The following is a 231,292-nucleotide window of genomic DNA, read 5'->3' as shown; positions in this document are numbered from 1 at the left end:
CAATCACATGCAGTCACCATTATCAGTGTTAGGGGATGTGTATAAATGGGCGTGTTACCCCTATGTGTGACCAATCACATGCAGTCACCATTATCAGTGTTAGGGGATGTGTATAAATGGGCGTGTTATCCCTATGTGTGACCAATCACATGCAGTCACCATTATCAATGTTAGGGGAAGTGTATAAATGGGTGTGTTATCCCTATGTGTGACCAATCACATGCAGTCACCATTATCCATGTTAGGGGATGTGAATAAATGGGCGTGTTATCCCCATGTTTGACCAATCACATGCAGTCACCATTATCAGTGTTAGGGGATGTGTATAAATGGGCGTGTTATCCCTATGTGTGACCAATCACATGCAGTCACCATTATCAGTGTTAGGGGATGTGTATAAATGGACGTGTTATCCCTATGTGTGACCAATCACATGCAGTCACCATTATCAGTTTTAGGGGATGTGTATAAATGGGCGTGTTACCCCTATGTGTGACCAATCACATGCAGTCACCATTATCAATGTTAGGGGATGTGTATAAATGGGCGTGTTATCCCTATGTGTGACCAATCACATGCAGTCACCATTATCATGTTAGGGGATGTGTATAAATGGGCGTGTTATCCCTATGTGTGACCAATCACATGCAGTCACCATTATCCATGTAAGGGGATGTGTATAAATGGGCGTGTTATCACTATGTGTGACCAATCACATGCAGTCACCATTATCAGTGTTAGGGGATGTGTATAAATGGGCGTGTTACCCCTATGTGTGACCAATCACATGCAGTCACCATTATCAATGTTAGGGGATGTGTATAAATGGGCGTGTTATCCCTATGTGTGACCAATCACATGCAGTCACCATTATCAGTGTTAGGGGATGTGTATAAATGGGCGTGTTACCCCTATGTGTGACCAATCACATGCAGTCACCATTATCAGTGTTAGGGGATGTGTATAAATGGGCGTGTTATCCCTATGTGTGACCAATCACATGCAGTCACCATTATCAGTGTTAGGGGATGTGTATAAATGGGCGTGTTATCCCTATGTGTGACCAATCACATGCAGTCACCATTATCAATGTTAGGGGATGTGTATAAATGGGCGTGTTATCCCTATGTGTGACCAATCACATGCAGTCACCATTATCAGTGTTAGGGGATGTGTATAAATGGGCGTGTTATCCCTATGTGTGACCAATCACATGCAGTCACCATTATCAGTGTTAGGGGAAGTGTATAAATGGGCGTGTTATCCCTATGTGTGACCAATCACATGCAGTCACCATTATCAGTGTTAGGGGATGTGTATAAATGGGCGTGTTATCCCTATGTGTGACCAATCACATGCAGTCACCATTATCAGTGTTAGGGGATGTGTATAAATGGGCGTGTTATCCCTATGTGTGACCAATCACATGCAGTCACCATTATCAGTGTTAGGGGAAGTGTATAAATGGGCGTGTTATCCCTATGTGTGACCACTCACATGCAGTCACCATTATCAGTGTTAGGGGAAGTGTATAAATGGGCGTGTTATCCCTATGTGTGACCACTCACATGCAGTCACCATTATCAGTGTTAGGGGATGTGTATAAATGGGCGTGTTATCCCTATGTGTGACCAATCACATGCAGTCACCATTATCAGTGTTAGGGGATGTGTATAAATGGGCGTGTTATCCCTATGTGTGACCAATCACATGCAGTCACCATTATCAATGTTAGGGGATGTGTATAAATGGGCGTGTTATCCCTATGTGTGACCAATCACATGCAGTCACCATTATCAGTGTTAGGGGATGTGTATAAATGGGCGTGTTATCCCTATGTGTGACCAATCACATGCAGTCACCATTATCAATGTTAGGGGATGTGTATAAATGGGCGTGTTATCCCTATGTGTGACCAATCACATGCAGTCACCATTATCAGTGTTAGGGGATGTGTATAAATGGGCGTGTTATCCCTATGTGTGACCAATCACATGCAGTCACCATTATCAGTGTTAGGGGATGTGTATAAATGGGCGTGTTATCCCTATGTGTGACCAATCACATGCAGTCACCATTATCAGTGTTAGGGGATGTGTATAAATGGGCGTGTTACCCCTATGTGTGACCAATCACATGCAGTCACCATTATCAGTGTTAGGGGATGTGTATAAATGGGCGTGTTACCCCTATGTGTGACCAATCACATGCAGTCACCATTATCAGTGTTAGGGGATGTGTATAAATGGGCGTGTTATCCCTATGTGTGACCAATCACATGCAGTCACCATTATCAGTGTTAGGGGATGTGTATAAATGGGCGTGTTATCCCTATGTGTGACCAATCACATGCAGTCACCATTATCAATGTTAGGGGATGTGTATAAATGGGCGTGTTATCCCTATGTGTGACCAATCACATGCAGTCACCATTATCAGTGTTAGGGGATGTGTATAAATGGGCGTGTTATCCCTATGTGTGACCAATCACATGCAGTCACCATTATCAGTGTTAGGAGATGTGTATAAATGGGCGTGTTATCCCTATGTGTGACCAATCACATGCAGTCACCATTATCAATGTTAGGGGATGTGTATAAATGGGCGTGTTACCCCTATGTGTGACCAATCACATGCAGTCACCATTATCAGTGTTAGGGGATGTGTATAAATGGGCGTGTTATCCCTATGTGTGACCAATCACATGCAGTCACCATTATCAATGTTAGGGGATGTGTATAAATGGGCGTGTTATCCCTATGTGTGACCAATCACATGCAGTCACCATTATCAGTGTTAGGGGATGTGTATAAATGGGCGTGTTATCCCTATGTGTGACCAATCACATGCAGTCACCATTATCAGTGTTAGGGGATGTGTATAAATGGGCGTGTTATCCCTATGTGTGACCAATCACATGCAGTCACCATTATCAAGTGTTAGGGGATGTGTATAAATGGGCGTGTTATCCCTATGTGTGACCAATCACATGCAGTCACCATTATCAGTGTTAGGGGATGTGTATAAATGGGCGTGTTATCCCTATGTGTGACCAATCACATGCAGTCACCATTATCAGTGTTAGGGGATGTGTATAAATGGGCGTGTTATCCCTATGTGTGACCAATCACATGCAGTCACCATTATCAGTGTTAGGGGATGTGTATAATGGGCGTGTTATCCCTATGTGTGACCAATCACATGCAGTCACCATTATCAGTGTTAGGGGATGTGTATAAATGGGCGTGTTATCCCTATGTGTGACCAATCACATGCAGTCACCATTATCAATGTTAGGGGATGTGTATAAATGGGCGTGTTACCCCTATGTGTGACCAATCACATGCAGTCACCATTATCAGTGTTAGGGGATGTGTATAAATGGGCGTGTTATCCCTATGTGTGACCAATCACATGCAGTCACCATTATCAGTGTTAGGGGATGTGTATAAATGGGCGTGTTATCCCTATGTGTGACCAATCACATGCAGTCCCCATTATCAGTGTTAGGGGATGTGTATAAATGGGCGTGTTATCCCTATGTGTGACCAATCACATGCAGTCACCATTATCAGTGTTAGGGGATGTGTATAAATGGGCGTGTTATCCCTATGTGTGACCAATCACATGCAGTCACCATTATCAGTGTTAGGGGATGTGTATAAATGGGGGTGTTATCCCTATGTGTGACCAATCACATGCAGTCACCATTATCAGTGTTAGGGGATGTGTATAAATGGGCGTGTTATCCCTATGTGTGACCAATCACATGCAGTCACCATTATCAATGTTAGGGGATGTGTATAAATGGGCGTGTTATCCCTATGTGTGACCAATCACATGCAGTCACCATTATCAGTGTTAGGGGATGTGTATAAATGGGCGTGTTATCCCTATGTGTGACCAATCACATGCAGTCACCATTATCAGTGTTAGGGGATGTGTATAAATGGGCGTGTTATCCCTATGTGTGACCAATCACATGCAGTCACCATTATCAATGTTAGGGGATGTGTATAAATGGGCGTGTTACCCCTATGTGTGACCAATCACATGCAGTCACCATTATCAGTGTTAGGGGATGTGTATAAATGGGCGTGTTATCCCTATGTGTGACCAATCACATGCAGTCACCATTATCAGTGTTAGGGGATGTGTATAAATGGGCGTGTTATCCCTATGTGTGACCAATCACATGCAGTCACCATTATCAGTGTTAGGGGATGTGTATAAATGGGCGTGTTATCCCTATGTGTGACCAATCACATGCAGTCACCATTATCAGTGTTAGGGGATGTGTATAAATGGGCGTGTTATCCCTATGTGTGACCAATCACATGCAGTCACCATTATCAGTGTTAGGGGATGTGTATAAATGGGCGTGTTATCCCTATGTGTGACCAATCACATGCAGTCACCATTATCAGTGTTAGGGGATGTGTATAAATGGGGGTATTATCCATATGTGTGACCAATCACATGCAGTCACCATTATCAATGTTAGGGGATGTGTATAAATGGGCGTGTTATCCCTATGTGTGACCAATCACATGCAGTCACCATTATCAGTGTTAGGGGATGTGTATAAATGGGCGTGTTATCCCTATGTGTGACCAATCACATGCAGTCACCATTATCAGTGTTAGGGGATGTGTATAAATGGGCGTGTTATCCCTATGTGTGACCAATCACATGCAGTCACCATTATCAGTGTTAGGGATGTGTATAAATGGGCGTGTTATCCCTATGTGTGACCAATCACATGCAGTCACCATTATCAGTGTTAGGGGATGTGTATAAATGGGCGTGTTATCCCTATGTGTGACCAATCACATGCAGTCACCATTATCAGTGTTAGGGGATGTGTATAAATGGGCGTGTTATCCCTATGTGTGACCAATCACATGCAGTCACCATTATCAGTGTTAGGGGATGTGTATAAATGGGCGTGTTATCCCTATGTGTGACCAATCACATGCAGTCACCATTATCAATGTTAGGGGATGTGTATAAATGGGCGTGTTACCCCTATGTGTGACCAATCACATGCAGTCACCATTATCCATGTTAGGGGATGTGTATAAATGGGCGTGTTATCCCTATGTGTGACCAATCACATGCAGTCACCATTATCAGTGTTAGGGGATGTGTATAAATGGGGGTATTATCCATATGTGTGACCAATCACATGCAGTCACCATTATCAATGTTAGGGGATGTGTATAAATGGGTGTGTTATCCCTATGTGTGACCAATCACATGCAGTCACCATTATCAGTGTTAGGGGATGTGTATAAATGGGCGTGTTATCCCTATGTGTGACCAATCACATGCAGTCACCATTATCAGTGTTAGGGGATGTGTATAAATGGGCGTGTTATCCCTATGTGTGACCAATCACATGCAGTCACCATTATCAGTGTTAGGGGATGTGTATAAATGGGCGTGTTATCCCTATGTGTGACCAATCACATGCAGTCACCATTATCAGTGTTAGGGGATGTGTATAAATGGGCGTGTTATCCCTATGTGTGACCAATCACATGCAGTCACCATTATCAGTGTTAGGGGATGTGTATAAATGGGCGTGTTATCCCTATGTGTGACCAATCACATGCAGTCACCATTATCAGTGTTAGGGATGTGTATAAATGGGCGTGTTATCCCTATGTGTGACCAATCACATGCAGTCACCATTATCAATGTTAGGGGATGTGTATAAATGGGCGTGTTACCCCTATGTGTGACCAATCACATGCAGTCACCATTATCCATGTTAGGGGATGTGTATAAATGGGCGTGTTATCCCTATGTGTGACCAATCACATGCAGTCACCATTATCAGTGTTAGGGGATGTGTATAAATGGGGGTATTATCCATATGTGTGACCAATCACATGCAGTCACCATTATCAATGTTAGGGGATGTGTATAAATGGGCGTGTTATCCCTATGTGTGACCAATCACATGCAGTCACCATTATCAGTGTTAGGGGATGTGTATAAATGGGCGTGTTATCCCTATGTGTGACCAATCACATGCAGTCACCATTATCAATGTTAGGGGATGTGTATAAATGGGCGTGTTATCCCTATGTGTGACCAATCACATGCAGTCACCATTATCAGTGTTAGGGGATGTGTATAAATGGGCGTGTTATCCCTATGTGTGACCAATCACATGCAGTCACATTATCAGTGTTAGGGGATGTGTATAAATGGGCGTGTTATCCCTATGTGTGACCAATCACATGCAGTCACCATTATCAATGTTAGGGGATGTGTATAAATGGGCGTGTTATCCCTATGTGTGACCAATCACATGCAGTCACCATTATCAGTGTTAGGGGATGTGTATAAATGGGCGTGTTATCCCTATGTGTGACCAATCACATGCAGTCACCATTATCAGTGTTAGGGGATGTGTATAAATGGGCGTGTTATCCCTATGTGTGTCCAATCACATGCAGTCACCATTATCAGTGTTAGGGATGTGTATAAATGGGCGTGTTATCCCTATGTGTGACCAATCACATGCAGTCACCATTATCAATGTTAGGGGATGTGTATAAATGGGCGTGTTATACCTATGTGTGACCAATCACATGCAGTCACCATTATCAGTGTTAGGGGATGTGTATAAATGGGCGTGTTATCCCTATGTGTGACCAATCACATGCAGTCACCATTATCAGTGTTAGGGGATGTGTATAAATGGGCGTGTTATCCCTATGTGTGACCAATCACATGCAGTCACCATTATCAGTGTTAGGGGATGTGTATAAATGGGCGTGTTATCCCTATGTGTGACCAATCACATGCAGTCCCCATTATCAGTGTTAGGGGATGTGTATAAATGGGCGTGTTATCCCTATGTGTGACCAATCACATGCAGTCACCATTATCAGTGTTAGGGGATGTGTATAAATGGGCGTGTTATCCCTATGTGTGACCAATCACATGCAGTCACCATTATCAGTGTTAGGGGATGTGTATAAATGGGGGTGTTATCCCTATGTGTGACCAATCACATGCAGTCACCATTATCAGTGTTAGGGGATGTGTATAAATGGGCGTGTTATCCCTATGTGTGACCAATCACATGCAGTCACCATTATCAATGTTAGGGGATGTGTATAAATGGGCGTGTTATCCCTATGTGTGACCAATCACATGCAGTCACCATTATCAGTGTTAGGGGATGTGTATAAATGGGCGTGTTATCCCTATGTGTGACCAATCACATGCAGTCACCATTATCAGTGTTAGGGGATGTGTATAAATGGGCGTGTTATCCCTATGTGTGACCAATCACATGCAGTCACCATTATCAATGTTAGGGGATGTGTATAAATGGGCGTGTTACCCCTATGTGTGACCAATCACATGCAGTCACCATTATCAGTGTTAGGGGATGTGTATAAATGGGCGTGTTATCCCTATGTGTGACCAATCACATGCAGTCACCATTATCAGTGTTAGGGGATGTGTATAAATGGGCGTGTTATCCCTATGTGTGACCAATCACATGCAGTCACCATTATCAGTGTTAGGGGATGTGTATAAATGGGCGTGTTATCCCTATGTGTGACCAATCACATGCAGTCACCATTATCAGTGTTAGGGGATGTGTATAAATGGGCGTGTTATCCCTATGTGTGACCAATCACATGCAGTCACCATTATCAGTGTTAGGGGATGTGTATAAATGGGCGTGTTATCCCTATGTGTGACCAATCACATGCAGTCACCATTATCAGTGTTAGGGGATGTGTATAAATGGGGGTATTATCCATATGTGTGACCAATCACATGCAGTCACCATTATCAATGTTAGGGGATGTGTATAAATGGGCGTGTTATCCCTATGTGTGACCAATCACATGCAGTCACCATTATCAGTGTTAGGGGATGTGTATAAATGGGCGTGTTATCCCTATGTGTGACCAATCACATGCAGTCACCATTATCAGTGTTAGGGGATGTGTATAAATGGGCGTGTTATCCCTATGTGTGACCAATCACATGCAGTCACCATTATCAGTGTTAGGGGATGTGTATAAATGGGCGTGTTATCCCTATGTGTGACCAATCACATGCAGTCACCATTATCAGTGTTAGGGGATGTGTATAAATGGGCGTGTTATCCCTATGTGTGACCAATCACATGCAGTCACCATTATCAGTGTTAGGGGATGTGTATAAATGGGCGTGTTATCCCTATGTGTGACCAATCACATGCAGTCACCATTATCAGTGTTAGGGGATGTGTATAAATGGGCGTGTTATCCCTATGTGTGACCAATCACATGCAGTCACCATTATCAATGTTAGGGGATGTGTATAAATGGGCGTGTTACCCCTATGTGTGACCAATCACATGCAGTCACCATTATCCATGTTAGGGGATGTGTATAAATGGGCGTGTTATCCCTATGTGTGACCAATCACATGCAGTCACCATTATCAGTGTTAGGGGATGTGTATAAATGGGGGTATTATCCATATGTGTGACCAATCACATGCAGTCACCATTATCAATGTTAGGGGATGTGTATAAATGGGTGTGTTATCCCTATGTGTGACCAATCACATGCAGTCACCATTATCAGTGTTAGGGGATGTGTATAAATGGGCGTGTTATCCCTATGTGTGACCAATCACATGCAGTCACCATTATCAGTGTTAGGGGATGTGTATAAATGGGCGTGTTATCCCTATGTGTGACCAATCACATGCAGTCACCATTATCAGTGTTAGGGGATGTGTATAAATGGGCGTGTTATCCCTATGTGTGACCAATCACATGCAGTCACCATTATCAGTGTTAGGGGATGTGTATAAATGGGCGTGTTATCCCTATGTGTGACCAATCACATGCAGTCACCATTATCAGTGTTAGGGGATGTGTATAAATGGGCGTGTTATCCCTATGTGTGACCAATCACATGCAGTCACCATTATCAGTGTTAGGGGATGTGTATAAATGGGCGTGTTATCCCTATGTGTGACCAATCACATGCAGTCACCATTATCAATGTTAGGGGATGTGTATAAATGGGCGTGTTACCCCTATGTGTGACCAATCACATGCAGTCACCATTATCCATGTTAGGGGATGTGTATAAATGGGCGTGTTATCCCTATGTGTGACCAATCACATGCAGTCACCATTATCAGTGTTAGGGGATGTGTATAAATGGGGGTATTATCCATATGTGTGACCAATCACATGCAGTCACCATTATCAATGTTAGGGGATGTGTATAAATGGGCGTGTTATCCCTATGTGTGACCAATCACATGCAGTCACCATTATCAGTGTTAGGGGATGTGTATAAATGGGCGTGTTATCCCTATGTGTGACCAATCACATGCAGTCACCATTATCAATGTTAGGGGATGTGTATAAATGGGCGTGTTATCCCTATGTGTGACCAATCACATGCAGTCACCATTATCAGTGTTAGGGGATGTGTATAAATGGGCGTGTTATCCCTATGTGTGACCAATCACATGCAGTCACCATTATCAATGTTAGGGGATGTGTATAAATGGGCGTGTTATCCCTATGTGTGACCAATCACATGCAGTCACCATTATCAGTGTTAGGGGATGTGTATAAATGGGCGTGTTATCCCTATGTGTGACCAATCACATGCAGTCACCATTATCAGTGTTAGGGGATGTGTATAAATGGGCGTGTTATCCCTATGTGTGACCAATCACATGCAGTCACCATTATCAGTGTTAGGGGATGTGTATAAATGGGCGTGTTATCCCTATGTGTGACCAATCACATGCAGTCACCATTATCAGTGTTAGGGGATGTGTATAAATGGGCGTGTTATCCCTATGTGTGACCAATCACATGCAGTCACCATTATCAGTGTTAGGGGATGTGTATAAATGGGCGTGTTATCCCTATGTGTGACCAATCACATGCAGTCACCATTATCAGTGTTAGGAGATGTGTATAAATGGGCGTGTTATCCCTATGTGTGACCAATCACATGCAGTCACCATTATCAATGTTAGGGGATGTGTATAAATGGGCGTGTTACCCCTATGTGTGACCAATCACATGCAGTCACCATTATCCATGTTAGGGGATGTGTATAAATGGGCGTGTTATCCCTATGTGTGACCAATCACATGCAGTCACCATTATCAGTGTTAGGGGATGTGTATAAATGGGGGTATTATCCATATGTGTGACCAATCACATGCAGTCACCATTATCAATGTTAGGGGATGTGTATAAATGGGCGTGTTATCCCTATGTGTGACCAATCACATGCAGTCACCATTATCAGTGTTAGGGGATGTGTATAAATGGGCGTGTTATCCCTATGTGTGACCAATCACATGCAGTCACCATTATCAATGTTAGGGGATGTGTATAAATGGGCGTGTTATCCCTATGTGTGACCAATCACATGCAGTCACCATTATCAGTGTTAGGGGATGTGTATAAATGGGCGTGTTATCCCTATGTGTGACCAATCACATGCAGTCACCATTATCAGTGTTAGGGGATGTGTATAAATGGGCGTGTTATCCCTATGTGTGACCAATCACATGCAGTCACCATTATCAATGTTAGGGGATGTGTATAAATGGGCGTGTTATCCCTATGTGTGACCAATCACATGCAGTCACCATTATCAGTGTTAGGGGATGTGTATAAATGGGCGTGTTATCCCTATGTGTGACCAATCACATGCAGTCACCATTATCAATGTTAGGGGATGTGTATAAATGGGCGTGTTATACCTATGTGTGACCAATCACATGCAGTCACCATTATCAGTGTTAGGGGATGTGTATAAATGGGCGTGTTATCCCTATGTGTGACCAATCACATGCAGTCACCATTATCAATGTTAGGGGATGTGTATAAATGGGCGTATTATCCTTATGTGTGACCAATCACATGCAGTCACCATTATCAATGTTAGGGGATGTGTATAAATGGGCGTGTTATCCCTATGTGTGACCAATCACATGCAGTCAGCCTTATCCATGTACCACAGCTGGGTTAGAGCACTGATAACTCAGACCTCTTCAGGCAACTCTCTGTCCCTTGGCTTCTCCATACACTCTCCTCACTGCATGTACCTCTATATCTAGGTAGCATCCACCTTCATGTCCTCTGCAGGGGCTTTGCTTTCTTGTTCCCTGCAGACTTTTAGCTTCAGCTGCAGCTTTTGCTGCCAGAACAGTTCCCCTTCTTATCTCAGGCAAATGGGGGTTTCTTACAGGGTTCCCTTGTATGTATGGTCTTCCCTGCACTGTATAATATAGAAATTTCCCAGGGGTCCCTTTATCTTATTGTAGACACCTCCTCTTCTTATATATGTTACCCCCCTATAATATAATAATTGTAACTTTTGATTTAATTACACAATGACCAGAGTGCCAGCGGTACCCAGGATTTGCTGTAGTCCCAGACATTCCAGCTAAGATGGTTCCTTACACCTTCAGTCCTGCATCCAGGGCCAGTTCTACAGATACACTGGTTACACAACCGAGTAGGGTGCCACATAGAGGATGGCACCCTGAACCTGCCGCTGCCAGCAACAAGCTGCTCAGATGGGCGTGTGGCAGTCAGAATGTGTCACTGTGACACAGCTGCCTGCACCATGCCTTTACGTTATTAGGGGGTGGCAGGCAGCCCCTAGCTGGACGTCTGTGTATAATTACATAGGTGTCAGTGGGCACTGTAGGTAGCCAGCTTCAGATGCTGGAGGGACCTGTGTGCGCCAGTTAAAAGTGAAGGCGGACCCGCCCCGAGCAGTTTTCCAAGTGCTGGCCTCCCCTCGGTGCCCTTTTGTGGAAGGAGGTAGGTCTGAGGCATACTTTTCCAAACAGGGGCAGAGCCGGAGGCAGACCCGGGCTGTGGCTGTGCTGGTTGGAGGCAGCCACAGCAGTGCAATGTACAGCAGGGGAGGAAGCTTCTTTTCCCCGGGAGCAACCCCTGGGAGCAACCCCTGGGAGAGGCATCTATTTGTGTCCCCTGCAACTGACATCATATCAAGGAGCGGAGGATTGTGTGAGAACGCCATACAAGTGGAGGCGGATCCTGTGCTCAGACTGAAAAACCTGACCTTCAGTGACGGACAGCGGGAGCTGTCAATTCTGTGATGTTAAATTGCCACTGAAGGAAAAGTATCAGCTCCAACACTGCCTAGTACCTTAGGTTCTGCAGCACCTTACGATATCAGGTTAGACTGGTCTCTCTTCAGTCAGAGTACTGACAGCATTATATGCTATTATACCATCCCCTTTTTTTTCCCTGCACGTCCAGGGGTACTGTTACAAATGCAGAAGGCTGAAGGCATGCTCAACAGTACCCCTGGGGGCACCCAAAAAATTATTTGCATACCTAAAAAATTTGTCTCGAGCCGGCCCTGCCCACAGCCAAGCTGAATGGGATGAGCTTGTTCCCACTGCTCAGACAAACCCCTTCACAGTGACACAGTGGGCCCACATACCTGCTGTACACAAAGGATAGCTGCACCTCTCTACTCTGCCCTCTTGGTGACTGAGAGCTGGCACGTCCAGGAGTCAGTGCTAATCCTGCCACGGCATGGATGCTATGTACATTAAATTGTGCCAGATTATACTATATATGTAGATTTCTGCCAAAGCACGTGAGCTTGCGGAAGAGTAAATGCTTGTGCCTGCTATAGACTTGGACTGAGTAAGGGTGTTTAGCAATCTGCACACGGTGAGATTGAATACCAAGGCACAATTTAAGGGAAATCCAAAGACAGTTCAAATATTCAGGAAGAGTTTGGCAAGTGGCAAACTAGAGAGGAGACTCTGGAACAAGACATAGGAAAGGACCCACTGGAGCATCTGGAGCTTGTGGCAATAACCAAGTGCTGTGGCATTGGGCTAATTGCCCTACATCGGGAGCTCGCGTTGTGCATTGGATGCCATGTACTGAGATTTTATCATGTCTGTAAGTGGCCAGACTTTGTGCTTTTGCAACAAACTATTTACATTGTGATTTTGTATAAACAGGTTGCCATTTGTAACCTTTAAAAAACATTTATGCCAATTGTTGGTTTATATTGGTGTCAATTGGGGAGCACAATAATATGCATTAAATATAGAGCACAGTATATTTGTGCTGTGGCATTACTTGATGATACTGGAACACTGCTACAATTGCATCAATTTTGACTTCTAGTTTGCCATCAATTGGTTACATGGTGACACATTCAGATTATCACGTGTGGTCTTCAAAGGATGTACTCATACTAACTACTTGTGTGCTCTAGGACTAACTGAGTGTCTGTGATATCAAGAAATAGAATAAACTGTTTTGAAGTAGAATTATATCACACCGTATAATATTCATAAACAGGTTTATTTTAATTGCCTTCATTAGAGAAACAACTTATCCCTTGGAATATTAATTAAATAACTTAATTTTATAGATCCACAACAAAGGACCTTTTGCTAAAGGTTTATATTTATACCATCCATTAATAACGTGGTATAACAAATATATTTCATGTTTTTTAAATAAGTACTTAATTGACACCTCTTTTGGTGTTCTTTTATAAGGTACAATTATTAAAAGTTACATTTTATCTTTATATTTTTGTTTGTGATTAAAATAACAGCGCCCCAGATCAAGAAGGTTTTTTTTTTCTTTTGCCTCAGGCAGTTACACTACACTAAACTTTGGGAGCACCACCTACCCAGCACCAAGCAAACTGATAGGCCTTTATTTTGGTTTGATCATCAATTTTCTACTAAATTTCCATATTAAATTCAGTAGTGCACATTCATATTCCTATAGTACAGAATAATTACTGACCCGGCAAAACAGATTCGCTCATATGTGCATGTTTAATAAATTCACAAAACATGACCTGCTAGAGGTTCTTGAGGACTGGAGTTGAAAATCCCTTGTATAAAATGTTTCCAACCATATCTAATACATGTTGGATGTATTAGTCACATGTCCTACATACAGTATATGATGGGAATTAATAGGTTTCTAGACTGCCATTAAAAAACCTTTACAAACTCCCACATTTTCCATTTCTGCCCAAATCATTTTACCCCATCCCTACTGTCACTCAGCTTTAATTAAATTCCAGGCTGTCTTGATAAAATAATGTGTTATTATTCTGCAATATACAACAACCTTTGGTCACTATTTTAATCTTTGTTTGTTCTATCCATAAATATACTAGAGCTCCTCATTGCAAGATACGGACATTGGTGAGAGTACAGCTGTTGCCACTAGATTTAGCAATTTGTTTTCATAGCAAAACCAACCTGGATTTGTTTAAAAAAAATTAGCTGCACTAAATCTAGCGGCTACTGTGCTGAACTGTTACCGATGTCACATTCCGCAGGCGTCTTCATTTTATTTGGGCCAAATGTCACTTACTACCCTTCCCATCTTCCCAATTCTTACATCACACTTCCTCTCTTTTGTCAAGCTATTCTTTTCCTTTCTTTAATAAATATCCCTTATTCCTTTTCTTTTCTTTCTTTTTCATTTCCCCACTAAAAAAAAAAGTTTAATTCAGCTTTTGGTTTTCAATAAGCTATCTTCATACTAATAGCAAGACTTTCATAATTTTATACTGTTTATTTATGTAAAACTTTAGATTCACTTTTATTATATTGCATTTGAACCATTACAATAATAATATTTATTTCTTTAAAAAGGAACATGACTTATATACAGAATATTAGGATGCTGAACAGCAGCCGCGACCAGAATTTCAGCAACTGTTCATGAAATTTAAGTTCTATTTTCTCAAGATCAGTCGTTATTTTTTATATATGTATTTATGTATTTTTAGTAAGGATGTGCACCGAACCCCGTATTTTCATTTTGGTTTTGGATCTGTATCTCCTTCAAGGTTTTGGATCTGGATTTGTTTTTGCAAAACCGCCCTTGCCTGTATTGGCTGTATTTTATAAAAAAATTATAAAAACAAATAAATTCACATCATTTGGGTCTGTTTTTGTTCCTACAGTGTTTTTAACCTTAATAACAATCATTTTAGGCATTTCTAGGCACTTTTAACCACCTCACAGCTCGCAATAATGTTTTCACTTATATTTTTCACCAATATAGGCCAAAGGCTGCAGCGAGCTGGATGGCTAAAGTAAGCGACAGAGCAGCGGCACAAACGCACGGCAGTTTAAAAAAATATCAGACATCTATGAAACATTACCACACAGCAGTGGCAGACAGGATGGCAGTTTAATAAACATAGAAATGTCAGTCGGCAATGCCCCAAATTGTGAAAAATGTAAAGAAAATAGGTGCAAGAAGAGATTATCCTCTTATGTGGGTTATTAAAAAGGACATACTGTACACAATTTAACAAACCAAGCACTTTAGCGGTAGTACTGACACTTTTGTGGTTTAACTCCATGGTTTGTTTGGGGCCCCACAACACACTTTTTGGAAGGACTACCTTCAATTATTAAGGAGGAGGTTGATAATGAGGGTGTTGGTGGTGGAGATTGCATGTGCTGGTCCAAACTGCTGATTGCTGATACTGGACTGCTTGTTATTAATTTACATATTATTATGAATTTGTTAAATAAATTCAATGAACTCATGAACTGACTTCAAATGATATAACATGAAGGAGGATCCTTATTTGGTTGATGTCACTACCTCTGCTAACTTTGGATTCACAAATTATACAGATGCCTTCAAAACTGTTGTCAGGATTTGTGTTAAAATAATTCCACACCCAAGATGTTTTTTTCTGGTCTTATGCCCAGGCATGACAATATCTTTCTATTAACTCAAGAGCAAGAACTGATCCCATTGCTGGCTGGTTTACACATAAAACAACCTCATCATCAACATCCTCATCAGCATCAGATAGGACACAAATAACCAACTCATTCTCCATTTGCACTTCCTCCACACTATCATCCTCAATTTCTGTTATTTCACCATGTAATAATAGCACAGCCATTATGGCTTCAGTGATCTGCTATGCAACTGGGTGACAGCTGTTATACTTGCTTCCTCTATCAAAGGACTGTTTAACAGTCAATTGTTTTTTTGAAACTACTACTATTAGTAGTCTTCTCTGTCCTTTTCCAGAATGAAGATTCTTCTAAGGAATACCAAATAAGGGAGAAGAATATGAGGAATACTGAATAAGGGAGAATGAATACTCCAGAGGAAATAAAGAAAACGGTAGATGGTGGAGAAATCTGGATGAAAACATATAAACTTATAGAAATAAGAAAGATAACATCTTCACCACATTATTAATAGATTTGACCTACTACTCAATTTACCAGTGTCAACTTTAAGGAAGCAATTTTTAGAAGCAAGAAGGGAGAGGAAGAAACACTGATGTTAACAAAGAAAAGACACAGAGGGAAATGAGGGGGGAATAAGAAACTATGGAGGAATGGCAACAAAGACTCCTAACTCCGTCAAAGAATTTGAGAACCTCAGCCGAGACTTAAATGCTAATGGTAAAGTGAAAATCTTTAACCTAAGTACACACAATCTAAGTAAAGCTGAAGAGTCAGTATTGAGTAAAAGCCTCTAATCTACCCCCTCAGCAAAAATTTATGAGTTTTCACTTTTCATAGATATTCAAAAATACATAAGAAAATGGACTATAAAAACATATTTTTACTAAAGGATGATAATGAAAATATAGACATGGCAGGAAATGAACCAATTTCCCATTTTAGACCCAAATCAATGTTTTACCCCACCCATTTAAAAGGGAGATTTATTGATGCTTTTTCCATGCAAGTTTTAGAAGATCTTAAAGACTTAAAAATAAAGAAAATCAAGTATAACTTGAAGAACTTGAGCAAAATGGAGGAAGTGATAATTAAACCCACCAACATGGGAGGGCATGTCTTCCTTAATGTAAGTGACTATGAAAATTAAGTCATGAGGCAATTGAATGACCCGAAGACCTACAAAAGACAGAACCTTTCATGAATGAATTGAAAGCATTAATTGACATGTATGTTGACAATGGCACACTAACCACAATCAAGTCTGAACTTTTATTGATAGAAAGACCAATAGTGCCGGTCATCTGTATTTTGCCAAATGTGCATAAAAATCCAATCAACCCCCCTGGGAGACCTACTGTGTCAGGAATCGATTCCGTCATAGAAAATATTTCTGAATTCATTTTTTCCATCTCCAGCTTCTGGTTTTGCTAGATAGAGCACATTTTAAGGATACCAGAGATTTTTTTAATAAATTGAGTGATCTACAATGGGAGAGTGACTACTTCATTGTGAGCGCAGATGTTAGTTCACTCCACACCATCATCCTACATGATCAAGGAGTGGAAGATGTCAGATCAACATTACAAAGACAGTCCATTAATTCAGAATTAAATAATTTTTAATACAAGGCATCAATTTTATCTTAAAACATAATTATTTTATTTTTAAGGATGATTTTTATCTGCAAGAAAATGGCACTGCCATGGGTACTTGGTTTGCCCCCAGCTATGCTAACATTTTCATGCGAGAATGGGAGAGCGATACCATTTGGAATGGTAATCCCCATGGGGCAAACCTAGTGCTCTGGGTAAGATATATTGATGATATATTTTTATATGGAAAGGAGAAAGAAGCCAACCAAACACATTCTGTACGATATTGAATACCAACAATCAAGGGATCAGTCTATCTTTTGACTTACAGACTGAATCAATACATTTTTTAGATATATCTGTATACGTGGAAGAAGGGAAATGTGGACAAACACATACCAAAAAACAAACTGATTCCCTTGCATACATCCATGCCAGTAGCTTTCACCACAATTCATGACTAAACTCAATACCCAGTGGAGAATTTAAAGTGTAAAAAGAAACTGCATTCCTTATGGGGGGTTAAAATGAAAGAAAAATCTCAAAAGCTCTGGAATCAACTGAGGAAATAGAACAAAAGGAACTTTAAATCCCAAATTGAAAAAAACCTAAGGAAGAAGGGTTTCAATGGGCATTCATCTCAGATTACAAACAACAATATAAAGAGGTGGAAAATGCATTTAAAAAACATTGGTCTTTATTACACAGGGACCCTGTCCTGGGAAAAGTGATTCCTGAAAACCAATACATATATATCGGAAGGCAACTAACCTCAACACTAAGTTGACAAAAGTGTGCATATGGGATCTAAAAGAGACACAACCACCATTAGATCTACATGTTTCTATAGGTGCGGCCTCTGTCTAGAATGTAGACATATAAAAAAACATGCAACCGAGAAAAGAACTACTATTGAATTTCAATATGAAAGAGCATAAGATGCAGGAATTTATTACATGTAACACAAAAAATGTAATCTATACAATTGAGTGTAATTGTGGGAAGTTCTATATAGGCAGGACCACAAGGAGCCTAAACACCCGAATAGGAAAACATCTCCGGAATAACCAGAGGGCTTGGGCACACATTCACTGTCTGCACACTCTAAGTCAGCCCACAATTGTTCAACAGAAGGAATTAAGAACTTTTGTGGCTTAAAAATGGTAAAAGGATCCATCAGATGTAAAGAAAACACATCCACCATTGCCAGGGAAGAGATTAAATTAATCTTCAACTATAAAACCCTGGCACCTGGAGGCCTGAACACGGATTTTGAAACCAAATGATTTCTATGATCCTCCATTATTAAATATCTTATCTGCACAGTGCCACTTTTTCACATATTTTTTTATCATAAAGGTCCTATTTAGGAATTCTACCAAAATGTAGTATGATTGGGGTCATCATATTTTACTACATCATGTCATCTAAACATTTTTAAACATTTTTAACATGTAGTCATATTTTTTTTCTATGTACTATTTATATTTTTTTATTTTTATATGTACACATTGGTATTATTCGGTATTTATTACTGTTTACAAATTTTTTTATGCATTGATTTTAGTCTATAATTTAACTTTCATTTATGTTGAATTTATAAATTAAATGTGGTTACTTATCCCATCATCTAAGTTAGTACTATATATACCATGAGCATTTTAAATTGGGTATTCAATTTCCACAAAAACTGTACATGCACTTGTTTTAGGCCTTCTGTTTCCCCCTATACATATACTAAAGATTTGTCACCCACACAACGGATACACGTAAAAAGATTCTGGTCCTCTAGATATTGGAAGGATGTCATCTGGGCCGCGATGTCTCTTCCGGTCTTCTGTTCTCTTCCATATAGGAATCAAAGATCGGTTGCCAAGGCAATGGATACACAAAGGATGATATCGACCCTAGGCACTGGAAGTATAACAGAGGGGTAGCATTGTAATTTCCAGCAAGAGAAAGAAGGAAGATCGAGATTCCCCTCTTCTCCAGTCCCGGCAACATAGGAATGCAAGGAGGACATCCATAGATGGAGTGTTATTGGGAACACATGAAGACCGAACATGGAAATGAAAATGACATTACATACAGAGCGGTAAATTAACACGTGGGGAGCACCATGGATTACCTATATGGCGGTCAGTCACGATAAATGGGAATAATTGATTGGTAACGGTACTTAAGAGGCCTGATATGACTAGCCTCATGCATCTTGAAAAAGATCTGCAGGAGCAGACCAAAATGCATCGATACAAATGGGACTTTTAGTTTTACCTTTGGATACATGGACTTGATTGCTATTAGGATTGTAAACCATTTTCTCTGTATTTAGAAGGCGGATTTTTGGACTCTGTCTACAGGTTGTGAGAATATTTTCCTCTCTGATCCACATACATGAGATAAAAAGTTTTGTGTGTGTGTAAATAAATTTGAGTATACTTTTACACGCGTCCATTTCCTTCATATTTGTATGATCATCATGCTTGGGATAGTATAAGTGGATGAAAGACCTCTATTAAGAAAATCTGAAAATTTTGAAGAAACCTTTATAAGCAGAGGAGTGTCACTTTATACATGAGTGACGGTATGCAACTATTTCTAGAGCACTTAATTTATCATCATACAGTGACACACTGAGACCGGTGGGTCTGATTTTTGTGGGGGAAGATGAAGATACTCTTACAAGTGTATCCCCACTTGCCATTATGTAAGTTGGGGTACGTCACCTTCACAGACTAATAATACATCACAGCAGTGTATATGACAGCTGTTTTGAATTCCACACAGCCATTAGGATGGTTTGCGTGTTCTTGTTTTGTTGTTTCTCCTGTATTTTCAATCTGGAGAATGCTGGTGAGGCCTAAAGGAGCATATCCATTAAGCGATATTTGCAGGTGATTGCACGATAATGACGTCGGTATTGTGCAATCGCTTGCAAATTGCACCTGCATCGGGCACTTTTAGGAGGGAATTGACCAGCGATGCACACGCCCACTGGTTGTTTCCGACATCTATCATTGCCCGTACATGCTGGTCAACCTGAGTCAACATGCACGGGAATGATGGATGTGCCTAAACTGAATAACTGCACATTCAGTTTAGGAACATCACAGACATAGAAATGACAGCACAATTACAATTTTCATAACCAGGCTGTTGTTTCTATGTCTTTTAGTGGATACGCACCTTAAGGGTGTATACATTAACATCTGACAGTCACACCTTGAGAATATCTACTCACAAAAGGATTAAGTATTATACCATTATATATTCTTCATTTATTTATTTATTTTTGTCTTTTTTCTTTTTTTTACTATTCACATGTGATATCCAGTGCCATTTCACACCCAATAATCTATATTGGTATACATGTTTATGAGAGTGTGTTGACACTCTCTCCCTGAGAAGTGAAATACTGTACTGTAGGTTTTGCGCACCTTATATACTTACACTGATATATTATATCCTGGATGCAGAACTAACTACGATCATTGGTGAGGATATTTATTATGAAAGTGTTGGCAGTGGAGATTGCAGGTGCTGGGATCTATCTAAAGGAAAACAACTAACTGATGCTGGATTGTCTGATGTTATTTTTTAGCTCCAGTTTCTGATTTTCCCAGAAATTTTCCATGAACTCGCAGAAAATGATGTAACAGGGAGGAGGTTCCTAAATGGTTATGGTCCCTACCTCTTCTTACTCTGGCATTACAACGGATATAGAAGGCTTTACAATTGTTGTCCGAGTTTGGGTAGAAATAATTCCACACATAAGAAGTGGATTTGTTTATCTATGCCCAGGCATGAAAATGGCCTTTTCCTTATCATGGACAACAAATGTTTCCATTGGTGCCTGATTTACACAAACAACATCGTCATCAACAACATTCTCATCATCAACATCATTATTAACATCAGCTACACAAATATCCTCCTCATCCTGGTGCACTTCGACAGAAGCATCATTGATTTCTATATAAGCATGTTAACTTGTGCTGCTCATCCCCATATTTGCAGAGGATGCAAAAGTGATGGAAGGAGGCTCCTCTTTGAGTACAGTTTTGGAAAGGTCAGACTCACACCTGGTACCCTCCGACTCACTTAGACTCTCTTTAGGGATTTGTGACATTTCAGACCACACAGTTGGTTTCTGTGCCTTAACATTTTTTAAAAAACAATGTCTACAGGCAAAAGGGCTTACATCATCATAAAAGGCAGAACCACCAGTAATAAAAACTGGCCAAGGCCTTAGCCTTTCCTTGCCACTTTGTGTGGCATATTGCCAATTTTTTGTCTCCTTCTGCAGCTAACTTTCCCTTTGATGTTTTTTTCTTTACCAATGTAAAAAATAGCTTCTTTGATTTTAGATGCCTTAACTTAAGCCCTGTATGCCATTGGCTTTAGTAGATGACATAGACAGATTAGTATCATCATGACTGGTGGCACTGGCAGCAGCTCCAGCACTAGTATGTGGTTCCTGCTCTCCTCTCAACTGATCATTCTCCATATCAACAAACACGAACACATTGGTGTACAGCACACACATCAATTTGTACCAATTTTAAATATTACACTGCAGTATCAATGACCTACAGCATCACTACATTTTTTCATAAATACAGTATTACACTGCAGTTCCACTTACAGTGTGGTTTGAGATAGCAAGCATTGTGAAACCAAAAAATATGGCCTTTAGGAAATACAAGCAGACGCAAAATAATGAGGACAAAGAGGTGTATCTTGTAAAACTGAAGGAGGATAAGAAAGTAATCAGATGTGAAAAGGCAAAAGCTGAGGAGAAAATGGTACAGTCAGTGGGTAAAGGGGGCAAAACTTTTTTAAGTATATAAGCGAAAGGAGAAAAACAAAAGGTAGAATAAAAAGACTAAAGACAGAGGGAGTCTTGTTGAGGGAGACAATGTAATAGCTGATTGTCTTAATAATTATTTTTGTTCAGTATTCACTACTGAGAGATAAGAAAAGGGACCACATTTAAGTTGCATTTGTAATCAGAAAAACTAGGTAGGAACAAACACATTTACAGAGAAGAAGATCCTAACAGAACTCTCAAAACTGAAAGTGGATAAATCAATGGGGCCAGGTGGAATACATCCATGGATACTAAAATAGCTGAAAGTGGTGCTGGTAACACCGTTAACAGAATTATTCAACCAGTCACTAGCTACTGAAGTAATTTCAGAGGACTTGAAAAGAACAAATATTGTCCCACTGCAGAAAAGTGGAAGCAAGGAAGAGGCCAGTAACTACCGACCAGTGAAAATTACATCAGTAGTCGGGAAATTGATGGAAACACTCTTAAAAGAAAGAGTTGTAGATTCTCTCAAATCCAGCAATTTGAAGGATCCCAAACAGCAAAGATTTACTGGGGGGAGATCATGTCAAACAAATCTTATTGACTTTTTTGACTGGATGACTAAGGATATAGATAAAGGGGGACATATATATAGCTTATCTAGACTTTAGTAAGGCTTTTTACACTGTTCCACATCACAGACTGTTAAATAAACTGGAAAGCATGGGATTAGATACAAAGATAGTTGAATGGATAAGATCATGGCTGCAGGAAAGGAAACAGAGAGTTGTAGTAAATGGAGTGCAGTCTCAAGAGGGAAATGTTACCAGTGGAGTAGCTCAGGGATCTGTACTTGGACTGGTGCTTTTTAATATGTTTAATTGTGACATTGCAAATGGAATTGAAGGGAAACTACACCTTTTTGCAGATGACACAAAGGTATGCAACAGGGTAGACACACCAGGAGGGGTAAAACAAATGATTGATGATCTAGGTAGACTAGAGGAATGGTCAAGAATGCGGCAACTACAGTTTAATGCCAAAAAAATGCAAGGTCATGCACTTGGGTCTCAAAAATCCAAAGGCTAAATATAGTCATAATGGCACTATACTGGAAACTACTGAAGAGGAAAGGGATCTAGGAGTCACTATTTCAGGAGACTTAAAGGCAAGCAAACAATGTAACAAAGCAATGAGGAAGGCAAGTCAGATGCTTGGTTGCATAGGGAGAGGAATTAGTAGCAGAAAGAAAGAAGTGATAATACCACTGTATAGGTCATTGGTAGTCCTCATCTCGAATACTGTGTTTAGTTCTGGGGGCCACATCTCCAGAAGGATATTAATACATTAGAAACTGTACAAAGAAGGGCAACTAAAATGGTGCAAGGTCTACACCACAAAATGTACCAGGGAAGACTAAAAGATCTTAATATGTATAGTTTGGAGCAGAGAAAGGAAACGGGGACATGGTAGAAACGTTCAAATTTATAAAGGGTTTTAACAAGGTAAAGGAATGAAACATTCTTCAAAGAAATAGAAGCATTAGAACAAGAGGACATGTTCTGAAACTGGAGGGTGGTAGGTTCAGGGGAAGTTTGAGGAAAAATTATATCACAGAAAGGGTAGTGGACATGTGGAATAGCCTCCCATCAGAGATGGTAGAGGCTAAGACAGTAGAGCAATTTAAACATGCATGGGATAGACATAAGGATATCCTTCAGGAGAAGTAAGGATCAATAAGGGTTGAGATAACAATATGTTTAAAAATGGGCAGACTAGATGGGCCAAGTGGTTCTTATCTGCTGTCAAATTCTATGTTTCTATGTTTTTATGTTTCAGTGTCACAATACATGTATAAATATTACACTGCGCTACCACTTAGTGTCACAATATGTGTATAAATATTACACTGCACTATCATTTACAGTGTAAAAATATCTGTATGAATATTACACTGTTTCAACTTATAGTGCAACATTATATGTTATGAATATCTTGCACTGTTGTTCTACTTGCAGTGCCACAATATTTATTATGACTATTAAACTGTGCTACCCTTTACAGTGTCACAATACATGTATGAATATTACACTGTTTCAACTTACAGTGTCACATTATAATTTTATGAATACAGTATACTACACTGCAGTACCACTTACAGTGTCACAATATTTTTTATGACTATTGCACTGCACTACCACTTACAGTGTCATGAATCACAATATGTGTATGAATATTACACTGCACTACCACATTCAGTGTCAAAATATGTGTATGAATATAACACTGCACTACCACTTACAGTGTCACAATATGTGTATCCATATTACACTGCACTACCACTTACAGTGTCACAATATGTGTATGAATATTACACTGTGCAACCACTTTCAGTGTCACAAAACATGTGTGAATATTACACTGCATTTCCATTTATAGTGTCACAATACATGTATGAATATTGCACTGTGCTACCACTTAGTGTCACATTATGTGTATGAATATTACACTATGCTACCACTAACAGTGTCACAATAATTTTTATGGAAATTGCACTGCGTTTCCACTTACAGTGTCACAATACATGTATGAATATTATACTGTGCTACCACTTAGTGTAACAATATGTGTATAAATATTATACTGCACTACCGCTTACAGTGTTATAATAAGTGTATAAATATTACACTGCTACCAATTACAGTGTCACAATACGTGTACAAATATTACACTGCGTTTCCACTTACAGTGTCACAAAATTTTTTATGAATATTACACTGCGGCTCTACTTACAGTGTCAAAATACGTGTATGATTATTACACTGTGGTTCTGCTTACAGTGTCATAATATGTGTTGAATATTACACTGTGCTACCACTTAGTGTCACAATATGTGTATGATTATTACACTACACTACCACTTATAGTGTCACACTGCATGTAAGAATATTACATTGCATTTCCACTCACAGTGTAATAACATATTATTTTAATGGCTATTACACTGTGTTTCCACTTACAGTGTCACAATATATGTATGAATGTTACACCACAGTTCCACTTACAGTATCACAATATTTTTTATGAATATTACACTGAGCTACCTCTTACAGTGTCACAATATATGTATGAATGTTACACCACAGTTCCACTTACAGTATCACAATATTTTTTATGAATATTACACTGTGGTGCCACTTACAGTGTCACAGTATGTGAATGATTATTACACTGTGGTTCCACTTAAAGTGTTATGATATGTGTTGAATATTACACTGTGGTTCCACTTACAGTTTCACAATACATGTATAAATATTACAATGCACTGCCACTTACAGTGTCACAATACATGTATGACTATTGCACTGCACTACCACTTACAGTGTTACAATATGTGTATGAATATTACACTGCATTTCCATTAAATTGTATCACTCACAATACATGTATGAATATTACACTGCAGTCTGACTGGCAGCATCACAGTAAAAAAATAATAATATACAGTAGTGCACTGGTGTACAGCACAAAATATATATATTTTTCAATAATATAATAAGCTTTTATTTTTTTACACTGGGCACCCTTGAACAGAGAACCCAGAGCACCCCTAGACCAACACAACAGCCTCTTTATGGATATATAGAGCACCCTTGAAGGATATAGCAGCCCCTGGATGGACACAACAGCCCCTGTATGGACATAACAACCCCTGGATGGACAATAGAGTGCCCCTGGATGGACACAGCAGCCCCTGGATGGACAACAGAGCACCCCTGGATATACACAGCAGCCTATGGATGGACAACAGAGCACCCCTGGATCTACACATCACCCCTGGATGGACACAGCACCCCTGGACATTCGTTCACTTCACTCTCCACAGCCGGATTGAAATGGTGCCGATGACTGGGAACCTTTACAGATTCCAAAACCTACAAGAATCCAACAGCGGGAGAATGATGTTTTGTCATGTTTTGGGTTCGGAGTCAGGCGGTAAAACCCGTGCCGAACTCTGACCCATGCTCGGATCGCGAAGTTCGGATGGACTCGGTTCTCTAAGAACTGAGCCCGCTCATCTCTAATTTTTAGTGGCACTTTTATTCCATTGCATTTGAACACTACAATAAAAATATTTATTTCTTAAAAAAATTAAATGTAGTATACTAGGAGGCTGAGCAGCAGCTGGTGGCAAAAAGCTGCTACAACTTTTCTCAAGATCAGTCATTATTCTTTAATCACAAACCATCTAAATATTTTTTCAACTACTATACCTTCTAGAAGTAGCCTACAAATAAGATGTAGCAATGTAATATACAAATACAAACAGGAACAACAGAAATTAAAATATCAGATTACACAATTAGGGATGATGCAGACTGTGCTGGTTTACTGTATGTTATGTATCTCTCATGATTTCACACTGCCGGTGTTCAGAAAGGGAACACAGGCATTTGCCCCTTACGCCCGTCTGCACCTGGATATAGAAGTAATGGTGTGACATAGAGTGCGTACACTAAGCTAAGTCACATCATGCAGACACTGCATAAACGTGATGTTACACTGGTTAGGAGATTAGGAGATGTATCTTTGGCACATGATATACTGTAGGACAGGTATACATTGATGTGATGATTTGGTGTAAACCTGACATATATGCTGCCATTACAGAGCCAGTCACAGGGTAATTATGCTCAAGTTTTTACAGTTATTTGCCAAAAACTCTGCACCAGCTACATAGGATTCATGATTTACTGTAAAACACATCTGCTGTCACCACCACTGGGTTTTGCTGCTTGCTGCTCTCTCCGAGCCTGTGCTGCTAACATCTCCTCTTGTTGTTTCTTCATTTCACAGTTATGGATAAAAGTTATTACTAAGTTCTTCCGTTTCTGTCTGTCAGTTTCTGGATCCTGAATTCTTTGCACCCGAAACTCAATATCTTTAATCACTTCAAGGAAAAACCTCAGGACGTCCTCGTGTCTCCCGCGTGTCTTTAAGTGATCTTCTGGCGTGAAGTTCTCCAGGGCAAAAATCTGCTCTACTCCCATGTTCTTAAACTTGGACTTCACGTCTTTCAGTTTTGTATCTGTCTTATGGGTAAGAACAACCACTGGGACAATTCCTGTGTAGAATAAATGTATATAGAGTGTTATTCCTCCATTATGTACAGTATATAAGGCGTACCTAAAACATGGCAGAATTTTACAGTATGCTAGTCCTGTAAAAAAACTTTTCTGTCCCTTTCAAAACTTATATAAAACTTATATTTTATAATAATCCCATATGATTCATGTTTTATTAAACATGAATCATATGGGAAAGTATATGTAACTCCAATTCAGTAATAAACAATCAGCACTCCAATCAAGTTAGCTTTAATGGCAAAGTGTTTATTGAGTATATAGCAATGTTCTCTTTATTAAGCACCTATCAATGGTTAAGCAGGTTTTTTTGTGATACTTAATTTACCTGTCAGTTTTGTAACAGTGTTCAGGAATTCCTTTAATTCCACTGCTTCTGCAGGATTGATTCCTTTCGCCACACTAAGAGAAACATAGGTTTGTAAACTTTATTTTATTGTTTTTTTTCTTTATTAATTTATTAATTCTATATAAATTGCTAAACCATTTGTGGTGTAACAAAGTAAAGTATCCTAAACTAAAAACAACTGTATCTTTGAAGTCTCATTACATAATGGCACTGCCCCTGTCACATGCAACTACACTATGTCTTCACTAACACATCTCTCATCTCCTGATATACTCTGTGCTGCTGAGGACCCTTCTCCTTCCACTGTATAATTCTGTCTGAGGCTTCCTCTTACTGCCACCATTTCCCTTCTTTACATTTCACTGTCCCTTCCCATGTCACTGTCCCTGTCACAGGCAGTCCGGTCCTCACCAACACATTAGTTGTTTCCTGATATACTCTGTGCTACTGTGCATAATTCCTAACTGTACTACTATTAATGAGAGCACCATTTTTTTTTGAGGACTGTCCCACAGACCCATGATAATTTGTCCCGATTTCAGGTGGGGTTTGGGGTTTTTCCACTGCTGCATGCTGTGGATGCAGGTGGCATAAACAGGCATTTTTTTAAGAAAATTCAGACTGGAGTCGTGGCCTGTTGACAGTAGAGATGTGAGCAGACCCCCGTGATTTGGTTTTGGTTTTGGCAAAATCACCCTCAAGTGTTTTGGATCTTTTCTGTTTTTGTTTTGGATTACTTTAAAAATAATAAAACAGTTAAAATCAAGTAATTTGGGCCTTTTTTGTTACTACAGTATTGTTAACCTCAATAACATTAATTTCCAGTCATTTCCGACCACCTCACGGCTTAAAATATTATTTTCACCCATATTGGCAGCGAGCTGGCTAAACTAAGTGACAGAGCAGTGGCACAAACACATGGCAGTATAAAAATATTATAACACATCTATGCAACAAAGTGGCCCTGAATTGGCAGATAGGATGCCAGTTTAATATAAACTATACAATGCTATAGAATGTTTTCATTTATCAAGAACTAGATTAGAGGCCTTAGGCCAGCACAGGTAAATGGAGGTGGAATATTTAGCGGAAGCCAGGTAAAGGATTGATTGATTACAGTGTGAATAATATAACTATAAAAAATCATACACATGGAAAACACTATTGAAAATCAAGCATTTAAAAAACCAGTGAGATTTTAAAGTGGAAATTGCATCCAAACTGCAAATCACAAACCTTATGACCCAAGGCAGTAAAAGGCTTTCAAAGTTAATAATGAATTATATGATTATATGATTTGAAGATACTATTCTGTATCTTCTAAGCAGCTGCAGGAGACAGTCCCTATATTCCTGGATGAGAAGCTGGTAATATATGGCATTGCAAGACAAAAAATAACATAAATGCCCCAGAACAGTAATATACATTTCCTGTCAAACACACGCAATCTTGGCATTGCCCATAAAGAAAGTGGTGCAAAATGAATTGTCCTTGGACTCTCTCACCCAGCCTTATGTTGTATATCATAAAGGACATACATGGTTTAACAAACTAAGCACTTTGAGGACAGGGACTGCCGCTTTTGTGGCTGAAGAGCTTGATTTGCTTGAGCCCCAACAAAACAAGCTATCAAAGGGATAAGGCAGCTAACAGTATTGTTAATTATCTATACATTTGGAAGATGTCTTTATAATTCTCATCCTCACTCTCATCAGTGTTAATAGCATCATCACACAATAATAGCTCATCCCCACTGGAATCCACCATTACAGAAGCCGGTACTTTGTTGGAAATGGCAGATAAGGTTTTCCCAATAAAATTTTAGTTCATCTTTATGAACATCAGTTTTTCCACATTTTTTAGAAATAGCCTCCAATACCAATTGCTCGCAAGGTTCCCCACTGTGGTAAACACTCTTTTCAAGTACACACTGGAGGATAGGCAGTTTAAGTAAATCAAAACTAGATTGTACAAGGGTTTCCATATTGCATTTTTTTTCCCCTCATTACTCAAAGATACAGTGTTACATGCGAATTTGTAAATTGTCCTTAAAATAATGATCCACTATACTATTCTATGTCATTATGTAATTTGACACTTGAGCTGATTGCTTGTTTACATCTCTTAAGATCTGTATCAGCTTGAAAGAAAAACATTATGTATGACTTAAAATGTATGACTTAAATCTGGAATCAAGCATAGTTGCCAAAATGTACTGATCCAATTTTAAGATGTTGTAAACCCTTTGGTCATGGTGAAGTGAATAAAGAAATTGATATACAAGTCTAACCTACTTAGCAGAATCACTTTGTTTTATCTCCTCCTTCAGTTTCTCTAGCTGCTTTTCCAATAGCTTAATTAAGGGAATCAACTGACTCAGGACTTAGCACATTAGTTACTATTTAAAATGGTTTCAGTAGCTTGCATAAACAGAAAGTATTCTCAACTGTGCTTGGCATAAATGTACATAAAGGTACATTCCTAATCTACTCCCTATGTCATTACTTGTTGTGTACGTTTGGAAAGTTGTTGCTGTTCTTCCACTCAGTGAAGCATATAAAGGGTGGAATTCCATCATGTTACTACCTCTTGATTCAGTTAGTGGCATGGCAAATGGAACTGTACTTGCAGCTGCTGCCATCTTCTACATGTGATTGCAAAATGCTAAAAATGTCCAGAAATTATTTCAGCCACCAGTATTTCATACCTAACTTACCTAACCTGTCACTTAAAAAAAATATATATTTCTGAACTACCAAGTTTATTGTGTGGGCCAAACATGGCAATTGTTCAAATTCACCCAGTTCTAATGCTCATACAATGCTACTTGATTTATTAGAAATTACAAATTCTGAAGAGAGTTCTAGGGGGTAAGCCATTGTGCTATCACTTCCCTGAGTTTTTCTAACTTCCACATGCCTTTGCTACAATCTGTCCTCAATGCTGTTGCCTGGCTCATCTTCCTCTTTAAATGCTCTACTTCTGCCTTTCCTCTCCTACAAGCCATTCACTGGCTCTTCTTATCCTTCAAAACTCAATTCAAACGTCCCACACTAGCTTGCAAAGCCCTCACCTATCTACAGAGCTGTCTACCCACTTGTTGAATACCGACAATGTCCAGATTTTTTCCTGCCCATGGACAACATTTCCTGCAAGCCTCTTTTAATTTTTTTAAATATTCTGAAACAGCAAGTGTTTGTGTATGTGCAAAACTTTTTATGTGTTCAAATTCAAACTGTTGTAACACTCTCACAATATTACTTTTTATCAGAAATGAGAAATCTTGAGGAGAGTCCTATCAGAGTAAGGCATCTTGCTATGACATTCCTGAGTTTTTCTAACAAAATGACACTGTTATGCCTCTTAAGCTGACAGATACATTGGCCGATCAATGTATCTGCTGCACGACGGGCAGTGTGTACCCACGATATGTTGGTGAACATCGGCATTCACTGACATATCGCATTGGCTGTGCTGCACAGCCTATGGACAGATATGTCTGCAGACATATCTGTCCACAGGCAGGTGTGTATGGGCGGTCTGCAGACCGCCCATACACACACAGCATAAGCCATGAGGAAGGGGATGGGATGCACCCCCCACCCACCGGGACATGCCCCCTGGTCGCCGGGACCTGCAGCAAGACACAGATGATGGCCATTCAGTGTGTATGAACAGGCATCATCTGCAGATCACTTGATCTGCAGATATATTTGTCAGGTGTGTACCCACCTTTAGTGAAGCTGGTGATGCAGAGATTAGCCTGTCTATGAATGAGCTGCCATTATTTTTTAGACTGCTGCTGCTGCTTAAAGTGATATACCCACCCAGTGGGCTGTCACAGTCATGTAATCCTTAGTTTGACCAGTACTGCTTGTCCACATAACTGTAGCTACTGTAAGTGGATAGTATGTCCAATGGCATTTTGTAGAATACAAGAAAAAGGTTTTTTTAATGCCTCAGTACAGGTGAGGAATTGCTGTTCTGGTAGAATAGAATGGAGATGGAATTTGTTAGTAAAGGCACAGGACCTTGACTAACAGTCTAAACCCAGATGAATTGACAGCAGATATTGCATGCAGATATAATGCTAACATAGCCATATTCAGTGATCCACTGTGCAACAGGATTTTTGAGAATTTTGCTAAATAATTTGCATGAATCTGCTGCAAATGATAAAACATGGAGGAGGAGCCTAGCTAGTAGACGTCCCTACCTCTACTTACTTTGGCTTCACAAATGGTATAGATGGTTTGACAAATGTCAGTATTTGGGAAACAAAAAATTCCACATGAAAGAGATGTCTTTTTGGTCTTATTCCAGGCATTACAAAGGCCTCCTTATCACTGGCAAGAGCTGCTACCATTGGTGGTGGACATACTTTGACCCAAACATCCCCCTCATCCTTTTGCATTTCCACAGCTGCATCCTCAATTTCTATCACCATCATCACTTTTACTGCTTCTCATCCTCATATTTGCAGAGGTGCTGAAATGGAAGGAGGCTTCTCTATGAAAACAGTGTCAAACATGTCAGACTCACACATAGTACTCGTGGACACCCTTAAACTCTCCCCAGGGAGCTGTGTAATTTGTGCACACAAAGTTTGTTCAGCCCTAATTTGCCTGTTTTAAAGTTGACACATTTAGGAGCTCATTCAGAGTTGGTCGTGAGCACTGAGCACTCACGACCGACTCGATGTTGCCCCACAGTGCATGTGCACGACGGAGCCGGCTCCGTCGTGCGCATGCGCGAGACCCAGCTAACGATGGGTGATCCGTCGTTAGGGGTCTCATCGTAGACAGGGCGAGCTGTCGATGTTGAGTGACAGCTCGCCCCATTTTCTGGGTGGGCCGGGGGCGTGCCTGGCCAAACGGAGGCATTCCAGTAGGAACGCTTACTGTTTTGGGGTGGCCCCACTGACATCATCAGTGATGTCAGCGGGGAGCTTCCTGCTCGATCAGAGCAGGAAGCTCCCTGCGGCTTAAGGTTGACGAGACCCTACCTTAGGGTCTCGTTGTAAGCCCCGATGGTCGTGATGGTCTTGACCATCGCGACCATCACCCTTGTCGGTCGTTAGAGCTGTGGGTGTTAACCCACAGCCTAATGACTGTCATGGAGGCGGCCATTCAGGATGCAAGCGGCCGCCCTGTTTCTGAACGTCCCGCTTGCATCCTACAACCACCTCTGAATGATGCCCTTAGACTCAGAGAAAGAAGGCATTACATGCAAGGTTATAGAACATGCCTGACTGTGCTTGGCCTCGGATTCTGCAATAGTCATTCTTGTCAGTGCAAGGGCCTGGAGCTGAAATTTATGAAAGGCCTACTGTGAGTCCCGGCAGGGGATGTGGTCTGTACAGGGAGTGTGTGGTGTGGCTAGCACTGTGAAGAGCACAGCTAGCACTTATATCAATAGTTGAATGTGAGAGTCTATCAATGAACAAGGGAAGCACCCCTTATTGATGTGACCCTAGTATGACAAATCTTGATTTTGTTGTACTAAGCCTCCTCCCTATAGGGTACGTATTGTGCTATCCCTCATCTGTGTATTCTGTACTTTGCCATTCACCCTTTCATTTGTATGTCTTTAATTGAACCTACCCACTCATTTGTTTGTCTTTAATTGTGCCTACCCACTCATTTGTTTGTCTCTAATTGTGCCTACCCACTCATTTGTATGTCCTATAACTCCTACATTGTGCTGTCTGTCCCCTTATATGTATGTAATGCATTGTGCTGTCTGTCCACCCATATGTATGTCCTGCATTGTGCTGTCTGTCTCCCCATATACGTGTCCTGCATTGTGCTGTCTGTCCCCTTATATGTATGTCCTGCATTGTGCTGTCTGTCCCCCCATATGTGTGTCCTGCATTGTGCTGTCTGTCTCCCCATATATATGTCCTGCATTGTGCTGTCTGACCCCTTATATGTATGTCCTGCTTTGTGCTGTCTGTCCCCCCATATGTGTGTCCTGCATTGTGCTGTCTGTCTCCCCATATATGTGTCTTGCATTGTGCTGTCTGTCCCCTTATATGTATGTCCTGCATTGTGCTGTCTGTCCCCCATATGTGTGTCCTGCATTGTGCTGTCTGTCTCCCCATATATATGTCCTGCATTGTGCTGTCTGTCCCCTTATATGTATGTACTGCATTGTGCTGTCTGTCCACCATATGTATGTCCAGCATTGTGCTGTCTGTCCCCCCATATGTATGTTCTGCATTGTGCTGTCTGCCCCCTTATATGTTTGTCCTGCATTGTGCTGTCTGTCCCCCCATATGTATGTCCAGCATTATGCTGTCTGTCCCCCCATATGTGTGTCCTGCATTGTGCTGTCTGTCTCCCCATATGTAGGTACTGCATTGTGCTGTCTGTCCCCTTATATGTATGTCGTGCATTGTGCTGTCTGTCCCCCCATATGTATGTCCTGCATTGTGCTGTCTGTCCCCCATATGTATGTACTGCATTGTGCTGTCTGCCCCCTTATATGTTTGTCCTTCATTGTGCTGTCTGTCCCCCCATATGTATGTCCTGCATTGTGCTGTCTGTCCACCATATGTATGTCCAGCATTGTGCTGTCTATCCCCCGATATGTATGTACTGCATTGTGCTGTTTGCCCCCTTATATGTTTGTCCTGCATTCTGCTGTCTGTCCCCCCATATGTATGTCCTGCATTATGCTGTCTGTCCCCCCATATGTGTGTCCTGCATTGTGCTGTCTGTCCCCATATGTATGTCCTGCATTGTGCTGTCTATCCCCCATATGTATTTACTGAATTGAGATGTCTGTCCCCCCATATGTATGTCCTGCATTGTGCTGTCTGTCCTCCATATGTATGTACTGCATTATGCTGTCAGCCTCCTTATATGTTTGTCCTGCATTGTGCTGTCTGTCCCCCCTTATGTATGTCCTGCATTTTGCTGTCTGTCCCCCCATATGTATGTGCTGCATTGTGCTGTCTGTCCCCCATATGTATGTCCTGCATTGTGCTGTCTGTCCCCCCATATGTATTTCCTGAATTGTGCTGTCTGTCCCACCATATGTATGTCCTGCATTGTGCTGTCTGTCCCCTTATAAGTATGTCCTGCATTGTGCTGTCTGTCCCCCCATATGTATGTCCTGCATTGTGCTGTCTGTCCCCCCATATGTATGTACTGCATTGTGCTGTCTGCCCCCTTATATGTATGTCCTGCATTGTGCTGTCTGTCCCCCCATATGTGTGTCCTGCATTGTGCTGTCTGTCCACCATATGTATGTACAGCATTGTGCTGTCTGTCCCCCCATATGTATGTTCTGCATTGTGCTGTCTGCCCCCTTATATGTTTGTCCTGCATTGTGCTGTCTGTCCCCCCATATGTATGTCGAGCATTATGCTGTCTGTCCCCCCATATGTGTGTCCTGCATTGTGCTGTCTGTCCCCCCATATGTATGTCCTGCATTGTGCTGTCTGTCCCCCATATGTATGTACTGCATTGTGCTGTCTGCCCCATTATATGTTTGTCCTTCATTGTGCTGTCTGTCCCCCCATATGTATGTCCTGCATTGTGCTGTCTGTCCACCATATGTATGTCCAGCATTGTGCTGTCTATCCCCCGATATGTATGTACTGCATTGTGCTGTCTGCCCCCTTATATGTTTGTCCTGCATTGTGCTGTCTGTCCCCCCATATGTATGTCCTGCATTATGCTGTCTGTCCCCCCATATGTGTGTCCTGCATTGTGCTGTCTGTCCCCCATATGTATGTCCTGCATTGTGCTGTCTATCCCCCATATGGATTTCCTGAATTGAGCTGTCTGTCCCCCCATATGTATGTCCTGCATTGTGCTGTCTGTCCTCCATATGTATGTACTGCATTGTGCTGTCTGTCCCCCCATATGTATTTCCTGCATTGTGCTGTCTGTCCCCCCTTATGTATGTCCTGCATTTTGCTGTCTGTCCCCCCATATGTATGTGCTGCATTGTGCTGTCTGTCCCCCATATGTATGTCCTGCATAGTGCTGTCTGTCCCCCCATATGTATTTCCTGAATTGTGCTGTCTCTCCCCCATATGTATGTCCTGCATTGTGCTGTCTGTCCCCTTATATGTATGTCCTGCATTGTGCTGTCTGTCCCCCCATATGTATGTCCAGCATTGTGCTGTCTGTCCCCCCATATGTATGTCCTGCATTGTGCTGTCTGTCCCCCCATATGTATGTACTGCATTGTGCTGTCTGCCCCCTTATATGTATGTCCTGCATTGTGCTGTCTGTCCCCCCATATGTATGTCCTGCATTGTTCTGTCTGTCCCCCATATGTATGTCCTGCATTGTGCTGTCTGTCCCCCCATATGTATTTCCTGAATTGTGCTGTCTTTCTCCCTATCTGTATGTGCTGCATTGTGCTGTCGGTCCAACTATATCTACGCCCTTCATTGTGATATCTGCCCATCTCAATGTCCTGCATTGTGCTGTCTGTCTCCCCATATGTACTCCCTGAATTGTGCTGTCTGTCTCCCCATATGTATGTCCACCATTGTGCTGTCTGTCTCCCCAAATGTGTCCTGCATTATGCTGTCTGTCTCCCCTTATGTATGTCCTGCATTGTGCTGTCTCCCCATATGTATGTCCTGCATTGTGCTGTCTGTCTCCCCATATGTATGTCCAGCATTGTGCTGTCTGTCTCTCCATATGTATGTCCAGCATTGTGCTGTATCCCCATTTGTATGTCCTGCATTGTGCTGTCTCCCCATATGTATTTCCTGCATTATGCTGTCTGTCTCCTCATATGTATGTCCTGCATTGTGCTGTCTGTCCCCCCATATGTATGTACTACATTGTGCTGTCTGTCTCCCCATATGTATGTACTGCATAGTGCTGTCTATCCACCCATATGTATGTCCTGCATTGTGCTGTCTGTCTCCCCATATGTATGTCCTGCATTGTGCTGTCTGTCTCTCCTTATGTATGTCCTGCATTGTGCTGTATGTCTCCCCATATGTATGTCCTGCATTGTGCTGTCTGTCTCCCCATATGTATGTACTACATTGTGCTGTCTGTCCCCCCATATGTATGTACTACATTGTGCTGATTGTCCCCCCATATGTGTGTCCTGCATTGTGCTGTCTGTCTCCCCATATGTATGTCCTGCATTGTGCTCTCTGTCTCCCCATATGTATGTACTGCATTGTGCTGTCTGTCTCCCCATATGTATGTCCTGCATTGTGCTGTCTGTCTCCCCATATGTATGTACTACATTGTGCTGTCTGTCCCCCCATATGTATGTACTGCATTATGCTGTCTGTCCCCCCATATGTATGTACTACATTGTGCTGTCTGTCCCCCCATATGTACTGCATTATGCTGTCTGTCCTCCCATATGTATGTACTACATTGTGCTGTCTGTCCCCCCATATGTATGTACTGCATTATGCTGTCTGTCCCCCCATATGTATGTACTACATTGTGCTGTCTGTCCCACCATATGTATGTACTGCATTGTGCTGTCTATCCACCCATATGTATGTCCTGCATTGTGCTGATTGTCCCCCCATATGTGTGTCCTGCATTGTGCTGTCTGTCTCCCCATATGTATGTCCTGCATTGTGCTGTCTCCCCATATGTATGTCCTGCATTGTGCTGACTGTCCCCCCATATGTATGTACTGCATTGTGCTGTCTGTCCCCCCATATGTATGTACTGCATTGTGCTGTCTGTCTCCCCATATGTATGTACTGCATTGTGCTGTCTGTCTCCCCATATGTATGTCCTGCATTGTGCTGCCTGTTTCCCCATATGTATGTCCTGCATTGTGCTGTCTGTATCCCCATATGTATGTAATACATTGTGCTGTCTGTCCCCCCATATGTATGTACTGCATTGTGCTGTCTGTCCCCCCATATGTATGTCCTGCATTGTGCTGCCTGTTTCCCCATATGTATGTCCTGCATTGTGCTGTCTGTATCCCCATATGTATGTACTACATTGTGCTGTCTGTCCCCCCATATGTATGTACTTCATTGTGCTGTCTGTCGCCCCATATGTATGTACTACATTGTGCTGTCTGTCCCCCCATATATACTGCATTATGCTGCCTGTCCCCCCATATGTATGTACTACATTGTGCTGTCTGTCCCCCCATATGTATTTACTGCATTGTGCTGTCTGTCCCCCCATATGTACTGCATTATGCTGTCTGTCCCCCCATATGTATGTACTACATTGTGCTGTCTGTCCCCCCATATGTATGTACTGCATTGTACTGTCTGTCCACCCATATGTATGTCCTGCATTGTGCTGATTGTCCCACCATATGTGTGTCCTGCATTGTGCTGTTTGTCTTCCCATATGTATGTACTGCATTGTGCTGTCTGTCCTCCATATGTATGTACTGCATTGTGCTGTCTGTCCCCCCATATGTATTTCCTGCATTGTGCTGTCTGTCCCCCCTTATGTATGTCCTGCATTTTGCTGTCTGTCCCCCCATATGTATGTGCTGCATTGTGCTGTCTGTCCCCCATATGTATGTCCTGCATAGTGCTGTCTGTCCCCCCATATGTATTTCCTGAATTGTGCTGTCTCTCCCCCATATGTATGTCCTGCATTGTGCTGTCTGTCCCCTTATATGTATGTCCTGCATTGTGCTGTCTGTCCCCCCATATGTATGTCCAGCATTGTGCTGTCTGTCCCCCCATATGTATGTCCTGCATTGTGCTGTCTGTCCCCCCATATGTATGTACTGCATTGTGCTGTCTGCCCCCTTATATGTATGTCCTGCATTGTGCTGTCTGTCCCCCCATATGTATGTCCTGCATTGTGCTGTCTGTCCCCCATATGTATGTCCTGCATTGTGCTGTCTGTCCCCCCATATGTATTTCCTGAATTGTGCTGTCTTTCTCCCTATCTGTATGTGCTGCATTGTGCTGTCGGTCCAACTATATCTACGCCCTTCATTGTGATATCTGCCCATCTCAATGTCCTGCATTGTGCTGTCTGTCTCCCCATATGTACTCCCTGAATTGTGCTGTCTGTCTCCCCATATGTATGTCCACCATTGTGCTGTCTGTCTCCCCAAATGTGTCCTGCATTATGCTGTCTGTCTCCCCTTATGTATGTCCTGCATTGTGCTGTCTCCCCATATGTATGTCCTGCATTGTGCTGTCTGTCTCCCCATATGTATGTCCTGCATTTTGTTGTCTGTCTCCCCATATGTGTGTCCAGCAATATGTTGTCTTTCTCCCCATTTGTATGTCCTGCATTGTGCTGTCTGTCTCCCCATATGTATGTCCAGCATTATGCTGTCTGTCTCCCCTTATGTATGTCCTGCATTGTGCTGTATCCCCATTTGTATGTCCTGCATTGTGCTGTCTGTCTCCCCATATGTATGTCCAGCATTATGCTGTCTGTCTCCCCTTATGTATGTCCTGCATTGTGCTGTATCCCCATTTGTATGTCCTGCATTGTGCTGTCTCCCCATATGTATTTCCTGCATTATGCTGTCTGTCTCCCCATATGTATGTCCTGCATTGTGCTGTCTGTCCCCCCATATGTATGTACTACATTGTGCTGTCTGTCCCCCCATATGTATGTACTGCATAGTGCTGTCTATCCACACATATGTATGTCCTGCATTGTGCTGTCTGTCTCCCCATATGTATGTCCTGCATTGTGCTGTCTGTCTCTCCTTATGTATGTCCTGCATTGTGCTGTCTGTCTCCCCATATGTATGTCCTGCATTGTGCTGTCTGTCTCCCCATATGTATGTACTACATTGTGCTGTCTGTCCCCCCATATGTATGTACTACATTGTGCTGATTGTCCCCCCATATGTGTGTCCTGCATTGTGCTGTCTGTCTCCCCATATGTATGTCCTGCATTGTGCTGTCTGTCTCCCCATATGTATGTACTGCATTGTGCTGTCTGTCTCCCCATATGTATGTCCTGCATTGTGCTGTCTGTCTCCCCATATGTATGTACTACATTGTGCTGTCTGTCCCCCCATATGTATGTACTGCATTGTGCTGTCTGTCCCCCCATATGTATGTACTACATTGTGCTGTCTGTCCCCCCATATGTACTGCATTATGCTGTCTGTCCTCCCATATGTATGTACTACATTGTGCTGTCTGTCCCCCCATATGTATGTACTGCATTATGCTGTCTGTCCCCCCATATGTATGTACTACATTGTGCTGTCTGTCCCACCATATGTATGTACTGCATTGTGCTGTCTATCCACCCATATGTATGTCCTGCATTGTGCTGATTGTCCCCCCATATGTGTGTCCTGCATTGTGCTGTCTGTCTCCCCATATGTATGTCCTGCATTGTGCTGTCTCCCCATATGTATGTCCTGCATTGTGCTGTCTGTCCCCCCATATGTATGTACTGCATTGTGCTGTCTGTCCCCCCATATGTATGTACTGCATTGTGCTGTCTGTCTCCCCATATGTATGTACTGCATTGTGCTGTCTGTCTCCCCATATGTATGTCCTGCATTGTGCTGCCTGTTTCCCCATATGTATGTCCTGCATTGTGCTGTCTGTATCCCCATATGTATGTAATACATTGTGCTGTCTGTCCCCCCATATGTATGTACTGCATTGTGCTGTCTGTCCCCCCATATGTATGTCCTGCATTGTGCTGCCTGTTTCCCCATATGTATGTCCTGCATTGTGCTGTCTGTATCCCCATATGTATGTACTACATTGTGCTGTCTGTCCCCCCATATGTATGTACTTCATTGTGCTGTCTGTCGCCCCATATGTATGTACTACATTGTGCTGTCTGTCCCCCCATATGTACTGCATTATGCTGCCTGTCCCCCCATATGTATGTACTACATTGTGCTGTCTGTCCCCCCATATGTACGTACTGCATTGTGCTGTCTGTCCCCCCATATGTACTGCATTATGCTGTCTGTCCCCCCATATGTATGTACTACATTGTGCTGTCTGTCCCCCCATATGTATGTACTGCATTGTACTGTCTGTCCACCCATATGTATGTCCTGCATTGTGCTGATTGTCCCACCATATGTGTGTCCTGCATTGTGCTGTTTGTCTTCCCATATGTATGTACTGCATTATGCTGTCTGTCTCCCCATATGTATGTCGTGCATTTTGTTGTCTGTCTCCCCATATGTGTGTCCTGCATTGTATTGTCTGTCTCCCCATATGTGTGTCCTATATTGTGCTGTCTGTCTCCCCATATGTATGTCCTGCACTGTGCTGTCTGTCTCCCTATATATATGTCCTGAACTGTGCAGTCTGTCTCCCCATATGTACTCCCTGCATTGCGCTGTCTGACTCCCCATATGTATGTACTACATTGTGCTGTCTGTCTCCCCATATGTATGTCCTGCATTGTGCTGTCTCCCCATATGTATGTCCTGCATTGTGCTGTCTGTCTCCCCATATGTGTCCTGCATTGTGCTGTCTGTCTCCCCATATGTATGTCCTGCATTGTGCTGTCTCCCCATATGTATGTCCTGCATTGTGCTGTCTGTCTCCCCATATGTATGTCCTGCATTGTGCTGTCTCCCCATATGTGTGCCCTGCATTGTGCTGTCTGACTCCCCATATGTATGTCCTGCATTTTGCTGTTTGTCCCCCCCATATGTATATACTGCATTTTGCTGTCTTTCACCCCATATGTATGTCCTGCATTGTGCTGTCTGTCTCCCCATATGTGTCCTGCATTGTGCTGTCTGTCTCCCCATATGTATGTCCTGCATTGTGCTGTCTGTCTCCCCATATGTATGTCCTGCATTGTGCTGTCTCCCCATATGTATGTCCTGCATTGTGCTGTCTGTCTCCCCATATGTGTCCAGCATTGTGCTGTCTGTCCCCCCATATGTGTGTCCTGCATTGTGCTGTCTCTCTTCCCATATGTATGTCCTGCATTGTGCTGTCTGTCTCTCCATATGTATGTCCTGCATTGTGCTGTCTGTCTCTCCATATGTATGTCCTGCATTGTGCTGTCTGTCTCCCCATATGTATGTTCTGCATTGTGCTGTGTGTCTCTCCTTATGTATGTCCTGCATTGTGCTGTCTGTCTCCCCATATGTATGTACTGCATTGTGCTGTCTGTCTCCCCATATGTATGTCCTGCATTGTGCTGTCTGTCTCCCCATATGTATGTACTACATTGTGCTGTCTGTCCCCCCATATGTATGTACTGCATTGTGCTGTCTGTCCCCCCATATGTATGTACTACATTGTGCTGTCTATCCCCCCATATGTACTGCATTATGCTGTCTGTCCTCCCATATGTATGTACTACATTGTGCTGTCTGTCCCCCCATATGTATGTACTGCATTATGCTGTCTGTCCCCCCATATGTATGTACTACATTGTGCTGTCTGTCCCACCATATGTATGTACTGCATTGTGCTGTCTATCCACCCATATGTATGTCCTGCATTGTGCTGATTGTCCCCCCATATGTGTGTCCTGCATTGTGCTGTCTGTCTCCCCATATGTATGTCCTGCATTGTGCTGTCTCCCCATATGTATGTCCTGCATTGTGCTGTCTGTCCCCCCATATGTATGTACTGCATTGTGCTGTCTGTCCCCCCATATGTATGTACTGCATTGTGCTGTCTGTCTCCCCATATGTATGTACTGCATTGTGCTGTCTGTCTCCCCATATGTATGTCCTGCATTGTGCTGCCTGTTTCCCCATATGTATGTCCTGCATTGTGCTGTCTGTATCCCCATATGTATGTAATACATTGTGCTGTCTGTCCCCCCATATGTATGTACTGCATTGTGCTGTCTGTCCCCCCATATGTATGTCCTGCATTGTGCTGCCTGTTTCCCCATATGTATGTCCTGCATTGTGCTGTCTTTATCCCCATATGTATGTACTACATTGTGCTGTCTGTCCCCCCATATGTATGTACTTCATTGTGCTGTCTGTCGCCCCATATGTATGTACTACATTGTGCTGTCTGTCCCCCCATATGTACTGCATTATGCTGCCTGTCCCCCCATATGTATGTACTACATTGTGCTGTCTGTCCCCCCATATGTACGTACTGCATTGTGCTGTCTGTCCCCCCATATGTACTGCATTATGCTGTCTGTCCCCCCATATGTATGTACTACATTGTGCTGTCTGTCCCCCCATATGTATGTACTGCATTGTACTGTCTGTCCACCCATATGTATGTCCTGCATTGTGCTGATTGTCCCACCATATGTGTGTCCTGCATTGTGCTGTTTGTCTTCCCATATGTATGTACTGCATTATGCTGTCTGTCTCCCCATATGTATGTCGTGCATTTTGTTGTCTGTCTCCCCATATGTGTGTCCTGCATTGTATTGTCTGTCTCCCCATATGTGTGTCCTATATTGTGCTGTCTGTCTCCCCATATGTATGTCCTGCACTGTGCTGTCTGTCTCCCTATATATATGTCCTGAACTGTGCAGTCTGTCTCCCCATATGTACTCCCTGCATTGCGCTGTCTGACTCCCCATATGTATGTACTACATTGTGCTGTCTGTCTCCCCATATGTATGTCCTGCATTGTGCTGTCTCCCCATATGTATGTCCTGCATTGTGCTGTCTGTCTCCCCATATGTGTCCTGCATTGTGCTGTCTGTCTCCCCATATGTATGTCCTGCATTGTGCTGTCTCCCCATATGTATGTCCTGCATTGTGCTGTCTGTCTCCCCATATGTATGTCCTGCATTGTGCTGTCTCCCCATATGTGTGCCCTGCATTGTGCTGTCTGTCTCCCCATATGTATGTCCTGCATTTTGCTGTTTGTCCCCCCCATATGTATATACTGCATTTTGCTGTCTTTCACCCCATATGTATGTCCTGCATTGTGCTGTCTGTCTCCCCATATGTGTCCTGCATTGTGCTGTCTGTCTCCCCATATGTATGTCCTGCATTGTGCTGTCTGTCTCCCCATATGTATGTCCTGCATTGTGCTGTCTCCCCATATGTATGTCCTGCATTGTGCTGTCTGTCTCCCCATATGTGTCCAGCATTGTGCTGTCTGTCCCCCCATATGTGTGTCCTGCATTGTGCTGTCTCTCTTCCCATATGTATGTCCTGCATTGTGCTGTCTGTCTCTCCATATGTATGTCCTGCATTGTGCTGTCTGTCTCTCCATATGTATGTCCTGCATTGTGCTGTCTGTCTCCCCATATGTATGTTCTGCATTGTGCTGTGTGTCTCTCCTTATGTATGTCCTGCATTGTGCTGTCTGTCTCCCCATATGTATGTCCTGCATTGTGCTGTCTGTCTCCCCATATGTATGTCCTGCATTTTGTTGTCTGTCTCCCCTTATGTGTGTCCAGCAATATGTTGTCTTTCTCCCCATTTGTATGTCCTGCATTGTGTTGTCTGTCTCCCCATATGTATGTCCTGCACTGTGCTGTCTGTCTCCCCATATGTATGTCCTGATCTGTGCTGTCTGTCTCCCCATATGTACTCCCTGAATTGTGCTGTCTGTCTCCCCATATGTATGTCCAGCATTGTGCTGTCTGTCTACCCAAATGTGTCCTGCATTGTGCTGTCTGTCTCCCCTTATGTATGTCCTGCATTGTGCTGTCTCCCCATATGTATGTCCTGCATTGTGCTGTCTGTCTCCCCATATGTATGTCCAGCATTGTGCTGTCTGTCTCTCCATATGTATGTCCTGCATTGTGCTGTATCCCCATATGTATGTCCTGCATTATGCTGTCTCCCCATATGTATGTCCTGCATTGTGCTGTCTGTCTCCCCATATGTATGTCCTGCATTGTGCTGTCTCCCCATATGAGTGCCCAGCATTGTGCTGTCTGTCTCCCCATATGTATGGCCTGCACTGTGCTGTCTTTCTCCCCATATGTATGTCCTGCATTGTGCTATATCCCCATATGTGTGTCCTGCATTGTGCTGTCTGTCTCCCCATATGTATGTCCTGCACTGTGCTGTCTGTCTCCCCATATGTATGTCCTGATCTTTGCTGTCTGTCTCCCCATATGTACTCCCTGAATTGTGCTGTCTGTCTCCCCATATGTATGTCCACCATTGTGCTGTCTGTCTCCCCAAATGTGTCCTGCATTGTGCTGTCTGTCTCCCCATATGTATGTCCTGCATTGTGCTGTCTGTCTCCCCATATGTATGTCCAGCTTTGTGCTGTCTGTCTCCCCATTTGTATGTCATGCATTGTGCTGTCTCCCCATATGTATTTCCTGCATTGTGCTGTCTGTCTCCCCATATGTATGTCCTGCATTGTGCTGTCTCCCCATATGTGTGCCCAGCATTGTGCTGTCTGTCTCCCCATATGTATGTCCTGCACTGTGCTGTCTGTCTCCCCATATGTATGTCCTGCACTGTGCTGTCTGTCTCCCCATATGTGTGTCCTGCATTGTGCTGTCTGTCTCCCCATATGTATGTCCTGCATTGTGCTGTCTGTCTACTCATATGTGTGTCCTGCATTGTGCTGTCTGTCTCCCCATATTTGTGTACTGCATTGTGCTGTCTGTCTCCCCATATGTGTGTCCTGCATTGTGCTGTCTGTCTCCCCAAATGTGTCCTGCATTATGCTGTCTGTCTCCCCTTATGTATGTCCTGCATTGTACTTTCTCCCCATATGTATGTCCTGCATTGTGCTGTTTGTCTCCCCATATGTATGTCCAGCATTGTCCTGTCTGTCTCTCCATATGTATGTCCAGCATTGTGCTGTATCCCCATTTGTATGTCCTGCATTGTGCTGTCTCCCCATATGTATTTCCTGCTTTGTGCTGTCTCCCCATATGTATGTCCTGCACTGTCTGTCTCCCCATATGTATAACCTGCACTGTGCTGTCTGTCTCCCCATATGTGTGTCCTGCATTGTGCTGTCTGTCTCCCCATATGTATGTCCTCCATTGTGCTGTCTGTCTACTCATATGTGTGTCCTGCATTGTGCTGTCTGTCTCCCCATATGTGAGTCCTGCATTGTGCTGTCTGTCTCCCCATATGTGTGTCCTGCATTGTGCTGTCTGTCTCTCCATATTTGTGTCCTGCATTGTGCTGTCTGTCCCCCCATATGTATGTTCTGCACTGTGCTGTCTGTCCTCACATATGTATGTCCTGCATTGTGCTGTCTGTCCCCCCATATGTATGTCCTGAATTATGCTGTCTGTCCCCCCATATGTGTGTCCTGCATTGTGCTGTCAGTCTCCCCATATGTATGTCCTGCACTGTGCTGTCTGTCTCCCCATATGTATGTCCTGATCTTTGCTGTCTGTCTCCCCATATGTACTCCCTGAATTGTGCTGTCTGTCTCCCCATATGTATGTCCACCATTGTGCTGTCTGTCTCCCCAAATGTGTCCTGCATTGTGCTGTCTGTCTCCCCATATGTATGTCCTGCATTGTGCTGTCTGTCTCCCCATATGTATGTCCTGCATTTTGTTGTCTGTCTCCCCATATGTGTGTCCTGCATTATGTTGTCTTTCTCCCCATATGTATGTCCTGCATTGTGTTGTCTGTCTCCCCATATGTATGTCCTGCACTGTGCTGTCTGTCTCCCCATATGTATGTCCTGATCTGTGCTGTCTGTCTCCCCATATGTACTCCCTGAATTGTGCTGTCTGTCTCCCCTAATGTATGTCCTGCATTATGCTGTCTCCCCATATGTATGTCCTGCATTGTGCTGTCTGTCTCCCCATATGTATGTCCTGCATTGTGCTGTCTCCCCATAAGTATGTCCTGCATTGTGCTTTCTCCCCATATGTATGTCCTGCATTGTGCTGTCTGTCTCCCCATATGTATGTCCTGCATTGTGCTGTCTACCCATATGTGTGCCCAGCATTGTGCTGTCTGTCTCCCCATATGTATGTCCTGCACTGTGCTGTCTGTCCCCCCATATGTATGTCCTGCATTGTGCTATATCCCCATATGTGTGTCCTGTATTGTGCTGTCTGTCTCCCCATATGTATGTCCTGCACTGTGCTGTCTGTCTCCCCATATGTACTCCCTGAATTGTGTTGTCTGTCTCCCCATATGTATGTCCTGCACTGTGCTGTCTGTCTCCCCATATGTATGTCCTGATCTGTGCTGTCTGTCTCCCCATATGTACTCCCTGAATTGTGCTGTCTGTCTCCCCATATGTATGTCCAGCATTGTGCTGTCTGTCTACCCAAATGTGTCCTGCATTGTGCTGTCTGTCTCCCCTTATGTATGTCCTGCATTGTGCTGTCTCCCCATATGTATGTCCTGCATTGTGCTGTCTGTCTCCCCATATGTATGTCCAGCATTGTGCTGTCTGTCTCTCCATATGTATGTCCTGCATTGTGCTGTATCCCCATATGTATGTCCTGCATTATGCTGTCTCCCCATATGTATGTCCTGCATTGTGCTGTCTGTCTCCCCATATGTATGTCCTGCATTGTGCTGTCTCCCCATATGAGTGCCCAGCATTGTGCTGTCTGTCTCCCCATATGTATGGCCTGCACTGTGCTGTCTTTCTCCCCATATGTATGTCCTGCATTGTGCTATATCCCCATATGTGTGTCCTGCATTGTGCTGTCTGTCTCCCCATATGTATGTCCTGCACTGTGCTGTCTGTCTCCCCATATGTATGTCCTGATCTTTGCTGTCTGTCTCCCCATATGTACTCCCTGAATTGTGCTGTCTGTCTCCCCATATGTATGTCCACCATTGTGCTGTCTGTCTCCCCAAATGTGTCCTGCATTGTGCTGTCTGTCTCCCCATATGTATGTCCTGCATTGTGCTGTCTGTCTCCCCATATGTATGTCCAGCTTTGTGCTGTCTGTCTCCCCATTTGTATGTCATGCATTGTGCTGTCTCCCCATATGTATTTCCTGCATTGTGCTGTCTGTCTCCCCATATGTATGTCCTGCATTGTGCTGTCTCCCCATATGTGTGCCCAGCATTGTGCTGTCTGTCTCCCCATATGTATGTCCTGCACTGTGCTGTCTGTCTCCCCATATGTATGTCCTGCACTGTGCTGTCTGTCTCCCAATATGTGTGTCCTGCATTGTGCTGTCTGTCTCCCCATATGTATGTCCTGCATTGTGCTGTCTGTCTACTCATATGTGTGTCCTGCATTGTGCTGTCTGTCTCCCCATATTTGTGTACTGCATTGTGCTGTCTGTCTCCCCATATGTGTGTCCTGCATTGTGCTGTCTGTCTCCCCAAATGTGTCCTGCATTATGCTGTCTGTCTCCCCTTATGTATGTCCTGCATTGTACTTTCTCCCCATATGTATGTCCTGCATTGTGCTGTTTGTCTCCCCATATGTATGTCCAGCATTGTCCTGTCTGTCTCTCCATATGTATGTCCAGCATTGTGCTGTATCCCCATTTGTATGTCCTGCATTGTGCTGTCTCCCCATATGTATTTCCTGCTTTGTGCTGTCTCCCCATATGTATGTCCTGCACTGTCTGTCTCCCCATATGTATAACCTGCACTGTGCTGTCTGTCTCCCCATATGTGTGTCCTGCATTGTGCTGTCTGTCTCCCCATATGTATGTCCTCCATTGTGCTGTCTGTCTACTCATATGTGTGTCCTGCATTGTGCTGTCTGTCTCCCCATATGTGAGTCCTGCATTGTGCTGTCTGTCTCCCCATATGTGTGTCCTGCATTGTGCTGTCTGTCTCTCCATATTTGTGTCCTGCATTGTGCTGTCTGTCCCCCCATATGTATGTTCTGCACTGTGCTGTCTGTCCTCACATATGTATGTCCTGCATTGTGCTGTCTGTCCCCCCATATGTATGTCCTGAATTATGCTGTCTGTCCCCCCATATGTGTGTCCTGCATTGTGCTGTCAGTCTCCCCATATGTATGTCCTGCACTGTGCTGTCTGTCTCCCCATATGTATGTCCTGATCTTTGCTGTCTGTCTCCCCATATGTACTCCCTGAATTGTGCTGTCTGTCTCCCCATATGTATGTCCACCATTGTGCTGTCTGTCTCCCCAAATGTGTCCTGCATTGTGCTGTCTGTCTCCCCATATGTATGTCCTGCATTGTGCTGTCTGTCTCCCCATATGTATGTCCTGCATTTTGTTGTCTGTCTCCCCATATGTGTGTCCTGCATTATGTTGTCTTTCTCCCCATATGTATGTCCTGCATTGTGTTGTCTGTCTCCCCATATGTATGTCCTGCACTGTGCTGTCTGTCTCCCCATATGTATGTCCTGATCTGTGCTGTCTGTCTCCCCATATGTACTCCCTGAATTGTGCTGTCTGTCTCCCCTAATGTATGTCCTGCATTATGCTGTCTCCCCATATGTATGTCCTGCATTGTGCTGTCTGTCTCCCCATATGTATGTCCTGCATTGTGCTGTCTCCCCATAAGTATGTCCTGCATTGTGCTTTCTCCCCATATGTATGTCCTGCATTGTGCTGTCTGTCTCCCCATATGTATGTCCTGCATTGTGCTGTCTACCCATATGTGTGCCCAGCATTGTGCTGTCTGTCTCCCCATATGTATGTCCTGCACTGTGCTGTCTGTCCCCCCATATGTATGTCCTGCATTGTGCTATATCCCCATATGTGTGTCCTGTATTGTGCTGTCTGTCTCCCCATATGTATGTCCTGCACTGTGCTGTCTGTCTCCCCATATGTACTCCCTGAATTGTGCTGTCTGTCTCCCCATATGTATGTCCACCATTGTGCTGTCTGTCTCCCCAAATGTGTCCTGAATTGTGCTGTCTGTCTCCCCTTATGTATGTCCTGCATTGTGCTGTCTCCCCATATGTGTGTCCTGCATTGTGCTGTATCCCCATTTGTATGTCCTGCACTGTGCTGTCTGTCTCCCCATATGTATTTCCTGCATTGAGCTATATCCCCATATGTGTGTCCTGCATTGTGCTGTCTGTCTCCCCATATGTATGTCCTGCACTGTGCTGTCTGTCTCCCCATATGTATGTCTTGATCTATGCTGTCTGTCTCCCCATATGTACTCCCTGAATTGTGCTGTCTGTCTCCCCATATGTATGTCCACCATTGTGCTGTCTGTCTCCCCAAATGTGTCCTGCATTGTGCTGTCTCCCCATATGTATGTCCTGCACTGTGCTCTCTGTCTCCCCATATGTATGTCCTGCATTGTGCTGTCTGTCCCCCCATATGTATATCCTGAATTATGCTGTCTGTCCCCCCATATGTATGTACTACATTGTGCTGTCTGTCCCCCCATATGTATGTACTACATTGTGCTGTCTGTCCACCCATATGTATGTACTGCATTGTGCTGTCTGTCACCCCATATGTATGTACTACATTGTGCTGTCTGTCACCCCATATGTATTTACTACATTGTGCTGTCTGTCACCCCATATGTATGTACTACATTGTGCTGTCTGTCCCCCCATATGTATGTACTGCATTGTGCTGTCTGTCCCCCCATATGTATGTACTACATTGTGCTGTCTGTCACCCCATATGTATGTACTACATTGTGCTGTCTGTCCCCACATATGTATGTACTGCATTGTGCTGTCTGTCCCCCCATATGTATGTCCTGCATTGTGCTGTCTGTCCCCCCATATGTATGTCCTGCATTGTTCTGATTGTCCCCCCATATGTGTGTCCTGCATTGTGCTGTCTGTCTCCCCATATGTGTGTCCTGAATTGTGCTGTCTGTCTCTCCATATGTATGTCCTGCATTGTGCTGTCTGTCTCCCCATAGGTATGTCCTGCATTGTGCTGTCTGTCTCCCCATATGTATGTTCTGCATTGTGCTGTGTGTCTCTCCTTATGTATGTCCTGCATTGTGCTGTCTGTCTCCCCATATGTATGTACTGCATTGTGCTGTCTGTCTCCCCATATGTATGTCCTGCATTGTGCTGTCTGTCTCCCCATATGTATGTACTACATTGTGCTGTCTGTCCCCCCATATGTATGTACTGCATTGTGCTGTCTGTCCCCCCATATGTATGTACTACATTGTGCTGTCTATCCCCCCATATGTACTGCATTATGCTGTCTGTCCTCCCATATGTATGTACTACATTGTGCTGTCTGTCCCCCCATATGTATGTACTGCATTAAGCTGTCTGTCCCCCCATATGTATGTACTACATTGTGCTGTCTGTCCCACCATATGTATGTACTGCATTGTGCTGTCTATCCACCCATATGTATGTCCTGCATTGTGCTGATTGTCCCCCCATATGTGTGTCCTGCATTGTGCTGTCTGTCTCCCCATATGTATGTCCTGCATTGTGCTGTCTCCCCATATGTATGTCCTGCATTGTGCTGTCTGTCCCCCCATATGTATGTACTGCATTGTGCTGTCTGTCCCCCCATATGTATGTACTGCATTGTGCTGTCTGTCTCCCCATATGTATGTACTGCATTGTGCTGTCTGTCTCCCCATATGTATGTCCTGCATTGTGCTGCCTGTTTCCCCATATGTATGTCCTGCATTGTGCTGTCTGTATCCCCATATGTATGTAATACATTGTGCTGTCTGTCCCCCCATATGTATGTACTGCATTGTGCTGTCTGTCCCCCCATATGTATGTCCTGCATTGTGCTGCCTGTTTCCCCATATGTATGTCCTGCATTGTGCTGTCTGTATCCCCATATGTATGTACTACATTGTGCTGTCTGTCCCCCCATATGTATGTACTTCATTGTGCTGTCTGTCGCCCCATATGTATGTACTACATTGTGCTGTCTGTCCCCCCATATGTACTGCATTATGCTGCCTGTCCCCCCATATGTATGTACTACATTGTGCTGTCTGTCCCCCCATATGTACGTACTGCATTGTGCTGTCTGTCCCCCCATATGTACTGCATTATGCTGTCTGTCCCCCCATATGTATGTACTACATTGTGCTGTCTGTCCCCCCATATGTATGTACTGCATTGTACTGTCTGTCCACCCATATGTATGTCCTGCATTGTGCTGATTGTCCCACCATATGTGTGTCCTGCATTGTGCTGTTTGTCTTCCCATATGTATGTACTGCATTATGCTGTCTGTCTCCCCATATGTATGTCGTGCATTTTGTTGTCTGTCTCCCCATATGTGTGTCCTGCATTGTATTGTCTGTCTCCCCATATGTGTGTCCTATATTGTGCTGTCTGTCTCCCCATATGTATGTCCTGCACTGTGCTGTCTGTCTCCCTATATATATGTCCTGAACTGTGCAGTCTGTCTCCCCATATGTACTCCCTGCATTGCGCTGTCTGACTCCCCATATGTATGTACTACATTGTGCTGTCTGTCTCCCCATATGTATGTCCTGCATTGTGCTGTCTCCCCATATGTATGTCCTGCATTGTGCTGTCTGTCTCCCCATATGTGTCCTGCATTGTGCTGTCTGTCTCCCCATATGTATGTCCTGCATTGTGCTGTCTCCCCATATGTATGTCCTGCATTGTGCTGTCTGTCTCCCCATATGTATGTCCTGCATTGTGCTGTCTCCCCATATGTGTGCCCTGCATTGTGCTGTCTGTCTCCCCATATGTATGTCCTGCATTTTGCTGTTTGTCCCCCCCATATGTATATACTGCATTTTGCTGTCTTTTACCCCATATGTATGTCCTGCATTGTGCTGTCTGTCTCCCCATATGTGTCCTGCATTGTGCTGTCTGTCTCCCCATATGTATGTCCTGCATTGTGCTGTCTGTCTCCCCATATGTATGTCCTGCATTGTGCTGTCTCCCCATATGTATGTCCTGCATTGTGCTGTCTGTCTCCCCATATGTGTCCAGCATTGTGCTGTCTGTCCCCCCATATGTGTGTCCTGCATTGTGCTGTCTCTCTTCCCATATGTATGTCCTGCATTGTGCTGTCTGTCTCTCCATATGTATGTCCTGCATTGTGCTGTCTGTCTCTCCATATGTATGTCCTGCATTGTGCTGTCTGTCTCCCCATATGTATGTTCTGCATTGTGCTGTGTGTCTCTCCTTATGTATGTCCTGCATTGTGCTGTCTGTCTCCCCATATGTATGTCCTGCATTGTGCTGTCTCTCTCCCCATTTGTATGTCCTGCATTGTGCTGTCTGTCTCCCCATATGTATGTCCTGCATTTTGTTGTCTGTCTCCCCATATGTGTGTCCAGCAATATGTTGTCTTTCTCCCCATTTGTATGTCCTGCATTGTGTTGTCTGTCTCCCCATATGTATGTCCTGCACTGTGCTGTCTGTCTCCCCATATGTATGTCCTGATCTGTGCTGTCTGTCTCCCCATATGTACTCCCTGAATTGTGCTGTCTGTCTCCCCATATGTATGTCCAGCATTGTGCTGTCTGTCTACCCAAATGTGTCCTGCATTGTGCTGTCTGTCTCCCCTTATGTATGTCCTGCATTGTGCTGTCTCCCCATATGTATGTCCTGCATTGTGCTGTCTGTCTCCCCATATGTATGTCCAGCATTGTGCTGTCTGTCTCTCCATATGTATGTCCTGCATTGTGCTGTATCCCCATATGTATGTCCTGCATTATGCTGTCTCCCCATATGTATGTCCTGCATTGTGCTGTCTGTCTCCCCATATGTATGTCCTGCATTGTGCTGTCTCCCCATATGAGTGCCCAGCATTGTGCTGTCTGTCTCCCCATATGTATGTCCTGCACTGTGCTGTCTTTCTCCCCATATGTATGTCCTGCATTGTGCTATATCCCCATATGTGTGTCCTGCATTGTGCTGTCTGTCTCCCCATATGTATGTCCTGCACTGTGCTGTCTGTCTCCCCATATGTATGTCCTGATCTTTGCTGTCTGTCTCCCCATATGTACTCCCTGAATTGTGCTGTCTGTCTCCCCATATGTATGTCCACCATTGTGCTGTCTGTCTCCCCAAATGTGTCCTGCATTGTGCTGTCTGTCTCCCCATATGTATGTCCTGCATTGTGCTGTCTGTCTCCCCATATGTATGTCCAGCTTTGTGCTGTCTGTCTCCCCATTTGTATGTCATGCATTGTGCTGTCTCCCCATATGTATTTCCTGCATTGTGCTGTCTGTCTCCCCATATGTATGTCCTGCATTGTGCTGTCTCCCCATATGTGTGCCCAGCATTGTGCTGTCTGTCTCCCCATATGTATGTCCTGCACTGTGCTGTCTGTCTCCCCATATGTATGTCCTGCACTGTGCTGTCTGTCTCCCCATATGTGTGTCCTGCATTGTGCTGTCTGTCTCCCCATATGTATGTCCTGCATTGTGCTGTCTGTCTACTCATATGTGTGTCCTGCATTGTGCTGTCTGTCTCCCCATATTTGTGTACTGCATTGTGCTGTCTGTCTCCCCATATGTGTGTCCTGCATTGTGCTGTCTGTCTCCCCAAATGTGTCCTGCATTATGCTGTCTGTCTCCCCTTATGTATGTCCTGCATTGTACTTTCTCCCCATATGTATGTCCTGCATTGTGCTGTTTGTCTCCCCATATGTATGTCCAGCATTGTCCTGTCTGTCTCTCCATATGTATGTCCAGCATTGTGCTGTATCCCCATTTGTATGTCCTGCATTGTACTGTCTCCCCATATGTATTTCCTGCTTTGTGCTGTCTCCCCATATGTATGTCCTGCACTGTCTGTCTCCCCATATGTATAACCTGCACTGTGCTGTCTGTCTCCCCATATGTGTGTCCTGCATTGTGCTGTCTGTCTCCCCATATGTATGTCCTCCATTGTGCTGTCTGTCTACTCATATGTGTGTCCTGCATTGTGCTGTCTGTCTCCCCATATGTGAGTCCTGCATTGTGCTGTCTGTCTCCCCATATGTGTGTCCTGCATTGTGCTGTCTGTCTCTCCATATTTGTGTCCTGCATTGTGCTGTCTGTCCCCCCATATGTATGTTCTGCACTGTGCTGTCTGTCCTCACATATGTATGTCCTGCATTGTGCTGTCTGTCCCCCCATATGTATGTCCTGAATTATGCTGTCTGTCCCCCCATATGTGTGTCCTGCATTGTGCTGTCAGTCTCCCCATATGTATGTCCTGCACTGTGCTGTCTGTCTCCCCATATGTATGGCCTGATCTTTGCTGTCTGTCTCCCCATATGTACTCCCTGAATTGTGCTGTCTGTCTCCCCATATGTATGTCCACCATTGTGCTGTCTGTCTCCCCAAATGTGTCCTGCATTGTGCTGTCTGTCTCCCCATATGTATGTCCTGCATTGTGCTGTCTGTCTCCCCATATGTATGTCCTGCATTTTGTTGTCTGTCTCCCCATATGTGTGTCCTGCATTATGTTGTCTTTCTCCCCATATGTATGTCCTGCATTGTGTTGTCTGTCTCCCCATATGTATGTCCTGCACTGTGCTGTCTGTCTCCCCATATGTATGTCCTGATCTGTGCTGTCTGTCTCCCCATATGTACTCCCTGAATTGTGCTGTCTGTCTCCCCTAATGTATGTCCTGCATTATGCTGTCTCCCCATATGTATGTCCTGCATTGTGCTGTCTGTCTCCCCATATGTATGTCCTGCATTGTGCTGTCTCCCCATAAGTATGTCCTGCATTGTGCTTTCTCCCCATATGTATGTCCTGCATTGTGCTGTCTGTCTCCCCATATGTATGTCCTGCATTGTGCTGTCTACCCATATGTGTGCCCAGCATTGTGCTGTCTGTCTCCCCATATGTATGTCCTGCACTGTGCTGTCTGTCCCCCCATATGTATGTCCTGCATTGTGCTATATCCCCATATGTGTGTCCTGTATTGTGCTGTCTGTCTCCCCATATGTATGTCCTGCACTGTGCTGTCTGTCTCCCCATATGTACTCCCTGAATTGTGCTGTCTGTCTCCCCATATGTATGTCCACCATTGTGCTGTCTGTCTCCCCAAATGTGTCCTGAATTGTGCTGTCTGTCTCCCCTTATGTATGTCCTGCATTGTGCTGTCTCCCCATATGTGTGTCCTGCATTGTGCTGTATCCCCATTTGTATGTCCTGCACTGTGCTGTCTGTCTCCCCATATGTATTTCCTGCATTGAGCTATATCCCCATATGTGTGTCCTGCATTGTGCTGTCTGTCTCCCCATATGTATGTCCTGCACTGTGCTGTCTGTCTCCCCATATGTATGTCCTGATCTATGCTGTCTGTCTCCCCATATGTACTCCCTGAATTGTGCTGTCTGTCTCCCCATATGTATGTCCACCATTGTGCTGTCTGTCTCCCCAAATGTGTCCTGCATTGTGCTGTCTCCCCATATGTATGTCCTGCACTGTGCTCTCTGTCTCCCCATATGTATGTCCTGCATTGTGCTGTCTGTCCCCCCATATGTATATCCTGAATTATGCTGTCTGTCCCCCCATATGTATGTACTACATTGTGCTGTCTGTCCCCCCATATGTATGTACTACATTGTGCTGTCTGTCCACCCATATGTATGTACTGCATTGTGCTGTCTGTCACCCCATATGTATGTACTACATTGTGCTGTCTGTCACCCCATATGTATTTACTACATTGTGCTGTCTGTCACCCCATATGTATGTACTACATTGTGCTGTCTGTCCCCCCATATGTATGTACTGCATTGTGCTGTCTGTCCCCCCATATGTATGTACTACATTGTGCTGTCTGTCACCCCATATGTATGTACTACATTGTGCTGTCTGTCCCCACATATGTATGTACTGCATTGTGCTGTCTGTCCCCCCATATGTATGTCCTGCATTGTGCTGTCTGTCCCCCCATATGTATGTCCTGCATTGTTCTGATTGTCCCCCCATATGTGTGTCCTGCATTGTGCTGTCTGTCTCCCCATATGTGTGTCCTGAATTGTGCTGTCTGTCTCTCCATATGTATGTCCTGCATTGTGCTGTCTGTCTCCCCATATGTATGTCCTGCATTGTGCTGTCTGTCTCCCCATATGTATGTCCAGCATTGTGCTGTCTGTCTCCCCATATGTATGTCCTGCATTGTGCTGTCTGTCCCCCCATATGTATGTACTGCATTGTGCTGTCTGTCCCCCCATATGTATGTACTGCATTGTGCTGTCTGTCCCCCCATATGTATGTCCTGCATTGTGCTGATTGTCCCCCCATATGTGTGTCCTGCATTGTGCTGTCTGTCTCCCCATATGTATGTCCTGCATTGTGCTGTCTGTCTCCCCATATGTATGTCCAGCATTGTGCTGTCTGTCTCCCCATATGTGTGTCCTGCATTGTGCTGTCTGTCCCCCCATATGTGTGTCCTGCATTGTGTTGTCTGTCTCCCCATATGTATGTCCTGCACTGTGCTGTCTGTCTCCCCATATGTATGTCCTGATCTGTGCTGTCTGTCTCCCCATATGTATGTACTGCATTGTGCTGTCTGTCTCTCCATATGTATGTCCTGCATTGTGCTGTCTGTCTCCCCATATGTATGTCCAGCATTGTGCTGTCTGTCTCCCCATATGTGTCCTGCATTGTGCTGTCTGTCTCCCCATATGTATGTCCTGCATTGTGCTGTCTCCCCATATGTATGTCCTGCACTGTGCTGTCTGTCTCTCCATATGTGTGTCCTGCACTGTGCTGTCTGTCTCACCATATGTGTGTCCTGCATTGTGCTGTCTGTCTCCCCATATGTGTGTCCTGCATTGTGCTGTCTGTCTCCCCATATGTGTGTCCTGCACTGTGCTGTCTGTCTCTCCATATGTGTGTCCTGCACTGTGCTGTCTGTCCTCCCATATGTGTGTCCTGCATTGTGCTGTCTGTCTCCCCATATGTGTGTGCTGCATTGTGCTGTCTGTCTCCCCTTATGTGTGTCCTGCATTGTGCTGTCTGTCTCCCCATATGTGTGTCCAGCACTGTGCTGTCTGTCTCTCCATATGTATGTACTGCACTGTGCTGTCTGTCTCCCCATATGTATATCCTGCATTGTGCTGTCTGTCCCCCCATATGTATGTTATGCATTGTGCTGTCTGTCTCCCCATATGTGTGCACTGCATTGTGCTGTCTGTCTCCCCATATGTATGTCCTGCATTTTGCTGTCTGTCCCCCCATATGTATGTCCTGCATTGTGCTGTCTGACCCCCCATATGTATGTCCTGCATTTTGCTGTCTGTCTACCCATATGTATGTCCTGCATTGTGCTGTCTGTCTCCCCATATGTGTGCCCTGCATTGTGCTGTCTGTCTCCCCATATGTATGTTCTGCACTGTGCTGTCTGTCTCCCCATATGTATGTCCTGCATTGTGCTATCTGTCTCCCCATATGTATGTCCTGCATTGTGCTGTCTGTCTCCCCATATGTATGTCTTGCATTGTGCTGTCTGTCCCCCCATATGTATGTCCTGTATTATGCTGTCTGTCCCCCCATATGTATGTACTACATTGTGCTGTCTGTCCCCCCATATGTATGTACTGTATTATGCTGTCTGTCCCCCCATATGTATGTACTACATTGTGCTGTCTGTCTCCCCATATGTATGTACTACATTGTGCTGTCTGTCCCCCCATATGTATGTCCTGTATTATGCTGTCTGTCCCCCCATATGTATGTACTACATTGTGCTGTCTGTCCCCCCATATGTATGTCCTGTATTATGCTGTCTGTCCCCCCATATGTATGTACTACATTGTGCTGTCTGTCTCCCCATATGTATGTACTACATTGTGCTGTCTGTCCACCCATATGTATGTACTGCATTGTGCTGTCTGTCCCCCCATATGTATGTACTGTATTATGCTGTCTGTCCCCCCATATGTATGTACTGCATTGTGCTGTCTGTCCACCCATATGTATGTACTGCATTGTGCTGTCTGTCCCCCCATATGAATGTCCTGTATTATGCTGTCTGTCCCCCCATATGTATGTACTACATTGTGCTGTCTGTCCCCCCATATGTATGTACTACATTGTGCTGTCTGTCCACCCATATGTATGTACTACATTGTGCTGTCTGTCCTCCCATATGTATGTACTACATTGTGCTGTCTGTCTCCCCATATGTATGTCCTGTATTATGCTGTCTGTCCCCCCATATGTATGTACTGCATTGTGCTGTCTGTCTCCCCATATGTATGTACTACATTGTGCTGTCTGTCCACCCATATGTATGTACTGCATTGTGCTGTCTGTCCCCCCATATGTATGTACTGCATTGTGCTGTCTGTCCACCCATATGTATGTCCTGCATTGTGCTGTCTGTCTCCCCATATGTATGTCCTGCATTTTGCTGTCTGTCCCCTCATATGTATGTACTGCATTGTGCTGTCTGTCACCACATATGTATGTACTACATTGTGCTGTCTGCCCCCCCATATGTATGTACTGCATTGTGCTGATTGTCCCCCCATATGTGTGTCCTGCATTGTGCTGTCTGCCTCCCCATATGTATGTCCTGCATTGTGCTGTCTGTCTCCCCATATGTATGTCCAGCATTGTGCTGTCTGTCTCCCCATTTGTATGTCCTGCATTGTGCTGTCTCCCCATATGTATTTCCTGCATTGTGCTGTCTGTCTCCCCATATGTATGTCCTGCATTGTGCTGTCTCCCCATATGTGTGCCCAGCATTGTGCTGTCTGTCTCCCCATATGTATGTCCTGCACTGTGCTGTCTGTCTCCCCATATGTATGTCCTGCACTGTGCTGTCTGTCTCCCCATATGTGTGTCCTGCATTGTGCTATCTGTCTCCCCATATGTATGTCCTGCATTATGCTGTCTGTCTACTCATATGTGTGTCTTGCATTGTGCTGTCTGTCTCCCCATATGTGTGTCCTGCATTGTGCTGTCTGTCTCCCCATATGTGTGTCCTGCATTGTGCTGTCTGTCTCCCCAAATGTGTCCTGCATTGTGCTGTCTGTCTCCCCTTATGTATGTCCTGCATTGTACTGTCTCCCCATATGTATGTCCGGCATTGTGCTGTCTGTCTCCCCATATGTATGTCCAGCATTGTGCTGTCTGTCTCTCCATATGTATGTCCAGCATTGTGCTGTATCCCCATTTGTATGTCCTGCATAGTGCTGTCTCCCCATATGTATTTCCTGCTTTGTGCTGTCTGTCTCCCCATATGTATGTCCTGCATTGTGCTGTCTCCCCATATGTATGTCCTGCACTGTGCTGTCTGTCTCCCCATATGTATAACCTGCACTGTGCTGTCTGTCTCCCCATATGTGTGTCCTGCATTGTGCTGTCTGTCTCCCCATATGTATGTCCTGCATTGTGCTGTCTGTCTACTCATATGTGTGTCCTGCATTGTGCTGTCTGTCTCCCCATATTTGAGTCCTGCATTGTGCTGTCTGTCTCCCCATATGTGTGTCCTGCATTGTGCTGTCTGTCTCTCCATATTTGTGTCCTGCATTGTGCTGTCTGTCCCCCCATATGTATGTTCTGCACTGTGCTGTCTGTCTCCCCATATGTGTTTCCTGCATTGTGCTGTCTGTCCTCACATATGTATGTCCTGCATTGTGCTGTCTGTCCCCCCATATGTATGTCCTTAATTATGCTGTCTGTCCCCCCATATGTATGTACTACATTGTGCTGTCTGTCCCCCTATATGTATGTACTACATTGTGCTGTCTGTCCACCCATATGTATGTACTGCATTGTGCTGTCTGTCTCCCCATATGTATGTCCTGCATTGTGCTGTCTCCCCATATGTGTGTCCTGCATTGTGCTGTCTGTCTCCCCATATGTATGTCCTGCATTTTGTTGTCTGTCTCCCCATATGTGTGTCCTGCATTATGTTGTCTTTCTCCCCATATGTATGTCCTGCATTGTGTTGTCTGTCTCCCCATATGTATGTCCTGCACTGTGCTGTCGGTCTCCCCATATGTATGTCCTGATCTGTGCTGTCTGTCTCCCCATATGTACTCCCTGAATTGTGCTGTCTGTCTCCCCTTATATATGTCCTGCATTGTGCTGTCTCCCCATATGTATGTCCAGCATTGTGCTGTCTGTCTCTCCATATGTATGTCCTGCATTGTGCTGTCTCCCCATAAGTATGTCCTGCATTGTGCTTTCTCCCCATATGTATGTCCTGCATTGTGCTGTCTGTCTCCCCATATGTATGTCCTGCATTGTGCTGTCTACCCATATGTGTGCCCAGCATTGTGCTGTCTGTCTCCCCATATGTATGTCCTGCACTGTGCTGTCTCCCCATATGTGTGTCCTGCATTGTGCTGTATCCCCATTTGTATGTCCTGCACTGTGCTGTCTGTCTCCCCATATGTATGTCCTGCATTGAGCTATATCCCCATATGTGTGTCCTGCATTGTGCTGTCTGTCTCCCCATATGTATGTCCTGCACTGTGCTGTCTGTCTCCCCATATGTATGTCCTGATCTGTGCTGTCTGTCTCCCCATATGTACTCCCTGAATTGTGCTGTCTGTCTCCCCATATGTATGTCCACCATTGTGCTGTCTCCCCAAATGTGTCCTGCATTGTGCTGTCTCCCCATATGTATGTCCTGCACTGTGCTCTCTGTCTCCCCATATGTGTGTCCTGCATTGTGCTGTCTGTCCCCCCATATGTATATCCTGAATTATGCTGTCTGTCCCCCCATATGTATGTACTACATTGTGCTGTCTGTCCCCCCATATGTATGTACTACATTGTGCTGTCTGTCCACCCATATGTATGTACTGCATTGTGCTGTCTGTCACCCCATATGTATGTACTGCATTGTGCTGTCTGTCACCCCATATGTATGTACTACATTGTGCTGTCTGTCACCCCATATGTATGTACTACATTGTGCTGTCTGTCCCCCCATATGTATGTACTGCATTGTGCTGTCTGTCCCCCCATATGTATGTACTGCATTGTGCTGTCTGTCACCCCATATGTATGTACTACATTATGCTGTCTGTCCCCCCATATGTATGTACTGCATTGTGCTGTCTGTCCCCCCATATGTATGTCCTGCATTGTGCTGTCTGTCCCCCCATATGTATGTCCTGCATTGTGCTGATTGTCCCCCCATATGTGTGTCCTGCATTGTGCTGTCTGTCTCCCCATATGTGTGTCCTGAATTGTGCTGTCTGTCTCTCCATATGTATGTCCTGCATTGTGCTGTCTGTCTCCCCATATGTATTTCCTGCATTGTGCTGTCTGTCTCCCCTTATGTATGTCCAGCATTGTGCTGTCTGTCTCCCCATATGTATGTCCTGCATTGTGCTGTCTGTCCCCCCATATGTATGTACTGCATTGTGCTGTCTGTCCCCCCATATGTATGTCCTGCATTGTGCTGTCTATCCCCCCATATGTATGTCCTGCATTGTGCTGATTGTCCCCCCATATGTGTGTCCTGCATTGTGCTGTCTGTCTCCCCTTATGTATGTCCTGCATTGTGCTGTCTCCCCATATGTGTGTCCTGCATTGTGCTGTATCCCCATTTGTATGTCCTGCACTGTGCTGTCTGTCTCCCCATATGTATGTCCTGCATTGAGCTATATCCCCATATGTGTGTCCTGCATTGTGCTGTCTGTCTCCCCATATGTATGTCCTGCACTGTGCTGTCTGTCTCCCCATATGTATGTCCTGATCTGTGCTGTCTGTCTCCCCATATGTACTCCCTGAATTGTGCTGTCTGTCTCCCCATATGTATGTCCACCATTGTGCTGTCTGTCTCCCCAAATGTGTCCTGCATTGTGCTGTCTCCCCATATGTGTGTCCTGCATTGTGCTGTCTGTCCCCCCATATGTATATCCTGAATTATGCTGTCTGTCCCCCCATATGTATGTACTACATTGTGCTGTCTGTCCCCCCATATGTATGTACTACATTGTGCTGTCTGTCCACCCATATGTATGTACTGCATTGTGCTGTCTGTCACCCCATATGTATGTACTGCATTGTGCTGTCTGTCACCCCATATGTATGTACTACATTGTGCTGTCTGTCACCCCATATGTATGTACTACATTGTGCTGTCTGTCCCCCCATATGTATGTACTGCATTGTGCTGTCTGTCCCCCCATATGTATGTACTACATTGTGCTGTCTGTCACCCCATATGTATGTACTACATTGTGCTGTCTGTCCCCCCATATGTATGTACTGCATTGTGCTGTCTGTACCCCCATATGTATGTCCTGCATTGTGCTGTCTGTCCCCCCATATGTATGTCCTGCATTGTGCTGATTGTCCCCCATATGTGTGTCCTGCATTGTGCTGTCTGTCTCCCCATATGTGTATCCTGAATTGTGCTGTCTGTCTCTCCATATGTATGTCCTGCATTGTGCTGTCTGTCTCCCCATATGTATGTCCTGCATTGTGCTGTCTGTCTCCCCATATGTATGTCCAGCATTGTGCTGTCTGTCTCCCCATATGTATGTCCTGCATTGTGCTGTCTGTCCCCCCATATGTATGTACTGCATTGTGCTGTCTGTCCCCCCATATGTATGTCCTGCATTGTGCTGTCTGTCCCCCCATATGTATGTCCTGCATTGTGCTGATTGTCCCCCCATATGTGTGTCCTGCATTGTGCTGTCTGTCTCCCCATATGTGTGTCCTGCATTGTGCTGTCTGTCTCTCCATATGTATGTCCTGCATTGTGCTGTCTGTCTCCCCATATGTATTTCCTGCATTGTGCTGTCTGTCTCCCCATATGTATGTCCAGCATTGTGCTGTCTGTCTCCCCATATCTGTGTCCTGCATTGTGCTGTCTGTCCCCCATATGTATGTCCTGCATTGTGCTGTCTGTCTCTCCATATGTATGTCCTGCATTGTGCTGTCTGTCTCCCCATATGTATGTCCAGCATTGTGCTGTCTGTCTCCCCATATGTATGTCCTGCATTGTGTTGTCTGTCTCCCCATATGTGTGTCCTATATTGTGCTGTCTGTCTCCCCATATGTATGTCCTGCACTGTGCTGTCTGTCTCCCCATATGTATGTCCTGCATTGAGCTATATCCCCATATGTGTGTCCTGCATTGTGCTGTCTGTCTCCCCATATGTATGTCCTGCACTGTGCTGTCTGTCTCCCCATATGTATGTCCTGATCTGTGCTGTCTGTCACCCCATATGTACTCCCTGAATTGTGCTGTTTGTCTCCCCATATGTATGTCCACCATTGTGCTGTCTGTCTCCCCAAATGTGTCCTGCATTGTGCTGTCTCCCCATATGTGTGTCCTGCATTGTGCTGTCTGTCCCCCCATATGTATATCCTGAATTATGCTGTCTGTCCCCCCATATGTATGTACTACATTGTGCTGTCTGTCCCCCCATATGTATGTACTACATTGTGCTGTCTGTCCACCCATATGTATGTACTGCATTGTGCTGTCTGTCACCCCATATGTATGTACTGCATTGTGCTGTCTGTCACCCCATATGTATGTACTACATTGTGCTGTCTGTCACCCCATATGTATGTACTACATTGTGCTGTCTGTCACCCCATATGTATGTACTACATTGTGCTGTCTGTCCCCCCATATGTATGTACTGCATTGTGCTGTCTGTCCCCCCATATGTATGTACTACATTGTGCTGTCTGTCACCCCATATGTATGTACTACATTGTGCTGTCTGTCCCCCCATATGTATGTACTGCATTGTGCTGTCTGTCCCCCCATATGTATGTCCTGCATTGTGCTGATTGTCCCCCCATATGTGTGTCCTGCATTGTGCTGTCTGTCTCCCCATATGTGTGTCCTGAATTGTGCTGTCTGTCTCTCCATATGTATGTCCTGCATTGTGCTGTCTGTCTCCCCATATGTATGTCCTGCATTGTGCTGTCTGTCTCCCCATACGTATGTCCAGCATTGTGCTGTCTGTCTCCCCATATGTATGTCCTGCATTGTGCTGTCTGTCCCCCCATATGTTTGTACTGCATTGTGCTGTCTGTCCCCCCATATGTATGTCCTGCATTGTGCTGTCTGTCCCCCCATATGTATGTCCTGCATTGTGCTGATTGTCCCCCCATATGTGTGTCCTGCATTGTGCTGTCTGTCTCCCCATATGTATGTCCTGCATTGTGCTGTCTGTCTCTCCATATGTATGTCCTGCATTGTGCTGTCTGTCTCCCCATATGTATGTCCTGCATTGTGCTGTCTGTCTCCCCATATGTATGTCCAGCATTGTGCTGTCTGTCTCCCCATATGTGTGTCCTGCATTGTGCTGTCTGTCCCCCCATATGTATGTCCTGCATTGTGCTGTCTGTCTCTCCATATGTATGTCCTGCATTGTGCTGTCTGTCTCCCCATATGTATGTCCAGCATTGTGCTGTCTGTCTCCCCATATGTATTTCCTGCATTGTGTTGTCTGTCTCCCCATATGTGTGTCCTATATTGTGCTGTCTGTCTCCCCATATGTGTCCTGCATTGTGCTGTCTGTCTCCCCATATGTATGTCCTGCATTGTGCTGTCTCCCCATATGTATGTCCTGCACTGTGCTGTCTGTCTCTCCATATGTGTGTCCTGCACTGTGCTGTCTGTCTCCCCATATGTGTGTCCTGCATTGTGCTGTCTGTCTCCACATATGTGTGTCCTGCATTGTGCTGTCTGTCTCCCCATATGTGTGTCCTGCACTGTGCTGTCTGTCTCTCCATATGTGTGTCCTGCACTGTGCTGTCTGTCCTCCCATATGTGTGTCCTGCATTGTGCTGTCTGTCTCCCCATATGTGTGTGCTGCATTGTGCTGTCTGTCTCCCCATATGTGTGTGCTGCATTGTGCTGTCTGTCTCCCCATATGTGTGTCCAGCACTGTGCTGTCTGTCTCTCCATATGTATGTACTGCACTGTGCTGTCTGTCTCCCCATATGTATATCCTGCATTGTGCTGTCTGTCCCCCCATATGTATGTTATGCATTGTGCTGTCTGTCTCCCCATATGTGTGCACTGCATTGTGCTGTCTGTCTCCCCATATGTATGTCCTGCATTTTGCTGTCTGTCCCCCCATAAGTATGTCCTGCATTGTGCTGTCTGACCCCCCATATGTATGTCCTGCATTTTGCTGTCTGTCTACCCATTTGTATGTCCTGCATTGTGCTGTCTGTCTCCCCATATGTGTGCCCTGCATTGTGCTGTCTGTCTCCCCATATTTATGTTCTGCACTGTGCTGTCTGTCTCCCCATATGTATGTCCTGCATTGTGCTATCTGTCTCCCCATATGTATGTCCTGCATTGTGCTGTCTGTCTCCCCATATGTATGTCTTGCATTGTGCTGTCTGTCCCCCCATATGTATGTCCTGTATTATGCTGTCTGTCCCCCCATATGTATGTACTACATTGTGCTGTCTGTCCCCCATATGTATGTACTGTATTATGCTGTCTGTCCCCCCATATGTATGTACTACATTGTGCTGTCTGTCTCCCCATATGTATGTACTACATTGTGCTGTATGTCCCCCCATATGTATGTCCTGTATTATGCTGTCTGTCCCCCCATATGTATGTACTACATTGTGCTGTCTGTCCCCCCATATGTATGTCCTGTATTATGCTGTCTGTCCCCCCATATGTATGTACTACATTGTGCTGTCTGTCTCCCCATATGTATGTACTACATTGTGCTGTCTGTCCACCCATATGTATGTACTGCATTGTGCTGTCTGTCCCCCCATATGTATGTCCTGTATTATGCTGTCTGTCCCCCCATATGTATGTACTACATTGTGCTGTCTGTCCCCCCATATGTATGTACTACATTGTGCTGTCTGTCCACCCATATGTATGTACTACATTGTGCTGTCTGTCCTCCCATATGTATGTACTACATTGTGCTGTCTGTCTCCCCATATGTATGTCCTGTATTATGCTGTCTGTCCCCCCATATGTATGTACTGCATTGTGCTGTCTGTCTCCCCATATGTATGTACTGCATTGTGCTGTCTGTCCACCCATATGTATGTACTGCATTGTGCTGTCTGTCCCCCCATATGTATGTACTGCATTGTGCTGTCTGTCTACCCATATGTATGTCCTGCATTGTGCTGTCTGTCCCCCCATATGTATGTCCTGCATTTTGCTGTTTGTCCCCCCATATGTATGTACTGCATTGTGCTGTCTGTCACCCCATATGTATGTACTACATTGTGCTGTCTGTCCCCCCATATGTATGTACTGCATTGTGCTGATTGTCCCCCCATATGTGTGTCCTGCATTGCGCTGTCTGTCTCCCCATATGTGTGTCCTGCATTGCGCTGTCTGTCTCCCCATATGTATGTACTGCATAGTGCTGTCTGTCTCCCCATATGTATGTCCTGCATTGGGTTGTCTGTCTCCCCATATGTGTGTCCTGCACTGTGCTGTTTGTCTCCCCACATGTATGTCCTGATCTGTGCTGTCTGTTTCCCCATATGTACTCCCTGCATTGTGCTGTCTGTCTTCCCATATGTATGTCCAGCATTGTGCTGTCTGTCTCCCCATATGTGTCCTGCATTGTGCTGTCTGTCTCCCCATATGTATGTCCTGCATTGTGCTGTCTGTCTCCCCATATGTATGTCCAGCATTGTGCTGTCTGTCTCTCCACATGTATGTCCAGCATTGTGCTGTATCCCCATATGTATGTCCTGCATTGTGCTGTCTCCCCATATGTATTTCCTGCATTGTGCTGTCTGTCTCCCCATATGTATGTCCTGCATTGTGCTGTCTCGTCATATGTGTGCCCAGCATTGTGCTGTCTGTCTCCCCATATGTATGTCCTGCATTGTGCTGTCTCCCCATATGTGTGTCCTGCATTGTGCTGTCTGTCTCCCCATATGTATGTCCTGCACTGTGCTGTCTGTCTCTCCACATGTATGTCCAGCATTGTGCTGTATCCCCATATGTATGTCCTGCATTGTGCTGTCTCCCCATATGTATTTCCTGCATTGTGCTGTCTGTTTCCCCATATGTATGTCCTGCATTGTGCTGTCTCCCCATATGTGTGCCCAGCATTGTGCTGTCTGTCTCCCCATATGTATGTCCTGCATTGAGCTATATTCCCATATGTGTGTCCTGCATTGTGCTGTCTGTCTCCCCATATGTGTGTCCTGCATTGTGCTGTCTGTCTCCCCATATGTATGTACTGCATTGTGTTGTCTGTCCCCCCATATGTATGTACTACATTGTGCTGTCTGTCCCCCCATATGTATGTACTACATTGTGCTGTCTGTCCACCCATATGTATGTACTGCATTGTGCTGTCTATCCCCCCATATGTATGTACTACATTGTGCTGTCTGTCTCCCCATATGTATGTACTGCATTGTGCTGTCTGTCACCCCATATGTATGTACTACATTGTGCTGTCTGTCCCCCCATATGTATGTACTGCATTGTGCTGTCTGTCCCCCCATATGTATGTCCTGCATTGTGCTGTCTGTCTCCCCATATGTGTGTCCTGCATTGTGCTGTCTGTCTCCCCATATGTATGTCCTGCATTGTGCTGTCTGTCTCCCCATATGTATGTACTGCATTGTGCTGTCTGTCTCTCCATATGTATGTCCTGCATTGTGCTGTCTGTCTCCCCATATGTATGTCCAGCATTGTGCTGTCTGTCTCCCCATATGTATGTCCTGCATTTTGTTGTCTGTCTCCCCATATGTGTGTCCTGCATTATATTGTCTTTCTCCCCATATGTATGTCCTGCATTGTGTTGTCTGTCTCCCCATATGTGTGTCCTATATTGTGCTGTCTGTCTCCCCATATGTATGTCCTGCACTGTGCTGTCTTTCTCCCCATATGTATGTCCTGATCTGTGCTGTCTGTCTCCCCATATGTACTCCCTGCATTGTGCTGTCTGTCTCCCCATATGTATGTTCTGCATTGTGCTGTCTCCCCATATGTATGTCCTGCACTGTGCTGTCTGTCTCTCCATATGTGTGTCCTGCACTGTGCTGTCTGTCTCCCCATATGTGTTTCCTGCATTGTGCTGTCTGTCTCCACATATGTGTGTCCTGCATTGTGCTGTCTGTCTCCCCATATGTGTGTCCTGCACTGTGCTGTCTGTCTCTCCATTTGTGTGTCCTGCACTGTGCTGTCTGTCCTCCCATATGTGTGTCCTGCATTGTGCTGTCTGTCTCCCCATATGTGTGTGCTTCATTGTGCTGTCTGTCTCTCCTTATGTGTGTCCTGCATTGTGCTGTCTGTCTCCCCATATGTGTGTCCAGCACTGTGCTGTCTGTCTCTCCATATGTATGTACTGCACTGTGCTGTCTGTCTCCCCATAAGTATATCCTGCATTTTGCTGTCTGTCCCCCCATATGTATGTTATGCATTGTGCTGTCTGTCTCCCCATATGTGTGCCCTGCATTCTGCTGTCTGTCTCCCCATATGTATGTCCTGCATTGTGCTGTCTGTCCCCCCATATGTATGTCCTGCATTTTGCTGTCTGTCTCCCCATATGTATGTCCTGCATTGTGCTGTCTGACCCCCCATATGTATGTCCTGCATTTTGCTGTCTGTCTCCCCATATGTATGTTATGCATTGTGCTGTCTGTCTCCCCATATGTATGTCCTGCATTGTGCTGTCTGTCTCCCCATATGTGTGACCTGCATTGTGCTGTCTGTCCCCCCATATGTATGTCCTGCATTGTGCTGTCTGACCACCCATATGTATGTCCTGCATTTTGCTGTCTGTCTACCCATATGTATGTTATGCATTGTGCTGTCTGTCTCCCCATATGTATGTCTTGCATTGTGCTATCTGTCCCCCCATATGTATGTCCTGCACTGTGCTGTCTGACCCCCCATATGTATGTCCTGCATTTTGCTGTCTGTCAACCCATATGTATGTCCTGCATTGTGCTGTCTGTCTCCCCATATGCATGTCTTGTATTATGCTGTCTGTCCACCCATATGTATGTACTACATTGTGCTGTCTGTCCCTCCATATGTATGTACTACATTGTGCTGTCTGTCCACCCATATGTATGTACTGCATTGAGCTGTCTGTCTCCCCATATGTATGTCCTGCATTGTGCTGTCTGTCACCCCATATGTATGTACTACATTGTGCTGTCTGTCCCCCCATATGTATGTACTGCATTGTGCTGATTGTCCCCCCATATGTGTATCCTGCATTGCGCTGTCTGTCTCCCGATATGTATGTCCTGCATTGCGCTGTCTGTCTCCCCATATGTATGTACAGCATTGCGCTGTCTGTCTCTCCATATGTATGTCCTGCATTGTGCTGTCTGTCTCCCCATATGTATGTCCTGCATTGTGCTGTCTGTCTCCCCATATGTATGTCCTGATCTGTGCTGTCTGTCTCCCCATATGTACTCCCTGCATTGTGCTGTCTGTCTTCCCATATGTATGTCCAGCATTGTGCTGTCTGTCTCCCCATATGTGTCCTGCATTGCGCTGTCTGTCTCCCCATATGTGTCCTGCATTGTGCTGTCTGTCTCCTCATATGTATGTCCTGCATTGTGCTGTCTCCCCATATCTATGTCCTGCATTGTGCTGTCTGTCTCCCATATTTATGTCCAGCATTGTGCTGTCTGTATCTCCACATGTATGTCCAGCATTGTGCTGTATCCCCATATGTATGTCCAGCATTGTGCTGTCTGTCTCCCTATATGTATGTCCAGCATTGTGCTGTCTGTCTCCCCATATGTGTCCTGCATTTTGCTGTCTGTCTACCCATATGTGTGTCCTGCATTGTGCTGTCTGTCTCCCCATATGTGTGTCCTGCATTGAGCTGTCTGTCTCCCCATATGTATGTCCTGCATTGTGCTGTCTGTCTCACCATATGTATGTACTACATTGTGCTGTCTTTCCACCCATATGTATGTACTGCATTGTGCTGTCTGTCCCCCAATATGTATGTACTACATTGTGCTGTCTGTCCCCTCATATGTATGTCCTGCATTGTGCTATCTGTCACCCCATATGTATGTACTACATTGTGCTGTCTGTCCCCCCATATGTATGTACTGCATTGTGCTGTCTGTCCCCCCATATGTATGTCCTGGATTGTGCTGATTGTCCCCCCTTATGTGTGTCCTGCATTGTGCTGCCTGTCTCCCCATATGTATGTCCTGCATTGTGCTGTCTGTCTCCCCATATGTATGTACTGCATTGTGCTGTCTGTCTCTCCATATGTATGTCCTGCATTGTGCTGTCTGTCTCCCTATATGTATGTCCTGCATTGTGCTGTCTGTCTCCCCATATGTATGTCCTGCATTTTGTTGTCTGTCTCCCCATATGTATGTCCTATATTGTGCTGTCTGTCTCCCCATATGTATGTCCTGCACTGTGCTGTCTGTCTCCCCATATGTATGTCCTGATCTGTGCTGTCTGTCTCCCCATATGTACTCCCTGCATTGTGCTGTCTGTCTCCCCATATGTATGTCCAGCATTGTGCTGTCTGTCTCCCCATATTTGTCCTGCATTGTGCTGTCTGTCTCCCCAGATGTATGTCCTGCATTGTGCTGTCTCCACATATGTATGTCCTGCACTGTGCTGTCTATCTCCCCATATGTGTGTCCTGCACTGTGCTGTCTGTCTCCCCATATGTGTGTCCTGCATTGTGCTGTCTGTCTTCCCATATGTGTGTCCTGCATTGTGCTGTCTGTCTCCCCATATGTGTGTCCTGCATTGTGCTGTCTGTCTCCCCATATGTGTGTGCTGCATTGTGCTGTCTGTCTCCCCATATGTTTGTCCTGCATTGTGCTGTCTGTCCCCCCATATGTATATCGTGCATTGTGATGTCTGTCCCCCCATATGTATGTTATGCATTGTGCTGTCTGTCTCCCCATAAGTGTGGCCAGCATTCTGCTGTCTGTCTCCCCATATGTGTGTCCTGCATTGAGCTGTCTGTCTCCCCATATGTATGTCCTGCATTGTGCTGTCTGTCTCACCATATGTATGTACTACATTGTGCTGTCTTTCCACCCATATGTATGTACTGCATTGTGCTGTCTGTCCCCCAATATGTATGTACTACATTGTGCTGTCTGTCCCCTCATATGTATGTCCTGCATTGTGCTATCTGTCACCCCATATGTATGTACTACATTGTGCTGTCTGTCCCCCCATATGTATGTACTGCATTGTGCTGTCTGTCCCCCCATATGTGTGTCCTGGATTGTGCTGATTGTCCCCCCTTAAGTGTGTCCTGCATTGTGCTGCCAGTCTCCCCATATGTATGTCCTGCATTGTGCTGTCTCCACATATGTATGTCCTGCACTGTGCTGTCTATCTCCCCATATGTGTGTCCTGCACTGTGCTGTCTGTCCTCACATATGTATGTCCTGCATTGTGCTGTCTGTCTCCCCATATGTATGTCCTGCATTGTGCTGTCTGTCCCCCCATATGTATGTCCTGTATTATGCTGTCTGTCCCCCCATATGTATGTACTACCTTGTGCTTTCTGTCCCCCCATATGTATGTACTACATTGTGCTGTCTGTGCACCCATATGTATGTACTGCATTGTGCTCTCTGTCCCCCCATATGTATGTACTACATTGTGCTGTCTGTCCCCCCATATGTATGTACTGCATTGTGCTGTCTGTCCCCCCATATGTATGTACTGCATTGTGCTGTCTGTCCCCCCATATGTATGTACTGCATTGTGCTGTCTGTCCCCCCATATGTATGTCCTGCATTGTGCTGATTGTCCCCCCATATGTGTGATCTGCATTGTGATGTCTGTCTCCCCATATGTTTGTCCTGCATTGTGCTGTCTGTCTCCCCATATGTATGTACTGCATTGTGCTGTCTGTCTCTCCATATGTATGTCCTGCATTGTGCTGTCTGTCTCCCCATATGTATGTCCTGCATTGTGTTGTCTGTCTCCCCATATGTGTGTCCTATATTGTGCTGTCTGTCTCCCCATATGTATGTCCTGCACTGTGCTGTCTGTCTCCCCATATGTATGTCCTGATCTGTGCTGTCTGTCTCCCCATATGTACTCCCTGCATTGTGCTGTCTGTCTTCCCATATGTATTTCCAGCATTGTGCTGTCTGTCTCCCCATATGTGTCCTGCATTGTGCTGTCTGTCTCCCCATATGTATGTCCTGCATTGTGCTGTCTCCCCATATGTATGTCCTGCACTGTGCTGTCTATCTCCCCATATGTGTGTCCTGCACTATGCTGTCTGTCTCTCCATATGTGTGTCCTGCACTGTGCTACCTGTCCTCCCATATGTGTGTCCAGCACTGTGCAGTCTGTCTCCCCATATGTGTGTCCTGCATTGTGCTGTCTGTCTTCCCATATGTGTGTCCTGCATTGTGCTGTCTGTCTCCCCATATGTGTGTCCTGCATTGTGTGGTCTGTCTCCCCATATGTGTGTCCTGCACTGTGCTGTCTGTCTCTCCATATGTGTGTCCTGCACTGTGCTGTCTGTCCTCCCATATGTGTCTCCTGCATTGTGCTGTCTGTCTCCCCATATGTGTGTCCTGCATGGTGCTGTCTGTCTCCGCATATGTGTGTCCTGCATTGTGCTGTCTGTCTCCCCATATTTGTGTCCAGCACTGTGCTGTCTGTCCCCCCATATGTATGTTATGCATTGTGCTGTCTGTCTCCCCATATGTGTGCCCTGCATTCTGCTGTCTGTCTCCCCATATGTATGTCCAGCATTGTGCTGTCTGTGCCCCCATATGTATGTCCTGCATTGTGCTGTCTGACCCCCCATATGTATGTCCTGCATTTTGCTGTCTGTCTCCCCATATGTGTGTCCTGCATTGTGCTGTCTGTCTCCCCATATGTATGTTCTGCACTGTGCTGTCTGTCCCCCCATATGTATGTCCTGTATTATGCTGTCTGTCCCCCCATATGTATGTACTACATTGTGCTGTCTGTCCCCCCATATGTATGTACTACATTGTGCTGTCTGTCCACCCATATGTATGTACTACATTGTGCTGTCTGTCCCCCCATATGTATGTACTGCATTGTGCTGTCTGTCACCCCATATGTATGTACTACATTGTGCTGTCTGTCCCCCCATATGTATGTACTGCATTATGCTGTCTGTCCCCCCATATGTATGTCCTGCATTGTGCTGTCTGTCCCCCCATATGTATGTCCTGCATTGTGCTGATTGTCCCCCCATATGTGTGTCTTGCATTGTGCTGTCTGTCTCCCCCTATGTATGTCATGCATTGTGCTGTCTGTCTTCCCATATGTGTGTCCTGCATTGTGCTGTCTGTCTCCCCATATGTGTGTCCTGCATTGTGCGGTCAGTCTCCCCATATGTGTGTCCTGCACTGTGCTGTCTGTCTCTCCATATGTGTGTCCTGCACTGTGCTGTCTGTCCTCCCATATGTGTCTCCTGCATTGTGCTGTCTGTCTCCCCATATGTGTGTCCTGCATTGTGCTGTCTGTCTCCCCATATTTGTGTCCAGCACTGTGCTGTCTGTCTCCCCATATGTATGTACTGCACTGTGCTGTCTGTCTCCCCATATGTGTATCCTGCATTGTGCTGTCTGTCCCCCCATATGTATATCCTGCATTGTGCTGTCTGTCCCCCCATATGTATGTTATGCATTGTGCTGTCTGTCTCCCCATATGTGTGCCCTGCATTCTGCTGTCTGTCTCCCCATATGTATGTCCAGCATTGTGCTGTCTGTGTCTAAATATGTATGTCCTGCATTGTGCTGTCTGTCCCCCCATATGTATGTCCTGCATTGTGCTGATTGTCCCCCCATATGTGTGTCTTGCATTGTGCTGTCTGTCTCCCCCTATGTATGTCATGCATTGTGCTGTCTGTCTCCCCCTATGTATGTCCTGCATTGTGCTGTCTGTCCCCCCATATGTATGTCCTGCATTGTGCTGTCTGACCCCCCATATGTATGTCCTGCATTTTGCTGTCTGTCCACCCATATGTATGTCCTGCATTGTGCTGTCTGTCTCCCCATATGTATGTCCTGCATTGTGCTGTCTGTCTCCCCATATGTATGTACTGCATTGTGCTGTCTGTCTCTCCATATGTATGTCCTGCATTGTGCTGTCTGTCTCCCCATATGTATGTCCTGCATTGTGTTGTCTGTCTCCCCATATGTGTGTCCTATATTGTGCTGTCTGTCTCCCAATATGTATGTCCTGCACTGTGCTGTCTATCTCCCCATATGTGTGTCCTGCACTGTGCTGTCTGTCTCTCCATATGTGTGTCCTGCACTGTGCTACCTGTCCTCCCGTATGTGTGTCCAGCACTGTGCAGTCTGTCTCCCCATATGTGTGTCCTGCATTGTGCTGTCTGTCTTCCCATATGTGTGTCCTGCATTGTGCTGTCTGTCTCCCCATATGTGTGTCCTGCATTGTGTGGTCTGTCTCCCCATATGTGTGTCCTGCACTGTGCTGTCTGTCTCTCCATATGTGTGTCCTGCACTGTGCTGTCTGTCCTCCCATATGTGTCTCCTGCATTGTGCTGTCTGTCTCCCCATATGTGTGTCCTGCATGGTGCTGTCTGTCTCCCCATATGTGTGTCCTGCATTGTGCTGTCTGTCTCCCCATATTTGTGTCCAGCACTGTGCTGTCTGTCCCCCCATATGTATGTTATGCATTGTGCTGTCTGTCTCCCCATATGTGTGCCCTGCATTCTGCTGTCTGTCTCCCCATATGTATGTCCAGCATTGTGCTGTCTGTGCCCCCATATGTATGTCCTGCATTGTGCTGTCTGACCCCCCATATGTATGTCCTGCATTTTGCTGTCTGTCTCCCCATATGTGTGTCCTGCATTGTGCTGTCTGTCTCCCCATATGTATGTTCTGCACTGTGCTGTCTGTCCCCCCATATGTATGTCCTGTATTATGCTGTCTGTCCCCCCATATGTATGTACTACATTGTGCTGTCTGTCCCCCCATATGTATGTACTACATTGTGCTGTCTGTCCACCCATATGTATGTACTACATTGTGCTGTCTGTCCCCCCATATGTATGTACTGCATTGTGCTGTCTGTCACCCCATATGTATGTACTACATTGTGCTGTCTGTCCCCCCATATGTATGTACTGCATTATGCTGTCTGTCCCCCCATATGTATGTCCTGCATTGTGCTGTCTGTCCCCCCATATGTATGTCCTGCATTGTGCTGATTGTCCCCCCATATGTGTGTCTTGCATTGTGCTGTCTGTCTCCCCCTATGTATGTCATGCATTGTGCTGTCTGTCTTCCCATATGTGTGTCCTGCATTGTGCTGTCTGTCTCCCCATATGTGTGTCCTGCATTGTGCGGTCAGTCTCCCCATATGTGTGTCCTGCACTGTGCTGTCTGTCTCTCCATATGTGTGTCCTGCACTGTGCTGTCTGTCCTCCCATATGTGTCTCCTGCATTGTGCTGTCTGTCTCCCCATATGTGTGTCCTGCATTGTGCTGTCTGTCTCCCCATATGTGTGTCCTGCATTGTGCTGTCTGTCTCCCCATATTTGTGTCCAGCACTGTGCTGTCTGTCTCCCCATATGTATGTACTGCACTGTGCTGTCTGTCTCCCCATATGTGTATCCTGCATTGTGCTGTCTGTCCCCCCATATGTATATCCTGCATTGTGCTGTCTGTCCCCCCATATGTATGTTATGCATTGTGCTGTCTGTCTCCCCATATGTGTGCCCTGCATTCTGCTGTCTGTCTCCCCATATGTATGTCCAGCATTGTGCTGTCTGTGCCTCCATATGTATGTCCTGCATTGTGCTGTCTGACCCCCCATATGTATGTCCTGCATTTTGCTGTCTGTCTCCCCATATGTGTGTCCTGCATTGTGCTGTCTGTCTCCCCATATGTATGTTCTGCACTGTGCTGTCTGTCCCCCCATATGTATGTCCTGTATTATGCTGTCTGTCCCCCCATATGTATGTACTACATTGTGCTGTCTGTCCCCCCATATGTATGTACTACATTGTGCTGTCTGTCCACCCATATGTATGTACTGCATTGTGCTGTCTGTCCCCCCATATGTATGTACTACATTGTGCTGTCTGTCCCCCCATATGTATGTACTGCATTATGCTGTCTGTCCCCCCATATGTATGTCCTGCATTGTGCTGTCTGTCCCCCCATATGTATGTCCTGCATTGTGCTGATTGTCCCCCCATATGTGTGTCTTGCATTGTGCTGTCTGTCTCCCCCTATGTATGTCATGCATTGTGCTGTCTGTCTCCCCCTATGTATGTCCTGCATTGTGCTGTCTGTCCCCCCATATGTATGTCCTGCATTGTGCTGTCTGACCCCCATATGTATGTCCTGCATTTTGCTGTCTGTCCACCCATATGTATGTCCTGCATTGTGCTGTCTGTCTCCCCATATGTATGTCCTGCATTGTGCTGTCTGTCTCCCCATATGTATGTACTGCATTGTGCTGTCTGTCTCTCCATATGTATGTCCTGCATTGTGCTGTCTGTCTCCCCATATGTATGTCCTGCATTGTGTTGTCTGTCTCCCCATATGTGTGTCCTATATTGTGCTGTCTGTCTCCCCATATGTATGTCCTGCACTGTGCTGTCTATCTCCCCATATGTGTGTCCTGCACTGTGCTGTCTGTCTCTCCATATGTGTGTCCTGCACTGTGCTACCTGTCCTCCCGTATGTGTGTCCAGCACTGTGCAGTCTGTCTCCCCATATGTGTGTCCTGCATTGTGCTGTCTGTCTTCCCATATGTGTGTCCTGCATTGTGCTGTCTGTCTCCCCATATGTGTGTCCTGCATTGTGCTGTCTGTCTCCCCATATGTGTGTGCTGCATTGTGCTGTCTGTCTCCCAATATGTGTGTCCTGCATTGTGCTGTCTGTCTCCCCATATTTGTGTCCAGCACTGTGCTGTCTGTCTCCCCATATGTATGTACTGCACTGTGCTGTCTGTCTCCCCATATGTGTATCCTGCATTGTGCGGTCTGTCCCCCCATATGTATATCCTGCATTGTGCTGTCTGTCCCCCCATATGTATGTTATGCACTGTGCTGTCTGTCTCCCCATATGTGTATCCTGCATTGTGCTGTCTGTCCCCCCATATGTATGTCCTGCATTGTGCTGTCTGTGCCCCCATATGTATGTCCTGCATTGTGCTGTCTGACCCCCATATGTATGTCCTGCATTTTGCTGTCTGTCTCCCCATATGTGTGTCCTGCATTGTGCTGTCTGTCTCCCCATATGTATGTTCTGCACTGTGCTGTCTGTCCCCCCATATGTATGTCCTGTATTATGCTGTCTGTCCCCCCATATGTATGTACTACATTGTGCTGTCTGTCCCCCCATATGTATGTACTGCATTGTGCTGTCTGTCCACCCATATGTATGTACTGCATTGTGCTGTCTGTCCCCCCATATGTATGTACTACATTGTGCTGTCTGTCCCCCCATATGTATGTACTGCATTGTGCTGTCTGTCACCCCATATGTATGTACTACATTGTGCTGTCTGTCACCCCATATGTATGTACTACATTGTGCTGTCTGTCCCCCCATATGTATGTACTGCATTATGCTGTCTGTTCCCCCATATGTATGTCCTGCATTGTGCTGTCTGTCCCCCCATATGTATGTCCTGCATTGTGCTGATTGTCACCCCATATGTGTGTCCTGCATTGTGCTGTCTGTCTCCCGATATGTATGTCCTGCATTGCGCTGTCTGTCTTCCCATATGTATGTACTGCATTGCGCAGCCTGTCTCTCCATATGTATGTCCTGCATTGTGCTGTCTCCCCATATGTATGTCCTGCAGCATTGTGTTGTCTGTCTCCCCATATGTGTGTCCTGCACTGTGCTGTCTATCTCCCCATATGTATGTCCTGATCTGTGCAGTCTGTCTCCCCATATGTACTCCCTGCATTGTGCTGTCTGTCTTCCCATATGTATGTCCAGCATTGTGCTGTCTGTCTCCCCATATGTGTACTGCATTGTGCTGTCTGTCTCCTCATATGTATGTCCTGCATTGTGCTGTCTCCCCATATGTATGTCCTGCATTGTGCTGTCTGTCTCCCATATGTATGTCCAGCATTGTGCTGTCTGTCTCTCCACATGTATGTCCAGCATTGTGCTGTATCCAAATATGTATGTCCTGCATTGTGCTGTCTCCCCATATGTATTTCCTGCATTGTGCTGTCTGTCTCCCCATATGTATGTCCAGCATTGTGCTGTCTGTCTCCCCATATGTGTGTCCTGCATTGTGCTGTCTGTCTCCCCATATGTGTGTCCTGCATTGTGCTGTCTGTCTCCCCATATGTGTATCCTGCATTGTGCTGTCTGTCCCCCCATATGTATGTCCGGCATTGTGCTGTCTGTCCCCCCATATGTATGTCCTGCATTATGCTGTCTGTCCCCCCATATGTATGTCCTGCATTGTGCTGTCTGTGCCCCGATATGTATGTCCTGCATTGTGCTGTCTGACCCCCCATATGTATGTCCTGCATTTTGCTGTCTGTCTCCCCATATGTGTGTCCTGCATTGTGCTGTCTGTCTCCCCATATGTATGTTCTGCACTGTGCTGTCTGTCCCCCCATATGTATGTCCTGTATTATGCTGTCTGTCCCCCCATATGTATGTACTACATTGTGCTGTCTGTCCCCCGATATGTATGTACTGCATTGTGCTGTCTGTCCACCCATATGTATGTACTGCATTGTGATGTCTGTCCCCCCATATGTATGTACTACATTGTGCTGTCTGTCCCCCCATATGTATGTACTGCATTGTGCTGTCTGTCACCCCATATGTATGTACTACATTGTGCTGTCTGTCCCCCCATATGTATGTCCTGCATTGTGCTGATTGTCCCCCCATAAGTGTGTCCTGCATTGTGCTGTCTGTCTCCCGATATGTGTGTCCTGCATTGCGCTGTCTGTCTCTTCATATGTATGTCCTGCATTGCGCTGTCTGTCTCTCCATATGTATGTCCTGCATTGTGCTGTCTGTCTCCCCATATGTATGTCCTGCATTGTGTTGTCTGTCTCCCCATATGTGTGTCCTGCACTGTGCTGTCTGTCTCCCCATATGTATGTCCTGATCTGTGCTGTCTGTCTCCCCTTATGTACTCCTTGCATTTTGCTGTCTGTCTTCCCATATGTATGTCCAGCATTGTGCTGTCTGTCTCCCCATATGTGTCCTGCATTGTGCTGTCTTCTCCTCATATGTATGTCCTGCATTGTGCTGTCTCCCCATATGTATGTCCTGCATTGTGCTGTCTGTCTCCCATATGTATGTCCAGCATTGTGCTGTCTGTCTCTCCACATGTATGTCCAGCATTGTGCTGTATCCCCATATGTATGTCCTGCATTGTGCTGTCTCCCCATATGTATTTCCTGCATTGTGCTGTCTGTCTCCCCATATGTATGTCCTGCATTGTGCTGTCTCCCCATATGTGTGTCCTGCATTGTGCTGTCTGTCTCCCCATATGTGTGTCCTGCATTGTGCTGTCTGTCTCACCATATTTGTGTCCTGCATTGTGCTGTCTGTACCCCATATGTATGTTCTGCACTGTGCTGTCTGTCTCCCCATATGTGTATCCTGCATTGTGCTGTCTGTCCCCCCATATGTATGTCCGGCATTGTGCTGTCTGTCCCCCCATATGTATGTCCTGCATTATGCTGTCTGTCTCCCCATATGTATGTACTCCATTGTGCTGTCTGTCCCCACATATGTATGTACTACATTGTGCTGTCTTTCCACACATATGTATGTACTGTATTGTGCTGTCTGTCCCCCAATATGTATGTACTACATTGTGCTGTCTGTCCCCTCATATGTATGTCCTGCATTGTGCTATCTGTCCCCCCATATGTATGTACTACATTGTGCTGTCTGTCCCCCCATATGTATGTACTGCATTGTGCTGTCTGTCCCCCCATATGTATGTCCTGGATTGTGCTGATTGTCCCCCCTTATGTGTGTCCTGCATTGTGCTGCCTGTCTCCCCATATGTATGTCCTGCATTGTGCTGTCTGTCTCCCCATATGTATGTACTGCATTGTGTTGTCTGTCTCTCCATATGTATGTCCTGCATTGTGCTGTCTGTCTCCCTAAATGTATGTCCTGCATTGTGCTGTCTGTCTCCCCATATGTATGTCCTGCATTTTGTTGTCTGTCTCCCCATATGTATGTCCTGCATTGTGTTGTCTGTCTCCCCATATGTGTGTCCTATATTGTGCTGTCTGTCTCCCCATATGTATGTCCTGCACTGTGCTGTCTGTCTCCCCATATGTATGTCCTGATCTGTGCTGTCTGTCTCCCCATATGTACTCCCTGCATTGTGCTGTCTGTCTCCCCATATGTATGTCCTGCATTGTGCTGTCTGTCTCCCCATATTTGTCCTGCATTGTGCTGTCTGTCTCCCCATATGTATGTCCTGCATTGTGCTGTCTCCACATATGTATGTCCTGCACTGTGCTGTCTATCTCCCCATATGTGTGTCCTGCATTGTGCTGTCTGTCTTCCCATATGTGTGTCCTGCATTGTGCTGTCTGTCTCCCCATATGTGTGTCCTGCATTGTGCTGTCTGTCTCCCCATATGTGTGTGCTGCATTGTGCTGTCTGTCTCCCCATATGTTTGTCCTGTATTGTGCTGTCTGTCCCCCCATATGTATATCCTGTATTGTGCTATCTGTCCCCCCAAATGTATGTTATGCATTGTGCTGTCTGTCTCCCCATAAGTGTGGCCAGCATTCTGCTGTCTGTCTCCCCATATGTATGTCCTGCACTGTGCTGTCTGTCCCCCCATATGTATGTCCTGCATTGTGCTGTCTGACCCCCCATATGTATGTCCTGCATTTTGCTGTCTGTCTACCCATATGTATGTCCTGCATTGTGCTGTCTGTCTCCCCATATGTATGTTCTGCACTGTGCTGTCTGTCTCCCTATATGTGTATCCTGCATTGTGCTGTCTGTCCTCACATATGTATGTCCTGCATTGTGCTGTCTGTCTCCCCATATGTATGTCCTGCATTGTGCTCTCTGTCCCCCCATATGTATGTCCTGTATTATGCTGTCTGTCCCCCCATATGTATGTACTACCTTGTGCTTTCTGTCCCCCCATATGTATGTACTACATTGTGCTGTCTGTCCACCCATATGTATGTACTGCATTGTGCTCTCTGTCCCCCCATATGTATGTACTACATTGTGCTGTCTGTCCCCCCATATGTATGTACTGCATTGTGCTGTCTGTCCCCCCATATGTATGTACTACATTGTGCTGTCTGTCCCCCCATATGTATGTATTGCATTGTGCTGTCTGTCCCCCCATATGTATGTCCTGCATTGTGCTGATTGCCCCCCCATATGTGTGATCTGCATTGTGCTGTCTGTCTCCCCATATGTTTGTCCTGCATTGTGCTGTCTGTCTCCCCATATGTATGTAATGCATTGTGCTGTCAGTCTCTCCATATGTATGTCCTGCATTGTGCTGTCTGTCTCCCCATATGTATGTCCTGCATTGTGTTGTCTGTCTCCCCATATGTGTGTCCTATATTGTGCTGTCTGTCTCCCCATATGTATGTCCTGCACTGTGCTGTCTGTCTCCCCATATGTATGTCCTGATCTGTGCTGTCTGTCTCCCCATATGTACTCCCTGCATTGTGCTGTCTGTCTTCCCATATGTATGTCCAGCATTGTGCTGTCTGTCTCCCCATATGTGTCCTGCATTGTGCTGTCTGTCTCCCCATATGTGTGTCCTGCATTGTGCTGTCTCCCCATATGTATGTCCTGCACTGTGCTGTCTATCTCCCCATATGTGTGTCCTGCACTGTGCTGTCTGTCTCTCCATATGTGTGTCCTGCACTGTGCTACCTGTCCTCCCGTATGTGTGTCCAGCACTGTGCAGTCTGTCTCCCCATATGTGTGTCCTGCATTGTGCTGTCTGTCCCCCCATATATATGTACTGCATTGTCCTGTCTGTCACCCCATATGTATGTACTACATTGTGCTGTCTGTCCCCCCATATGTATGTACTGCATTGTGCTGTCTGTCCCCCCATATGTATGTCCTGCATTGTGCTGTCTGTCCCCCCATATGTATGTCCTGCATTGTGCTGATTGTCCCCCCATATGTGTGTCTTGCATTGTTCTGTCTGTCTCCCCCTATGTATGTCCTGCATTGTGCTGTCTGTCTCCCCCTATGTATGTCCTGCATTGTGCTGTCTGTCCCCCCATATGTATGTCCTGCATTGTGCTGTCTGTCTACCCATATGTATGTCCTGCATTGTGCTGTCTGTCTCCCCATATGTATGTCCTGCATTGTGCTGTCTGTCTCCCCATATGTATGTACTGCATTGTGCTGTCTGTCTCTCCATATGTATGTCCTGCATTGTGCTGTCTATCTCCCCATATGTATGTCCTGCATTGTGTTGTCTGTCTTCCCATATGTGTGTCCTATATTGTGCTGTCTGTCTCCCCATATGTATGTCCTGCACTGTGCTGTCTGTCTCCCCATATGTATGTCCTGCATTGTGCTGTGTCTCCCCATATGTATGTCCTGCATTGTGCTGTCTGTCTCTCCATATGTATGTCCTGCATTGTGCTGTCTGTCTCCCCATATGTGTATCCTGCATTGTGCTGTCTGTCCCCCCATATGTATGTCCGGCATTGTGCTGTCTGTCCCCCCATATGTATGTCCTGCATTATGCTGTCTGTCTCCCCATATGTATGTACTCCATTGTGCTGTCTGTCCCCACATATGTATGTACTACATTGTGCTGTCTTTCCACACATATGTATGTACTGTATTGTGCTGTCTGTCCCCCAATATGTATGTACTACATTGTGCTGTCTGTCCCCTCATATGTATGTCCTGCATTGTGCTATCTGTCCCCCCATATGTATGTACTACATTGTGCTGTCTGTCCCCCCATATGTATGTACTGCATTGTGCTGTCTGTCCCCCCATATGTATGTCCTGGATTGTGCTGATTGTCCCCCCTTATGTGTGTCCTGCATTGTGCTGCCTGTCTCCCCATATGTATGTCCTGCATTGTGCTGTCTGTCTCCCCATATGTATGTACTGCATTGTGTTGTCTGTCTCTCCATATGTATGTCCTGCATTGTGCTGTCTGTCTCCCTAAATGTATGTCCTGCATTGTGCTGTCTGTCTCCCCATATGTATGTCCTGCATTTTGTTGTCTGTCTCCCCATATGTATGTCCTGCATTGTGTTGTCTGTCTCCCCATATGTGTGTCCTATATTGTGCTGTCTGTCTCCCCATATGTATGTCCTGCACGGTGCTGTCTGTCTCCCCATATGTATGTCCTGATCTGTGCTGTCTGTCTCCCCATATGTACTCCCTGCATTGTGCTGTCTGTCTCCCCATATGTATGTCCTGCATTGTGCTGTCTGTCTCCCCATATTTGTCCTGCATTGTGCTGTCTGTCTCCCCATATGTATGTCCTGCATTGTGCTGTCTCCACATATGTATGTCCTGCACTGTGCTGTCTATCTCCCCATATGTGTGTCCTGCATTGTGCTGTCTGTCTTCCCATATGTGTGTCCTGCATTGTGCTGTCTGTCTCCCCATATGTGTGTCCTGCATTGTGCTGTCTGTCTCCCCATATGTGTGTGCTGCATTGTGCTGTCTGTCTCCCTATATGTTTGTCCTGTATTGTGCTGTCTGTCCCCCCATATGTATATCCTGTATTGTGCTATCTGTCCCCCCAAATGTATGTTATGCATTGTGCTGTCTGTCTCCCCATAAGTGTGGCCAGCATTCTGCTGTCTGACCCCCCATATGTATGTCCTGCATTTTGCTGTCTGTCTACCCATATGTATGTCCTGCATTGTGCTGTCTGTCTCCCCATATGTATGTTCTGCACTGTGCTGTCTGTCTCCCTATATGTGTATCCTGCATTGTGCTGTCTGTCCTCACATATGTATGTCCTGCATTGTGCTGTCTGTCTCCCCATATGTATGTCCTGCATTGTGCTCTCTGTCCCCCCATATGTATGTCCTGTATTATGCTGTCTGTCCCCCCATATGTATGTACTACCTTGTGCTTTCTGTCCCCCCATATGTATGTACTACATTGTGCTGTCTGTCCACCCATATGTATGTACTGCATTGTGCTCTCTGTCCCCCCATATGTATGTACTACATTGTGCTGTCTGTCCCCCCATATGTATGTACTGCATTGTGCTGTCTGTCCCCCCATATGTATGTACTACATTGTGCTGTCTGTCCCCCCATATGTATGTACTGCATTGTGCTGTCTGTCCCCCCATATGTATGTCCTGCATTGTGCTGATTGCCCCCCCATATGTGTGATCTGCATTGTGCTGTCTGTCTCCCCATATGTTTGTCCTGCATTGTGCTGTCTGTCTCCCCATATGTATGTAATGCATTGTGCTGTCAGTCTCTCCATATGTATGTCCTGCATTGTGCTGTCTGTCTCCCCATATGTATGTCCTGCATTGTGTTGTCTGTCTCCCCATATGTGTGTCCTATATTGTGCTGTCTGTCTCCCCATATGTATGTCCTGCACTGTGCTGTCTGTCTCCCCATATGTATGTCCTGATCTGTGCTGTCTGTCTCCCCATATGTACTCCCTGCATTGTGCTGTCTGTCTTCCCATATGTATGTCCAGCATTGTGCTGTCTGTCTCCCCATATGTGTCCTGCATTATGCTGTCTGTCTCCCCATATGTGTGTCCTGCATTGTGCTGTCTCCCCATATGTATGTCCTGCACTGTGCTGTCTATCTCCCCATATGTGTGTCCTGCACTGTGCTGTCTGTCTCTCCATATGTGTGTCCTGCACTGTGCTACCTGTCCTCCCGTATGTGTGTCCAGCACTGTGCAGTCTGTCTCCCCATATGTGTGTCCTGCATTGTGCTGTCTGTCTCCCCATATGTGTGTCCTGCATTGTGCTGTCTGTCTCCCCATATGTGTGTCCTGCACTGTGCTGTCTGTCTCTCCATATGTGTGTCCTGCACTGTGCTGTCTGTCCTCCCATATGTGTCTCCTGCTTTGTGCTGTCTGTCTCCCCATATGTGTGTCCTGCATTGTGCTGTCTGTCTCCCCATATGTGTGTCCTGCATTGTGCTGTCTGTCTCCCCATATTTGTGTCCTGCACTGTGCTGTCTGTCTCCCCATATGTATGCACTGCACTGTGCTGTCTGTCTCGCCATATGTGTATCCTGCATTGTGCTGTCTGTCCCCCCATATGTATATCCTGCATTGTGCTGTCTGTCCCCCCATATGTATGTTATGCATTGTGCTGTCTGTCTCCCCATATGTGTGCCCTGCATTCTGCTGTCTGTCTCCCCATATGTATGTCCTGCATTGTGCTGTCTGTGCCCCCATATGTATGTCCTGCATTGTGCTGTCTGACCCCCCATATGTATGTCCTGCATTTTGCTGTCTGTCTCCCCATATGTGTGTCCTGCATTGTGCTGTCTGTCTCCCCATATGTATGTTCTGCACTGTGCTGTCTGTCCCCCCATATGTATGTCCTGTATTATGCTGTCTGTCCCCCCATATGTATGTACTACATTGTGCTGTCTGTCCCCCCATATGTATGTACTGCATTGTGCTGTCTGTCCCCCCATATATATGTACTGCATTGTGCTGTCTGTCCCCCCATATATATGTACTGCATTGTCCTGTCTGTCACCCCATATGTATGTACTACATTGTGCTGTCTGTCCCCCCATATGTATGTACTGCATTGTGCTGTCTGTCCCCCCATATGTATGTCCTGCATTGTGCTGTCTGTCCCCCCATATGTATGTCCTGCATTGTGCTGATTGTCCCCCCATATGTGTGTCTTGCATTGTTCTGTCTGTCTCCCCCTATGTATGTCCTGCATTGTGCTGTCTGTCTCCCCCTATGTACCTATGTATGTCCTGCATTGTGCTGTCTGTCCCCCCATATGTATGTCCTGCATTGTGCTGTCTGTCTACCCATATGTATGTCCTGCATTGTGCTGTCTGTCTCCCCATATGTATGTCCTGCATTGTGCTGTCTGTCTCCCCATATGTATGTACTGCATTGTGCTGTCTGTCTCTCCATATGTATGTCCTGCATTGTGCTGTCTATCTCCCCATATGTATGTCCTGCATTGTGTTGTCTGTCTCCCCATATGTGTGTCCTATATTGTGCTGTCTGTCTCCCCATATGTATGTCCTGCACTGTGCTGTCTGTCTCCCCATATGTATGTCCTGCATTGTGCTGTGTCTCCCCATATGTATGTCCTGCATTGTGCTGTCTGTCTCTCCATATGTATGTCCTGCATTGTGCTGTCTGTCTCCCCATATGTATGTCCTGCATTGTGTTGTCTGTCTCCCCATATGTGTGTCCTATATTGTGCTGTCTGTCTCCCCATATGTATGTCCTGCACTGTGCTGTCTGTCTCCCCATATGTATGTCCTGATCTGTGCTGTCTGTCTCCCCATATGTACTCCCTGCATTGTGCTGTCTGTCTTCCCATATGTATGTCCAGCATTGTGCTGTCTGTCTCCCCATATGTATCCTGCATTGTGCTGTCTGTCCCCCCATATGTATTTCCTGCATTGTGCTGTCTGTCCCCCCATATGTATGTTATGCATTGTGCTGTCTGACCCCCCATATGTATGTCCTGCATTGTGCTGTCTGTCTCCCCATATGTGTCCTGCATTGTGCTGTCTGTCTCCCCATATGTATGTCCTGCATTGTGCTGTCTCCCCATATGTATGTCCTGCACTGTGCTGTCTTTCTCCCCATATGTGTGTCCTGCACTGTGCTGTCTATCTCCCCATATGTGTGTCCTGCACTGTGCTGTCTGTCTCTCCATATGTTTGTCCTGCACTGTGCTATCTGTCCTCCCGTATGTGTGTCCAGCACTGTGCAGTCTGTCTCCCTATATGTGTGTCCTGCATTGTGCTGTGTGTCTTCCCATATGTGTGTCCTGCATTGTGCTGTCTGTCTCCCCATATGTGTGTCCTGCATTGTGCAGTCTGTCTCCCCATATGTGTGTCCTGCACTGTGCTGTCTGTCTCTCCTTATGTGTGTCCTGCACTGTGCTGTCTGTCCTCCCATATAAGTCTCCTGCATTGTGCTGTCTGTCTCCCCATATGTGTGTGCTGCATTGTGCTGTCTGTCTCCCCATATGTGTGTCCTGCATTGTGCTGTCTGTCTCCCCATATTTGTGTCCAGCACTGTGCTGTCTGTCTCCCCATATGTATGTACTGCACTGTGCTGTCTGTCTCCCCATATGTATATCCTGCATTGTGCTGTCTGTCCCCCCATATGTATGTACTGCACTGTGCTGTCTGTCTCCCCATATGTGTATCCTGCATTGTGCTGTCTGTCCCCCCATATGTATATCCTGCATTGTGCTGTCTGTCCCCCCATATGTATGTTATGCATTGTGCTGTCTGTCTCCCCATATGTGTGCCCTGCATTCTGCTGTCTGTCTCCCCATATGTATGTCCTGCATTGTGCTGTCTGTGCCCCCATATGTATGTCCTGCATTGTGCTGTCTGACCCCCCATATGTATGTCCTGCATTGTGCTGTCTGTCTCCCCATATGTATGTTCTGCACTGTGCTGTCTGTCCCCCCATATGTATGTCCTGTATTATGCTGTCTGTCCCCCCATATGTATGTACTACATTGTGCTGTCTGTCCCCCCATATGTATGTACTGCATTGTGCTGTCTGTCCACCCATATGTATGTACTGTATTGTGCTGTCTGTCCCCCCATATGTATGTACTACATTGTGCTGTCTGTACCCCCATATGTATGTACTGCATTGTGCTGTCTGTCCCCCCATATGTATGTACTGCATTATGCTGTCTGTCCCCCCATATGTATGTCCTGCATTATGCTGTCTGTCCCCCCATATGTATGTCCTGCATTGTGCTGATTGTCCCCCCATATGTGTGTCCTGCATTGTGCTGTCTGTTTCCCCATATGTATGTTCTGCATTGTGCTGTCTGTCCCCCCATATGTATGTCCTGCATTGTGCTATCTGACTCCCCATATGTATGTCCTGCATTGTGCTGTCTGTCTCCCCATATGTATGTTCTGTACAGTGCTGTCTGTCTCCCCATATGTGTATCCTGCATTGTGCTGCCTGTCCTCACATATGTATGTCCTGCATTGTGCTGTCTGTCTCCCCATATGTATGTCCTTTATTATGCTGTCTGTCCCCCCATATGTATGTACTACATTGTGCTGTCTGTCCCCCCATATGTATGTACTGCATTGTGCTGTCTGTCCACCCATATGTATGTACTGCATTGTGCTGTCTGTCCCCCCATATGTATGTACTACATTGTGCTGTCTGTCCCCCCATATGTATGTACTGCATTGTGCTGTCTGTCCCCCCATATGTATGTACTGCATTGTGCTGTCTGTCCCCCCATATGTATGTACTGCATTGTGCTGTCTGTCCCCCCATATGTATGTCCTGCATTGTGCTGATTGTCCCCCCATATGTGTGTCCTGCATTGTGCTGTCTGACTCCCCATATGTGTGTCCAGCTTTGTGCTGTCTGTCTCCCCATATGTGTGTCCTGCATTGTGCAGTCTGTCTCCCCATATGTGTGTCCTGCACTGTGCTGTCTGTCTCTCCTTATGTGTGTCCTGCACTGTGCTGTCTGTCCTCCCATATAAGTCTCCTGCATTGTGCTGTCTGTCTCCCCATATGTGTGTGCTGCATTGTGCTGTCTGTCTCCCCATATGTGTGTCCTGCATTGTGCTGTCTGTCTCCCCATATTTGTGTCCAGCACTGTGCTGTCTGTCTCCCCATATGTATGTACTGCACTGTGCTGTCTGTCTCCCCATATGTATATCCTGCATTGTGCTGTCTGTCCCCCCATATGTATGTACTGCACTGTGCTGTCTGTCTCCCCATATGTGTATCCTGCATTGTGCTGTCTGTCCCCCCATATGTATATCCTGCATTGTGCTGTCTGTCCCCCCATATGTATGTTATGCATTGTGCTGTCTGTCTCCCCATATGTGTGCCCTGCATTCTGCTGTCTGTCTCCCCATATGTATGTCCTGCATTGTGCTGTCTGTGCCCCCATATGTATGTCCTGCATTGTGCTGTCTGACCCCCCATATGTATGTCCTGCATTGTGCTGTCTGTCTCCCCATATGTATGTTCTGCACTGTGCTGTCTGTCCCCCCATATGTATGTCCTGTATTATGCTGTCTGTCCCCCCATATGTATGTACTACATTGTGCTGTCTGTCCCCCCATATGTATGTACTGCATTGTGCTGTCTGTCCACCCATATGTATGTACTGTATTGTGCTGTCTGTCCCCCCATATGTATGTACTACATTGTGCTGTCTGTACCCCCATATGTATGTACTGCATTGTGCTGTCTGTCCCCCCATATGTATGTACTGCATTATGCTGTCTGTCCCCCCATATGTATGTCCTGCATTGTGCTGTCTGTCCCCCCATATGTATGTCCTGCATTGTGCTGATTGTCCCCCCATATGTGTGTCCTGCATTGTGCTGTCTGTCTCCCCATATGTATGTTCTGCATTGTGCTGTCTGTCCCCCCATATGTATGTCCTGCATTGTGCTATCTGACTCCCCATATGTATGTCCTGCATTGTGCTGTCTGTCTCCCCATATGTATGTTCTGTACAGTGCTGTCTGTCTCCCCATATGTGTATCCTGCATTGTGCTGTCTGTCCCCCCATATGTATATCCTGCATTGTGCTGTCTGTCCCCCCATATGTATGTTATGCATTGTGCTGTCTGTCTCCCCATATGTGTGCCCTGCATTCTGCTGTCTGTCTCCCCATATGTATGTCCTGCATTGTGCTGTCTGTGCCCCCATATGTATGTCCTGCATTGTGCTGTCTGACCCCCCATATGTATGTCCTGCATTGTGCTGTCTGTCTCCCCATATGTATGTTCTGCACTGTGCTGTCTGTCCCCCCATATGTATGTCCTGTATTATGCTGTCTGTCCCCCCATATGTATGTACTACATTGTGCTGTCTGTCCCCCCATATGTATGTACTGCATTGTGCTGTCTGTCCACCCATATGTATGTACTGTATTGTGCTGTCTGTCCCCCCATATGTATGTACTACATTGTGCTGTCTGTACCCCCATATGTATGTACTGCATTGTGCTGTCTGTCCCCCCATATGTATGTACTGCATTATGCTGTCTGTCCCCCCATATGTATGTCCTGCATTGTGCTGTCTGTCCCCCCATATGTATGTCCTGCATTGTGCTGATTGTCCCCCCATATGTGTGTCCTGCATTGTGCTGTCTGTCTCCCCATATGTATGTTCTGCATTGTGCTGTCTGTCCCCCCATATGTATGTCCTGCATTGTGCTATCTGACTCCCCATATGTATGTCCTGCATTGTGCTGTCTGTCTCCCCATATGTATGTTCTGTACAGTGCTGTCTGTCTCCCCATATGTGTATCCTGCATTGTGCTGCCTGTCCTCACATATGTATGTCCTGCATTGTGCTGTCTGTCTCCCCATATGTATGTCCTTTATTATGCTGTCTGTCCCCCCATATGTATGTACTACATTGTGCTGTCTGTCCCCCCATATGTATGTACTGCATTGTGCTGTCTGTCCACCCATATGTATGTACTGCATTGTGCTGTCTGTCCCCCCATATGTATGTACTACATTGTGCTGTCTGTCCCCCCATATGTATGTACTGCATTGTGCTGTCTGTCCCCCCATATGTATGTACTGCATTGTGCTGTCTGTCCCCCCATATGTATGTACTGCATTGTGCTGTCTGTCCCCCCATATGTATGTCCTGCATTGTGCTGATTGTCCCCCCATATGTGTGTCCTGCATTGTGCTGTCTGACTCCCCATATGTGTGTCCAGCTTTGTGCTGTCTGTCTCCCCATATGTATGTACTGCATTGTGCTGTCTGTCTCTCCATATGTATGTCCTGCATTGTGCTGTCTGTCTCCCCATATGTATGTCCTGCATTGTGTTGTCTGTCTCCCCATATGTGTGTCCTATATTGTGCTGTCTGTCTCCCCATATGTATGTCCTGCACTGTGCTGTCTGTCTCCCCATATGTATGTCCTGATCTGTGCTGTCTGTCTCCCCATATGTACTCCCTGCATTGTGCTGTCTGTCTCCCCATATGTATGTCCAGCATTGTGCTGTCTGTCTCCCCATATGTGTCCTGCATTGTGCTGTCTGTCTCCCCATATGTTTGTCCTGCATTGTGCTGTCTCCCTATATGTATGTCCTGCACTGTGCTGTCTTTCTCCCCATATGTGTGTCCTGCACTGTGCTGTCTGTCCTCCCATATGTGTGTCCTGCACTGTGCTGTCTGTCCTCCCATATGTGTGTCCTGCATTGTGCTGTCTGTCTCCCCATATGTGTGTGCTGCATTGTGCTGTCTGTCTCCCCATATGTGTGTGCTGCATTGTGCTGTCTGTCTCCCCATATGTGTGTCCTGCATTGTGCTGTCTGTCTCCCCATATTTGTGTCCAGCACTGTGCTGTCTGTCTCCCCATATGTATGTACTGCACTGTGCTGTCTGTCTCCCCATATGTGTATCCTGCATTGTGCTGTCTGTCCCCCCATATGTATATCCTGCATTGTGCTGTATGTCCCCCCATATGTATGTTATGCATTGTGCTGTCTGTCTCCCCATATGTGTGCCCTGCATTCTGCTGTCTGTCTCCCCATATGTATGTCCTGCATTTTGCTGTCTGTGCCCCCATATGTATGTCCTGCATTGTGCTGTCTGACCCCCCATATGTATGTCCTGCATTTTGCTGTCTGTCTACCCATATGTATGTCCTGCATTGTGCTGTCTGTCTCCCCATATGTGTGTCCTGCATTGTGCTGTCTGTCTCCCCATATGTATGTTCTGCACTGTGCTGTATGTCTCCCCATATGTGTATCCTGCATTGTGCTGTCTGTCCCCACATATGTATGTCCTGCATTGTGCTGTCTGTCTCCCCATATGTATGTTCTGCATTGTGCTGTCTGTCCCCCCATATGTATGTCCTGTATTATGCTGTCTGTCCCCCCATATGTATGTACTACATTGTGCTGTCTCCCCATATGTATGTACTACATTGTGCTGTCTGTCCCCCCATATGTATGTACTGCATTGTGCTGTCTGTCCCCCCATATGTATGTCCTGCATTGTGCTGTCTGTCCCCCCATATGTATGTCCTGCATTGTGTTGTCTGTCTCCCCATATGTGTGTCCTATATTGTGCTGTCTGTCTCCCCATATGTGTCCTGCATTGTGCTGTCTGTCTCCCCATATGTATGTCCTGCATTGTGCTGTCTCCCCATATGTATGACCTGCACTGTGCTGTCTATCTCCCCATATGTGTGTCCTGCACTGTGCTGTCTGTCTCTCCATATGTGTGTCCAGCACTGTGCTGTCTGTCCTCCCATATGTGTGTCCTGCACTGTGCTGTCTGTCTCCCCATATGTGTGTCCTGCATTGTGCTGTCTGTCTTCCCATATGTGTGTCCTGCATTGTGCTGTTTGTCTCCCCATATGTGTGTCCTGCATTGTGCTGTCTGTCTCCCCATATGTGTGTCCTGCACTGTGCTGTCTGTCTCTCCATATGTGTGTCCTGCACTGTGCTGTCTGTTCTCCCATATGTGTGTCCTGCATTGTGCTGTCTGTCTCCCCATATGTGTGTGCTGCATTGTGCTGTCTGTCTCCCCATATGTGTGTCCTGCATTGTGCTGTCTGTCTCCCCATATGTATGTCCTGCATTGTGCTGTCTGTCCCCCCATATGTATATACTGCATTGTGCTGTCTGTCTCCCCATATGTGTGTCCTGCATTGTGCTGTCTGTCTCCCCATATGTGTGCCCTGCATTCTGCTGTCTGTCTCCCCATATGTATGTCCTGCATTGTGCTGTCTGTCCCCCCATATGTATGTCCTGCATTGTGCTGTCTGACCCCCCATATGTATGTCCTGCATTTTGCTGTCTGTCTACCCATATGTATGTCCTGCATTGTGCTGTCTGTCTCCCCATATTTGTGTCCTGCATTGTGCTGTCTGTCTCCCCATATGTGTGTTCTGCACTGTGCTGTCTGTCCCCTCATATGTATGTACTGCATTGTGCTGTCTGTCCTCCCATATGTATGTACTACATTGTGCTGTCTGTCCCCCCATATGTATGTACTGCATTGTGCTGTCTGTCCCCCCATATGTATGTACTGCATTGTGCTGATTGTCCCCCGATATGTGTGTCCTGTATTGTGCTGTCTATCTCCCCATATGTATGTCCTGCATTGTGCTGTCTGTCTCCCCATATGTATGTACTGCATTGTGCTGTCTGTCTCTCCATATGTATGTCCTGCATTGTGAAGTCTGTCTCCCCATATGTGTGTGCTGCATTGTGCTGTCTGTCCCCCCATATGTGTGTCCTGCATTGTGCTGTCTGTCTCCCCACATTTGTGTCCAGCACTGTGCTGTCTGTCTCCCCATATGTATGTACTGCACTGTGCTGTCTGTCTCCCCATATGTGTATCATGCATTGTGCTGTCTGTCCCCCCATATGTATATCCTGCATTGTGCTGTCTGTCCCCCCATATGTATGTTATGCATTGTGCTGTCTGTCTCCCCATATGTGTGCCCTGCATTGTGCTGTCTGTCTCCCCATATGTATGTCCTGCATTGTGCTGTCTGTGCCCCCATATGTATGTCCTGCATTGTGCTGTCTGACCCCCCATATGTATGTTCTGCATTTTGCTGTCTGTCTCCCCATATGTGTGTCCTGCATTGTGCTGTCTGTCTCCCAATATGTATGTTCTGCACTGTGCTGTCTGTCTCCCCATATTTGTATCCTGCATTGTGCTGTCTGTCTCCCCATATGTATGTTCAGCATTGTTCTGTCTGTCCCCCCATATGTATGTCCTGTATTATGCTGTCTGTCCCCCCATATGTATGTACTACATTGTGCTGTCTGTCCCCCCATATGTATTTACCACATTGTGCTGTCTGTCCACCCATATGTATGTACTGCATTGTGCTGTCTGTCCCCCCATATGTATGTACTGCATTGTGCTGTCTGTCACCCCATATGTATGTACTACATTGTGCTGTCTGTCCCCCCATATGTATGTACTGCATTATGCTGTCTGTCCCCCCATATGTATGTCCTGCATTGTGCTGTCTGTCCCCCCATATGTATGTCCTGCATTGTGCTGATTGTCCCCCCATATGTGTGTCCTGCATTGTGCTGTCTGTCTCCTCATATGTGTGTCCTGCATTGTGCTGTCTGTCTCCCCATATGTATGTCCTGCATTGTGCTGTCTGTCTCCCCCTATGTATGTACTGCATTGTGCTGTCTGTCTCTCCATATGTATGTCCTGCATTGTGCTGTCTGTCCACCCATATGTGTATCCTGCATTGTGCTGTCTGTCCTCACATATGTATGTCCTGCATTGTGCTGTCTGTCCCCCCATATGTATGTCCTGCATTGTGCTGATTGTCCCCCCATATGTGTGTCCTGCATTGTGCTGTCTGACTCCCCATATATGTGTCCTGCTTTGTGCTGTCTGTCTCCCCATATGTATGTACTGCATTGTGCTGTCTGTCTCTCCATATGTATGTCCTGCATTGTGCTGTCTGTCTCCCCATATGTATGTCCTGCATTGTGTTGTCTGTCTCCCCATATGTGTGTCCTATATTGTGCTGTCTGTCTCCCCATATGTATGTCCTGCACTGTGCTGTCTGTCTCCCCATATGTATGTCCTGATCTGTGCTGTCTGTCTCCCCATATGTACTCCCTGCATTGTGCTGTCTGTCTCCCCATATGTATGTCCAGCATTGTGCTGTCTGTCTCCCCATATGTGTCCTGCATTGTGCTGTCTGTCTCCCCATATGTTTGTCCTGCATTGTGCTGTCTCCCTATATGTATGTCCTGCACTGTGCTGTCTTTCTCCCCATATGTGTGTCCTGCACTGTGCTGTCTGTCTCTCTATATGTGTGTCCTGCACTGTGCTGTCTGTCCTCCCATATGTGTGTCCTGCACTGTGCTGTCTGTCCTCCCATAAGTGTCCTGCATTGTGCTGTCTGTCTCCCCATATGTGTGTGCTGCATTGTGCTGTCTGTCTCCCCATATGTGTGTGCTGCATTGTGCTGTCTGTCTCCCCATATGTGTGTCCTGCATTGTGCTGTCTGTCTCCCCATATTTGTGTCCAGCACTGTGCTGTCTGTCTCCCCATATGTATGTACTGCACTGTGCTGTCTGTCTCCCCATATGTGTATCCTGCATTGTGCTGTCTGTCCCCCCATATGTATATCCTGCATTGTGCTGTCTGTCCCCCCATATGTATGTTATGCATTGTGCTGTCTGTCTCCCCATATGTGTGCCCTGCATTCTGCTGTCTGTCTCCCCATATGTATGTCCTGCATTTTGCTGTCTGTGCCCCCATATGTATGTCCTGCATTGTGCTGTCTGACCCCCCATATGTATGTCCTGCATTTTGCTGTCTGTCTACCCATATGTATGTCCTGCATTGTGCTGTCTGTCTACCCATATGTATGTACTGCATTGTGCTGTCTGTCTCCCCATATGTGTGTCCTGCATTGTGCTGTCTGTCTCCCCATATGTATGTTCTGCACTGTGCTGTATGTCTCCCCATATGTGTATCCTGCATTGTGCTGTCTGTCCCCACATATGTATGTCCTGCATTGTGCTGTCTGTCTCCCCATATGTATGTTCTGCATTGTGCTGTCTGTCCCCCCATATGTATGTCCTGTATTATGCTGTCTGTCCCCCCATATGTATGTACTACATTGTGCTGTCTCCCCATATGTATGTACTACATTGTGCTGTCTGTCCCCCCATATGTATGTACTGCATTGTGCTGTCTGTCCCCCCATATGTATGTCCTGCATTGTGCTGTCTGTCCCCCCATATGTATGTCCTGCATTGTGTTGTCTGTCTCCCCATATGTGTGTCCTATATTGTGCTGTCTGTCTCCCCATATGTGTCCTGCATTGTGCTGTCTGTCTCCCCATATGTATGTCCTGCATTGTGCTGTCTCCCCATATGTATGACCTGCACTGTGCTGTCTATCTCCCCATATGTGTGTCCTGCACTGTGCTGTCTGTCTCTCCATATGTGTGTCCAGCACTGTGCTGTCTGTCCTCCAATATGTGTGTCCTGCACTGTGCTGTCTGTCTCCCCATATGTGTGTCCTGCATTGTGCTGTCTGTCTTCCCATATGTGTGTCCTGCATTGTGCTGTTTGTCTCCCCATATGTGTGTCCTGCATTGTGCTGTCTGTCTCCCCATATGTGTGTCCTGCACTGTGCTGTCTGTCTCTCCATATGTGTGTCCTGCACTGTGCTGTCTGTTCTCCCATATGTGTGTCCTGCATTGTGCTGTCTGTCTCCCCATATGTGTGTGCTGCATTGTGCTGTCTGTCTCCCCATATGTGTGTCCTGCATTGTGCTGTCTGTCTCCCCATATGTATGTCCTGCATTGTGCTGTCTGTCCCCCCATATGTATATACTGCATTGTGCTGTCTGTCTCCCCATATGTGTGTCCTGCATTGTGCTGTCTGTCTCCCCATATGTGTGCCCTGCATTCTGCTGTCTGTCTCCCCATATGTATGTCCTGCATTGTGCTGTCTGTCCCCCCATATGTATGTCCTGCATTGTGCTGTCTGACCCCCCATATGTATGTCCTGCATTTTGCTGTCTGTCTACCCATATGTATGTCCTGCATTGTGCTGTCTGTCTCCCCATATTTGTGTCCTGCATTGTGCTGTCTGTCTCCCCATATGTGTGTTCTGCACTGTGCTGTCTGTCCCCTCATATGTATGTACTGCATTGTGCTGTCTGTCCTCCCATATGTATGTACTACATTGTGCTGTCTGTCCCCCCATATGTATGTACTGCATTGTGCTGTCTGTCCCCCCATATGTATGTACTGCATTGTGCTGATTGTCCCCCGATATGTGTGTCCTGTATTGTGCTGTCTATCTCCCCATATGTATGTCCTGCATTGTGCTGTCTGTCTCCCCATATGTATGTACTGCATTGTGCTGTCTGTCTCTCCATATGTATGTCCTGCATTGTGAAGTCTGTCTCCCCATATGTGTGTGCTGCATTGTGCTGTCTGTCCCCCCATATGTGTGTCCTGCATTGTGCTGTCTGTCTCCCCACATTTGTGTCCAGCACTGTGCTGTCTGTCTCCCCATATGTATGTACTGCACTGTGCTGTCTGTCTCCCCATATGTGTATCATGCATTGTGCTGTCTGTCCCCCCATATGTATATCCTGCATTGTGCTGTCTGTCCCCCCATATGTATGTTATGCATTGTGCTGTCTGTCTCCCCATATGTGTGCCCTGCATTGTGCTGTCTGTCTCCCCATATGTATGTCCTGCATTGTGCTGTCTGTGCCCCCATATGTATGTCCTGCATTGTGCTGTCTGACCCCCCATATGTATGTTCTGCATTTTGCTGTCTGTCTCCCCATATGTGTGTCCTGCATTGTGCTGTCTGTCTCCCAATATGTATGTTCTGCACTGTGCTGTCTGTCTCCCCATATTTGTATCCTGCATTGTGCTGTCTGTCTCCCCATATGTATGTTCAGCATTGTTCTGTCTGTCCCCCCATATGTATGTCCTGTATTATGCTGTCTGTCCCCCCATATGTATGTACTACATTGTGCTGTCTGTCCCCCCATATGTATTTACCACATTGTGCTGTCTGTCCACCCATATGTATGTACTGCATTGTGCTGTCTGTCCCCCCATATGTATGTACTGCATTGTGCTGTCTGTCACCCCATATGTATGTACTACATTGTGCTGTCTGTCCCCCCATATGTATGTACTGCATTATGCTGTCTGTCCCCCCATATGTATGTCCTGCATTGTGCTGTCTGTCCCCCCATATGTATGTCCTGCATTGTGCTGATTGTCCCCCCATATGTGTGTCCTGCATTGTGCTGTCTGTCTCCTCATATGTGTGTCCTGCATTGTGCTGTCTGTCTCCCCATATGTATGTCCTGCATTGTGCTGTCTGTCTCCCCCTATGTATGTACTGCATTGTGCTGTCTGTCTCTCCATATGTATGTCCTGCATTGTGCTGTCTGTCCACCCATATGTGTATCCTGCATTGTGCTGTCTGTCCTCACATATGTATGTCCTGCATTGTGCTGTCTGTCCCCCCATATGTATGTCCTGCATTGTGCTGATTGTCCCCCCATATGTGTGTCCTGCATTGTGCTGTCTGACTCCCCATATATGTGTCCTGCTTTGTGCTGTCTGTCTCCCCATATGTATGTACTGCATTGTGCTGTCTGTCTCTCCATATGTATGTCCTGCATTGTGCTGTCTGTCTCCCCATATGTATGTCCTGCATTGTGTTGTCTGTCTCCCCATATGTGTGTCCTATACTGTGCTGTCTGTCTCCCCATATGTATGTCCTGCACTGTGCTGTCTGTCTCCCCATATGTATGTCCTGATCTGTGCTGTCTGTCTCCCCATATGTACTCCCTGCATTGTGCTGTCTGTCTCCCCATATGTATGTCCAGCATTGTGCTGTCTGTCTCCCCATATGTGTCCTGCATTGTGCTGTCTGTCTCCCCATATGTTTGTCCTGCATTGTGCTGTCTCCCTATATGTATGTCCTGCACTGTGCTGTCTTTCTCCCCATATGTGTGTCCTGCACTGTGCTGTCTGTCTCTCTATATGTGTGTCCTGCACTGTGCTGTCTGTCCTCCCATATGTGTGTCCTGCACTGTGCTGTCTGTCCTCCCATAAGTGTCCTGCATTGTGCTGTCTGTCTCCCCATATGTGTGTGCTGCATTGTGCTGTCTGTCTCCCCATATGTGTGTGCTGCATTGTGCTGTCTGTCTCCCCATATGTGTGTCCTGCATTGTGCTGTCTGTCTCCCCATATTTGTGTCCAGCACTGTGCTGTCTGTCTCCCCATATGTATGTACTGCACTGTGCTGTCTGTCTCCCCATATGTGTATCCTGCATTGTGCTGTCTGTCCCCCCATATGTATATCCTGCATTGTGCTGTCTGTCCCCCCATATGTATGTTATGCATTGTGCTGTCTGTCTCCCCATATGTGTGCCCTGCATTCTGCTGTCTGTCTCCCCATATGTATGTCCTGCATTTTGCTGTCTGTGCCCCCATATGTATGTCCTGCATTGTGCTGTCTGACCCCCCATATGTATGTCCTGCATTTTGCTGTCTGTCTACCCATATGTATGTCCTGCATTGTGCTGTCTGTCTACCCATATGTATGTACTGCATTGTGCTGTCTGTCTCCCCATATGTGTGTCCTGCATTGTGCTGTCTGTCTCCCCATATGTATGTTCTGCACTGTGCTGTATGTCTCCCCATATGTGTATCCTGCATTGTGCTGTCTGTCCCCACATATGTATGTCCTGCATTGTGTTGTCCGTCTCCCCATATGTGTGTGCTGCATTGTGCTGTCTGTCTCCCCATATGTGTGTCCTGCATTGTGCTGTCTGTCTCCCCATATTTGTGTCCTGCACTGTGCTGTCCGTCTCCCCATATGTATGTACTGCACTGTTCTGTCCGTCTCCCCATATGTATGTCCTGCATTGTGCTGTCCGTCTCCCCATATGTATGTCCTGCATTGTGCTGTCCGTCTCCCCATATGTATGTCCTGCATTGTGCTGTCCGTCTCCCCATATGTGTGTCCTGCATTGTGCTGTCTGTCTCCCCATATGTATGTACTACATTGTGTTATCTGTCTCCCTATATGTGTGTCCTGCACTGTGCTGTCTGTCTCCCCATATTTGTATCCTGCATTGTGCTGTCTGTCTCCCCATATGTATGTTCAGCATTGTTCTGTCTGTCCCCCCATATGTATGTCCTGTATTATGCTGTCTGTCCCCCCATATGTATGTACTACATTGTGCTGTCTGTCCCCCCATATGTATTTACCACATTGTGCTGTCTGTCCACCCATATGTATGTACTGCATTGTGCTGTCTGTCCCCCCATATGTATGTACTGCATTGTGCTGTCTGTCACCCCATATGTATGTACTACATTGTGCTGTCTGTCCCCCCATATGTATGTACTGCATTATGCTGTCTGTCCCCCCATATGTATGTCCTGCATTGTGCTGTCTGTCCCCCCATATGTATGTCCTGCATTGTGCTGATTGTCCCCCCATATGTGTGTCCTGCATTGTGCTGTCTGTCTCCTCATATGTGTGTCCTGCATTGTGCTGTCTGTCTCCCCATATGTATGTCCTGCATTGTGCTGTCTGTCTCCCCCTATGTATGTACTGCATTGTGCTGTCTGTCTCTCCATATGTATGTCCTGCATTGTGCTGTCTGTCCACCCATATGTGTATCCTGCATTGTGCTGTCTGTCCTCACATATGTATGTCCTGCATTGTGCTGTCTGTCCCCCCATATGTATGTCCTGCATTGTGCTGATTGTCCCCCCATATGTGTGTCCTGCATTGTGCTGTCTGACTCCCCATATATGTGTCCTGCTTTGTGCTGTCTGTCTCCCCATATGTATGTACTGCATTGTGCTGTCTGTCTCTCCATATGTATGTCCTGCATTGTGCTGTCTGTCTCCCCATATGTATGTCCTGCATTGTGTTGTCTGTCTCCCCATATGTGTGTCCTATATTGTGCTGTCTGTCTCCCCATATGTATGTCCTGCACTGTGCTGTCTGTCTCCCCATATGTATGTCCTGATCTGTGCTGTCTGTCTCCCCATATGTACTCCCTGCATTGTGCTGTCTGTCTCCCCATATGTATGTCCAGCATTGTGCTGTCTGTCTCCCCATATGTGTCCTGCATTGTGCTGTCTGTCTCCCCATATGTTTGTCCTGCATTGTGCTGTCTCCCTATATGTATGTCCTGCACTGTGCTGTCTTTCTCCCCATATGTGTGTCCTGCACTGTGCTGTCTGTCTCTCTATATGTGTGTCCTGCACTGTGCTGTCTGTCCTCCCATATGTGTGTCCTGCACTGTGCTGTCTGTCCTCCCATAAGTGTCCTGCATTGTGCTGTCTGTCTCCCCATATGTGTGTGCTGCATTGTGCTGTCTGTCTCCCCATATGTGTGTGCTGCATTGTGCTGTCTGTCTCCCCATATGTGTGTCCTGCATTGTGCTGTCTGTCTCCCCATATTTGTGTCCAGCACTGTGCTGTCTGTCTCCCCATATGTATGTACTGCACTGTGCTGTCTGTCTCCCCATATGTGTATCCTGCATTGTGCTGTCTGTCCCCCCATATGTATATCCTGCATTGTGCTGTCTGTCCCCCCATATGTATGTTATGCATTGTGCTGTCTGTCTCCCCATATGTGTGCCCTGCATTCTGCTGTCTGTCTCCCCATATGTATGTCCTGCATTTTGCTGTCTGTGCCCCCATATGTATGTCCTGCATTGTGCTGTCTGACCCCCCATATGTATGTCCTGCATTTTGCTGTCTGTCTACCCATATGTATGTCCTGCATTGTGCTGTCTGTCTACCCATATGTATGTACTGCATTGTGCTGTCTGTCTCCCCATATGTGTGTCCTGCATTGTGCTGTCTGTCTCCCCATATGTATGTTCTGCACTGTGCTGTATGTCTCCCCATATGTGTATCCTGCATTGTGCTGTCTGTCCCCACATATGTATGTCCTGCATTGTGCTGTCTGTCTCCCCATATGTATGTTCTGCATTGTGCTGTCTGTCCCCCCATATGTATGTCCTGTATTATGCTGTCTGTCCCCCCATATGTATGTACTACATTGTGCTGTCTCCCCATATGTATGTACTACATTGTGCTGTCTGTCCCCCCATATGTATGTACTGCATTGTGCTGTCTGTCCCCCCATATGTATGTCCTGCATTGTGCTGTCTGTCCCCCCATATGTATGTCCTGCATTGTGTTGTCTGTCTCCCCATATGTGTGTCCTATATTGTGCTGTCTGTCTCCCCATATGTGTCCTGCATTGTGCTGTCTGTCTCCCCATATGTATGTCCTGCATTGTGCTGTCTCCCCATATGTATGACCTGCACTGTGCTGTCTATCTCCCCATATGTGTGTCCTGCACTGTGCTGTCTGTCTCTCCATATGTGTGTCCAGCACTGTGCTGTCTGTCCTCCAATATGTGTGTCCTGCACTGTGCTGTCTGTCTCCCCATATGTGTGTCCTGCATTGTGCTTTCTGTCTTCCCATATGTGTGTTCTGCATTGTGCTGTTTGTCTCCCCATATGTGTGTCCTGCATTGTGCTGTCTGTCTCCCCATATGTGTGTCCTACACTGTGCTGTCTGTCTCTCCATATGTGTGTCCTGCACTGTGCTGTCTGTTCTCCCATATGTGTGTCCTGCATTGTGCTGTCTGTCTCCCCATATGTGTGTGCTGCATTGTGCTGTCTGTCTCCCCATATGTGTGTCCTGCATTGTGCTGTCTGTCTCCCCATATGTATGTCCTGCATTGTGCTGTCTGTCCCCCCATATGTATATCCTGCATTGTGCTGTCTGTCTCCCAATATGTGTGTCCTGCATTGTGCTGTCTGTCTACCCATATGTGTGCCCTGCATTCTGCTGTCTGTCTCCCCATATGTATGTCCTGCATTGTGCTGTCTGTCCCCCCATATGTATGTCCTGCATTGTGCTGTCTGACCCCCCATATGTATGTCCTGCATTTTGCTGTCTGTCTACCCATATGTATGTCCTGCATTGTGCTGTCTGTCTCCCCATATGTGTGTCCTGCATTGTGCTGTCTGTCTCCCCATATGTGTGTTCTGCACTGTGCTGTCTGTCCCCCCATATGTATGTACTGCATTGTGCTGTCTGTCCTCCCATATGTATGTACTACATTGTGCTGTCTGTCCACCCATATGTATGTACTGCATTGTGCTGTCTGTCCCCCGATATGTGTGTTCTGCATTGTGCTGTCTGTCTCCCCATATGTATGTCCTGCATTGTGCTGTCTGTCTCCCCATATGTATGTACTGCATTGTGCTGTCTGTCTCTCCATATGTATGTCCTGCATTGTGAAGTCTGTCTCCCCATATGTGTGTGCTGCATTGTGCTGTCTGTCCCCCCATATGTGTGTCCTGCATTGTGCTGTCTGTCTCCCCACATTTGTGTCCAGCACTGTGCTGTCTGTCTCCCCATATGTATGTACTGCACTGTGCTTTCTGTCTCCCCATATGTGTATCCTGCATTGTGCTGTCTGTCCCCCCATATGTATATCCTGCATTGTGCTGTCTGTCCCCCCATATGTATGTTATGCATTGTGCTGTCTGTCTCCCCATATGTGTGCCCTGCATTGTGCTGTCTGTCTCCCCATATGTATGTCCTGCATTGTGCTGTCTGTGCCCCCATATGTATGTCCTGCATTGTGCTGTCTGACCCCCCATATGTATGTTCTGCATTTTGCTGTCTGTCTCCCCATATGTGTGTCCTGCATTGTGCTGTCTGTCTCCCCATATGTATGTTCTGCACTGTGCTGTCTGTCTCCCCATATGTGTATCCTGCATTGTGCTGTCTGTCTCCCCATATGTATGTTCAGCATTGTTCTGTCTGTCCCCCCATATGTATGTCCTGTATTATGCTGTCTGTCCCCCCATATGTATGTACTACATTGTGCTGTCTGTCCCCCCATATGTATTTACCATATTGAGCTGTCTGTCCACCCATATGTATGTACTGCATTGTGCTGTCTGTCCCCCCATATGTATGTACTGCATTGTGCTGTTTGTCACCCCATATGTATGTACTACATTGTGCTGTCTGTCCCCCCATATGTATGTACTGCATTGTGCTGTCTGTCCCCCCATATGTATGTCCTGCATTGTGCTGATTGTCCCCCCATATGTGTGTCCTGCATTGTGCTGTCTGTCTCCTCATATGTGTGTCCTGCATTGTGCTGTCTGTCTCCCCATATGTATGTCCTGCATTGTGCTGTCTGTCTCCCCCTATGTATGTACTGCATTGTGCTGTCTGTCTCTCCATCTGTATGTCCTGCATTGTGCTGTCTGTCCCCCCATATGTGTATCCTGCATTGTGCTGTCTGTCCTCACATATGTATGTCCTGCATTGTGCTGTCTGTCTCCCCATATGTATGTCCTGCATTGTGCTGTCTGTCCCCCCATATGTATGTCCTTTATTATGCTGTCTGTCCCCCCATATGTATGTACTACATTGTGCTGTCTGTCCCCCCTTATGTATGTACAACATTGTGCTGTCTGTCCTCCCATATGTATGTACTACATTGTGCTGTCTGTCCCCCCATATGTATGTACTGCATTGTGCTGTCTGTCCCCCCATATGTATGTACTACATTGTGCTGTCTGTCCCCCCATATGTATGTACTGCATTGTGCTGTCTGTCCCCCCATATGTATGTACTGCATTGTGCTGATTGTCCCCCCATATGTGTGTCCTGCATTGTGCTGTCTGTCTCCGCATATGTATGTCCTGCTTTGTGCTGTCTGTCTCCCCATATGTATGTACTGCATTGTGCTGTCTGTCTCTCCATATGTATGTCCTGCATTGTGCTGTCTGTCTCCCCATATGTATGTCCAGCATTGTGTTGTCTGTCTCCCCATATGTGTGTCCTATATTGTGCTGTCTGTCTCCCCATATGTATGTCCTGAACTGTGCTGTCTGTCTCCCCATATGTATGTCCTGATCTGTGCTGTCTGTCTCCCCATATGTACTCCCTGCATTGTGCTGTCTGTCTCCCCATATGTTTGTGCTGCATTGCGCTGTCTGTCTCCCCATATGTGTGTGCTGCATTGTGCTGTCTGTCTCCCCATTTGTGTGTCCTGCATTGTGCTGTCTGTCTCCCCACATTTGTGTCCAGCACTGTGCTGTCTGTCTCCCCATATGTATGTACTGCACTGTGCTGTCTGTCTCCCCATATGTGTATCCTACATTGTGCTGTCTGTCCCCCCATATGTATGTCCAGCATTGTGCAGTCTGTGCCCCCATATGTATGTCCTGCATTGTGCTGTCTGACCCCCCATATGTATGTCCTGCATTTTGCTGTCTGTCTACCCATATGTATGTCCTGCATTGTGCTGTCTGTCTCCCCATATGTGTGTCCTGCATTGTGCTGTCTGTCTCCCCATATGTATGTTCTGCACTGTGCTGTCTGTCTCCCCATATGTGTATCCTGCATTGTGCTGTCTGTCCTCACATATGTATGTCCTGCATTGTGCTGTCTGTCTCCCCATATGTATGTTCTGCATTGTGCTGTCTGCCTCCCCATATGTATGTCCTGCATTGTGTTGTCTGTCTCCCCATATGTGTGTCCTATATTGTGCTGTCTGTCTCCCCATATGTGTGTCCTGCACTGTGCTGTCTATCTCCCCATATGTATGTCCTGATCTGTGCTGTCTGTCTCCCCATATGTACTCCCTGCATTGTGCTGTCTGTCCCCCCATATGTATGTCCTGCATTGTGCAGTCTGTGCCCCCATATGTATGTCCTGCATTGTGCTGTCTGACCCCCCATATGTATGTCCTGCATTTTGATGTCTGTCTACCCATATGTATGTCCTGCATTGTGCTGTCTGTCTCCCCATATGTGTGTCCTGCATTGTGCTGTCTGTCTCCCCATATTTGTGTCCTGCATTGTGCTGTCTGTCTCCCCATATGTGTATCCTGCATTGTGCTGTCTGACCTCACATATGTATGTCCTGCATTGTGCTGTCTGTCTCCCCATATGTATGTTCTGCATTGTGCTGTCTGTCTCCCCATATGTATGTCCTGCATTGTGTTGTCTATCTCCCCATATGTATGTCCTGATCTGTGCTGTCTGTCTCCCCATATGTACTCCCTGCATTGTGCTGTCTGTCTCCCCATATGTATGTCCAGCATTGTGCTGTCTGTCTCCCCATATGTGTCCTGCATTGTGCTGTCTCCCTATATGTATGTCCTGCACTGTGCTGTCTTTCTCCCCATATGTGTGTCCTGCATTGTGCTGTCTGACCTCACATATGTATGTCCTGCATTGTGCTGTCTGTCTCTCTATATGTGTGTCCTGCAGTGTGCTGTCTGTCCTCCCATATGTGTGTCCTGCACTGTGCTGTCTGTCCTCCCATATGTGTGTCCTGCATTGTGCTGTCTGTCTCCCCATATGTGTGTGCTGCATTGTGCTGTCTGTCTCCCCATATGTGTGTGCTGCATTGTGCTGCCTGTCTCCCCATATGTGTGTCATGCATTGTGCTGTCTGTCCCCCCATATGTATATCCTGCATTGTGCTGTCTGTCCCCCCATATGTATGTTATGCATTGTGCTGTCTGTCTCCCCATATGTGTGCCCTGCATTCTGCTGTCTGTCTCCCCATATGTATTTCCTGCATTGTGCTGTCTATGCCCCCATATGTATGTCCTGCATTGTGCTGTCTGACCCCCCATATGTATGTCCTGCATTTAGCTGTCTGTCTACCCATATGTATGTCCTGCATTGTGCTGTCTGTCTCCCCATATGTGTGTCCTGCATTGTGCTGTCTGTCTCCCCATATGTATGTTCTGCACTGTGCTGTCTGTCTCCCCATATGTGTATCCTGCATTGTGCTGTCTGTCTCCCCATATGTGTGTGCTGCATTGTGCTGTCTGTCTCCCCATATGTGTGTGCTGCATTGTGCTGTCTGTCTCCCCATATGTGTATCCTGCATTGTGCTGTCTATGCCCCCATATGTATGTCCTGCATTGTGCTGTCTGACCCCCCATATGTATGTCCTGCATTTAGCTGTCTGTCTACCCATATGTATGTCCTGCATTGTGCTGTCTTTCTCCCCATATGTGTGTCCTGCATTGTGCTGTCTGTCTCCCCATATGTATGTTCTGCACTGTGCTGTCTGTCTCCCCATATGTGTATCCTGCATTGTGCTGTATGTCCTCACATATGTATGTCCAGCATTGTGCTGTATGTCTCCCCATATGTATGTTCTGCATTGTGCTGTCTGTCCCCCCATATGTATGTCCTGTATTATTCTGTCTCTCCCCCCATATGTATGTACTACATTGTGCTCTCTGTCCACCAATATGTATGTACTGCATTGTGCTGTTTGTCCCCCCATATATATGTACTACATTGTGCTGTCTGTCCCCCCATATGTATGTACTGCATTGTGCTGTCTGTCACCCCATATGTATGTACTACATTGTGCTGTCTGTCCCCCCATATGTATGTCCTGCATTGTGTTGTCTGTCTCCCCATATGTGTGTCCTATATTGTGCTGTCTGTCTCCCCATATGTGTCCTGCATTGTGCTGTCTGTCTCCCCATATGTATGTCCTGCATTGTGCTGTCTCCCCATATGTATGTCCTGCACTGCGCTGTCTATCTCCCCATATGTGTGTCCTGCACTGTGCTGTCTGTCTCCCCATATGTGTGTCCTGCATTGTGCTGTCTGTCTTCCCATATGTGTGTCCTGCATTGTGCTGTCTGTCTCCCCATATGTGTGTCCTGCATTGTGCTGTCTGTCTTCCCATATGTGTGTCCTGCATTGTGCTGTCTGTCTCCCCATATGTGTGTCCTGCATTGTGCTGTCTGTCTCCCCATATTTGTGTCCTGCACTGTGCTGTCTGTCTCTCCATATGTGTGTCCTGCACTGTGCTGTCTGTCCTCCCATATGTGTGTCCTGCATTGTGCTGTCTGTCTCCCCATATGTGTGTGCTGCATTGTGCTGTCTTTCTCCCCATATGTGTGTCCTGCATTGTGCTGTCTGTCTCCCCATATGTGTGTCCAGCATTGTGCTGTCTGTCTCCCCATATGTGTGTCCTGCATTGTGCTGTCTGTCTCCCCATATGTGTGTCCTGCATTGTGCTGTCTTTCTCCCCATATGTATGTACTGCACTGTGCTGTCTGTCTCCCCATATGTGTATCCTGCATTGTGCTGTCTGTCCCCCCATATGTATATCCTGCATTGTGCTGTCTTTCCCCCCATATGTATGTTATGCATTGTGCTGTCTGTCTCCCCATATGTATGTCCTGCATTGTGCTGTCTGTCTCCCCATATGTGTGTCCTGCATTGTGCTGTCTGTCTCCCCATATGTATGTACTGCACTGTGCTGTCTGTCTCCCCATATGTATGTACTGCATTGTGCTGTATGTCCCACCATATGTATGTACTGCATTGTGCTGTCTCTCCTCCCATATGTATGTACTACATTGTGCTGTCTGTCCCCCATATGTATTTACTACATTGTGCTGTCTGTCCCCCCATATGTATGTCCTGCATTGAGCTGATTGTCCCCCCATATGTGTGTCCTGTATTGTGCTGTCTGTCTCCCCATATGTATGTCCTGCATTGTGCTGTCTGTCTCTCCATATGTATGTCCTGCATTGTGCTGTCTGTCTCCCCATATGTATGTCCTGCATTGTGTTGTCTGTCTCCCCATATGTATGTCCTGATCTGTGCTGTCTATCTCCCCATATGTACTCCCTGCATTGTGCTGTCTGTCTCCACATATGTATGTCCAGCATTGTGCTGTCTGTCTCCCCATATGTGTCCTGCATTGTGCTGTCTGTCCTCCCATATGTATGTACAACATTGTGCTTTCTGTCCCCCCCATATTTAAGTACTGCATTTTGCTCTCTGTCCCCCATATGTATGTCCTGCATTGTGCTGATTGTCCCCCCATATGTGTGTCCTGCATTGTGCTGTCTGTCTCCCCATATGTATGTCCTGCATTGTGCTGTCTGTCTCCCCATATGTATGTACAGCATTGTGCTGTCTGTCTGCCCATATGTATGTCCTGCATTGTGCTGTCTGTCTCCCCATATGTATGTCCAGCATTGTGCTGTCTGTCTCTCCACATGTATGTCCAGCATTGTGCTGTATCCCCATATGTATGTCCTGCATTGTGCTGTCTCCCCATATGTATTTCCTGCATTGTGCTGTCTGTCTCCCCATATGTATGCCCTGCATTGTGCTGTCTCCCCATATGTATTTCCTGCATTGTGCTGTCTGTCTCCCCATATGTATGTCCTGCACTGTGCTGTCTGTCTCCCCATATGTATGTCCTGCACAGTGCTGTCTGTCTCCCCATATGTGTGTCCTGCATTGTGCTGTCTGTCTCCCCATATGTGTGTCCTTCATTGTGCTGTCTGTCTCTCCATATGTGTGTCCTGCATTGTGCTGTCTGTCTCCCCATATGTGTGTCCTGCATTGTGCTGTCTATCTCCCCATATGTGTGTCCTGCATTGTGCTGTCTGTCTCACCATATTTGTGTCCTGCATTGTGCTGTCTGTCCCCCCATATGTATGTACAACATTGTGCTGTCTGTCCCCCCATATGTATGTACTACATTGTGCTGTCTCTCCACCCATATGTATATACTGCATTGTGCTGTCTGTCCCCCCATATGTATGTACTACATTGTGCTGTCTGTCCCCCCATATGTATGTGCTGCATTGTGCTGTCTGTCACCCCATATGTATGTGCTTCATTGTGCTGTCTGTCGCCCCATATGTATGTACTGCATTGTGCTGTCTGTCCCCCCATATGTATGTCCTGCATTGTGCTGATTGTCCCCCCATATGTGTGTCCTGCATTGTGCTGTCTGTCTCCCCATATGTATGTACTGCATTGTGCTGTCTGTCTCTCCATATGTATGTACTGCAGTGTGCTGTCTGTCTCTCCATATGTATGTCCTGCATTGTGCTGTCTGTCTCCCCATATGTATGTCCTGCACTGTGCTGTCTGTCTCCCCATATGTATGTCCTGATCTGTGCTGTCTGTCTCCCCATATGTACTCCCTGCATTGTGCTGTCTGTCTCCCCATATGTATGTCCAGCATTGTGCTGTCTGTATCCCCATATGTGTCCTGCATTGTGCTGTCTGTCTCCCCATATGTATGTCCTGCATTGTGCTGTCTCCCATTATGTATGTCCTGCACTGTGCTGTCTATCTCCCCATATGTGTGTCCTGCACTGTGCTGTCTGTCTCTCCATATGTATGTCCTGCACTGTGCTGTCTGTCTCCCCATATGTGTGTCCTGCACTGTGCTGTCTGTCTCTCCATATGTATGTCCTGCACTGTGCTGTCTGTCCTCCCATATGTGTGTCCTGCACTGTGCTGTCTGTCTCCCCATATGTGTGTCCTGCATTGTGCTGTCTGTCTCCCCATATGTATGTACTGCATTGTGCTGTCTGTCCCCCCATATGTGTGTCCTGCATTGTGCTGTCTATCTCCCCATATGTGTGTCCGGCATTGTGCTGTCTGTCTCACCATATTTGTGTCCTGCATTGTGCTGTCTGTCTCCCCATATGTATTTCCTGCATTGTGCTTTCTATGCCCCCATATGTATGTCCTGCATTGTGCTGTCTGACCCCCCATATGTATGTCCTGCATTTAGCTGTCTGTCTACCCATATGTATGTCCTGCATTGTGCTGTCTGTCTCCCCATATGTGTGTCCTGCATTGTGCTGTCTGTCTCCCCATATGTATGTTCTGCACTGTGCTGTCTGTCTCCCCATATGTGTATCCTGCATTGTGCTGTCTGTCTCCCCATATGTGTGTGCTGCATTGTGCTGTCTGTCTCCCCATATGTGTGTGCTGCATTGTGCTGTCTGTCTCCCCATATGTGTATCCTGCATTGTGCTGTCTATGCCCCCATATGTATGTCCTGCATTGTGCTGTCTGACCCCCCATATGTATGTCCTGCATTTAGCTGTCTGTCTACCCATATGTATGTCCTGCATTGTGCTGTCTTTCTCCCCATATGTGTGTCCTGCATTGTGCTGTCTGTCTCCCCATATGTATGTTCTGCACTGTGCTGTCTGTCTCCCCATATGTGTATCCTGCATTGTGCTGTATGTCCTCACATATGTATGTCCAGCATTGTGCTGTATGTCTCCCCATATGTATGTTCTGCATTGTGCTGTCTGTCCCCCCATATGTATGTCCTGTATTATTCTGTCTCTCCCCCCATATGTATGTACTACATTGTGCTCTCTGTCCACCAATATGTATGTACTGCATTGTGCTGTCTGTCCCCCCATATGTATGTACTACATTGTGCTGTCTGTCCCCCCATATGTATGTACTGCATTGTGCTGTCTGTCACCCCATATGTATGTACTACATTGTGCTGTCTGTCCCCCCATATGTATGTCCTGCATTGTGTTGTCTGTCTCCCCATATGTGTGTCCTATATTGTGCTGTCTGTCTCCCCATATGTGTCCTGCATTGTGCTGTCTGTCTCCCCATATGTATGTCCTGCATTGTGCTGTCTCCCCATATGTATGTCCTGCACTGCGCTGTCTATCTCCCCATATGTGTGTCCTGCACTGTGCTGTCTGTCTCCCCATATGTATGTCCTGCATTGTGTTGTCTGTCTCCCCATATGTATGTCCTGATCTGTGCTGTCTATCTCCCCATATGTACTCCCTGCATTGTGCTGTCTGTCTCCACATATGTATGTCCAGCATTGTGCTGTCTGTCTCCCCATATGTGTCCTGCATTGTGCTGTCTGTCCTCCCATATGTATGTACTACATTGTGCTTTCTGTCCCCCCCATATTTAAGTACTGCATTTTGCTCTCTGTCCCCCCATATGTATGTCCTGCATTGTGCTGATTGTCCCCCCATATGTGTGTCCTGCATTGTGCTGTCTGTCTCCCCATATGTATGTCCTGCATTGTGCTGTCTGTCTCCCCATATGTATGTACAGCATTGTGCTGTCTGTCTCCCCATATGTATGTCCTGCATTGTGCTGTCTGTCTCCCCATATGTATGTCCAGCATTGTGCTGTCTGTCTCTCCACATGTATGTCCAGCATTGTGCTGTATCCCCATATGTATGTCCTGCATTGTGCTGTCTCCCCATATGTATTTCCTGCATTGTGCTGTCTGTCTCCCCATATGTATGCCCTGCATTGTGCTGTCTCCCCATATGTATTTCCTGCATTGTGCTGTCTGTCTCCCCATATGTATGTCCTGCACTGTGCTGTCTGTCTCCCCATATGTATGTCCTGCACAGTGCTGTCTGTCTCCCCATATGTGTGTCCTGCATTGTGCTGTCTGTCTCCCCATATGTGTGTCCTTCATTGTGCTGTCTGTCTCTCCATATGTGTGTCCTGCATTGTGCTGTCTGTCTCCCCATATGTGTGTCCTGCATTGTGCTGTCTATCTCCCCATATGTGTGTCCTGCATTGTGCTGTCTGTCTCACCATATTTGTGTCCTGCATTGTGCTGTCTGTCCCCCCATATGTATGTCCTGTATTGTGCTGTCTGTCCCCCCATATGTATGTACAAAATTGTGCTGTCTGTCCCCCCATATGTATGTACTACATTGTGCTGTCTCTCCACCCATATGTATATACTGCATTGTGCTGTCTGTCCCCCCATATGTATGTACTACATTGTGCTGTCTGTCCCCCCATATGTATGTGCTGCATTGTGCTGTCTGTCACCCCATATGTATGTGCTTCATTGTGCTGTCTGTCGCCCCATATGTATGTACTGCATTGTGCTGTCTGTCCCCCCATATGTATGTCCTGCATTGTGCTGATTGTCCCCCCATATGTGTGTCCTGCATTGTGCTGTCTGTCTCCCCATATGTATGTACTGCATTGTGCTGTCTGTCTCTCCATATGTATGTACTGCAGTGTGCTGTCTGTCTCTCCATATGTATGTCCTGCATTGTGCTGTCTGTCTCCCCATATGTATGTCCTGCACTGTGCTGTCTGTCTCCCCATATGTATGTCCTGATCTGTGCTGTCTGTCTCCCCATATGTACTCCCTGCATTGTGCTGTCTGTCTCCCCATATGTATGTCCAGCATTGTGCTGTCTGTATCCCCATATGTGTCCTGCATTGTGCTGTCTGTCTCCCCATATGTATGTCCTGCATTGTGCTGTCTCCCATTATGTATGTCCTGCACTGTGCTGTCTATCTCCCCATATGTGTGTCCTGCACTGTGCTGTCTGTCTCTCCATATGTATGTCCTGCACTGTGCTGTCTGTCTCCCCATATGTGTGTCCTGCACTGTGCTGTCTGTCTCTCCATATGTATGTCCTGCACTGTGCTGTCTGTCCTCCCATATGTGTGTCCTGCACTGTGCTGTCTGTCTCCCCATATGTGTGTCCTGCATTGTGCTGTCTGTCTCCCCATATGTATGTACTGCATTGTGCTGTCTGTCTCCCCATATGTGTGTCCTGCATTGTGCTGTCTGTCTTCCCATATGTGTGTCCTGCATTGTGCTGTCTGTCTCCCCATATGTGTGTCCTGCATTGTGCTGTCTGTCTCCCCATATGTGTGTCATGCACTGTGCAGGACACACATATGGGGAGACAGACAGCACAGTGCAGGACATACATATGGAGAGACAGACAGCACAGTGCAGGACACACATATGGGGAGATAGACAGCACAGTGCAGGACATACATAATGGGAGACAGCACAATGCAGGACATACATATGGGGAGACAGACAGCACAATGCAGGACACATATGGGGAGACAGACAGCACAATGCTGGACATACATATGTGTCCTGCATTGTGCTGTCTGTCCCCCCATATGTATGTCCTGTATTGTGCTGTCTGTCTCCCCATATGTATGTACTGCATTGTGCTGTCTGTCTCTCCATATGTATGTACTGCATTGTGCTGTCTGTCTCCCCATATGTATGTCCTGCACTGTGCTGTCTGTCTCCCCATATGTATGTCCTGCACTGTGCTGTCTGTCTCCCCATATGTGTGTCCTGCATTGTGCTGTCTGTCTCCCCATATGTGTGTCCTTCATTGTGCTGTCTGTCTCTCCATATGTGTGTCCTGCATTGTGCTGTCTGTCTCCCCATATGTGTGTCCTGCATTGTGCTGTCTATCTCCCCATATGTGTGTCCGGCATTGTGCTGTCTGTCTCACCATATTTGTGTCCTGCATTGTGCTGTCTGTCCCCCCATATGTATGTCCTGTATTGTGCTGTCTGTCCCCCCATATGTATGTACTACATTGTGCTGTCTCTCCACCCATATGTATGTACTGCATTGTGCTGTCTGTCCCCCCATATGTATGTACTACATTGTGTTGTCTGTCTCCCCATATGTATGTCCAGCATTGTGCTGTCTGTCTCCCCATATGTGTCCTGCATTGTGCTGTCTGTCCTCCCATATGTATGTACTACATTGTGCTTTCTGTCCCCCCCATATTTAAGTACTGCATTTTGCTCTCTGTCCCCCCATATGTATGTCCTGCATTGTGCTGATTGTCCCCCCATATGTGTGTCCTGCATTGTGCTGTCTGTCTCCCCATATGTATGTCCTGCATTGTGCTGTCTGTCTCCCCATATGTATGTACTGCATTGTGCTGTCTGTCTCTCCATATGTATGTCCAGCATTGTGCTGTCTGTCTCCCCATATGTATGTCCTGCATTGTGCTGTCTGTCTCCCCATATGTATGTCCAGCATTGTGCTGTTTGTCTCTCCACATGTATGTCCAGCATTGTGCTGTATCCCCATATGTATGTCCTGCATTGTGCTGTCTCCCCATATGTATTTCCTGCATTGTGCTGTCTGTCTCCCCATATGTATGCCCTGCATTGTGCTGTCTCCCCATATGTATTTCCTGCATTGTGCTGTCTGTCTCCCCATATGTATGTCCTGCACTGTGCTGTCTGTCTCCCCATATGTATGTCCTGCACTGTGCTGTCTGTCTCCCCATATGTGTGTCCTGCATTGTGCTGTCTGTCTCCCCATATGTGTGTCCTGCACTGTGCTGTCTGTCTCCCCATATGTATGTCCTGATCTGTGCTGTCTGTCTCCCCATATGTACTCCCTGCATTGTGCTGTCTGTCTCCCCATATGTATGTCCAGCATTGTGCTGTCTGTCTCCCCATATGTGTCCTGCATTGTGCTGTCTGTCCCCCCATATGTATGTCCTGTATTGTGCTGTCTGTCTCCCCATATGTATGTACTGCATTGTGCTGTCTGTCTCTCCATATGTATGTACTGCATTGTGCTGTCTGTCTCCCCATATGTATGTCCTGCACTGTGCTGTCTGTCTCCCCATATGTATGTCCTGCACTGTGCTGTCTGTCTCCCCATATGTGTGTCCTGCATTGTGCTGTCTGTCTCCCCATATGTGTGTCCTGCATTGTGCTGTCTATCTCCCCATATGTTTGTCCGGCATTGTGCTGTCTGTCTCACCATATTTGTGTCCTGCACTGTGCTGTCTGTCTCCACATATGTGTGTCCTGCATTGTGCTGTCTGTCTCCCCATATGTATGTACTGCATTGTGCTGTCTGTCTCCCCATATGTGTGTCCTGCATTGTGCTGTCTGTCTTCCAATATGTGTGTCCTGCATTGTGCTGTCTGTCTCCCCATATGTGTGTCCTGCATTGTGCTGTCTGTCTCCCCATATGTGTGTCCTGCACTGTGCTGTCTGTCTCTCCATATGTGTGTCCTGCACCGTGCTGTCTGTCCTCCCATATTTGTGTCCTGCATTGTGCTGTCTGTCTCCCCATATGTGTGTGCTGCATTGTGCTGTCTGTCTCCCCATATGTGTGTCCTGCATTGTGCTGTCTGTCTCCCCATATGTATGTCCTGCATTGTGCTATCTGTCTCCCCATATGTATGTCCTGCATTGTGCTGTCTGTCTCCCCATATGTATGTTCTGCATTGTGCTGTCTGTCCCCCCATAAGTATGTACTGCATTGTGCTGTCTGTCTCTCCATATGTATGTCGTGCATTGTGCTGTCTGTCTCCCCATATGTATGTCCTGCATTGTGCTGTCTGTCTCCCCATATGTATGTCCTGCATTGTGGTGTCTGTCTCCCTATATGTATGTTCTGCACTGTGCTGTCTGTCTCCCCATATGAATGTCCTGCTTTGTGCTGTCTCCCCATATGTATGTCCTGCATTGTGCTGTCTGTCTCCCCATATGTATGTCCTGCATTGTGCTGTCTTCCCATATGTGTGCCCTGCATTGTGCTGTCTGTCTCCCCATATGTATGTACTGCATAGTGCTGTCTGTCCACCCATATGTGTGTCCTGCATTGTGCTGTCTGTCTCCCCATATGTATGTCCTGCATTGTGCTGTCTGTCTCTCCGTATGTATGTCCTGCATTGTGCTGTCTGTCCCCCCATATGTATGTACTGCATTGTGCTGTCTGTCTCTCCAAATGTATGTCGTGCATTGTGCTATCTGTCTCCCCATATGTATGTACTGCATTGTGCTGTCTGTCTCTCCATATGTATGTCCTGCATTGTGCTATCTGTCTCCCTATATGTATGTTCTGCACTGTGCTGTCTGTCTCCCCATATGTGGATCCTGCATTGTGCTGTCTGTCTCCCCATATGTATGTCCAGCATTGTGCTGTCTGTCTACACATATGTGTCCTGCTTTGTGCTTTATGTCTCCCCATATGTTTGTCCTGCATTGTGCTGTCTCCCCATATGTATGTCCTGCATTGTGCTGTCTGTCTCCCCATATGTATGTCCTGCATTATGTTGTCTTTCTCCCCATATGTTTGTCCTGCATTGTTTTGTCTGTCTCCCCATATGTGTGTCCTATATTGTGCTGTCTGTCTCCCCATATGTATGTCCTGCACTGTGCTGTCTGTCTTCCCATATGTATGTCCTGATCTGTGCTGTCTGTCTCCCCATATGTACTCCCTGCATTGTGCTGTCTGTCTCCCCATATGTATGTCCAGCATTGTGCTGTCTGTCTCCCCATATGTGTCCTGCATTGTGCAGTCTGTCTCCCCATATGTATGTCCTGCATTGTGCTGTCTCCCCATATGTATGTCCTGCACTGTGCTGTCTGTCTTCCCATATGTATGTCCTGATCTGTGCTGTCTATCTCCCCATATGTATGTCCTGCATTATGTTGTCTTTCTCCCCATATGTTTGTCCTGCATTGTTTTGTCTGTCTCCCCATATGTATGTCCTGCATTGTGTTGTCTGTCTCCCCATATGTATGTCCTGATCTGTGCTGTCTATCTCCCCATATGTACTCCCTGCATTGTGCTGTCTGTCTCCCCATATGTATGTCCAGCATTGTGCTGTCTGTCTCCCCATATGTGTCCTGCATTGTACTGTCTGTCCTCCCATATGTATGTACTACATTGTGCTTTCTGTCCCCCCCATATTTAAGTACTGCATTTTGCTCTCTGTCCCCCCATATGTATGTCCTGCATTGTGCTGATTGTCCCCCCATATGTGTGTCCTGCATTGTGCTGTCTGTCTCCCCATATGTATGTCCTGCATTGTGCTGTCTGTCTCCCCATATGTATGTACTGCATTGTGCTGTCTGTCTCTCCATATGTATGTCCAGCATTGTGCTGTCTGTCTCCCCATATGTATGTCCTGCATTGTGCTGTCTGTCTCCCCATATGTATGTCCAGCATTGTGCTGTTTGTCTCTCCACATGTATGTCCAGCATTGTGCTGTATCCCCATATGTATGTCCTGCATTGTGCTGTCTCCCCATATGTATTTCCTGCATTGTGCTGTCTGTCTCCCCATATGTATGCCCTGCATTGTGCTGTCTCCCCATATGTATTTCCTGCATTGTGCTGTCTGTCTCCCCATATGTATGTCCTGCACTGTGCTGTCTGTCTCCCCATATGTATGTCCTGCACTGTGCTGTCTGTCTCCCCATATGTGTGTCCTGCATTGTGCTGTCTGTCTCCCCATATGTGTGTCCTGCATTGTGCTGTCTATCTCCCCATATGTGTGTCCTGCATTGTGCTGTCTGTCTCACCATATTTGTGTCCTGCATTGTGCTGTCTGTCCCCCCATATGTATGTCCTGTATTGTGCTGTCTGTCCCCCTATATGTATGTACAACATTGTGCTGTCTGTCCCCCCATATGTATGTAATACATTGTGCTGTCTGTCCCCCCATATGTATGTACTACATTGTGCTGTCTGTCCCCCCATATGTATGTACTACATTGTGCTGTCTGTCCCCCCATATGTATGTGCTGCATTGTGCTGTCTGTCACCCCATATGTATGTGCTTCATTGTGCTGTCTGTCGCCCCATATGTATGTCCTGCATTGTGCTGTCTGTCCCCCCATATGTATGTCCTGCATTGTGCTGATTGTCCCCCCATATGTGTGTCCTGCATTGTGCTGTCTGTCCCCCCATATGTATGTACTACATTGTGCTGTCTGTCCCCCCATATGTATGTACTACATTGTGCTGTCTGTCCCCCCATATGTATGTGCTGCATTGTGCTGTCTGTCACCCCATATGTATGTGCTTCATTGTGCTGTCTGTCGCCCCATATGTATGTCCTGCATTGTGCTGTCTGTCCCCCCATATGTATGTCCTGCATTGTGCTGATTGTCCCCCCATATGTGTGTCCTGCATTGTGCTGTCTGTCTCCCCATATGTATGTACTGCATTGTGCTGTCTGTCTCTCCATATGTATGTACTGCATTGTGCTGTCTGTCTCTCCATATGTATGTCCTGCATTGTGCTGTCTGTCTCCCCATATGTATGTCCTGCACTGTGCTGTCTGTCTCCCCATATGTATGTCCTGATCTGTGCTGTCTGTCTCCCCATATGTACTCCATGCATTGTGCTGTCTGTCTCCCCATATGTATGTCCAGCATTGTGCTGTCTGTCTCCCCATATGTGTCCTGCATTGTGCTGTCTGTCTCCCCATATGTATGTCCTGCATTGTGCTGTCTCCCATTATGTATGTCCTGCACTGTGCTGTCTATCTCCCCATATGTGTGTCCTGCACTGATGTCTGTCTCTCCATATGTATGTCCTGCACTGTGCTGTCTGTCTCCCCATATGTGTGTCCTGCACTGTGCTGTCTGTCTCTCCATATGTATGTCCTGCACTGTGCTGTCTGTCCTCCCATATGTGTGTCCTGCACTGTGCTGTCTGTCTCCCCATATGTGTGTCCTGCATTGTGCTGTCTGTCTCCCCATATGTATGTACTGCATTGTGCTGTCTGTCTCCCCATATGTGTGTCCTGCATTGTGCTGTCTGTCTTCCCATATGTGTGTCCTGCATTGTGCTGTCTGTCTCCCCATATGTGTGTCCTGCATTGTGCTGTCTGTCTCCCCATATGTGTATCCTGCACTGTGCTGTCTGTCTCTCCATATGTGTGTCCTGCACTGTGCTGTCTGTCCTCCCATATTTGTGTCCTGCATTGTGCTGTCTGTCTCCCCATATGTGTGTGCTGCATTGTGCTGTCTGTCTCCCCATATGTGTGTCCTGCATTGTGCTGTCTGTCTCCCCATATGTATGTCCTGCATTGTGCTATCTGTCTGCCCATATGTATGTCCTGCATTGTGCTGTCTGTCTCCCCATATGTATGTTCTGCATTGTGCTGTCTGTCCCCCCATAAGTATGTACTGCATTGTGCTGTCTGTCTCTCCATATGTATGTCGTGCATTGTGCTGTCTGTCTCCCCATATGTATGTCCTGCATTGTGCTGTCTGTCTCCCCATAGGTATGTCCTGCATTGTGGTGTCTGTCTCCCTATATGTATGTTCTGCACTGTGCTGTCTGTCTCCCCATATGAATGTCCTGCTTTGTGCTGTCTCCCCATATGTATGTCCTGCATTGTGCTGTCTGTCTCCCCATATGTATGTCCTGCATTGTGCTGTCTTCCCATATGTGTGCCCTGCATTGTGCTGTCTGTCTCCCCATATGTATGTACTGCATAGTGCTGTCTGTCCACCCATATGTGTGTCCTGCATTGTGCTGTCTGTCTCCCCATATGTATGTCCTGCATTGTGCTGTCTGTCTCTCCGTATGTATGTCCTGCATTGTGCTGTCTGTCCCCCCATATGTATGTACTGCATTGTGCTGTCTGTCTCTCCAAATGTATGTCCTGCATTGTGCTGTCTGTCTCCCCATATGTATGTACTGCATTGTGCTGTCTGTCTCTCCATATGTATGTCCTGCATTGTGCTGTCTGTCTCCCCATATGTATGTCCTGCATTGTGCTATCTGTCTCCCTATATGTATGTTCTGCACTGTGCTGTCTGTCTCCCCATATGTGGATCCTGCATTGTGCTGTCTGTCTCCCCATATGTATGTCCAGCATTGTGCTGTCTGTCTACACATATGTGTCCTGCTTTGTGCTTTATGTCTCCCCATATGTTTGTCCTGCATTGTGCTGTCTCCCCATATGTATGTCCTGCATTGTGCTGTCTGTCTCCCCATATGTATGTCCTGCATTATGTTGTCTTTCTCCCCATATGTTTGTCCTGCATTGTTTTGTCTGTCTCCCCATATGTGTGTCCTATATTGTGCTGTCTGTCTCCCCATATGTATGTCCTGCACTGTGCTGTCTGTCTTCCCATATGTATGTCCTGATCTGTGCTGTCTGTCTCCCCATATGTATGTCCTGCATTGTGCTGTCTCCCCATATGTGTGCACTGCATTGTGCTGTCTGTCTCCCCATATGTATGTCCTGCATTTAGCTGTCTGACCCCCCATATGTATGTACTGCATTGTGCTGTCTGTCACCCCATATGTATGTACTACATTGTGCTGTCTGTCCCCCCATATGTATGTACTGCATAGTGCTGTCTGTCCACCCATATGTATGTCCTGCATTGTGCTGTCTGTCCCCCCGTAAGTGTGTTCTGCATTGTGCTGTCTGTCTCTCCATATGTATGTCCTGCATTGTGCTGTCTGTCCCCCATATGTATGTACTGCATTGTGCTGTCTGTCTCTCCATATGTATGTCCTGCATTAAGCTGTCTGACCCCCCATATGTATGTACTGCATTGTGCTGTCTGTCACCCCATATGTATGTACTACATTGTGCTGTCTGTCCCCCCATATGTATGTACTGCATAGTGCTGTCTGTCCACCCATATGTATGTCCTGCATTGTGCTGTCTGTCCCCCCGTAAGTGTGTTCTGCATTGTGCTGTCTGTCTCTCCATATGTATGTCCTGCATTGTGCTGTCTGTCCCCCATATGTATGTACTGCATTGTGCTGTCTGTCTCTCCATATGTATGTCGTGCATAGTGCTGTCTGTCCACCCATATGTATGTCCTGCATTGTGCTGTCTGTCTCCCCATATGTGTGTCCTGCATTGTGCTGTCTGTCTCTCCATATGTATGTCCTGCATTGTGCTGTCTGTCCCCCCATATGTATGTACTGCATTGTGCTGTCTGTCTCTCCATATGTATGTCGGGCATTGTGCTGTCTGTCTCCCCATATGTATGTCCTGCATTGTGCTGTCTGTCTCCCCATATGTATGTCCTGCATTGTGCTGTCTGTCTCCCCATATGTATCTTATGCATTGTGCTGTGTGTCTCCCCATATTTGTGTCTTGTATTGTGCTGTCTGTCTCCCCATATGTTTGTCCTGCATTGTGCTGTCTGTCTCCCCATATGTATGTCCTATATTGTGCTGTCTATCCCCCCATATGTGTGTCCTGCATTGTGCTGTCTGTCTTCCCATATGTGTGTCCTATATTGTGCTGTCTGTCTCCCCTTATGTATGTCCTGATCTGTGATGTCTGTCTCCCCATATGTATGCCCTGCATTGTGCTGTCTGTCTCCCCATATGTATGTCCTGCATTGTGCTGTCTGTCCCCCCATATGTATATCCTGTATTATGCTGTCTGTCCCCCCATATGTATGTACTACATTGTGCTGTCTGTCCCCCCATATGTATGTACTACTTTGTGCTGTCTGTCCCCCCATATGTATGTACTGCATTGTGCTGTCTGTCCCCCCATATATATGTACTACATTGTGCTGTCTGTCCACCCATATGTATGTCCTGCATTGTGCTGATTGTCCCCCCATATGTGTGTCCTGCATTGTGCTGTCTGTCTCCCCATATGTATGTTCTGCATTGTGCTGTCTGTCACCCCATATGTATGTACTGCATTGTGCTGTCTGTCTCTCCATATGTATGTCCTGCATTGTGCTGTCTGTCTCCCCATATGTATGTCCTGCATTGTGCTGTCTGTCTCCCCATATGTATGTCCTGCATTGTGCTGTCTGTCTCCCCATATGTATGTCCTGCATTTTGTTGTCTATCTCCCCATATGTGTGTCCTGCATTATGTTGTCTTTCTCCCCATATGTGTGCCCTATATTGTGCTGTCTGTCTCCCCATATGTATGTCCTGCATTGTGCTGTCTGTCCCCCCATATGTATGTCCTGCATTGTGCTGTCTGTCCCCCCATATGTATGTACTGCATTGTGCTGTCTGTCTCTCCATATGTATGTCCTGCATTGTGCTGTCTGTCTCCCCATATGTATGTCCTGCATTGTGCTGTCTGTCTCCCCACATGTATGTCCTGCATTGTGCTGTCTGTCTCCCCATATGTATCTTATGCATTGTGCTGTGTGTCTCCCCATATTTGTGTCCTGTATTGTGCTGTCTATCTCCCCATATGTATGTCCTGCATTGTGCTGTCTGTCTCCCCATATGTATGTCCTATATTGTGCTGTCTGTCTCCCCATATGTATGTCCTATATTGTGCTGTCTATCTCCCCATATGTATGTCCTGCACTGTGCTGTCTGTCTCCCCATATGTATGTCCTGCATTGTGCTGTCTGTCTCCCCATATGTATGTCCTATATTGTGCTGTCTGTCCCCCCATATGTGTGTCCTGCATTGTGCTGTTTGTCTTCCCATATGTGTGTCCTATATTGTGCTGTCTGTCTCCCCATATGTATGTCCTGCATTGTGCTGTCTGTCTCCCCATATGTATGTCCTGATCTGTGCTGTCTGTCTCCCCATATGTATGTCCTGCATTGTGCTGTCTGTCTCCCCATATGTGTATCCTGCATTATGCTGTCTGTCTCTCAATATGTATGTCCTGCATTGTGCTGTCTGTCTCCCCATATGTATGTCCTGCATTGTTCTGTCTGTCTCCCCATATGTATGTCATGCATTTTGCTGTCTGTCTTCCCATATGTATGTCCTGCATTGTGCTGTCTGTCTCCCCATATGTGTGTCCTATATTGTGCTGTCTGTCTCCCCATATGTATGTCCTGCACTGTGCTGTCCCTCTCCCCATATGTATGTCCTGATCTGTGCTGTCTGTCTCCCCATATGTACTCCCTGCATTGTGATATATGTCCCCCCATATGTATGTACTACATTGTGCTGTCTTTCTCCCCATATGTATGTCCAGCATTGTGCTGTCTGTCTCCCCATATGTATGTCCTGCATTGTGCTGTCTGTCTCCCCATATGTATGTCCTGCATTGTGCTGTCTCCCCATATGTATGTCCTGTATTGTGCTGTCTGTCTCCGCATATGTATGTCCAGCATTGTGCTGTCTGTCTGTCCATATGTATGTCCTGCATTGTGCTGTATCCCCATATGTATGTCCTGCATTGTGCTGTCTGTCTCCCCATATGTATGTCCTGCATTGTGCTGTCTGTCTCCCCATAAGAATGTCCTGCATTGTGCTGTCTGTCTCCCCATATGTGTGTCTGCATTTTGGTGTCTGTCTCCCCATATGTATGTCCTGCATTGTGCTGTCTGTCTACCCATATGTATGTCCTGCATTGTGCTGTTTGTCCCCCCATATGTATGTTATGCATTGTGCTGTCAATCTCCCCATATATGTGTCCTGCATTGTGCTGTCTGTCCCCCCATATGTATTTCCTGCATTGTGCTGTCTGTCCCCCCATATGTATGTCCTGCATTTTGCTATCTGTCTCCCCATATGTATGTCCTGCATTGTGCTGTCTGTCTCCCCATATGTATGTCCTGCATTGTGCTGTCTGTCTCCCCATATGTATGTCCTGCACTGTGCTGTCTGTCTCCCCATATGTGTATCCTGCATTGTGCTGTCTGTCCCCCCATATGTATGTACTGCATTGTGCTGTCTGTCCCCCCATATGTGTGTACTGCATTGTGCTGTCTGTCCCCCCATATGTATGTACTGCATTGTGCTGTCTGTCCCCCCATATGTATGTACTGCATTGTGCTGTCTGTACTCCCATATGTATGTACTACATTGTGCTGTCTGTCCCCCATATGTATGTACTGCATTGTGCTGTCTGTGCCCCCATATGTATGTACTGCATTGTGCTGTCTGTCCCCCCATATGTATGTACTGCATTATGCTGTCTGTCCCCCCATATGTATGTACTACATTGTGCTGTCTGTCCCCCCATATGTATGTACTGCAATGTGCTGTCTGTCCACCCATATGTATGTCCTGATCTGTGCTGTCTGTCTCCCCATATGTACTCCATGCATTGTACTGTCTGTCTCCCCATATGTGTCCAGCATTGTGCTGTCTGTCTCCCCATATGTGTCCTGCATTGTGCTGTCTGTCTCCCCATATGTATGTACTGCATTGTGCTGTCTGTCTCCCCATATGTATGTCCAGCATTGTGCTGTCTGTCTCCCCATATGTGTCCTGCATTGTGTTGTCTGTCTCCCCATATGAATGTACTGCATTGTGCTGTCTGTCTCTCCATATGTATGTCCTGCATTGTGCTGTCTGTCTCCCCATAAGAATGTCCTGCATTGTGCTGTCTGTCCCCCCATATGTATGTCCTGCATTGTGCTGTCTCCCCATATGTGTCATGCATTTTGCTGTCTGTCCCCCCATATGTATGTCCTGCTTTGTGCTGTCTCCCCATATGTGTCCTGCATTTTGCTGTCTGTCCCCCCATATGTATGTACTGCATTGTGCTGTCTGTCTCCCCATATGTATGTCCAGCATTGTGCTGTCTGTCTCCCCATATGTATGTCCAGCATTGTGCTGTCTGTCTCCCCATATGTGTCCTGCATTGTGCTGTCTGTCTCCCCATATGTATGTACTGCATTGTGCTGTCTGTCTCTCCATATGTATGTCCTGCATTGTGCTGTCTGTCTCCCCATATGTATGTCCTGCATTGTGCTGTCTCCCCATATGTGTCCTGCATTTTGTTGTCTGTCCCCCCATATGTATGTACTGCATTGTGCTGTCTGTCCCCCCATATGTATGTACTGTATTGTGCTGTCTGTCTCCCCATATGTATGTACTGCATTGTGCTGTCTGTCTCTCCATATGTATGTCCTGCATTGTGCTGTCTGTCTTCCCATATGTATGTCCTGCATTGTGCTGTCTGTCTCCCCATATGTATGTCCTGCATTGTGCTGTCTGTCTCCCCATATGTACTCCCTGCATTGTGCTGTCTGTCTCCCCATATGTATGTCCAGCATTGTGCTGTCTGTCTCCCCATATGTGTCCTGCATTGTGCTGTCTGTCTCCCCATTTGTAAGTCCTGCATTGTGCTATCTCCCCATATGTATGTCCTGCATTGTGCTGTCTGTCTCCCCATGTGTATGTCCTGCATTATGTTGTCTTTCTCCCCATATGTATGTCCTGCATTGTATTGTCTGTCTCCCCATATGTGTGTCCTATATTGTGCTGTCTGTCTCCCCATATGTATGTCCTGCACTGTGCTGTCTGTCTCCCCATATGTATGTCCTGATCTGTGCTGTCTGTTTCCCCATATGTGTCCTGCATTGTGCTGTCTGTCTCCCCATATGTATGTCCTGCATTGTGCTGTCTCCCCATATGTATGTCCTGCATTGTGCTGTCTGTCTCCCCATATGTATGTCCAGCATTGTGCGGTCTCCCCATATGTGTGCCCTGCATTGTGCTGTCTGTCTCCCCATATGTATGTCCTGCATTTTGCTGTCTGTCCCCCATATGTTTGTACTACATTGTGCTGTCTGTCACCCCATATGTATGCACTACATTGTGCTGTCTGTCCCCCATATGTATGCCCTGCATTGTGCTGTCTGTCCACCCATATGTATGTCCTGCATTGTGCTGTCTGTCCCCCCATATGTGTGTCCTGCATTGTGCTGTCTCTCTTCCCATATGTATGTCATGCATTGTGCTGTCTGTCTCTCCATATGTATGTCCTGCATTGTGCTGTCTGTCTCCCCATATGTATGTACTGTATTGTGCTGTCTGTCTCTCCATATGTATGTCCTGCATTGTGATGTCTGTCTCCCCATATGTATGTCCTGCATTGTGCTGTCTGTCTCCCCATTTGTATGTCCTGCATTGTGCTGTCTGTCTCCCCATATGTATGTCCTGCATTTTGTTGTCTGTCTCCCCATATGTGTGTCCTGCATTATGTTGTCTGTCTCCCCATATGTATGTCCTGCATTGTGTTGTCTGTGTCCCCATATGTGTGTCCTATAGTGTGCTGTCTGTCTCCCCATATGTATGTCCTGCACTGTGCTGTCTGTCTCCCCATATGTATGTCCTGATCTGTGCTGTCTGTCTCCCCATATGTACTCCCTGAATTGTGCTGTCTGTCTCCCCATATGTATGTCCAGCATTGTGCTGTCTGTCTCCCCAAATGTGTCCAGCATTGTGCTGTCTGTCTCCCCTTATGTATGTCCTGCATTGTGCTGTCTCCCCATATGTTTGTCCTGCATTGTGCTGTCTGTCTCCCCATATGTATTTCCAGCATTGTGCTGTCTGTCTCTCCATATGTATGTCCTGCATTGTGCTGTATCCCCATATGTATGTCCTGCATTGTGCTGTCTCCTCATTTGTATGTCCTGCATTGTGCTGTCTGTCTCCCCATATGTATGTCCTGCATTGTGCTGTCTCCCCATATGTGTGCCCAGCATTGTGCTGTCTGTCTCCCCATATGTATGTCCTGCATTTTGCGGTCTGTCTCCCCATATGTGTGACCTGCACTGTGCTGTCTGTCTCCCCATATGTATGTCCTGCATTGTGCTATATCCCCATATGTGTGTCCTGCATTGTGCTGTCTGTCTCCCCATATGTATGTCCTGCACTGTGCTGTCTGTCTCCCCATATGTATGTCCTGCACTGTGCTGTCTGTATCCCCATATGTGTGTCCTGCATTGTGCTGTCTGTCTCCCCATATGTATCTCCTGCTTTGTGCTGTCTGTCTACTCATATGTGTGTCCTGCATTGTGCTGTCTGTCTCCCCATATGTGTGTCCTGCATTGTGCTGTCTGTCTCCCCATATGTGTGTCCTGCATTGTGCTGTCTGTCTCACCATATTTGTGTCCTGCATTGTGCTGTCTGTCCCCCCATATGTATGTCCTGCACTGTGCTGTCTCCCCATATGTATGTCCTGCACTGTGCTGTCTGTCTCCCCATATGTGTGTCCTGCACTGTGCTGTCTTTCTCCCCATATGTATGTCCTGCATTGTGCTATATCCCCATATGTGTGTCCTGCATTGTGCTGTCTGTCTCCCCATATGTATGTCCTGCACTGTGCTGTCTGTCTCCCCATATGTATGTCCTGCACTGTGCTGTCTGTCTCCCCATATGTGTGTCCTGCATTGTGCTGTCTGTCTCCCCATATGTATCTCCTGCATTGTGCTGTCTGTCTACTCATATGTGTGTCCTGCATTGTGCTGTCTGTCTCCCCATATGTGTGTACTGCATTGTGCTGTCTGTCTCCCCATATGTGTGTCCTGCATTGTGCTGTCTGTCTCACCATATTTGTGTCCTGCATTGTGCTGTCTGTCCCCCCATATGTATGTACTGCACTGTGCTGTCTCCCCATATGTATGTCCTGCACTGTGCTGTCTGTCTCCCCATATGTGTGTCCTGCACTGTGCTGTCTGTCTCTCCATTTGTGTGTCCTGCACTGTGCTGTCTGTCCTCCCATATGTGTGTCCTGCATTGTGCTGTCTGTCTCCCCACATGTGTGTGCTGCATTGTGCTGTCTGTCTCCCCATATGTGTGTCCTGCATTGTGCTGTCCGTCTCCCCATATATGTGTCCATGCACTGTGCTGTCCGTCTCCCCATATGTATGTACTGCACTGTGCTGTCCGTCTCCCCATATGTATGTCCTGCATTGTGCTGTCCGTCTCCCCATATGTATGTCCTGCATTGTGCTGTCCGTCTCCCCATATTTATGTCCTGCATTGTGCTGTCCGTCTCCCCATATGTGTGTCCTGCATTGTGTTGTCCGTCTCCCCATATGTGTGTGCTGCATTGTGCTGTCTGTCTCCCCATATGTGTGTCCTGCATTGTGCTGTCTGTCTCCCCATATTTGTGTCCTGCACTGTGCTGTCCGTCTCCCCATATGTATGTACTGCACTGTTCTGTCCGTCTCCCCATATGTATGTCCTGCATTGTGCTGTCCGTCTCCCCATATGTATGTCCTGCATTGTGCTGTCCGTCTCCCCATATGTATGTCCTGCATTGTGCTGTCCGTCTCCCCATATGTGTGTCCTGCATTGTGCTGTCTGTCTCCCCATATGTATGTACTACATTGTGTTATCTGTCTCCCTATATGTGTGTCCTGCACTGTGCTGTCTGTCCCCCCATATGTGTGTCCTGCATTGTGCTGTCTGTCTTCCCATATGTGTGTCCTACACTGTGCTGTCTGTCCCCCCATATGTGTGTCCTGCACTGTGCTGTCTGTCCCCTCATATGTATGTCCTGCATTGTGCTGTCCGTCTCCCCATATGTATGTCCTGCATTGTGCTGTCCGTCTCCCCATATGTATGTCCTGCATTGTGCTGTCCGTCTCCCCATATGTGTGTCCTGCATTGTGCTGTCTGTCTCCCCATATGTATGTACTACATTGTGTTATCTGTCTCCCTATATGTGTGTCCTGCACTGTGCTGTCTGTCCCCCCATATGTGTGTCCTGCATTGTGCTGTCTGTCTCCCCATATGTGTGTCCTACACTGTGCTGTCTGTCCCCCCATATGTGTGTCCTGCACTGTGCTGTCTGTCCCCCCATATGTTTGTCCTGCATTGTGCTGTCTGTCTCCCCATATGTGTGTCCTGCACTGTGCTGTCTGTCTCTCCATATGTGTGTCCTGCACTGTGCTGTCTGTCCTCCCATCTGTGTGTCCTGCACTGTGCTGTCTGTCCTCCCATATGTGTGTCCTGCATTGTGCTGTCTGTCTCCCCATATGTATGTACTACATTGTGTTATCTGTCTCCCCATATGTGTGTCCTACAATGTGCTGGGGATACTGCATGCTGCAGACAATGTCCCCTTCAGCAACTGACCAAGGCCCCGGCCAGGCTCCTTCAAAAACCCTAGGAGTGTTAAAAAGTCTATAAAAGAGTTTCCCAAACTTCTTAACAGTCCAGGTTTTAAGGATTTCCATGCTTGATTCCAGATGGTTAAATCAAGTTGACTGAGGTACTAATTAAGCCACTTGTGCTCAAGCATGGATATCCTTAAATCCTGGACTAAAATAGAGGAGTTTGAAAAACTCTGGTCTAGTGTGTACTAAATAAAAATATACCTTACCTATATGGTGATTTCTCTGACACAGGGGACCTCTGAAGAAATGAATCCTCCCTGAGCAGACCATGGGGTCAATCCTATTAGGTGAGAGATGCGTGGTGCGAGTTGCGATTTTCACTTCGAATTCGCATAGCGAATTCATTTTGCTATCCAATTAGCAACTCGCACTGATCAGTCAGACTAAATTCGCAACTTTCCACTCACACCTCCCTGGTGTGTAGCAGCTAGATGAAGCAGCCTGTATTCCCTGCTACTGACTCTCAGTGACACTTGTCCAGCAGGCACTTGAGTGGGCAGTAAGGTGGTACGGTGTCGGTCAGTAGCATCTTACTTGCACAACTCTCCAGCGGATCATGTAGGCTTGTTATCATGGTGAGGTCTGGAGATGAAGCTCCACCAGCTCCATTGTTAATCCAGCCCTGATACTAGTACTAGGATGCTGCTCCTGCTCTTCTATCAACTGATCCATGATTGGTTTGTTTTGTTCAGCTTATCTGCTGCCAGACCAAGTGAACATATTACATGAAATAGTGATTGGAGGGACTGTTAACTTTACGATGCAGCTTTATTAAAAGAATGAAGATTACTTTTTGGCACCTGGCCAAAAAAAAATCCACTTAAAAATAGGGGTGTGCACCGGCCACTTTTCGTGTTTTGTGTTTTGGTTTTGGATCTGGATCTTTCTTCGTGTTTTGGATCTGGATTGGTTTTGCCAAAACCACCCTTCCGTGTTTTGGGTTCTGGGTTTTGTGTTTTGGATCTGTATTTTTTTTTTAAAAAGCATAAAAACAGCTAAAATCACAGAATTTGTTGGTTTCTCTGCTCCTATGCTATTATTAACCTCAATAACCTTAATTTCCACTCATTTCCAGTCTATTCTGAACACCTCACACCTCACAATAGTGTTTTCATGTCCAAAAGGTTGCACCGAGGTAGCTGGATGACTATGCTAAGCGACACGAGTGGGCGGCACAAACACGTGACCCATCTAGGAGTGACACTGCAGTGGCAGACAGGATGGCAGTTAGAAAAACTAGGCCCCAAACTGTACATAATGCAAAGAAAAAAAAGAAGTGCAAGATGGAATTGTCCTTGGGCCCTCCCACCCACCCTTATGTTGTATAAACAGGACATGCACACTTTAACAAATCAATCATTTCAGCGCCAGGGTCTGCCACACAACTGTGGCTGAAATGATTGGTTCATTTGGGCCCCCACAAAACAAGCTGGCAATTAATGTGTCCCTGCACAAACTGGCTCTACGGAGGCAAGATGTCATCCTCATCCTCCTCATCCACCGATTCCTCACCCTCTTCAGTGTGTACATCCTCATCCTCACAAAGTATTAACTCGTCCCCACTTGAATCCACCACCACAGGTCCCTCTGTACCTTCTGGAGGCTGGTCTCCCTGGAAGAGCTGATAATTCATTTTGATGAACATCATCTTCTCCACATTCTGTGGAAGCAACCTCCTACGCCTTTCGCTGACAAGGTTCCCGGCTGCACTAAACACTCTTTCGGAGTACACACTGGAGGGGGGGCAACTCAGGTAAAATAGAGCCAGCTTGTACAGGGGCCTCCAAATTGCCTCTTTTTCCTGCCAGTACAGTTATGGACTGTCTGACATGCCTACTTGGATGCTGTCACCGATGTAATCCTCCACCATTCTGTCAATGGTGACAGTATCATATGCAGTGACAGTAGACATGTCAGAAATTGTTGCCAGGTCCTTCAGTCCGGACCAGATGTCCAAACTTGGTCCTGCCTGCCCTGCATCACCGCCAGCGGGTTGCTTAGGATACCTAAGTTTTTTCCTGGCAGCCCCAGTTGCGGGAGAAAATGAAGAAGGAGCCGTTGACGTGTCACGTTCCGCTTCAGCTGACAGTGTGTTCACCAGCAGGTCTTTGCACCTCTGCAGGCTTGTGTCGGCCGGAAAGAGAGACACCACATAGGCTTTAAACCTAGGATCAAGCACGGTGGCCAAAATGTAGTGGTCTGATTTCAACAGATTGACCACCCTGGAATCCTGGCAAAGCGAATGAAGGGCTTCATCCACAAGTCCCACATGCCGAGCGGAATCGCTCCGTCTTAGCTCCTCCTTCACTTTCTCCAGCTGCTTCTGCAAAAGCCTGATGAGGGGAATGACCTGACTCAAGCTGGCTGTGTCTGAACTGACTTCACGTGTGGCAAGTTCGAAGGGCTGGAGAACCTTGCACAACACGGAAATCATTCTCCACTGCGCTTGAGTCAGGTGCATACCCCCTCCTTTGCCTATGTCATAGGTGGATGTATAGGCTTGTATGGCCTTTTGCTGCTCCTCCATCCTCTGAAGCATATAGAGGGTTGAGTTCCACCGCGTCACAACCTCTTGCTTCAGGTGATGGCGGGGCAGGTTCAAGAGTGTTTGCTGGCGCTCCAGTCTTCGGCACGCAGTCGCTGAATGGCGAAAGTGGCCAGAAATTTTTCGGGCCACCCAAAGCGTCTCCTGCACGCCCCTGTCGGTTTTCAGAAAATTCTGCACCACCAAGTTTAATGTGTGAGCAAAACATGGGACGTGCTGTAATTTGCCCAGATGTAATGCCCGCACAATATTGGTGGCGTTGTCAGATATCACAAATCCCCAGGAGAGTCTAAGTGGGGTAAGCCACTGGGCGATGATTTCCCTCAGTTTCTCTAAGAGGTTGTCGGCGGTGTGCCTCTTACTGAAACCGGTGATACACAGCGTAGCCTGCCTTGCAACGAGCTGGCGTTTCTGAGATGCTGCTACTGGTGACGCTGCTGCTGTTGCTGCGTAAGGTGATACATCTACCCAGTGGGCTGTCACAGTCATATAGTCCTTAGTCTGCCCTGTTCCACTTGTCCACATGTCCGTGGTTAAGTGGACATTGTGTACAACGGCATTTTTCAGGACACTGAGGACACTTTTTCTGACGTTTCTGTACAGTCTCGGTATCGCCTGCCTAGTGAAGTGGAATCTAGACGGGATTTGGAACCGGGGACACACTACCTCCATCAATTGTCTAAATCCCACTGCACTAATGGCGGATACCGGACGCACGTCTAACACCAACATAGCAGTCAAGGCCTCAGTTATACGTTTTGCTTCAGGATGACTGCTGTCGTACTTCATCCTCCTCGCTAAGGACTGTTGGAGGGTCAATTGTTTAGTAAAAGTAGTGGTGTTCCTACTTCCTCTCTGGGATGATGAACGACTCCCAGCAGCAGCAACAGCAGCAGCGGCAGCAGTAGGCATAGCAATGCAGGATCCTCCAGAGGAATCCCGGATAGGAGAGTCAGTCATGCCAGTGACATGGCCTGCAGGACTACTTCCGATCCTGACTAAGGAGGAAATTGATGAGGAGGGAGTTGACGGTGTGGTTTGCAGGCGCTTGGATACAACAGGACAACGGGATTTAGGTGTCCCTGGACTGCTTACGGTCTTAGCCAAAGTTTCTGAACTTGACAGTAACTTTTTATGAACGCGCTGCAGGTGCCGTATAAGGGAGGATGTTCCTAGGTGGTTGACGTCCCTACCCCTACTTATTTCACCTTTACATATGGTACATATGGCAAGACAGTTGTTGTCCGGATTTGGATAGAAATATTGCCAGACCAAAGAGGTGGAATGTTTGGTCTTCTGCCCAGGCATGACCGTGATGGGCTTTTTCATCCCACGGACAACAACTGTCTCCCCCGGAGCCTGATTTAAACAAACCACATCACCATCAGAATCCTCCTCGCCAACTTCCTCCTCAGCGCCAGCTACACCAGTATCCTCATCCTGTTGTACTTCAACAGTGACATCTTCAATTTGCATATCAGCAAGTGGACTGTGGGTGCTCCTTTCAGCACTTGCAGGGGGCGTGCAAATGGTGGAAAGAGCCACCTCTTCCCGTCCAGTGCTGGGAAGGTCAGGCATCGCAACCACCACCACACTTGGACTCTCCTTGGGGATTTGTGATATCTTCTTAGAAAGCACAGTTCTTCGCTGTGCTTTTGCCAGCTTAACTCTTTTGATTTTTTTAGTGGGAGGAGGGCTTCCATCGTCATGTGAAGCTGAACCACTAGTCATGAACATACTAGGGATCGACCTTAGCCGTTCCTTGCCACTCCGTGTCGTAAATGGCATATTGGCAAGTTTACGTTTCTCTTCAGCTGATTTAAATGTCTTTTTCAAGGTCATTTTCCTGAACTTTGCCATTTGGGATTGTATGTGCCCTCTACTATGACATTGGGCATCGGCCTTGGCAGACGACGTTGATGGCATGTTATCGTCTATGTCATGACTAGTGGCAGCAGCTTCAGCACTAGGAGGAAGTGGTTCTTGATCTTTCTCTATTTTATTTTTATCGGAGAAAGTTTGGTCCTCCATTTATGTTATATCGATTTGATATATACGTGCGGCTAAACACAGAAAATAATTTTTTTTTTGGTTTGGACTGGAGTGTACTTTCGGGGGTTACAGCACCCTTAATGGTCAAGCCAGCCGGCCCTTTACTTATGACACAGGCGCACGCTTGGCACTACTTTGTTGATGCACGTGCGGCTACTACGCACACAATTCACAAACAGAAAATATTTTTTTTTTTGGTTTGGACTGGAGTGTACTTTCGGGGGTTACAGCACCCTTAACGGTCAAGCCAGCCAGCCCTTTACTTATGACACAGGCGCACGCTTGGCACTACTTTGTTGATGCACGTGCGGCTACTGCGCACACAATTCACAAACACAGAAAATAATTTTTTTTTGGTTTGGACTGGAGTGTACTTTCGGGGGTTACAGCACCCTTTAACGGTCAAGCCAGCCGGCCCTTAACTTATGACACAGGCGCACGCTTGGCACTACTTTGTTGATGCACGTGCGGCTACTGCGCACACAATTCACAAACACAGAAAATAATTTTTTTTTTGGTTTGGACTGGAGTGTACTTTCGGGGGTTACAGCACCCTTTAACGGTCAAGCCAGCCGGCCCTTTACTTATGACACAGGCGCACGCTTGGCACTACTTTGTTGAAGCACGTGCGGCTACTGCGCACACAATTCACAAACACAGAAAAAAAATTTTTTTTGGGTTTGGACTGGAGTGTACTTTCGGGGGTTACAGCACCCTTTAACGGTCAAGCCAGCCGGCCCTTTACTTATGACACAGGCGCACGCTTGGCACTACTTTGTTGATGCACGTGCGGCTACTGCGCACACAATTCACAAACACAGAAAATATTTTTTTTTTTGGTTTGGACTGGAGTGTACTCTCGGGGGTTACAGCACCCTTAACGGTCAAGCCAGCCGGCCCTTTACTTATGACACAGGCGCACGCTTGGCACTACTTTGTTGATGCACGTGCGGCTACTGCGCACACAATTCACAAACACAGAAAATAATTTTTTTTTGGTTTGGACTGGAGTGTACTTTCGGGGGTTACAGCACCCTTTAACGGTCAAGCCAGCCGGCCCTTTACTTATGACACAGGCGCACGCTTGGCACTACTTTGTTGATGCACGTGCGGCTACTGCGCACACAATTCACAAACACAGAAAATAATTTTTTTTTTGGTTTGGACTGGAGTGTACTCTCGGGAGTTACAGCACCCTTAACGGTCAAGCCAGCCGGCCCTTTACTTATGACACAGGCGCACGCTTGGCACTACTTTGTTGATGCACGTGCGGCTACTGCGCACACAATTCACAAACACAGAAAATAATTTTTTTTTGGTTTGGACTGGAGTGTACTTTCGGGGGTTACAGCACCCTTTAACGGTCAAGCCAGCCGGCCCTTTACTTATGACACAGGCGCACGCTTGGCACTACTTTGTTGATGCACGTGCGGCTACTGCGCACACAATTCACAAACACAGAAAATAATTTTTTTTTTGGTTTGGACTGGAGTGTACTCTCGGGGGTTACAGCACCCTTAACGGTCAAGCCAGCCGGCCCTTTACTTATGACACAGGCGCACGCTTGGCACTACTTTGTTGATGCACGTGCGGCTACTGCGCACACAATTCACAAACACAGAAAATAATTTTTTTTTGGTTTGGACTGGAGTGTACTTTCGGGGGTTACAGCACCCTTTAACGGTCAAGCCAGCCGGCCCTTTACTTATGACACAGGCGCACGCTTGGCACTACTTTGTTGATGCACGTGCGGCTACTGCGCACACAATTCACAAACACAGAAAATAATTTTTTTCTTGGTTTGGACTGGAGTGTACTTTCGGGGGTTACAGCACCCTTAATGGTCAAGCCAGCCGGCCCTTTACTTATGACACAGGCGCACGCTTGGCACTACTTTGTTGATGCACGTGCGGCTACTGCGCATACAATTCACAAACACAGAAAATAATTTTTTTTGGGTTTGGACTGGAGTGTACTTTCGGGGGTTACAGCACCCTTTAACGGTCAAGCCAGCCGGCCCTTTACTTATGACACAGGCGCACGCTTGGCACTACTTTGTTGATGCACGTGCGGCTACTGCGCACACAATTCACAAACACAGAAAATAATTTTTTTTTTGGTTTGGACTGGAGTGTACTCTCGGGGGTTACAGCACCCTTATAGGTCAAGCCAGCCGGCCCTTTACTTATGACACAGGCGCACGCTTGGCACTACTATGTTGATGCACGTGCGGCTACTGCGCACACAATTCACAAACACAGAAAATAATTTTTTTTTGGTTTGGACTGGAGTGTACTTTCGGGGGTTACAGCACCCTTTAACGGTCAAGCCAGCCGGCCCTTTACTTATGACACAGGCGCACGCTTGGCACTACTTTGTTGATGCACGTGCGGCTACTGCGCACACAATTCACAAACACAGAAAATAATTTTTTTTTTGGTTTGGACTGGAGTGTACTTTCGGGGGTTACAGCACCCTTTAACGGACAAGCCAGCCGGCCTTTTACTTATGGGACACAGGCGCACGCTTGGCACTACTTTGTTGATGCACGTGCGGCTACTGCGCACACAATTCACAAACACAGAAAATAATTTTTTTTTTGGTTTGGACTGGAGTGTACTTTCGGGGGTTACAGCACCCTTAACGGTCAAGCCAGCCGGCCCTTTACTTATGACACAGGCGCACGCTTGGCACTACTTTGTTGATGCACGTGCGGCTACTGCGCACACAATTCACAAACACAGAAAATAATTTTTTTTTGGTTTGGACTGGAGTGTACTTTCGGGGGTTACAGCACCCTTTAACGGTCAAGCCAGCCGGCCCTTTACTTATGACACAGGCGCACGCTTGGCACTACTTTGTTGATGCACGTGCGGCTACTGCGCACACAATTCACAAACACAGAAAATATATTATTTTTTTAGCACTTGGGGGGAGCACCCCTGATGGACAGAGCACCCCCTGGACAACACTACAGCACCCCTTTAGGACTGGGACACTGCACAGGACTTTGGAGTGGACACAGCCCCTATGGAGAACTGACTGCACAACACAGTCCAGCCAGCCCCTATGGACTTTGAAGTAGTGGACACAGCCCCTATTAACAACAGCAGCACAGCACAACACAGCCAGCCCCTATGGACTTTGAAGTAGTGGACAACAGCAGCACTACACTACACTACACTACACAGCACTAACTCCCACCCTCCCTCTTCACTGTCCACAGCCGAGTGAGAAAATGGCGCCGACGCGGGTACCTTATATAGGATCCAAAACCCGCGAGACTCGGAAGGCGGGATGATGACGTTTTGCCTCGATGTCAGATCCGAGTCAGGCGGGAAAAGTCGAGCCTGACTCGGATCGGACTCGGATCGGGGGGGCTCGGGGGGGTTCGGATTTCAGAAATCCGAACCCGCTCACCCCTACTTAAAAATTGTTTTGGGATACAAATGATGAGGGGTGATATTACCTCACACAATACCTGACACTGGAAAACACTCTTTGCATTTTTTTAAAATAAATCCTTTCTTTACACAAGCATGGGCAATGGTTTTCACACACCAGGTACAGGTCTCCTTTGGGATATTTTTTATGGTGCAGATGATGATCACCATACACAGAACAGTAATATTTGCTGCATCTCAACACACACACACTTCTTGAAATACACAAAATTTTAAAATTGAATTTGAAACAACTGCAAGCTTTTTTTAGACAAGAAAAAAAAATTGTTTGCAATTTTTTATATTAACAAAAGAGTCAAGAAAAAGAGGCCTTCTTGGGGTACATCAGCCTCAGTACACAGTAGAGCAGGTGTAGTTAACCCTGGTCCTTGAGAGATAAAAAACAGTGCATGTTTTCCAGGTCTCCTCACAGAATCACAAGTGAAATAATTAGCTCCATCTGTGGATCTTTTCAAATGTGTTAGTGAGTAATTGCTACACCTGTGCCCCAGCTAGGTGGTCTGGAAAATGTGAACTGTTGTAGCTCTCAAGGACCGAGGTTGGCCGTAGAGTATACTTTGGACAGATATAATCAATATACTGCAGAAATAGATTTCCTTGAAAAAAAAGTGCAGATTTACTTTAACAAACTTAACAGCACTGCACACAGTAACCTGTTTGTGTGCAGTGTGTGTGTGCAGTGTGTGTGTGCAGCGTGTGTGACAAACAAACTAACCGCATCTACGTACTTCAACTGCTACAACTATTTCTGCCCTGATGTTCTTTTTATGGTGTTTTGGCCTATTAGAATTTATTACACACTGTACAGCCCACAGTCCCACACCCTCTCCCTCCACTCTCCTGTGCGATATGGCGCCTGATCATGAGGGAGGGACTTTTATATGCAATCCAAACCATGCAAGATCCCATGCGGGAAGATGAAGTTTTGCCTCATTTTGGGATCCGAAGCTGGGCCGGCAACAGAAATCATGGGCCCCGGTACACCCACTTTTTTAGGGGCCCCCCATCCCATGGTTCCTGGCATGTACAGGCCAGTTGCTAGAGAGTCTGTCTTATATATATATGTTTTTTCTCAGGGGAACCCCTAAGCTCTCAGTGTACCTCCATGCTGCACACTTACCTTATTATATGTGTGCTTGCCACAGCGTCTTGGCTTGGGTGTCTTTTCTTTGGTTCAATACCACTCCTCAGCTAGCCAAGTGCCGGATCCTCTCTTGCCTCTCGGTGCTGGCTTGACTCCGTCGGCTACTTGATTCTCAATGGACTTAACCTAAGCAGCTTGGGGGCTGGTATTATTATATATATGTATACAGATCCAATGAGAGACACTCCCATATATGTGTAATTCCGGCCTGGGTGCCAGGCCTAAAATTATAAGTACATAGATTAGAACAAGCAGCACTCCTAGGTCTGCGTTGCAGGATTAAATGACAGACAAAAAGCCATACATGTGAACCGATGTTTCGGGTTTTTAATCCTTTTACCTTAACCATTGTTCCTTGAAAAAGGGTTAATTAAAACCTGAAACATTGGTTCTCATGTATGGCTGTCATTTAATGCTGCAACGCAGACCTAGGAGTGCTGCTCATTCCATCTAACACTATACTCTCTCATACATCATCCCACAATGTGCTCCCCCAACCCACACTGTGATCTTCCATCCCCATCTCACACTCTCAGACTGTGCTATCCCATTCCCCATCCCACACTGTGCTCTCCCATCCCCATCTCACACTGTGCTCTCCGATCCCCCATCTCACACTGTGATCTCTCATCCCCCATTCCACACTGTGCTCTCCCATCCCACACTGTGCTATCCCATCCCCCATCTCACACTGTGCTCTCCCATCCCCCATTGTGCTATCCCATTCCCCATCCCACACTGTGCTCTCCCATCCCCCACTGTGCTCTCCCATCCCACACTGTGCTCTCCTATCCCCCATCTCACACTGTGCTCTCCCATCCCACACTGTGCTCTCCTATCCCCCATCTCACACTGTGCTATCCCATTCCCTATCCCACACTGTGCTCTCCCATCCCCCATCTCACACTGTGCTCTCCCATCCCACATCTCACACTGTGCTCTCCCATCCCCCACTGTGCTCTCCTATACCCCATCTCACACTGTGCTCTCCCATTCCCCATCTCACACTGTGCTCTCCCATTCCACATCTCACACTGTGCTCTCCCATCCCCCACTGTGCTATCCCATTCCCCATCCCACACTGTGCTCTACCATCCCCATCTCACACTGTGCTCTCCCATCCCCATCTTGCACTGTGCTCTCCCTTCCCTCATTTTGCTCTCCCATTACACACTGTGCTCCCTCTACCCCAACCCACACTGTGCTCTCCCATCCACTATCTCACACTGTGCTCTTTTATCCCCCACTGTGTTCTCCAATCCACCGTGCTCTCCCTAGCCCATCACACACTGTGCTATCCCATCCCACACTGCTCTCCCATCCCCATCCCACACTGTGCTCTCCCATCCCACACTGTGCTTCCCAACCCTATCCCACATTTTGTGGGAGGAGATACAGACAGTTGTGGTGCTGATCTCCTGAGGAGACCCGGACAGATCTGAGTTGTGGTGCTGGTCTCCTAAAGGGAGATTTGAAAAGATCCGAGTCACGTTATTGATCTCCTGAGGAGTTCTCAACAAATCTGAGTCACGGTGCTGATCTCCTGAGGTAATAAATAAAGATCCTAGTCGTGGTGCTGATCTCCTGAGGAGTTCCGGAAAGATCTGAGTCATGGTGCTGTTTCCTGAGGAGATCCGGACAGATCTGAGTCACAGTGCTGATATCCAAAGGATATCCGGACATATCTGAGTCACTGTACTGATCTCCTGAGGGGATTCGAACATATACGAGTCACGGTGCTAATCTTCTGAGGAGAGCCAAACAGATCTGAGTCACGGTGCTAATCTCCTGAGCAGTTCCAAAAAGATCCAAGTTGCTGTGCTGGTCTCCTGAGGAGATCCAAAAAGATATGAGTCACAGCGCTTATCTCCTGAGGAGATCTGGACAGATCTGAGTCATGGTGCTGATTTCCTGAGGAGATCCGGACAGATCTGAGTTGCAGTGCTGATCTCCTTAGGAGATCTGGATAGGTCTGAGTCACAGTGCTGATCTCTTGAGGAGATATAGATAGATCTGAGTCATGGTGCTGATCTACTGAGGATATCCAGACAGAACTGATTCACAGTGCAGATCTTCTAAGGAGATCCGGACTGGTCCGAGTCACAGTGCTGATTTTCTGAGGAGATCCGGACAGATCCAAGATCCAGACAGATCCCAGTCGCGATTCTGTTCTTCCCACGGTTCTGAATTCGGATTTTAAATCTGAATTTTGGGTTTTAGATAGCAAAATGTACATGATTTTAACTTTTGAAAACATTTTTTCATTTTTTTTTTCGGACAGACCTGAGTAACGGTGCTGGTCTCCTGAGGAGATCCGAACAGATCCGAATCAGGGTGCTGATCTCCTGAGGAGACCAGTATAGATCTGAGTCGCGGTGCTGTTCTCCTGAGGATATCCAAACAGATCCAAGTTGTGGTGCTGGTCTAATGAGGAGATCCAAACGGATCTGAGTCACGGTGCTTGTAATCCTGAGGAGAGCTGAACAGATCTGAGTCATGGTGCTGATCTCCTCAGGAGATCAGAACAGATCTGAGTCTTGGTGCTGATCTCCTGAGGACAGCCAAACAGATCTGAGTCACGGTGCTGGTCTCCTGAGGAGATCCAAACAGATCCGAGTCACGGTGCTTATCTCCTGAGGAGATCCAGAAAGATCTGAGTCATGGTGCTGATCTCCTGAGGAGATCTGGACAGATCTGAGTCACAGTGTTGATCTCCTGAGCAGTTCCAAAAAGATCCAAGTCGAGGTGCTGGTCTCCTGAGGAGATCCAAAAAGATACGAGTCACGGTGCTGATCTCTTGAGGAGATATGGATAGATCTGAGACATGGTGCTTAACTCCTGAGGATATCCGGACAGAACTGATTCATGGTGCTGATCTCCTGAGGAGATCCAGACAGATCCTAGTCACAGTGCTTATCTTCTGGGGAGATCCGGACAGATCCGAGATCCAGACAGATCCTAGTCACAATTCTGTTCTTCCCATACTTCTGAATTCGGATTTTAAATCTGAATTTTCGGTTTTAGATTGTAAAAATTACATGATTTTAACTTTTAAAAACTTTTTTTCATTTATTTATTTTTTTTAAAAACCCAGATCCAAAATCAAATCACTTGAGGGTGGTTTAGCAAAGCCATAACCAAAAGATGAAGATGAATCTAGATCCAAATCCTAAACACAGGGGTCGAAACTCGAAACACATCTCCAGTTATCTATACATGGTGTATAACAAGTGTAGGGGGTGCGGCTGCTGGGACCCAGAGGTGAGGGGCAAGTAGTCCCCTCCTTTGAAGCACAAAGCAAATGCATTTTTTTTGGAGTATTTGTTCCAAACTAACCTAAAGTATGTGCTGTGAGATCAAAGAGGGAGGTTCAGCAGGCAAAGGCAGGGGCGTATTTATTATAGGTGCAGGGTGTGCAGTGCTCACTGGCCCCAGAGTCCTGAGAGGCCCACACCACCCATCCTGCACCCATAAGTTGTTTAAACTTACCTTTCTGCTGTTTTTAGAGTTCTGGTCTGCAGTCACAGGAAAAATAATGGCGGCCATTTTCCCTCTGACCTGCGCATGCGCAGAAAAGAGTTATCTGGGAATTAGGTGCGGGCACCATTTTCCCTGAGACCAATGCATGTGAGGTAGATTCTGGCCTACACTCAGGGCCTGATTCAGCAAAGAATGCAAGCGCAAATTTGCATGCACCTGGTCGATGTTTGCGTACTGCGCATGCGTGATCCAGTCTGTGTGTCCTGGTAAGGGAACGCAGGCTATATGCAGTTTGTCTGCAGACCCCTTCAGTTTTGATTGATAGGAAGTGCCGTTTGTGGGTAGTGATGAGGGGTGGTCGGCCGAATGCAGGCGTGCAAGCATGTTTGGACACAGTTACAGGGGTGTGCATAATGAAGCCCATGTGGCGGAATATGCAGCCATACTCTAGTTGCACACAGGAAGTGTCCCAAATCCTGAGTGAGGTCAGGTCAACCACTATTATGAAAATCGATCAATGGCTATCAATATTACCGATGTTTAATCTATCATACTGACTTTCAGAACACTCAGGGCCCCATTTATAAACGAAATATAACCCCTTTAGCGCTCGCTAAAGGGGTTATACCATCTTGCTGTATTTAGTAAACAGCAGTAATCTTAGATTACCGCTGTTTGTACAGCATTGCTCTCACCATCTAAAAGATGGCGAGAGTGATGCGGGCCCCATTGCCGGCAATGGAGACCTGGCGGTGCCTTTCCGGCTTCAACGAAGCCTTCCAGGCACTGCCGGGTCTCCCTGTCATGTACATGCGCAGACGGACCGTCGCGCATGCGCATGAGCCTGGAGCCCCGTTGCTGGCAGCGTTAGGCTGCCAGCAGCCCAGCAGAGGACTTCATCAAGGACGAGGATTCCGCTGGACTTCGCGGGACCTCGCCGGAGGGGTAAGTATTACTAAATACCAGCAGAATTTTCGTTTGTATCACAGTGATGCTAAACAAAAATTGCTGCTGGTATTTCACTTCGTTTGTAAATGGGGCCCTCAGTATGGGTAAGGGGGTGGCATTATGTATTACTGGGCATCTGCATCTAGTGGTTTGGTTGCTGTGCGTTTGGATTCATTAGCCTATTTTTGCAGCGGCTTGGTGCGTGCGTGTGCAAGCATGCATTCCTTACTGAATAAGGCCCTCAGTGTGCTGTCGGAGAGGAGGGGGCCCAAGCAGAGGCTGCATCTTGGCCCCCTGCTTTATTAAAATGTCCCTAGGCTAAAGGTCTGATTTTGAGATGGACAGTATTGCATAACCACACAGAAGCAGCTGTGATGTACCGTCCAACAAAATGTAAATGTAGCAGGAAGTGTCTGTATGAAATAGACCCTTTCTTGCTGCATCTGCGAGATCTGATTGCAACGTACATTTCTGAATCTGACTCAAAGCCATGAAGATGATAACAATGTTTGGTGGAAGACCTGTCTGTCAGAGATAAATACAATGGGGAAGTCACATCCTAAATTAGGTCCCCTTGGTGAGAGGAAGCCATTATTACACACAGGTTTTATGTCTGAATCAGCAACTTTCACATCATTTTCCTGAAGCACAGGGGAAGTGGGTTCCTCTTACCATATAAGAGGACCTAATTCAGGATGCTTCAACTCCAAAAGGTAGTATTGATTGTTACCTATCTATACACTCTAAATGTCATTATTTAGTGTAATAAGTCGAACAAGAAATAATTGCTTTCCAGACTTTGATTGTGGTTCCAAAGCACAAAAAGATATTATTCACCAAAAAGCATATAGTTACACGCTGTGATCTAAATACAATGAGCGCAATCAAATTATACAATTACAAGGTACAGTCATTACATACGCATGCGCTCTGGATCCAGATCCCAGCATCAAAGATGAAACCTCCTTCACAAAGAAGAAGATGACTGACTAGCCAGATTCAGGGAGCTTGCATATATATCCTTACAGTGATAGGCAATACAATAGACATGACTTGGCATAATACCATTGGTTCTTCCTCGTTTGTCTTCTGTTACGATTCAGTTCATTGGTCCATTTGTCTAGCAGTAGTTCATCCCTCCAATGGTTCATTGTGTGTATCTTCCCGCTGAAAAACTAATGAATGGACACTACATGCACAGTACATTCTATCACTTAATTCTCCATAATTCATAACGTGCAGATGCATGTTGCAATTTCCTTGCCGGTGAAACCATACATCTGCAAATACACAGTGGTTTAGAATGACACCAAACACGGTCTGCTTATCATGTACTAAACCTTAGATATCAAATAACATGGATTTCACAACATTACTGATAATGAATAAAACCTTAAATATTAACCTTAATGTTAGGGAACCTTTTTATGTAAGTGTGCAGTGTGTAAGTGTAAGGATATTTAAGAAAAGACACTAGTTAACGTTGTATGTCTATGTGTTTGTGAAATACACCGTGGTACGTGTTTTGCAGGGTTGGTCATATTATATGTTTTAGTAAATGTATGTATTTATATAATGAGGACTTTTAACATTGTTCTATTGCATGGGAATCACACGACGCTAAATAATAGCATCGCCGTATGTACTTAAAATGTGTGAGATTCGCTAAAAGGGTGCTGGGCGGCCATTCGCAAAATGGCGTCTTGTTGCCATTCGCAAAATGGTGTCATGCAGATTTTAATTTTAACCGATTCTGTCTTAGCCAATTATCCAGCTTCGACAGTCCACCCATTTGAGAGCAAAACAACATGCTATCACACTCTGATTTTTAAAATTAATTTAGGCTTACATTATGACATATTATTTAATATTATATTATGGGATGGTACAATGTGGTTCTTAAACCATCAATAATGTGTCTCTAGGAGGAGACATAAAACTACCCTTATACACACACCGCGGATCTTGGGAGATCATGGGAAAGATGTGGGGATGCACTTATCCTATAAGGAAGTCTTGAAGGGGAATAGGGACTTACATTATTTAAGATGTTTAAAAATAACATTTCATAATACATTTCATGGATGTCTAAATCTATACATCATCTGATGGCAATCTCTAGTTCAGGGTTGTAATGCAGTCCTACATTTACCTCAGTATTCATATTGTTACTTCCAACCACAATCATAATCTCATTCTTTCAGTTTACCTTATCTTTACATTTTCCACATTTCAACACAGTAGGAACACACCTGACACATACGTCAATTACTAAGATGACAACCAATATAAGGATCAGGAGTTTACCTATGCTAGCAACCATTTCCTGGACCCACTCTCCTAGACCGGAGAACCATTTCACTGGGTTCAACCAAGAAACCCATTCCTCTACCTTCTCCTCTACTTCAGCCACTGAACACTATGGTTTTTTCAAAACTCCCATTTTAACTGCAAAATTTCATCCATCTTCCGGTCACTGGTATCGTTTGTAATGTATGTGCAACACTTTACACCAAATTGGGTGGCTAAGTTCACACAGTACCCTCCAGTGACAGCTGTTAAATAATTTAAAACTAATTTGTGTTGCACCAGTTCTTTGTTGTAGGCCTGTAACTCCTTACCTGTGTACCTAAATGTGTCATCATACATCTCGGTGATATTATCTATTAATTTAGCAAGGTCTTGAATATATCTGAAATTTAGTGTACCCCGAGCGATCCTGGTGGGATCCAATGCGACTAAATCTTGAAAGCCAGTTGTCTCACTAATTAACTGTGTGGCTTTATGCACGTCACCAGGTATCATATTTCTTTTGTCTCTGTGTTCATACGGTGTGTGAAGATATGGTGATGGTGTGTTTTTATGAATACCAAGCATTTCACCATGTGTAAGGGTCATTACCTCTGAGAGTACTCTTCCCAGGTAACAAACCTTTGGAACTCGGAGAGAGCCACTTATACGCTTTCCTTCCACATAAAAATATACATCATCAGGGAGAACATAAGGAATTGAATGCATCATGATCATCCAACACATTTCCCTAGCAAATGATCCAATCTCAGGTTCTCCCATCTGGCTAACACATGTTTCTGGTTGTATAACCCTGGCACAGTACCCTTCCGGCACTCTGCCAACCATTTCTTTGATATTACTTAATGTATACCGTTACCGGAAGTGTCTTCCATTTAACCTAATGGTGCGTAACAGTTCAAAATTTATAGGCTCATAATCAGCTCTTAGTGAGAAGGTCATCATCTGGTTATTCCCCATCACCTCCCAACTTCCTGGTTTATTTAAGTTGGTGATGTTCAAACATAAAAGTGATTTATCTACTTGGTACTGGTGGAGTTTAAAATGAGGTGGTTTGGTGTTTAGAAATTTTCCATCCAGCATCTTCCCTTGTTGCAGCTCTAAAACCTCATCAGAGACATTTAATGGAAATGACACTAACCCTACATTATGCTGTCCCTGGGGCACATGAGAACACACCCAAAAGTCAGTTTGGTTTAAAACTTTGCCCACCATAGTATGATAATCCTCTAAAGATACCCACTCCAATACTGGTTATACTTAGCTTGGCACTGCTGGATGCAATTCTCATCAACTAAGGACCCACAAAACTCACAAATACAATAATCCTCAGAAGATAGATATTCACACTGTCTCCATGTTTCCAACATAGCAGATCTCTTAACAATTACTGTACTGGGGTTGGTCAGATACTCCCCCGGTTGGTTTAGCACTCCTTCTCCCAACTCCACTCCAGTGATATCACCATCAGCTCCCCTCTCCGTCCTCTGTCCTCCATCACAGAAATCAGAGATCCTGAATCACCCCAAGACAATGAGAACTCTGGGAGAAAACACAAAGATAACCACAGCAGACCACTCCATTGCTGAAAACAATGGTCTACAAATTTCTTTAGCTCAGGTATCTCACTGTAACCTTTAACCTTCCCAGAACAGACTCGCAGTTGACAGGTCTACGTTATCTGTCTAAATTCCACCTTGTCTTTCCACCGGTTGGTTGACCTTCTTACTGTGAGTGGAATGGACCCAGGTATCTCTCTCTGCCACTTTCAATGAGGCTGTACTCGTCAGCAACACCAGATACGGACCTTCCCACCGATCCGTCAAACAACCTGAATGCAAGAAATTTCTGATCATATCAAATTCTCCAATTCAACATCATGACAATTTGTTTCAGGCATATCATGTGACAACAATTTCAGTTTCTGCTGTTGCTGTTTTAACTGTTTATTCATCGTTATAAGATACCTTACAGTTACCTTGTTGTTACTTTTCAAATCTTCCTGTGGGCTTATAATCAAATGAGGTTGTCTACCAAACAGTATTTCAAAGGGGGACAGATTGAGAGGGGGTCTAGGAGTTGTCCTGATACTATGAAGGACAAGTGGTAGTGCTTCTGGCCAACCCAGTCCAGTTTCCGCCATGATTTTACTTAAATTGTTTTTAATAGTCCCATTCATCCTCTCCACCTTGGCACTGGCTTGCGGTCAGTAGGGGGTATGAAGTCTACTATTAACACCCATCAACTTACACATGTTTTGGAAGACATCACCTGTGAAATGAGTACCCCTAATCACTTTCAGTAATTCTAGGGATACCGTATCTGCATACAAACTCCTGAGCTATTTTTTTGCAGTATTAGTGGCAGCTGGGTATGCCTCAAACCAATTAGAAAACACATCAGTGCACACTAATACATACTTGAGATTCCTGCAGGGTGGTAATTGGATGAAATCAATTTTTATTACCTGAAAAGGTCCGTCGGTCGGAGGAATGTGGGATGGCTCGGTAGGGATTGTTTTCCCAATGTTTTTCCTCAAGCAGGTCAAACAGGACATTGCTCTCTTTTCCACTTGGGAAGAAAAACCTGGTGCACACCAGTATGCTCTCACTAATTTGCACATAACTTGCTTTCCCAAGTAAGTCAGACCATGCACTGTCTCAGCCAGGCTTGAGTAGTATGCCTTGGGGGCCACTGGCTTACCTTTTCCATCTCTCCAGAGGACTCTTGCCCACATCCCTTGGACCTCCAGACTGCCTTTTCCTGAATGGAGCACAAATTATGCATCTCAATTAATTTCAGCATGTCAATCATTTGAAACATCATTTGTTTAATTGGCACATTCACTTTTATCCCTGCTGCCCATTTGGCAGCTTCATCTGCCCTGTTGTTGCCCAGTGATATCGGATCATCCTCACATGTATGGGCTTTACACTTAATTACCGCCACTGCCTTAGGCAATTGGATCACTGTCAGTAGTCCTTTTATATGTCTAGAATGGTGCGATTGGTGTGTGATTGGTGTGCCTGCTGCTGTCATAAACTTTCTCAGACGCCATAGAGCACCAAAATCATGTACCACCCCAAAGGCATACCAAGAGTCAGTGTAGATATTAGCAGATTTGCCTTCTGCTAATTCACACACTTTTCTTAGTGCCACCAGCTCAGCCACTTGGGCCGAGTGAGGTGGACCTAGAGGTTCGGCCTCTATGATGTCTTCGTCATTTTAAACCATACATCACAGTACATAGTACTGTGTACATAGTACATAGTACTTAGGGCCTGATTCAGAGCCGGACGCACTGAACGAGTGCCCGCTCTGAATCAGGGCATTTTTTTGTTTTAATAGTGCAGCCTTTTGGCCGCTCGCATAGCTGTGGGTTACAACCCACAGCTTATGCGAGCGTCCATGATGATGGTCGCGATGGTCAAGACCATCACGACCATCGGGCTTGCGATGAGACTCTTGCGGTAGGGTCTCATTGGCTGCAAGCCCTGGAGTGCTTTTGGCTCTACCAAAGCCAAAAACACTCCCACTGACATCACTAGTGATGTCAGTGGGGCCGGACCCAGACGGTAGGCGTTCCCATGGGAACGCCTCCATCTGGTCAGCCATGCCCCCGGCACGCCCACCAAAGGAGGTGTGCTGTCACTCACTATTGAGAGCACACCCCCCTTGGTGCGAGACCCAGAGCGACGGCTTGGCCGTCGCTATCCGGGTCTCGTGCATGTGCACGATGGAGCAGCCTCCGTCGTGTGCATGCACACTTGCCCAACATCGACCCGCTTGCAAGCGCTCAGCACTCATGAGTGGGTCTGAATCAGGCCTTTAGTATGCATAATATGCCGTGACGAACCAATCGGCGCTTCCAAGAGCAGCACATCATTTAACATCTCTACCGTTTGCTTTGCTCCCATCTTGAGAAAATAACACTAAACTTTTCAATAGAGATTTAAATTGGTGAAAGAATGTCAAGGCTACTTTCACTTACCTGTGGACGATATTAACAGGCCGCGCCCACACACCTATGGAAGAATAACCAGGCTGCTTCCACGCACCTAAGCCCTTTTTGAGTACTTTGCACTGCTAGAATTTAAGCATTCCAATAACACCTACCCTTTTCAGTGATTTCGTCCACCTCTACTCAGTTCACAATCACAATATGCCACAACTGTGCGGTTCAATTACAATGCCCAATAACCCTAACTGATCACTGGATGCTGCGATCACACTGAGAGCCGATACCTAACACAAAACAACAACTACATCTGCTTATGTGTATAGACTTCAGTATCTACTACCGAGCCACTAGGCCAACACCAGGCGCCTAGCCCCTAAGGGTCCTACGATACCCCTAGCTAGGGAACATGATACCCCTACCAACACACGTTCACTGTTACACACCCTTTTCCTGCACAGAAAAATAAGCATTTTCCCAGATATGGCAAAACCGACTAAGATATTTACAACAATGCTATCACGCTGTCAATATCACAATGCAATCTCAACTGCTTTGTTTAAACATGTGGCAGCAATACAGGAAATATGTATACTCTATTGTGCAACTAGTCGCATACACAATAAAGTGACCGCTACACAAAACATATTATTACCCTTACGCTATTGTGCGACTTCGCTTTTTAACATGAAATTTTATCAACGAAGGAAAACAAACTGTTTCCTTCCTTGTCCCTGGATTCTAATCAACACTCCTTGAACTCACACAATAACGGTTAGCGGTCTCTCAGCAAAAAAGTGGTAGCAGGTATTCAAAGGCGCAATTCGTTCTTTCCTGCGTATGGTGCCTCCACCCTTTGCTGAGAGATTGATAAACGTGTGTAACCGTATGAATGGTAACGTGATTTCACTCTACGAGCCCCCAACTATTGATTCCTACCTATCTGTACACTCTAAATGTCGCTTTTTAGTCACACAAGAAATAATTGCTTTCCAGACTTTGATTGTGGTTCCAAAGCACAAAAATATATTATTCACCAAAAAGCAGATAGTTACACACTGTGATCTAAATACAATTAGCGCAAAAAATTATACAATCACAAGGTACAGTCGTTGCATACGCATGCGCTCTGGATCCAGATCCCAGCATCACAGATGAAACCTCTGTCACAGAGAAGAAGAAGATGACTGACTAGCCAGATTCAGGGAGCTTGCATATATATCCTTACAGTGATAGGCAATACAATAGACATGAGCTGGCATAATTCCACTGGTTCTTCCTCGTTTAACTTCTGATACGATTCAGTTCATTGGTCCATTTGTACAGCAGTAGTTCATCCCTCCAACGGCTCTTTGTGTGTATCTTTCCACTGAATAACTAATGAATGGACACTACATACAAAGTACATTCTATCACTTAATTCTCCATAATTCATAATGTGCAGACTCATCCGCGCACGCAGCGGGGGTTTCCGAGTATCTAGAAACCCCCCTGCCTGCTGATCCATCCATGCAGCTGACCTGCATGCAGATCCATCCAAGGATCTCAGGCTGGCTGTGTTTGTAATGTGCCGACTGCCTGCTTCCTGGATACAAACAGGAAGCTGTTATTTGCTCCAGCTAATAGGCACTTCAGGATGCCGTTAGCCAGGAGAACGGTGGCAGAGTGTATGGAGCCAGGCAACCAATGCGGGGGCAGCACATAGCGGTGTATTTGTGGATGAAGTAAAGGGGTGGTCCGTTTGGGCACAAGACCACCCCTTAGAAGTGTGGGGACTGGACAGCGGGAAAGTGACCGACCCACCGAAGCCAGTGACCCCAGTCAGGACTCAGGAGCCGGTCGCAATTGCGGATATAGCCTGGGGCAGGGCGCCTCATCAGCTCCCCTTACCAGCGGTCCAGCCTGGTCTGACCACAGTGATCCTGGACCCTGCGGAAACTGCATTGTAACAGCATCACCTGCTCGAGCTCTACTTGCTTGGAAAGGTAAGAAGCAGATGTCCTATAAGTTAGTATGTGCAACCAGGTCACTGTCTGTCCAGCTGTGATGAGACTACAAGTCCTAGCACACTTTGTCAACTGGATGTGCTGGGACTTGTAGTGCCATCACAGCTAGAAAGACCCTGAAAATACAAGTATATACACTATATATATATATATATATATATATATATAATTAATTTCTTGATATTCCTCCTGTCCTATGAATTTGTTCATTTTATTATTTAGTCTGCTTGGTAATATATAGTTTATTTAGTGTGTATAGATATATACATAGATACATATATATATATATATATATATATATATATGTATATGTATCAGTGTCCCCACCCTCTGCTCCCGCTCAGTGTCCCTATGTTTGCTTTCCCTTTAACTCCCCCCGGGGTGGGGTGGTGGGTAGTTTTAATAAATGATGTTGGCCGGGTGAGGCACTCACTGTCTTCCACTCCCGATGTTCTGATAGCTGATGCAAGTATTTGTCTGACTCACACGTCAATGTGTGCTGGGGGAGGGGGATATACTGTATATATAATAGATAACGAGATCTAGTCGGCATCACGGGATGCAGGATTTTGGCACAATATTTATAATGTCGGCATCCCGCAGGTAAGTATCAGGGTGTTAGGGGAAGTTTGGAGTGCAGGGTTAGGGTTAAGCACTAGGGGGAGAGTTAGGTTTAGGCACTGGGTAGGGGGTGTTAGGTTTAGGGTGCGGGGAGGGGGAAGTTAGACTTAGGCACTAGGGTTGAGGTTAGGGTTAGGCACTGTAGAGGGAGGGTCAGGTTAGGGGTTAGGAAAACACTTACCGTTCATTCCTATGGGTGTTGGGATTCTGGCTGTTGGGATGTCGCTGTCGGTATTCTGACCAGCGGCATCCCGACAGCCAGGATTTCATACCAAACCCTATCATAACACTTGAACTACACAATAAAGTGTATGCTGCAGGCTTATTGTGGTTAGACATTTTTCATTGGTTCTGAAATGAAGTATTTGGAAACCCCCATTTAAAAATCCTGCGTTTGCCACTGAGACACATGTTGCGATTTCCTTGCCAATGGAACCGGAAATCTGCAAATACACAGTGGTTTAGAATGACACCAAACACGGTCTGCTTATCATGTACTAAACCTTAGATATCAAATAACATGTATTCAACAACATTACTGATAATGAATAAAACATTAAATGATAACCTTAATGCTAGGGAACCTTTTTATGTAAGTGTGCAGTGTGTAAGTGTAAGGATATTTAAGAAAAGACGCTAGTTAGCGTTGTGCGTCTATGTGTTTGTGAAGTACACCGTGGTACATGTTTTGCAGGGTTTGTCATATTATATGTTTTAGTAAATGTATGTATTCATATAATGAGGACTTTTAACATTGTTCTATTGCATGGGAATCGCATGATGCTAAATAATAGCATCGCCGTATGTACTTATAATGTGTAATATTCGCTAAAATGGCGCTGGGCGGCCATTCGCAAAATGGCGTCTTGTTGCCATTCGCAAAATGGCGCCATGCAGATTTTAATTTTAACCGATTCTGTCTTAGCCAATTATACAGTAGCCACACCAAACACATGGACAGGACTCTCAGCTTGGCTTGCTATGTGGCACTACAAATCCCAGCCACTTTCATATTTTTCTATGTCTGTCTCTCTCAGCTGCTTGTTTCTTCAGCTGCTTAATCGACCCCGTGTTTTGGTTTTTGGTTCCAATTCATCATTGTGTTTTGGTTTTTGTTTGATAAAAACCACCTTCAAGTTTCTTGATTTTGGAATTTTGGGTTTTCTGGATACATTGGTTTTAACTATTTAACTGCTTTAATAGAAACCCTATAAAGCTTAAGTAATTTTGGTTGGCCATGGGCACTGCCTGCTGCCTGTCTGTGGGGTCATGAATGGTTTATTATTTTACCAAGTGCTAGGACTTCTACTAAAGAAGAGGACCAATCTCCCAAGCCATGGCACTCGGGGTGTGACTTAAATGCAATCTAAAACAAGCGAGTTTTGTTTTTAAATCCAAGTTCCATACTGACAGCAGACCCAAACCGGAACTCGCTTCCACTCTGAACCCCAAAGTGGTTCAGAACTGGGACTTGATTCAACTCAGAACCCATAAGTTCAGGTGTCTTCGTGTTTCAGGAAAACCAAACCACAGATCTCTACTTCTTATCCAGATCTGCTCTCTCATCAGCTTTACTGATCTTTTTTTAAATCAACTTTATTTTAAAATGACACTGGCTTTAGCCCCTTTCAAAAATGGCAACTGTGGGGTATCACTGGGTTTGCTCAATTTAGGTGCCCAAGTACCCATCAACAAGGCACAAAAATACAAATACTGTATATTAGATAACACAATCTACACAACCTTAAGATATGAAACAGCCCTATGTTTCCCTACAATTAGTAGTTATTTAGGGCTCTATTTACTACAATCCGCATTGGGATGCAGATTGTAGTGTGATATTACCGACTCAATTCACATTGCAAATTCAGGCAATATCACAGGGATTTATTAAAAATCTCTTGCAGGGATAGAGCTTGCGATAAAGCTCTGTCCCTGCGAATCACCTCCGCACACTGATCATGGTATTTTCGCCAAAAATACCGTGACAAGTGCCCGTGCCCGCGCATGTGCCGACCGGCCGATGTTAAGCCCCACCCCCATTGATAAGCCCTGCAACCGTGATCTCGCCCTCCCCACGACTCCCCCTGTAACCCCACCCCACACTTAATTGCACTTACCTGCAGTGATCGGGGCTCAGTGATGTCCCCCATGTCTCCAGTCAGCTGATATCCCATCCTGCAGTGGGACCCGGTCACCTGATGACCGGGTCCCAATTCAGGATGGGAGACCAGCTGACCGGAGGGAGGACATCACCGGAGCCCTGAACTCTGGTACCTGGACTCAGGTAAGTTATTTTTTTTTTTACTAATTTTTTTTTCTTTTAGCAGAGATCAGCATGTGGACTGTTTAGACCACACAGCTGATCACTGGGGCTGGCTCCGGACTCTGCTCTGCATGTTAGAGCAGAGCAGTAGTCCGGTAACAGGGGGAGACCTTAGATAACGCCACCACCAGGTGGCGTTATTATCACTGGGCTTCCCCCGGTATTTTTTTCACAATTTATTTTTAGTAACTACCAGGCAGATCACATTTCCCATTACAATTATGGGAAATGTGATCTGATTACTAAACACAAGTGTTAATTAGGGGTTGGAGTAGAATTTTATGAATTCTACTCCAATTGCCCTTTAGTGACTTTAGGTGAAACTAAAATAATGTGAAAAGGGTGTGAAAACACAAAACACCCTTTTTCACTTTATTTTAGTAAAAAATAATGATAATAAAAAGAGCCCTATGTTTCCTTACAATTAGTAGTTATTTAATAACCAAATGTAAATCAGCTGAACAGCACTTTGAATAAGGGGAAGGTTTGTGGTCATACTGTATGTATAAGTATGAAGCAATTTTTTACAATCCAAAATGGGTGCACAGCGCTATTTTAGAGAAGAGGGCAACATTGAGCTCATGGATTCATGACCAAAACAAGTTGCATTTATATAAAGGTTAGGAGTGCAATATAAATTTCTCTACTGTACAATATTTCTTCATTAGATATAGCCCCACATGTCCATTTAGGGGAAATATAATCTAGAAAATGCTGAATTTTCTATAGAACATTTGATCCAGACTGGTAATGGTCTCATAGTTAGAGAAGTTTAGAAAAGTCACAGGTACCGGTACATTAAATTCAGCTTTTCCTACGTTCTAATTGTGTCATTTTAGAGGAAGGGAAAAATACATTAAGGGAAAATAATACTCTTCCCTGTCTGCAATGATAAAGTCCATTTATTAATTAGGTTTTGCTGACATTTCCAATGTCCTTCCAATGACATGCCCAAATCGGTATACTGTATTAAAGGTATTGTCTAACTAGGGACCTGTGCTCACATAATATGGATTCATCCACATTGTAATGATTTCTAGGTTTTTATTCTACTTTGCTGCTGTAGCTGAGGTTCTATCACTAATATCCCTAAGTCAATTTCTCCAATTGTATTATAATTAATGGTTATGTAACATAGCTATTACCACAACCCAGACATGTAACCTGATGAGACTGTACATTTAATTTCATCTGCTATTTCACAACCTGATTTGTCATTTTAGATAAATTTCTTTGTAGCTCCTAGCTTTACTTCTCTATATTTATTAATTCCTGCTAAGTTACAATTGTGTAAAAAATAGTAATATGTAATGATGTCGTTATGGTGGCACAATGGTCTCTTACCTGTACACAAATATCGGAAAGATAAAGTCAGATGTTTTTACCAAATGTTCTGATTCCACTATTTTGTTCACAAGTTTAAAGTCTTTAGTCCAGTCAAATTCTTTATTAAAAGGTAGAAGATTACCTGGATGACATTAAACATTATACTTATTTATATGTCTTTAAACACAAAACAAATAATGCAGAACATTCTTCAAAATGCAATAACGACAGCAATAATAAAACAATCAGAATAGCTTAAATTAATTGCCATATGTACAAAATGTCCTATTTACCTAGTTGGGCAAATATTTCTCCCATTTCATAGTTGTACATGGCTTTGGCACCTCGGTTGTCCACTAGAGTAAGTGTGTCAGTCAGTGGATATGTGATCCTCGCTGTGGTTCTACCTCCGTCTGTCAATGTTACATCTGCATACTCCTTATACTCCCCGTCATCAAGGACATATTTGCAGGTGTTGATGAACGATGACTTTCCATGCCCTAAAAAGCCAAAGAGTTGGAGTAGAACATGGGTATAACCTTTGGGACAATCATCCAGGCTGAAGTTAGTAATATATTGCGTCATCTCAGGAATTGTCTCCATCTCTGATTATAGTATGTTGTGCTGAATGTTGTCTTCTTCACTCCTCACAGCAATTGACAGGTAGTAAAACTACTTCTGTCCTTATATAGAACTCAGTGATCCAAAGGTCAAAGCAGTTACTGTGCCAGTTGCTTATAACTAAAGATAAGAAAGTATTTATCAGGCAATTGTAATTTTATTCAGCAAAACACTGCAAGTATCATCATTAATGATGCCTTTTTATGAGATTTCCATGTACATTTCACATGTTGCACAATTGCCAGAACCATGTGTTATACTAGTAGTGTGCACGGATGCAGGAGGAATAAAACTTGCAGATTTGTAACATTTTAAATACGACATGAAAGTTGTAGAAGAGCAACAATAAGATCAGCTCTATTCACTCTTATTTGTTATATCTTTAAAGTGGTTTAATCTTTTATTTTCTGAACAGTGCAGAATAGTGACCAGCGTTTGGTAAAGTGCTGATGTCACGTTCTAGAACAGGGGTATTCAACATGTGGATTCCAGCTGCTGTCAAACTACACATCCCAGCATTCCCTGCCACAGTTTTGGCATGTCCTATTTACAAACTGTGCATGCTGGAATGTGTAGTTACACAGTAGCCGGAGGGCCGTCTGTTGTATACAAATGAGAAAGAGTATGAGGTGTATAGATATGATGAATACTAATGATTACACTAAAATCGTGAAAAAAAGAGAGAGGGGGCCCTAGCCACACAAGTAACACAGATGTTAATATTAGAATATAAGAATAAAGAATTAAATAATATTTATTGTTTTTTAGAAACTGGTAGTAATTGTAAACTAAGTGTCAATACTATATGGACTAGGAAAAATCCCTATATGAAATCCTCAGTTAATGTGTCAAATCCTAGTCTACCAGTGGTTCACCCCAGAGTCACAAATACAGTGATCTAGAAATATCCAAGAGAAACAGGAAAAGGACTCTGGGCCTGATTCAGAGCTGAACGCTCTGACCAGAGCGCTCACTCTGAATCAGGGCCGTCCTATTTAAATGTGGAGAGGCCTTTTGGACGCTCGCATAGCTGTTGGTTACCACCCACAGCTTATGCGAGCGTCCATGATGATGGTCGCGGTAGGGTCTCACTGCCGCAAGCCCTGGAGTGATTTTGGCTCTATCAGAGCCAAAATCACTCCCACTGACATCATTACTGATGTCAGTGGGGCCGGACTCAGACGGTAGGCGTTCCCATGGGAACGCCTCCGTCTGGCAGCCACACCCCCGACACACCCACCAAAAGGGGCATGCTGTCAGTCACCATCGACAGCACGCCCCCTTTGGTGCGAGACCCCGAGCGACATATTTCTCGTCGCTCGCTGGGTCTCGCGCATGCGCACGACGGAGCTCCCTCTGTCGTGCGCATGCGCAATTGCACAACATCGACCCGCTTGCGAGCAAACTTCCCTCGCGAGCGGGTCTGAATGACCCCTCTGTTTGGGGGCACACTTACAATAAAAACAGCTAGCAAGATGGACATTTTAATCACAGGTATCTTACATATTCATAATTATAGGACATAAAATGTAACTTTTAATTGAGGTACTCTTAAAAAGTAATCTGCATTGTTACAGACAATGAACAAGAAACACACACACACAAATAGGAAGAACACATATGTGAATATAGTGAATTACCACATTCAAATGACATTTATACATTGATATGTCCAATGGCATTAATACACTGATACAATCGGACAAGTATTTGTATAAAGTATTGACACTTGTCCATCCACCCAATGTGTATTCAGCAATAATGATGATCAGAGTGACATATTAAGACATAGGGTCGTATTCAATTAGAGGCGAAAAGTCGGAGGTCGGACTTTTCTCCATCATCGTCGTTTTTCCTGGGCAGAAAGTATAGGGCGCGTGCCCGTGTGTCCCCATATTCAATTAGGAATCGTCGAAAACGGGACCCGGCACTTTTGGGGAAATCAGCCTGTCACCCCCCAAAAGATGGTGTGACATGGGGGATCACTATGGGTACCCCTGACTTGGCCAGCTAAAGGTATTGGGCTTTTAAAACGGTGTCGGCAGGTGCTTTTATGCATATTTGTAAAGGTGGTGAAGAATAGCATTTAGCAACATATTTTCTTGAAAACAACTAGTCCGATCAAATTTGGGGTACATGAAAATGAGTGCAAGCATATTTTGAAGTCCCTAAAGTGAACTTTTAAATTTCTCCATAAATCCACCTGGTGCAACCAGCTGCATTCTAGAAAACACCTGCCGCATACTTCATTTCCAGTATGATGCTTGCAGCCTGGAAATCCCCGTGTCCTCCGTATATGTTCCACCAGCACAGGAGTTTCTGGATGAGCCCTAAGGGTGCATACACACTTGTACGATATCGGCCCGATTTATCCAAATCAGAGCGACAAATCGGGCATATCGTGCAGTGTGTATGCCCAATTTGCGCGTACCCGCGGTCGCATGCGATATCGTGTGATTGACTGTGCAGCACAGCCAATCATACAATATCGCATGTGAGCCTGTACAAGTTAATGAAGGACAGAACAGTGATTGTTCCGTCTTTCATTAAATATTTCAAGTGTGTACCAGCAATCATGCGATGTCCAAGGTGAAGGCAAATCGCCCTGAACATTGGCACGATTGCCGGTCGTTTAGGTGTGTACCATGCCTAAGAGTGGTTGGAATTTGGACTTTCTCCCTTTTTTTTTTGTGGGCTCCTCCTAGAGGCTATAGCACCATGGTGAACAGATTAAGAGGTCAATTTACTAAAATGGGATTTCTATTTAAGAAGTGATGTTGCTCATAGCAATTAGCAACCAATCAGATTCCAGGTATCTTCTAGAAGGTGCTAGATAAATAAGAAGTAGAATCTGATTGGTTGCTATGGGCAACTTCTCTTCTTAAATAGAACTCCCATCTTAGTAAATTTACCCCTAAGACTCAATCTCACTATGGGGCTGAAGTATAGTGGACTAATGGAGAAGTTGCCCATAGCACCCAATAAGCTTTGAAGTACTGTAGCATTTATCAAATACATTCTATAAAATAATAGGTAGAAACTGATTGGTTGCTATTGGCAATGTCTCCACTATTCCACTTTTTTATTGTTTTGACTGGTGATACATCAACCCTGTGAGAGGAGGAACCCACACTATTGGATTACCCGTTACATGGGAACCAGGCCAGTGTCTCCTAGCCTGGAGCTTGTATCTGTTTTAGCATCCCATATTGGCTGTCCCATGCTATAGTGTGAGTGTGTGGGCGGGGGGGCTCTGAAGTTTTAATTATTTTAGATTATATTGATTATTTACATTGTAAGAGTGCTTCAGTTGCTGATGATAATTGGCGTATCTTTATCTGGCTCCAGCTTTACAATCCGGTCACAATTAACACTGAATTTTAAATATACATAAATATGCATCTGTTCAGGTGCATTTTTGAGTCTACATCCAACAACCTTAATTTGCTTAGCACTAAATGAGGCTCTGTGTGGTGGTGGCTTTGGATTTTATTGGTTTAGATATGGAAAAACCTGTGTCCCAAGAGACATACTTGCCAACATTCAGCTCCCTCCTTCTGGCATGGAGCTGAATGCCTGCGCACAGCGGGGGGCGTGGCCAGGTAATGAAGCGACATTTGGGGAAGAGCCAGGTTGGGACAACACAATTGCGTCATTGTGGCTCTGCCCCCTTTTCACAATGCCAAAAATATTGGCATTATGAAGCAGGGGGCAGGGTCCACGATGATGCGATTCAGTGCGAATCACATCACTGCACCCCCCCCTCCCCCCGCTGCGGGGACTCTATGAGTAGCGGGGGGGGGAGCAGGGGGCAGCCGGGAGGCTTGCCTGCCTTTCTGTGGGGTCGGGAGCGGCAACTGATATTTGGGAGGGTAGGCAAGCCTGCCAAGAGGTATTTTGGGTTCTTGTGTTGGAGGACAAAACCAGGAATTGATCATAGAATATTGAGCTTGAGTGCAGCTGCTTCCAAGAAACCAGACATAAAATATCTTCTCCTAAGAAAGAAAAAGCCCAATTGTGTGAGTGCGCAAAATGACAAAACTCACAACATGTACGCAGTCTGCACTTGTAGTATATGTGCCCAGTTTACGTTATACATTCATAAATTACACTGCACCCATGGTTACAATCATTTGTTTTAATTATGAAATAAGCATTTACTACATATAGTAGGTGCCTGTGTATGCATACTGACAGAAGTTCTCCCAGCCCCAGCCCCAATGTGTGTGTACAATAACATTTCCATAATAGCAGAGTGCAAACATGAGCCCATAACTGTTATCAGTGATATTCTGGGATTTATGATGCTGTTCTCAGAAGTCTTATCACAGAGACAGAAAGTGAAAGTGCTCTCTCTACATACTGTAAATCCCTCTCAGTGTAGGAATCCTGGCTAATCACTGACAGGAAAATGTTACAACAACAACCTTGTTATTTATCCAGCTATTTATAACAGCCAGCATGAATGCAAAGAACCAAGATACTATATACAGTACCGAGATGCCAATATAGATATATTGAAAAAAAAGTCACTCCAAACACAGTAAATAGCTACACTAGTTATATATAAAATATATTAGGGATGTTCACCAACCCCCGTGTTTTGGTTTTGGATCTGGATCTCCCCTGGTTTTGGATCTGGATTGGTTTTGCCAAAACCTCACCTCCGTGTTTCGTTTTCGGGCTTTGGTTTTGGTTTTGGATCTGGATTTTTTATCAAAAAATTAAAAAAACAGCTAAAATCACATAAAATGGGCCTTTTTTTGTTCCTACAGTAACCTCAATAATATTTATTTCCACTCATTTCCAGTCAAGTTTGACCACCTCACAGCTCACAATATTGATTTTTTTCATCTAGTTAAAGAACCAAAAGCTTGCATCCAGCTAGCTGGCTCAAAACTGATTGATATAATTATTAATAGAGTTGAAGACTGTACAAAGATGATGGTTGGGATACCCTTGAGGATTTAAGAATTGATAGTTGATAGTTGGTGCAGTCCCTGGCTGTAAAATTTATAATAAATAAATTAAAAAACAATTAATTGGTGCAGCCCCTGGCTGTAAAATTGATAATAAATAAATGTAAAAACAATTCATTGGTGCAGCCCCGGGCTGAATAATTAATAATAAAAAGAAATTCCTTGGTGCAGACCCTGGCTATAAAATTGATAAGAAATTAATTAAAACACAATTAATTGGTGCAGCCCCAGGCTGAATAATTAATAATAATTTAATTAAAAAAGTCAAAAACAATTCATTGGGTGCAGCCCCTGGCTATAAAATTGATAATAAATTAATTTAAAAACAAATCATTGGTTCCTAAACCAACCATAACATTAATTTAAAATGTCAGGCAGCAATGCCCCAAGCAGCATATAATGGAAAAGACCCACCCTTATGTTGTATACAAAACAGGACATTTACAGTTTAACAAACCAGTCATTTCAGTGACAAGGACTGCCAATTGTGGCTGAAATGATTGGTTTGTTTGGACCCCCATAAAACAAGCTGCCAATGTGCATTGGAAATGGAAATGAAAATGATCCCATACACAAACTGGCTTTACATTACAAGTTTTCATCATCCTCGTCATCCCATCAGTGTGTACATTCTCTTCTTCACACAATATTAATTCATCCCTGCTGGAATCCACCACAGGCACCTCTGTAATTTTTTGATGTAATTCTTGGTAGAGGTATTCCTCATGGAATTTGTAATTCATTTTAATGAACATCATCTTTTCCACATCTTGAGGAAGTAACCTCCTACGCCAATCACTGACAAGGATGCCAGCTGCACTGAAAACTCTTTACGGAGTACACACTGGATGGTTGGCAACTGAAGTAATGCAAAGCCAGTTTGTGTATGGGCCTCCAAATTGCCTCTTTTTCCAGCCAGTACTGAAAGGGACTGTCTGACATGCCTATTAGGATGTTATTTCTGAAATAGTCGTCCACCATTATGTGAATGGAGACCGTATCACACATAGTCATGGTAGACATGTCACTTTAAGGCAGTTCCTCAGGACCGACCAGATGTCATTTTTTGGTGAACGATCTGCATGACCAGCAGGCATTCTGTAAGGAAAATTTAGTTTTTTTCCTAGAAGCTGCAGAAACTGAAGGAGGACATGATGGCATTTCACGTGCGGCTGCAGCTGTCAATTTTTTACAAACAGCTCTTTGCATACTTTTACTGTAGATTTCGGTCTGTTGGAAAAAAATGACTCTTGAATCCTGGTGAAGTGAATCAGGGGCTTGATCCACCAGTCTGACATACCTTGCGCAATCGCTCCATTTCAGTTCCTCTTTCAGTTTCTCCAGCTGTTTTTGCAAAAGTCGGATGAGGGGAATGACCAGACTCAAGCTGGCAGAGTCTGAACTAACTTGATGTATGGCAAGTTCAAAGGGTTTGAGAACCTTGCACAACATGGAAATTATTCTCCACTGCGCTTGAGTAAGTTGCATCCTCCCTCCACGGCCAATGTCATAGGCCCTTGTATAGCCCTGGATGGCCTTTTGCTGTGCCTCCATCCACTGAAGCATATAGAGGGTAGAATTCCACCAAGTTACTACCTCTTGCTTTAGCTGATGGCAGGGAAAATTTAACAATACCTGCTGGTCATGAAATATTCAACAAGCGGTTGCCAAATGTCTAAAATGTCCGGATATTTTGCGGGCCACCGAGAGCATCTACTGCACGCCCCTGTCATGTTTTAAAAAATGTTGCACCACCAAATTAATTGTGTGAGCAAAACATGGGATGTGTTGGAATTCGCCCACATGTGATGCTCTCACAATATTGGTGGCATTGTCTGAAATCATAAATCCCGAGGAGAGTCCAAGTGGAGAAAGCCATTTAGCAATGATTTCCATGAGTTTTTCTAAGAGGTTCTCAGTAGTATGCCTCTTAGTGAAACCAGTTATACAGAGAGTAGCCTGCCTCTGTATCAGCTGTCTTTTGGTAGGTGTTGATGCTGTTGCTGTTGTAGGCAGTAAAACCTACCCAGTGGGCAGTCTCAGTCATATAATCCTTAGTTTGCCCTGTCCCACTTGTCCACATATCAGTGGTCAAGTGGAAAGTGGTTACAATGGCATTTCTGAGGACATTAATAAGGTTTTTTTGAATGTCCTTGTACAGACTTGGAATTGCTGTTCTAGCGAAGTGGAATCTAGAAGGGATCTGGTAGCGAGGACACAAGACCTCAATTAACTGTTGAAAACCCAATGCAGTAATGGCGGATACTGGACGCACATCTAATACCAGCATAGCTGTTATGGCATCAGTAATCCGCTGTGCAACTGGGTGATTGCTGTCATGATTTTTTTGACAGTTAATTGTTTTTTGGAGGATACACTACAAGTAGTCTTCCTCGTGGTCCCCTTCTGGGATGAAGATCCACTCACAGCAACAGCAGCAGCAGCAACAGGCATAGTTATCAAGGATAGGAACAAAGGTATGAGTCCGCACTAGTACGTAAATGAGATGGCACTTAATTATAAGATAATAATACCAACATGGTTGTCAATTACTAATTTAATTTTTCACCAAGTGAATATATTTAAATGATTCTTAGTTGGTGGTGCGCCCTAGAAATTTGTGTCGAGCACAATGAAAAATATTTTTCATGCAAAGAGCATGAGAAGAAAAGGACAAATAAGCCTATGTGGGCGCACTCTTAAATATAATTAGGAAATAAATGGTAATGATATAATTAGTATGTAAATAAAGCTTAGCATTTATTATGTAACTTCTTAAAAAAGGAAATATCCCCAAATTGAGACACAAAAATGAAAAATGAAAATTACAAAGTATATATATATATATAATATTATCAAGGACACAATGAATGGAAAATATTCAAAAAAAGGGTCCAATGAATAAAACAGGTGATATGAGTGTACAATGCATTGGAGTATGTATATGTTAGGTGAATATAATAACAGTTCATAAGATCTCTGATATCAGTGGCGGGCTGGGCCAGGGTGCCATGTGCCCCCCGGGCCGCAGCGTCATGCGGACCGCGGGCAGTCTGTGTCACTGTGACACAGACTGCACCGCGTGTGTAGCGCTGACCGGATGGAGTTCGGTCAGCGCTACACAAGTGACAAACACACAGCCGCCGGCTTCAGTAGCTGTGTGTTTGATTTGATCAGCAGCCAATGAGAGTCTGTCATACTCTCATTAGCTGCTGCTGCACCCACTGCAGGAGCTGCTCCATCTTCCGGCTCCCGCAGTGGGCAATGGGAGAGGCGTCATGACGTCATATGTCGTCTTTCCCATAATGCAGAGCGGCCTGGCCCGGGAAGGACAAACGGAGGAGCGGATGGCGACGGCGGGAGCGGAGATTCAGGTAAGTGTTTTTTTTTTTTTTAACTATGTGTGTCTACTGGGGGGAGGCTGGCACTACAAGGGGGAGACCACTACTGATGGGCACCACAAGGGGGTAACCACTACTGGAGGCACTGCAAGGGGGGGACTAGTACTAATGGGGGCAATACAAGGGGGGGACTACTACTACTGGGGGCACTACAAGGGGGGGGACTACTGGTGGCACTACAAAGGGGGAACCACTACTGGACTGGGGGCACTACAAGAGGGAGGGTCTACTACTGGGGGCACTACAAGAGGGAGACCTCTACTGGGGGTACTATAAGGGGGAGATCACTACTGGGGGCACTACAGGGGGGAGGGCACTACAAGGGGGGTCCACTACTGGGGATTATAACTGGGGGCACTTCAAGGGGGGGACTACAACTGGGGGGACTACTACTGGGGGCACTACAAGGGTGGGACTACTATTACAAGGGGGGACTACTACTACTGGGGACACTACATGGGGAGGGGACAACTAGTAGGGGCACTGCATAGGGGGATCACTACTGGGGGCACTACTGGAGGCCTGCATAAGTGGGTCCTCTCCTGGGGCACAGGGGGGCACTGCATATGGGCACCATGATGGGGCTGTTGCTAATCTTTATTTTTACTTTACATTAATCCCATATGGACCCGCCTCCTCCCTGGGACACTTGAGGGGGGGGCGCCATGGCACACACGTTCTTCGGGCACCCTGGCTACACGCTACACCTCTGCCAGGGCCGCCTGCATGCATTTGCCCCCCAGGCTAAAAGTTGCCAGCCAGCCCTTGTCTATTATAGTATAAACAATAAAACTATACCAGATTCAGATGAGACAAAAAACAGATAATAAATTATCAATAATGAGTTTCTTATATCTGTAATAAAAAATGGAAATGATCTATATAGATCGAATCAATTGAAAATGGTACTTTTAACAGTGGTATCAAGCACAATCCATCATATAGCAGCACTTTCTAGAAGCAGAAGTGATATATATATGTAAACACAACAATAGGATAGTACCTATAACAATTTGGTGAAAAAAGAAATAAATAAGCAGTAAGGATATTATGACAAAATATTATAGAGAAAGTTGGACATGAGTGAATCCATTGATACATGATCTGAATGCCTGTATACTATATATAGGTAACAATAATCAGCATGGATGATATAAAATATTTTAGACAATGAACAATGTAGAAAATAATTAGCATAAGCGGCAATAAATGCAAATACCATCTGTAATTAAATCATAAATTGATAGAAAGAGATGAAAGAAGTAAGGCCTGGGAAATTTAATCGTAAACCCACTTCTACTTTCCCCTGTCAATTCAAACATGGAATGAGAGAGTGAGTGCAGCATCAGTCCCAGGGGAAACAACAGACAGTGCTTCTGCTGTCTGTGAATAGAAATGGGTCTCTCCCCTGTTACCAGATTGGCATTGCAGGGGGAGTCACAAACTAGGACTCAGTTGAGAAAGCACAACAATAGCAATAGAAAATACCTCACCGAAAGAGTCCATGGGTCATGTGTGATGTCAGAGATTTGTATGCTATGGATAGCAAGACGGGCATTTCACCGGGTGGCTTGGTCACAGGTGACACATCTCTTCTGCCTACTGTGCTAAGATCAGACACTTGATCCTAGCATGGCTATCCACACTTCTACATCATGATAAATCGCTAGACTTCTAGGCATCCTAGGTAAAACTTCTGTATGCAGCCCCCCCTCCCCCTGTAATTGTTTATCCCCTCAGGTGAAAACTACTTTGCACAGGTGAAGTGGTGGCTAAGTTTTATATATATATTTATATATATTCCGAGATGTCCACACTCCAATATAGCAAGAGTACAGGCGAGGTGCTCAATTTAAAGGCAGCAAAACTGACCAACTGTATACAGAGAAATTAATCGGCACTCACCAGATATATGAAAAAAAATTGTTTATATATGCAAAAAACAGGATTTGAAATACCCATAGCAGCAAGATACAAGGGTTCAGTCCAGTCGACGTTTCGATCCCAATCCAGGATCTTTATCAAGACCTCAGCAACCATGCAACAACAGATTCTGATAAACAGCCAAGTGCAGAATATCAGAATCTGTTGTTGCATGGTTACTGAGGTCCTGATACAGATCCTGGATTGGGATCGAAACGTCGACTGGACTGAACCCTTGTATCTTGCTGCTATGGGTATTTCAAATCCTGTTTTTTGCATATATAAACAAGTTTTTTTCATATATCTGGTGAGTGCCGATTAATTTCTCTGTGTATATATATATATATATATATATATATATATATATTAGGACTGTGCACCGGCCACTTTTCGTGTTTTGGTTTTGGATCTGGATCTTTCTTCGTGTTTTGGATCTGGATTGGTTTTGCCAAAACCACCCTTCCGTGTTTTGGGTTCTGGGTTTTGTGTTTTGGATCTGTATTTTTTTCAAAAAAAGCATAAAAACAGCTAAAATCACAGAATGTGTGGGTTTTTCTGCTCCTATGCTATTATTAACCTCAATAACCTTAATTTCCACTCATTTCCAGTCTATTCTGAACACCTCACACCTCACAATAGTGTTTTTATGTCCAAAAGGTTGCACCGAGGTAGCTGGATGACTGTGCTAAGCGACACGAGAGGGCGGCACAAACACATGTCCCATCTAGGAGTGACACTGCAGTGGCAGACAGGATGGCAGTTTGAAAAACTAGGCCCCAAACAGTACATAATGCAAAGAAAAAAAAGAGGTGCAAGATGGAATTGTCCTTGGGCCCTCCCACCCACCCTTATGTTGTATAAACAGGACATGCACACTTTAACAAACCAATCATTTCAGTGCCAGGGTCTGCCACACGACTGTGGCTGAAGTGATTGGTTTGTTTGGCCCCCACAAAACAAGCTGGTAATTAATCTGTCCCTGCACAAACTGGCTCTACGGAGGCAAATGTCATCCTCATCCTCCTTATCCACCGATTCTTCACCCTCTTCAGTGTTGTGTACATCCTCATCCTCACAGAGTATTAATTCGTCTCCGCTGGAATCCACCACCACAGTACGTTCTGGAGGTTGGTCTCCCTGGAAGAGTTGATAATTCATTTTGATGAACATCATCTTCTGCAAATTTGTGGAAGCAACCTCCTACGCCTTTCGCTGACAAGGTTCCCGGCTGCACTAAACACTCTTTCGGAGTACACACTGGAGGGGATGGCAACTCAGGTAAAATAGAGCCAGTTTGTACAGGGGCCTCCAAATTGCCTCTTTTTCCTGCCAGTACAGGTACGGACTGTATGACATGCCTACTTGGATGCTGTCACCGATGTAATCCTCCACCATTCTGTCAATGGTGACAGTATCATATGCAGTGATAGTAGACATGTCAGAAATTGTTGCCAGGTCCTTCAGTCCGGACCAGATGTCCAAACTTGGTCCTGCCTGCCCTGCATCACCACCAGCGGGTTGCTTTGGATACCGAAGTTGTTTCCTGGCAGCCCCAGTTGCGGGAGAAAATGAAAAAGGAGCTGTTGACGTGTCACATTCCGCTTCAGCTGACAGTGTTTTCACCAGCAGGTCTTTGCATTTCTGCTGGCTTGTGTCGGCCAGAAAGAGAGACACCACATAGGCTTTAAACCTAGGATTGAGCATGGTGGCCAAAATATAGAGGTCTGATTTCATCAGATTGACCACCCTGGAATCATGGGAAAGTGAATGAAGGGCTTCATCCACAAGTCCCATATGCCGATGCCGAGCAGAATTGCTCCGTCTTAGCTCTTCCTTCACTTTCTCCAGCTGCTTCTGCAAAAGCCTGATGAGAGGAATGACCTGACTCAAGCTGGCAGTGTCTGAACTGGCTTCATGTGTGGCAAGTGCAAAGGGCTGGAGAATCTTGCACAACACGGACATCATTCTCCACTGCGCTTGAGTCAGGTGCATACCCCCTCTTTGCCTATGTCATAGGTGGATGTATAGGCTTGAATGGCCTTTTGCTGCTCCTCCATCTTCTGTAGCATATAGAGGGTTAAGTTCCACCGCTTCATAACCTCTTGCTTCAGGTGAAGGCGGGGCAGGTTCAAGAATGTTTGCTGGCACTCCAGTCTTCAGCACGCAGTCACTGAAAGGCGAAAGTGGCCAGAAATTTTTCGGGCCACCCAAAGAATCTCCTGCACGCCCCAGTCATTTTTCAGAAAATTCTGCACCACCAAATTTATTGTGTGAGCAAAACATGGGATGTGCTGGATTTTGCCCAGATGTAATGCCCGCACAATATTGGTGGCATTGTCAGATATCACAAATCTCCAGAAGAGTCTAAGTGGGGTAAGCCACTGGGCGATAATTTCCCTCAGTTTCTCTAAGAGGTTGTCGGCGGTATGCCTCTTACTGAAAGTGGTGATACACAGTGTAGCCTGCCTTGGAACGAGCTGGCGTTTCTGAGATGCTGCTACTGGTGACACTGCTGTTGTTGCTGTTTAAGGAGATACATCTACCCAGTGGGCTGTCACAGTCATATAATCCTTAGTCTTCCCTGTTCCACTTGTCCACATGTCCGTGACATTGGGTATAACCGCATTTTTTAGGGCACTGAGGACACTTTTTCTGACGTTTCTATACAGTCTCGGTATCGCCTGCCTAGTTAAGTGGAATCTAGACAGGATTTGGTACCAGGGACACACTACCTCCATCAATTGTCTAAATCCCACTGCACTAATGGCAGACATCGGATGCACGTCTCTCACCAACATAGCAGTCAAGGCCTCAGTTATCCATTTTGCTTCAGGATGACTGCTGTTGTACTTCATCCTCCTCGCTAAGGACTGTTGGAGGGTCCATTGTTTAGTAAAAGTAGTGGTGTTCCTACTTCCGCTCTGGGATGATGAACGACTCCCAGCAGCAGCAGCAGCAGGAGGCGTAGCAATGCAGGATCCTCCGGAGGAATCCCGGATATGAGACTCAGTCATGCCAGTGACAGGGCCTGCAGGACTACTTCTGATCCTGACTAAGGAGGAAATTGATGAGGAGGGAGTTGATGGTGTGGTTTGCAGGCGCTTGGATACAACAGGCCAAAAGGATTTAGGTGTCCCTGAACTGCTTACTGTCTTAGCCAAAGTTTCTGAACTTGACAGTAAATTTTTATGAACGCGCTGCAGGTGACAAATAAGGGACGATGTTCCTTGGTGGTTAACATCCCTACCCCTACTTATTTCACCTTTACATATGGTACATATGGCAAGACAGTTGTTGTCCGGATTTGGATAGAAATATTGCCAGACCAAAGAGGTGGAATGTTTGGTCTTCTGCCCAGGCATGGCCGTGATGGGCTTTTTCATCCTAAGGACAACAACTATCTGATATAAACAAACCACATCACCATCAGAATCCTCCTCGCCAACTTCCTTCTCAGCGCCAGCTACACCAACAGTGACATCTTCAATTTGCATATCAGCAAGTGGACTGTGGGTGCTCCTTCCAGCACTTGTATAGGGCATACAAATGGTGGAAAGAGCCACCTCTTCCTGTCCAGTGTTGGGAAGGTCAGGCATCGCAACCGCCACCACAATTGGACTCTCCTTGGGGATTTGTGATATCTTCTTAGAATGCACAGTTCTTCGTTGTGCTTTTGCTAGCTTAACTCGTTTGATTTTTGTAGCAGGAGGAGGGCTTCCATCGTCATGTGAAGCTGAACCACTAGTCATGAACATAAGGAAAGACCTTAGCCATTCCTTGCCACTCTGTGTCGTAAATGGCATATTGGCAAGTTTACGTTTCTCCTCAGATGATTTAAATGTTTTTTTAAGGTCATTTTTCTGAACTTTGTCATTTGGGATTTTATATGCCCTACTATGACATTGGGCATCGGCCTTGGCAGACGACGTTGATGGCATTTTATCATCTATGTCATGACTAGTGGCAGCAGCTTCAGCACTAGGAGGAAGTGGTTCTTGATCTTTCCCTATTTTATTTTTAGCGGACAAAGTTTTGTCCTCGATTTAAGTTATATTGATATATACGTGTGCCTAATGTGCACACAAACACAGAAATAAAATTTTTAAATTTTTTGTGGAGTGCACTTTTGGGGTTAAACCACCCTTTAACAGACATATGACACAGGCGCACACTTGGTGCTGCTCCTTTGTTGATGCATGTGCGGCTACAGTGCACACAATTCACAACACATTAAAGAAGAATTTTTTATTTTTTATGAAGTGCACTTTGATGGTTACACCACCCTTTAAGAGATGAACCAGCCGGCCCTTTACTTATGACACAGGCGCATGCTTGGCGCTGCTCCTTTGTTGATGCACGTGCAGCCACAGTGCACACAATTCACAAACACAAAAATATTTTTTTTTTTTCCACTTGGGTGGAGCACCTCTGATGGACAGATCACCCCCTGGACAACACTACAGCACCCCTTTAGGACTACAGCCTTTATGGGACACTGCACAACACAGCCCAGCCAGCCCCTATAGACTTTTGTAGTGGACACAGCCCCTATGGACAACTGACTGCACAACATAGCCCAGCCAGCCCCTATGGACAACAGCAGCACAACACAGTCCAGCCAGCCCCTATGGACTACAGCAGCACAACACTGCCCAGCCAGCCCCTATTGACTTTGGAGGAGTGGTCACAGTCCCTATGGACAACAGCAGCACAGCACAGCACAGCACAGCACAACACTACTCTGCACTACACTACACTACACTACACAGCCCAGTCAGCCCTAACTCCCACCCTCCCTCTTCACTGTCCACAGCCAGAGTGAGAAATGGTGCCAACGCGGGTACCTTATATAGGATCCAAAACCCGCGAGATCCAGAAGGCGGGATGATGATGACGCTTTGCCTTGATTTCAGTTCCGAGTCAGGTGGGAAAACCCAAGCCAGACTCTGTTCCTGTCTCGGATAGGGGGGGCTCGGGGGGGGTTCGGATTTCAGAAATCCGAACCTGCTCATCTCTAACATATATATATAAAATACAAAACTCGTCCACCACTCCACCTGTGCAAAGTAGTTTTCACCTGAGGAACTAAATTTGTACGAAGAGGGGGGCACAGGCAGAAGTATGTGCAGTATATATACACACATATATATATATATATATATTCCATAGAAAAAACACCTTACGGTTTCATATGTCCCATTAAGGCTGCTTAGACATGATCTGAAAATTCACAAAACCTATTGATTTTCTGCCACTCAAACTCCAAAAGGCAATGAAATTACAATCATTAAGGCTGACGCCTTAATGGACGTGTTCCTTGCACAATACAGATATGGTATGCCATCACACACTGTGTTTAACGGCAGATTCAGCACTCTCACAGAATGAGATTGCTGTCGCTCACAAAATGGTGGAGCTGCTAATTCACAGAATTGTGTGCTCATTGGAATACACACATTTTAGCCACACAACCAGTGAGAAAGTAAAAACTATTTTTATGTGTGCGTGTGGCTATTAGCCACACCACCAGTGACAAAATAAAAAAAATGTTGTGTGTGCGCGTTTGCCACATTTATCAGCAACATAGGTGTGCAGGGGTGCTGTGCTGCCTGTGTCATTTATCAAGAGGCTTCTGCCTCGTTTGGGTGTTCTCCCTCCCAATTGCCCCCACAAAATAATTCAAACAATCTGTTTTGTGTGTGTGTGTATTTGCACGCGTGTTAGCCATGGCATCACAAAATCCCTCTGCTGACATTTGCATAAACATTTTCAAAGGTGAAATTAAGGGGTATGTTTAAAAAAATGGAATAAATCAGCTAAAAGTGCGTTCTCTGATTTATAGTGTCCCTACTCCCAGTCCCTACGCATGGCCCTTCTAACTGAATTTCAATGAGGCAGAGGGGTAACTCCATGCAACCGTATTCCAGAGTGCAGCTGTTCCTCCTGTAGCCCAGGTCAGAAGATGTGTAAGTGGTGTGGTGATATGGACTAAAATGGAGCTCACATCCGCTATAGTGGACAATGAATCCTCAATCCAACAGGGAGCACAGCTGTAATTATACACAACACAGGATGGGATGACGATATAGGCTTGGGTGATGGTATAATCTGGGGTGATGTATACATCATCCTCTTCACACAATATGAATTTGTCCCCACTGGAATCCACCATTACAGGTACCTCTATAATTTTTGCACGTAATTTACGGTAAAGGTCTTTCTCATAGAATTTGTAGTTCATTTTGATGGACATCATCTTTTCCACATTTTGGGGAAGTAGTCTCAGGCCGGTCACTGACAAGGTTCCTGGCTGTGCTGAAAACTCTTTCTGAGCAAGTACACACTGGAAGGTGGGCAGCTCAGGTAAAGCAAAGGCAGTTAATGTTCATGTTGCCCATAGCAACCAAACAGATCCTGTCTATCATTTTCTAGAATGCAATAGAAAAATGAAAGCTACAAACTAATTGGTTGCTATGGGCAACATGAACACTTTTCATTTTTAGAAACTTAAATATATCCCCAAATAACCTCTTTTCCTAACAGTAGTTATTTACATGTATCTCTTCAGATCTGTGTCCGTTGGGAAGAAAAACAATGTTTTTATCCCTTCTGGGATGAAAATCCACTCCCGGCAAGCAGGCATAGTGCTCAAGAATTCCCAAGAAAGACACAACGTAAGACTTAAACCTTAAATCTGAAATGTTGCATTTAATGCTCTGATCTGCTTGTTCACATATATGATCTGGTTAAGTGGACAGTGGGAACAATGGCAGTTTGAAAGCCACTAACTAAAGGTGCATACACACGGTACAATCTGTATCACCAACGACTTTAAAGATATCTTTCAAAGATATCTTTCAGTGAGTCATCTTGCCACATCTCTGAACAGGAAAATTGATGAAATCGTCCAAGTTGGCCTGCATGCATGGACGATGAAAGACATCTTTATCGTCCATGCAGGAACCCACATTGTTGATCGATCGTTCACTGCTTATTAAATGAACGATATGAATGATATATCATTCAACGACATAATTATTGTTCATATCATTCAGGAAAATCATCCGGTGTGTATGCAGGATTAATCTTTTTTTTTAATGTCCTGTACAGGCTAGGAAATGCCTTTACAGAACTTTTGCATAGAATTATTTAAGTAAATTGTTTTTGGAAAACACTCTTCCTGGTCCCTTTCTGGGATCAAAATCCACTCCTAGCCACAGAAGCAGGTGCAAGATTCTCAAGAAAGACACAACGTAAGGCCTTAAATTAGGGGTAGCCAACCTTGGTCCTCGAGAGCTACTAACAGTTCACGTTTTCCAGACGACCTAGCTGGTGCACAGGTGTATTTATTACTCAGCACCACATTTGAAAAGATCCACAGGTGGAGTTAATTATTTATTACAGTTGTGTTTCCTGGAAAATATTCACTGTTGGAAGCTCTCGAGGATCGGAGTTGGCTACCCCTGCCTTAAATCATAGGGCCTGATTCAGAGCCAGACGCTCTGAGCACTCACTCTGAATCAGGGCATGCCTGTTTTTTTTTAAAGACAGCCTCCTGGCTGCTCGCTAAGCTGTGGGTGACCACCCACAGCTTTAGCGAGTGGCCAGTTGATGTTAACGACCATCGCGACCATCGGGGCTTGCGAAGAGATCCTTGTGGTAGGGACTTGTTCTAATAGAGCCGGAAGCTCACCACTGACATCACTCTTGATGTCAGTGGGGCCTCCCCCAAATGGCAGACATTCCTACGGGAACGCCTCCGTTTGGCCAGCCACCCCCCTTGCGCGCCTCCAAAACAGGGCAAGCTATCAATCAAAATTGGCAGCCGCTCACTTTGGTGCGATACCCGTAGTGACAGAGTGCCCGTCGCTGGCCGGGTCTCATGCATGTACACGCCAGTGCCGACTCCGGCGTGCGCATGTGCTGTGGGGGACCATCGACCCGCTTGCGAGTGCTGTGCACTCGCGAGTGGGTCTGAATCAGGCCCATAGATCTTATGCTTGTCCACATATCTGTGCTGGTTAAGTGGCACTTTGAGGCCACTTACTATGTTTTTTTTTATATCCCTGTACAGGTTGGGAAATGCCTTTACAGAAGTTTTGCAAAGGATTATTTAAGTCAATTGTTTATTTGTTTTTGGAAAACACTCTTCCTGGTCCCCACCTGGGATGAAAATCCACTCCTAGCCGCAGAAGCTGGTGCAGGATTCTCAAGAAAGAGACAACGTAGGTCCTTGAGAGCTCACGTTTTCCAGATGACCTAGATGGTGCACAGGTGTATTCATTACTCACCAACACATTAATAAAGATCCACAGGTGGAGTTAATTTTTACACTTGTGATTCTGGGCCCAATTCAGACCCGCTCGCTGCTGTCGATGGTATGCAGTTTGTATGCATTGTGCGCATGTGCATACCTTAGCGAAAGTTCACAATGCATTTGCTCACTGCGCATAGACAGCCCAGCAGAGTGAGTGACAGGGGAAGCTGTTTGTAGGTGGTACCAGGGGCAGGCCATTAAAAATGGGAGAGTGGAGGTGCAAACGCAAGTGTGACTGAGCATCTCAATGGCATTTTAGAGGTATGCATAATTATAAGACACCATCGTAGTACACATCACCTGGCTTGTTTTTACACTTAGGTGCTCGCAGTGCTCGTAGCAGGGTATAGTCAACCTCAAGCGCTGCGATAGCATCCAATGTTACCTGATGTACCGATGGTTGCATACACTTCCTGGACATGATGTGCACAAGTGGGTGTCTTAAAACAGGCTGGTGGGTGTCTGCATACACTATGAGATCGCTCTCTAAGAAATACTCGGCGTGCTAATGCATTGCTGTGCGGTAGCACTGCTTATGCAAAATGCATACACATCATGCGAGCAGCTCAGAATCAGGCCCTCTGTGAGGAGACCTGGAAAACATGCACTGTTGGTAGCTCTTGAGGACCAAGGTTGACTACCCCTATCTTAAATCATAGATCTTACACTTGAGGCCACTAACTAACTATGTTTCTTTTATTGTCCCTGTACAAGCTGGGAAATGCTTTTTCATGTGAAAAGCACTACTAGAAGTTTTCCTGGTCCCCTGCTGGGATGAGAAAATCAACTCCCAGCAGCAGCAGCCATGCTCAAGGATTCTTCTGTGGCAAGGACTGATGTGAATGTATCACTTTTTTTTGTAAATGCCTCCTGCCCTCCCCTACTCCCTCATAAATTTTCTTCGGAATCAAAAAACAAAATTAAATTTACTACCAACCAACCCTTCCTGTCCCTGCCCTGCCTTCAACTACATACATACTCCAACTCCCTCATGCCTCTTTTGAATAATAAAAGTGTTTCCTAATGTTCCATGTTTGAAGTTGAACTGCCATGTGTTTGTGCCGCCCACTGCTGCCACTTAACTTAGTCAGCCAGCCTGCTTGGTGCAAATTTTGGGCCTAAACTGGATGAAAACAATATAGTGAGCTGTGAGGTGGTCAAATTTGACTGAAAATGAGTGGAAATAAATGTTATTGAGGTTACTAATACTGTAGGAACAAAAAAAGGCCCTATTTTTGTGATTTTAGCGGGTTTTATGATTTTTTAAGAAAAAATCCAGATCCAAAACTGAAAAACAAAACACGGAGGTAAGGTTTTGGCAAAACCAATCCAGATCCAAAACCTGGGGAGATCCAGATCCAAATCCAAAACACAGGGGTCAGTGCATGACAAGCAGGATGCTATATACGTTTAGAGATGAGCAGGTTCGGTTCTCAGAGAACCGAGGCCTCCCGAATTTAGCATATCCGAGTCAGATCCAAGCAGGCTTGGAGGTTCCCGCCTTACTCGGTTCTCAAAACCGAGGCAAAGCCATAGAGATGGAAATCTCATGGTTTGCGAGCTTTCATCTCTATGATCAATGTAGTATATAAGGGACAACGCGACGGATGCCATTTCCACTCTGGCTGTGTAAAGTGAACAGGGAGGGTGCGTAGTGTAGGGCTGGGAGAGGTGCTGGTGCTATCTGCTGTGTCCTGGGCTGGTGAATGCTGATCCATTCTGGTCTCTGGTCATGGTGCTGTCACTGTCACTCTGCTGTCTGGTGATCCATCTGGGCTGTCTGCTGTGTACTGGGCTTGTGCTGTTTCCATTTCTGGGCCCAAGATCTGGACTCAAAAAAAAAAAAAAGTGAAAAAATAAATAAATAAAAGTGTCTTTTTATATTTTTCTGTGTGTGCACTGTGCATGCGTGTTAGGCTTAACGACAGTAGCACACAAGAGCCAGCCAGCAATGCAAGTTGCAACCTTGTGCTGCCTGACTCCAGTCGTTTAAAAAAAAAAAAAAATTAAAGTCATATATTTATTTCTTCTGTGTGTGCGATGGTGTTAGGCTTAACCACATTAGCGCAAAAGATCCAGCGACTACAGTCGTGTTCAATCCAAAAAAAAACAATACAAGTGTCACTGTCTTATATATTTTTTTCTTCTGTGTGTGCGTGGCTGTTAGGCTGAACTACATTAGAGCACAAGATCAAGCGACTACAGTCATGTTCAATCCAAAAAAAACCAATACAAGTGTCACTGTCTTATATATTTTTTTCTTCTGTGTGTGCGTGGGTGTTAGGCTTAACCACATTAGCGCACAAGATCCAGCAACTACAGTCATGTTCAATAAAAAAAAACAATACAAGTGTCACTGTCATATATAGTTTTTTCTTCTGTGCGTGCGTGGCTGTTAGGCTGAACTACAGTAGCGCACAAGATCCAGCAACTACAGTCGTGTTCAATAAAAAAAAATACAATTAAAGTGTCATATTTTTTTCTTGTTTGTGTGGGTGGGTTTTCGGCTTAACCGTAGTAGTGGACAAGATCCAGCCAGCAATGCAAGTTGCAACCTTGTGCTGACAGACTCCAGTCGTGATCAAATATGGAGGGCTGTCACATGACAGGAGAGCAAGGCCAAAAACCACATGTTGTAGCTGCCGGCAACTGTGCAAGTCCATAAACTTCCTCGACCTCTAGGAAGGCCCATGCCCTAGGGTTTAAGTCACGCCATCGATATGGTAGTAATTGTAAAGCAGGTTTTACTGAAATTAAGAAAAAAAAATTGAAAGGATATTTGATTTTAGATAAACAAAATATTGGCAATATGCTATTCACTACACGAAGTGACAAGGAAAGGATAAGGCCTTGGCCTTCTTACTTTATGAAGAAGACTGCTGATTCTGATAGCCCTTCTGCTTGTAGTAGTAGTAGTGGTGGTGGTCCAGTTAAAAATGTGAAAGTTGTTAAGACAGCTCCGGAAAAACCAACTGTGTGCCCTGAGAAATCAAAATCACAAATCCCTGAGGAGAGTGCAAGAGTGTCTGTGTGAGCCCAAACTAAATACAAGTGTACTGTAGGATCCTCCAAGTTCCAACATTTGTGTGCCCTCTGTAAATGGGGGGAAGGGCAGTCAAAATCTTGCACATGTAGTCATTGAGGATGCTTCTGTGGAATTGCACATGGAGGAGGAGGATATTTTGGTGGATGAAGGCGCTAAGGATGATGAGGATGTTGATGCCGAGGATGTCCTTTGTGTAAGTAAGGCAACAGCTGTTGCCCATGGTTTGAAAAAACCAAAGCCCATTGTTGTCATGCTGGGACAAAAGACAAAAAAATCTACTTCTCACGTGTGGAATTATTTTCACCCTGACCCGGACAACAGTTGTCAAGCCATATGTGCACATTGCCATGCAAGAGTGAGTAGAGGGAGGGACCTAAACCACCTTGGAACCTCCTCCTGTTACGTCACTTGGAGTGCATTCATCAAATATCAAAGTGTACGTTGCCAAGTTCCAAAACTCAAAATGTAACAAGATCAGTGTCACATACCTGCTCCCTCTCTGTGAGATCCAAGCGCCTTCGATCTCCAACACCAACATCATCATCAACCATCGGGAGAAGTCCTGCTGCATCCACTGTTGGTATTCCAAACATGATTGACTCCTCTCCTATACGTGATTCCTCAGAAGGATCCTTGATGACTATGCCTGTTGCTGCGGCTGTTGCTGTCAGTGGATCTTCATCCCAGAAGGGGACCAGGAGGACGACTACTTGTAGCGCATCCTCCAAAAGCAATTAACTGTTAAACAATCGTTTGCAAGGGCAAACAAGTATGACAGCTATCACACAGTTGCACAGCGGATTACTGTCGCCATAAAAGCTATGCTGGTATTAGATGTGCATCCAGTATCCACCATTACTGCAGTGGGTTTTCAACAGTTAATTCAGGTCCTGTGTCCTCGCTACCAAATCCCTTCTAGATTCCACTTTGCTAGAAGAGCAATTCCAAATCTGTACAAGGACATTAAAAAAAATCTTATTAATGTCCTCAGAAATGCCGTTGTACCCACTGTCCACTTGACCACTGATATGTGGACAAGTGGGACAGGGCAAACTAAGAATTACATGACTGTGACAGCCCACTGGGTAGGTGTATTGCCTACAACAGCAGCAGCAGCAACATCTCCCTAAAGACAGCTGATACAGAGGCAGGCTACTCTTTGTATAACTGGCATACCGCTGAGAACCTCTTAAAAAAACTCTGGGAAATCATTGCTAAATGGCTTACCCCACTTGGACTCTCCTCGGGATTTGTGATTTTGGACAATGCCACCAATATTGTGAGAGGATTACATCTGGGCGAATTCCAACACGTCCCATGTTTGGCTCACACAATTAATTTGTGGGTGCAACATTTTTTTAAAAATTACAGGGGCATGCAGGAGATGCTCTCGGTGGCACGCAAAATATCTGGACATTTTAGACATTCGGCGACCGCTTGTTAAAGATTGCATGACCAGCAGGTACAGTTAAATTTGCTCTTCCATCAGCTGAAGCAAGAGGTAGTAACTCGGTGGAATTCTACCCTCTATATGCTTCAGCAGATGGAGGAACAGCAAAAGGCCATCCAGGCCTAGGCAGCGGACTATGATATAGGCCGTGGAGGGGGAATGCACCTTACTCAAGCACAGTGGAGAATAATTTCCGTGTTGTGCAAGGTTCACAAACCCTTTGAACTTGCCACACGTGAAGTTAGTTCAGACACTGCCAGCTTGAGTCAGGTCATTCCCCTCCGACTTTTACTGGAGAAACTGAAGGAGGAGTTGAAACGGAGCGATTGCACAAAGTATGTCGGACTGGTGGATCAAGCCCTTGATTCACTTCACCAGGATCCAAGAGTCGTCAATCTATTGAAATCTGAAAAATATATTTTGGCCACCATTCTGGATCCTAGGTTTAAGTGCTACCTTTTGAGTTTTTTTCCAAAAGAACAAAATCTAAAACTATGCAAAAAGCTGTTGGTCAAAAAATTGTCAGCTGCAGCCGCATGTGAAACACCTTCATCTCCTCCTTCAGTTTCAACAACTGCCAGGAAAAAACTAAATTTTCCTTACAGAATGCCTGCTGGTCATGCAGATCAGTCACCAAAAAATGACATCTGATCGGGCCTGAGAGAACTGCCTACTAGTGACATGTATTCTACCATGACTATGTGTGATATGGTCTCCATTCACAGAATGGTGGAGGACTATTTCAGAGATAACATCCTAATTGACATGTTAGACAGTCCCTTTCAGTACTGGCAGGAAAAAGAGGCAATTTGGAGTCCCATACACAAACTGGCTTTGCATTACTTAAGTTGCCCACCCTCCAGTGTGTACTCCGAAAGAGTTTTCAGTGTAGCTGGCAACCTTGTCAGTGATCAGCACAGGAGGCTACTTCCTCAAAATGTGGAAAAGATGATGTGCATTAAAATTAATTACAAATTCCACGTGGAAGACCTTGACCAACAATTACATAAAATAATGACAGAGGCACCTATGTTGGAATCCAGCGGGAATGAATTGATATTGTGTGAAGGAGAGGATATACACACTGAAGGGGAGGATGAGGATGATGACAACTTGTAATGTAAAGCCAGTTTGTGTATGGGATTATTTTCTTTTCCATCTCCAAAGCACATTGGCAACTTGTTTTATGGGGGTCCAAACAAACCAATAATTTCAGCCACAATTGCCAGTCCTTGTCGCTGAAATGATTGGTTTGTTAAACTGTCCTGTTGTGTATACAACATAAGGATGGGTGGGAGGGCCCAAGGACTATTCCATCTTGCACCTTTTTTCATTCCATTACGTGCTGATTGGGGCATTGCTGTCTGACATTTTAAATTAATGTTATGGTTGGTTTAGGAACCAATGATTTTTTAAAATTAATTTATAATCAATTTAACAGCCAGGGGCTGCAACCAATTAATTTTTTTTATTAATTTATTATCAGTTTAACAGCCAGGGGCTGCAACCTATGATTTGTTTTTTTAATTAATTTATTATCAATTTAACAGCCAGGGGCTGCAACCAATGAATTGTTTTTTTTAATTAATTCATTATCAATGTTACACCTGTCTGTCACTGTCATTGATGTAGCTGTGCAGTGGTGCTGTGCTCCTGTCTGTCAAGGGGCTTCAGCCCAAAATAATAAATAAACAATTTTTTTTATGTGCGTGTCAGCCACACCTGTCATCGGCATAGCTGTGCAGGGGTGCTGTGCTGCTGTCTGGCAAGGGGCTGCATGAATATTGCAATGAAAACTTTTTTTTTAAGTTATTGGGTTGCATAAAGTTTTTTTTGTTTTAATCTTAAACGTAGCAGAAATGTTATCCTAACAGCTTATAAAGTTATATGCTCTAAAAAACTAAAGCCTATATTTATAATATTTGTAAAAAACTAAAGCCTATATTTATAATATTTGTAAAAAACTAAAGCCTAATTCTGCCAAAAGAGAGACTGACACCACGGCTAAACATAAGAGTCACCTTCTGGATGTGAATTGTCTCATTTGCATGGGAAAAACACAACCCCCAGATGAGATGCATCGCAGCCAGTGGACAACATTGAAATCACCATTAAAAAGTCACAATGGAAGACTACAGTGTGAATAATCTTTCTTCACAGGCAGGAGAGGCCTCAGAGAACATGAAAAAAGATGCTCTAGGTGCTGAACTTCAAGGGATTTCTCCATCATGTTATGCAGTATGGAAAGGTTTCATTCACATGTTTTCAATAAAGCAGTTAAAAGTTACAGCCTTCAAAGTGTCTGGTAATTCATTGCAAAAGTTAGTGTTATAGATAGCCAAAGATTATTACAAGCAAAGGATTCATCTGTCCGGAATTTGTCTGGGAATTCATGGATCGTATTTGGCCTGAATGCACTAAGACATCCACTGATTCTGTCACTGTGTTCTGTAGCCCACTAGTTTATTCCTACCTGAATGGCAAAATGAAATACAGAATAGTAAGCACAGACAACATGGAGGCCTTTGTAATTCCGCTGCCTGCATACCAACCAATACCTCCCAGACTGCACACACTGGGGGGACCAGGTCTTGATAATGACCATCCCCATCTGTTGCTAGTCCTTCTTCCAAACCATCCATGCTGGACTTACTGTCCAAAAAGGGTAAACAGGGTACAGAAAGAGGAGCTAGATGTCCCCAATTACATTTTTTTTCTTCTATCATAGATGATGTGGAGAGAATAAGAGCTTCAAATGTTTGACTTGGAACTGGGGCTCCCACCTATTTGGCTTCTGTCCAGAGAACAGAGCTCTGGTCCTGAAGAACTGTCTATGCCTGAGCTGATAGGTAGGTAGTCTCTGTCTGTTGGTAAACACCCTTAAGGAGATGGCAACCCAGAATAACAACAACTATAAATATGTGTCCACTGATAACCAGCCTGATCCCTTAACAGCAACATACCCTTAATGGCCAAATCATAACATGACACCCAGTTTGCAGCCTCCTATTCCTTATGACACTAATTCAGTCGCCATGGTTGCTACAGTCCAAGACAGTGGGAACATTGGCAATTTGAAGGCCACTAACTAACTCTGTTTTTTTTATGTCCCTTTACAGGTTGGGAAACAGAACAGAAGATTTATTTTTGGAAAGCACGCTACTTGGTCCCCTTCTGGGATGAAAAAAAAATGCCAGCAAGCAGGCATGGCGCAGCCACACAACGTAACACTTAAACCTTAGGTCTGAAATCTTGCAATTGCTGCTAAGTTCCGCTTGTTCACAAAATATCTCATATAGTTAAGTGGACAGTGGGAACAACGGCAGTTTGAGCTAACTATGTTTTTTTATGTCCCTCTACAGGTTTGGAAATGCCAGTTTATAGAAGATTTGCAAAGCATTGTTTAAGTAATTTTTATTTATTTTTGGAAAGCACACTTCCTGGTCCCCTTGTGAGCTGTGAGGTGGTCAAAATTGACTGGAAACAAGTGGATATAAATGTTATTGAGGTTATTAATACTGTAGGAACAAAAAGAGGCCCATTTTATGTGATTTTAGCTGTTTTTTTGATTTTTTAAGAAAAAATCCAGATCCAAAACCAAAACACGAAAACAAAACACGGAGGTGAGGTTTTGTCAAAACCAATCCAGATCCAAAACCAGGGGAAATCAAGATCCAAAACCAAAACACGGGGGTCGGCGCATATCTCTATATACGTTTAGGACAAAGGAGATTCCAGTAGCATTTTAGTCCTTTACCTGAACTTGATCTGCAGTTGGTGGCCAGAAAGTGTTATCTTTGAAATCCAGCCCCATTTTATGGGGTTTGAGGCTCCTGATTAGTGTCTAACCATTTATATCCTGAAGTTACATAACGTACTATTTTTATTTGTTATTTTGTTATAAATCAAATTTTTCTAACATATTGGTTTGTGTGGCTTGAATAACTCATTGCATCCAAAAAACATATTTTGCTCAACTAAGAACAATCCTGATTGTTCCTCAATCTGATACTGTGGGCCTGATTCAGAGCCGGACGCTCTGAACGAGCGCCCGCTCTGAATCAGGGTGGGTTTTTTTTGGTGCATCCTCCTGGACCCTCGCATAGCTGTGGGTTACCACCCACAGCTTATGCGAGGGTCCATGATGATGGTCGCGATGGTCAAGACCATCGCGACCATCGGGCATGCGACGAGACCCTGCGGTAGGGTCTCACTGCCGCTAGCCCTGGAGTGATTTTGGCTCTGTCAGAGCCAAAATCAGTCCCACTGACATCACTAGTGATGTCAGTGGGTCCGGACTCAGACAGTAGGCGTTCCCATGGGAACGCCTCCGTCTGGGCAGCCCCGCCCCGGCACGCCCACCAAAGGCGGCGTGCTGTCAGTCACCATCGACAGCATGCCCCCTTTAGTGCGAGACCCCAAGCGACGGCTTCCCCGTCGCTCGCCGGGTCTCGCACATGCGCACGACGGAGCAGCCTCCGTCGTGCACATGCACATTTGGGTACAATCGACCCGCTTCCGAGCGTCCTGCGCTCGTGAGCGGGTCTGAATGAGACCCTTTGTTTGTACCCTTGACTTCTGCTTGTTACTGACTCTGGGCCTGATTCAGAGGTGTTTTTTTTTTTTTTACTTCCTCCTCCAGGCCGCTCGCATAGCTGTGGGTGACCACCAACAGCTTGTGCGAGCGGACTAGCAATGGTTGCGATTATCGGACCAACGGGATTGCGATGAGAGCAGGAAGTCCACTACTGACATCACGAGTGATGTCAGTAGGGCCGCCCACAAATGGCAGTTGTTCCTTCGGGAACGCCTCCGTTTGTGTAGCCAACCCCCCAACCCGCCTACAAAACGGGGCGAGCTGTCGATGAACATTGACAGCTGCCCCGTTTTGTTGCAAGCCCCGGAGCAAATGAAATTCTCACTCGCTACGGGGCTAGCACACGCGCATGGTGTGCGCTGTGCATGCGCAGTGGGCCACCATTGACCAGCTTCAGAGCACTATGCGCTCGAGAGCGGGTCGGAATCAGGCACTCTGGTACTATGACTGTGTTCCTGACTCCTGCTTGTTCCTGACGCTGATACTGTGACTGTGCCCCTGACTCCAGCTTGTTCCTGACTCTGATACTATGACTGTGCCCCTGACTTCTGCTTGATCCAGACTCTGATACTGTGACTATGCTCCTGACTCTTGCTCGTTCCTAACTCTGATACTGTGACTGTGCCCCTGACTCCTGCTTGTTTCCGTCTCTGATACTGTGACCATGACTCCAGATTATTCCTGACTCTGATACTGTGACTGTGCCCCTGACTCCTGCTTGTTCCCAACTCTGATCCTGTGACTGTGCCTCTGACTCCGGCTTGATCCTGACTCTGATACTGTGACTGTGCCCCTGATTCCTGCTTTTTCCTGACTCTGATACTATGACTGTGCCCCTCACTCTGATACTGTGACTGTGCCCCTGACTCCTGCTTCTTCCTGACTCTGATACTGTGACTGTGCCCCTGACTCCTGTTTGTTCCTAACTCTTATACTGTGACTGTGCCCCTGACTCCAGCTTCTGCCTGACTCTGATACTGTGACTGTGCCCCTGACTCCTGTTTGTTCCTGACTCTGATACTGTGACTGTGTCCCTGACTCCTGTTTGTTCCTGATTCTGATACTGTGACTGTGCCCCTGACTCCTCTTTGTTCCTGACTCTGATACTGTGACTGTGCCCCTGACTCCTGCTTGGTCCTGACTCTGATACTGTGATTGTGCCCCTTACTCCTGCTTGTTTCTGACTCTGATCCTGTGACTGTGCCTCTGACTCCTGAATGATCCTGACTCTGATACTGTTACTGTGCCCCTGGCTCCTGCTTTTTCCTGACTCTGATACTGTGACTGTGCCCCTGACTCCTGCTTGTTCCCGACTCTGATACTGTGACTGTGCCCCTGACTACTGTTTGTTCCTGATTCTGATACTGTGACTGTGCCCCTGACTCCTCTTTGTTCCTGACTCTGATACTGTGACTGTGCCCCTGACTCCTGCTTGGTCGTGACTATGATACTGTGATTGTGCCCCTTACTCTTGCTTGTTTCTGACTCTGATATTGTGACTGTGCTCCTGACTCCTGCTTGTTCCTGACTCTTATGCTGTGACTGTGCCCCTGATTCCTGCTTGTTCCTGACTCTGATACTGTGACTGTGCCCCTGACTCCTGTTTGTTCCTGACTCTGATACTGTGACTGTGTCCCTCACTCCTGCTTATTCCTGACTCTGATCCTGTGCCTGTGCCTCTCACTCCTGCTTGTTCCTGACTCTTATACTGTGACTGTGCCCCTGATTCCTTCTTTTTCCTGACTCTGATACTGTGACTGTGCCACTGACTCCTGCTTGTTCCAGACTCTGATACTGTGACTGTTTCCCTAACTCCTGCTTATTCCTGACTCTGATACTGTCACTGTGCCCCTGACTCCTGCTTGATCCTGACTCTGATACTATGACTGTGCCCCTGACTCCTGTTTGTTCCTGACTCTGATACTGTGACTGTGTCCCTGAATCCTGCTTCTTACCGACTCTGATACTGTGACTGTGCCCCTGACTACTGTTTGTTCCTGATTCTGATACTGTGACTGTGCCCCTGACTCCTCTTTGTTCCTGACTCTGATACTGTGACTGTGCCCCTGACTCCTGCTTGGTCCTGACTCTGATACTGTGATTGTGCCCCTTACTCCTGCTTGTTTCTGACTCTGATCCTGTGACTGTGCCTCTGACTCCTGAATGATCCTGACTCTGATACTGTTACTGTGCCCCTGGCTCCTGCTTTTTCCTGACTCTGATACTGTGACTGTGCCCCTGACTCCTGCTTGTTCCCGACTCTGATACTGTGACTGTGCCCCTGACTACTGTTTGTTCCTGATTCTGATACTGTGACTGTGCCCCTGACTCCTCTTTGTTCCTGACTCTGATACTGTGACTGTGCCCCTGACTCCTGCTTGGTCGTGACTATGATACTGTGATTGTGCCCCTTACTCTTGCTTGTTTCTGACTCTGATATTGTGACTGTGCTCCTGACTCCTGCTTGTTCCTGACTCTTATGCTGTGACTGTGCCCCTGATTCCTGCTTGTTCCTGACTCTGATACTGTGACTGTGCCCCTGACTCCTGTTTGTTCCTGACTCTGATACTGTGACTGTGTCCCTCACTCCTGCTTATTCCTGACTCTGATCCTGTGCCTGTGCCTCTCACTCCTGCTTGTTCCTGACTCTTATACTGTGACTGTGCCCCTGATTCCTTCTTTTTCCTGACTCTGATACTGTGACTGTGCCCCTGACTCCTGCTTGTTCCAGACTCTGATACTGTGACTGTTTCCCTAACTCCTGCTTATTCCTGACTCTGATACTGTCACTGTGCCCCTGACTCCTGCTTGATCCTGACTCTGATACTGTGACTGTGCCCATGACTCCTGCTTTTTCCTGACTCTGATACTGTGACTGTGCCCCTGACTCCTGCTTGTTCCCGACTCTGATACTGTGACTGTGCCTCTGACTCCTGCTTCATCCTGACTCTGATACTGTGACTGTGCCTCTGTCTCCTGCTTGTTCCTGACTCTTATACTATGACTGTGCCCCTGATTCCTTCTTTTTCCTGACTCTGATACTGTGACTGTGTCCCTGACTCCTGCTTATTCCTGACTCTGATCATGTGACTGTGCCACTGACTCCTGCATGATCCAGACTCTGATACTGTGACTGTGCCCCTGACTCCTGCTTTTTCCTGACTCTGATACTGTGACTGTGCCCCTGACTCCTGCTTGTTCCCGACTCTTATACTGTGACTGTGCCCCTGATTCCTGCTTGTTCCTGACTCTGATACTGTGACTGTGCCCCTGACTCCTGTTTGTTCCTGACTCTGATACTGTGACTGTGTCCCTGACTCCTGCTTATTCCTGACTCTGATCCTGTGCCTGTGCCTCTGACTCTGATACTGTGACTGTGCCCCTGACTCCTGCTTGGTAGAGACTCTGATATTGTGACTGTGCTCCTGACTCCTGCTTGATCCTGACTCTGATACTGTGACTTTGCCCCTGACTCCTGCTTGGTCCTGACTCTGATACTGTGATTGTGCCCCTGACTCCTGCTTGTTTCTGACTCTGATATTGTGACTGTGCCTCTGACTCCTGCTTGATCCTGACTCTGATACTGTGACTGTGCCTCTGACTCCTGCTTGTTCCTGACTCTTATTCTGTGACTGTGCCCCTGATTCCTTCTTTTTCCTGACTCTGATACTGAGACTGTGTCCCTGACTCCTGTTTGTTCCTGACTCTGATACTGTGACTGTGTCCCTGACTTCTGCTTATTCCTGACTCTGATCCTGTGCCTGTGCCTCTGACTCTGATACTGTGACTGTGCCCCTGACTCCTGCTTGGTCCTGACTCTGATACTGTGATTGTGCCCCTGACTCCTGCTTGTTTCTGACTCTGATATTGTGACTGTGCACATGACTCTTGCTTGTTCCTGAGACTGATACTCTGTCTGTGCTCCTGTCTCGTGTTTGTTCCTGACTCTGATACTGTGACTGTGCCCCTGACTCCTGTTTGTTCCTGACTCTGATACTGTGACTGTGCCCCTGACTCCTGCTTGGTCCTGACTCTGATACTGTGATTGTGCCCCTGACTCCTGCTTGTTTCTGACTCTGATATTGTGACTGTGCCTCTGACTCCTGCTTGTTCCTGACTCTTATACTGTGACTGTGACCCTGATTCCTTCTTTTTCCTGACTCTTATATTGTGACTGTGCCTCTGACTCCTGCATGTTCCTGACCCTTATGCTGTGACTGTGTCCCTGACTCTTGCTTGGTCCTGACTCTGATACTGTGACTGTGTCCCTGACTCCTGCTTATTCCTGACTCTGATACTGTGACTGTGCCCCTGACTCCTGCTTGTTCCTGACTCTGTTATTGTGACTATGCCCCTGACTCCTGCTTGTTCCTGAGTCTGATACTGTGACTGTGCCCCTGACTCCTGCTTGTTCCTGACTCTGATACTGTGACTGTGACCATGACTCCTGCTTGTTCCCGACTCTGATACTGTGACTGTGCCTCTTACTCCTGCTTGATCCTGACTCTGATACTGTGACTATGCCCCTGACTCCTGCTTGTACCTGAGTCTGGTACTGTAACTGTGCCCATGACTCTTGCGTGTTCCTGAGTCTGATACTCTGTCTGTGCTCCTGTCTCTTGTTTGTTCCTGACTCTGATACTGTGACTGTGCCCCTGACTCTGATACTGTTACTGTGCCCCTGACTCTGATACTGTGACTGTGCCCCTGACTCTGATACTGTGACTGTGCCCCTGACTTCTGCTCTTGATCAAGAGTTGATTAAGACCCTGATTAGATATTCATGCAATGTCAATATTTACCCAGATTGTGCACTCGCTACGGGGCTAGCACACGCGCATGGTGTGCGCTGTGCATGCGCAGTGGGCCACCATTGACCCGCTTCAGAGCACTGTCACCTCGTGAGCGGGTCTGAATCAGGCACTCTGGTACTATGACTGTGTTCCTGACTCCTGCTTGTTCCTGACGCTGATACTGTGACTGTGCCCCTGACTCCAGCTTGGTCCTGACTCTGATACTGTGACTGTGCCCCTGACTTCTGCTTGATCCAGACTCTGATACTGTGACTATGCTCCTGACTCTTGCTCATTCCTAACTCTGATACTGTGACTGTGCCCCTGACTCCTGCTTGTTTCCGTCTCTGATACTGTGACCATGACTCCAGATTATTCCTGACTCTGATACTGTGACTGTGCCCCTGACTCCTGCTTGTTCCCAACTCTGATCCTGTGACTGTGCCTCTGACTCCGGCTTGATCCTGACTCTGATACTGTGACTGTGCCCCTGACTCCTGCTTTTTCCTGACTCTGATACTATGACTGTGCCCCTCACTCTGATACTGTGACTGTGCCCCTGACTCCTGCTTTGTAGTGACTCTGAAATTGTGACTGTGCTCCTGACTCTATTTTGTTCATAACTCTGATACTGTGACTGTGCCCCTGACTCCTGCTTCTTCCTGACTCTGATACTGTGACTGTGCCCCTGACTCCTGTTTGTTCCTAACTCTTATACTGTGACTGTGTCCCTGACTCCTGCTTCTTCCCGACTCTTATACTGTGACTGTGCCCCTGACTACTGTTTGTTCCTGATTCTGATACTGTGACTGTGCCCCTGACTCCTCTTTGTTCCAGACTCTGATACTGTGACTGTGCCCCTGACTCCTGCTTGGTCCTGGCTCTGATACTGTGATTGTGCCCCTTACTCTTGCTTGTTTCTGATTCTGATATTGTGACTGTGCTCCTGACTCCTGCTTGATCCTGACTCTTATACTGTGACTGTGCCCCTGATTCCTTCTTTTTCCTGACTCTGATACTGTGACTGTGTCCCTGACTCCTGCTTATTCCTGACTCTGATCATGTGACTGTGCCACTGACTTTTGCTTGATCCAGACTCTGATACTGTGACTGTGCCCCTGACTCCTGCTTTTTCCTGACTCTGATACTGTGACTGTGCTCCTGACTCCTGCTTGTTCCCGACTCTTATACTGTGACTGTGCCCCTGATTCCTGCTTGTTCCTGACTCTGATACTGTGACTGTGCCCCTGACTCCTGTTTGTTCCTGACTCTGATACTGTGACTGTGTCCCTGACTCCTGCTTATTCCTGACTCTGATCCTGTGCCTGTGCCTCTGACTCTGATACTGTGACTGTGCCCCTGACTCCTGCTTGGTAGTGACTCTGATATTGTGACTGTACTCCTGACTCCTGCTTGATCCTGACTCTGATACTGTGACTGTGCCCCTGACTCCTGCTTGGTCCTGACTCTGATACTGTGATTGTGCCCCTGACTCCTGCTTGTTTCTGACTCTGATATTGTGACTGTGCCTCTGACTCCTGCTTGATCCTGACTCTGATACTGTGACTTTGCCTCTGACTCCTGCTTGTTCCTGACTCTTATTCTGTGACTGTGCCCCTGATTCCTTCTTTTTCCTGACTCTGATACTGTGACTGTGTCCCTGACTCCTGTTTGTTCCTGACTCTAATACTGTGACTGTGTCCCTGACTTCTGCTTATTCCTGACTCTGATCCTGTGCCTGTGCCTCTGACTCTGATACTGTGACTTTGCCCCTGACTCCTGCTTGGTCCTGACTCTGATACTGTGATTGTGCCCCTGACTCCTGCTTGTTTCTGACTCTGATATTGTGACTGTGCCTCTAACTCCTGCTTGTTCCTGACTCTGATACTGTGACTGTGACCTTGACTCCTGCTTGTTTCCGACTCTGATACTGTGACTGTGCCTCTTACTCCTGCTTGATCCTGACTCTGATACTGTGACTATGCCCCTGACTCCTGCTTGTACCTGAGTCTGGTACTGTGACTGTGCCCATGACTCTTGCTTGTTCCTGAGTCTGATACTCTGTCTGTGCTCCTGTCTCGTGTTTGTTCCTGACTCTGATACTGTGACTGTGCCCCTGACTCTGATACTGTTACTGTGCCCCTGACTCTGATACTGTGACTGTGCCCCTGACTCTGATACTGTGACTGTGCCCCTGACTTCTGCTCTTGATCAAGAGTTGATTAAGACCCTGATTAGATATTCATGCAATGTCAATATTTACCCAGATTGTGCACTCGCTACGGGGCTAGCACACGCGCATGGTGTGCGCTGTGCATGCGCAGTGGGCCACCATTGACCCGCTTCAGAGCACTATGCGCTCGCGAGCGGGTCTGAATCAGGCACTCTGGTACTATGACTGTGTTCCTGACTCCTGCTTGTTCCTGACGCTGATACTGTGACTGTGCCCCTGACTCCAGCTTGTTCCTGACTCTGATACTGTGACTGTGCCCCTGACTTCTGCTTGATCCAGACTCTGATACTGTGACTATGCTCCTGACTCTTGCTCATTCCTAACTCTGATACTGTGACTGTGCCCCTGACTCCTGCTTGTTTCCGTCTCTGATACTGTGACCATGATTTCAGATTATTCCTGACTCTGATACTGTGACTGTGCCCCTGACTCCTGCTTGTTCCCAACTCTGATCCTGTGACTGTGCCTCTGACTCCGGCTTGATCCTGACTCTGATACTGTGACTGTGCCCCTGACTCCTGCTTTTTCCTGACTCTGATACTATGACTGTGCCCCTCACTCTGATACTGTGACTGTGCCCCTGACTCCTGCTTTGTAGTGACTCTGAAATTGTGACTGTGCTCCTGACTCCATTTTGTTCATAACTCTGATACTGTGACTGTGCCCCTGACTCCTGCTTCTTCCTGACTCTGAGACTGTGACTGTGCCCCTGACTCCTGTTTGTTCCTAACTCTTATACTGTGACTGTGCCCCTGACTCCTGCTTCTTCCTGACTCTGATACTGTGACTGTGCCGTTGACTCCTGTTTGTTCCAGACTCTGATACTGTGACTGTGTCCGTGACTCCTGCTTCTTCCCGACTCTTATAATGTGACTGTGCCCCTGACTACTGTTTGTTCCTGATTCTCATACTGTGACTGTGCCCCTGACTCCTCTTTGTTCCAGACTCTGATACTGTGACTGTGCCCCTGACTCCTGCTTGTTCCTGACTCTTATTCTGTGACTGTGCCCCTGATTCCTTCTTTTTCCTGACTCTGATACTGTGACTGTGTCCCTGACTCCTGTTTGTTCCTGACTCTAATACTGTCACTGTGTCCCTGACTTCTGCTTATTCCTGACTCTGATCCTGTGCCTGTGCCTCTGACTCTGATACTGTGACTTTGCCCCTGACTCCTGCTTGGTCCTGACTCTGATACTGTGATTGTGCCCCTGACTCCTGCTTGTTTCTGACTCTGATATTGTGACTGTGCCTCTAACTCCTGCTTGTTCCTGACTCTGATACTGTGACTGTGACCTTGACTCCTGCTTGTTTCCGACTCTGATACTGTGACTGTGCCTCTTACTCCTGCTTGATCCTGACTCTGATACTGTGACTATGCCCCTGACTCCTGCTTGTACCTGAGTCTGGTACTGTGACTGTGCCCATGACTCTTGCTTGTTCCTGAGTCTGATACTCTGTCTGTGCTCCTGTCTCGTGTTTGTTCCTGACTCTGATACTGTGACTGTGCCCCTGACTCTGATACTGTTACTGTGCCCCTGACTCTGATACTGTGACTGTGCCCCTGACTCTGATACTGTGACTGTGCCCCTGACTTCTGCTCTTGATCAAGAGTTGATTAAGACCCTGATTAGATATTCATGCAATGTCAATATTTACCCAGATTGTGCACTCGCTACGGGGCTAGCACACGCGCATGGTGTGCGCTGTGCATGCGCAGTGGGCCACCATTGACCCGCTTCAGAGCACTATGCGCTCGCGAGCGGGTCTGAATCAGGCACTCTGGTACTATGACTGTGTTCCTGACTCCTGCTTGTTCCTGACGCTGATACTGTGACTGTGCCCCTGACTCCAGCTTGTTCCTGACTCTGATACTGTGACTGTGCCCCTGACTTCTGCTTGATCCAGACTCTGATACTGTGACTATGCTCCTGACTCTTGCTCATTCCTAACTCTGATACTGTGACTGTGCCCCTGACTCCTGCTTGTTTCCGTCTCTGATACTGTGACCATGATTTCAGATTATTCCTGACTCTGATACTGTGACTGTGCCCCTGACTCCTGCTTGTTCCCAACTCTGATCCTGTGACTGTGCCTCTGACTCCGGCTTGATCCTGACTCTGATACTGTGACTGTGCCCCTGACTCCTGCTTTTTCCTGACTCTGATACTATGACTGTGCCCCTCACTCTGATACTGTGACTGTGCCCCTGACTCCTGCTTTGTAGTGACTCTGAAATTGTGACTGTGCTCCTGACTCCATTTTGTTCATAACTCTGATACTGTGACTGTGCCCCTGACTCCTGCTTCTTCCTGACTCTGAGACTGTGACTGTGCCCCTGACTCCTGTTTGTTCCTAACTCTTATACTGTGACTGTGCCCCTGACTCCTGCTTCTTCCTGACTCTGATACTGTGACTGTGCCGTTGACTCCTGTTTGTTCCAGACTCTGATACTGTGACTGTGTCCGTGACTCCTGCTTCTTCCCGACTCTTATACTGTGACTGTGCCCCTGACTACTGTTTGTTCCTGATTCTCATACTGTGACTGTGCCCCTGACTCCTCTTTGTTCCAGACTCTGATACTGTGACTGTGCCCCTGACTCCTGCTTGGTCCTGGCTCTGATACTGTGATTGTGCCCCTTACTCTTGCTTGTTTCTGACTCTGATATTGTGACTGTGCCCCTGACTCCTGTTTGTTCCTAACTCTTATACTGTGACTGTGCCCCTGACTCCTGCTTCTTCCTGACTCTGATACTGTGACTGTGCCGTTGACTCCTGTTTGTTCCAGACTCTGATACTGTGACTGTGTCCGTGACTCCTGCTTCTTCCCGACTCTTATACTGTGACTGTGCCCCTGACTACTGTTTGTTCCTGATTCTCATACTGTGACTGTGCCCCTGACTCCTCTTTGTTCCAGACTCTGATACTGTGACTGTGCCCCTGACTCCTGCTTGGTCCTGGCTCTGATACTGTGATTGTGCCCCTTACTCTTGCTTGTTTCTGACTCTGATATTGTGACTGTGCTCCTGACTCCTGCTTGTTCCTGACTCTTATACTGTGACTGTGCCCCTGATTCCTGCTTGTTCCTGACTCTGATACTATGACTGTGCCCCTGACTCCTGTTTGTTCCTGACTCTGATACTGTGACTGTGTCCCTCACTCCTGCTTATTCCTGACTCTGATCCTGTGCCTGTGCCTCAGACTCCTGCTTGTTCCTGACTCTTATACTGTGACTGTGCCCGTGATTCCGTCTTTTTCCTGACTCTGATACTGTGACTGTGTCCCTGACTCCTGCTTATTCCTGACTCTGATCATGTGACTGTGCCCCTGACTCCTGCTTGATCCTGACTCTGATACTGTGACTGTGCCCCTGACTCCTGCTTGTTCCAGACTCTGATACTGTGTCTGTTTCCCTGACTCCTGCTTATTCCTGACTCTGATACTGTGACTGTGCCCCTGACTCCTGCTTGATCCTGACTCTGATACTGTGACTGAGCCCATGACTCCTGCTTTTTCCTGACTCTGATACTGTGACAGTGCCCCTGACTCCTGCTTGTTCCCGACTCTGATACTGTGTCTGTGCCTCTGACTCCTGCTTGATCCTGACTCTGATACTGTGACTGTGCCTCTGACTCCTGCTTGTTCCTGACTCTTATACTGTGACTGTGCCCCTGATTCCTTCTTTTTCCTGACTCTGATACTATGACTGTGTCCCTGACTCCTGCTTATTCCTGACTCTGATCATGTGACTGTGCCACTGACTCCTGCTTGATCCAGACTCTGATACTTTGACTGTGCCCCTGACTCCTGCTTTTTCCTGACTCTGATACTATGACTGTGCCCCTGACTCCTGCTTGTTCCCGACTCTTATACTGTGACTGTGCCCCTGATTCTTGCTTGTTCCTGACTCTGATACTGTGACTGTGCCCCTGACTCCTGTTTGTTCCTGACTCTGATACTGTGACTGTGTCCCTGACTGCTGCTTATTCCTGACTCTGATCCTGTGCCTGTGCCTCTGACTCTGATACTGTGACTGTGCCCCTGACTCCTGCTTGGTAGTGACTCTGATATTGTGACTGTGCTCCTGACTCCTGCTTGATCCTGACTCTGATACTGTGACTGTGCCCCTGACTCCTGCTTGGTCCTGACTCTGATACTGTGATTGTGCCCCTGACTCCTGCTTGTTTCTGACTCTGATATTGTGACTGTGCCTCTGACTCCTGCTTGATCCTGACTCTGATACTGTGACTTTGCCTCTGACTCCTGCTTGTTCCTGACTCTTATTCTGTGACTGTGCCCCTGATTCCTTCTTTTTCCTGACTGATACTGTGACTGTGTCCCTGACTCCTGTTTGTTCCTGACTCTAATACTGTGACTGTGTCCCTGACTTCTGCTTATTCCTGACTCTGATCCTGTGCCTGTGCCTCTGACTCTGATACTGTGACTTTGCCCCTGACTCCTGCTTGGTCCTGACTCTGATACTGTGATTGTGCCCCTGACTCCTGCTTGTTTCTGACTCTGATATTGTGACTGTGCCTCTAACTCCTGCTTGTTCCTGACTCTGATACTGTGACTGTGACCTTGACTCCTGCTTGTTTCCGACTCTGATACTGTGACTGTGCCTCTTACTCCTGCTTGATCCTGACTCTGATACTGTGACTATGCCCCTGATTCCTGCTTGTACCTGAGTCTGGTACTGTGACTGTGCCCATGACTCTTGCTTGTTCCTGAGTCTGATACTCTGTCTGTGCTCCTGTCTCGTGTTTGTTCCTGACTCTGATACTGTGACTGTGCCCCTGACTCTGATACTGTTACTGTGCCCCTGACTCTGATACTGTGACTGTGCCCCTGACTCTTATACTGTGACTGTGACCCTGACTTCTGCTCTTGATCAAGAGTTGATTAAGACCCTGATTAGATATTCATGCAATGTCAATATTTACCCAGATTGTGCACTCGCTACGGGGCTAGCACACGCACATGGTGTGCGCTGTGCATGCGCAGTGGGCCACCATTGACACGCTTCAGAGCACTATGCGCTCGCGAGCGGGTCTGAATCAGGCACTCTGGTACTATGAGTGTGTTCCTGACTCCTGCTTGTTCCTGACGCTGATACTGTGACTGTGCCCCTGACTCCAGCTTGTTCCTGACTCTGATACTGTGACTGTGCCCCTGACTTCTGCTTGATCCAGACTCTGATACTGTGACTATGCTCCTGACTCTTGCTCATTCCTAACTCTGATACTGTGACTGTGCCCCTGACTCCTGCTTGTTTCCGTCACTGATACTGTGACCATGATTTCAGATTATTCCTGACTCTGATACTGTGACTTTGCCCCTGACTCCTGCTTGTTCCCAACTCTGATCCTGTGACTGTGCCTCTGACTCCGGCTTGATCCTGACTCTGATACTGTGACTGTGCCCCTGACTCCTGCTTTTTCCTGACTCTGATACTATGACTGTGCCCCTCACTCTGTTACTGTGACTGTGCCCCTGACTCCTGCTTTGTAGTGACTCTGAAATTGTGACTGTGCTCCTGACTCCATTTTGTTCATAACTCTGATACTGTGACTGTGCCCCTGACTCCTGCTTCTTCCTGACTCTGATACTGTGACTGTGCCCCTGACTCCTGTTTGTTCCTAACTCTTATACTGTGACTGTGCCCCTGACTCCTGCTTCTTCCTGACTTTGATACTGTGACTGTGCCCTTGACTCCTGTTTGTTCCAGACTCTGATACTGTGACTGTGTCCCTGACTCCTGCTTCTTCCCGACTCTTATACTGTGACTGTGCCCCTGACTACTGTTTGTTCCTGATTCTGATACTGTGACTGTGCCCCTGACTCCTCTTTGTTCCAGACTCTGATACTGTGACTGTGCCCCTGACTCCTGCTTGGTCCTGGCTCTGATACTGTGATTGTGCCCCTTACTCTTGCTTGTTTCTGACTCTGATATTGTGACTGTGCTCCTGACTCCTGCTTGTTCCTGACTCTTATACTGTGACTGTGCCCCTGATTCCTGCTTGTTCCTGACTCTGATACTATGACTGTGCCCCTGACTCCTGTTTGTTCCTGACTCTGATACTGTGACTGTGTCCCTCACTCCTGCTTATTCCTGACTCTGATCCTGTGCCTGTGCCTCAGACTCCTGCTTGTTCCTGACTCTTATACTGTGACTGTGCCCGTGATTCCGTCTTTTTCCTGACTCTGATACTGTGACTGTGTCCCTGACTCCTGCTTATTCCTGACTCTGATCATGTGACTGTGCCCCTGACTCCTGCTTGATCCTGACTCTGATACTGTGACTGTGCCCCTGACTCCTGCTTGTTCCAGACTCTGATACTGTGTCTGTTTCCCTGACTCCTGCTTATTCCTGACTCTGATACTGTGACTGTGCCCCTGACTCCTGCTTGATCCTGACACTGATACTGTGACTGTGCCCATGACTCCTGCTTGTTCCCGACTCTGATACTGTGACTGTGCCTCTGACTCCTGCTTGATCCTGACTCTGATACTGTGACTGTGCCTCTGACTCCTGCTTGTTCCTGACTCTTATACTGTGACTGTGCCCCTGATTCCTTCTTTTTCCTGACTCTGATACTATGACTGTGTCCCTGACTCCTGCTTATTCCTGACTCTGATCATGTGACTGTGCCACTGACTCCTGCTTGATCCAGACTCTGATACTTTGACTGTGCCCCTGACTCCTGCTTTTTCCTGACTCTGATACTATGACTGTGCCCCTGACTCCTGCTTGTTCCCGACTCTTATACTGTGACTGTGCCCCTGATTCCTGCTTGTTCCTGACTCTGATACTGTGACTGTGCCCCTGACTCCTGTTTGTTCCTGACTCTGATACTGTGACTGTGTCCCTGACTGCTGCTTATTCCTGACTCTGATCCTGTGCCTGTGCCTCTGACTCTGATACTGTGACTGTGCCCCTGACTCCTGCTTGGTAGTGACTCTGATATTGTGACTGTGCTCCTGACTCCTGCTTGATCCTGACTCTGATACTGTGACTGTGCCCCTGACTCCTGCTTGGTCCTGACTCTGATACTGTGATTGTGCCCCTGACTCTTGCTTGTTTCTGACTCTGATATTGTGACTGTGCCTCTGACTCCTGCTTGATCCAGACTCTGATACTGTGACTGTGCCTCTGAATCCTGCTTGTTCCTGACTCTTATTCTGTGACTGTGCCGCTGATTCCTTCTTTTTCCTGACTCTGATACTGTGACTGTGTCCCTGACTCATGCTTGTTCCTGACTCTGATACTGTGACTGTGTCCCTGACTTCTGCTTATTCCTGACTCTGATCCTGTGCCTGTGCCTCTGACTCTGAAACTGTGACTGTGCCCCTGACTCCTGCTTGGTCCAGACTCTGATACTGTGATTGTGCCCCTGACTCCTGCTTGTTTCTGACTCTGATATTGTGACTGTGCCTCTAACTCCTGCTTGTTCCTGACTCTTATACTGTGACTGTGCCCCTGATTCCTTCTTTTTCCTGACTCTGATACTGTGACTGTGCCCCTGACTCCTGTTTGTTCCTGACTCTGATACTGTGACTGTGCCCCTGACTCCTGCTTTGTCCTGACTCAGATACTGTGATTGTGCCCCTGACTCCTGCTTGTTTCTGACTCTGATATTGTGACTGTGCCTCTGACTCCTGCTTGTTCCTGACTCTGATACTGTGACTGTGACCTTGACTCCTGCTTGTTCCCGACTCTGATACTGTGACTGTGCCTCTTACTCCTGCTTGATCCTGACTCTGATACTGTGACTATGCCCCTGACTCCTGCTTGTACCTGAGTCTGCTACTGTGACTGTGCCCATGACTCTTGCTTGTTCCTGAGTCTGATACTCTGTCTGTGCTCCTGTCTCGTGTTTGTTCCTGACTCTGATACTGTGACTGTGCCCCTGACTCTGATACTGTTACTGTGCCCCTGACTCTGATACTGTGACTGTGCCCCTGACTCTGATACTGTGACTGTGCCCCTGACTTCTGCTCTTGATCAAGAGTTGATTAAGACCCTGATTAGATATTCATGCAATGTCGATATTTACCCAGATTGTGCACTCGCTACGGGGCTAGCACACGCGCATGGTGTGCGCTGTGCATGCGCAGTGGGCCACCATTGACCCGCTTCAGAGCACTATGCGCTCGCGAGCGGGTCTGAATCAGGCACTCTGGTACAATGACTGTGTTCCTGACTCCTGCTTGTTCCTGAATCTGATACTGTGACTGTGCCCCTGACTTCTGCTTGATCCAGACTCTGATACTGTGACTATGCTCCTGACTCTTGCTCGTTCCTAACTCTGATACTGTGACTGTGCCCCTGACTCCTGCTTGTTTCCGTCTCTGATACTGTGACCATGACTCCAGATTATTCCTGACTCTGATACTGTGACTGTGCCCCTGACTCCTGCTTTTCCCAACTCTGATCCTGTGACTGTGCCTCTGACTCCGGCTTGATCCTGACTCTGATACTGTGACTGTGCCGCTGACTCCTGCTTTTTCCTGACTCTGATACTATGACTGTGCCCCTCACTCTGATACTGTGACTGTGCCCCTGACTCCTGCTTGGTAGTGACTCTGATATTGTGACTGTGCTCCTGACTCCATTTTGTTCATAACACTGATACTGTGACTGTGCCCCTGACTCCTGCTTCTTCCTGACTCTGATACTGTGACTGTGCCCCTGACTCCTGCTTGGTAGTGACTCTGATATTGTGACTGTGCTCCTGACTCCTGCTTGATCCTGACTCTGATACTGTGACTGTGCCCCTGACTCCTGCTTGGTCCTGACTCTGATACTGTGATTGTGCCCCTGACTCCTGCTTGTTTCTGACTCTGATATTGTGACTGTGCCTCTGACTCCTGCTTGATCCAGACTCTGATACTGTGACTGTGCCTCTGAATCCTGCTTGTTCCTGACTCTTATTCTGTGACTGTGCCGCTGATTCCTTCTTTTTCCTGACTCTGATACTGTGACTGTGTCCCTGACTCATGCTTGTTCCTGACTCTGATACTGTGACTGTGTCCCTGACTTCTGCTTATTCCTGACTCTGATCCTGTGCCTGTGCCTCTGACTCTGAAACTGTGACTGTGCCCCTGACTCCTGCTTGGTCCAGACTCTGATACTGTGATTGTGCCCCTGACTCCTGCTTGTTTCTGACTCTGATATTGTGACTGTGCCTCTAACTCCTGCTTGTTCCTGACTCTTATACTGTGACTGTGCCCCTGATTCCTTCTTTTTCCTGACTCTGATACTGTGACTGTGCCCCTGACTCCTGTTTGTTCCTGACTCTGATACTGTGACTGTGCCCCTGACTCCTGCTTTGTCCTGACTCAGATACTGTGATTGTGCCCCTGACTCCTGCTTGTTTCTGACTCTGATATTGTGACTGTGCCTCTGACTCCTGCTTGTTCCTGACTCTGATACTGTGACTGTGACCTTGACTCCTGCTTGTTCCCGACTCTGATACTGTGACTGTGCCTCTTACTCCTGCTTGATCCTGACTCTGATACTGTGACTATGCCCCTGACTCCTGCTTGTACCTGAGTCTGCTACTGTGACTGTGCCCATGACTCTTGCTTGTTCCTGAGTCTGATACTCTGTCTGTGCTCCTGTCTCGTGTTTGTTCCTGACTCTGATACTGTGACTGTGCCCCTGACTCTGATACTGTTACTGTGCCCCTGACTGATACTGTGACTGTGCCCCTGACTCTGATACTGTGACTGTGCCCCTGACTTCTGCTCTTGATCAAGAGTTGATTAAGACCCTGATTAGATATTCATGCAATGTCGATATTTACCCAGATTGTGCACTCGCTACGGGGCTAGCACACGCGCATGGTGTGCGCTGTGCATGCGCAGTGGGCCACCATTGACCCGCTTCAGAGCACTATGCGCTCGCGAGCGGTTTCTGAATCAGGCACTCTGGTACAATGACTGTGTTCCTGACTCCTGCTTGTTCCTGAATCTGATACTGTGACTGTGCCCCTGACTCCAGCTTGTTCCTGACTCTGATACTGTGACTGTGCCCCTGACTTCTGCTTGATCCAGACTCTGATACTGTGACTATGCTCCTGACTCTTGCTCGTTCCTAACTCTGATACTGTGACTGTGCCCCTGACTCCTGCTTGTTTCCGTCTCTGCTACTGTGACCATGACTCCAGATTATTCCTGACTCTGATACTGTGACTGTGCCCCTGACTCCTGCTTGTTCCCAACTCTGATCCTGTGACTGTGCCTCTGACTCCGGCTTGATCCTGACTCTGATACTGTGACTGTGCCGCTGACTCCTGCTTTTTCCTGACTCTGATACTATGACTGTGCCCCTCACTCTGATACTGTGACTGTGCCCCTGACTCCTGCTTGGTAGTGACTCTGATATTGTGACTGTGCTCCTGACTCCATTTTGTTCATAACACTGATACTGTGACTGTGCCCCTGACTCCTGCTTCTTCCTGACTCTGATACTGTGACTGTGCCCCTGACTCCTGTTTGTTCCTAAGTCTTACACTGTGACTGTGCCCCTGACTCCTGCTTCTTCCCGACTCTGATACTGTGACTGTGCCCCTAACTACTGTTTGTTCCTGATTCTGATACTGTGACTGTGCCCCTGACTCCTCTTTGTTCCAGACTCTGATACTGTGACTGTGCCCCTGACTCCTGCTTGGTCCTGACTCTGATACTGTGATTGTGCCCCTTACTCTTGCTTGTTTCAGACTCTGATATTGTGACTGTGCCCCTGACTCCTGCTTGTTCCCGACTCTGATACTGTGACTGTGCCTCTGAATCCTGCTTGTTCCTGACTCTTATTCTGTGACTGTGCCGCTGATTCCTTCTTTTTCCTGACTCTGATACTGTGACTGTGTCCCTGACTCATGCTTGTTCCTGACTCTGATACTGTGACTGTGTCCCTGACTTCTGCTTATTCCTGACTCTGATCCTGTGCCTGTGCCTCTGACTCTGAAACTGTGACTGTGCCCCTGACTCCTGCTTGGTCCAGACTCTGATACTGTGATTGTGCCCCTGACTCCTGCTTGTTTCTGACTCTGATATTGTGACTGTGCCTCTATCTCCTGCTTTTTCCTGACTCTTATACTGTGACTGTGCCCCTGATTCCTTCTTTTTCCTGACTCTGATACTGTGACTGTGCCCCTGACTCCTGTTTGTTCCTGACTCTGATACTGTGACTGTGCCCCTGACTCCTGCTTTGTCCTGACTCAGATACTGTGATTGTGCCCCTGACTCCTGCTTGTTTCTGACTCTGATATTGTGACTGTGCCTCTGACTCCTGCTTGTTCCTGACTCTGATACTGTGACTGTGACCTTGACTCCTGCTTGTTCCCGACTCTGATATTGTGACTGTGACTCTTACTCCTGCTTGATCCTGACTCTGATACTGTGACTATGCCCCTGACTCCTGCTTGTACCTGAGTCTGCTACTGTGACTGTGCCCATGACTCTTGCTTGTTCCTGAGTCTGATACTCTGTCTGTGCTCCTGTCTCGTGTTTGTTCCTGACTCTGATACTGTGACTGTGCCCCTGACTCTGATACTGTTACTGTGCCCCTGACTCTGATACTGTGACTGTGCCCCTCACTCTGATACTGTGACTGTGCCCCTGACTTCTGCTCTTGATCAAGAGTTGATTAAGACCCTGATTAGATATTCATGCAATGTCGATATTTACCCAGATTGTGCACTCGCTACGGGGCTAGCACACGCGCATGGTGTGCGCTGTGCATGCGCAGTGGGCCACCATTGACCCGCTTCAGAGCACTATGCGCTCGTGAGCGGGTCTGAATCAGGCACTCTGGTACAATGACTGTGTTCCTGACTCCTGCTTGTTCCTGAATCTGATACTGTGACTGTGCCCCTGACTCCAGCTTGTTCCTGACTCTGATACTGTGACTGTGCCCCTGACTTCTGCTTGATCCAGACTCTGATACTGTGACTATGCTCCTGACTCTTGCTCGTTCCTAACTCTGATACTGTGACTGTGCCCCTGACTCCTGCTTGTTTCCATCTCTGATACTGTGACCATGACTCCAGATTATTCCTGACTCTGATACTGTGACTGTGCCCCTGACTCCTGCTTGTTCCCAACTCTGATCCTGTGACTGTGCCTCTGACTCCGGCTTGATCCTGACTCTGATACTGTGACTGTGCCCCTGACTCCTGCTTTTTCCTGACTCTGATACTATGACTGTGCCCCTCACTCTGATACTGTGACTGTGCCCCTGACTCCTGCTTGGTAGTGACTCTGATATTGTGACTGTGCTCCTGACTCCATTTTGTTCATAACACTGATACTGTGACTGTGCCCCTGACTCCTGCTTCTTCCTGACTCTGATACTGTGACTGTGCCCCTGACTCCTGTTTGTTCCTAAGTCTTATACTGTGACTGTGCCCCTGACTCCTGCTTCTTCCCGACTCTGATACTGTGACTGTGCCCCTGACTACTGTTTGTTCCTGATTCTGATACTGTGACTGTGCCCCTGACTCCTCTTTGTTCCAGACTCTGATACTGTGACTGTGCCCCTGACTCCTGCTTGGTCCTGACTCTGATACTGTGATTGTGCCCCTTACTCTTGCTTGTTTCAGACTCTGATATTGTGACTGTGCCCCTGACTCCTGCTTGTTCCCGACTCTGATACTGTGACTGTGCCTCTGACTCCTGCTTAATCCTGACTCTGATACTGTGACTGTGCCTCTGACTCCTGCTTGTTCCTGACTCTTATACTGTGACTGTGCCCCTGATTCCTTCTTTTTCCTGACTCTGATACTGTGACTGTGTCCCTGGCTCCTGCTTATTCCTGACTCTGATCATGTGACTGTGCCACTGACTCCTGCTTGATCCAGACTCTGATACTGTGACTGTGCCCCTGACTCCTGCTTTTTCCTGACTCTGATACTGTGACTGTGCCCCTGACTCCTGCTTGTTCCCGACTCTTATACTGTGACTGTGCCCCTGATTCCTGCTTGTTCCTGACTCTGATACTGTGACTGTGCCCCTGACTCCTGTTTGTTCCAGACTCTGATACTGTGACTGTGTCCCTGACTCCTGCTTATTCCAGACTCTGATCCTGTGCCTGTGCCTCTGACTCTGATACTGTGACTGTGCCCCTGACTCCTGCTTGGTAGTGACTCTGATATTGTGACTGTGCTCCTGACTCCTGCTTGATCCTGACTCTGATACTGTGACTGTGCCCCTGACTCCTGCTTGGTCCTGACTCTGATACTGTGATTGTGCCCCTGACTCCTGCTTGTTTCTGACTCTGATATTGTGACTGTGCCTCTGACTCCTGCTTGATCCTGACTCTGATACTGTGACTGTGACTCTGACTCCTGCTTGTTCCTGACTCTTATTCTGTGACTGTGCCCCTGATTCCTTCTTTTTCCTGACTCTGATACTGAGACTGTGACCCTGACTCCTGTTTGTTCCTGACTCTAATACTGTGACTGTGTCCCTGACCTGCTTATTCCTGACTCTGATCCTGTGCCTGTGCCTCTGACTCTGATACTCTGACTGTGCCCCTGACTCCTGCTTGGTCCTGACTCTGATACTGTGATTGTGCCCCTGACTCCTGCTTGTTTCTGACTCTGATATTGTGACGGTGCCTCTAACTCCTGCTTGTTCCTGACTCTGATACTGTGACTGTGACCTTGACTCCTGCTTGTTCCCGACTCTGATACTGTGACTGTGCCTCTTACTTCTGCTTGATCCTGACTCTGATACTGTGACTATGCCCCTGACTCCTGCTTGTACCTGAGTCTGGTACTGTGACTGTGCCCATGACTCTTGCTTGTTCCTGAGTCTGATACTCTGTCTGTGCTCCTGTCTCGTGTTTGTTCCTGACTCTGATACTGTGACTGTGCCCCTGACTCTGATACTGTTACTGTGCCCCTGACTCTGATACTGTGACTGTGCCCCTGACTCTGATACTGTGACTGTGCCCCTGACTTCTGCTCTTGATCAAGAGTTGATTAAGACCCTGATTAGATATTCATGCAATGTCAATATTTACCCAGATTGTGCACTCGCTACGGGGCTAGCACACGCGCATGGTGTGCGCTGTGCATGCGCAGTGGGCCACCATTGACCCGCTTCAGAGCACTATGCGCTCGCGAGCGGGTCTGAATCAGGCACTCTGGTACTATGACTGTGTTCCTGACTCCTGCTTGTTCCTGACGCTGATACTGTGACTGTGCCCCTGACTCCAGCTTGTTCCTGACTCTGATACTGTGACTGTGCCCCTGACTTCTGCTTGATCCAGACTCTGATACTGTGACTATGCTCCTGACTCTTGCTCGTTCCTAACTCTGATACTGTGACTGTGCCCCTGACTCCTGCTTGTTTCCATCTCTGATACTGTGACCATGACTCCAGATTATTCCTGACTCTGATACTGTGACTGTGCCCCTGACTCCTGCTTGTTCCCAACTCTGATCCTGTGACTGTGCCTCTGACTCCGGCTTGATCCTGACTCTGATACTGTGACTGTGCCCCTGACTCCTGCTTTTTCCTGACTCTGATACTATGACTGTGCCCATCACTCTGATACTGTGACTGTGCCCCTGACTCCTGCTTTGTAGTGACTCTGAAATTGTGACTGTGCTCCTGACTCCATTTTGTTCATAACTCTGATACTGTGACTGTGCCCCTGACTCCTGCTTCTTCCTGACTCTGATACTGTGACTGTGCCCATGACTCCTGTTTGTTCCTAACTCTTATACTGTGACTGTGCCCCTGACTCCTGCTTCTTCCTGACTCTGATACTGTGACTGTGCCCTTGACTCCTGTTTGTTCCAGACTCTGATACTGTGACTGTGTCCCTGACTCCTGCTTCTTCCCAACTCTTATACTGTGACTGTGCCCCTGACTACTGTTTGTTCCTGATTCTGATACTGTGACTGTGCCCCTGACTCCTCTTTGTTCCAGACTCTGATACTGTGACTGTGCCCCTGACTCCTGCTTGGTCGTGGCTCTGATACTGTGATTGTGCCCCTTACTCTTGCTTGTTTCTGACTCTGATAATGTGACTGTGCTCCTGACTCCTGCTTGTTCCTGACTCTTATACTGTGACTGTGCCCCTGATTCCTGCTTGTTCCTGACTCTGATACTGTGACTGTGCCCCTGACTCCTGTTTGTTCCTGACTCTGATACTGTGACTGTGTCCCTCACTCCTGCTTTTTCCTGACTCTGATCCTGTGCCTGTGCCTCTGACTCCTGCTTGTTCCTAACTCTTATACTGTGACTGTGCCCGTGATTCCTTCTTTTTCCTGACTCTGATACTGTGACTGTGTCCCTGACTCCTGCTTATTCCTGACTCTGATCATGTGACTGTGCCCGTGACTCCTGCTTGATCCTGACTCTGATACTGTGACTGTGCCCCTGACTCCTGCTTGTTCCAGACTCTGATACTGTGACTGTTTCCCTGACTCCTGCTTATTCCTGACTCTGATACTGTGACTGTGCCCCTGACTCCTGCTTGATCCTGACTCTGATACTGTGACTGTGCCCATGACTCCTGCTTTTTCCTGACTCTGACACTTTGACTGTGCCCCTGACTCCTGCTTGTTCCCGACTCTGATACTGTGACTGTGCCTCTGACTCCTGCTTGATCCTGACTCTGATACTGTGACTGTGCCTCTGACTCCTGCTTGTTCCTGACTCTTATACTGTGACTATGCCCCTGATTCCTTCTTTTTCCTGACTCTGATACTGTGACTGTGTCCCTGACTCCTGCTTATTCCTGATTCTGATCATGTGACTGTGCCACTGACTCCTGCTTGATCCAGACTCTGATACTGTGACTGTGCCCCTGACTCCTGCTTTTTCCTGACTCTGATACTATGACTGTGCCCCTGGCTCCTGCTTGTTCCCGACTCTTATACTGTGACTGTGCCCCTGATTCCTGCTTGTTCCTGACTCTGATACTGTGACTGTGCCCCTGACTCCTGTTTGTTCCTGACTCTGATACTGTGACTGTGTCCCTGACTGCTGCTTATTCCTGACTCTGATCCTGTGCCTGTGCCTCTGACTCTGATACTGTGACTGTGCCCCTGACTCCTGCTTGGTCCTGACTCTGATACTGTGATTGTGCCCCTGACTCCTGCTTGTTTCTTACTCTGATATTGTGACTGTGCCTCTGACTCCTGCTTGATCCTGGCTCTGATACTGTGACTGTACCTCTGACTCCTGCTTGTTCCAGACTCTTATTCTGTGACTGTGCCCCTGATTCCTTCTTTTTCCTGACTCTGATACTGTGACTGTGTCCCTGACTCCTGTTTGTTCCTGACTCTGATACTGTGACTGTGTCCCTGACTTCTGCTTAGTCCTGACGCTGATCCTGTGCCTGTGCCTCTGACTCTGAAACTGTGACTGTGCCCCTGACTCCTGCTTGGTCCAGACTCTGATACTGTGATTGTGCCCCTGACTCCTGCTTGTTTCTGACTCTGATATTGTGACTGTGCCTCTAACTCCTGCTTGTTCCTGACTCTTATACTGTGACTGTGCCCCTGATTCCTTCTTTTTCCAGACTCTGATACTGTGACTGTGCCCCTGACTCCTGTTTGTTTCTGACTCTGATACTGTGCCCCTGACTCCTGCTTGGTCCTGACTCAGATACTGTGATTGTGCCCCTGACTCCTGCTTGTTTCTGACTCTGATATTGTGACTGTGCCTGTGACTCCTGCTTGTTCCTGACTCTGATACTGTGACTGTGACCTTGACTCCTGCTTGTTCCCGACTCTGATACTGTGACTGTGCCTCTTACTCCTGCTTGATCCTGACTCTGATACTGTGACTATGCCCCTGACTCCTGCTTGTACCTGAGTCTGGTACTGTGACTGTGCCCATGATTCTTGCTTGTTCCTGAGTCTGATACTCTGTCTGTGCTCCTGTCTCGTGTTTGTTCCTGACTCTGATACTGTGACTGTGCCCCTGACTCTGATACTGTTACTGTGCCCCAGACTCTGATACTGTGACTGTGCCCTGACTCTGATACTGTGACTGTGCCCCTGACTTCTGCTCTTGATCAAGAGTTGATTAAGACCCTGATTAGATATTCATGCTATGTCGATATTTACCCCAGATTGTGCACTTGCTACGGGGCTAGCACACGCGCATGGTGTGCGCTGTGCATGCGCAGTGGGCCACCATTAACCCGCTTCAGAGCACTATGCGCTCGAGAGCGGGTCTGAATCAGGCACTCTGGTACTATGACTGTGTTCCTGACTCCTGCTTGTTCCTGACACTGATACTGTGACTGTGCCCCTGACTCCAGCTTGTTCCTGACTCTGATATTGTGACTGTGCCCCTGACTTCTGCTTGATCCAGACTCTGATACTGTGACTATGCTCCTGACTCTTGCTCGTTCCTAACTCTGATACTGTGACTGTGCCCCTGACTCCTGCTTGTTTCCGTCTCTGATACTGTGACCACAACTCCAGATTATTCCTGACTCTGATACTGTGACTGTGCCCCTGACTCCTGCTTGTTCCCAACTCTGATCCTGTGACTGTGCCTCTGACTCCGGCTTGATCCTGACTCTGATACTGTGACTGTGCCCCTGACTCCTGCTTTTTCCTGACTCTGATACTATGACTGTGCCCCTCACTCTGATACTGTGACTGTGCCCCTGACTCCTGCTTGGTAGTGACTCTGATATTGTGACTGTGCTCCTGACTCCATTTTGTTCTTAACACTGATACTGTGACTGTGCCCCTGACTCCTGCTTCTTCCTGACTCTGATGCTGTGACTGTGCCCCTGACTCCTGTTTGTTCCTAAGTCTTATACTGTGACTGTGCCCCTGACTCCTGCTTCTTCCTGACTCTGATACTGTGACTGTGCCCCTGACTCCTGTTTGTTCCAGACTCTGATACTGTGACTGTGTCCCTGACTACTGCTTCTTCCCGACTCTGATACTGTGACTGTGCCCCTGACTACTGTTTGTTCCTTATTCTGATACTGTGACTGTGCCCCTGACTCCTCTTTGTTCCAGACTCTGATACTGTGACTGTGCCCCTGACTCCTGCTTGGTCCTGACTCTGATACTGTGATTGTGCCCCTTACTCTTGCTTGTTTCTGACTCTGATATTGTGACTGTGCCCCTGACTCCTGCTTGTTCCCGACTCTGATACTGTGACTGTGCCTCTGACTCCTGCTTAATCCTGACTCTGATACTGTGACTGTGCCTCTGACTCCTGCTTGTTCCTGACTCTTATACTGTGACTGTGCCCCTGTTTCCTTCTTTTTCCTGACTCTGATACTGTGACTGTGTCCCTGACTCCTGCTTATTCCTGACTCTGATCATGTGACTGTGCCACTGACACTTGCTTGATCCAGACTCTGATACTGTGACTGTGCCCCTGACTCCTGCTTTTTCCTGACTCTGATACTGTGACTGTGCCCCTGACTCCTGCTTGTTCCCGACTCTTATACTGTGACTGTGCCCCTGATTCCTGCTTGTTCCTGACTCTGATACTGTGACTGTGCCCCTGACTCCTGTTTGTTCCTGACTCTGATACAGTGACTGTGTCCCTGACTCCTGCTTATTCCTGACTCTGATCCTGTGCCTGTGCCTCTGACTCTGATACTGTGACTGTGCCCCTGACTCCTGCTTGGTAGTGACTCTGATATTGTGACTGTGCTCCTGACTCCTGCTTGATCCTGACTCTGATACTGTGACTGTGCCCCTGACTCCTGCTTGGTCCTGACTCTGATACTGTGATTGTGCCCCTGACTCCTGCTTGTTTCTGACTCTGATATTGTGACTGTGCCTCTGACTCCTGCTTGATCCTGACTCTGATACTGTGACTGTGCCTCTGACTCCTGCTTGTTCCTGACTCTTATTCTGTGACTGTGCCCCTGATTCCTTCTTTTTCCTGACTCTGATACTGTGACTGTGTCCCTGACTCCTGTTTGTTCCTGACTCTAATACTGTGACTGTGTCCCCGACTTCTGCTTATTCCTGACTCTGATCCTGTGCCTGTGCCTCTGACTCTGATACTGTGACTGTGCCCCTGACTCCTGCTTGGTCATGACTCTGATACTGTGATTGTGCCCCTGACTCCTGCTTGTTTCTGACTCTGATATTGTGACTGTGCCTCTAACTCCTGCTTGTTCCTGACTCTTATACTGTGACTGTGCCCCTGATTCCTTCTTTTTCCTGACTCTGATATTGTGACTGTGCCTCTGACTCCTGCATGTTCCTGACTCTTATACTGTGACTGTGTCCCTGACTCCTGCTTGTTCCTGACTCTGATACTGTGACTGTGTCCCTGACTCCTGCTTATTCCTGACTCTGATCCTGTGACTGTGCCCCTGACTCCTGCTTGATCCTGACTCTGATACTGTGACTATGCCCCTGACTCCTGCTTGTTCCTGAGTCTGATACTGTGACTGTGCCTCTTACTCCTGCATGATCCTGACTCTGATACTGTGACTATGCCCCTGACTCCTGCTTGTTCCTGAGTCTGGTACTGTGACTATGCCCATGACTCTTGCTTGTTCCTGAGACTGATACTCTGTCTGTGCTCCTGTCTCGTGTTTGTTCCTGACTCTGATACTGTGACTGTGCCCCTGACTCCTGTTTGTTCCTGACTCTGATACTGTGACTGTGCCCCTGACTCCTGCTTGGTCCTGACTCTGATACTGTGATTGTGCCCCTGACTCCTGCTTGTTTCTGACTCTGATATTGTGACTGTGCCTCTGACTCCTGCTTGTTCCTGACTCTTATACTGTGACTGTGCCCATGATTCTTGCTTGTTCCTGAGTCTGATACTCTGTCTGTGCTCCTGTCTCGTGTTTGTTCCTGACTCTGATACTGTGACTGTGCCCCTGACTCTGATACTGTTACTGTGCCCCTGACTCTGATACTGTGACTGTGCCCCTGACTCTGATACTGTGACTGTGCCCCTGACTTCTGCTCTTGATCAAGAGTTGATTAAGACCCTGATTAGATATTCATGCTATGTCGATATTTACCCCAGATTGTGCACTTGCTACGGGGCTAGCACACGCGCATGGTGTGCGCTGTGCATGCGCAGTGGGCCACCATTGACCCGCTTTAGAGCACTATGCGCTCGCGAGCGGGTCTGAATCAGGCACTCTGGTACAATGACTGTGTTCCTGACTCCTGCTTGTTCCTGAATCTGATACTGTGACTGTGCCCCTGACTTCTGCTTGATCCAGACTCTGATACTGTGACTTTGCTCCTGACTCTTGCTCGTTCCTAACTCTGATACTGTGACTGTGCCCCTGACTCCTGCTTGTTTCCGTCTCTGATACTGTGACCATGACTCCAGATTATTCCTGACTCTGATACTGTGACTGTGCCCCTGACTCCTGCTTGTTCCCAACTCTGATCCTGTGACTGTGCCTCTGACTCCGGCTTGATCCTGACTCTGATACTGTGACTGTGCCGCTGACTCCTGCTTTTTCCTGACTCTGATACTATGACTGTGCCCCTCACTCTGATACTGTGACTGTGCCCCTGACTCCTGCTTGGTAGTGACTCTGATATTGTGACTGTGCTCCTGACTCCATTTTGTTCATAACACTGATACTGTGACTGTGCCCCTGACTCCTGCTTCTTCCTGACTCTGATACTGTGACTGTGCCCCTGACTCCTGCTTGGTAGTGACTCTGATATTGTGACTGTGCTCCTGACTCCTGCTTGATCCTGACTCTGATACTGTGACTGTGCCCCTGACTCCTGCTTGGTCCTGACTCTGATACTGTGATTGTGCCCCTGACTACTGCTTGTTTCTGACTCTGATATTGTGACTGTGCCTCTGACTCCTGCTTGATCCAGACTCTGATACTGTGACTGTGCCTCTGAATCCTGCTTGTTCCTGACTCTTATTCTGTGACTGTGCCGCTGATTCCTTCTTTTTCCTGACTCTGATACTGTGACTGTGTCCCTGACTCATGCTTGTTCCTGACTCTGATACTGTGACTGTGTCCCTGACTTCTGCTTATTCCTGACTCTGATCCTGTGCCTGTGCCTCTGACTCTGAAACTGTGACTGTGCCCCTGACTCCTGCTTGGTCCAGACTCTGATACTGTGATTGTGCCCCTGACTCCTGCTTGTTTCTGACTCTGATATTGTGACTGTGCCTCTAACTCCTGCTTGTTCCTGACTCTTATACTGTGACTGTGCCCCTGATTCCTTCTTTTTCCTGACTCTGATACTGTGACTGTGCCCCTGACTCCTGTTTGTTCCTGACTCTGATACTGTGACTGTGCCCCTGACTCCTGCTTTGTCCTGACTCAGATACTGTGATTGTGCCCCTGACTCCTGCTTGTTTCTGACTCTGATATTGTGACTGTGCCTCTGACTCCTGCTTGTTCCTGACTCTGATACTGTGACTGTGACCTTGACTCCTGCTTGTTCCCGACTCTGATACTGTGACTGTGCCTCTTACTCCTGCTTGATCCTGACTCTGATACTGTGACTATGCCCCTGACTCCTGCTTGTACCTGAGTCTGCTACTGTGACTGTGCCCATGACTCTTGCTTGTTCCTGAGTCTGATACTCTGTCTGTGCTCCTGTCTCGTGTTTGTTCCTGACTCTGATACTGTGACTGTGCCCCTGACTCTGATACTGTTACTGTGCCCCTGACTCTGATACTGTGACTGTGCCCCTGACTCTGATACTGTGACTGTGCCCCTGACTTCTGCTCTTGATCAAGAGTTGATTAAGACCCTGATTAGATATTCATGCAATGTCGATATTTACCCAGATTGTGCACTCGCTACGGGGCTAGCACACGCGCATGGTGTGCGCTGTGCATGCGCAGTGGGCCACCATTGACCCGCTTCAGAGCACTATGCGCTCGCGAGCGGGTCTGAATCAGGCACTCTGGTACAATGACTGTGTTCCTGACTCCTGCTTGTTCCTGAATCTGATACTGTGACTGTGCCCCTGACTCCAGCTTGTTCCTGACTCTGATACTGTGACTGTGCCCCTGACTTCTGCTTGATCCAGACTCTGATACTGTGACTATGCTCCTGACTCTTGCTCGTTCCTAACTCTGATACTGTGACTGTGCCCCTGACTCCTGCTTGTTTCCGTCTCTGATACTGTGACCATGACTCCAGATTATTCCTGACTCTGATACTGTGACTGTGCCCCTGACTCCTGCTTGTTCCCAACTCTGATCCTGTGACTGTGCCTCTGACTCCGGCTTGATCCTGACTCTGATACTGTGACTGTGCCGCTGACTCCTGCTTTTTCCTGACTCTGATACTATGACTGTGCCCCTCACTCTGATACTGTGACTGTGCCCCTGACTCCTGCTTGGTAGTGACTCTGATATTGTGACTGTGCTCCTGACTCCATTTTGTTCATAACACTGATACTGTGACTGTGCCCCTGACTCCTGCTTCTTCCTGACTCTGATACTGTGACTGTGCCCCTGACTCCTGTTTGTTCCTAAGTCTTACACTGTGACTGTGCCCCTGACTCCTGCTTCTTCCCGACTCTGATACTGTGACTGTGCCCCTGACTACTGTTTGTTCCTGATTCTGATACTGTGACTGTGCCCCTGACTCCTCTTTGTTCCAGACTCTGATACTGTGACTGTGCCCCTGACTCCTGCTTGGTCCTGACTCTGATACTGTGATTGTGCCCCTTACTCTTGCTTGTTTCAGACTCTGATATTGTGACTGTGCCCCTGACTCCTGCTTGTTCCCGACTCTGATACTGTGACTGTGCCTCTGAATCCTGCTTGTTCCTGACTCTTATTCTGTGACTGTGCCGCTGATTCCTTCTTTTTCCTGACTCTGATACTGTGACTGTGTCCCTGACTCATGCTTGTTCCTGACTCTGATACTGTGACTGTGTCCCTGACTTCTGCTTATTCCTGACTCTGATCCTGTGCCTGTGCCTCTGACTCTGAAACTGTGACTGTGCCCCTGACTCCTGCTTGGTCCAGACTCTGATACTGTGATTGTGCCCCTGACTCCTGCTTGTTTCTGACTCTGATATTGTGACTGTGCCTCTAACTCCTGCTTGTTCCTGACTCTTATACTGTGACTGTGCCCCTGATTCCTTCTTTTTCCTGACTCTGATACTGTGACTGTGCCCCTGACTCCTGTTTGTTCCTGACTCTGATACTGTGACTGTGCCCCTGACTCCTGCTTTGTCCTGACTCAGATACTGTGATTGTGCCCCTGACTCCTGCTTGTTTCTGACTCTGATATTGTGACTGTGCCTCTGACTCCTGCTTGTTCCTGACTCTGATACTGTGACTGTGACCTTGACTCCTGCTTGTTCCCGACTCTGATATTGTGACTGTGACTCTTACTCCTGCTTGATCCTGACTCTGATACTGTGACTATGCCCCTGACTCCTGCTTGTACCTGAGTCTGCTACTGTGACTGTGCCCATGACTCTTGCTTGTTCCTGAGTCTGATACTCTGTCTGTGCTCCTGTCTCGTGTTTGTTCCTGACTCTGATACTGTGACTGTGCCCCTGACTCTGATACTGTTACTGTGCCCCTGACTCTGATACTGTGACTGTGCCCCTGACTCTGATACTGTGACTGTGCCCCTGACTTCTGCTCTTGATCAAGAGTTGATTAAGACCCTGATTAGATATTCATGCAATGTCGATATTTACCCAGATTGTGCACTCGCTACGGGGCTAGCACACGCGCATGGTGTGCGCTGTGCATGCGCAGTGGGCCACCATTGACCCGCTTCAGAGCACTATGCGCTCGCGAGCGGGTCTGAATCAGGCACTCTGGTACAATGACTGTGTTCCTGACTCCTGCTTGTTCCTGAATCTGATACTGTGACTGTGCCCCTGACTCCAGCTTGTTCCTGACTCTGATACTGTGACTGTGCCCCTGACTTCTGCTTGATCCAGACTCTGATACTGTGACTATGCTCCTGACTCTTGCTCGTTCCTAACTCTGATACTGTGACTGTGCCCCTGACTCCTGCTTGTTTCCGTCTCTGATACTGTGACCATGACTCCAGATTATTCCTGACTCTGATACTGTGACTGTGCCCCTGACTCCTGCTTGTTCCCAACTCTGATCCTGTGACTGTGCCTCTGACTCCGGCTTGATCCTGACTCTGATACTGTGACTGTGCCCCTGACTCCTGCTTTTTCCTGACTCTGATACTATGACTGTGCCCCTCACTCTGATACTGTGACTGTGCCTCTGACTCCTGCTTGATCCTGACTCTGATACTGTGACTGTGCCTCTGACTCCTGCTTGTTCCTGACTCTTATTCTGTGACTGTGCCCCTGATTCCTTCTTTTTCCTGACTCTGATACTGTGACTGTGTCCCTGACTCCTGTTTGTTCCTGACTCTAATACTGTGACTGTGTCCCCGACTTCTGCTTATTCCTGACTCTGATCCTGTGCCTGTGCCTCTGACTCTGATACTGTGACTGTGCCCCTGACTCCTGCTTGGTCATGACTCTGATACTGTGATTGTGCCCCTGACTCCTGCTTGTTTCTGACTCTGATATTGTGACTGTGCCTCTAACTCCTGCTTGTTCCTGACTCTTATACTGTGACTGTGCCCCTGATTCCTTCTTTTTCCTGACTCTGATATTGTGACTGTGCCTCTGACTCCTGCATGTTCCTGACTCTTATACTGTGACTGTGTCCCTGACTCCTGCTTGTTCCTGACTCTGATCCTGTGACTGTGCCCCTGACTCCTGCTTGATCCTGACTCTGATACTGTGACTATGCCCCTGACTCCTGCTTGTTCCTGAGTCTGATACTGTGACTGTGCCTCTTACTCCTGCATGATCCTGACTCTGATACTGTGACTATGCCCCTGACTCCTGCTTGTTCCTGAGTCTGGTACTGTGACTATGCCCATGACTCTTGCTTGTTCCTGAGACTGATACTCTGTCTGTGCTCCTGTCTCGTGTTTGTTCCTGACTCTGATACTGTGACTGTGCCCCTGACTCCTGTTTGTTCCTGACTCTGATACTGTGACTGTGCCCCTGACTCCTGCTTGGTCCTGACTCTGATACTGTGATTGTGCCCCTGACTCCTGCTTGTTTCTGACTCTGATATTGTGACTGTGCCTCTGACTCCTGCTTGTTCCTGACTCTTATACTGTGACTGTGCCCATGATTCTTGCTTGTTCCTGAGTCTGATACTCTGTCTGTGCTCCTGTCTCGTGTTTGTTCCTGACTCTGATACTGTGACTGTGCCCCTGACTCTGATACTGTTACTGTGCCCCTGACTCTGATACTGTGACTGTGCCCCTGACTCTGATACTGTGACTGTGCCCCTGACTTCTGCTCTTGATCAAGAGTTGATTAAGACCCTGATTAGATATTCATGCTATGTCGATATTTACCCCAGATTGTGCACTTGCTACGGGGCTAGCACACGCGCATGGTGTGCGCTGTGCATGCGCAGTGGGCCACCATTGACCCGCTTCAGAGCACTATGCGCTCGCGAGCGGGTCTGAATCAGGCACTCTGGTACAATGACTGTGTTCCTGACTCCTGCTTGTTCCTGAATCTGATACTGTGACTGTGCCCCTGACTTCTGCTTGATCCAGACTCTGATACTGTGACTTTGCTCCTGACTCTTGCTCGTTCCTAACTCTGATACTGTGACTGTGCCCCTGACTCCTGCTTGTTTCCGTCTCTGATACTGTGACCATGACTCCAGATTATTCCTGACTCTGATACTGTGACTGTGCCCCTGACTCCTGCTTGTTCCCAACTCTGATCCTGTGACTGTGCCTCTGACTCCGGCTTGATCCTGACTCTGATACTGTGACTGTGCCGCTGACTCCTGCTTTTTCCTGACTCTGATACTATGACTGTGCCCCTCACTCTGATACTGTGACTGTGCCCCTGACTCCTGCTTGGTAGTGACTCTGATATTGTGACTGTGCTCCTGACTCCATTTTGTTCATAACACTGATACTGTGACTGTGCCCCTGACTCCTGCTTCTTCCTGACTCTGATACTGTGACTGTGCCCCTGACTCCTGCTTGGTAGTGACTCTGATATTGTGACTGTGCTCCTGACTCCTGCTTGATCCTGACTCTGATACTGTGACTGTGCCCCTGACTCCTGCTTGGTCCTGACTCTGATACTGTGATTGTGCCCCTGACTCCTGCTTGTTTCTGACTCTGATATTGTGACTGTGCCTCTGACTCCTGCTTGATCCAGACTCTGATACTGTGACTGTGCCTCTGAATCCTGCTTGTTCCTGACTCTTATTCTGTGACTGTGCCGCTGATTCCTTCTTTTTCCTGACTCTGATAATGTGACTGTGTCCCTGACTCATGCTTGTTCCTGACTCTGATACTGTGACTGTGTCCCTGACTTCTGCTTATTCCTGACTCTGATCCTGTGCCTGTGCCTCTGACTCTGAAACTGTGACTGTGCCCCTGACTCCTGCTTGGTCCAGACTCTGATACTGTGATTGTGCCCCTGACTCCTGCTTGTTTCTGACTCTGATATTGTGACTGTGCCTCTAACTCCTGCTTGTTCCTGACTCTTATACTGTGACTGTGCCCCTGATTCCTTCTTTTTCCTGACTCTGATACTGTGACTGTGCCCCTGACTCCTGTTTGTTCCTGACTCTGATACTGTGACTGTGCCCCTGACTCCTGCTTTGTCCTGACTCAGATACTGTGATTGTGCCCCTGACTCCTGCTTGTTTCTGACTCTGATATTGTGACTGTGCCTCTGACTCCTGCTTGTTCCTGACTCTGATACTGTGACTGTGACCTTGACTCCTGCTTGTTCCCGACTCTGATACTGTGACTGTGCCTCTTACTCCTGCTTGATCCTGACTCTGATACTGTGACTATGCCCCTGACTCCTGCTTGTACCTGAGTCTGCTACTGTGACTGTGCCCATGACTCTTGCTTGTTCCTGAGTCTGATACTCTGTCTGTGCTCCTGTCTCGTGTTTGTTCCTGACTCTGATACTGTGACTGTGCCCCTGACTCTGATACTGTTACTGTGCCCCTGACTCTGATACTGTGACTGTGCCCCTGACTCTGATACTGTGACTGTGCCCCTGACTTCTGCTCTTGATCAAGAGTTGATTAAGACCCTGATTAGATATTCATGCAATGTCGATATTTACCCAGATTGTGCACTCGCTACGGGGCTAGCACACGCGCATGGTGTGCGCTGTGCATGCGCAGTGGGCCACCATTGACCCGCTTCAGAGCACTATGCGCTCGCGAGCGGGTCTGAATCAGGCACTCTGGTACAATGACTGTGTTCCTGACTCCTGCTTGTTCCTGAATCTGATACTGTGACTGTGCCCCTGACTCCAGCTTGTTCCTGACTCTGATACTGTGACTGTGCCCCTGACTTCTGCTTGATCCAGACTCTGATACTGTGACTATGCTCCTGACTCTTGCTCGTTCCTAACTCTGATACTGTGACTGTGCCCCTGACTCCTGCTTGTTTCCGTCTCTGATACTGTGACCATGACTCCAGATTATTCCTGACTCTGATACTGTGACTGTGCCCCTGACTCCTGCTTGTTCCCAACTCTGATCCTGTGACTGTGCCTCTGACTCCGGCTTGATCCTGACTCTGATACTGTGACTGTGCCCCTCACTCTGATACTGTGACTGTGCCCCTGACTCCTGCTTGGTAGTGACTCTGATATTGTGACTGTGCTCCTGACTCCATTTTGTTCATAACACTGATACTGTGACTGTGCCCCTGACTCCTGCTTCTTCCTGACTCTGATACTGTGACTGTGCCCCTGACTCCTGTTTGTTCCTAAGTCTTACACTGTGACTGTGCCCCTGACTCCTGCTTCTTCCCGACTCTGATACTGTGACTGTGCCCCTGACTACTGTTTGTTCCTGATTCTGATACTGTGACTGTGCCCCTGACTCCTCTTTGTTCCAGACTCTGATACTGTGACTGTGCCCCTGACTCCTGCTTGGTCCTGACTCTGATACTGTGATTGTGCCCCTTACTCTTGCTTGTTTCAGACTCTGATATTGTGACTGTGCCCCTGACTCCTGCTTGTTCCCGACTCTGATACTGTGACTGTGCCTCTGAATCCTGCTTGTTCCTGACTCTTATTCTGTGACTGTGCCGCTGATTCCTTCTTTTTCCTGACTCTGATACTGTGACTGTGTCCCTGACTCATGCTTGTTCCTGACTCTGATACTGTGACTGTGTCCCTGACTCATGCTTGTTCCTGACTCTGATCCTGTGCCTGTGCCTCTGACTCTGAAACTGTGACTGTGCCCCTGACTCCTGCTTGGTCCAGACTCTGATACTGTGATTGTGCCCCTGACTCCTGCTTGTTTCTGACTCTGATATTGTGACTGTGCCTCTAACTCCTGCTTGTTCCTGACTCTTATACTGTGACTGTGCCCCTGATTCCTTCTTTTTCCTGACTCTGATACTGTGACTGTGCCCCTGACTCCTGTTTGTTCCTGACTCTGATACTGTGACTGTGCCCCTGACTCCTGCTTTGTCCTGACTCAGATACTGTGATTGTGCCCCTGACTCCTGCTTGTTTCTGACTCTGATATTGTGACTGTGCCTCTGACTCCTGCTTGTTCCTGACTCTGATACTGTGACTGTGACCTTGACTCCTGCTTGTTCCCGACTCTGATATTGTGACTGTGACTCTTACTCCTGCTTGATCCTGACTCTGATACTGTGACTATGCCCCTGACTCCTGCTTGTACCTGAGTCTGCTACTGTGACTGTGCCCATGACTCTTGCTTGTTCCTGAGTCTGATACTCTGTCTGTGCTCCTGTCTCGTGTTTGTTCCTGACTCTGATACTGTGACTGTGCCCCTGACTCTGATACTGTTACTGTGCCCCTGACTCTGATACTGTGACTGTGCCCCTGACTCTGATACTGTGACTGTGCCCCTGACTTCTGCTCTTGATCAAGAGTTGATTAAGACCCTGATTAGATATTCATGCAATGTCGATATTTACCCAGATTGTGCACTCGCTACGGGGCTAGCACACGCGCATGGTGTGCGCTGTGCATGCGCAGTGGGCCACCATTGACCCGCTTCAGAGCACTATGCGCTCGCGAGCGGGTCTGAATCAGGCACTCTGGTACAATGACTGTGTTCCTGACTCCTGCTTGTTCCTGAATCTGATACTGTGACTGTGCCCCTGACTCCAGCTTGTTCCTGACTCTGATACTGTGACTGTGCCCCTGACTTCTGCTTGATCCAGACTCTGATACTGTGACTATGCTCCTGACTCTTGCTCGTTCCTAACTCTGATACTGTGACTGTGCCCCTGACTCCTGCTTGTTTCCGTCTCTGATACTGTGACCATGACTCCAGATTATTCCTGACTCTGATACTGTGACTGTGCCCCTGACTCCTGCTTGTTCCCAACTCTGATCCTGTGACTGTGCCTCTGACTCCGGCTTGATCCTGACTCTGATACTGTGACTGTGCCCCTGACTCCTGCTTTTTCCTGACTCTGATACTATGACTGTGCCCCTCACTCTGATACTGTGACTGTGCCTCTGACTCCTGCTTGATCCTGACTCTGATACTGTGACTGTGCCTCTGACTCCTGCTTGTTCCTGACTCTTATTCTGTGACTGTGCCCCTGATTCCTTCTTTTTCCTGACTCTGATACTGTGACTGTGTCCCTGACTCCTGTTTGTTCCTGACTCTAATACTGTGACTGTGTCCCCGACTTCTGCTTATTCCTGACTCTGATCCTGTGCCTGTGCCTCTGACTCTGATACTGTGACTGTGCCCCTGACTCCTGCTTGGTCATGACTCTGATACTGTGATTGTGCCCCTGACTCCTGCTTGTTTCTGACTCTGATATTGTGACTGTGCCTCTAACTCCTGCTTGTTCCTGACTCTTATACTGTGACTGTGCCCCTGATTCCTTCTTTTTCCTGACTCTGATATTGTGACTGTGCCTCTGACTCCTGCATGTTCCTGACTCTTATACTGTGACTGTGTCCCTGACTCCTGCTTGTTCCTGACTCTGATACTGTGACTGTGTCCCTGACTCCTGCTTATTCCTGACTCTGATCCTGTGACTGTGCCCCTGACTCCTGCTTGATCCTGACTCTGATACTGTGACTATGCCCCTGACTCCTGCTTGTTCCTGAGTCTGATACTGTGACTGTGCCTCTTACTCCTGCATGATCCTGACTCTGATACTGTGACTATGCCCCTGACTCCTGCTTGTTCCTGAGTCTGGTACTGTGACTATGCCCATGACTCTTGCTTGTTCCTGAGACTGATACTCTGTCTGTGCTCCTGTCTCGTGTTTGTTCCTGACTCTGATACTGTGACTGTGCCCCTGACTCCTGTTTGTTCCTGACTCTGATACTGTGACTGTGCCCCTGACTCCTGCTTGGTCCTGACTCTGATACTGTGATTGTGCCCCTGACTCCTGCTTGTTTCTGACTCTGATATTGTGACTGTGCCTCTGACTCCTGCTTGTTCCTGACTCTTATACTGTGACTGTGCCCATGATTCTTGCTTGTTCCTGAGTCTGATACTCTGTCTGTGCTCCTGTCTCGTGTTTGTTCCTGACTCTGATACTGTGACTGTGCCCCTGACTCTGATACTGTTACTGTGCCCCTGACTCTGATACTGTGACTGTGCCCCTGACTCTGATACTGTGACTGTGCCCCTGACTTCTGCTCTTGATCAAGAGTTGATTAAGACCCTGATTAGATATTCATGCTATGTCGATATTTACCCCAGATTGTGCACTTGCTACGGGGCTAGCACACGCGCATGGTGTGCGCTGTGCATGCGCAGTGGGCCACCATTGACCCGCTTCAGAGCACTATGCGCTCGCGAGCGGGTCTGAATCAGGCACTCTGGTACAATGACTGTGTTCCTGACTCCTGCTTGTTCCTGAATCTGATACTGTGACTGTGCCCCTGACTTCTGCTTGATCCAGACTCTGATACTGTGACTTTGCTCCTGACTCTTGCTCGTTCCTAACTCTGATACTGTGACTGTGCCCCTGACTCCTGCTTGTTTCCGTCTCTGATACTGTGACCATGACTCCAGATTATTCCTGACTCTGATACTGTGACTGTGCCCCTGACTCCTGCTTGTTCCCAACTCTGATCCTGTGACTGTGCCTCTGACTCCGGCTTGATCCTGACTCTGATACTGTGACTGTGCCGCTGACTCCTGCTTTTTCCTGACTCTGATACTATGACTGTGCCCCTCACTCTGATACTGTGACTGTGCCCCTGACTCCTGCTTGGTAGTGACTCTGATATTGTGACTGTGCTCCTGACTCCATTTTGTTCATAACACTGATACTGTGACTGTGCCCCTGACTCCTGCTTCTTCCTGACTCTGATACTGTGACTGTGCCCCTGACTCCTGCTTGGTAGTGACTCTGATATTGTGACTGTGCTCCTGACTCCTGCTTGATCCTGACTCTGATACTGTGACTGTGCCCCTGACTCCTGCTTGGTCCTGACTCTGATACTGTGATTGTGCCCCTGACTCCTGCTTGTTTCTGACTCTGATATTGTGACTGTGCCTCTGACTCCTGCTTGATCCAGACTCTGATACTGTGACTGTGCCTCTGAATCCTGCTTGTTCCTGACTCTTATTCTGTGACTGTGCCGCTGATTCCTTCTTTTTCCTGACTCTGATAATGTGACTGTGTCCCTGACTCATGCTTGTTCCTGACTCTGATACTGTGACTGTGTCCCTGACTTCTGCTTATTCCTGACTCTGATCCTGTGCCTGTGCCTCTGACTCTGAAACTGTGACTGTGCCCCTGACTCCTGCTTGGTCCAGACTCTGATACTGTGATTGTGCCCCTGACTCCTGCTTGTTTCTGACTCTGATATTGTGACTGTGCCTCTAACTCCTGCTTGTTCCTGACTCTTATACTGTGACTGTGCCCCTGATTCCTTCTTTTTCCTGACTCTGATACTGTGACTGTGCCCCTGACTCCTGTTTGTTCCTGACTCTGATACTGTGACTGTGCCCCTGACTCCTGCTTTGTCCTGACTCAGATACTGTGATTGTGCCCCTGACTCCTGCTTGTTTCTGACTCTGATATTGTGACTGTGCCTCTGACTCCTGCTTGTTCCTGACTCTGATACTGTGACTGTGACCTTGACTCCTGCTTGTTCCCGACTCTGATACTGTGACTGTGCCTCTTACTCCTGCTTGATCCTGACTCTGATACTGTGACTATGCCCCTGACTCCTGCTTGTACCTGAGTCTGCTACTGTGACTGTGCCCATGACTCTTGCTTGTTCCTGAGTCTGATACTCTGTCTGTGCTCCTGTCTCGTGTTTGTTCCTGACTCTGATACTGTGACTGTGCCCCTGACTCTGATACTGTTACTGTGCCCCTGACTCTGATACTGTGACTGTGCCCCTGACTCTGATACTGTGACTGTGCCCCTGACTTCTGCTCTTGATCAAGAGTTGATTAAGACCCTGATTAGATATTCATGCAATGTCGATATTTACCCAGATTGTGCACTCGCTACGGGGCTAGCACACGCGCATGGTGTGCGCTGTGCATGCGCAGTGGGCCACCATTGACCCGCTTCAGAGCACTATGCGCTCGCGAGCGGGTCTGCATCAGGCACTCTGGTACAATGACTGTGTTCCTGTCTCCTGCTTGTTCCTGACTCTGATACTGTGACTGTGCCCCTGACTCCAGCTTGTTCCTGACTCTGATACTGTGACTGTGCCCCTGACTTCTGCTTGATCCAGACTCTGATACTGTGACTATGCTCCTGACTCTTGCTCGTTCCTAACTCTGATACTGTGACTGTGCCCCTGACTCCTGCTTGTTTCCGTCTCTGATACTGTGACCATGACTCCAGATTATTCCTGACTCTGATACTGTGACTGTGCCCCTGACTCCTGCTTGTTCCCAACTCTGATCCTGTGACTGTGCCTCTGACTCCGGCTTGATCCTGACTCTGATACTGTGACTGTGCCCCTCACTCTGATACTGTGACTGTGCCCCTGACTCCTGCTTGGTAGTGACTCTGATATTGTGACTGTGCTCCTGACTCCATTTTGTTCATAACACTGATACTGTGACTGTGCCCCTGACTCCTGCTTCTTCCTGACTCTGATACTGTGACTGTGCCCCTGACTCCTGTTTGTTCCTAAGTCTTACACTGTGACTGTGCCCCTGACTCCTGCTTCTTCCCGACTCTGATACTGTGACTGTGCCCCTGACTACTGTTTGTTCCTGATTCTGATACTGTGACTGTGCCCCTGACTCCTCTTTGTTCCAGACTCTGATACTGTGACTGTGCCCCTGACTCCTGCTTGGTCCTGACTCTGATACTGTGATTGTGCCCCTTACTCTTGCTTGTTTCAGACTCTGATATTGTGACTGTGCCCCTGACTCCTGCTTGTTCCCGACTCTGATACTGTGACTGTGCCTCTGAATCCTGCTTGTTCCTGACTCTTATTCTGTGACTGTGCCGCTGATTCCTTCTTTTTCCTGACTCTGATACTGTGACTGTGTCCCTGACTCATGCTTGTTCCTGACTCTGATACTGTGACTGTGTCCCTGACTCATGCTTGTTCCTGACTCTGATCCTGTGCCTGTGCCTCTGACTCTGAAACTGTGACTGTGCCCCTGACTCCTGCTTGGTCCAGACTCTGATACTGTGATTGTGCCCCTGACTCCTGCTTGTTTCTGACTCTGATATTGTGACTGTGCCTCTAACTCCTGCTTGTTCCTGACTCTTATACTGTGACTGTGCCCCTGATTCCTTCTTTTTCCTGACTCTGATACTGTGACTGTGCCCCTGACTCCTGTTTGTTCCTGACTCTGATACTGTGACTGTGCCCCTGACTCCTGCTTTGTCCTGACTCAGATACTGTGATTGTGCCCCTGACTCCTGCTTGTTTCTGACTCTGATATTGTGACTGTGCCTCTGACTCCTGCTTGTTCCTGACTCTGATACTGTGACTGTGACCTTGACTCCTGCTTGTTCCCGACTCTGATACTGTGACTGTGCCTCTTACTCCTGCTTGATCCTGACTCTGATACTGTGACTATGCCCCTGACTCCTGCTTGTACCTGAGTCTGCTACTGTGACTGTGCCCATGACTCTTGCTTGTTCCTGAGTCTGATACTCTGTCTGTGCTCCTGTCTCGTGTTTGTTCCTGACTCTGATACTGTGACTGTGCCCCTGACTCTGATACTGTTACTGTGCCCCTGACTCTGATACTGTGACTGTGCCCCTGACTCTGATACTGTGACTGTGCCCCTGACTTCTGCTCTTGATCAAGAGTTGATTAAGACCCTGATTAGATATTCATGCAATGTCGATATTTACCCAGATTGTGCACTCGCTACGGGGCTAGCACACGCGCATGGTGTGCGCTGTGCATGCGCAGTGGGCCACCATTGACCCGCTTCAGAGCACTATGCGCTCGCGAGCGGGTCTGAATCAGGCACTCTGGTACAATGACTGTGTTCCTGACTCCTGCTTGTTCCTGAATCTGATACTGTGACTGTGCCCCTGACTCCAGCTTGTTCCTGACTCTGATACTGTGACTGTGCCCCTGACTTCTGCTTGATCCAGACTCTGATACTGTGACTATGCTCCTGACTCTTGCTCGTTCCTAACTCTGATACTGTGACTGTGCCCCTGACTCCTGCTTGTTTCCGTCTCTGATACTGTGACCATGACTCCAGATTATTCCTGACTCTGATACTGTGACTGTGCCCCTGACTCCTGCTTGTTCCCAACTCTGATCCTGTGACTGTGCCTCTGACTCCGGCTTGATCCTGACTCTGATACTGTGACTGTGCCCCTCACTCTGATACTGTGACTGTGCCCCTGACTCCTGCTTGGTAGTGACTCTGATATTGTGACTGTGCTCCTGACTCCATTTTGTTCATAACACTGATACTGTGACTGTGCCCCTGACTCCTGCTTCTTCCTGACTCTGATACTGTGACTGTGCCCCTGACTCCTGTTTGTTCCTAAGTCTTACACTGTGACTGTGCCCCTGACTCCTGCTTCTTCCCGACTCTGATACTGTGACTGTGCCCCTGACTACTGTTTGTTCCTGATTCTGATACTGTGACTGTGCCCCTGACTCCTCTTTGTTCCAGACTCTGATACTGTGACTGTGCCCCTGACTCCTGCTTGGTCCTGACTCTGATACTGTGATTGTGCCCCTTACTCTTGCTTGTTTCAGACTCTGATATTGTGACTGTGCCCCTGACTCCTGCTTGTTCCCGACTCTGATACTGTGACTGTGCCTCTGAATCCTGCTTGTTCCTGACTCTTATTCTGTGACTGTGCCGCTGATTCCTTCTTTTTCCTGACTCTGATACTGTGACTGTGTCCCTGACTCATGCTTGTTCCTGACTCTGATACTGTGACTGTGTCCCTGACTCATGCTTGTTCCTGACTCTGATCCTGTGCCTGTGCCTCTGACTCTGAAACTGTGACTGTGCCCCTGACTCCTGCTTGGTCCAGACTCTGATACTGTGATTGTGCCCCTGACTCCTGCTTGTTTCTGACTCTGATATTGTGACTGTGCCTCTAACTCCTGCTTGTTCCTGACTCTTATACTGTGACTGTGCCCCTGATTCCTTCTTTTTCCTGACTCTGATACTGTGACTGTGCCCCTGACTCCTGTTTGTTCCTGACTCTGATACTGTGACTGTGCCCCTGACTCCTGCTTTGTCCTGACTCAGATACTGTGATTGTGCCCCTGACTCCTGCTTGTTTCTGACTCTGATATTGTGACTGTGCCTCTGACTCCTGCTTGTTCCTGACTCTGATACTGTGACTGTGACCTTGACTCCTGCTTGTTCCCGACTCTGATATTGTGACTGTGACTCTTACTCCTGCTTGATCCTGACTCTGATACTGTGACTATGCCCCTGACTCCTGCTTGTACCTGAGTCTGCTACTGTGACTGTGCCCATGACTCTTGCTTGTTCCTGAGTCTGATACTCTGTCTGTGCTCCTGTCTCGTGTTTGTTCCTGACTCTGATACTGTGACTGTGCCCCTGACTCTGATACTGTTACTGTGCCCCTGACTCTGATACTGTGACTGTGCCCCTCACTCTGATACTGTGACTGTGCCCCTGACTTCTGCTCTTGATCAAGAGTTGATTAAGACCCTGATTAGATATTCATGCAATGTCGATATTTACCCAGATTGTGCACTCGCTACGGGGCTAGCACACGCGCATGGTGTGCGCTGTGCATGCGCAGTGGGCCACCATTGACCCGCTTCAGAGCACTATGCGCTCGCGAGCGGGTCTGAATCAGGCACTCTGGTACAATGACTGTGTTCCTGACTCCTGCTTGTTCCTGAATCTGATACTGTGACTGTGCCCCTGACTCCAGCTTGTTCCTGACTCTGATACTGTGACTGTGCCCCTGACTTCTGCTTGATCCAGACTCTGATACTGTGACTATGCTCCTGACTCTTGCTCGTTCCTAACTCTGATACTGTGACTGTGCCCCTGACTCCTGCTTGTTTCCGTCTCTGATACTGTGACCATGACTCCAGATTATTCCTGACTCTGATACTGTGACTGTGCCCCTGACTCCTGCTTGTTCCCAACTCTGATCCTGTGACTGTGCCTCTGACTCCGGCTTGATCCTGACTCTGATACTGTGACTGTGCCCCTGACTCCTGCTTTTTCCTGACTCTGATACTATGACTGTGCCCCTCACTCTGATACTGTGACTGTGCCCCTGACTCCTGCTTGGTAGTGACTCTGATATTGTGACTGTGCTCCTGACTCCATTTTGTTCATAACACTGATACTGTGACTGTGCCCCTGACTCCTGCTTCTTCCTGACTCTGATACTGTGACTGTGCCCCTGACTCCTGTTTGTTCCTAAGTCTTATACTGTGACTGTGCCCCTGACTCCTGCTTCTTCCCGACTCTGATACTGTGACTGTGCCCCTGACTACTGTTTGTTCCTGATTCTGATACTGTGACTGTGCCCCTGACTCCTCTTTGTTCCAGACTCTGATACTGTGACTGTGCCCCTGACTCCTGCTTGGTCCTGACTCTGATACTGTGATTGTGCCCCTTACTCTTGCTTGTTTCAGACTCTGATATTGTGACTGTGCCCCTGACTCCTGCTTGTTCCCGACTCTGATACTGTGACTGTGCCTCTGACTCCTGCTTAATCCTGACTCTGATACTGTGACTGTGCCTCTGACTCCTGCTTGTTCCTGACTCTTATACTGTGACTGTGCCCCTGATTCCTTCTTTTTCCTGACTCTGATACTGTGACTGTGTCCCTGGCTCCTGCTTATTCCTGACTCTGATCATGTGACTGTGCCACTGACTCCTGCTTGATCCAGACTCTGATACTGTGACTGTGCCCCTGACTCCTGCTTTTTCCTGACTCTGATACTGTGACTGTGCCCCTGACTCCTGCTTGTTCCCGACTCTTATACTGTGACTGTGCCCCTGATTCCTGCTTGTTCCTGACTCTGATACTGTGACTGTGCCCCTGACTCCTGTTTGTTCCAGACTCTGATACTGTGACTGTGTCCCTGACTCCTGCTTATTCCAGACTCTGATCCTGTGCCTGTGCCTCTGACTCTGATACTGTGACTGTGCCCCTGACTCCTGCTTGGTAGTGACTCTGATATTGTGACTGTGCTCCTGACTCCTGCTTGATCCTGACTCTGATACTGTGACTGTGCCCCTGACTCCTGCTTGGTCCTGACTCTGATACTGTGATTGTGCCCCTGACTCTTGCTTGTTTCAGACTCTGATATTGTGACTGTGCCCCTGACTCCTGCTTGTTCCCGACTCTGATACTGTGACTGTGACTCTGACTCCTGCTTGTTCCTGACTCTTATTCTGTGACTGTGCCCCTGATTCCTTCTTTTTCCTGACTCTGATACTGAGACTGTGACCCTGACTCCTGTTTGTTCCTGACTCTAATACTGTGACTGTGTCCCTGACCTGCTTATTCCTGACTCTGATCCTGTGCCTGTGCCTCTGACTCTGATACTGTGACTGTGCCCCTGACTCCTGCTTGGTCCTGACTCTGATACTGTGATTGTGCCCCTGACTCCTGCTTGTTTCTGACTCTGATATTGTGACGGTGCCTCTAACTCCTGCTTGTTCCTGACTCTGATACTGTGACTGTGACCTTGACTCCTGCTTGTTCCCGACTCTGATACTGTGACTGTGCCTCTTACTTCTGCTTGATCCTGACTCTGATACTGTGACTATGCCCCTGACTCCTGCTTGTACCTGAGTCTGGTACTGTGACTGTGCCCATGACTCTTGCTTGTTCCTGAGTCTGATACTCTGTCTGTGCTCCTGTCTCGTGTTTGTTCCTGACTCTGATACTGTGACTGTGCCCCTGACTCTGATACTGTTACTGTGCCCCTGACTCTGATACTGTGACTGTGCCCCTGACTCTGATACTGTGACTGTGCCCCTGACTTCTGCTCTTGATCAAGAGTTGATTAAGACCCTGATTAGATATTCATGCAATGTCAATATTTACCCAGATTGTGCACTCGCTACGGGGCTAGCACATGCGCATGGTGTGCGCTGTGCATGCGCAGTGGGCCACCATTGACCCGCTTCAGAGCACTATGCGCTCGCGAGCGGGTCTGAATCAGGCACTCTGGTACTATGACTGTGTTCCTGACTCCTGCTTGTTCCTGACGCTGATACTGTGACTGTGCCCCTGACTCCAGCTTGTTCCTGACTCTGATACTGTGACTGTGCCCCTGACTTCTGCTTGATCCAGACTCTGATACTGTGACTATGCTCCTGACTCTTGCTCGTTCCTAACTCTGATACTGTGACTGTGCCCCTGACTCCTGCTTGTTTCCATCTCTGATACTGTGACCATGACTCCAGATTATTCCTGACTCTGATACTGTGACTGTGCCCCTGACTCCTGCTTGTTCCCAACTCTCATCCTGTGACTGTGCCTCTGACTCCGGCTTGATCCTGACTCTGATACTGTGACTGTGCCCCTGACTCCTGCTTTTTCCTGACTCTGATACTATGACTGTGCCCATCACTCTGATACTGTGACTGTGCCCCTGACTCCTGCTTTGTAGTGACTCTGAAATTGTGACTGTGCTCCTGACTCCATTTTGTTCATAACTCTGATACTGTGACTGTGCCCCTGACTCCTGCTTCTTCCTGACTCTGATACTGTGACTGTGCCCATGACTCCTGTTTGTTCCTAACTCTTATACTGTGACTGTGCCCCTGACTCCTGCTTCTTCCTGACTCTGATACTGTGACTGTGCCCTTGACTCCTGTTTGTTCCAGACTCTGATACTGTGACTGTGTCCCTGACTCCTGCTTCTTCCCAACTCTTATACTGTGACTGTGCCCCTGACTACTGTTTGTTCCTGATTCTGATACTGTGACTGTGCCCCTGACTCCTCTTTGTTCCAGACTCTGATACTGTGACTGTGCCCCTGACTCCTGCTTGGTCCTGGCTCTGATACTGTGATTGTGCCCCTTACTCTTGCTTGTTTCTGACTCTGATAATGTGACTGTGCTCCTGACTCCTGCTTGTTCCTGACTCTTATACTGTGACTGTGCCCCTGATTCCTGCTTGTTCCTGACTCTGATACTGTGACTGTGCCCCTGACTCCTGTTTGTTCCTGACTCTGATACTGTGACTGTGTCCCTCACTCCTGCTTTTTCCTGACTCTGATCCTGTGCCTGTGCCTCTGACTCCTGCTTGTTCCTAACTCTTATACTGTGACTGTGCCCGTGATTCCTTCTTTTTCCTGACTCTGATACTGTGACTGTGTCCCTGACTCCTGCTTATTCCTGACTCTGATCATGTGACTGTGCCCGTGACTCCTGCTTGATCCTGACTCTGATACTGTGACTGTGCCCCTGACTCCTGCTTGTTCCAGACTCTGATACTGTGACTGTTTCCCTGACTCCTGCTTATTCCTGACTCTGATACTGTGACTGTGCCCCTGACTCCTGCTTGATCCTGACTCTGATACTGTGACTGTGCCCATGACTCCTGCTTTTTCCTGACTCTGACACTTTGACTGTGCCCCTGACTCCTGCTTGTTCCCGACTCTGATACTGTGACTGTGCCTCTGACTCCTGCTTGATCCTGACTCTGATACTGTGACTGTGCCTCTGACTCCTGCTTGTTCCTGACTCTTATACTGTGACTATGCCCCTGATTCCTTCTTTTTCCTGACTCTGATACTGTGACTGTGTCCCTGACTCCTGCTTATTCCTGATTCTGATCATGTGACTGTGCCACTGACTCCTGCTTGATCCAGACTCTGATACTGTGACTGTGCCCCTGACTCCTGCTTTTTCCTGACTCTGATACAATGACTGTGCCCCTGGCTCCTGCTTGTTCCCGACTCTTATACTGTGACTGTGCCCCTGATTCCTGCTTGTTCCTGACTCTGATACTGTGACTGTGCCCCTGACTCCTGTTTGTTCCTGACTCTGATACTGTGACTGTGTCCCTGACTGCTGCTTATTCCTGACTCTGATCCTGTGCCTGTGCCTCTGACTCTGATACTGTGACTGTGCCCCTGACTCCTGCTTGGTCCTGACTCTGATACTGTGATTGTGCCCCTGACTCCTGCTTGTTTCTTACTCTGAT

At 46.5% G+C, this 231,292-nt stretch overlaps 1 protein-coding gene across 1 annotated transcript; it reads right to left on the bottom strand.

The window, feature by feature from the left end:
* Window positions 1–26,933: 26,933 nt before the first annotated feature.
* On the bottom strand, window positions 26,934–155,953 carry LOC148517823 (uncharacterized). The gene is made up of 4 exons (XM_088478186.1): window positions 155,644–155,953; window positions 155,369–155,492; window positions 27,655–27,728; window positions 26,934–27,307 (listed from the first exon to the last, which is right to left on the bottom strand). The coding sequence occupies exons 1-4, from the start codon at window positions 155,951–155,953 to the stop codon at window positions 26,934–26,936; spliced, it is 882 nt and encodes a 293-aa protein (XP_088334312.1).
* Window positions 155,954–231,292: the final 75,339 nt, after the last annotated feature.

Source organism: Taudactylus pleione, unplaced genomic scaffold (assembly GCF_031769625.1).
Source record: "Taudactylus pleione unplaced genomic scaffold, aTauple2 ptg000209l, whole genome shotgun sequence".
Lineage (NCBI taxonomy): Eukaryota > Metazoa > Chordata > Amphibia > Anura > Myobatrachidae > Taudactylus > Taudactylus pleione.
The sequence above is the reverse complement of the archived record's forward strand: the minus strand, read 5'-3'. Positions and strand labels throughout refer to the sequence as shown.

Bases quoted from the DNA above. Each gene is read 5' to 3' on its own strand.
- LOC148517823 (XM_088478186.1), bottom strand. From the start codon at position 155,953: ATGGAGACAATTCCTGAGATGACGCAATATATTACTAACTTCAGCCTG. The intron at 27,729-155,368 runs GTAAGAGACCAT...TGTTTCTCTTAG, and splicing joins TTTCCGATATTTGTGTACAG to TGTGGCGAAAGGAATCAATC. The intron at 27,308-27,654 runs GTAAATTAAGTA...TATTCTACACAG, and splicing joins CACTGTTACAAAACTGACAG to GAATTGTCCCAGTGGTTGTT.